Consider the following 272,762-nt stretch of genomic DNA (forward strand, 5'->3'; position numbering starts at 1 on the left):
GCATCTGCTGTGATGCTCACTCCTTTGATAAAGTCTTGCGAGTGTCAGCGTCCTTTTTATAGATACAAAAATATGTAAATGTACTGATCTGAATTATAATATTTCTGACTGTCTGAGGCAAAATTTCCCAGATTTAAATCGAATTGAATTGAATCGATTCTAGAAATCAGTGATGATACCCAGCACTAATACAGAGCGCCTCTATTCTGAGCACCATAGTTAAAACATGCCTGCTCTCCCTTGTCAGACCAGCCACTTGTACTCAGAGAGTATGAAGAGCAATAAGAACTACACATTTATGCACTGTTTCAGTTTCAGTGCACCCTAAATTGCTTTCCAAAGTGGATGTTGGTTTTTCATGCGTCAACCGGTACTAGCTGCACTAGTTTACCCTCAGCTGAACTTGATGCGCTAAATATTTCTGCATAAGACATCTGAGTCTCCCACATGTTGCAGGAGTGACGTGAGTTTAATCAGAGTTCTTCGAGCACAAGTAAATGTGGCCTTAGAAGATTTGCTCAACAATAAACTGATTCAGCAGGTTTTATTTGCGATGCTATTCACTTACACTTCTTCAGTTTGTTTGTTTTTTTAATTTATGTGCGCTTTAGTCATTGTGGTGAAACACTGGTCTTCCTCAGTTCTATCTGATAAAACCGGCAGCACATCCAGCATCAAAAAACAGCAATCAGCGTGTGATACACGTGGTGTGAAGCTACATCATTTTAGCCTGAAAATGGACATTTTATTCTGCATGTAACTTCCATCCTACTGAATCATTTAAGGTGGTAACTGGGTGATTGAGGTTGGTGTGTGGCAAGTTCTGTCAGAATACTCTTAGGTTTTGTTTTTAAGAATAAGTGAGGGCTTGTCAAACTTTTGGGGGTTTCACAGACTTCCTCTTGTTCCTAAAGGAGGCTTAGCTAATTCATGTGAACTGACGCAAACATTCCTCTGTGCTTACCACCAGCTTACTAGTTGCTAATACACCAAGAGGTTTGTCGCGGTCTGAGACAAGTGACAGAGGACAGTGTTTCTGCTGACTCAATGATGACATGCAAGGCTGTAATGGATACACACTGATGACAAAAGAATTAAGGGAACAGTGGCTCATCAGAGTTTCCTAACAGATGTTTTTCTATTTTTTTCTTTTTGCTAGCATTCTTCTCACTACATGAAATATATACATGGTACCTGTTGCCCACTCAAGTTGCACTGATAGACCAGCTCTTCCACATCCATCAAAAGAAAGTGTGCTGTTCCTCCCATCACAGCCTCAAAGTGTGGAGGAGATACCACACAAACAGAACTGGACAGGGTCAGGGCAGGAGGACTGGTATCTGCTCTTTTGTGGGTACATAAAGACCACTGCTGGAACCCTGCAATGACCTCCAGCAGGCTACTCATCTGGATGTTTCTATCAAAACTGTCATAAACAGACTGCATGAGGTCCTTTAGTGGGACTTGTGCTCACAGTCGAGCATCATGCACTGATCATACTCGGATTTTCTTTCCACTTGTCTTAACAAAACCTCCTCAGAGCCTCTGTAGGTTCTTCAGAACATCACTGCTCAATAAGTCCTCGAAATGATCATACGAGGCTGAAAACTGAAGGTAAAGGTGACAGACGTTTTGCAACAATGCCCCTCAGACTCTGAAGCTCTCGTCCACTGAGCCTGAGCTCTGTGGATCCACCTGATCTGTAACATTTTATGTTTATTTTGCAGTAATTTGGCCTCTAAGGACTTTGTGATATTTATCTTAAAAGATATGAGATTAATTAATTTTACTGTATTTACTTACCTGGACATATTCATATCCCAGAAGTTTGACTTTGTGCTATGCTGAGTTATACTACTATACTAAATATTTTAAAACCTGAAAATTTTGCAGACTCCGGTCACCGTGCCCTGTAGTCATAACACTCTGAGATCCAATCAATTAAATCATCATATCAGTTGTCCATCTACTAGACACACATCTATCCATCCTCCACAAACATCACTGTGTTTGCTTTGGCCTAATTCCAGCACTGTGGCTTCAGAAAATGAGTAAAATGCAAGCACTTTAATTGAATAGATAAAAAAAAAACCTCAGGCAGAAAACACCATTTGTACTTTGTGTTGGCCAGCATGCTTGTGTGTGTCTTTCACTTCTGGTTGTATCATGTTTGTTTAAGCGTTGTGTGCACACATTATAAAGTGGCTGACTGACCTGAAGCTGTTATGGTATCACTGTCCCAGTGGCATTAGCATTTTGCGTCATGGTGTCCCTTCCAACACTATTTTATGAATATAATCAGGATGTGTGTCAGAAGGGCAATGAGTTTTGTGGAGCGCTGCCCTCATGATGGAAGAGGAGAGGTGATCCTATAAGAAAGGATCAGAGTGTTAGTTGCAACACAACATATGACTCTGCATACAGGACAGATTGGTTATCGTACACTAAGTCATGTTGTTTTCACTTTAGTGTCTCAACATTTTAGGTTCATCTGCAGTGCAGCTGCTAAAGCGCACTCCCCTGACAGATATAAAGTACATGTAAATTCGACCTTGTTTGTGCTGTTGCTGAGTGGTTGATCTTTGCAGCTTTACACACACTGACGGTAAGTGCACGCAGGAGTTGAGCGAGTAAACTGTGAGACCGTAAAGTCAATGAGTATCAAAGAAATCTGTCTTCAGAGTGCTTTTGTATGGTTTATTGATTTTATTTAAGCCCTCCTTTGTTCTTTTACCATCTTCAAAGCAACCATATGATATATGCATCTCAGACTAGTCCCTGATGCTAGGAGAGACGTGCTTGTTTTAATGCAAGTTAAATTTAAGTTTGCTATCTTACCATGAGGCTAAAACCCACGTTTCCCTGCTAACAGTTAGTGACATTGCCTGACCACTGGCACTAAATTTCATTAAAAGGAAAACATGGATTATAATTTATGGCTTACTAATGATCTAGTGGAGCAAGTAATGAGAAGCAAAAGAGTATTTACATATTGCAGATTGAACTTGATGCAAATATTCAGTCATTTTCAGCTAGAATGAGCAGATGTGGTTACTCAGACTGAAAAAGCCATGTAGGCTCTCCTATACAACCAGGTGATGGTTGTCTTCGCTCTTTACCTCTTGAAAGCCTACTGGGGTAACCCTAGAAGCTCGTTTGTCAACAGAGCAGTTTGTGTCGTGTTTCAGGCCTGCTTATACAACAAAATAACATGGTGTGCATCGGACGTTAGTGAGGGTGGTCTCTGTCTATGCAGCTACCACTTGGAAAACCTGAAAACTATTCTAATGGCCATGAAAACACTTCTTTGTTGATGTATACTGATGTGTAATTCTTCATCATCTTCAGTTTATGAACTGAAGATGATTTTTGATGAAACTTCTTTAACAACGTGGTCTGACGTGCTGCTTGTTTGCTTGAATAAAGTCCTCGTCAAAAACTAGCAGACAGTTTACTTAGAAACTAATCTGCTGAACAAGAGTGTTATAAGAGTACTGAAGTACATCTCACAGGTGTGAGTGCACTCACACAGACACACGGGTACGCGCACACACACAGACACAGAGTTTGCAGCACACCATGGGGGTTTTATGATAAGGTCGCTTCTATAAAGCTGACTGTAACAAACAAAGGAGTGAAGATTTGCAGAGGGACACCGGCCTGGCACATCTCCCCTTCTAGAAGATGCATGCTTAAATGAAGATGAATAAAGGTTTTTGTGAAAATGACTACTGCGTCCGGTGCCGTCTCTGGATGCCCGAGGAATAAAAAGAACCGGGGTGAAACTGATTTCGTAACACAGGAAATGTGTTTTTTTAATCAAATAACTAAATAAACCTGCAGATTTACAGAAAATTACTGTAAATTCTGTACTGTTTAAAAATATATGCCCTTCTTCATTATATAACTAGCTTTCTGTAATCAGAGTAGCTCCATTACGATCATTTTTATTCAAAAAGAAACTCGTGGAGAAATGAAGTAGAGCTTCAACACTCAGTAATACTGTCTATGGCAGAGCAATTATAAAGATGGACATACTCCCCATCAATATTGAGAATATTCACGAGCAACAAATAAATAAAACAGGACAAGTTTACCGTGAAATATTTGAATTCCCTTACGTACAAAAATTATAAATTTCCCTCCTGCTGTCTCTCTTCCTGCGCTCCACACCCACCCTCATAATATTGACCTTTAAGGTCTCACCACTCCTTTTCTCACTATCAAAGTCCTTTTATCTCTCTCCTTCCCTCTGGTTGTTTCTGCTGAGCTGTGAGGACTGAGAAGAACGTGTCTGAGGGATGTGGGAAAAAAACTCAGGATCATGGGAAGGTGTGATGGCAGGAAGCTGTCGGGACCTCGGGGACAAAAGAACATGACCTGACCAAGGCAAAGAAGAAAGAAAGAAAACAGATTTCTGTTGCAGCAGCAAGAGAAACATAAAAATAAATGAGATATTAAATAATAAGCTATCTATCCATTCTCTGCCACTTATCCTTATCAGGGTTAATATCCAGTGACTCCAGTGGGTCTTCTGGGTGAAAAGTAAGGAACTATGTGCTACAACTGCATACGCGCTTGGCTCAGGATATTTCAGCCATTTTCAGCTAATTAATCTTACTTTCATCTGAGGTGATACCTGTGAGAAGCAGAATCCTGCTTACTCGCACCTCATCTCTTTTCCATACTCTTCTCTCTTCTCTCCTTCTCTAAACCTCCACCCATCGCCTCCATCCTCACCTTAAACAGGCCCTGGCACAGCACAGTGCCTCTATGCAGCGATGCTGAGGGAGGTCGCTGTGCGGTCACTGCATAAAGCCTGGTCGCATTGTGACTCGAAGCTGCAGAATGTGCCATGGTGCATTAGCACACTGCCGCCTGGCTGAGCACGAGGCTCAGAAAGAGAGGAGGAGTGGAGGGGGGAGAAGGGGGGAAGGCGAGAAAAGGAGGAGCTAAGCAGAGGATTAAGAGGCAGAAAGACAGGGAAGCCAAAAGAGGGAGGAGAGCCAGCAAAAAGAGGAGGGGATAAGAGAGGAAGAGAAGGAGTAAAGTGAGGGCATCAGCGCACTTACACAAGCAGAGTTTGGAAGCCCCAGGGGCACAGGGTCCTTGTAAGAGGGCTCATCAAATATGAAGGCACATTGAGGGTGTGCTGGCTCAACTCCTACTTCTCTCTCTATGTTCTCTCTTTCTTTTCCACATTGTCACTTTATAACTTCTTAACTCCTCAGGACTCTCTCCTCTCTGTTGCTCAGTTCCTCTCTTGTTCACTTCTCCACTTCATTGCTTTTTTTGAACTGTTACTAAGTGTTTTCTACATCTGTCTCCTAATTTTTTTCTATTTATAATCAGTCAGTATTATTGTACATAGTATGGTCAGCTGGTTTTTTGAGATTATTTATTAAAAAGAAGGAAAATATATTAATATCCATTAATTAGTGTATAATTACATCTTTCAACAAATTGATGTGTTTTCAGAAAGAATCCATTAAAAAAATTGGGGTACCTTTATATGTATTAAAAATACATAGTCGGACATTTACGTTCTACATAATTGTGTTTTATGTTTGTCGCTAAAGACCAATCACATACATAGTAGTTCAAAGGTGAAAGAGAAGAGATCGTAGGTGTTCAAGTGCAGTTTAATTTCTGCCTGACCGTTCAGATTCAAGATATTAAGGTTTTATTATTTGAGAAGGGGTCGCCTTCACCAAAGGAAGCAAAAATGGAAAGGAAAGAGATAATAAGACTGGCTTCATTCTCTTCTTCCTCAAGCCTCACCTCCTGAACTGCACGTGCATTAACATGCATATTAATTAGTGCCATTGGAATATCTTACATGTGTACTGCACTCTAAAACAGATCAATTCTTTAAGGTGTGGGAACCATACTTGAATTATGTGGAACCTGACGTTTCTAATATTATGTTACAAGGATTCTCTTGAGTGTTCAAACTGCAACGTACTACTGGGACCACAGGTATTGTACTGTATTGTATTCTCTCTTTATTCATTTATTTTTTTATTTTTTTATTTTTTTAGATGGAACTGAGCTGGTGTTCAGTGCTTAGTTATCAGACTGTTTGTTTTTGTTTTTTGTTTATTTATTTATTTTTGGTTCTGAATTGTACACTTTATTATGTTATGTAATTATGTATTATTTGTGAAAACAGAAAAACTAATAAAAATACATTATAAAAAAAACATGCATATTAATTCCTGATATTATCCCAATTACTTATTGTCAACAGATTAAACGTGCCACCCATCTTAACCATCTCCAGACAACTGGCTAAACAACAACAGCTAATTATAACCTGATATTGTGCCAGCTATTGTTTAGCTTGAGTGTCCTAAAAATCACACTTTCCCTCTGATAAACAGTTATATTACATCCTCACTTTATTCACTAAGCTTGTGAATACACTCTGATATGACTTGGATCCAAGTTGGATTCAGATCCAAGTTTGTTTCATCTAAGTCCAACAAACTTAGATCCACTTTAAAGAAAGTTTCACTAATGCCTAGTAACAGCAGCTAACTCAGGCTAACAGCAGTGCTTACCAACGGGAAAGTTCCATCATCCTGAACACTGTCCATCACTGTCATTGGACATAAGTAAGTGTCACTCACTCCATGACTTGAATTCGACTCCTTTCACAATGTTTTACAGCCTCCTCCGGACATACCACCCCGCATATTGACAGCTGAGGTAAACACAGCTATATTCATTACATCATAGCTAGAATGCACTTAAATTGGGAGGGGAAAGAAAACAGAACTTAGTGGACTGCAATGTGCAATATACTGACATCTAGTGGTGACATTTTAAACACAGTACCTTTAAAAACTACATTTATAAATAACACTGTAGCGCTCATCATTTTAGAACTAAATCAACATTTTTCACACCCACTTAGCTGTAATCACATTAACAGTCTGCCAATCATTTCAGCCAGCTTGCACTATCTACCATTTAAAAAATGTATCTTTTTATATATATATATATATATAAAAAGAAAAAAGTTAAGTGAGCGTTTTTCTTCCATTTCCAATAGCCAGTGCCACTAGCCAAAAAGGAGCTTGTATTGTGAAACCAAGAAAAACAGATGGGTTGTGAATGGATGATGTAACAAACCAATGGGAGAGCCAGCTGCGAGGCTGTTGGGATGTGATCTAATTTTCATCCTCACCCTAAGCAGGTTTACATGGCTATAATCAGCCCAGTGCTAATCTCCACTGCACCGGCTGTACGCATGCATTCACAGGTTTCGTTGCACTATTTTAAATTCGGTGAGCATTTACGAAGATCGGAGAGTATATTTAACTGACCTTTGAACTTAGAGTAAGAAACTAATCTGTAACTTAATGTCCAGACCATCATATGTCAGAAAGCTCTTATGATTTTTTTGTGGGGGAGAGCATTTCATTCAGTTCAGCTTAAATTTGTTTAGTCATTTGAGGGCAAACACAACACAGTAAGGTCAAGACCTTACAACGTTAAAGAGAGAAACATAGCTATTTTACTGGGCACACAGAGAGAATTTGACAGCACATAACAAACACACACTCAGCTGTCAAAAGGAAATGGTCATGCTGGGGGTCACTGTCCAGGGACTTGTGCTGAAAGTCAAACATGAAAGAGCTCTACACTAAAGTTTCCACTCAACCTCCACGGCACGTGACCGAGGTCAGAGGAAGCTGCTGAAGCCACAGGGGGGCTGTGCTGCTCTCTTACTGTTAATCGGCACATGCTGGCGTGCACACACACAAAGACTGTTCATACATTAACACGCACGCACGCAAGGTTCACATATACTCACTGTTTCTGTACACCCAAACCTACGTCACCAAAGTAGCTGAAAGCTTCAAGGACATGTTGTGACAAAGGCAAAAAGCACCTCGGGGGGGGGGGAAGACAAGCAGGTGGTGGCTCGTCCTTGACCCTTCACCGGACCTTGATCGCTTTAACAGAGAACGAAAGAGTGAAAGGAGGAGTCACAAATGTGAAAAAGGGTCAATAAAAATGGGTTTAAGCTAGTTAAGTTACGTACTTGTGATTTTTCATGATGTTTTTATCATTATGTGAGGGGAAAAGCTCTGAAAGAAGTGTATTTGTGTGACTTAAATAATTATATTTACATACCAATTATATAATAATAAAAACTGTTATTATATAACGACAGTATAATTAGGTAATATTCATCCACACTCTTTGCACAACCGTAGAGTTTAAGATTTCACACCAAGCTAATTTTTGCTGTGCATGTTTAGTTTGTTGTGTTAGTTATTTTAGGTTAATTTGTTTCAGCATAATGAACACTGCACTGTACCCTAAATAACAACATAAAAACAACATGATTTATATTGTTTTTTCATATATTTATACACTGTAAGGACAAATCTTCTGGACCACCCACAGATTACACCTACAGGAACTGCTCAGCTGTTGAAGCTCATGCCATGAAGCTCCCGGTGCACAGTTTTCATGCTGATGATAATTCTTATGATCTGTGACTGCAGCTCAGCACTCAGTGGCCCCACTCTGTAACTTTACCCTTTTTGGATGAGTTGCTGTGGTTCATAAACACTTCCACTTTACAATAATACCACTTAGAGTTGATTATTGAATATCTATGAGGCAAGAAATTTCACAAACTGACTTGTTGCAACCGTGGCATCCTGTTACCCAGTAATCCCAGAGGTCTTTCTTGATGTTCTGTGAGCTGCTTTATAAGTTTTCTGTTTCCAGGTTATGTTAATCCACTATTTTTTTCTATCTTACTGTTAAGAAGTCTAATGAAAAGAACCAAACTAAACAATAAAAGTCCTCAAATGTATTGATCATCAGTCAAAACCTGATGTACCTTTTTCCTTTCTTGTTGACCTCCCTGCTGTCTAAAAACGACTTCTTTTGGACATGTGTAGAGGAGGGACAGTGGTTATAGTGTTAATTGTCTCCGTTTCTTAATTGCTGCATCTTTCCCTAGATTATTATATATTCTCCTTATCTCTACTCACTAATTAGTTTTTGTTATCCTTCAGTTTACTGTGTTTTTAATTTTTCATTGCTCAATGTAATCATTTATTGTCTATTGCTTTGTGAAGCACTTTGTGTACCCCTGGTTTTAAACGTGCTATATAAATAAATTTGTCTTGTATTGTATTATATTGTATATAGTGGACAAAGGATGTTGAAAATTGAGCCGCTATGCAGGAGGAAGAGAGAAAGACCACAGAGAAGATTCATGGATGCAGTGAAAGGGAACGTGCAAAGGGTTGGTGTGTCAGAGGAGGATGTCAGGGACAGGGTATAATGGAGATCCTGAAAGAAGAAGAAATCTACTCTATAATGTTAAAATTAATGCACCACTGGTTTTAGTCTTTTTCTTGTATTTACATGCTTGTGTTTCTAATTTGCTCCAGAAATTGTTAACTCACTTCAGTATTTCTGACACGGCACAGAGTTCTTAGTGACATCTGTATCTTATTTTTATTCCAGCTGCTCACTTTAGGGATCTCCGCAGTTTATTATCTCCCTCCATCTCACCCTATCTGTGTCACACCAACCCTTCAGCATATCTGCCCTCACTTCTTTTCTTCTTGCCTGGCAGCTCCATCTTCAGCATCCTTTGTCCAGTGTGTCCACTCTCCCTCCTCTGCACATACTGTATCTGTCTACTGAGTTGCACTCCGTCACATTCACTTTGGTCAGTAGCTGTGATCAGAGAGGCCTGCTGCCACAGAGATATGGAGACCATAAAGTAACTGTTTAATTTATATCGGCCTCACATGTGGCCTGCGCAGCACGAGCAAGATTGATCTACTTTGCTAAGGCCAAGAGCCAGCAGGGACCCGTAATGAACTATCAATATGAGCACACCAGGGATATATGAGGAGAGAGCTGTGGACTCTGCGTGAGAGGGTAGAAGTGCGCCTCTGCCATGCATACAACCACTGATCTACCTTTATCTGTCACAAGCTATTACACTCAGACATAACTCGTGCTATCAAATGTGATAGAAATGACTTTTAATTTCAGTTTTATTGAAAAGATAAAAGAGCAAGTATATCGTGTAGATATGAGAAGGAGAACGACCAGGCCTGCACAATGTGTGGACCATAGGCAGGGAATGAAAACATTGGCCAGTATTGCTATCACAAAATGATTTACTATCACTCTCTGATGTGCATGTTAACTAGCTGTTGCCCAGTTAATAGAATAAACTTCAAATAAGTTTGAAAATGGTTTTATGTGTTTAATTCACATGCTTTTATTGTGATAAAAATGAGAATGGAATTTATTTATAATGTTAAGATAGTAGTGCTTAATGTTTGCCACCTCTATTGCATTATATGGAGGAAAATATTATTTGCTTGAATGTATCTAATGTCTAAAGCAAAGGTATCAAACTCGTTTTACATTGTGGGCCACACCAGTGAATCTCCTCCTTCTGTCAGTGCAAAGAAGTTAAATTGCAAACATGATATCCTGAGATATCTCAAGAGATGAAAAAGAATAGCAAGTTAAACAGTATGTGCCAGCTCTTCTACATCATACAAAAAAACTGCTCCGGCAAATGAAGAAATAAGTCAGTGTGACTGTTTGGGCTTAAACTGTAGGACATAAAAGTCTAAACTTAAAGAAAAAGTTCAGGTATCTCATTGCCCAGACTGTCCTGTAATTATAAAACAAAAATACTTGAATTCATAGAAAATGTACTACTTTTCTTCTCTTAAATTCTTTGTTGTTGTTTTTGTACTGTAGCCTACTGTCTCATTGTATAAAAGAAATTTCTATTGTTGATAATGAAAAAAAAACAACAGACATTTTCTGTATTTTCTATTGTTTAAGTGTTACTTAATGGGAATGGGAGAGGTCTTTTTCAGTGGGAAAATATAGTTAAAAGTCCAGAATTTATGCGCTCACTTGTTCCAAAGCCGATCCTGGGGACATATGTTTGTTGCCCCTGTTTTTGGGGTTAAAATGTTTGAATGACCAATGACTGTAGAAAACTTTTATACACTCGTTGGTCTGAATACAAATCACGTGTCGAACAGCGCGTGACATCAGATCTTTAAATCGGTTGAAAAACACTGTCTACAGTTTTAATAATAATAATTTAACACATATTGTAACCGGAAATAACAATTCATCGCTTTCTCTCCTTCTTGTGCCGGATGTCGTAAAGCGGGGTTAGTTTCCCGGTTACAGTTCCATGGCAACCATGGAACCTGTCAACAAGCCCGGAAAACGGAGACGTGGAAGATGTAAAAAAGGGTAAAAACTTTGTTAATACTGAAAGCCTGGGTGCTGTTTTTCAGTGCATATGCACTTAAAGTGTAAATTTACACCGTGGGTTGGTCAAAACAGCCGCTTTAAACGTTGTAATGAGCGTTTTAATAGAAAACTATATCTTGTAAGAGCAGGCTAATAGCAACTTTAAAAGGGGGGATATGTAAGGAAATATGTAGCTTAAATCTCTCGGATGTTTTGAGGTTTCACGGCTTACTTCTCACAGCATTTTTTCTGCGTGGATTAATCTTGCAGGAAACAGTCCCATTATGATGCGCTGAGCAGGCAGATGTTCCCAGCTGTGGCTCCTGGGAACCCGGAGAAGTGTGATTTAAATGAGAACCAGCTCTCCCTGCACCAACAGGTAAAGTTATTAACAGCTGATCAACATTAGGATTTTCAAAAATCTTTAGACCACTTTTGTGCATAAGAAAAATAAGAAAAGCAGTAGTAGCCTCTACATTACAACATCCTGTGGAAAAATAAATAAAACATAGGCATTATTATTAATAGTAATGATAACAGATTTTGTTATTTAGGCATATTTCAAACAGCCCGTTCTCACTCACGGGGCGTAGCATACCGACGTTTTGTCACGTCATTCCTAACATTAACCAGCAGTTAAAGGACGTAAAACAGTGTTTTCCAAGGCGATTTTAAGAAAATGAACGAACATGTGTAGTTTGAGTCCAAACGGTTCTCATGTGTTCTCTTTTTTCTGATGTTGTCATTTAGGAACGTGTTGGGTACCCTAAAGCGAAAAATGTTGACGATTTGTCACCTAGCCTAAAATGTTACGTTTTGGGAGTGATAACGTGTTGATTTCAAAACACTCGTGATCACCTTACACAGAATAGTTAAAAGGAATTTAAAAAAAAATACCTATCAAGCCAATAAACACACTGAAAGGTAATTCAGAACAGCTGAGAGAAATCAGTGTGTGGGGGGATATTACAAATTTCTAAAAGACATTCATATATTTGAAAAGAAAACTAAAATATAAATAGAATTAACACTTAAGGTGAATCACTAGCAATTGTAAGTGATTTAGAGCAGTGGTTCTCAGACTTTTGGGAACCCCCTTACAGGGGAGAAAATCTTCCAAGAACCTCCTCATAATCCTAACAACCATTTATCTGGTTTGGATCAGATGATGTGGACTCATTCAAACTTTTGTCCATGCTCAGCAGCTGGCTAATCAGCTACCCAAATCAGCCAGCTGGAACAGCTCAGAAGTTCTTGCTAGCTGGTGTCTGCTAGCTAGTTGTTGATTCCTAGGACCAAAGTATTAGAACTGCTGATTTTTGAAAAGTCAGAAGTTTGTCTTTTTAAGGGACTGAAAGAAGATTTTCAATTTGTCACAACAATTGGAGGAACTGAAAAACATGGCTTTGTGTATATAAAAATGAGCTGTGACCAAGATATCATTAGCAAAACTGTAACATTTTGTCTTTTCTTAAACATTTGCACAAAAAGGTATCAGATTATCATTTTTACCCACTTATACACTTATTCCTAAACTATCTTAACAACGATAATGATACTCTTGGGATTTAAAACATTTTTGAGAAAATGTACAAACATTATTTTCCAAATACATCACTGCCTATGATGAAACAGGCAAAGAAAATCACGTCATTTTTAATTTTGTTCAGGCCAAGGACCCTGAACTTGAAATATCTAAACTGAAATATCTGTTATTAATATTCTTAATGACACCTTTTCGTTTTTCTGCAGTGACATCAAATCGTCCTCTGTAAAAAAAATAAATTAAAATAAAAAAGACCTAAGAGTAGAAACGTTATCTTCCAGAGTCTGCCGCCGCTCCACATGGCCTGCCTTTATGGCGAGTTGGGTGATGTTCAGCTCCTGGTGAAGTTCAGGCAACAGTGGATCAACAGCAGTGATTCCCAAGGTCGCCGGCCCCTCCACATGGTCCTGTCCTACAAGAGCTTCCCCAGAACCTGCGCCTGTCTCAGATACCTGCTGGAGCACGACGCCGACGTTAATGCGTAAGAAGGCTGCGCAGGCAGCTGTATTTTCTATTTTGGGTTATTTTAGAAATATGAAATTGTTCACGCTCAGCGGCTGCATACACAACATTCAAATTACCAAAGAAATGCTTTTTAAAAGAGATAATGATTGCAATGATGATAATTATGATGGTGATGATAATAAATAAAGCTGAGGTTTTTTGGGGGGTGTTTCAAACCAGCACCACAGACTTGGGGCAGACCCCGTTGCACCTGGCCGCCTCTGAGGGCTTTCTCGACTGTGCAGAGATCCTCGTGAAGGCCGGAGCAGATGTTTTGGCCAAGGACAGCTTGGGGCAGACACCTCTGGACTTAGCCTGCATCTGGTGCCACAGGAAGGTAGCGAGGTAGAGCAAGCTCACACCAAAATAAAAGTTTAAACTGTTGTAGTTGAAACAGCTACTTCCTTTAAACAAATCTCTTGTTTGTGTGTGTGTGTGGGCAGGTATCTGAAGAGCTGTATGTGGCATGTGAATAAAGAGAAAGAAAGAAAGGAGAGAGTGCTGGTTCAGGCCTTATACACTGATCTTGTGGGCATGGCCAAACAGAATAATCTCACCAGAAAGGTTAGTTTATAGGAGTTTGTTTATATGACATGGAAAGTTAAATAGAATATTATGTGTATGTGTATACTCTTTAAATATAAAGAATATACACATACATTATCAACGCCTTGTCTTAAACTGGCTCATAAAGTATAAAACCGCGGCTCCCGTGAGGCAGGAAGGCCTCTGCAGTGTAAATGGGGGCTTTATTATAGTAGAGTCAAGGTTTTTATGAACAGCTTTCTTATGCTGTTTGCACTTTCTCCCTCCATCATTAGACACTCACTGATGAAAAGGTGGCTGAGTGGGCAAAGAAGAAAGGCGTGGCCCTCCTGAAGGATTTCTCCCTCAGGGAGCAGGTGAGCAAGTATCACACCAAGTGCTTCTTAGCAGATCAGAGCAACTGTGAGTCAAAGCATGCAAAGGCCCACTGTGAGGAGCAGCAGCCTGAAGGCATTAGAGAGGACAGGAACACCCTTCCTAAGCCACCCTTCAAACCATGGAGCATCTTCACAGGCCTCCAGCCAAAGAAACCCCTCGCAGAACCCGACCTCCGTGACAGCGTCACCATTTGGAGGGACAGCTCCAGCAGGCAACTTCAGTACACCACCAGGTGGGACAGCACGCCTCGCCCCGCTCCTAACCTGCCTCTGGATGTCCTTGAGAGGGTGTTGTTTCCCAGAGCCTTCCCTTCCAGGATCACCTGGCCACAGGACTTTGAGTCACAGAACATGGTGGAGGTCAAGCATCAAGGATGCCCTCAGGAGCACAACACCTCCCCCTGGACAGAGGTGGCCATGTGTCTGGTTGAGGTGCTGGAGTTTAGACAGTACTGACTTTCCCAGTCTTGGCTGAAGAGATTTAACCTGAAACTGGGAACAGGCTCCGAAGAAATGCATTAAAAGCTTGAGTGTCACTATGTTTAGAGTTTGTCAAATAGCTTTTTCAAATGGAAACATTTGACATCAACATACGTGAAAAAACATTTAGTGGAACTATTAAGCTCATTTTCAGCTTCATATTTTTTCATTCTTGAACTCTACTAGGGTAGCTTTGCATGACTCATAGATCATAATAATCCTTATACTAAACATTAGTGCAGCACCTCAGATCATCATGTCTGAAACAAGCCGTTCTCAGCTCCTCTCCATTTAAGGACACCATTCTTCTGATTGGCAGCCCCTCGTCAGCAGATTTAGACAGAACCAGATGGATGTAACTGAGATGACTAGATTAGGAATATCTGATCCCATTAACATCACACTGAGGCATGAGCAGAAAGAAATTCTCTGAAACATGAGCGTTTGCTCCAGGGGATTACCTGTATATGTACTCATAACTTGAAAGATATAAGGTCCCTTTTAATAGTTTTTAAATCAAGTTAAAAATATCAATAAAAGGTCGTACATAAAGCTGTTGTTGCTATTTTTTTTATTTTGAAACTATTTAAAGTGTCTAGTAATCTTTGGGCCCTGGTCGGAAACAACCCCCCGAAATTGAAAAGCATTTGGGAAAACGGATACGTTGCTGATCTTCAAGAGCTTCAGCAGGCACAAAACTGAACCTTGTCTTTGAGAATATCCAGGCATCCCGGAGTGTTAAATGTTCTTTATCCTGTCTACTTTTTAAACCTGAGAGTTTCCAATAAATGCCAGCAACCATCATCATTCACACCCACAGCATATATCAGGAGATACTCTGTGTGGGAAGGGCCGGGGGGATTGAACCTGCGATTGGTGGCCAACCCACTCTTCCACCTGCACCACAACCTCAGCTGCAAGTGACAAAAATTAAAAATGCCATCCGCTCCTGAAGCTGAACTTATAAATGCGGGGTGAACAGAGGGGTGAACGAAAGGTGAGAAAACCTCCGTGAACTGGGTCGCCTGTCACAGGTGTATCCCTGCACTCTCACTCATCTCCCCCAGGGAAGTGAATCGGGATCCAGGTGAGGGCTTGTCAACAGCATTAGAGTGTGAACTCTGAGCTGTGGCCTGTCAGCTGAAGGCTTGTGTGTGTGTGTGTGTGTGTGTGTGTGTGTGTGTGTGTGTGTGTGTGTGTGTGTGTGTGTGTGTGTCTGCATGCATTATTTTTTCTCCTCCTTCCTTTGAATTCATGGAGCACTTCACACCTTGATGGGGGTCAAAGTGCACACTAGCATCAACCGGGTGTACTCTGTGATCTAGGCCACATGGGATCTAAATAAGAAAGCCATCTGCCCCGACACACACTTGACAGGTCGGGGTGTGACAGCAGTTAGAAAATCCATCACGGTGCAAATACAACGTAACAGACTGGAAGCTATAACCTGATTTAACTGTAAATAATAAACATCAGTAAGTGTTTCTGTTCCCTTTATTTCAGCCTGTAAAAAATAACCATTTAATCCAAAGTTATTTCACTAAACTCTTTTAATTACACAGCTGCACGCATATCAGCCTGCAGTGAATCACACTGGGGAATTGATAAAAGGAATTTTGTCCTTTTTAATGTTTGTCTCTTTATACCACACTGAGCAGCTTTTCTCCCCAACAGCGGTGAGCTTAAAAAAAGTCACTGCAAAAGTTTGATCTCTACAAGTGTTTACATTTGTCTTTGATGTCAGGTATGTCAGTTTAAATTCTTACAAACAGTCCAAAACAAAAACAAAACAAACAAAGGATGCTGTAGTGCTGGTGGTTTATGAGTAGAAGCACATGAAATCTTATCGTTTCTGTGGCCAAATGCTGATGAGCGCTGAGATCCAGTGCAGGAAACATGCCTCGTAGCTCACTTCAATAGTTAAAAGTAAACCTTCACAAGTGCCTTTGCTGAATTCATTTTCTGAGATATTATATGCCAGGCGGAATATTGTTTATACCATGTCATACTTTGTAAAACAGAGCAGGACTTCTCCACAGTTTGTCCTTCTTCATTTCCAGTAATCTAATTAAAATGTTTGTTTGGCGACCTGTAGCAACTAATATGCCATTTTTTTAAAACCAAAATCCAAGTTTGGAGTGCAGGAATGAATCATAAAGTACCTCTGATCTGTCTCATATCTAAGAAATCCTCTTCATCAGAATTTCTTCTTATTTTTAACACTACTCCGTGTATGGAATCAGATGAAGTGTGAGGCCTTTGACACACGTACGACAGAAAGGAAAAACAAGTATTTATCTCTGGTTGTTATTTTTTAAACCCCACATGTAGATATTTTATTACTAAAGCTTTAAAAAAATGAGTCCAACTTGACATGAAAGCATCACGCTACACATAGGATCCCCACAACGAGGTCTCTGGTGGGTGTTACTGGCAGTCAGTACAGACAGAAAGACAAAGACAGACAGACGTGGCCGGGGTAAACTCGCCGGGCTCGTCCAGCAGGAAGCTCTGATCTGTTCATTGGTCCGTCCTTTTTTTTTAAGTTATTTATTTCTTAACATGCCTTTCTTCCCCATTTGGCCACAGCGTCGTTTTAGTCCCATCCAGAAACAATTTCCACTGTCCTTCCTGCTTCCCCTTTGATCTTCAACACGTACTCGCACATCCCCACTGACCCCCGAGGCAGCGCCCCAGACTCTCAAGCCCTCAGTACATTTTCTGTCGGCTGGGCAGCACTGCCTCCTTCAGGAAAGAGAACACCAGGAGGATCCCAGACCTCTTCCCCCGTTTGCCCTTGGTGAAGTAATTAGATACTACATCATCTAAAAAAAAAAAAAAGGGGGAGGGGGAAACAGGAAATGTCATTTAAAACATGAGTTTTCTGACTGCACTGACACATAGAAGGCAGGAAACAGGTTTTAAAAACTTACAATGTACTTCAGAAACTAAGAGCAAGTGCAAAAAAGAACGCGCCCAACGTGGGGCTCGAACCCACGACCCTGAGATTAAGAGTCTCATGCTCTACCGACTGAGCTAGCCGGGCTGATGAGCAAAGTCTGTTAAAAGCAATGGCAGCATTGAGACTTACCTCCTTGCTGCATGGTGGACGGGAGAACATTTTCTCCTGCTGACAGCGACACAAAGAAGGCAAAGGGGATCACCCACAGGCAGATGGTGAAGTAGGCAAGCACCTATGTCCAGTTGAGCATAAATGGCACATGATTATACAAGAAAGAGAAATATAAAAAGATCTATATCCAAAACTGTACACAGTATTGTGAATCTGAGATTACATTACCTCTGAGAATGGGTAATACTCTTGTGCAAAGTACTGGAAGGCCATGTAATGGTTCACCACCACCAACACTGCAGCGAGAAAATTTACACTCATTACACTGACAAACGCTGTCATTTGACTCACAGTTTAATGTGTAAGAAGTCCATATTAGGACTAAAGGAAAATGAATCTATCCTTCTAGATGTGCACACAACAACCAGGCCAAAATATTAAAACCTCCTGCAAAATACTGTTTCACCAAAACAGCTCTGACCTGTCCTGGCACGGGGCTGTTGGTAGTGGAAAGTTAAAGTGGATTGGGCTTGTTTCAGGATATGCTGCATACGTTTCATTTGATTTGGATCTGGGGAGTCTGGATGCCAGAGGGGTGTACTATACAAGAAGTTTAACAAAACCAGGCTTTCTTTCCTTTAGCTGGCTCAACAACAGTTATCACAAATGGCAGCTATAAAAACTCCTGTTAAGCTTGCTTCAGGCCCTCAGCACTCACTTATAAAGGAGCATTTCACAGGTCATGTGACTCTTCATCAGCACAAAATGATCCCTGTGAGTGACACCTACTCCAGTCAGAGACATTAGTAGATGATAATGATGATGATAAAAAGTACAGCTTAACAATTTAATTATTTAAATCATACAGAGAATCTTTAATGCACTTAAAACGAGCTCTAAATTAAAGAAACAGTAAAAATGCGGCGCTTCCAGGTGATTTTTAAATCTGAAATTGAACATGATTTTGCTCCAACCAAGAATCAGTATTTCGCATGAGTTACCATGGTGATTTAACCAAGAAAAAGAGAGCCGCTTTTCTGACACAAAAACCTTTTCTTTAAGCTTGACACAGCTCACCAAGCCATTAATCTGGCTGGTAGTGGCCTCCACTGGCAGGATAATGTGCTTCACTGCACAGCAAACAAAACAAACAGCCCACTACCAGAACTCAAGGCTTTCCAGTGTAATATTGGTTGGTAATGATATGATCAATAAAACACAGTTAAAGCAGTTCAGGCTGATCAGTGTTAATAGCAGATAGCATCCTTATTGATTTGTTAACTTTCCCCCCCTTTTCAGATTGTATTTGCTTAGTTTTACCAAATAATTCAAGGCAAATGTGTGTTACACTTACCACAGGAGAGGATGAAGTTTGGGGAGCTCAGAAGTATGTAAGGGAAGGTCTGCAGGAGTCCGAAATAAACCAGGTTTGTGAAGAGACCGACTCCCACCATCAACATTGGAAAGCCTTCGAACATATAGAGGCATACCAGCACCCCTGTAGAGAACTGGACACATCCACAGAAATCGTAAAAACCACTGTTGACCTGCATGTACAGCACATCATCAAAACAAGTACCTAAAGACAATCTCATCATTAAGTCACACCCAAATACTCACCAGTATCATGTACTTTATTATTCGGCTGGTGGCTACTGTGTACTCTTCTATTAGTTCAGCCAAGTAGTAGAGGCCAGCAGCTGAGAGAAAATGAAAGGTAATGAGCAACCAAAGAAGAAGACTTGGGGAGGGGCGTCAGTGTGAATAAAAGAGTAAGACACAGTTACTTTTAGGGTTGTTTTTGTTTTTTGTTTTTTATAGACTGCTAAATTTGTTCTGTCGCTTTTGCTGCAAATCATTCTGCTTAAAAAAAGAAATAAATAAAACATTTACATACAAATTTAGGGAAAGCAGGTGGTACAGTTTAGGTTTTGGAGCCACGAGGAGAAAGGATTCAACACCTGAGCAGCTAAAATTTACTGAAGGCAAACTGAGTATGTGACATTTTTCAAGATTTGTTGCAAAGGCTTTATCGACATTCAATACCTAGCTCCTGTGAACAGCCGTGGCAGAGCAACAAAGACGGACCAAATAATGTAGGTTCATTTGAGCAACACTGACACGACCCACAGTTACTGAGCTCATGTGGAAGGAAGGCCAAACAGACAGTAAATTGATCAGACTCGTCAATATGTGTGAACTGGATACTACCTGTGAGGGAGAAGCCAAGACATAAAACTTCTTTCTATAACTACTATTGGCTAAAGTATGATTTTTTTTAAAAGAAGTTATGCGTTATTAATCAGAATAAGCATCTGAGTTATGAGTAATGGCTTTGTGTGTTGAAGGCCATGTGTTTGCAGCTTGCACACACAATTAAACTTACTCAAACTATAGTCCTTAAACAGTAATAACAAACACTGTTACTTGTCCAAAAATATTAAAACAAATAATTCTAAAACGAATGAACACTTAATAAGCAGTTAAGCTTGGCGTACGCTGGCCTTGATCTATACAACTCCAACATCATTGTGAAGTTTGCGGACGACACTACAGTGGTGGGTCTTATCACCAACGGTGATGAGACAGCTTACAGGGAGGAGGTCAGCGCCCTGACCCACTGGTGTCAAGACAACCATCTCACCCTCAACGTCGCAAAGACAAAGGAGTTGATAGTGGACTTCCGGAGGTGCAGAGAAGTACACACCCCCATCACCATCAACGGCGCTGCTGTGGAGAGAGTGAGCAGCTTCCACTTCCTTGGGGTACATCTGGCTGAGGATCTTACGTGGTCAGTACACACAAACAAAACAGTGAAGAAGGCGCAACAGCGCCTCTTCTTTCTTAGGAGACTGAAAAGATTCGGCATGAGCCCCCGCATCCTCAGGACCTTCTATCGCTGTGCCATTGAGAGCATCCTCACTGGATGCATCACCACCTGGTATGGCAACAGCACCGCCTACAACTGCAAAGCTCTCCAGCGAGTAGTGCGGTGCTCTGAACGGATAATTGGAGGTGAGCTTCCCTCCCTCCAAGACATCTACAGGAAGCGGTGCCTGAGGAAAGCGGGGAGGATCATCAAGGACTCCAGTCACCCCAGCCATAAACTGTTCAGACTGCTTCCATCAGGAAGGAGGTTCTGCAGCATCCGGTCCCGTACCAGCAGACTGAGAGACAGCTTCTTCCACCAGGCCATCAGACTGCTGAACACGTCATAGACACCTCAGCTTCACTACTGGAACTTCAACATTATGCACTCCATACTGTACAGTAATGCCACTGTTTTGCACATGTCTTACTCTGTATATTTTTATATATTTTATTTATTGTTTACTCTATTTAATTTGTAAAATATGTGTACACACACACACACACACACGTAGAAAAATATTTAGTATACACATCCAGAAATGCATATACTATTATATATTGTACATATATTTATTAGTTTCAGATGTAGCCATTCTTGTATTTTGCTTGTTTACATTATTGTATTTTGCACAACTCTGTTGCTTGTGAAGCTCGCACACAAGAATTTCACTCACATGTGCTGTACCAATGTACCTGCACATGTGATGTGACAATAAAAGTGATTTGATTTGATCTATAAAAAAATGAGGACACAATGAGACAACTCATGTCATGAGTTGTCTCATTGAAAATGAAAACGATATACGTCATGAATATTTGCAGTTTTATTTTCTCATCTGCTGACAGGTCAGGTCACATAACTGAGCGTGTCATGCAGTAGGTGTTACGTGGCCAGGTAAAAGTCTACATGGACGGACCTCTGGCTTTGGGCCAAGCCTTCATTAAAAGTTTCGTACATGTAGGCTGCTCCTCTCCTGCGCTAACATCCTCCTCTCTGATGTAAACAGAAATACATGAGCGTAATTTAAAGCCTTCACGTTAGATTAGCATGAATCCTGCAGTTGGAGTCGGTCTTCACACCAGATTACAAAAAGAGGCCGAACTCTGTGCTGCTGAATCGGCTGATTAGGAGTTAAAGACAAAGAGAAAGTGATTCTACTGCCCCCCCCCAAAAAAAGAAAATTTGAACATTTACCTAATAAAGATTGTCTGTTAACATTTAAAAGGTAGTCATTACAAAATATCTAATATCTTTTTTTTCAATCAATTCTCTTCCTCTTAACTTCCTGTCCTTTAAAGCTAACTAGCCCAGACGCCAGTAGGTAGCTTTCAGGACTCTGCTTCGTTCACTAACACGGCTTACATGCATATTTTATTACTGCGTTTTAAGTCGATAGCTGTTGGCAAAGCGGAGCTCAGTTATCACTCGCTAGCGCACCTTAATCTGCTGACTTGATCCGCTAGCATTGGCAGGCAAATATGAGCTACCTAGGCTAACAGCTGCAGGGGGATTTCAGCAAGCACTTACCTATTGCTAACGTGACGAAGGATATCTGGATGAGCAGCGACAGCCAGCTCAGTAAATAAATAAACCACATTGCTCTGCATATGCAACAGCACACAAAATAAGAAAATAATAGAGAGAGCAGCTAGCTGGTAGCTAACTAGCGCTGGTCAAAGTTCCTCCCCCTGGTGTTTCAGTACGAGCTGAGGAGAGTCGTAAAGCCAGGCCTCAGAGCCCGGAAGGACTGACTTTTTTAGTTACAGCCCCACCTGTGGTGGGAGGAGTAATGCAACGCCAGAGGAATAAGGTTTTTTGAGTTAATAATAAAAAAAATACAAAGGGTGGTGCCTCTATGTGTGTGTTTGTGGGACGGGGGTCTCCGGGTACACCCTCTCCAAATGTCCAAAGATATTTTAATGATAATATGTTAAATTTCACCATGTAAATCTATTTGTGCCAACCACAAAAATACACAAAAATTTAGAAATGTGAAAGAAAATACAGTAAGTCAAAATTTTTGTAAAAATGTTCAAGTCAATCTTTAAGAAATCAAGTCAAAAAGTATTTCTTTCTAAATAACAATTACTACATCTACTATTTAATAAAGGTCAAAATCGTGATAAATTGTACTGGCATGGTCAAAAACAAACAAATATGCCATTAAATGCGCCAAAAATGTGATATGAATGTTTATATTAAAGCAGTTACAGTAGTGCAGTGGTTAGCACTACAGCCTCACAGCACGAGCGTACAGTGGTTCAAACCTGCCAGCCAGCTGTGTCGGGTTTGGACGCTCTGTATGGGCTGCATGGGCTTCCTCCCACAGTCCACAGACATGCATCTCATGCCAACTAGTGATTCTAAATTAAGAGTAGGTGTGAGTGTGCATGATTGTTGGTCATTCTGCAGACCAGCAACCACGTGACAGCTGAGATAGAATCTCAGTTAGCATTAATTCACCTGTTAGTGACATTAACATTTCATTTTCACTTGTATTAATTTATTTAAAACGTAGATTTAGTCATTTTTATATTTTTGAGGCTTTTAATAGAAGCAGATTTATTTAATGGGTATTCTTTACTTCTTTATTTAGTTTTTTATTTATTCGTGTTTAATTATGGCAGTTTCAGGCTTCCACAGCTGTAAGACCAAATGTATCCTTATGAAGTCAAAATATTTCCTACTATAGCTCATGATGGCAGGAAATCTGTAAGAAAAAGTGAGGAAAATGTGTGCTCTAAGTATTTCCACCGTTAATTAAATATACAAACCACAGACATCAGCAGCAGTAGGACGTCAAACCTCGTTTCTCTTGGTCCCCAAGTAGCCACATTGTATATACTTTAGATTAACGATATCTGTGTAATTATTTTATTCTGCAGCTTAAAGCAGTTTTTCAGCCTCCCCTGTAGGAAGCTGATGAATACAAAAATTAGTTTTAACCAAGAAGACCAGATCTCTGTGTTCGTTTCTGAAGAATGGGCCACTGGCTCAGTTAAATTTGATTCAGGATACGTAGACTTAGAAGTGGGTTTAATAGCAGCCACGATTAGAGCTCATTGCAAGGAAATCAGCGCGCATTTATAGTTAAAGAAAAACACATTAAGAGGAAAATTAATTTACATTATTTGAATCTCACCTCTGTGAGTCAATGACACATCTTTAATATCATCTGTATCTATAGGATCCTTTTCAGAGGGCTTCGTTTCTTTCTCTCGCACTTAGACACGAGCTTTTGTGTGCATGGATTCAACAGCTAGAAAGATGCGAGTACACACTATGTCTCAAAGCCTGACACTTCTGAGACTGAGATATAAACCAATAAAAAATGCATGATTAAGAGTGAAAAGGCAGACCTTCTGGTACAGAGCTAAATAAAGTAAATATATAATGTGAAGACAGTGTGAAGACAGTAAAATGGTGTCAAAGTCAAAGGTGGGAGTAATTTCATCCTCTTTTCAAACGCTTTTAACAAACGCAGATAGACAGGGAGGCAGGTAGCACAGTGTGAAGGTGCATGGATTCATTCATGTATGCATGCATGCGCACATATATATGCAGGACCTGTGTGGAGGTGAGAAAACAAAAGGCAGCCTGCTACATTTTAAAGAAACTTTCAGGGGGGACACACACAGATCACCCGAGGCTCTTATCTCAGCAGCACCTCTGGGCTCTCGGTGCGACAGCTTTAATGTGTCCAAATGAATGGCAGCCACTATTCTTTTGCTGGATCGAGCTTTAAGAGACAGACACCTTGGGAGAGGAGCGGGCAATCACATTCACGCAAGTGTTTTCTTTAATGGCTCGGGCTATTTTCCATCTATTTTCTGCACTTAGATCAGCTGAAATCCCAGTTTCTGAAAGGGATGATGCTGACTATTAAATACGGCTGAAAGAGTGCCATTTCCTTTGACACGCAACAAGGTTTTTATAGACCTGGGTTAAACGGCATTTGAAAAATGCTTTTCTTTGTTTTTCTTTAGCTGGAAATGCAAGATTTAATGTTCGTTTACGATATAATCCTGACCCTCGGATTCCCTCAAGAAAATAAAACAAACACAAGCAACTGCTGTCGGATAGAGAGCTGACAGCTAAAGTTTTTATTTAAAATTTTCAAGGCAAGTCAGGCAGTGCTGGTTTGTTGTAAGACATCAAGGAGGCAGTGCATTTAAATACCGAAAGATGTAAAGATAAAATGGATTCTTTTAAAGTCAAACATGCGTAGTTTGCTCAATCATCTTTGGTCTATTGTCATATAAACCTGCAGTATCATAATAACAACAATAATAATAATAATAATAATAGCAACCAGCATGTCCTCCTCTCACAGCTGTCAGGCTTGGTGACTGATGAACAGTGCTGATGCTCTGATGCGAGAGTCTCTCTTCTCTCGGTTCTGCTTCAGCCTCCGGAGCACAGGGGCGCTGCCGCTCTCACCTGCCCAGGGAGCGTCGCCTGCCACTGGAACACACGGCAAACCTGGTTGGACATCTGCACAGAGATCACCGCATATTCATTTTAGGCACGAGTCTGAAAATGGGAGCTAAAGGGTGGGCTAAAACAACTGAAAGCAGGTAGAGAATAAAGAGGTTTTCTCTGATTAGGAAATATAGGTAAGTCAGAGGGAGCGAAATGGCTCTCGGCCTGAAAGGGAGCCAGTTATTTCTCCCTTTTGTGTCTGTATCTTTCCCTTTTAACAGTGAATTTGCATAACTTCTTTCCTTTTTTAAAAATAAGTGGATGAAGATCATTAGAAGTATTAATGCAAACAAATACTAAAAGCTGGCATCTAGAATTTCTCTCTTTTTTTTAAACTAATGAAAAACATCTAAAAGCATATGTCCTGGTTACATCCTGGTAGGCACTTTGCATTTGTAACTAACCTCCTGGTTGTAAGCCACCGACCACTCACATCTGCCCTAGACTCATGTGGTATTTGCGCTAACACTTTGAGTTTAATGAAACGTGTCACGTGCATTTATTTTTGGACGACTAAGTTATAATCATGAGAGCCATCAATACTACAGAAGGGCTGGCTCGCATACGTCTTCAACCCAGCAGCACAGAAGATCTTTAACCAATCAGCGTCACCTATTCAGTACCCTACCACATCTGAAATGTAGCCACAGTGAAGTTGACTTTTGACCTTTTTAGTTTTGTCACAAGCCGCTAGCGACATGGAGACAAGCGCAAAGGTGTCCTTAGATCTTGGTGCCAAGACGCCACCCACAGCAATCAGGAGACAAATGTCACTCCCAGCTTGTCATTTATGCACAGAAACCCTTCTTTATTAAACATTTAAATGCAGTGGGTGTGTTATTTTTGATGTGCATTGAACACACACATGCATTATTTTTCACTGTGCAGGGTTTATGATTTAATGGGTATATTTCCAACGCTAAGATAAACAGCAAGTGAACGCAAACCTAAACAGATGGTAAGAAATGGCTCACTGATGATCTGCAACACTGTCACTCCCACTTCCTCGCAGGTCTTGACCTATCAAACAGAACCCACTGCATTTCTCTGACATCATCAGCTTCAGACAAAACGGCAGGATCCGATGTCTTGAGATGAGAGCAGGTTGATATAAATGGTAACATCTTCATTGTTCTACACTATCAGACATTTCTGTGAAATTGTGTCTAGTTGGTAAATGAAGTCTCCATGTAAAGTCCAAAGCTGTTTTGTGAGGTCAGAGTAACGCTGACCTTCTGCCACCAAGTTCCACTCATCTTTGAGTCAAAGTGAATGTTTGTGCCCAATCTGACAGCATTTATGAGATATCAGAGTGGGACATATGGAAGGCAAATTAAACTGGCCTCTTTGAGCAGGGAAACAAATGCATCATATTTATATACAATAGACACAATTAACAAACAACAACAGTAAGACCGATCCACTTAACCCTTATAGTTCAGGTTAATGCGCCCCATTTTAATATATGACAAATATTTGAACAAAATCCAGATTGGAGACTCTGGTCTCCCCAACCTTATGTTTGAAATACCTGGCATAGAAATTATATGTGGTGCACATAAGCAACAGAGGACACACAGAAGTCACAGAATCAGAACTGGTGGCATGGTGGTGGAGTGGTTAGCACTGTCGCCTCACAGCAAGAAGACTGGTGTGTTTATCCTTGGTCGGGCTTTTCTGTGTGGAGCTTGCATGTTAAACCCATTGAAGCAGGTTTTCTCTGGAGACTAAGGCTTCCTCACACACTCCAAAGACTTGTTGGGTTAAATGGCGATCTAAATTGGTCTAAATGTGAGGTAAATAAAGAGCCTCAAGTGCACACAGTTAAAGTGTGACTTGTAGTTAAAAGACCTTTGAGTGTTCGGTAAGGCTAAAAAAGTGTATTCATCTGTTTGTGCTCGTGCCTTGCACCTGAAAGCACAAATAATGTAAGAAAACAATCTAATAAACAAATTAGAATCAATTTATTGTGATCTCATTGTAATTTAAGCTGATTAAAGAGTTCTAGAAGGTCATAAGATTATAAAGGCACCTGAGATGTCATTTCGCTGAGTGTGGGAACACATGCACAAAACCCAGCATTCGTTTTGGCAGCTATGTTTTCATGTTTTAGATAGAACAAAATCGGATATTGTGTGATAATAGATGCTTTTTTTCCAAAAACAAGTGTTGTAAAATCACTCTCTGTTCTTTGAAGCCTTAATTAAGCATGAATCATTCATGTATCAATGGCAGACAGGCCATTTATAATTAGCCAGCGTCACACTGTGAAGGTACAGGTATAGTATATGGTTAAGAAAACACCATGCTTGTCAGCGTACCCTGTGGTTGATTTGAGGGTGGTGGTTCCTGATTGTCTCCCATTGCTCTCCTCCTCCTCTGGAGCACCATCAGGAGCTCTGCTTCGCCCACATTTCGGCCAGTTCCCCTCCTGGATGGCACTCTGCGGAGGTGCTGACGCTTCATGTTGTCCTGATGTATTAAATAGTTAAAGATGGATCAAACACAGCAGATCAAGCCATGCATCGCTCACGGCTGTAAGGTTTTTTTTTTTTTCTTTTGCAACACAGATGTGACTTTCAGCCCACAGTGAAATTTGATTTTATAGTTATTACCAGCATTCCTTTCAACTCCAGGATGGCTGACTTTCTGTTGTCACTTTTCTGGTCCTGTAAGAAAAGTGTGGATTGCAAAAAAACAAATATCTGTCACTGACACAGATCACAGCTATGTTATAACAGAAAATGAAGAACGGCGGGATAACTGACCTTCCAGGAACTGTCGTCCTCCTGTGGGAAGAAGTTAGATGGTTATGAGACAGAGTTTATATTTATTTCTGCAGGCTATGCTTTTTTATCAGTTTCTTTGGAAAACACTCATATATCAAATGTCAATTCACAGTGCGGTTTTTCTACCTGTATTCTCTTCATAGGTCTCAGGACGATGCCTTTCTTTATTCTCTCCATCATTTCATCCACTGCTCTTGCCTTCATGTCCAACAAGGGAGCTGCTTCTTAAGTAATGAAAATGAATATTGGTGCTGAGATTGCTTTCTTAGTCTTCTATGACAGTTTTTTTAAATCAGTGTGGTGTATTGTCCCTATTTTGACAACTTCCACTATTTAGGTATAACATTATGACCGCCTGCCTAATATTCTCCTTTTGATGCCAAAACAGTCCTGACCCATCAAGGCAGGGCCTCCACTAGACCCTGTAGCTGTGTTAGCAACAGATCTCACAAGTCCTGTAAAAAGTGATTTGAGGCCCCCATGGACTTGTTTGTCCAGCACATCCCACAGATGCCCGATTGGATTGACATCTAAGGAATTTGGAGGCCAAGTCAACACCTCAAACTCGTTGTTGTGCTCCTCAAACCGTTCCTGGATCATTTTTGCTTTGTGGCAGGACAGATTATCCTGTTGAAAGTGGTCACAGCCATCAGGGAGTTCTGTTAACATGAAAGGGTGAACATGGTCTGCAACAATGCTTAGGTAGGTGGTACATTTCAAAGTAACATTCACATAGATGACAGGACCTGAGGTCTTCCAGCAGAACATTGCCCAGTGCATCACACTGCTTCCGCCAACTTGCTTTCTTCCCATAGTGCATCCTGGTGCCTGGTGTTCCCCAGGTAACTGATGCACACAACTGGCCATCCATGTGATGTGAAAGAAAATGTGATTTCTCAAATCAGGCCACTTTCTTTCATTGCTCCATGCTCCAGTTCTGATGCTCACATGCCCATTGTTGGTACTTTCAGAGGTGGACATGGGTCAGCATGGACACCCTGACTGGTCTGTGGCTTTGCGGACCATACTCAACAAATTGTGATGCTCTCTTTCTATCAGAACATTTTCAGCAATTTGAGCTACAGTAGCTCGTCTGTTTAGACCACACAGGTCAGCCTTCGCTCAATGTGAATCAATGAGCCTTGGCCATCCATGAGCCCGTCACCGCATCACCGCTGTTCCTTGGACAGCTTTTGATAGACACTGACCACGGGAGTCTCTGAACACCCCACGAGAGCTGCAATTTTAGAGATGTTGTGACCCAGTCATCTAGCCATCACAGTGAGTCAAAATCACTCAAATCCATACGCTTGCCCATTTTTTCTGCTTCTAGCATCAACTTTCATGGTAAAATGTTCACTTGCACCCAAATATTTCCCACCTACTAACAGGTGTCATGATGAAGACATAATCTGTGCTATTTACTGCACTGTCAGGGGTCTGTGTATATTTGCGTGTTTTGTATGTTTGTTCCATCAAATGTTTTATGCAAAGAAGAGATGCTGTAGAATTACTGCCTGAAAAAAATTAAGATGCTTTCCAGGAACACAGGACATATATCAAGATGAGGGATCTCGTCGATAATCTAAGATTAAAGCAGAGTCCCTGTTAAATCTCAGTGCTTCATGCTGAAGGTTATGTTGCGTGTGGTTAGACGTACTGTTTAAATCATCAGCAGCCTTGGCACCATGTTTCTTCCTGCTCTTCAGGAAATCCTTAAAGCTAGCGGGAGGCAGAGAAAGGGATTATGTCTCTGAAATCAGTCGACCATTGAGTTTTACATATGGACATTTAATATTAAAACATCATCCTCACCAGAATAATCACAACCAACTTAACTCAGCTGATGTGCATTCAATATCTGAAACCATCCTGTGAAACTTAGACTTGTATTCTTAGTAGTAGACGAAGCTATGGCTTATGTTTTTCATACTTGGTAACAGTAGTGGGAGGCGGAGGAGGTGGAGGAGGCGGAGGAGGGAGAGGAGACAGTGGAACGAAGTCAGGAATGGCTTTCTCTCCTGGTTCATCACTTTTATCATCGCTGTTGAGTGTCTGTTGTAACTCTTTCACTAAAAAGAAAGAGAATAGAGAATGGGAAATAACAAAAGCTGATATGGATGAGCTGATTAAAAGTCTCTTTAATGCACCGGTGCTCAAACTGATGAGGCACAGGGGCACGCTGGAAGCGAATCACTGGTTGCACATCCGTTTGAAGGTGATGACCTCCAATCACTGCTTCAAGAGAACCTGAATATTTCTAAGACATCAGAAGACTTTTCTAAAATGTATTCCATGTCATGTACAGTTATTTTGTTGTGATAAGGTCGTATCTTCAGGTACAAGGGAGTACCTTCTTCCTGGAGCTGGGTGACCAAGCTGTTAGCGTCAGATAGCTGAGTTTCTAAAGTCTTCCTCTCCTCCTCGCTCTTCTCCAGCTGCTCTCTCAGGTTCTGCAGCTCAGAGAGGGCACTGCTCTCTTCCACAGCACTCTGGCTCTGTTTTAACTGATCACAGGAGAGCAGAGGCATGATGAAGATATCAGTTATTTCCACTATGTTCTGTTATCGTGACACTCTCAGTGATCACGTTTACCCACCCGGTCCTGGTAGTAGAGTTGTATGTCACACAGGGCTGTGCTAAGTTGGGATATCTGTTGCAGTACCTGCTCCAGCTGCACCTGCATTTTCAGGTCTGTCTCTGAGGCCTGGGCCGCCTTCTGCTCCAGGATCATCTGATGGGGGGGGAGAGAAACAAATGGAGCTTTGACAATTTCAACACATATTTGGATTCTTTGTTTCTAAGAAAATGGAAAAGAAATACATCACTGACAATGAACCATAATTAGAGGAAAGATGAAGTGAGATCTAAAGGACTGGTTGCTGATTGTCTCCCAGCAGGTGGTTGTCAAACCAGCATTTGACTGAACAATGACTTGGAAGCTTTGTTACGTATTACTCATCAGCTTCACTGAAGAGTAACGGCAATGCGAACAGGATTATTTTTCTGTGAGACAAAGCATCATTGTTCTCGCATTGTGACAAAAAAAAAAATGTCAGACTTTGCCTTGAATCGTTTGGAAAATGTGCTTCTTTCTTCTCTGCTGTGGAAAATGAATACACCAGCTGTGCTTAATCATTGCTGTGTAGATCTCCTCAATCAGCAGAGTGCTCTTTTGCACAGGCGTTTGTGACATGTGTTAATGTTGTGCTAGTTGTGCACACAGTTATATAGGCAAAATGCTGGGTTTGAGCAGATTTGATTAGTTTTCGAACCAATAAGGGAGGCGCAGTTAGCACTGTTGTCTCACAGCAAGAGGCTTCTTGGTTTGAACCTTCTGAATGGCTGGAGCTTTCGTGTATTCAAACATTTTCCATGTGCCAGTTGTTTTTCTGGTTTCCTCTCGTCTCCAGCAATATGAGCATTAGGTTAACTGGTGATTGCAAATTGGCTGCAGGTGTGTCTCTCTGTGTTGACCATGTGACAAACCAGCAGCCTGGTCAGGGTGAGCTGGGCCCCTGTGATCCTCAAGCTCCTCTATCACTAACTTGGATAAGTGGTTAAGAGAAGTAATGCACATGTGTAGCCAAAAGAAGTGCAGAATGATCGTGCATCGCAATACTGCAAATGTTACTATTGATCTGATACAAAGTAAATACAAAGCCAGGATTGCTGATACCAATACCGATAACAGTACCGTAAAGACAGCTTATGTAGGACAGAGCAGTTTGTCATGATTTTTGAGCTGGATGCTAATTCTGAACGCATATTTATGACCACTAAATTTTCCACAACAATTAGCACAATTGTGTCGTGCTGGTATCGATCGAATACCAATACCAACATTGGTATCGGTGCTATCGATATTTGGATCGAGGAGCTCGCCTCTAATGCACACAGACTGTTGAATTAGACACAGGAAGGATCAGTCATTCAGAGAGAAGACAGAGACAGGAAATCAAGGCACGGGAGACGCGCAAGGAAAAGCAGTTGCCAAAGTAAAACAGGAAGTGGAAGCATGTAGGACAAAGAAAGGCAGGAAACAAAACATGATCAACGGGAAAAGAACAACAATGACATCAAAACCGAGATGTCATTACATTACATTACATGACCCCCATGTCATTTCCTGACATGGGGGTCCACAGCTGAGCAGCTGCTGTTGATATCATCTGTAGGTGGCACAGTACTTTGTCCACATAGTCTTGTAATGTGTTCCCCAACCAAAACACTGTGACACAAAAAAAAAAAAAAAGAAGTATCCTGACAGAGATAATTATAACCTTAGAGATGGTCTGGTGTGGTGGTGATGGTTAATTTAAATGACACAAATAGCCAGATCTAAAATAAAACCAGCTAAGAAAACCTGCTACGTGTTATTTTGTGTGTAACTGCCCCTAATACCCTTTAATTCCCCTCAAAACAATACAAGGGACGTGACCTCGGTGCACTCTGCTTATAATGGGCGTCTCTCTGATAGATTTTCTAGATTTTTTTTTTGAGAGCAGGTCCGTGATCAGAGAACAGGAAGTGTAAGAAAATGAGGTTTTCATTTCTGTGTTTTTACTATCGGGACAAACTGAAGCAGCAGCTTGGTGTCAGAGCATGCAGCACGAGGCTCCGCGCTGCAAATTACACCGCTTCAATCTGTGGGCTCCCTTTAGCAGAGACCAATTTTCGCACAGCAATTAGCACAATTATTTCATACATACAAACACACACACACACCCCGAGTACACACACTGCAACACAAAGGAACAAAGAAGCACACACAGAAAAAAAAAAGCTCCAAATCGTTTCCTGTTTGAGGCCCCCGCATCATTATACCACCGTGCATCACACAGGAGAGGTGTGAATGGTTGTTGTTTTCAAAACACATGAAAACAGACAAATAGTGGTGCACACAAGAGGCATTCAGCGCAGGGGGGTCTTTTACCATGAATTGAGAGTAAAGGGGCTGAATTGTGTGGAGAGTCGGGGGTCCTTTTCACAGGTAAGGACCCCTGTGAGGAAGCCTATTGTGCGCCTGTCCAGTAAATGGAGGAGGCTGCGCACAAAAGCGACAATTGCTATATGCTCGGCAAAACATAAAGGTGTCAGGCGAAGACAGGTTGTGCTTAAAGACCACTATTCTCCTTCGGCGGCAGTGATGACCACTAATTATGGTGCAGGGAGGGGCTAAATGGGAAGAGAGACAGCTTTTTTTTTTTGGAAAGAAAAGCCCTTCATTATGGGAGCAGCTGGGACTGCAACAACTGTGCTGTGTGTGTGTGTTTGTGTGTATTCTGCTTGGGTATGTGTGTGTGTTTTTTAAGTGAATTGATGTTTTTCGTCAATGTGTACAAGTGCGTGTGCGCTTTTGTCTTGTCTCTTCATAGAGGCGACACACATTTGACCAAAGTGTCGTCGGTGTGAGAAACGATGAATGGAGACCTCTTGTGCTGTCCCGCCACATCAGCTGCGGTGCGACAGCAGAAACGTGTGTGTGTGTGTGTGTGCATCCCCCTCCCTCCCCTTTCACTGGAGTGTCCGTCCGTTCCCCACACCCGCCCGAAGGTCAGCGCTAACACTCCTTGTCCCGTTCCTGTGGCACGACCTGTCACCCTCAGTATATATAGGTGTGAATATATGACAAAATGTTTTGTCCAGTGCTGAAAACACACACACACACACACACACACACACACAAATACATGCACGCGCTCGCACCTGGGTGGCTAAGACTTCAGCGTGTTGCCGGAGGCCCTGCTCCAGCTCCAGCTTCTGAGACATTTCTGTGAACTCATCGGTGACAAGCTGGGACACTGGGTGTGCACACGAGGGGGAGGGGGAGACACACAAAATAAATATTAATGACGAATTTATGATGCTTTTGATTTAGAAGCAAGCAGACTCCTGATTGCATAATGGTTTAGGGTGAATGTCATTTATGAATTAAAAATACACAATGTACCAAATATGGCTCAGATATGTCTATAAGATGGAAAAAAATTGCATAACTAGAGAAAAGTGGTGTGTGTGTGTGTGTGTGTGTGTGTGTAATTTCAGTGACATGCTCCTTTAATTGCACTCAAAAGCTGGACTGTTGTTACACTGAAAAATTAATGAACCACAAAAATGAATAATCTCAAGTCTGTTGATTCATGAAAGGATTTTTTAAGTGAATCAATAATGAAAGTAATCTTCAGTCTTCAGTCTCATCTAATCAGGACTTACCTCGTTTGAGTTTATTTACAGTCTTGCTTTGTTTGTTCAGTTTCCTCAGAATGGCCTCCTTCTCTGCAACCTCCAGAGCAAGCTACACACACACACACACACACACACACACACACACACACACACACATACACAGAGAAAACACGAACTTCAACATTATGACATGTTATAGTCTTATGGTTTGATGATTTACATTTGTTTTATTGTAACAAAGAAGCAGCTGTAAGGTTCGCTTTCACAAAGCAGCCAGTCCCTTTGACTGTACATGAAAGATGGATGTCACTCGCTGGTTTGCAAAGTCTTGTTTTAAAGCATTGAGCTTTTTGAAACTGGACTCGATGAGCGAGGGCGGATCTGACCAACAGTTCTGAGTGCTGGGAGAGACGGCAGGTGTCACCACTCATTACAGCGTCATGCAAACCTTATTTTAAAGTTTCTCCAAAGAATCTGATTCATACTGTTTCAACATCTCCTTCTGAATCATCTTTGAACTCCTGTGTGTGGTAAAAACTGTCAGAATCATGTCTTCAACCCGGCCACAGCAAAAGCACCAGGAGATAAAAATCAAAAAAGTGCACGACAAGCTCACACCAGCAGATTGCAACGGCCACAACGGGTGATATAAAAGGCTGTTTATTGACCTCCTGAACACTAATTGGAACCATAATTTGCTAAATGGACAACATGTATTATTCAATAAGACTTTAAACAAATGATTGAGACCATAGAGTGAAAAAGAGTTTACTCAGGGTCGGGGTAAAGGGAGCCACAGGCCATTTCCCCATTAATTCCATTACATTTCATTTTATAGCTAGATGAGTCGGCCCCTGCTGGCTATTAGAAAGAATGTAGCTTTAAGGCATCTTTACATACTGTGTTTGGTAGGATTCTTTAAGACAGGGGTGGGGGGTCTTGCAGGTTTTAGATGTGTCCTTGATCCAACACAGCTGATTTAAATGGCTAAATGACCTCCTCAACATATCTTGAAGTTCTCCAGAGGCCTGGGAATGAACTAATCATTTGAGTCAGGTGTGTTTGCCCAGGGTGATATCTAAAACCTGCAGGACACTGGCCCTCGAGGCCTGGAGTTCCCCATCCCTGCTTTAAGTGCTCAGACTCCACAAATATAAAAACACTGTCTACATTACCTGCTCTCTGAGCTGCGTCTGCTCACTGGTCAGATCCTCCACTTGTTGCTCCAGTTTAAGCTTCTCAGCCAGCAGACCGTCAACAGACGCCTGCAGCTCTGACACACATGACAGGAACAAAAAACAAAACAAAGCAAATAACAAGATTTCATTTTCTATTTTTTCCCATTCTAATTTCAAAATAGCTGTTTTCATATCATGGGTAGTGCCAGCTAACCTGTGATCTTGGCTTGACTCTCAAGCAGCAGCATCTCCTCGCTGCTGCTCCCTCCGGCACCATCCACCTTGTCACCATCCACCTCGTCACCATCCACCTCGTCACCATTAACCGCAGGGTCAAAGGTCACATCAGGCAGGTTTTCAGGTAGTTCAGCGATGAGTGGCATCAACATCTGGCTCTTTCTCTTCAGGACTTTGTTCTCTTTGGTCACCTGGGGAAAAACCAGATCAAATAGAGATCTGATGATTCAGGTGCTGAAGAAAAGGAAAGGAAAGGAAAAAGAGTCCAGTAGTTAACAGACATACTTTGAGAGCCAGTGCCTCAGCGCTCTCCCTGCAGGAGCGCTCTATCTGGAACTGGATCTCCAGCACGTTGATCTCTTTCAGGAGCTGATTGGAAGCTGATAAAGAGCACAGTGGTCAGTCACGAGCTCTTCATATAAGCATACTGAAGAGGATACAATCATTCAGAAAACACACAAAACAAACACATTCATAACAATTTCCTGTGCGAAAGCTCCTCATTTGTTTGTCCCACAGTCCTGTCATTTAAAAAACATGTAAACAACGTTGATATTTGAAGTGAAGAGTCTCACCTTCCTCTAACTCCGACAGCCTGTGATTGGCTTCGTCCCTCTGCTTCTCCAGGATGTGCCACTGGCAATCAAATGTCAACCAGCAAAATGGAAGAAAGAGATCAATCAAGCAACGGCAAATTGACGCAGCTGATTTTCATTCACATTTTATTCCATTATCAGACAGCTGAGGCGCCAAATTACGTTTCAACGTAATCACGTTTATGCGCTTTTTAGACCATTTTGATTTGGCAATTTTGTTTAATTTTTGTGTCATTTCATTTTTATCCTTTCTCTATAATAGCAGGCTCTTGGCACACGGGGAAGATTTCTAAACCAGAGTCAGTCAAATTTTTCCCTTCCATCAAGCTAGCAGTACACCAGCCTGAGCAGGGCTCAGCGATCCCTCCTGTGAAAGGTGTCAGTCACATCAGTACCTGAAGGTCTTCCTCATCTTCGGAGGAGAAAGCACACTCTTCATCCGAGTCTGCGGGCAAAAACATGACACTTTATATTGTGAAATGGCACCTGAAAAAAAAGACACTGGCAGACAACCAAAGATCAGAATGAATAGAAGAGAAACTCCATGAGGTTGTTGTGCTCTGCGAGGAATACGGGAAGTGGAAATCACATGAGGAACCTTTAGAGGTTTTCGCTTTCCGTGGCCTGTGACTCACTGAAGTTTCCCATTGTTACTTCACTTTGTCCTACAGACTAAGGAGTCAGCAGTGTTGAAATCAAAGAAAGAATCCTCTTTCTTGCTGAGCGTCAGATCAGAATAGTCATTCCTGTTGCAGCACATTACCTATGAAACCAAAACTACTACACTGCTTGTGCAGGTTAAACAACACGTGTAGCAGCACCTCCAAAAGTCACAGATTAATCCCTCATATGTCTTTTGTTTAAGCTGTTTAAAAACTGAGGCGTAAGAAACTCACTGCCAGAGAGGCCGGCTCCAAAAGCAAGTCATTACCAACAGACCCTCACATTAAAATGCTGAGTTTTAAAGCAGAAAAAATGTTCCTCATTTCTGTATGACTTCATGACAGCTGTGCGGGGGTCAAAAAAGATTTAGTTGCAATGAGATCAAAAGTGAAATTTTAGCATTATTTTATTTTACACAGTCGAATTTAGCTGGTAACAAAAGCTGTTGTAAACAATCAAACACAAAAAATGTGCATCAACTAGAAAACCTACACAATGAACATCCTCGCAATGTAAATTTTTTTTATTTTTCTGACGTTTTAAACGCTGAAACTTTTATTTAGCTCCTTCAGCACCTCTTTAGGGCCAGATTATTGAGTCTTACCTGCAGCCGCAGTGTCCTCATCCTCATCTTGTACCCACATCCTGCAATGCTTTCAACTTTTCGCTCTTTAGTAAACAAAAAAAAGAGCTACACGTTCCAGCACACACACAAAAACACAACTTTCTCCTGAACAGCTTTATTATGAAAGAAGCAGAAGGGAATTTCAGCTTAAACCCTCCCCCACTTCCAGGATTCGAAAAAGAGGAACCTTCCCCTGGCGTACGGCCGAAAGCTTCTTACTAATCACAAGACCACGTCTCCAGAGTTTATGAAAAGGATGAGATTATATCTTAATGCAAATAATGATGCTGGATATTACAGATAACACCCCCACCCCTCCCTTTTTGTTTCATATAATATAAAGGGGGAAAATCCATGCATGTGGTCTTTAAGGGAGGACACTGTCTCTCTGCTGCACGATCAACGTCACTCAAGGAGCTGAGGCAAAGGCAAAGCTGCTTTCACTCCTCTATCAGCATCTGCACTCAGAGTTCATGACCTCTGAGGCATCAGACATCTGCCACAGGAGCCACGTTTCTGCGTAATAATTCAGGAGATGACAACGATGGGTGGGAGCATGATGGTGATGCTGATGACACGTATTTCTCTACTGTGAATCATACAGAAACTTCTCATTTCTGAACCCTCACTCCTCTTTTATTCAGTCTTTATTAATTCCATAATTACAGCTATTATTGTTGGAAGAGAGTCAAATAATGCTCCAAGAAGCCAGCTTGTGAAATAAATTAGCAAAGTGTCCACTGGCTTCTTTATTTTATGTCAATTAAAATCAGAAAGTAGTTTCTCTTTAAATCCCTCGACACGCTGGCATTCATCATTTCCAGCACAAACACTGGGACAATGATTATTTTCAATAATTCCTGATGAAAGCAGGACGCTAATCAAAGGATCTCATTGAAATGCTTTTCAATCACTTTCGGTGCGCATATGCAGCTCAAGTACAGAGATCTGCTGTGGTTCACTGCAGAGGGACATCCTTGTCGTCTCTCTCTCAGTGTGTTGCTCTCTTTACAGGCACCACCTGAGCACCAAGCCCTCCTCCAGCCTGTCACCCTGACCTTTACTAATGATTTTTCACCATGCTAATAAAGGTGAAATTGTCACTTAAGATTAGCCGTTGTCTGGTGTTTCTCACAGTGTGCATCAGTGTCAGAAAACCTCATTAAAAACCAGAATATTTAATCTTCTGATTAAATAGAGACAGATTAGAAAACCAGCAGGTTTTATTTTTCATCCAAAGAGACTAAACAAGGATGGCTTTGGGTCTCACTCAACCTTTGGTCCTGATATTACTCATGTTTCTTTGTTTTACTTTTTCTGTCATTTGTCAAACATACGAGGAAAAGTTGTTACAAAAAATGTGCAGGACAGTTTTAGACATAAAAAGCTGAATCCTGTGATTTGGTGAAATGCTCCTTTACTAGTTTACTAATCAACATGTAATGATTATTTATTATAGCAGGTTATTTTAGTTCATATTATCTAATAGAATAAAGCTGGGTTGAAAGCATGACCAACAACGACTTCAAGCATTTAAAACTATCTTCTGGGAGTCGACGTTCGTATAATTTAAAACGACCCAACTGGCAACTCTGGTCTGATCTCCTAAACACTCAAATTTTAACCAAGAAATTCAACACAGTGTCATCATGAGCAGATAAAAGTGTTTTCACAGGAACTGTAACGCCTGCTGTGAGCATCCCCATGTAAAGACAATAAACGACAACATAACAAAATACACATGTAAGAATATCCCTCAATAACTTAATATACAGTTATTAAGATTTTATATTATAAAATACAAAAAAAAAAGAAAGTAATGGCATTATACAATAAATATTTTTAGGAGTACTTTGTAAATAAATAAGAATGTTTTAACCAGATTTTCAGGCCCAACGCATCTGAATACTTTATATTTGCAAGTCCGAATTTTTAGACTGAAGCATAATAATAATAATAATAATAATAATAATAATAATAGGGGTCCACAATTTTCCCATCAAACAGTTTTATGAATGCAGCATTTTTTATTATTTATGTCAGTTATTATGCTCTTTGTTCACTGAATGTCTTTATTTATTTAGTTATTTATTCATTTATCCTCGTTGACAGTCGTATTTTTTATATTTCTGCTATATTAAACCTTTTCATTCTTTCACTGGGGTAAAGTCACAGTGCTTCATGCTGTCAGCTGTGTTTCCCAGCCTGCATGTGTGCAAGAGCTGGAAAGTTTTCTATTTTAGGTTCGAGCTACTGGTTACTGGCCAGAGCTGTGAAAGGCCGCTCAGGTTTCCTCTTAACAAATCCAATAAACAGGTTATCACTTAAAATCAATCGGACTTGATTCTCACAGAGCGAAGTTATAGCAGCACCTGCGTTTTGAGAGTGTTGACGGATGACACTTGATGCCACCCCGTGAACAGCTGACTAAAACGCGACATTTTTAACCCTGAACACGGAGGCGTGTTAACTAACAGATTCTAACCAACCCCGAGGAGAGCAAGCTGTTCGTGCTGCTTGTGAAAAGTTACTGTCAGAAGTGGGATTCGAACCCACGCCTCCAGGGGAGACTGCGACCTGAACGCAGCGCCTTAGACCGCTCGGCCATCCTGACTTAGGTGATAGCGCAAGTTTTAGAAACGGAACAGTGCATATATGATGATGGGACTTTCCCACGATTCTGCCTGTAGCGCATTTAGATAAAAGACAATGAAAGCGTCAACAGAGCCGCTCCTGTGAAGATAAGGAAGCGAAAGTTCAAGTTGCTGCTCGTTTACCACGTGATAGACACGCTCGCTCTCAAACCTGCAGCCGTTTGACATTTACCTCGACGGTGTAATGTGACAGTGTAACTGCCGCTGCTTACACAGCAGAGGTGGGCAGATCGATAGCATCATACCTGCACCTTATTAGTTCTGGATCGATACTAAACTTATACTATCAATATTTATTTCAGTCCTTTAACATCAACATGTAGCCCACTGAACTGTGTTACAAAGATATACATTAATTTATTTGGAAATCAATAAAATGTACCTCAAATATCAATGTGTTTTATTGTTTTAAATAATTATTGTTGAAAGTAAAAATCACAGTGATTTAGAGCTCGTTAAAATGCGTTCAGAATATTTGCAAATAAATGATGATTCATCACATAATGATATCAGTGATACTGGCCTGTACTGCTTCCAGCTCTGAAATATTCCAGCGCAATACACGTGGAGGTTGGATGCTGTAGTCTGCATCCAGCTGTGAGTTTGTGCTGTGTGTTCCAGCCAATCACAAAACAAAACTACAAAACTTTGAACAGAATACAGGAAATGAAGCCAACGGCTAGTTTAGAGGCTGATGTGAGTGGTGATTTAGACCTGACCACTTTCCTGTCATCCAAAAAATAGATAAATGATTCATTATTTCCCCACAGGAGTTCAACTCGTTTTGCAGAGAAGGTTTCGCATCACTGAGACCTTGGATGGTAATTCACATAGAATACCACTTGCAGTGGCCTGGTCAGGTCTTTTAGAAGCAAGGCAATAAAGTATTATATCTTGCATGAGACACTAAAAGGATTGAAAAAAAGACTGCATAAAGAGTATCTAAAGAACAAAGCAAGGAGTTGAACAGAGTGTCTACGCAGTAAAAATAGTATGCCCAATTTTAATGTAATTAAAGTGCTCGGTTTAATTAAAGAATGTGTCATATGCAGGTTGCACTCGGGTTAAAGAGGGCTATGCTCATTATTGCTTTATTCATAATTAATCAGGTAGGTTCCACTGAGCTCGAAAGGGAGACACTGCCACGGTGAAAGGCATGAAACAATAATAGAGATCCAATTAAAAAAGCAGCGTCTTACTAAAAATTTTAATTGCTCTTTAAAGCCGTTACGAGTCACCGGCTCTCTCTCACTCAGGGGATTAAAGTTTTTCTTCACGGAGGCAGAGATCATGGTGATTTTGCGAGTCTTTGTGAGCATCCTCTCCGTGATTGGCTGGGGCACCACACATGCCTGCCATCCTGAAAATCTCAGTCCTGGCAACACCGCCCTCATCTGCATCCGCTCCCATCGACTGTGCTGTTTGAAAAAGCAGAGGGTCCACGACGTTCACGTGGGTTAGGATACAACCACACTGAGGTGATCACTGGGGGTTTAAACACCACTGATCTGATATAGGTGGGGGTGTGGAGGCTGTGATTATCTGCTGGTTTACATACATCATGTTTGTGCTTGAAAATGAGCTGAATCTGAGCAAAAGGGAAAGATTTTAAAAAAAAGGAAAGGGACACACACATTTACACAAATGCTCCCACTCACCTGCTCTAGCTCCGGGGCCCGCTCAGTACTAATGACAGCGTGATTGGATTATCCAGGCTTTTAGCAGTACCACGGCTGGAGATAAGAGGGAGAGATGCTAACCCACAAAAGGTCAGGCTGGGGTCAACAAGAGGTCAGCCGGGTTGTGACCTGTTGCGTTAGGACAAGGCTTTCGGCAGGAAGGCAGCAGAGGGAGGGAATGAAACATTTTAAGAGACAAATAGTAAGAAGGAAATGTTTTTTTGGGTTGCTTTTTTTTTTAGCAGAACAATGACAGATTAGATTTCTGGGAATTCAGAGAGGAGGATGCTCCGACCGCCGAAAGGGGAGAGGGAGCAAAGATGGAGTGTGTTTGCAGATGGGAGACGGGATGCGTTGTGACAGAATAGCCTCACAGACACTGCTGGCCTCCTGGTGACTCCACTGTACTCGGCAAACACAAACAAACAAACAAACAAACAAACAGGGAAGCCGCCACCAGCTCCACCGACTCTCTCTGATGTGAGACTTCCCTTTTTTTCTTCTTCTTCTTCATCCTCGCTCACATTTTCTCCCATCCCTTTCATAAAAATCTGCGTGCAAACCATTACATTTGTGTCCAAACACACACACACACACACCATCACCTTCAGCAGAAGAACATAATTTTCTATGACCCTAAACTACCCTTTGACCATCTGGTAGGAGCCAGAAGGGATTAATGGGATATTAGGATTTGGGCCACGTGTACCACTTGATGTTATCATGGATTTGTGTGCATTCATGGAACTGTGCTATATAATCCGCCACTACTGTCGTTGGACACAAATGTTTGCAGCTGCAGGTGTGAGTGAATGAGTCCAGTTGGCTCTGACTAAGAATAGCTGCCTGTGAGTCAGCTCCCAGCGGGGCGATTCGTTTCTGCATTAGTTCAGACCAGAGGATGTCGACCGAGTCTATTAGAGTGAGTAAATGACAATATTCTCCTGTGATTAGGCCCCAGCATGCATTACACACAAACACAGACACATACTGAGAGAAAATACTCAAAATGTAAGTGCAATATATATGCGTGAACTATATTGCTCATGCTGATCACTTTAAAGACGACCCGGGTTCAAAAGTTCAAAAACGGGCAAATCCAGCTCTCAAAAGGGAGCCGACTATTACACTAATGTCGGTTTCCTGGCTCTCGTTTTCTATTCCATTTTATCATCTGTTGTATTAGTTATCCCTCGCTCTATTGTTTATGAGATGGGGCGATTAAACAGGACTAAAATGTTGGTCCAATTTTGTGTTTTTCATCTTTTCATGTTCGCAGACACACAGATTGCTTCTTAAGATGTCTGTAATGTATTTTAGATTCAGTTCAATTAGACAGTTTTAAAATATATTTTATTTTGGAAAACATGATTACGAGTTGCATATTTTTTGTTTTGTCAGAAATATATAATAGTAGCATTTATGAAAATAGGAAAATCCTTTTCACAATACAAAAAATAATTATTTTTTACAAAAAAAACCAATTTTTTTTGAAAAATTTCATCACTACTGAAACTTACATATGATTTCATACATGATACCAAAGTTGTTCCGCCTTACTAGATAACATATGATGTTAAAAAACGGACAATGAAATTTAAAAAGTGATTAAAATTTTGTTTCCCTCACTGTAAATCACTTTTAGTTGAATTAAACTACGTTATATGTTTGTCCAGCCTTGGGACAAAGAAATATAGTCTTAGCACATATTTAAGAAATGCATTTACATGATACCTTCCTTCAAAATATAATAACATCAATAAATATTTAGATTTTTTTAAAGTAGATAATTTGTGTGTTTTTCTCCAAAATGAATTTGTAACAATTATATATATATATATATATATATATATATATATATATATATATATATATATATATATATATATATATATATATATATATATATATATATATATATATATTGTAACAATTATATATATATATGTGTGTGTGCATGTGTGTATGTGTGTCTTTTAGCTGCGTCTTTAGATTTTTCCCCCTGTGCTCTGTAGGTGTCGCTCTAACTCTGATCTGCCACCTGTTGCTCTGCTTTTTCTTCCTCAACAGGTTCCCCTCTGCTGATTCTCTGCTGAGCCCCAAATCTCAAAAATAAATAAATAAATAAAACATGAAAGTCACATATTTAATCTTCAAAATGTTTGGAATCTAACATTTTGACTCTGCTTCCACAGTCGCTTTTGCTTCGCTGTGAGGCCACAGTGTGTAAATTCTGCCTTGATATTAAGTTGAAGACTGAGGAAGAAACAACGCGTCAGTCACTGTACGCCCAACGACCTTCCAGACACGGTGTCAGAGTCCTCCATTGTTGGCTTTTACCCTGTCTCCTGTAACAGCAGCTACATCACCGTCTTACAGTGATGATGTCAGAGGGGAAGCGGCCTGCTGAACCCGGCACAAAGTGGCACAGACGGCCGATCAGCGTCCCCGGGTCATGTCAGCAGAGGAAGCAGGCTGTCTGGTCATGATGGGCACACAGTGGCACTGTCTGCAGCTGAACACACACTTATACTGTGTGGGGGAGAATTATTTTTGAATGTGGTGCACAGCATAAATTAGCATAGATTTAATAGATTTTAAAAAATTTATAAAAAGCTTTTAAAACATCTTCATCATGATCTCATCTTCTGCTTATTTTCTTGAGTTCTCAAAAGCCCTGAGCTGATTTGTTTGCACCTTTGCAGATGATCATTTCATGACAATTAACAGAAATAACACTCATTTTTCTGTAGAAAATTGCTTCCTGCTGACTCATCAGGGTCAAGGGTCAAGGTTGGACATAATTAGCTTTATTTAGTGTTATTTACATGCACATGGGGATCCTGGCTTTTAGACTGAAGGGCTCCAGGATTTCTGCATTTCAGCTGGATGCAGTGATGAAGCAAGATATTTTTAAATCAACGTATCTTTCTTTTGTTCAGTGTGTAGCTGTTAAATCTCTAATTCAAATTAATTAGAGACCCAAAGCACTCCCCCCCCCCCACCTAATTATAGTTGATTAGGATTTTTTTTGTTTTACATCACCTATGCTGTATAAAAATCATACTTGAAGCTGATAAGACTTTGAATTTTAGTGTTAAGGGGAGGACTCAAGGCAGGAAAAAAATCTGTATTCACCGGAGAGGCCACACCCTTTGTCTCCTAGAGCGTCCATCATACCATCACTCATCCAGTTTGTTCCTTATTAGGCAGACATTTCTTTACACACCTGATTTTTCTCCCTCCTCTTATTTCTTTTGTCAGCTGAGAAAATTTTAACCTTACCTTGCATTCCCCATTTCTCATTTCTTTTCTTTTCTTCTTCATGTCCACGTGTCAGGTATTCCTTTTTTTCTTCTCTCTCTATCCAACTTTTCTCTTCCATAAGATAAAAGTATTTAAAGTTCTTCCTCAAACTTCCCCAGTGTTTCCATCCTCCGCCTCCCACCCGTTCCAGCCCCCTCCTCAGATTTCTTCTCCTCTCCATTCTCTTCCCACCGTCTCTCTCCAACTCCCAAATCTTCCCGTCCTCTCCCCCATTTCCCTCCTCCAAAACAGTGTTGTTTATTCACTTTTCATCTTTTTTCTCAACTCTCCCCGTTTTCCTCTCGCTTCTCTCCCTTCATCCCCCTCCTCCTCCTCCTCCTCTTCCTCCACTTCTCTGTGCAGCTGGTGAGGCCCTTCCATTAGTCCTGACATGCAGAGGCACTGATTCTGTAAAGGTTGTGACCCCTCGCAGCGGGCTTCACCAGGGCTTAGTCCTACACGCTCACACATCTGCGAGCCCCGGGACGTCCACAGCGTGCACAGCTCTCCCTTTACACTACACACTCGTGCACACGGAGCCGCACAGGTAGACACCCGCATCCAGAGAGGATGTGGTATGTGCATAGTGATGCAAGGGGGAAAAATGCACAAATATGGAAGTGCACACTCTCACGCACACACAAAACTCTGCTTTCATTGTACTGCCCCTCCCTCAGCAGCACCAACTGACTGCACAGCTGCTGTGTGTGTGTGTGTGTGTGTGTGTGTGTGTGTGTGTGTGTGTGTGTGTGTGTGTGTGTGTGTGTGTGTGAGAGAGAGAGAGAGAGAGAGAGAGAGAGAGAGAGAGAGAGAGAGAGTCAGATGTGCAATGAGAGAAATCCTGCTTAATTGGACTCTCGGCCACTCTCTGCTTCTCTCTCTCTTTCTCACGCCTGTCTCTCCCTCCTTCCCTCTCTCTCTCTCAGCAGCTGTAGTCCAATCGTCCTTCTATTATCTTCCTTTTCTATGATCAACATCAGGTGTTTATGTTCAGCCTTCAGGTTTGCTTTGGAGTTTTGTGTCCTTTCACAAACACAGAATCCGATGAAAATAATCAGAGAAGCTCTGGTGTGCTGCTTCAGTGCTGTTACACTGCTGCATGGAGTGAAACCAACTTTGGAAAATGGAATAAATACAAGAAACCTTTATGTACAAGCTTGATAGCGGTGGTGGCGATCCACCATGCTGCATTGTTTCCCAAGTGAAGAAAAGAGACAGTGTTTGTAGACGTGAATGGACTGAGACGTTTACTTACATTAGGCCTACAGAGAAGCACATCATTGTAATTATAGCTCTTTAGTCACACTTTTGATTTCACCGCTGCTTTAATTCTTCATGGCACAGACTCAACAAGGTGCTGGAAACACTTCACAGATATTTTGGTCCATATTGACATGAGAGCATCACACAGTTGCTGCTCATCCATGATGTGAACCTGCTCTTCCACCACATCCCAAAGCTGCTGTGTTATATTGAGATCTGGTGACTGTGGAGGCCATTTGAGAACAGTGTTCAATGTCATGTTTAAGAAACCAGTTTGTGACATGGTGTGTTGTCCTGCTAAAACACAGTGCACTGTGGTCATTAAGGGATGGACATGGTCAGCAACAATACTCAGGTAGGCCAGTGTGTGCCAAGAAAATATCCCTCACATCATCACACCACCACCAGTCTGAACCAGCTGATATGAGGCAGGATGGATCCATATTTTCACCCTGCCATCTAAATCTTCCAAAAGGAATTGAGACTAATCAGACCAGGCGACGTCTTTCCAGTCTTTCAAAACAACCCTAGAGATCCTGGTCTGGGAAAATTCCAGTAGAAGTTTGAACTTCTGCAGGTGGTCTTCACTGTGTTTAAATGCATTTTTGGCCACTGAGATGTTTACAGTAATCCTCTGAACAGGTGCACCTAACATGCTTGAGATAGATAGATTGTTGACAAAACTCATATATTAATAATCTCATAACATAAAAGGAGTATTCCTGCAATTAAAGTGTGTGGAAACATATGAAAATGGTTCTGCAAAAAAGATTACTCTAGAAATACAGAGGTGATATGATATGGCTCTAGGTCAGTTTACTCCAATTCAATTTTATTTATGCACCAATTTACAACAAACAGTCACCCCAGGACAAAGAAAACTGTACATAAACAATCAATTGGCAAATGTGGGAAAGAAAAACTCCTATTAAACAGGAAGAAACCAGTTCCAAGGGTGAGGGCAAAGAGACAGAAAAATGAGCGCACTGAGAGACAAGGACGAGGACTTGCTACATCACTGTTTGTGTGATATGGACAGACATTAGTTCTCCTGGAAACAAGTCTCACTGCTCCTCAGTTATCTTGATAACTCCTTTGGTAGTTAATTCATCCTATGGATGCATTAAGAAAGATACAACTAAAACTCACTCTCATATATTTACTGTCACATCAAAAAGATATGCTGAAAACACAGCTCAGACTGCATTGCTCTTACTGAATAGATTAGATCAATATAATAGATTTATAGATTGGAGTTCCAGGTTCATGGAGTGTATGTCTCCCTCTTACAAACCCTCAGTCTGTGCACCCTGTGACACCCCATCACCTTTGCTCACCATCATTGTTAATGTGCATGTTGTTACAAATGACAGTATTTAAAGAAATGTGCTTTTTTTTAAAGCAATTTCATATAACTAGTAAGGGATATTAAGGAAAACTTAAAATAAAATATTAAGGAACCTCATTAAGGAAAACTGCTTAAAAAATCTGAAAATATATCAGTGGTTAGCTTGAAAGCAGTCACTGTTCATGTCTATATGAAGAGTAAATTAAAGTGATGCAACTGTAGCTCAGGAGGTAAAGCGTGCTCTCTGCTAATTGGACGGTTGGTGGTTTGATTCTTGGCTGCTCCAGTCTGCCTGCAGAAAGTAAGATGCGCAACACCAAGTTGCTGTCAATGCATTCATCAGAGTATCAGTGTTAGATAGAAATGAATAGGAATGCAACATAAGAATCAGCCTTTCAATCATAAATAAAGTGTTTTAACAGCAGTTTAATTAATTTAAAAGTTGCTCTTTCATCAAGTTAAAGTTTCTGTTTGTTTGTTCTTAATCTTAAAAACACAGTAAGAAAAAAAGATACCAGAGTCAGAAGAGCAGATAAAAATCAAATGCATGTTCCAAAGTTGACATTTAATATAAAAATAAATGGATAGAAATAGTCACTTGACTATTTCCTGTAGCCGAAACCTTTGCTGAAGTTTTGTGTTTTTTACTGATGTTGTAAATTGCTTGTAAGTTCCATCAGTATAAAGACAGCAGAAATTACTTTTGAATTTTGTTGCCGTCAACCATCACAAATTGAATTTTGTTTTTATCCTTAATAATTACACACAACAATAATGTTTTATTGCATGAAGTCTTTATGTTATTTGTTGCCTTTTCTGAATGAAACCTGCTGATTTTGCCAGGAAACATCTCATTTCCCTTCAGTCTTGCCTCCGACCTCCCTCCTACCTTGTTTTTCTCTACCAGGTTCTTTCTCCACCTCTTGCCACCATTTTCTCTCCTCCTCCTCCCTCCTCTGTTCCTCCCTCCTGTTCCGAGCCTGTTGCTGCTCACTGTAACTGGCAACTTTGCTTCTCTCCCCTTTTGTGGCAATGACAAAGGGGGCCAGTGCCCTCTCGCAGGCTATGTTACAGACTGTCACATGAGGCGGACACTCTGGGACGGCCCGGCGTTATCTACTGTGACAACTCCGATTACTTCCACAGCCTCCCATCTGATCAGCACATCCAATTCAATTAGTGGCAATTAGTCCTGGTCCTCCCTCCTCTTCCTTCTCCTCCCTCCACTGCCACCTACCTCCTCACTCACCCGCTGTGACTCTTCAAAAAAGCTGCCAGGCTTTGAACAACTCGCTGAACCGGACTGGCTGGTGAACAGCTTTGGATTTTGGATTTCAACTTGTAGCCCCCCGATCCTCTCAAGCACCTCCCGCCACCCTCGTCCTCATCCTCCAATTATCCAACACACACACACAATGACTCATTCACACATTCATACTCGTACGCACCACCAGAGCACATATTCAAAGTGACACATCACCTAGAAACCGCAGTTTTCCGAACATGAACTCCCACAGATCCGATTCAGCAGCACTGAGGAATGTGCATGAATGAAGGGGATAATTTACACGTACATAACCAAGCAAACGTGAAAGCTCCAGCAAAACTCAAATCACAACTCTTCAAATGATGCAGATATTTTTACACTTTTTGAATAGTTCACGTCTTTTTTTGCTATTTTGAAATTTATATAAAACCACATTTCCAAAAAAGTCTATTTAAAAGTTAAATATAAACAGAATGCATGATTTACAAATCTCATAAACCCATACTGTATTCACACTACAACACAGAAAACAATCAAATGTTTTAAACTTTGAATTTCATCGATCTTAAACCTGTATATACCTTTCAGCATTGACGGTGCCATTCTAGATGTGCAAGATGCTGATTCTATGGGCACTGATGCACCCCCATACCATCAGAGATACAGGCAGAACTGAGCACTGAGAGGATACGGTGTCCATTTTTCCAAAAATAATTTCATGTCTTGATTCATCTGACTACAGAACACTGGACAGTGTTTCTGGATCACGTTCACGTAAGGCTTCTTCTTTGCTTTAACCTACATTTGTGGATTGCACAGTGATCTGTGTTCGCGGACAGCGATTTCTGGAAGTGGCAGTGATTTCCATGACAAAGTGTGTGCTTTTCACACAGCACAGCCTCAGAGCCTGGAGATCACAAACATCTGATACAGATTTTCAGCCTGGTCCATCATGCAGAGAGATTTCTTCATTCTCTGACTCTGTTAGTGATATTAGGTACAGAACTGTAGATGATGAAATATTCAGTGTTTGTTTGTTTTTTAGTATCATTTACTTTTCCAGCCGTTTGTTGCCCCACCGTCTTTGGGATGTTTTGTCATGAAATAGACAAGAAATTGACAAGTTTTATGTTTTATTTTGAATGAAACTGACAGCATCCCAACACTTTTACGATTGGGGTTATACTTGCAACACTGCAAACAGATGAGCACCTTTAGCAGCTTTATTTCCACATGGAGATGGAGGTGACCAAAAAAAACATAAAACTGCTTGGTTCACAGAAAATAACTGAGTTAAATGTTAAACATAAAAAGTTATCAGATTTTAGTCATTTACAGTTTAGTGCAGTGTTGTGATTATTTTCAGTTGTCAAAGAACATATTTCTATTTGTGCAATATAACATTTCTGTATTATCTTTATTATTAACCTCAGGTTTGTCTTGTGATCTCTTGTGGAGGCCCTGGCCCCTGGTTTACACCTGCTAAACTAAGTTATGAATTAACACATTAACAGTGTAATTATGTACAAACAGTGCTTCAGAGAATGTACCGGAAAATAGTCTGCACCAGTGCTCCCTCATTCCCACCCTCCCACCCCCTCTTTACTGTGGGGTTGCACACACCTGGCCTTCACAAATTAGGGCCCTGGAAAACCAGCAAGTGGAGAGAAAAGCGGGATGCGTGGGGGAGCGAGGGGTGGGGAGAGGGGGCGTTCGGTCGTCGGGGTCTTTCAGCATTCCGATGGAGCAAAAAGTTAATGACGGGCCTATTGTGTTGTGAGAAAGTGTTACTGGGAATCACCGCTTGTGCCAGTGAGCAGCGACAAAAGGGGGCTGGCCATAGGCTGCACTGAGTTTTTGCCTTATTTGTATCACTTAGATGTGTGCACTGTGTCAAAAACAAAAAATGCACTCAGTCATCCTCGCTTCTGCATGCAAACATACATCTTTGGAGTAGAAAACCTTCAAATAATGAGCTGACTTATTTGCAAGAAATAAAAAACCTGGATAATTAAGAAGGGCCTGAATGGGTTTGGTTTTGGCACAAAGATAAATGTAAATGTTTGAATTTTTAAATCATATCCTATCCCCTTCTCATTCCTTAATCCCTCCCTTTCCTCCCTCTTCATAAAAGCCGCCCTAACACGCCCGCCTTCCCTGCAGGCCTTAATACATGCTGACAGTTTCCCTCCGTAATTGGTGATCACACCCAGATGGATGGTTCCTTAATTTGCTGTTCCCAATAAAGCCAGGCAGCTCAAGGGGAAAGGGGCAGCAGGGGGAGTTGAGCTGTGAGGTTGTAGCGATGGTGGTGGTGGGGCGATGCTTGATTTTGTTGGTTATAGATACGAGAGCAGTAAACACCCTAGGCTGTGGGCCCGACAGTTTGACCAGGCCTTTGTTCACACATCCGCTGAATAGCAGAAAAGAACCCACCTCCTCTTCCTCAGCCCACTCCTCCTCCTCTTCCTTTATTTTTTCCTCTTTCCCATTAATCCCAGTCTGCTCCCTCTCTCTTTGGGTTCTTCTGTTTTCAGTCCGACCCGGAAGAGAGCACTGCGTGAGCGCTGGAGGATGTGTGCATGTGTGTCCTGAGTTTGAGCCAAGGGTGTTATACGCAAATGATCTGCGTCTCCATTCCCTTTTCAGCGACTAAACGGATTGCTGAAGTCAGAGTGAATGAAGTATGAATGGAGGCAAAGAACTAAATGAAGTTTCAAGGGTTATAGGTTATTGTCTGGGCAGGAACCTCCGATCATGTGTGGTCGTTTTTGGCTCTACTAGGGAGGACACAAATAGAGTGACGGACGGAGGCGAAGCAGAAACCCCCACTACTAATGAGGGCAACCTGCAGTGACCCCAGCGACGCAGAGTGTCACATCCAAACTGTCGGGATGATCTATGCGAACTACAATAATACAAACGTGAGACATTTGGCCAGTCAGAGATGATATAAGGGAGACACAAACCACTGGAAGAAAGCTGAAAAGAAATCATAGGTTAGTTCTGTAAAACTAAAGACTCCTGTTACATGACACAGAATGACAAACTGCTGTAATTCATATTTATGCAAAACATTTTTTATATTCATTAGCAGCAACTTTAAGCTTCACTGTTGAATTTTTTGAAGACTCCAGTTTGTTCGTGTGAACAGGAAGTGTACTTCATACCCTAAGATTAACAATTGTACTTTGACTAATTACATTTTCAAATCAAACTCATTACTTTTAGTTACATAGTCAGTGCAAGCTTACAAATATCAAAGTTTGAGCCTGAACTGTAGTTTTGTTTTTTAGCACAACATGGACACGAGTGCATATGTCCCTGAGTTGTGCTCTCTGTACTTCAGCATCTACCTCGCGCTACAGAAGAGGAGCGAGGATAACGGGAGTGACGTTTTTTTAAGCAGCAGGTAATTTGAAATGCGACGTTTCTATAAGCTCAACAAACATCAGCAAACACACAAACTGTTCGTGTGCAAAAACCAGGACAGGAGGAGAGGCTATATTTAACGGTGAGGACTGCTCAGTGACACTGACAAACTTAAATCAGATTTTTTATTTATTTATTTTATTTTGTGAAGTCCTGAAATAATAACTGAGGTATAGACCTCAGTTATTATTTTGTGTTATTTCAATGATGAATGGAAATACTCTGCGTTTAGTGGAGGATAAAACTTGTCACACTGTGATGGATTTAAGCACTGTGGTGGACTGATGCACAGAGGCTGTGGTTTCATGGTCAGAGTTAGATTAGATCAAGTGCTGCACTGAACTCCACCTTCATACCAACTTTATACAGTCTAGTATGAAGACAGTGTAAACTGTGTACTGTCAGTGTAGATGATGGAAATCAACCAAGATAGCTGCGAAACATCAGTTGACATCCTGAATTCAGTTGTGTAAATCCACAGAGCAGTAAGCCTCAGACCAGCAGCAGCAGGTAAACTGATCACAGCCTGCACACAAAGAAAACCTACTGGAGCTCCTCGATATAAAATTATTGTGAGTTGTGATTATTTTCCCCATGCTGAGCCACTATAACCAATTTTAGGTTTACACACCAGCTGAATCCCATTTTTATTCCCTGACTGCACTCATTTTCCTGTTTAGGTGTGGAAGCAGAGTCACCTTCTACAATGCAAGCAACACAGAATAGAGCTATTTTTAAAAATTCTCCTTTTTCTCTGCTCATGTTCTGCATAAAAGATTCAAGCCGAGTACGTTTATTAGAATAAGATTTCGGCTGAAATAAAGTTTACATTCCTATCTACTAATATAATGTTATTACATTAATATATCACAAGGTTCAGTTAGTTTTGTACAAAAACAGCTGGTAAAAACGTCCTATAAAGAGCTTCTCTTCAGTTTCTTACTTTGAGTACATTTCACAGACTGTACTTTTTTACTTTTACTTGAGTAAATAAATGTAATCAGTACTTCAGCTTTTACCAGAGTATTTTTTAACACAAGTATCTGTGCTTTAACTTAAGCGCAGAATGTCTCAATGTTTGCCATTCTAGGTAGGACCAATATGTTTACATTACACATGCTCTGCATCGGCAGAGCTGTGAAGCCAGATGATACAAACCAATCAGTTAAACTGCAAGAATGGCTTAAAGACATGGATGCAGATAAAACTGAGGTTTTTGTACCCAGCCCTAAAAATCTTAGAAACATGGTGTCTAACCAGACGCTAAGTCTGGATGCCATTACCTCGCCTTCCCGTCACACTGTGAGGAATCTTGAGTATATTATGCAAATGCTTTCTTGACTTTGCGCAAGAAACACAATATGACTAAAATTAAAAACATAATGTTGCTGATGCTGAAAAACTATTTCATGCAGCTATTACTTCTAGGCTGAACTATTGTAATTTGGGGTCTTTACCTTACAAGATAAAGTGCCTTGAGGTGACAGCTGTTGGGATTTTATATAAATTGAATTGAAAGATAATTTATGGCATTAGAATTATTATCAGCACATCGTCGGGAGGAATGAAAGCTTGACTGGTGGAGCAAACAGCATTTAGTAACAGTTAATTACATAGAAACATCTGCTTTGAAGCAGCACTTAATAAAGACATGATACATTAACATGCCTTGGATACAGAAAAACACATAATTAAAAGAACCTCATTAGACACAGAAGAATGAAACAAACATGACATTTCTGATAATCATGAAATAAGCCAGAAATACAATCAATATCTGATCAAGAGACAGTATAGACAGTGAAAGCTGTTATCTTCACAGAACTTCATTTATATGAGGCGAATGTGCTTAAGTGCTGAATGAGATACTCAAGATTCCAGCGTAGAGACACAAGCGAGGACACACAGACACTCTATTAAGATTGTCTTATACAAATTCTTAAGTACTTTTTCACCACTAACTGCATTCTGCTCATCCTCACCTCACCTGTTATTTCCAAAAGCACTCTTCAACCACGTTGAATTGCAAATAACATATTCCTCCTCAGTGTTGCTGAATCTGTAACAAGTTATTGTCGATTCCCCTTGAATGCCAGCCTGATGACCCTGAATGTATGTAAAGTAAAAGAAGCTTTCGGCACAAAACCTTGTATTTATTGGATGAGGAAAGGTCTCTGCCATGCATTAGCACCATGCATTACTCTCGTTGGGCACAAAGTGAAGTCGGAGAAGGAAAGTGAACAATACAGTGGATTTAAAAGCAGCGTTGATCGAGTTTCCTCCAAGGTTTTAAGACTGCTGGCCACAGCTAATGGGAAAAAGATTGCTTCAGAGGACAGATGCGATGTGCTGTGGGAGACAAACGAAGGTGCTACTTTGTGTCCTTGAGGTGTGATCACTTTCTGAAAAATCCACTGACCTAATCAAGCAAGATAAGCACAGGAATGGCTTCTCCACAAAAGCACCTTTATACACACAGCCAAAGCAATCAAGTCAATCTAGAGCTCTGTCCATTGATTCTCAGCATGATCGTCACAACACTGGAATATTCTCAATGCACTCGCTGCTTGTTTCCCATGAAATCACAGCTAGGTTATCTGTCTGCAAGTTAAATGGTCAGAAATGTAAAAGAGGAGATGATACAAATATGTGGCCTGCTCTGGCAAAACAAGATCCACAGGCAAAACAAAACTGGGAGGGAGGTCGTCCTTGAATCCTGTGAAAGTGTAAACCAGTGGCCTCTGCTCCTCTTACACCAACTGTCCAATTTGTTGTGCTGAAGGGTAACTTCTGCACAATAAATTGTGTTCTCAACTTTTTAAGTCTTCAGCTGTGCTTCTTTGTATGCAGCAGGCAGATTCATTCAGCTCTGTGAAAGGCTGAGAAATTGAAATGTTACAGAGCAATCATAGAGGGTGCGTGCAACCACAATGCCACAAAATTACAACTATTACAGGTCACCAACAAATCTTTGGCTTAAATGCCTGTGTGTCCACATTGTGACCTGCATTAGGCCTTGATGCTAGTGTTTGCAGATGGGACCGAAAATGAAATACTTTTATCCTGTGAAAATGCAGGCATGTTTGCTGTTTGCACCACAATGCATCGGCAAACCTTCAAAAGGTAACCATGAGAAAATGTGGTAAAATTAAAATGTTTTTAGCGACACGGTTTTGTATCCTGCTCGAGGATGTACTCATTTGATTTGATTTTCTAATATCTAAATTTGACACATTTTTTTGGGCACTGTAGTTGTTTGGATTCATCATGCAATACCATCAGGGAGGCATCTGATAGATCCCAAATTCATTCTGTGTACCATAGAGGCAAAAAATAAAATAAAATAAAATAAAATAAAATAAAATAAAATAAAAATCCAGTATTCAAATTTGTAATTCAAGGCTAGGTTCATACACGAGAAGGAAGTTAGCGTGGTGAACAAAAGTGGCAAGGTGCAGACACAAAACCAAGGTCCAAAAACAGTTTGAGTCTTTACATGAGAAACAAAAAACAGGCCGGAACAGGACAGAAAAACTTTGGTTAAAAAGATCTTACAGAAAGAACTCTCAAGGAGAATATTACAAAAAGCCTGTAAATACTTTTCTGGGAGCTGAAAAACTTTCTGGGAACAAACAAAGGAAGACATGGGGTTATGGTAGGAAAGAAAAGTACATTTTCTACAAAGTTCTAAGGTTTTACATATCAGAATATAAAAATATTAATCTGGTCTTTAACTACAATCTATGATGAACACCAACGCATGACGTGTTACACTGTGTCTTTTAACAAAAACTAAACCAAAATGCAGAAGCAGTGTGTGAAAACTGAAAACACGCCGTGACTCAGTAGCTTGTAGAAACAGCTTTAAGGGCAATAAATTGAAGAAATAGGGAGTGCAGAATTATTAGGCAAGTTGTATTTTTGAGGAATAATTTTATTATTGAACAACAACCATGTTCTCAATGAACCCAAAAAACTCATTAATATCAAAGCTGAACGTTTTTGGAAGTAGTTTTTAGTTTGTTTTTAGTTTTAGCTATTTTAGGGGGATATCTGTGTGTGCAGGTGACTATTACTGTGCATAATTATTAGGCAACTTAACAAAAAACAAATATATACCCATTTCAATTATTTATTTTTACCAGTGAAACCAATATAACATCTCCACATTCACAAATATACATTTCTGACATTCAAAAACAAAACAAAAACAAATCAGCGACCAATATAGCCACCTTTCTTTGCAAGGACACTCAAAAGCCTGCCATCCATGGATTCTGTCAGTGTTTTGATCTGTTCACCATCAACATCGCGTGCAGCAGCAACCACAGCCTCCCAGACACTGTTCAGAGAGGTGTACTGTTTTCCCTCCTTGTAAATCTCACATTTGATGATGGACCACAGGTTCTCAATGGGGTTCAGATCAGGTGAACAAGGTGGCCATGTCATTAGTTTTTCTTCTTTTATACCCTTTCTTGCCAGCCACGCTGTGGAGTACTTGGACGCGTGTGATGGAGCATTGTCCTGCATGAAAATCATGTTTTTCTTGAAGGATGCAGACTTCTTCCTGTACCACTGCTTGAAGAAGGTGTCTTCCAGAAACTGGCAGTAGGACTGGGAGTTGAGCTTGACTCCATCCTCAACCCGAAAAGGCCCCACAAGCTCATCTTTGATGATACCAGCCCAAACCAGTACTCCACCTCCACCTTGCTGGCGTCTGAGTCGGACTGGAGCTCTCTGCCCTTTACCAATCCAGCCACGGGCCCATCCATCTGGCCCATCAAGACTCACTCTCATTTCATCAGTCCATAAAACCTTAGAAAAACCAGTCTTGAGATATTTCTTGGCCCAGTCTTGACGTCTCAGCTTGTGTGTCTTGTTCAGTGGTGGTCATCTTTCAGCCTTTCTTACCTTGGCCATGTCTCTGAGTATTGCACACCTTGTGCTCTTGGGCACTCCAGTGATGTTGCAGCTCTGAAATATGGCCAAACTGGTGGCAAGTGGCATCTTGGCAGCTGCACGCTTGACTTTTCTCAGTTCATGGGCAGTTATTTTGCGCCTTGGTTTTTCCACACGCTTCTTGCGACCCTGTTGACTATTTTGAATGAAACGCTTGATTGTTCGATGATCACGCTTCAGAAGCTTTGCAATTTTGAGACTGCTGCATCCCTCTGCAAGATATCTCACTATTTTTGACTTTTCTGAGCCTGTCAAGTCCTTCTTTTGACCCATTTTGCCAAAGGAAAGGACGTTGCCTAATAATTATGCACACCTGATATAGGGTGTTGATGTCATTAGACCACACCCCTTCTCATTACAGAGATGCACATCACCTAATATGCTTAATTGGTAGTTGGCTTTCGAGCCTATACAGCTTGGAGTAAGACAACATGCATGAAGAGGATGATGTGGACAAAATACTCATTTGCCTAATAATTCTGCACTCCCTGTAATTTCCTGTCTCACATCATCCTTCGCATTAATGTGGAGGAGTTTTGGTCCACTCTTCTTTACAATGTTGCATCAGTATACCTCTGTATCCCTCTGGTGTACAGAGGTGTTCATGGTCAACTCTGCGGCTGCAGAACACGTTAATATCACCAAACTTCACCAAATGCGGTGCTGTGCATTATGACCAGACAGCTCCACTTTGGTATCATCTCTTCAAAGGACATTGTTCCATAAGTCTTGTGATTTTCAGATCCAACTTTGCAAATCTAATCTGTACTGCCATGTCCTTTTTTAGAGAGAGGAGACTTGCTCCTGAAAACTCTTCCAAACAAGCCATACTAGTTCCATCTTTTTTTCTAATTGTAGGTCTGACTGTGGCGTGATTTTGTTGGGATGTCCAGTCCTGGGAAGATTGTGACATCATATTAGCACATACCTGAATGCTCCAGACAAGCAGACTGCTAAAACTTAATCACTCACGTGCAAGTGATTAGTAGCACCTGGCTGCTACTTAGAGTCCTGGAGAAAAGAGAATCTTCTTGGTGTAGAGGTTTGCATGGGAGCAAATGGTCACTGGTTAGAGTCCAGCTGAAGGCAAAAAACAGGAGAGGCAGGAGCTCACAACCACAGCATTATGGGCCATTTCTTTTAGCAAAAAGAAGAATTCCTGCAACAGCAGGTTAGGTTCTACTACCTTTGTGAATGGGGATGACCACAGAATGCATCCTCAACACCCAGTCACTGTTTAATGGGACCCAGCAGGTCTTGTTGAACATCTTCAGTTTCATCTCACCATAATGATTTGGCCCCTGTCAGAGTAGCTCAGGTCTTTTCAGCTGCCCTTTTTATCCCTTCTGACATGATGGAAAGGAGAACTATGTACTTGTAGTAAACAAAAATAAAAATACAAAACATGCAAAAGGAATCTTTATACAGTGAATACATTAAATTCATTCAATTGCACAGAAAAAAAAATTGCAACTCAGTGTTAGTAATAATACAAGTTGTATGTGTTCTAGTGCTAACAAAGAGGTGAATGGGTAATCCCTTGGCCTGGGCAGTGCTGTGGAACTGCAATTGTTGTTGGCCCATTGAAGTGGCATGCAAAAATTTGTTTTAATTGTTTTAATTGTAACACTTCTTAATGTGTTCATGTTATAAATGTGACTTACTTACAGTCAAAATGTTACCAATCAAGAATAAAACCTCTGAAATGCATCCAGAAGTGGACATTTTATAGTAAAACTCCTGCCTCCTGAAATGATTCCCAGGTTGTACTTTTTTTTAAATTCTAAAATTTAAAAAAGCAGCTAACAGGGGTTTTTTTTTTTTTTTTTTTAAATCAATTTTGGTGCTTGAATCCACTTTTGAAAGATTGTTTGAGAAGTAGGAGCTTTGCAGTTAAGATATTTCAATTTGTTGGAGACACAAATCTGTTGTAGGGTTGCACTATGAAAGGCAGCTGGTGGCCCCTTATAATGAGAGAGGAGGTGAAAGTGGCCTACTTTAATTTAAAATTGAAACCAGTGCTGTGTTCTTTTAAGTGACCAGCAGGAGGCGACGCTTCTGGTTACAAAAATGCCTCCACCTATGGAAAATGCCTACACTTCCTCCTTCTGTGAACTCAGTGAACTTTTGTCCTGATGATTTTGTGGCCTCGACGACTAGTTTCAGCTCATTCTGAATAAAACATGAAGTTCATTTTGTAAAGCTACTTTATAGCTACAGCGGGTAGCTCTGCATATTTGATTAGGCAGATTTTTACACTGGATGCCTTCACTGACACAAACCCCCAGGGATTTGTGCCTCTTACTGGGATCGAACCAGCGATTTTTTTTTAATACGTAACCAACATTTTTTAAATTATGGTAATTATTACAGTGAGAAAGGAGGATTATCCGGAGCACACTTATTGGCTCACAGCTTGTCAGTCACAGTTCGTTAACCAATAAGTATTCAATCACACAGACAGATCAAACACCTCACCGTCACTTCTGGTTTAAAATACTAAGATGATAACAGTGAAAATGCTCGACTGGATGCTTAAAAACAATATATATTTTTATATTGCACTTTCTCTGGTCATAAGATTCTCAGGAACTAAATCCCTTTAGATTTAGATTAGTTTAAAAACAGTTCAAAGCACTAATTTCTAATAAACAGTCATTTCTTCTTAATCTTAGCAATCCCATCAGACATTATGACTTCACCTAACAGGAATCGCACAGGTGCTACTAATTACATCAATATGGCAGCTCAGTTCTGGTCACTTGCATCTACACCAGCATGAAAGTGAGACATTGAATCTAAAGCAGCTAAATGAAATTCAGCTGGGAAATAAATCTATAACATCTATGACCCAACAGTGTTGCATCTCATCCCCTTTTCTTTGCGTGATTTAAAAAAAATCCCTCGTGTCCTGTTGTTTCCCCTCTCTCCCTCTGGTCAGTGGGCTTCTTAGGAATGCAGCTCTGAATATTTTTACGAGCTTAAGCACGACACTTGTGTGAATCTTGTCAAAACAAGGAGACATCACTTAGTCCATGAGAGCTTTGAGAGCCAGGTGGGCTTGGGGCCTCCACTGAGGTCTCTGCCGTGAAGATTACCTACCAATTAACCTCTGACCAGACAAGGATGTCCCAACACTTATTTCTTAACCTGTTTTTCCCTGCATTAATTTAATGCACGGATCAGTTTAATTTTGGTCATTTTGCTGTTACAGATTTGGCGACTGTTCTGAGAGGCTCTCATAACCAAGTGAGACACATCTGTTTGGAAGGCGATATTTTTGTTTTGAGGGTGGATTGATTACCACGGGTCTTCAGCAGTTGGAGCTAGCTGAGGAGATTGACACATAAAGTCCTTCTGCAAGGCTGTTTTCTATCTATGTGTTGCTATCACCCCGCTCTTCATCTGCTCAGTCAAATTAATCCAACCACAACCTCAACTGCACGACCCCTGACCCTGCGCACCTCTTTGAAAGTCACATGACCATGCAGGTGTGGAGGGGTCCCTGGCCTGGCCTGGCCGACCCCCAATTAGTGACCCTAATTAGTGGAGAGGCCCCCTGATGGGCTGCTGAGCTGCTTTATCAGAGGAGGAAGGAAGAGGGAGAAAGGATGGAGGGATGGAGAAAGGCGAGCGGGGGCAAAAAGGCGGGGGTGGCAGGACAGTGAAGCATTCCTGAAGATCTGTGGACCAAACGCACACCCTCATTCTCACACACACACAAACACAAACACACACTGTGCATATTAAAAGAAAAACAGAGCCAATGTGGAGCTGAAGGTTCATTTGTTGATGCACAACAAACAGCTTCTGAGTGGTGATGTGGAATTGATCTGATGCTCACTTACATGAGCGTGAGTGCAGACTTTGTAGCCGTTTTTCCTTCTTATTCATTTAATCTCTCGCTCAGACGTCTTTGTAAGACAGGCTGCTATCAGAGTAAAAGAATCAAATCAAGTTTAAAAAATCATCAAGATCACACAGTTTAGATTTAGAGGGTTTTTGTTGTTGAAGGTTTTCATTTGTCTGCTGAACTGTTGTTCCTACGTCACTGGTGGAGACGATGGTATCGTCTGTATGTAAACACACATTCTGGTGTTTGGAAAAAAAGGTCATCACTTCACCAAACTCTAGTTTTCATTAGAAACTTGCCTCAGTGTTTGTTTGTCTACATCACCAGGAGCTGAGAAACTAAAACTATGACACAGCTACAACTCACACTCCTGGAAGTACTTATGTTTGTCACATATAATGAAGTGGGGCTAAAATAAACTATTTATAACCTTTATGCCTCTTTAGTTTATTATTATAAAAGCTATGTATGACAAATTTAATGACAGCAACATCAACAGAACTTTCATTATGTCTTTTATATTCAGATGTCATCAATGGGCCATAGTCAGACAGAGTGTCCAGATTATAGAATCAATAGATTCCATAATCTAGAATGGGCATGCACAAGCAGTCTAAATATACAACTATATTTCCTACACATATAAGCCAGTGTAGTTGATAACAGATATTGCTTTAAGCCTATAAGAGTACTTAGGCTGTATAATGCAGCACATTAAATATTGATTTGAATTGATATGTTATGTTTTGTTTGTGTTTGTGATGCTAAGGTTATTCATTTAACTGAAAAATGTGAAATTACTCTGTGAAGCACTTTGTTAAACATCAATCTGTGCTGAAAGATAGAAAAGCAGAGCTTCAGTATCACAGTCAAGGTTTGACTGCAGCTAAATTAAAAAGTAAAACAAGATGTGGGGAAAAAAACATTTTAGTTGACAGAAAAAAAATAAAGAATAAACTTAAAAAGTAAGAAAGAAAAGAAAACCAACTGAACTTTGTGAACTTACAAAACAAAACAAACAAAAAAAAAAAGCAAAGTTACAAATGAAATCTTCTTAGTTTTAATTATCTTTATTGGTTTGGTAAAAATTTGTCGGTGTAACCAGCCTTTACCGAGGCCGGCATGTTTACATAACTGTGAGCCAGCTGCCTTTGTAAAGAGCTGTGTTTGTATTGAAGCATCCATTCTGCTTTGCCTAAATATTTCCACTGATAAAGTCTCTCCATATAATCATAATTAGAAAGAATAAACTGTAAGCTAACAAAAATAAAAATAAAACAAGCAAACTCACTCTGAAAACTAAGTGAAACTCAACTGCACTGAAAACAAAAACTCACAAAACAAATAAAATCAAAACTTATTAAAAAATGAAAATAAAACTACAAAACACAGAACTAAAACCAAAATAAATAAACCAAAATAAACACACTCATCATGTTAAGTGACTTTATGAAGTGTTTGAAGTGAAAATTCAGTGAAACAATAAGCGCACTCCTCAAACACCACGGTGAAAATAACATTTAAAAGTAACCAAATAAAGCATTATCTGGTTTTTAAAAATATAAAAATTCCCTACTGTTTAAAAACGTGTAATTTACACACCTCATCTACCTTACAAAGCTTTTGTACTACTTTGCCTTTGATGTTTAAATATTTTTCTAATGTTATTTTCTTAAAATCTTCACATTTTTTAAATGTATTATTTAAAAATAATTAAAGTAAGAAAAGTATGAAAAAAATTACAAAGTTTGTTCACTGATTCTTTTTACTATAATTCTTTCACTGTTCAGTGATTATTCGTTTGAACTAGTGCATTTTAATTACTAATTATTGATTACTATTACAGGCATTATTGGCTCAGTTAAGCTGCCACTGCACAAACTAAAATAAGCCGCTTATTAATTGTTATGAGTCAAACTGACAGTTTGATAATAGTTTTTGTTCTATTTATTTTTAGTAAAATACTGATTTTTATTTTTCCAACCATGTGTTTTTTTTTCCAGGCAAATAAAGTTAAATGCAGCAATAATTATCCTTTAAATAGCTGTTGATAAAATTGCACCAATTAAAAACCATTAAAAACCAACAAGTTCAGCCTTGTTGCTCCTCCCTGGAAGCTGTTTATCACCAAAGTTTCTTCCCCCGCCCCCGCAGTTACTCTCCATCCCCGCCCAGCTCTGCCCTCCCCTCCTCCCAGCCCCTCTCTAAAACAGCCCACCCATCTGGTCTTCTTTCTGCTGGCCCTCTCGCTTCTTCCTCGCTCAAATAAAGGTGCCAATCACTATAATTGGCACCCTGCAGATCGATTGTCCCTGTTTGGAAAGGTGCCCCTCACCAAAGTCTGGGCTTACAGGGGATATATGTGGTATTTTACCTTCACGGCTTTGAAAGAGTTATAACTTGTTCTTTCTTTGCACATAATTCTTCACACTGACATGTAATTTGGGGGACTTTTGGTAAGAAATAATAAAAATGTGATTCATGTGACATGTCTGCGTCCGCGTGACCCAGCGGTAGGTGCTACATCACAAAGGGTTCATAACAATCTTGGTGAATCTCAGACTGCCCTCTGTGAGGACCAAACATGTTCAGTATCTTTAAACTGGAAAAGCTAATCACAGCTATTTGTCATGACTGAAAGATCTTCTTTTTTCATTAGGGAATAAAAACGGGTTACAGGTGGGTGAAAAGTAGCTGTAAGTCCAGTTTTTGTGGGTAGAAAAGGGGATAAAATAAAATAACGCTTACACATTTATTGAATTATTCTATGATTAGATATTTTTCCTACTTATTTCTTGCCTTTTCCTTTATAAATATACGCTGGTTGTTAGGGCTTACCATTAGAACATGGTTACACTGGCTTTAATAACAAGAGCAATAATAATAATGCCAAAATATACCCTCACTGTACAGAATCTTTTAAAGCACTGCTCTTTGCATTTAAATCCGAGGTTTGTTTAGGGAAAACAGACCAATGAGTTTATAAGGTGTCAGCAGCGCTCTTCCAATTCTTCCTCTAATTTGACCTTCTCCACTATAATAAATATTTTTGCAATTAAAAACATCAGATTATTATTTCATACAGGCAGAATCACATGAGTCATTTCACATTTCGTGAAGTATATTCTCATCCAATTAATGTCCCAAGGACGTGCCAATTCAGGCTTTGTGCGCCACCATGCAAACCAAAACATAATTAAAGTGTGAGGAATTTAAAAGGCAGCACCTCCACAGAAAGGCCTGGAAAAAAAGAAGAAATGAGCCGTCCACTGCTTTGATTTGCCAAGCGAATAGGGAGAGGCCAAGGTTTTTAATAAAGCTGTAAGCAAGCTAAGGCACTTTCAAAATGCTCGGAGTGGATGGAGGAAGCTCAAGCACGCAGATGTTGGTCATGTTTGTTCACTGACAAAGACAAACGAAATAAGCCTCTGCAAGGACTGTGGATTACAAATACTATCACTCACAACAAACTGTGAAATAACTTGTTTTTTTTGAGGGGGGGCATTTATTAATTATTATTTTCTTTATATTCACTCTTTAAAGTTGCATTTTTGGCCCTGAGGCAGGCCAGAGAATGAGAAATAAAACAGAACACAGGAGGCAAATTACATAGACATATATTTATATGCATATGAATAAAAATACATATACATATTGTACAATATCTTGGCAGAGCGTGAAAACTGCTCTGTCAGCCCAGAAACAGAAAGTAAGCCTCTTTAAATAAGTGCAAAATGTTAATGAGACAAAGAATTGTAAAGCATATATAAAGTCTTTTTTTTCCGAACTTTCTTTCACATTTTGTTTTTCCTGTTAAAATCACACGGAGCAGACATGGAGATAACTTGTGCAAAGACCCATTTATATATATTTATATATAAATTTATATCTATGTACATACAGTTTGTTCATCATAAGAAGTAGCTGGTGCCATTAGCTTGACATTAAAGTACTGCTCAAAGAAAAGAAGTTAGGGCCTCTGCAGGACCTAGGCTGTGCATAAACCAAAGAGTAAACCAAGCAGAATCAGTTTGTTGTCTTCAAAATAAACGGAACATTTTTCTCACAATCTCAAAGGACGAGAGCCGCGAGGAGGCCCGCAATGTTCCTGAAATGGTGGTCTCGCTTAAACAAGTGCAAGATGTCACACACGCAACAAAAGCAACACTTCCACGCTTCAGCTGGAACGAGAAAAAGAAACTAAGACGAAGGCTTTGTTGAACTGATGCAAAGCTTTACCCCATTTCCTTCTGTCAGGGAGAAGAAGGGCCGTCTCACTTATCCGGCTGTCCCCCCTCAACCTGAAGCCTGCATCTAATGAGCTGAGGACGCATTACAGTAAGTCCAGAAAGCATTCAGTGGCTGAAAGTTGAGGGAAAATATGGAGTTTGAGATTTCTTTTGCAACCACTGAACATTTTCTGTCATCTCACATTGGATGGGAAATGAGCTAAGAAGTTCAGTGTCTTCTGTCTTGTGCAGCTTAATGCAAAACAGTAGAAACACTTTTTTTTAATATCCACCAAAAAAAACAAAAAAACAAGAGAGAGAGACAGCAGAGGAATGAAACAACCTGGCTGTGAGAAAAAGACAAATAAACGAAAAGACTACATTGGCCCTACACGAGAAGCAAGCCTCCTGACCTCTCAGCTCCATCTCTCTGCTCAATATTTGATGCCAGAGCATGTGAATTATGGATGGTGCTTATAGAAAATAATACAGTGTTCAACAACATCACAGGTGCACTGCTACAGAAACCTACGAGTAGATAACAGGGGGATTTTTTTCTTTCTTTTTTTTTATTGCATCGCTGCTGGGCTCTAAACACAGGAGCAACAACAAATTACCAGCTACTGGCTGCTGGTACACGGGTGCAAAAAGGCCCGGTGAGCTGAAGGTCAGAATCTTTCCTGCACTCAGAAAGAAATGTATGTGCAGCCAGAAACATGCCCGGCTGTTTTAAACGTAGCCCCGGCCTTTACTTACAGGCACTCTTTTTCTTTTTTTTTTAAAATTGATGTCATGGCAGTGTCCTTTTTCTTTTTTTTAGCACATGTCAGGCCATCTTCAGTGAGTGTAAGAGAAAGAGAGCAGGAAATAAAACTCACAGTGAGGTGAAATTTATAAATGAATAGATACATGGGAAAACAGACGAGAGACGGGAGTGAAAAGGGGGCAATAACTCATCTGACACGCACAAATTGAGGGCAAACTGTTTCGAATAGCAGGCTCTCGCGGTTGATTCTGATTTGCTTTGGACAACAAGGAAACCTGGACAAATGGCATCTCATGGGGAAGAGAAAAATGAAAAATACAGGTCATTCAGCCACTTCCTTCCTTCTCATTCAGCCCTGAATGAATCAGACAAATGCTCTGTTAGTTCTAACACGAAGAGGGGAATTTAGCTTCAAATCAATCAATTAAAGAATGCAGCTGAAAGAAAGCATCAGATTATTTCAGGAGGGGAAATAACTTAGGATGTATTTTTCCTGGCTTTAATTCTGAAAATCACCTTCCTAAGAAAATAAACTTCTCAGGAAGGGTGAGGGGGTGAAAGTGGAGGAAATACAGGATGATGTAGAAACGCCATAAAAACATAAAGTGCTTTCAATGAGTGGTGAACGCAGACAGGCTGAGTTAAAGTGTAACAGTAGGGCAAAACAGGGCGGCTGAAGGAAAATCAACAGCCTGAGATTTTCTCATGTAACGCTGCGGCTTACTGTATCCTGAAAATGTTCAAAGAGATTAAGATTAGGGATGTGATGACCCGGTAAAACAGTACTTAGGTAGCTTTCATGTTGTTGTAACATTTCAAAAATAATAATTAAATAAACAAACCTGAAAAAATAGAAAAATTACACTATGGGTTATGAAACAGCAAATCCTACAGCTGTCAGGAAATCCAGCTGTAGGAACCTCTCAGAGCAACGGCCAGGTGTTTGGGGTGTTCAAGCGGATATCCTCTTTCATCCATTCATCATAGCCGATAAATTAAAAGAAGCTAATAAAAACTAAGGGATCATCACTACATAGCCAATGATTCTGCAAACAAAGACCTTCTTTTATCCTCTAAATGGACCGTTTACCTCGGTGCGACCAAAGCAGACCTCGAGCAAAAACCAGAAAGTTTCCGGTACCAAAAATCTGCATATTCATCAGTTTTTTAATCCAAACTGCAGCTGCAGCTAACGTTTTTCATCATCAGTTAATCTGACAAATGTTTTCTCAGTTCTTCTTTTAGTATGTGAAAGGTTAGCGGTGCGGTCGCTGTACCATCACAAATCATCTCGTTTGAAAAGCTGAAACCAGAAAAAGTTACAGGTTTGTTTTGTTGTTTGTTTGTTTTCTTTTGCTTGAAAAGCGATGATAAACAAGTTATTATCAAAACTGTTGATTCATTTTAATGTGTGATGACTTAACGATGGAGATGCAGCTTAAGCGCAGAGATCTCTGCGCTGAGAGTCGGTGCTTATTCTTTACGCCTCTGAAAACTTTCTCGGTCTCAGCGTCTTGAAGACAAGATTACAAGGTCAAACTGATACCGCTGGCCCGGGTTCAAAGGTCATCTCTCTCAGCCCGACCTCCACTTACTTCACCGGCCAGAGAACGCACGTGAGGCGCTTCTCGAGGCTTTATCTGTAAACGCTCTGGCAGACACTAACCAGCCTTCTTTTCAGCTTTCTTTTCATGTTAAACTGTTAGATCTAGATATGTGATTTTTGCACCATTTGTCCAGATCCTACCACATTATGTTTCATACACAAACACAACCAAAGAAACTTTTACAAAAACTACAGCTGGACACCAAACAGACTGATATTAAAATGCTACAGTTCTTTTTTTTCTTCTTATTCTTATTATTATCGTGAAAACACATCAACTAAAATCAAACATGGCCACGTGTACAGGAATAGAAATGTGTACATAAAGCTCTCTTTGAAATACCGCTCTTCTCATTTTTTGTTTTGTTTTTCTTTTTTTAATCCTGAACAGTAAATGAAGGCCTGTATAGAGAGAAAAATCACACACACACACACACACACACACACTGGACAAAAAGTGAAGAGTCGCTTAAAACCACTGCAAAGAGAGTGGTGATAAAAACATCTGCCTGTCGGAGTTCACGCAACATACACACATGGCATTTTTTTTTTTTCAAAAATCCACATGTTTGTTTTTTTTATGTGGGAGGGTGAAATCATCACTTCCTACCACATCAAGTCCTTTTCACCATTTTGTGTCAGTGTGCCAAACAGTGCAGTGGCACAAAATGGTGCTGTAAGAAAGCGACTTCCTCTCTTTTCTTTTCTTTTTTTCGCACTTCTATGAACCGGGCTGCTTTCTTGCCTCACTGCAGCCACTCAAGAGTCAAACAGGTGGCGGGGAGAGAGACTGAGGAGAAAAACTCTTCCAAAGACGAGCCCTGCTCCCCCAGTCGTCCCCTGAAAGAGGGGCATTACACTTAAGAAACTGTCTTCTTCCCACCCAGGTCTGCCTCCTTCCTGTCCAGCCGCATGTACGGCTCAAATGCTGAAGAGCCGCAGCCGTAGGAGGACGACAGTTCATGGTGAGCGCTCCCCAGGAGCGGCATGGAGAAGCAGAGGGGGTGAGGTGGCGGGACACCCAGCCGCGGGGAGGGCGGGGTGCCCCCCAGCGAGGGCAGAGAAAGCCCGAACGTCCCTCCTGGTAGGGAGCTGGGAGGAGTGCTGCTGCTGATCCCTGGAGAGGTGGAAGAGCCTCCACCCGGGCTGCTCAGCAGGGAGCCATTTGCTGGATGAGACGGAGGCCCCAGGAGAGATTTGGGTGGTGGGGGGGCAGGGCCTGACAGGAGGCGCCCCTGCTCTAGGAGGCGCAGGATGTTGCAGGTGGCCAAAGACTCAGACGTGGAGGAGGAGCGCTTGTCTGAATCCTTGGTGGTGTCCTTCTTCTGTTTGGTTCTGCGGTTTTGGAACCACACCTTCACCTGCGAAGGCAAACACAGTCTGTCAGCGGTGGAGTCGGCAAAAATGTTACGAGAAGAACTGAGAGATGATTTTGCCAAGACTCAAAGAATAGGACCAAATAAATTTTCAATCACAGTCGTGAAAACCCTGATTTTATTGCACCTTTTCTTCATTTCAGCACTGGAACGTCTCCAGAATCATCACACTGATTCACTTCATGCCAAAAGCTACACAGCTCCCAAAGTCTGAGGACACTTTGTGACCTCAAGTGCGCTGCAACAGCAAAACCAGTCATAGCCTCAGAACTCCATGAAGAACAAACAGAGATAGTTTAAAATCAAGGCAACAGCAAATGGATCAAATCTGTTGTTTCTGTCTGCAGCTTTGACCACGATTTTGCCCACTTTGTGGCCCTAAGAGGTTTGAAACGCAGAGTCTCAACTGAAACACTGGAAACTAGAATGCAAAAGGAAAAATAAAGTGAAAATTTGAAGCTGAAAGAACAAAAACGCTCTCGAAATCGTTCAGTTTCATCGTTCACAAGACATCGTGTTAACTGCAGCCAAACAGCAAAAGCTTGGTGAACTCTGTCTGTCCTTGTCTGCCATATTTAATTAATGAAGTGCAGCTTTAATGTACAGTATGCTTAAAACTTAGGAATGGCTACGGGGAGGCTGATTGAAGGGAACATAGGGGTCACGGGGTCACAGCTCATAGAGAGACACCTCTGTAAGGAGTCACCCATGAAAAATGTATAACATCCTGACCGAGATACAGCTAACTCCGTGTTTCGCTGCAGGTTCACTGTATCGCAGAGTGTGGCGCTAAAACGAGCAGCGTAATAATTCAGCATTTCCAACAAGCTCTCGGCTTGGTCTAATCAAAAATGAATCAAAATCATCAGCAAAAGGAGTCTGAAACAAGTTCAGGAGAATTAGGAAAGCTTCTGTGGAACGAGACGTTGTTACTTACAAGTATTCTCGTTTGATCTTTACTTAAGAACTACAATTCAAATTAAGGTTATTTCACTTTAATTAAAAAAATAATTAAAATGTTGTTTTATTTTTTAAAATTTTAGCAATTAAATTTATTCTAGTTCATTAAAAATAAAAGTTAGGAAGCTGTATGAAAATAATTTTAAAAAGAAGAACTGGAGCAAAAAACAACTGAAATAAAATAAAAGAGACTTGGAGTATGTGGTTAAAAAAAACTGTTTGACTGATTTTCACCCCTGAGACATGTAAAAAGAAAACTTTTAAAAAGTTAACTAAAACTAAATAGAAACTAGGAAATCCCTCCTGGAAACTGAATCAAAAACAAAATAAGTAAATACATTAAAAGCAAAAATAACTCTGTGGTGTCAGATGTGATTTAGCTTAACAGCCTAAATACTAAAGCTGCTACGCAATGCTCCGTTTGTGCTATAAAAAGCAGTAACTAGAAGCAGCTGTTTTTAATTCTCGCTTCAGACTTTAAAGCTGTTTTGAAAGATTTCAAAGTACATCGACATATAATGTTCATTTACATATTTTCAGTTTCAATTCATCAGCAATTTATAGAATAATTAATCTACAGATTTATTTCTGAACTAAATGATAATCAGGAAGAAAAAGATGCAAATGCAAATCTGAGCAGTTTTTCTTTCAGCTAACTTCTTACAAGCAGCTTATTTTCTACAGGTGGTGTTTCCTTACATGTCATCCTACCTTCTGATTACTTCATTTTGTTGCTGAGGTTGGAAACCAAGCTAAACTAAACCAAAGAGATCTCCCCAGGGATTTACGGTATTAAATAATATTTGTTAATCATGCCTCGTTTATCGCCCCACTTCTTCTCCGCTCACATCTATACGGTGTAAATTTATCCAACATTACACAACAGACGTTCCTAGAAATCCAGTAATCTAATCCCTGGTAAGAGGGAATTCCTGTTACAGGAGAAACATATAAACCTGTGAAGGATCTGCAGCTCATGGTAAAAAATAAAAGAAAAAAATACTTTCATATGACTGTGTTGATTGCACAACAGCCAAATGACACATACGAAGGAACGTAAAGCTACGTGAGCGTAGATCCACAGAGAAGTTATGCGTAAACTGGACCCACACAGAAAGTGGTCACATGACCCATCGCTCTGACAGAGGGTCTCATAGGAACCTACAGGCTTAAAACACCATTTCAACTTCATTTCATCAGGCTCACTGAACATGTTTGGCCTGATCTTAAACCTCATTGCTGCTGAAAATCACTGCAGTCCACTGGTAGATTTCCAGCTGCAAGTAAGAAAAAAGGGGAGTCGTCATGACCTGGGGTTTGTGTTGTGTTTGAGCAGAAACAAATTAAGAAAAGAAAGCACAGCAGCTGTGTGCTGAGATGGACTCGATCTGGATGTCTTCTGATGCCTCAGGGGCAACTGACAATGTGTCTGTGGTTCCTAGAAAAGCTATTAATGACTAAGCCTGTGACTGTAAATGCAGAGAAGTTTTTAAAAAGATCACATAAAAAATTAAACCGACTCCACGCGATGGCCGCTGGTGCAGACATGACTGGTATTGGCCTGTTGCTTTAGTACTAAGAAGGTAAATGATCATTGTGGAGAGCAAAAGAGGAAATGTGTTTGCTATAAAGCATTGGATAACCATCCTTTGTGACTTAGCCATTAATTTGGCCTTTTAAATCAATCTGCATTTTTTACTTCTTAATTAACCTCCGAGGACCTGGCGTCCACATATGTGGACATCACATTTTGGGTTATTTAGACTAAAATACTCAATTTTGCTCTACTGATATCCACTTATGAGGACATTATACTGCCATTGTTCTATAAAACTTTTAAACGAATATCCTCATATGTGGCTCTTATGTTTCTTAAAAACAAAAAGAAGGTTAAAAAAAAGTTGGTAATTCTTTGTTTTTACATTCATTGGGCCCCAATGACCCCAAATATCAAAGACAAATTAAAAATGCGTGCCGTGGAAGAGTTCTTAGGAGGTTAAGAATAACCAGACTTTTTTGGCAAGTGTTGCACTTCCATGACAAGCAGATATCCCGGGTAAAATTTCAGTTTCCATCTGCTGATCATAAAAAGTGCAGATCTGACCAAATCAAATCCCTAGAAATGTGTCCCATGCCACTGGAGGCTTCCATACATGCTCATCTAATCCCAACTTCTGTGAGATTATGGGACATTTAGTAAGAACTCAAGGGCACTTTGATGGTTCCTACGTACACATTTCGATCCTTCCCAAGGACCCTGCGGTCCTTCTAGACTCTTGCTGAGAGACGCTTTTGTTCAACTGGTATCAGCTAACTCTTATCTTCCAAAACATCAGAGCAATCCAGTAAGGCAATAATCTAAAGCTGTTCATTTTTATTCAGATAGTCAGTCTGGCTGGTGTTAACTACAGTGTCACTGTAACAGCTACTAGTTCAAGTGAGATCATAGTTCCAGCTACTGACGTGACACAAATAATGAGATCAGAGAGGATCCAAAGAATCCCACAGCTCAGAGAGAAATACTGATGCAAGCACATCTTACTGCAAAGACCCAAACGAGGCGCGGGGGGGGGGGGGGGGGGGGGGGGGGGATAGGACGTCAGAGACGGAGATAAGAGGGGAGAAGAGGGGAGGGACAACAGGAGGGTGGGAAAAGCATCAGAAATGATGTGTGCAGCATCATGTCCTTCCTTATAGTCCAGATTTCGTCCTCGTTAGCTCACACACGACCCTCTAAGACCTCTCTCTGTATCTTCACGTGCCTGCCAAATATCCAGTTAAAGGCTTTCACTATGGAGCAAAATCCCTTTCCTCTACCCTCATTGACGTGGGCGTGGCTTCCTCTCCTGCTCACATCAGTATCCTCCTATCCACTGCTCCAAACAAAAGGAGGGAGGGGTGGAAAAAAAGCTTTCCGATGTTTTACAGAGGGAAAATGATGAGAGGAGAAGAAAGCAAAGCTGCCTTTGGTACATCTACACTATTGGATGTAAATCCTTTTTTAATGGGATCCAGGGTTCAGCGTGGAAGCAGAGATTACCGAGGGAGATCTGGATCGGGTGTGACCTGCATTTGCCCTAGACAGGCAGACAGGCTCACCCTCTGCACCACGCCCTAATGCAGTACAGGGGGCATGGTCGGGGCGAGGGCGAAGAGTTTAGGACTGAGTCCTCCATGAGGTTATATTTAAAACAATCCAGCTTACGAACCAATATCCATCTCATTGTGTTTTCAGCCCAGACGTCCTTATCACTACATCATGGAATAACAAGAGCTTCATAAATAACTCCTCCTCAAATGCCATTAATGATGAAGAAGAGCTGCTAATAAAGGATCAAATGTTTCTTACATTGGTTGAGCACTCGCACTGAAGCCTTTGCATTAAAACCTCACAAACACATGCTTTCATGCTTTGAAGAGACAGTAATTTACTATATATTATTGCTTTTATAATTATTATTAATAATTACAACTCTGTGGAGCTGTGGTACGCTCTAAAACAGTCTTTTATTAAACATTAAGAAGTTGGTTTATCTATTAAATGATATTTACAGGTGCAGGCAGGCTTTTTGTGAATGTTCTTGTGTGGAAATATGTCATTATGTATATGGCTATTTTGAAAAAAAAAATCACATATGCATGTCTGTCTTGACCAGTGGATCTCTAGTTTAGTTTCCAGCGCGCACGTCACTTCTTCTCCCTGAAACCAGCCAATGCTGAGCAACAAAACACAATGTAAACAGTGATGGGGTAAATTCAGCCAGGTTGGGGTACGTTCAACAAAATGGAGAGATGATGAGGCCGCCGGGCACAGGTCAGAGGCCTTCACCGTGGTTACAGCCAGCTGCAAACAGCAAGGTGGGCAAACCGGGTTAGAGGTAGAAAGGTTAAGCCAGATCAAGACCCAATGTACAGATCAAGTGGGCATATGTGTGTGCACCTAAGCTTTGCTGTATCCAGCTAGAGATGGAGAACTGGAGATCATGAAAAGATTTATTTGTGTTTAGATGCATTTATGATTCTCAATTTCTTAATGTTTTTTTTTTTGTTTTTTTTTTTGCACTTTGACCCTTTTGTTGTATGCACTTGACCCCCCCGCACGATTGAAATCATTAACTACAACATCCCAGCAGCACTCTCTGACTGTATAATGGCTGTGTAATGCAAAGTGAAATGCGGCGCACTTTCTACGACTCCTCCACCCGCTTGTTGCTCCCACTGTGACCCTGTTGAGATCCCCTGATCTCAGGCATGTGACGAACACACAATGAAAACACTTTTCCATGGAGATTGTACCAGGCGCACCAGGGGCCACTGAACCATATATAATGCAATGATGGATGCTCGACTGTATGTAGCGCAATGGGCCACTGGCGACTCAGCTGTACTGTATGCGATGGGTTGGTAGCGGCTAGCTAATGGGCCGGACCAACTATCTATTATAAACTTACTGTCCTTTTAGTTTGGGGAAACTTACACTAATATCTATAAAACTGTTTCACAAAGATGATCAGTCGTATTTATGTCTCTGCACCTAAACTTAAAACTCACCTGTCCGTTTCAAAATAACCATCGTTATATTTGCTCACTTCTTAACCACTACCCTGACATTTGAATCATTTACATGCTTTTATTGTGAAGCCCCGTGGAGCGTTTGTTCTCAAATGCCTGCATAACCATGTTGTTTTAGCAGATGGCATCACGTCACACCGACCCTGGCCTCTCTCCATTGGCTCCCTGCATGTTTTACTTTAACGCACAGCAGAAATGCTCCTCCATCAGGGCCCCTCAGCTCTGCACAACCTGCCTGAGGAGAGACGCTTTAAACCGTCGAGGACTTCCTTAAATCACTTCTGAAAGCATATTTTGATAAACTCATTAACGCAGTGCTGTTGTTTATTTTCCACTGTCTTGTTTGTTGTCTCCACTGTTGCTGTAGCTTTTATAGCTTTTATTCCTTGAATGGTATTTATTAATATTATTGACATTTTGCTTTTCGCCCCTTTCCCCCCCATTAATGTTTGGCTTTCTGTTTTCATTTACCTCCTGTGTCCTGATTTTGTTCGTTTTTCAAAGCACTTAATAATAAGTCTTTTTAAAATGTGCTCTATAAATGAAGTCATTATAATAAAATGAAGTTTTTATGTACACACAGCAGAGGATGTGATCTCCTCATTGTTTCTGGGTATTTCAATATCACTTCTGTCGAGTATCAAAATGTGTGGTTGCAAAGAATCCCAGAATCTGCCCGTTTGAGGTTAAATGTACCAGATTCGATCATTTAAACACGTTCATGCATGAAAAAAATAGTAGTAGTATTGTATTAAAAGTAAAATCACCTCAGTTTAGGACTAGAAATCATTTTCACCTGCCTGATATTCACATCTCCCCTCCAAACTGTTGTCAGCAACACATTTCACCTGACCTCTAAACCTCAGAGCAGCTCCAGGTTCACTCCAGGTTCTATAAAACCTCGTTTTATAGAATCGCTGTTAGACATGGCTGCCTAATCCTCCTTAGCACAAAAGCACTCGGGACTGTTATGAGGCCCACCTCTCTCACTCTCTCTCTCTGCCCCTCCTTCCTGTCCTCTGTCCAATGACTGCTCTCCGTTTAAGCCATTACCTCCTCCCCGCGCACACTGCAACGTTAGCGATACACCGCACGCATTCAGCAAAAAAAAAACTCAGCAGGTGTTTGGATGTGGTCCATGACTTTTTGTGCATGTCACCCCGCAGTCACTTGAATTTCCCATCGCCTTCGGCACATGGTCTCGTCTTGGCTGCGCAGCCTCGTGATGCCCAAATCTGTGACAGTTGTTATTTTTTTTCCATCTTTCTGGGGAATCACAGCTGGTAAAAGCAAGCTACAATAAAGCGCGACTCTACCTTATTCTTAGATTTCATGTCTGTGCATGCATCACCTATAGCACAGGGGGTCCCGCATCTCCTCTGCTCAGCAGCTTTCCTGTTAAAGACTTTAGAGTGTTTTAAATGAGCCAAAATGAAAGCATGTAAAGCCATCTATGCTACTAAAACACTGTCGTTAAGGCCACATTTTAGATACTTGTACTCATCAGTATTTGACTGGATTCATTACCTTCTAATTTATTTAATTTGCTCCGCCTCCACATTTGCTCCGTTTATCTGACTGCTTCCCAGCATTCCCATTTTCAACCACAGGAGTCATTGCAATTGTCAAACTGGAAATCTTACCCAAAAAATAAGGGCCACATGGGAGACCTTTGACCCCTCTAATTGTCTGGCAACTTGGGGTCAGCTTTGTGTGTGTCTGTGTTTGTGTGAGTGTTTGTGCACATGAAGTGAAAACCTCTTGTATCCAGTTCTGCTGATTTCCTATTTCCCCATAAGCTGAAGGATTACAAGTTGCTCCATATGTTTGTAAAATTACCCTCTGCTTGGCTTCACACACTCTTCACTCTGCCAGAAACTGATGAAGCAAGTCAAATCAATCTATGAGAGTGATTAGGGACAAAGGCGGCGAAGAATTAATTGCTGTTATGTTCTGATTACCTAATCAGTTGATTAGATAATCAGAGCTTCACAGGTTTCTTCCTGACCATCGCTAAGTTGGACAAAGTTCCCATTTTGAAGACGACGCTCGAGTTTTAGGTCACTGCGGAGCGAAGAGGAAAGAGTTTGTTTCTTTTCAGCACCAAGTCCAAACATTTAATCTGAAAGCACAAAGGCAGCAAGTGTCCGTCTTTCTGTCTGTCTGTCTGTCTGTCTGACAGCCTCCCTTCCTATCTCTTTCTCCATTCTGAGTGTTTGGACAATCGCCGTACTGTGCGGCCGCCTCTCTGCTACATCTGCAAAACTATACGTAATGGCCAGGCCCTCTACGCTCCAGACGATCGGCCAGACAACGTCTGTCTGGGCCGTCATGGAGAACAATACGCACAACGAGCACATTCACTGTAAGCAGACACCCGCAGGAGCACGGCTCGTCGTCTTGTCTCAGAGGAACATAGCTGTCTTTCAGGGATCTATCGGCATGTACGTAAAATCACTTTCTGCTCGTGTTATCAAAAAAGGAATTTTGTATATCTAAAGGAGGAAAATCGGATTTCCCATAGGGCTTAATCAGGTCCATAATACACCTCTCTTGCTATTTCCCACTAAAACATTGACCGTTAAATAATATCATGCAAAGAATTTTGCACAGTTGCACAAGCAAACGGTAACTTCAGTTTCATAAGAGGTCAGAAAGGTTCATCGAGAGCCACGTTTCTCTCCTTTTACCCTCACATAGTGCTCAACATAACAATTATTAATTCATTAATACATTTTATTTATGAACCACTTTGCAAGCTGCTAAGAGAAGCCTTACACAACCGGTTACAAAGCCAAAGTTACAGGTTTTGGGATCCACATTAGATCATCTGTGACCTCTGACCCCTCTGCAGTACAGTAGGCCACAAAACAAAAAGCAACAAACAGCATCATTTGAAGTTTTTACAGCCATTAAACTGCTCTCCAGGCTGTTTGGCATCAAGAGACAGTCCATCTGAGAGAAAAGACATCAGACAGGGCAACAAACAAAGCATGACACTCATTTTGGGTGACTTATACACCTGCAGCTACATCTGAGAAGTTCACTCTAACACTGGCTGTACACTTCCTTCCATCTATCCAACCATCCACCCATCTTCTACCACTTATCCAGGGCTTCAGGTCACTGGGACAACATGAGCCAGTCCCTGGCTACCGCCTCCAGCTCTTCCAGGGGAATAAAGAGGCATTCCCAAACCAGGTGGATTGCAGGTTGGACATACCCAAAACACATACACACTAAAATGTGCTTCTTTTACAGAGTGTTTGGAGGCCAGCAGGGACAGAATCTGACTGGGCCAGAAAACACATGCAAATCATTCGTGTGCACACTCACCTGAGAGCTCAGTGAAGAAAACAAACTAAAGCAGACTGAATGATTTGTTTGGGATAAAAACAAGAGAAAGTTAAGAGCCGATCTGTGAACGAGCTCCACCTGCTCTGATCCAACACTTTTTACATGAAGCCAACTTTGTGTCCCACATACTAAACAATTTAACGGACAGCACACTGCACTGCACAAAACATAAGTTTTTTAAAAATATATTATCACAATATTCTTTTTTAATTCTCTTGACACTGAAATACCTTAATTTACACAAAAAATCTTCTCATACTCCCTTCTTCAATTTTTAAAATAAATAGGCAGTGGAGGCTGATAAAGAGAAGATATAGGAGACACTTTAGACTTAGATTTTACTTTCTGTACACGGAGAAAAAAAAATCTAAGGGTTTGTAGTCACAGTCCTAGATCCTGGAAGAGATTTATTTTGGAGATTTTTTACGTTTCTAACAGCCGAATGTTAAAAGATGTCTAACAGAAATCTAAAATCAGTGTTTATTTGCGGTGCATTCAAACAAATATGTTAAAAAAAGGTGTGCATTTGTGCTAGCATATGCCCAAATGTGCTCTGTTCAGTCAGCTATAAATTATCTATAAAACACGATCTCTTCCATTTGAGGCAGGATTACACCACAGCACAGAAACCATTAAATCCACAGCTTTCTGTGGAAGGGCTGCAGACAACAAAAGGCTGAGACAAAGGCAACCTGTACTTCATCTGGAGGGCAAACACACCACTCGAGCTAGTGGAGAGATTTAAAGAACACACAAGTTTGTTTTTCTTTGTTTTTTTGTTTTTTCCTGGCTGAAAATGTTGTACATGCTTTTATATATTTTTTTTTTTACATTTTTCTAATGCTGACAGGCCATGTGTTTCGTCTGGAAGTGTGAGGTAGAATACACACGATAACACACACACATAATGTGTCCTAAAATACAGACGGTTACATAGACTTTCACTGAATCAACTGATTTCTCTGACTGCCATCCTAAAGCAACTCCACATGCAGGAACACACCTCCATAAACATCCATCAGTCCTCCGTTATCCAACCAAAACTGACCATGAAGGTAACAGAAATGGAGGCTTCATGTACAGTTCAGGCTTTGTGTGTGTGTGTGTGTGTGTGTGTGTGTGTGTGTGTGTGTGTGTGTGTGTGTGTGTGTGTGTGTGTGTGTGTGTGTGTGTGTGTGTGTGCTCCAGCCCTTCCTGCTGTGTTGTCCAGTAGCGGGGAGCCACCTGCCGGGATGAAGGGGGAGCTCTGAGCTGGTAACAGATTACAGAGTAACGCGTTACAACAGAGTGAGGGCCACGAGTGACCCTCTTTACACCTGCTTTGTTCATACGTGGACTCAAATGTTTCAATGAGGCTGAAGTCTTCGGTTTCTCTGAATTGTTTCAGTCAGAATAATTTAAGAAAAATAACTGTAACTGTAACCCTCATAAATAACACCTGTTCTCTTCTCTCTCACCCTGCTCTTTGTACTCTTTCAGCTCAATGCAGAAAAATCATATATATATATATATATATATATATATATATATATATATATATACGAATAAACTAATTTAAAATTAACTTCTACCACACTAACAGAGCTCCACCCATTTTTATGGATAAATGATTGCATATGAGAAGAAGATTTACGCTTTCAAACTCGGGCCAAAATCACCAGAATCAGATTTGAAAGAAAGTGCAAAGTTTACATTTACGTTTTGGAGCTTGGAACACGTGAGAATAATAGTTTTGATATTCAGATGCTGATCAACTGCTGGAAGTGACTTTTACTTCTTATTTATGTGTTTTCTATATTTTTATATTATATGAATCAATTATGGAAATTTGTGTGTTTGTGAGCTGATTCAGGGTCAGCTTGAATACAAGCAATACCGGGAGTTAGGGATTTTTTTAATTTTATTTTTTAATTTAATTTAATGTATTTATAAATGTATTATATATTTTTTTTATTTAGTCTTTTTCATTTCAGTGATCACTTGATACAAAAGAGTTTGGCATAAAAAATAACGATGAAAGATGTACAGAGAAATACGCACATTTTCACCATATTTTAATTGGAAGTTAATCATCATCTAAAAGTCAATCATATTCCCACCGAGTAAACAAAATCGAAACTACCCCAAAACATGGACTTTATTCTAAAGTGCTTTAAGCCCTGAGGCCTTCTGCTGTTTTTGCTTTCCAACAGAAATTGTTCACGATAGATAGATAGATAGATAGATAGATAGATAGATAGATAGATAGATAGATAGATAGATAGATAGATAGATAGATAGATAGATAGATAGATAGATAGATAGATAGATGTAATTGAGTTCCTTTTAAACGTAACGCTCTTTAATTGTAGCATGAAAATCAGATTACTGCTCGAAAATCTTTAGAAGCGAACTCAAAACATCAACAAACACCATAAGTCACCAGAAAGCCAGAAAAACATCTCCAAACATCTTCCTTAAAGGGGGTCTGAAACTTATAAGAGCTCCTATCTTTCCTTTGTGATTGGTCGCGATTAGCCTTGAATGGCGCATTTGCCTAAAAACATGGAACCGCCACCGATAGAAAGAGGATAATAATGAGGAAGAAAACGCCTCTAATGCCAACTAAAAGCCTTTCGATCACGCTTAAAAGCTGTTCCCATAGCATTAAGAAATTTCGACTCCGTGGGTTTAATATTTCACATCAAAGAGATTTTTTTTCACTTTTTTTTTTCACGTCACTTGAAGGCCAGACAGTTTTTCATTCAGCCAATCCTCAGCAGCAGGAAGCTGAGGCCCTCCCATTAACACCCCTATATGCAGCGCTAATGAGGGACACAGTGGCTGCTCTGTGTTTCACACACGTCCATCCGACCACCTTTATTTGTGAGGGCATGTTTTGAGGTACTTCACAATTGGTTTGCTTCGCGCACGACGAAGATGCGCAAAAGTGCTGCGTGTTTTTGCTTGCAACTAGTGCTTTCACGCAGGCGACGCGTCTCGGTACACAGCAGTGTTAAATCGACACTAGAGAGTGGGTCCACTCCTCTGAGTGTTAAATATAACACTGTTGAGTGTTAAATGAACACTTTTGACAGTGTTATATTTTTAAAAGTAACCTAGTCAGTGTTGAAGATTAACAAAGACTAACACTGAGCAGTGCTGATTTTCTAACACTGAAAAATAACTCAAAATGTTAGAAATATTCCAGTGTTTATATATATATGAAAAAAACATGAATATTAAAAAGCACACATTTGGACAGCAGAAGTCCAACTCACCTGTTTTAATCTTTAACATAAAGTGCATAAAGTGAAGTTACAGAGGATATAAGTTAATGCTGATTTACATCTGCGCCAAGCTTTTTATTGTTCTACATATGTCAACTTGTCCTTCAGCCAACAGTTTAGCCAGTTGTAATTTGTAATTTAGGGACAATTCTCTGAAACCAGCTCATTTTTAGAAGAAAAGAAAGAAACATAAAGCCTGCTGTGCTGCCGCTGCTGCTAATGCATAACTCCATACAGCTATGACCTCTGTGGTTGGGCAGGAATGAATGACGGGAGGTGGGTTCAGGAAAGAGTGCCATGAAATGTCACGATCTATTTTTTTGTGTTACAAAAACACCAACCCCCACCACCACCACCAATCATTTTCTGTAGTTTTTTGTTCACTGTGTGCTCAGCCTTGATTCTGTGTGGTTTCTTACCAACGTACAACCAAATAAACTGAATTAATAACTATGTATTTACATTTTAATTATATTTCTCTGCGTTTGCTGACAATTAAAACTTTTGAAAAGACAAAAGACATGCACTTTGATCGTAACACACAAGCAGCTAATGTGCATCCACATGTGTCACGGAGATGTTGACTCACCAAGAGGCTGTGGTTTGAAATTCATCAAAAAATGCATATATACCTAAATGCAGGCAGAGGTATTTTAAAAGCTCCAAAAATGGACTTGTGGTAGATACTTATTGATCCCATCACTGTGAAAACATGTGTTCATACTTGGCCTGGTTAGGCCTGCGGGCTTTAGGCTCATTCCAGGCCTGTATCAGGTTCAGTCAAACCCATGGGGTCTATTTGTGGATCATTCTGCTTCATTTTATGCACGGGGCGTTTAAAAAAATGAATGAATGAACATCCCTGTGCTATAAACCTAATTAATATCTTGAAAACGGACATAAATAAACAATTTTCTGTGGAAAATTATTCTGTGCTTTGCGACTCCTCGTTTCCGATTGGTCGAGGAGCCAATTAAAGATTCTGCTCACACCTGTACTCACAATTAAGAAAACATCTGTCTGTCGCTAATCGAACCACCGCTTTAGCTAGCCAAGTGTAGCAGAGGGCTGTGATGTTATTAAAGTAGCCTTTGTTATGAGATAAATTTATTGGCTAGGAACCGGCTACTTAACTTAGTAGCTAAGTGCATAGTTGGAGAAAATTTTGTCACGGCTAATTATTTTTAAATATTTATAAACCGTTTTGTTTTGTTTTGTATCATTTTTTAAAAGTATTTTTGGTCCAGAGCAGCTAGCTCCGTTTTGGCCTTACCTGCGTTTCCGACAGATTCAGCTGTCTCGCGAGCTCCGTGCGCTCGCGCCCCACTACGTACTGGCACCGCTGGAACTCGAGCTCGAGCCGGTACAGCTGTTCGGCCGTGAAGGAGGTCCGCGTGCGTTTGGGCCGATCCAAGTCCAGGCCCTTGGGCAGGACGATCTCTCGGATGGTGCCTTTGGCGTCTGTCCAGAAAAAGAAACGTCGATTCGGTTAAAGTAAGTGTTAACGTGAGGCTGTGGTGGTTATAACATAGCAACAGATAGCTGCTGAAAACGAAACAGAGAAAAACAGCTAAAAACTAGATTAATCGACTTTCCAGCAGCTGCAGACTTCAGAAACAGAACTATAAAGATACTAAACCGGCCAATATACGACTTCAGAGAGAAAACACGGAGGCAAACAGACTCTGTTATCAGTAATGAGCCTGGGTGTTAGGTGTTGTAAATGATGGCACATACTTTTAATGGTATGTTAGTTGAACCAACGTGCCATGTTATCATTAAAACTGAATTAGTTGGGTTTAAACTTGCCCTGCGCCCAAAACGCAGGGACATACATGAGGCTTGTAGAGCTGAGGGCCATGTTGGGTTAACGTGCGTAAAAGATAAATAAATAAATAAATTTTAAAAAACCAAATTTGTGTGACGCATTGTCAAATTTATGGTACTGCGAGTATTTGGCTGTTGGTCAGTTCCTTTAAAAAAATTAAGTGTTGTATCACTTAATTTCTGCCCTGGGTCTTAAACAGAGCTACTAATGTGTTTTGTAACACTGCGACTCAGCTGCACAGAAGCTCTCTGAGCATCGTTTCCACTCCAAGCACCAGGACTGCGCGCCGTTATCTGCCCCGAACATTAGTTAGCGCGCACGGTTTCTATGGGTGGCAGCTTTCCTGCTTTTTCCTTGTGTTGACTTTTAAGTATTATTGTTTCATGTTTGCCATGACTTTTTTCCCTCCCAGAATAATGAAAACACCGGGAAAAAAATAATAATAAATAATTTCATACATTGAATCAGACCTAGTGGAGAGCCGAAAATTAAAAAGTCCTTGATAAAAAAAAAAACCCCACCCGTATTTCTTAAAAAAGAAAAAATTAAAAAGTTTGTTTGTTTTGTTTTGTGTTTTTAAACCACGTGTCCAGCCCGTGTATTTGTGGTCTCACTGTAGCTACGAATATTTGTTCGTATTTATCACAACGAATGGACGCACCGGCCAGACATGATCCCGTCGTTGTCCACGGTTTTTTCAGGTCATAAAATATGTACTCCAATAAAATATGAAGAGCTTTGAATAAAATATGAAACAAAACCGATTGAACTGGAGGCACATAGTGTTTTCTACGGGCAGGACATTGCTAACGGTAAGAGAAACGCATAGTGTGCGTAAAAACAAAACTCGTTTTTTTCTTTTGTTTGTTTTTTGTTGTTGTTAAGCTGTGCAGTTACATGGACTTGTTCGGCTCCTATAAATGTCAAACACCCTCTTCTTTGTAACGTGGAGTTGAAAATGTAAATAAAACACAGCAGGTAAGTTAAAATGAGGATTGTTGCGTAAAAGACAAAAGGCGGGTTGTTTTTGCGTTTTGGTGACAATTAGAAGCGTCTGTGAAACGCCGTGAATTCATCAGTTATGGTCCCTGCACGCCATGAGCTGTACTGAAAACGCATTTCAATCCCAGCCCTACCAACAGCTCAAACACAAGTGTTTGGTTACCCCCAGGTCCCTGATGCATAATGAGCTCTCCGTCTTTACGCACACATAGTTTATTTGCATAAAGTGTAGCCAGGCAAGAGAAAGGAAGGGGGAAAATCTTCTCTTCAGAGAGGCTAAATCTACTTAAACACAATCATACAGTACATACAGTTTAGATATGTCCTTGCTCGAGCAGCTCGAACTGAGCAAATATTTGCAAGCAGAGGAGGAAGCCAGCGGCTGTTTGCAGACCTGCTGACCTCTCGATGACCTCGGTGGCTCCGCGGAAAAGCCGGCCTCAGCTCGAAAAACAAATCCTACCGACGTTTAACCACACACTATCCCCACCTAAATGGCCTCACAGATCTGTCCTCCAGGCCTCTTTTTCTTCTCAGATGATCAAACTGAGGCAGCACAATAAGGACCGTATGTTCCAGCACTAGGGAGTGACGAGTGCTGAGGATTCACAATGAACACCTGACTGCCAGATCTCTTAATACAGAACTACGTTTGATTCAGTATGTCCATAAATAATCACAAACACTATTTTACATACAGATAAAACGCTCGAATAGAATCACCCAACAATGTTTAATTATGTGCAACAAAGAGTCAGAAATAAAGAATGACTCTGTTATTAATAAGCCGTGTAGGTGCATTTCTACAGGAGCACAGACGGTTTTTAGACCTCTTACATGGACATTTCTCTCCCTCTTCCTGCCATAGCCCTCCTAGTGAACTGTAGTAATTTTAATATTCTCTAAAGCTAAATATGCTTTTTTCCCCGCTTAGTGTGAGCCATGACAGCGCACGACAAAACGCTCGATGAAAGCTAAAACTAAACCAGCCAGCAGCCACAACATCCTCAGCTTTCTATAACCTGAAAACTGATAGGCCGACATACCGAGTCTGCCCACAGCGGTTACACACTCCTGCGAAATAGATCCCCATCGAAATAACGCTCAGATTTTATTTTATTTTTATTGTCCTCTCTCAATGCAGAGAAGCTGACGTTTATGTTTTTTCATAAATGAAATGCATTCTGGGAAAAAAAAATCCATGCAGGAAACTCTTACAATGGCTCACAGTTTTCAAATATTCTAAATATAAATCAATATTTTAAACGAGGTTAAGACAGTTATTTCATAACTCAAATTATATAATTTTAATTTAATTTGCAGCTGGCCTAAAATATGTCTAACTGCTGTTTTATGTATGTTTGTGTATTTTACATACATTTAAAAAAGTACATCATGTACTTTTTTCATATTTTTTTAGCTGTCATCGGAACACATGATTTAAGTTCTCTTTTTATGTTTTCCATGACTCCGAAAGAACTACCAGCAATCATTTACGAACTTTAAGGATTAGAAACGGATGTATTTTATTTTATTATTATTTTTATTTTCTTCTTGACTTCATATTTTATCGGAACTTATTTTCTCACGATCTTACCCAGATTTCTGACCTCCTGCAGGAGAGTGTGGACTTTAACACTTAATGAAATATTATGTATTAATATTTGTAATAATATAATGTTACTGACAGAAAAGGCAATACACACACACTTATGTGTGTTTATTTTGTGTGTGTGTGTGTGTGTGTGTGTGTGTGTGTGTGTGTGTGTGTGTGTGTGTGTGTGTGTGTGTGTGTTTTAAAATATATATCAGTTCTTTTGCACAAACAGCGCGACTTCTCCCTGATTTTAAGTTTTAAGCCTTTCTTTTACTTCCTGCACCTCTCAGCTGTGATTTGAAGCAGCTGCACTCACTATCGCTTAAAGGCAAAATATCCCTGCTGTTAGGAAAATATAAGGCATCATCTCACTGAAGCAAAATGTCCCTGTTTTCATTATTGATTGGACTAATTAATTTTTTATGCTCTCACACGAACAAAGGTGCGGCCACAATTGATGCAACCAGTATTAGTCGATGATTTGTCTCAGAGGTTTAAGTTTGCATAAGTATGCATAAGTAAAAATGACTTAGAAAGCGAAGGTGTGTTTACTCCCCTACTGTTGCTGTTTAAAACTGTTATAGTTAAAGTGCACGCCGCCTGTTGTTACTACAATAGATACTTTTTTTTCTTTTTTTTCTGGGTCTCTCTTCACCAGATGTGTCATGCTCACATCATACGCTTTGTTTAGAAGTTCAAGTGTGTGTTTGATAAACTTTCACAGTTTTGACTCCATATAAACACAAGTGTTTCTTCTTTTTATTTAATAGTTTGATATGATATTTAAAACATTTCCAGGAAAATTCTTACCACTGTCTAAAGTGTGTATATTTTATTTTAAATGCATTGCCTGGCTGCACTGTGTATCTGAAGTTAGTCTATAATCTAAACTGTTTTTGTTGTACATCCACTTAATTTATTTATGATACTCGTGTACTGCGTAAAATTTGACAGATCTTTGTCTGATCAGCAGTTTTAAGCACAGGACTAATCTCTTCGTTTTGTCCACTCACCTCTTACTAAAATTCTCCGGCAGTAGTCAGGGTCCACTCCCAAAAGTTTGTCATGCCCGTCTTCGCTGGAGGAAGTCGGCGTGGATGCTGATGTTCCCGGGGTGTCGGTGGAGCTCTGAACCGGAGACCGGTTCCCTATCTCGGAGCGACACTTTGTTTCCATCCTGTCCGGACACAGTGGGTTGGGACCACAGCGGTGGTTCCCATCGCCCATAGTCGTGGCCTGGTCAAACATCTACAAGTAAGTTACAATCTATAAGATTAGCTTTATCTCTCCCTCCTTACGTCACTTCCACTCAGTCCTCTCTTTCTACTTTCTTCACCTCTTTGAAAATGTTCTCCAGAGACGAGGAGAGCATGCCCCCCTCTCCCTCCAAAATAAAGTAGATCCAGTTACAAAGGAACCATGTGGTCCTGCAAAGGGACCGTGGTGAGCTTCAGGTGTTGCTGCATGACGCACGGTCCGGAGTCCAAAACCGAAGCAAGAGTTAGCCGGGCCTAGGGGGGGGGGTGAGAGCGAAAAAGAGACCTCGATATATTTTCTCTAACTATACGAGGTGCAGGAGGAATGCATGGTGCGGGCTGCAAGGGGGGCAACAAGATCTACGGAGGAGCGGGGAGGTGCCACTCACACACTGCTCACCCACATAGAAATAAAGTGTGAGGAGGCGCTGAAAAAAACCCCCACAGCGGCCACAGTTCACCGTGCAGAAGTCAGGAAGGAAAGTTTCTCCTGGTTTGTCCAGCGCAGCAGCCTGTTACTTCACTCCTGGTCAGATCGGCTGCCTCTGCAGATCCGTGACTGCATGTTGATGATGATGATGATGGTGAGATGGTCACATAAGGGGGTCGTCCTTCTCCTGCTTTTGAAAGGCGCACAAACAAAAAAAATGTCTGTGTTGAGACCCTTCTAGAGGGTGTCGGGTAATGGGGTCACATTTGCTCGCAGAGTCTCGAGCACTCTTGTTGGTTTGTTGACAATTTGCTTTACAGCTGAAACATCACGTCTGAGCGGGGCGGCTCGAGCACCCTGCCTACATCAGAGCAGGAGAGACGGTGCTGTGTGGATAGCATTTGTGGTGACACGGTGCACTTTACAGAGGCAGGAACCAGACGTCATTTCCTGCCCGCACAGAGTCGCTCTCCCATTGGTCCACCGGCAGGGCATGTTTTCACTAGAGGATAAGCGGCGCTGTGGACTGCGATCAGGCACAGAGATATGAGACGATTATTTTTTTTCCTGCAGTATTTCTCTGGAAACAGCCCGAAGAAGCAATGCACGGGTTTCCCTACAGCATCAGCACCAGCTCTGACTTTTTATGTGTGTTTTTGTGTTGTTGTACGGCTGAACTCTGAGCTCCTCACTGCGGTCCAGAAAAACAATGAGTGCAGATGCACAATGAACAGTTCTGACCCAGTAAGGTAAAGCCTGAATTATTCTCAATATGTCTCAGTTTAGCTCGATTTTTTTCCCTCACTCGATCAGAGGCACTAGCAATTCTCAATGGAAGCCTCTTAACACCAGGAAAAAAAAATATATATATATATATATTTGAGCTGTGCAGTAAAATATATGCTTAATTTCCTGCTTATTAAATCCTGGATGTTCTTATCGGTCTTTGCCACATATTGGGAATAAACAGAAAGCCCCCTGCCCTGCTCGCATGCTGTGAGCGTTTCTAAATCTATTCTTCATTCACATGAACCTTCGAGTTCCCTTTTTCTTATTGAAATCAAAATATTACGATACTAGTCGTTTTTTAAAACCGAAATCATGATTTGGGGCCATTAAATAAATTTCTATATTACTAGACTGTGCTGTGCGTTGAGGACAGAGTCGCTTCAATACGCAGAACCTCAAAAACTGAGTTGGATTTTTTTCTGAGAAAGTTGTTGTGCCCCTGAATGTTGTTGTGATGAGGCCATAATTTTGTAAAAAAATAAATAAAAAACAAAGCTCATAGCTAAATAAATAAATAAAATACATGTATTTTTTTAAATGTGTGGTATCTACAAAATATTTTATCTGCATAGCTTTAGTTCAGAGATTGGATTTTTAGCTTCCAGCCAAAAGCAGCTGTATCCTGAGGATGGATGCAACAGCAGCAAAACACGTGTTTTGAAAATTTAATCCGGTGCCATAGTGTCACAATCTCCACTCTGAAAATGACCAAAGAGTTAAACCAACTGTCTGAATAGGCGTTCCGGTTATTTTGTCCACCCCCTTAGCCTGCACAGAATTGTCTGGTCTCTTGTTTATGATATGGATGGTAAGCACACTGCACGCTGTTAACACACAAATCTGTCACAAGCACTGAGATGAAGCAGCACAAAGTGAGGTTACAATTTGTTTTCCATTGGAGATAAAGCGGCTCATTGCCAGCGCCCACTGTATATGCGCGGAGTCATCTTTTCACCGGTCTATTTTCTTCTGCCAGCTTGATGTTGATGGTGCAGCCGGTAGTTTGTTGTGATTGTGAGATAATTTCAGTCGCGGGCGCAACTGAAACATTGGATGGAATTTCCTCTTTACAGGTGAAACGTGTCTGAAAACAGCGCGGAAAAAGGGGGGCATTTTGAATGGGATTATATAATTATAGTTTTGCCGTGTGTGTTTTTTCTTATTTTTCTTATCCGAAGCCGTAATTACTGCGCACAGCCATGGGTAGTTACTCCTTTCAGCTGGCCTAATCTCACAGAGTATGAATAGAAACTGTCAATCAGACGCTGCACTCTGCGGAGAGACAAGAGGGGACTGATTGCTGCTGCTGCACAGCGACACACACACACACACACACACACACACACACCTTCTTCCTCGTTGTCTCCAATGTTTTTGCCCTCCAAAAAACAGATTTTTCCCTCCATATTCAATTTTCTGAAGACTCCTCATAGCTTGATTTCTTTGGGTGTTTTTAAGAAACATTTTCATGTTTCTAATATGTTAACAAGTACAGATTATTTATTTATTTATTGGCTGCTACATTTGATGCCTAATTGTACCCCAGTACTTCCATTCAGGCCTGGCTGCCGACTGACACACCTGCTTGTTTAGGCTTTTTAGAGAGCGTTAGATGGATGGACACATGCATGATAGAGAGATCAAGACGGGGACAACCCTGTGTTGTTAATAAACAGTGAACGTGCACAAACAGTGGTTGCATGAAATTAAAAGACACGGCTGAATTTGTGCAATAGTAAACAGATCGGTCCTCTTCAAAAGATGCCCCAAAACAAACAGGCGATAAAGTGTTTTGTTTCACCTTAAATGCTTCATATCAAAAACATTTACTGTGGCGATATAGGGAAGCACTTAAATGCTGGTGTACATTTAAGAAACATTTGGATGCTTTTTATATGTTAATACAGCATCAATTTACACGCATTTAATACCGAAGTGGTTCTGTGTAATGTTTTTATTCTAAGTGCCCTCATTCGTAATTTCAGTTAAGATGTTTGTTTTTTTTCCAACATACTGACTTTCTTAAACTTTCCTTTTGCGCTTCATTTTATAGTCTGCACTCGTCACTATTCATTAAATGTCGCTATCGCATTGGAAGTATAAAATAATGCATAATAATAACAATAATCTTTTTTTAGAAAGTTTTTTTCCTTATGCTGTGCTGATCTGAGTTCAGGTTTATCCTGAAAAAACAACAACAACAACAACAACAACAACAACAAATTTCCCCCACTTTTGTTTTTTAGTATCATCATGGTGAGATCCAAATTTAATCTCCTGAAATCTCACTTACATTAAATCAAAGCGCATATTCTGCGTCACATGATACCGGTGTTTACAGCCACCCAGACCTGCGCACTGTTTGGAAAAGCTCGTGCCCAAAGGCCAAAAGAAAAAAACGCTTTATTTGCGTCATTCACCGACTGCCTCATCTGCGCCCCCACCACCACCACCACCGCCACCCCGTGTGCGGATTGCGGCCTCGTGGAGATGAATCTGATCAATCAGATCAATCAACAGAGATTACTGTAATCCCGGAGGTCAGTGGGAGGGCACACATCTCACACAAGCTCTGCGCAAACATGTCCACGTGTAAGAATCCATGTAACGATTTTTATTAGAATTGTTAGAGTTTTCACTTTAACTTCATTTAATGAGCAAACCTGAGTGTTGCCTCTGTGGAGCCATGCCAAACACAGCTATGTGAATATAAAAAACAAGTGAAGTTTTTATCACAATTTAAAGGGGAAAAGTCTCCCACTGGAAGATTTCAAACGAGGACATAAAAGGCTGCACGAGCCTCTTAGAAACTCTTTTAAAACAAAAAACAAAACAAAACAAAAAAACCACAAACAAAGTGCGTTAGATGTCACACACGAGCCTCCACGGAGTTCCTGTTTGTTCGGTAAATGTGCGCGTGCAGTGTGTGTGAATGCTGCTGCTCGTTAAAACGGACGCAGAGGAGCTCTGGCCCGTTGAAGGTTTCTCTACAAAGTTTTTACGTACAAAGTGGAGGAAACTAACTTTAACAAGTGGTCCACAGTGTGGTGGTTTACACAAAAAATCCCAGGTTCAGTCCCGGGAGGAAAAGACCCGCCAAATAAAACCTGTGGAGTGACGCTCTGTAGACAAAGTAGCCTTCTGTGTGGCTCTAAGGTCAAACTGTTTGAACGAAATGTACCTTTTTATAAATATGATTTCGTGTTGGTATTGAAATGCGCGATTACTGCTCTAAAATCTTCTTATTTTATTTATTTTTTTGCCCGTGGACTACTGAATATAATAATAAGCATGAGAAATACACAAATTTCAATTTTAGATTCAGTTCTCCCCGTTTAAAATCTGCAACAACAAAAAGAAAAGAAAGAAGAAAAATCAATATTTTTTTAAACGGAAGGAAAACTTTTGAATATAACGCCACACTTCAAAGTTACACAAACTACACTATCGTTGTGGTAATGTTTTAAATTAGAATTTCACTTGAAATTAAATGAGTTTAACTAATAATGAATTTAAATTATTATTATTAGAGTTTTACAGCATTTATTAGAAACACACAGAAAATTATCAATGTGATAATTCAGAGCGCTTGTCTGGTGTCCTCATACATGTTGCCTTTTGGTTTCTTCCACGGGATCCAAACACCGCTGCTGCTTACACTGGTCCAAACGTGACCACATATGAAAACTACTAAAGTTATGTTAGTTGTGCTTCTGTCTCCTCACCGAGTATTTAAAGAGCTACTGACTCCTGCTTTTGTGCACGTCATTATTCAAAGACATGAGTTCACTTTAACAACAGGAGGAGTCTCAAATGACAAAGAAAACAAGAAAGTAGAAAATCACAAGGTTATTAGTTTAAATGCAGATCCGTGCAGCTCTGCATTTTCCCCCAGACTACTTTTTTTTTTCAGAGAAAGAAAAAGTTAAAAGCGAGCTGTGATCTCAGTCTTAGGTCAAACGGCTGTTTGTCCTTTTTTTTTCTTTTTTAAATGATTTTTAGTTTGATGCGGCAGCATCGGGGCTGGCGAATCCGGGTTTAGTTCAGGACTACAGAGGGTCCCAGGAGCGCAGAGACCTGTGATCTGAACACTGCGGACTTTCTTCAAACTTTTCTTTTCTTTGTTTTTGTCCCCAAAGCCGCCCATCAACTGATGAGAAGAAAACAAATCTGAAGGTCAAACGTAAGCAAATTAGAAATGCGTCAGTTTGGTGTTGTGTGGACGTTTGTGGGAGGGTTGCGACCTTTGAAACTGCGACATTACGCAGTTGCAAGAGCGGCGGTTATTTAAGATTGGTTATATAATGTTTGGAAACGAGCTGGAGAGGAATAAAGGAGAGAATCCACAACATCCTCTCCTGCTTTCTCACGGTGCTGCGTCCGCTTTTATTTATTGATTTATTTATAGGAGAAATTCCAGTGTGGAAGTTTTAAAGCGGAGCGTAAACTCAAGAATCGGGAGTAATGGCACATCGTCCCGGTTATAATTTTGATGCAGGCCTGCAGGTTGTTAAACAACTAAACCTGAACACGATGAGAACTTTTGTTGTTGTGTGTGCACAGCCTGCCTGTAGATGTTGAGATAGTCTCTCTCTAAAAATATATATATTTATATTATTTATATTTCTACTTCTACACTTCATTTAATAGGATTGCTGTGTTGTCTGTTGTGTGGGTGCATGCTGCTCTAGGATTAATAAAGTTTCTCTGATTCTGAGTCCTGACAGACATATATGGAAATATGAGGTGGATGAGACTTTTTCTTCAACCTTTGTAATCCCATGTATTCAATTAAAATTATAATTGAACACAGACAAAAATATTATTATAATTCTAGATCATGATCCAAGAAAAAGAAAAGGAGTGTAGTCTGTACTGTTTGGGACATTTACAGTAAATCACTAAATCTGACTAAGAGGAGGATGTCATGAGGTTTGTGTGTTGGACAGAAACATGAACTGAATTCTTGTAAAGCTTCCATGAACCGGTTACAAGTACATTTTGTGTTCAGTCTCATGCGAAACTTTTCTCCACAAAGATCCTGTAATGTCGAGAACATAAAGTAACCCTAAATCAAGTGAAGACTTCACAATTCATCTAAATTTTTTAGAGGGTAAAAAACTTTTTTTTTCCTATCCACTGAAGTCAAATAAAGAAATACTTTGTGTAAAAGACTGAATAGACTTTCTGCAGGATATCTGTTGTGCAGTGACAGTGGAGACTGCCACCAAGCATCCTTGAAATGCACTGACAGCGGACACAAAGAGCAGCCAGACTCAAACATATACATTTTTTTTAATTCATTTTCAACATTAAAAATACAAATCAAACATACCGGGAGCAACAAATAAACTGCTACATTCCTGAAACCTATCGAGCACTTCAGCTTTACACTAAGATGGATCTCTGACCTATCGTGCACAAACAAACATCAAAATAATCTATCCAATCTTTACTATACCCAGTGCGCGTGGTCTAATAATAAGAAAAAAAATTACACGCTAAATTGAATTCTTTAAGGCTGAATGCAACCAACAACAGAACGAGTAACAACAAAAACATGAACATTAACCAGCAGGAAGGAGATGTTAGGACTTCTATCAGAGGAGATTATAAAGAGACGGCAGTGCAGCCAGATCATGGAACTTGATCTTTTAAGCACAAATTTAAGTTAGCAGAGCTCCCTCTGATCTGCAGTTGCACTGTGAAGACGGCGCTGGGACAGAGAGGTGGTGGAAGTAGTAGTTTGAAACCTGCAAACTTCCAAAGTTTAGGTGCTTCCGGTTTATGACCCCAGATGTTTGAGTCCTGGGTGGCTCGGACTAACACTGGCTAAACCTGAAAACTGCTCGGGTGACAGGATGCAGACGGATGAACAACGGGGAGTTAAGAGACAAACGGGATGTGGCGATGAAAGGCACTTTTCTGAAGGCTTCATGGATTAAAGCAAGAGATTGGAGCTTGAATAGCTGAAAGGAAAAAGCCCCTCAGAGACTTAAATACCAAAGGATGGTGGTCAGTGTGTGTTAAAGCACTGCTTTAAGGGTCTACACATGGGCAGGAGATGTTGGTCCAGGGAAAAGTTTGGGATAAAATAATGAAAATGTTTTTAAAATGATTATTCGATAATAATATAACAACAATATTTAAACAAATTCATCAGCCAATTCTTTCACCCCAGTTTAACACCCTTAAAACAACTACAGGCTATGCACACGTACACCGAATATTTGATTCGATCTTGTTTTGGTTACACATTTGTTTTTAATTTGGGGAAAACTGGTGAGTCAACAGCATCTGTAGCTCAGCAACAACAACAACAAAAAGAAGAAGAAGAAAAAGAAAAGACGAGACTTAAAACACGAGAGGTAAACGTCAGATTTTGATGTCAGCTCCTCTTAAATGGTAAATGGTCTGTATTTGTATAGCGCTTTACTTGGTCCTAAGGACCCCAAAAAAGAACGAGAAGGAGCTTTTAAAGTACACACACCTATCACACAGAGTGAAAACCAGCTTAGAAAATCCTGACATATGTCAGCAGATCAGTGCCAGATAGCAGGAGAGCAGGTACTGAAGCATCACTTTCCCCTCCCTCCAGTGTGGCAGCTGTACATTCATTCCTCACCTACTGAAACAAGCCTATGTTTTATTTTGAAAGGCAGACTGGGGAAAGTGAAATGTTTGGGGCAGGTTGGTTCAAATACAACAGAAATATTAGGTATACCTGCTGAGATGGGTTTAACATGAACACTGAAGATGCAGACACATTTTATATTTAGGTCTTCCTTTAAATAGAGAACACTGCAGCACAACTGGTAAAAGATGGCCTTGAGATTGGAGCAGTAACGGATGCAGAGTTCTTTAGCACCCCTGATAGTCACACAGAGGTATTGCATGTTAAACAATGTTCCTAATTCGCTCTCGTCCTCCCTGAATTGCGCAGATTAGAGCCTTAATTTAGGGTCAAGCTTTTGAAGTCGTAAATGAGCCCTTGTTTACTCCTAACTCTATGAATCCAGGCGGGCTTTGCACATCAGAAAAAGACTAAAACTGAACCACAAGTAGTTGTGAGGCTGTGCTGATTTACAGGCAGACGCTGCCCTCTAACGGATGAACAAGGAAAGCACAACAGTTGAAGACAGAAAAGCAAGAGGACTTAATTACATGTTCCTTCAGAGTGAAGGTCAGAGCTGAGGAATGTTTTTCACGTCTCAGGATGAAAACCATTTCTGAGGTCCAGTGAACAGTGAATCACACCAGAGGTGGAAAAGCTGCACAGCCCGTGGCACTAATAGTGTGTGTGTGTGTGTGTGTGTATTAACGGGCAGCTCAGGAGGTTTCTGTTTCTTTTTCTATCTGTGAAGATGGCAGGTGTGTGAACTTCTGTAGGCGTTTGTGGATGTGTGAAACAACTGGGAACAGAAGGCTGACATTTAGTCAAATCCCTGCCAGTCACTCTGCTCAGAGTCGTACTCGAGCTCCGGACCGATGCAGCGAACGCCTTCCAGCAGCATGGGGGTACCATGGTGACGATCTGGACAAGAGGCAGAGAGACAAAAAGAAATCGTTACTCTAATCAGCGCGATTCTTACATTACAATATGAACTGTAATGAGAGATTAATCAAGGCTGTCGACTGCTAAGGGCATGCTGGGAAATAACCTGCTTCACTAGCCTGAATTTACTGTAAGAGGCATTTAATGAAACTAAATAATCTAAATGTTAATTTAAAACAAAATAAATACAGATTCTGATCCTGCACATATTCAAGACTCTTGTAGCTTTCTTTACAAACCTAAATGTGATAAGTCAATAGTTATGTGGGAAATTTACATTTGAAAAAAGTAAAAAGACCTTTGATCATGTAGTACTATATGGCCCAGTGTTCAGGCATGAAACTGGTCTGCACATAAAAACTACAAATTTTAAATATGAACTTTAAGGCTTTTAGACGTGGAGGCGGCTCTTTGTGATTGAGCATAAGAGTCGATATCCGGCCACTAGATGGCTGCAGAGTCTAAAATCTGCAGAGAAACAAGTCCGAATTTCTGGACGTTCTAGTACCAGGAAGCCTTGTGCTGTTAGTTTAGAGTGGATGGCGTTATGAGAGTGGCTGTCCCAGCACGAAGCCTGAATGACCTAAAAGTAACAAATTTTATTTCTCGCTCAAATTAAAGAAACATTGGATATCTATAACTTTTTCTTTCTGATATCTCTTCCTGTTTAATCTCCCTTCCCACTATTGCCAAGTGCTCCCTCATACAGGACTGTGTGATTGCTGGGGTTTCCTCTCTAATACTGTAGTGTCTGTACCTTAAAATATAAAGTGCCTTGAAGTGATTGTCACTGTGAATTGGTGCTGTTTAAATAAAGCAGAACTGAATCGAATGTGGTCCATGAACTAAATCAATTTGAAACCCTTCAGCTAGACACAACCACTGAAAGTCAGGCACTGGAAATGTCTGACAGGAGTCAGTTATTTGGAGCTACATTACAATCTGACAATAACCTTTGATGGCATGTTCTGGTGCAATAACAATAAAACATCGTCAGCCTATTCCAGCCACACCTTTGCACATTATGAACAGTGTTTCACAACATCAAAGTATTTGAGCAAACAGAGGCAAAAAAGAGAGTGACATATTTTCCTTCCTTTAAGTCTTGTTGTAGAGCATTTAGAAGTGGAAACATGACCTGTGAGCACTTGGCTTTAAAAAGCTCAGGCATCGGTCTCAAACTCATGTATATAATCCACGATGTGCACACGGTGTGAGAGACACAGACCGAGCGGCTCCTTTAAGAGAGGCAGCCCCCTTTTTCACCCCCCTCCTCCTTCTCCCCTGAGGCATCTACTCTACTTCTCCACAGTCCCTCCCCCCACCCTGCAGCAGCAGGCGCATGCTTTTTTTCGTGACTGCAGGATACACATGCAGCAACGCATTGGTGGTTCAGTGGTAGAATTCTCGCCTGCCACGCGGGAGGCCCGGGTTCGATTCCCGGCCAATGCAATTTCTTTAATTTTTTTTCCCCCCAGCCCTAATACTGCCAAAATTACTGCCAGAAGTCTGTCGTAGACTTTAAAATACACAGCTGAATGTACAGTTACAAAGCTTAAAATTTTCACAAGTAACACATCCCCTTCCCCTCTGGACACACGATATATGTCCATGAAATAACTAAACTACTCATCCAGGCCATCATAGTCTAAGGACCTTGGAAAGAAAAGCGTCTGGACTTCTTTAAGTTGCTTGAAGACGTTTCACCTCTCATCCGAGAAGCTTCTTCAGTTCAAAGGGTCAAATGGTGGAGAGTCCCAGATCAAACTACTCCCACACGTTTGCGAGCTTGTCTGCAGCCACTCCTATTGTTATCTTGCCTACTTGCAACATGTGAAACTCACTAATCTGCTTTCTAACAGTACATGTTTTGATCGTCACCGGTGAGTGGCTAAAGACTTAAAGCACTTTGACATCAGGTGATTCTTTTTACCATACTGTTTTGGATACACCGTTTTTTTAAGGTATTAAGAAATAACGTATATGGGCTCCAACAAACGACCACCTTAAGAATAGATGAACATAAAAATAACTAGCAGTTCAAGCTTTCATCAAATTAGATTAAAATATTGGGAATGTCTATTACAGTTTCCCTACAAGATAAAATCACTTTTTACATTTTAATAACTAACTAAAAACTACCATTAGGACGCTTCCTATCAGCCTCACTGGATATATAATAATTAACTATACATCGGATAACAACCATGTGTATTTATACAAGACTAAAGGCTCAGCCTGCAGCTGAGTTGTATTATACTCCGTCACTGATCTGATGTGAGCGGTACAGCTGACGTAGAGTTTAATCCATTGATCTGGTTTTCATCCAGGACTCAGTTACACACAAACATCTGAACAGATGTTCAGGCCACATTATGAGGATAAAAATAAACACTAAACAACACAGCCATCATTCATCCTCAACTACGCAAGTACCACACACACACGCACGCACGCACACACACACACACACACACACACACACACACACACACACACACACACACACACACACACACACACACACCACGTTCTGCTATATTTACACAGACACAGATGGAAAAACACACTGCGCACCCCCTTTAACTAATTCTTTAACTAATTCTCCATCTGCTGAGAGAAACGCCACAGACTAATTCAGTCTCACTGACATGGATTGAAGAGGAGGATGCAAATTTATTATTACAGCCTCCGCGCAGCAGGACAGAGCAGAACAAAAGATTTATGGATTACAAGAGCCATATTGTTTCTGTCGTATCCCTCACCACAGAAAAGGGGACTTTTTAAAATGATTTTTCGGTTAGTATTTCTGAACATTTTTGTTTTTATTATTTTAAAAATTTGACCACAAAAAAATTTAGCCTTTCTTTTTTAGTGGTTCATTGTGACTTACTTTGGTTGTTGTTTTAAAAGTTATTCAGACCCAAAAATTCAAAGTAACCAGCAGGTGGCAGCAGCACACCAGAAACAAGCGACCTTTGGGATTATCTGTTAGTTCTCCCTTTAAAACCAAAGAAGAAATGACTGATCATTTATAAATTAAAAAGTAAAATATAATGAAAATACACTCACAGGACACTTTATTAGGTACACCTTACTAGAACCGCGTTGGCCCTCTTTTTACCTTCAACATTGCTTTAATTCTTCATGATTCAACAAAGTGCCGGAAACATTCCTCCGAGATTTTGGTCCATGTTGACATGACAGCATCACACAGCTGCCGCACATCCATGATGTGAATCTCCTGTTCCACCACATCCCAAAGGTCATGTCTACATGGATAAAAGCATCGAGCTGCTGCAATGTGACTCGCTGAGTAGGCGCTTTCATTGATGCGTCCTTGAACAGGTGTACTCAATGAAGCGGTCAGTGAGGGCAAATTCTGATGTTATGTAGTTTGATCATTTAACTTTATAGGTCATTTAACAGTCTGGGAGAACTACCAATTATATATTAATTATCAAATAAATCATTTATCAATAAGTTAATCAGGTATTTATGTATTTTACCTCATGTAAGAAGACATGGAGGAACAAACAAACAAAAAAAAACACTTTTAAGAACCACTTCAGATTTTAGAAAACCTGTGGAAAATGTATGATTTGTTTCCACAAGTTTATGAAATTTTATTAATCAAATTAAGTGATAAAAACTAAACCAAATGGCTCCTGGTCAGTTTGTCCTCTACACTTAATGAGGTAAATCGTCTTTGGCCTTCCTTCGAGGTTTCATGAGCCTTAGCAACTAATCTATGGAAGCCTTCCAGTCATTTCAGTTTAATAAGTTCCCAAATGATTAATGGTTTTATAATAGAAAGTCTCACGGGCATAGGTAGTCGTATGGTAATGACTGAAAAATCAATCAACTACACAATGCCTCAGCTATAAAAAAAAGAAAAAGGTCTTTTATAGGATACAATGTGGTGTATTTGTAACTATTTATACAGAAGAAGCAGACAAGATTATATTATCACATATATGTTGTTAAACACAACCTTACCCATGACTCTGGCGTGAACTTTAACTCTGACGCAGACGTCGTCGTTGGTCTCGCTCAGCAGCCTCACCTCCTCACACAGAACTCCCTCGTGCTGGGTTATGTACTCGCACGTTATCTTCAGACCTCCTGGAGAGACATGCAGGACAAAAAAAAATAGCAACAAAGACAGAAAAGAGAGTAAGTTTCCTCTTTATTGGCACGTTTTACTAACGCACGCACATCTCTACTTTATCGTCTCTGCGTGAGATGTTTTTCATAAGGATAATTCGAGTGTCAGACAATCCAGAACAAAATGTCAACAGGATGGAAAAAAAACAAACACAACTGACTGATAAGCACATGAATATATACACACACACACGCGCACACACACAAGACAAACATAGTAGCACACCTGTTAACATAATCAGGCTGAGAGTAATATAAAGGGTGTGACGATAAACTGAAAGTAAAGGTCAGTAACCTGCTTCAATTACAGGCATGCAGTCGGCATGACTCCCAGAAACCTCTGACCCATTTCAGCTGTTTTATTGGCCAGGAGAAGCTCACGTTCATGCTAGCAGTTAAAAAATGTCTTTTTTTAGCCCACACAGGTGGCAGATGTTTAGGGTTTACCGACTATTGCGGCATGACGGGCGGCAGGAACACAGAGAAACACAGGAAAGCGTCTGAAAGTCAGATCTGTTCCTATGATTTATTTATTTTTTTTTCAAAGAAGGATCTCTGTGCTGACATGAGCTGAACTGTCTGCTGCTGTAATCCTCAGCCATCTGGAACTCTGCAGCCTGTGACTGTGCTGCCGAGTTACTTACTTTTTAGCTTAGCTATGCTTTCGAAAAATATGACTGCCACTATCCTTCAACACAGTCCGAACTCTCTGAGGCAGCTTTCTTGTAATGTCTTCAAGTTGGAATAGTTCTTGAGGGTTCTTGAAGGACAGTCAAAGCCCTTTTTTGGATGTTTCTGCCTTTTATTATGTTCTCTGTCAACACACTGCGTCAATAATGTTGAGTTACGATGAATTATAATCTGTTTTTTAATGCTGTTGCCAATCAGTCGATTTCCAGTTGGAACTGCACAGTGGATCATTTTGCAGATCAACATTAGCCGAGGTGGAGGTGGCAGAAAGCAGATGTAAGATTTTCACTGGGAGTGACAAGAATGGACAAGATTAGAAATGAGTGCATCAGAGGGATGGCTCAGGCAGTTTGGTGGCAAAGTTAGAGAGACAAGACTGAGATGTTTGCATATGTGCAGAGCAGAGACAGAGGATATATCGGACAAAGGGTGTTGAAGATGGAGCAGGCAGGCAGGAAGAAAGGAAGACAACAGTTGAGGTTCCTGGATGTAGTGAAGGACATGCAGAGGGTTGGTGTTGACAAGGTGAGGTGGAGGAAGATGATCCACTGTGGCAATTCCCTAAAAGGAATCGGCCGAAGAAGAAGAAGAAGCATGGTGTTACTAGCAATTTAATGTCTATGACAACAAAGAGTATAAAACCTCAGCATTGGTGCCCTGGATGGTTTACCTGTCTTGTGATCATTCACTGGAGATAGGTGAGATAGTTGGTCAGTGAAAACGTGTTACAGAATATGAAATGTCTCATTTTCCCTACATTTTGATATCAGGTCATCTTCGAGCCATGATTCCTCAAAGCAGTTTTCTAATATGATCATAGTCTGAGGTGTTCAGTTGGGAACTTTTTTTTTTTATGAGATTTTGATATAAAATGACCCAAATGTATTGTAAACACAGTACCAATGACCTTTATACCACAAAAGGTCTGCCTGACTCACAGTTTAAACAAGAAACTAATGACTGTAAACTGCAAATGCAGCTTGTTTTACATATACTGACTGGGAAAGAACAGGGCTTCGTGTCACTGAAAGTGAGGGCTGAAGGATGGCAGCTGATTAGTTTAACAAAATAACTATCAACATGTACCAGCTTATCTCACAGCTTTAGATAAGCATTTAATTGAGTTTTTAGCCTGTATTTCACCTCTCAGGCAACATACATGTGAGCTGTTAGTGGAAGACATTTCCTCCATTTAATTGAGATTATTGCAACTGTAGTAACTGCTCTGCTCCCAAATTACAGAACGTATGATAACTCATCTAATCTACAAACATTTCTTCTGTAGCCAAGCCTATGTTTTTATTGCAACACATTTTGTAGTTAGAATAATGATAAAGGTACAACTAACGTCAATAGCAGCCTGCATGCAGATCATTCTAGTAACGCTACTCTGTGTTGTTATTATGGTTTTTTCTTCTTAGCATCTGCTTATTAAACGCCGGTAAGTCTGACAATGTTACAGAGTCTGGTCACTGACTAAAGCCGGATTTATGCTCCTGCTTTTGTCTCTGTTAGCTCTCAGAGAGAGGGATCATGGGAGTTCAACCAATGCAGAGGCTACAGAGGTACACTCGCCTGCAGTCCTCCAAAAACAGACAACACAATGTAAACCTTGTGCGATGTACTCTGGAGAGGCTACAAAGCTTTGTATAGCAGCGCACAGGCTAACAGGGCATCATACGACTCCTAAAGGGATCAGTCAAACAAAGAAAAAGAAGATGATATTATGGTTTTAAAAGCAATAGGAGTATAAAACCACAGCATTGGTACTAACATATTAGACTTTAGGCCAGCCTGTTGTGCAGTCCTTATGCTATATTCACTAATCTGTTACTACTGATTTGGTTTTATTACCTAAAGCGAATCTAAAATAATCACATCTGACATAAAGACTGCACTACATGAAAAATGATTTTCCCATTTTTGACTTTTTCAGTAATCATTAAGCTAACATGTTACATAAGACTGATCATGATGGACAAATCCCAAACCAGTGACCTAGTTTAGCTCAAAGTCATCAGTCAAAAGATGCGACACAGACAGGCATTGATCATTTGAACGTAATTACAAATTTACATTATTATTACTTTTCACAATTTTAATGGAAAACTGTTTTTTGTTTTTCCATCGCTCGTGACCTCACCCTCTTGTGCCGGTGTGATATCAGTGATCCGGAGGTGTGGACCGGGTAGCGGCGCTGGACACACATTTTTACCCAGAGCTGGGATCTCAGGCAGGGTGAACACTATTTCATACCGGTGCTGTGTCTTCAAGAAGCCGACCTGTAGAGAGGGAGAAGAGGTTTTAAACAAGAGTCCAGCACAGATTTAGAGATGAAGGCAAATCATTTTGTTTTCTTTCTCCTTCCTTTATTCAGCCACATCAAAGGGAAAGAAAGGTTAGCTGAGCAGAGACGGTCTATATAGAGAAGAAAGTGGTTGAGCCGTGCTCTCACATTTCATAGTGTAAGCCTATTACGGGTACATAAAAATGATTTATTTTATGGATACATATAAGCGCTCCACTACCGGGCTGAGTTTTCCTTGAGAGAGTCCTCTAATTGAAATGATTATCTGTGGCTTCAGTGATTGTAATCCCATCACCTCTGCCAGATTTTCATTGTAGCCTGATGGGGAAAGAAAACCAAATTACCCTCTGAATTTCACTCAACTCCAAAATCATTTTAGTGATGCTAATCGCGCGTGTGTGAAGCCTTCAGCACTTATTCTTCTACTCAAGTATGAAAGCCATCAGCTCCAGCACCCAAACAACTTTAGCACCCAATGATGGTAGACATTTAGCATAGCCAGGATCAAGTGCAAGAATTGCAACAAAAGAAAATTAACACATTTGTTTGATTTCAGTACTTTTGAAACAAAAAAAGGCAAACAGAGAATAATTTTATGTTTTCAAACGTGAGAAATTTAGGCTTTTCCAAGTTCTAATACAAACAAGTTCCACATATAAACAACGCACATAGCATTCAGCAACGTGTAATTGCCTGAAACTTGCATTCCTTCCAGTGGCCAGGGGAGACTTTTCTAACTAAAGTCTATGGGAAAATTATTCTCTTCTAAAGTGATTTATGATCTTAGTAAAAACACTCCAATGACGACCTTATGCTCTTTCAAAGTTGAGCTAATTTCAAATCTTAGGTAAAACAGTATAATACTCATTTTTGCAAATGAAGGTCCAATTTGGTGTAAAATAGACAATAATCCTATACATATAGCATTAGTTCACAACAATAGTCATCTCAAGGTGCTTTATACTGCAGCATAAAGAGGTTAAAATATTACACAACATTCTTTTTTATGCAAGTCACTACAGCATGAGCATACAGTATCACTCGGTTTCTAAGTCAGATCCAATAGTGACTCATTACATATAATTTAACTCTATAAACCAGAGAGTGTAGATCCATCTTCTTCATATATTTATTCTTAGGTTTTATTATATTAAAATACGAATGTATTTATGATTTAGACAGCTGCTCAGGTACCCAACAGTTGATTCTGTTCATCTGGACGCAGCATTTTCAGTGAGCAAAACGTTTCGGCACTCATCCAAGTGGCCTCTTCAGACTGTAGTGACTTGCTTAAAAAAAGGATGTTGTGTAATATTTTAACCTCTTTCAGACTGAAGAAGTTGCTGAAGAAATTATTAGCCCTGGCTTTGGTGATTGTAATCCCATCACCTCTGCCAGATTTTCATTGTAGCCTGATGGGGAAAGAAAACCAAACTACAGGGAGTGCAGAATTATTAGGCAAATGAGTATTTTGTCCACATCATCCTCTTCATGCATGTTGTCTTACTCCAAGCTGTATAGGCTCGAAAGCCTACTACCAATTAAGCATATTAGGTGATGTGCATCTCTGTAATGAGAAGGGGCGTGGTCTAATGACATCAACACCCTATATCAGGTGTGCATAATTATTAGGCAACGTCCTTTCCTTTGGCAAAATGGGTCAAAAGAAGGACTTGACAGGCTCAGAAAAGTCAAAAATAGTGAGATATCTTGCAGAGGGATGCAGCAGTCTCAAAATTGCAAAGCTTCTGAAGCGTGATCATCGACCAATCAAGCGTTTCATTCAAAATAGTCAACAGGGTCGCAAGAAGCGTGTGGAAAAACCAAGGCGCAAAATAACTGCCCATGAACTGAGAAAAGTCAAGCGTGCAGCTGCCAAGATGCCACTTGCCACCAGTTTGGCCATATTTCAGAGCTGCAACATCACTGGAGTGCCCAAAAGCACAAGGTGAGCAGGTCAGCCACTAATCAGAAGGTCGGTGGTTCGATCCCAGGCTGCATCCAGGCTGCATGCTAAATATCCTTGGGCAAGATACTAACCCCGTGTTTGCCTACTGGTGGTGGTCAGAGGGCCCGGTGGCGCCTGTGTCCGGCAGCCTCGCCTCTGTCAGTGCGCCCCAGGGCAGCTGTGGCTACAATGTAGCTTGCTATCGCCAGTGTGTGAATGTGTGTGTGAATGGGTGGATGACTGAATGTAGTGTAAAGCGCTTTGGGGTCCTATGGACTAGAAAAGCGCTATACAAATGCAGGCCATTTACCATTTACCATTTACTTAGAGACATGGCCAAGGTAAGAAAGGCTGAAAGACGACCACCACTGAACAAGACACACAAGCTGAAACGTCAAGACTGGGCCAAAAAATATCTCAAGACTGGTTTTTCTAAGGTTTTATGGACTGATGAAATGAGAGTGAGTCTTGATGGGCCAGATGGATGGGCCCGTGGCTGGATTGGTAAAGGGCAGAGAGCTCCAGTCCGACTCAGACGCCAGCAAGGTGGAGGTGGAGTACTGGTTTGGGCTGGTATCATCAAAGATGAGCTTGTGGGGCCTTTTCGGGTTGAGGATGGAGTCAAGCTCAACTCCCAGTCCTACTGCCAGTTTCTGGAAGACACCTTCTTCAAGCAGTAGTACAGGAAGAAGTCTGCATCCTTCAAGAAAAACATGATTTTCATGCAGGACAATGCTCCATCACACGCGTCCAAGTACTCCACAGCGTGGCTGGCAAGAAAGGGTATAAAAGAAGAAAAACTAATGACATGGCCTCCTTGTTCACCTGATCTGAACCCCATTGAGAACCTGTGGTCCATCATCAAATGTGAGATTTACAAGGAGGGAAAACAGTACACCTCTCTGAACAGTGTCTGGGAGGCTGTGGTTGCTGCTGCACGCAATGTTGATGGTGAACAGATCACAACACTGACAGAATCCATGGACGGCAGGCTTTTGAGTGTCCTTGCAAAGAAAGGTGGCTATATTGGTCGCTGATTTGTTTTTGTTTTGTTTTTGAATGTCAGAAATGTATATTTGTGAATGTGGAGATGTTATATTGGTTTCACTGGTAAAAATAAATAATTGAAATGGGTATATATTTGTTTTTTGTTAAGTTGCCTAATAATTATGCACAGTAATAGTCACCTGCACACACAGATATCCCCCTAAAATAGCTAAAACTAAAAACAAACTAAAAACTACTTCCAGAAACATTCAGCTTTGATATTAATGAGTTTTTTGGGTTCATTGAGAACATGGTTGTTGTTCAATAATAAAATTATTCCTCAAAAATACAACTTGCCTAATAATTCTGCACTCCCTGTACCTTCTGAATTACCTCATCCAAGTGACTTCTTCAGATGGAAGAAGTCACTTGGATGAGAAAATGTGTCTCCCACTAAAAACACTACGTCCAGATCAACAGACTCCCCTTTTGGGGATTTATTTAACTGGATGATTGAGCATGCATCAAGAAGCTGCTCAGATAGTTTAGGAAGTTTAAGAAATTTGAAATTTTGTCAAACGTTTTCATTCTCTGACAGTTTGTGCACTTAGCATGAGGCCACAATCACCATCATCAAATGCACTGATGGGAGTGGAAAGTTCTGCAAAAAATCTACTAACCACTGTGACCAGATTTCTACAAAGAGCAGCACAACTCAGCAGGTCAAAATCAAGCGGAACCAATGTGGGAGTGAGTACTGTACTCGCCAAATTGTTACAGGGTAAGCACAGGTTTTACACCTTAGGCCTAGATTATACTTTGCAGGATATGAATACAGTGAGCTGGAGACCCGACGGTGGAGTAGTCTTTTCTGTTATACACGTTTGATTTCTGCTATATTGGGCCTCTCTTCCTCCCACCACATTCCACATTAGGTTCAGTTCAGTCTGCCATTCTGATAACCCTCTGCAATAAATTAACACCCAGTGACAACTATCACAACCACAAAAGCTGTAAAATGAGACATGCATTTTTTCAGTGATAAATTCAGTGTTATTTGCAATAACTAGCCTACCACTCTCCTCATGTTTGTGTGAATCATTTGAATACCCTTCTCCCAAAATTGTTGTGCACTGAAAGGGAAACCACCCAGTTTAGTTTGAAAAATATTCATTGTGCCTCTTTATAAAATCTGAGCAGCAGATCTTCAACACCAAAAGAACATTTTGCACTGATGCTGCCCACAAATCTGGTCCATAGCAACCAACTGAAAACATATAACTTGGTAAAAGATCTGTAGAGTCAGTCAATTATCCTGCATTTTATGCTCAAACCTGAGATAAAGAGTATTATAGTTGGCATAGTAAGTGCAAGACAAAGCTGCAAAAAGTTAGTGTGGGATGATATAGTAGTAGAGATATAGAAGTAGCAGCCTCATATTAAGCAAAGAGAAAAATTCATGAGGGGGAGTTATCACAGCAAGTGGTGAAGAAAGCTGTGCAGAGGAGACGAGATATACAGATACATCGAGAGTGAGAGAGAGAGAATGAGACAGCAGGGCCATGCAGGCAAGGAGAGATAAGCGTAAAGACCCTCCAGCTAAAGCTGCAAACGGCATTTTCAGCCCCACGCGACCCCTGGTTAAAGCAACGGGCAGAGCAGAGGCTCCAAACAGCGCTACAGAGACAAGAGGGAATGCTGAAGGAGTGCTGCAGAGAAGAACAATCGTTCTGTGAGTGTAGTCCCACGCACGTCCACACACTGTGAAATTCAAATTTCAGGCTCCACATTAAAACAACAAAATAAAGAGTTTAGGCAGGAAAAAGCCCAACCAAACAGTTGGAAGTGAAAAACTCAGCGTGAACCATTTCAGTTCATAAGAAAAAGAAAGCATTCCTGTTTTTGGTATTACAATATATCATGTGTAACACTGGAAGCGTTCACCCAAAAACAATGGTCCGATTCAGCTGGCTGACAAATACCACACATTTCAAGAACTCGTCACCCCACTTCACCAAGACAGTTCAGTCAGTACTTATGAACACACAACACTGACTGCTGACTACATGTAGAAGCAGGGAACGCTTACTTGGAAGACATCACTTGTGAGAACAAAAAAAAATTCTCCGTAGACCGAGTGAGCCACTGACTTGCAAAGATTGAGCTGTAAGCTATTTGTCTGGTTACATTTGCTTTATAGCTGCTGGCAATACTTACATAACACATAAGAAATTAATTTTTGCTGGACTTCAAAGGGCAACTCCATAGAGTCAGCTTCATTTATTCAGAGTGCCGACATGCAGCTTAAGCAGATTATACTAGGAGCACTCAATAACTCAATCAGTTACCAGAGTAACCAAGGTTACTGAACAACATATAAGTTTACACTGCTATGTAACCATTTCAGTCAGTGCTCTCACTATACAGGGAGTGCAGAATTATTAGGCAAATGAGTATTTTGTCCACATCATCCTCTTCATGCATGTTGTCTTACTCCAAGCTGTATAGGCTCGAAAGTCTACTACCAATTAAGCATATTAGGTGCAACTCTGTAATGAGAAGGGGTGTGGTCTAATGACATCAACACCCTATATCAGGTGTGCATAATTATTAGGCAACTTCCTTTCCTTTGACAAAATGGGTCAAAAGAAGGACTTGACAGGCTCAGAAAAGTCAAAAATAGTGAGATATCTTGCAGAGGGATGCAGCAGTCTCAAAATTGCAAAGCTTCTGAAGCGTGATCATCGAACAATCAAGCGTTTCATTCACAATAGTCAACAGGGTCGCAAGAAGCGTGTGGAAAAACCAAGGCGCAAAATAACTGCCCATGAACTGAGAAAAGTCAAGCGTGCAGCTGCCAAGATGCCACTTGCCACCAGTTTGGCCATATTTCAGAGCTGCAACATCACTGGAGTGCCCAAAAGCACAAGGTGTGCAATACTCAGAGACATGGCCAAGGTAAGAAAGGCTGAAAGACGACCACCACTGAACAAGACACACAAGCTGAAACGTCAAGAACAGGCCAAGAAATATCTGAAGACTGGTTTTTCTAAGGTTTTATGGACTGATGAAATGAGAGTGAGTCTTGATGGGCCAGATGGATGGGCCCGTGGCTGGATTGGTAAAGGGCAGAGAGCTCCAGTCCGACTCAGACGCCAGCAAGGTGGAGGTGGAGTACTGGTTTGGGCTGGTATCATCAAAGATGAGCTTGTGGGGCCTTTTCGGGTTGAGGATGGAGTCAAGCTCAACTCCCAGTCCTACTGCCAGTTTCTGGAAGACACCTTCTTCAAGCAGTGGTACAGGAAGAAGTCTGCATCCTTCAAGAAAAACATGATTTTCATGCAGGACAATGCTCCATCACACACGTCCAAGTACTCCACAGCGTGGCTGGCAAGAAAGGGTATAAAAGAAGAAAAACTAATGACATGGCCTCCTTGTTCACCTGATCTGAACCCCATTGAGAACCTGTGGTCCATCATCAAATGTGAAATTTACAAGGAGGGAAAACAGTACACCTCTCTGAACAGTGTCTGGGAGGCTGTGGTTGCTGCTGCACACAATGTTGATGGTGAACAGATCAAAACACTGACAGAATCCATGGATGGCAGGCTTTTGAGTGTCCTTGCAAAGAAAGGTGGCTATATTGGTCGCTGATTTGTTTTTGTTTTGTTTTTGAATGTCAGAAATGTATATTTGTGAATGTGGAGATGTTATATTGGTGTCACTGGTAAAAATAAATAATTGAAATGGGTATATATTTGTTTTTTGTTAAGTTGCCTAATAATTATGCACAGTAATAGTCACCTGCACACACAGATATCCCCCTAAAATAGCTAAAACTAAAAACAAACTAAAAACTACTTCCACAAACATTCAGCTTTGATATTAATGAGTTTTTTGGGTTCATTGAGAACATGGTTGTTGTTCAATAATAAAATTATTCCTCAAAAATACAACTTGCCTAATAATTCTGCACTCCCTGTATAGAGCTTAATATAACTAGAAGTAAAAGTGTTATATACACAAATCTCCTACGTTTCTGTGGATTTGTTTGCACTTGGATGCACAGGGGTTCTGGTTGTAAGCAAGAATTGCTCATTTACATGTCCAAAACTACTAGAGCAACCTTTGCAATCACTTCAGTTGTATCTTGGTTCAGAAAAGGCCTTTTAAAGAGTAAAATGGGTGAGTATGATCAGCCCATGCAGTAAAGTTAAATAGGTTCCTTTAAGCTATGAAAACAGCTGGCAAAAAGTTGAAAATACATTAATGTAACTTACTGTAGGAAAGGGGTATTTTTTAGCTCCCGTTTTAAACCACCTCTTGTGATTTAGTCCAATATCAAAGATCAGCTCATTTTATGTTGCAGAAAAATGCTGTTAGGTACTATAATCGTTTTGAACCTTTGCAATCTACATTACAAACGTTGTCGCTTAGAAGTTGAGGGTGTAGCACACTTCTGATTACAAGGTGTTTGCACAGGTCGCCTAGTGCAACTCAGATTGGTGCAATCATTCAGTTTGGCAAAGGGCTGCAATCAATCTGAATCAGTCTGCGCCAATGAGCCAATCTCCTTTGTGACACTTATTTACATTAGGAAACTCGAGTTGGTTGTTGAGCACCGATTTCAATTTGCAGTTAAATCACCATCCTGCAGCAACTACGTCATGCTTGGTTGATTCTGGTTGGACTGTAAATGTAGTTAATGTAAATTTCTCTTTATGTAGTTGAAAAGGGATTTGTAATTCACCCGATTATCACAAACGGATTGCACATATTTGCCAACTTGACTCCATTCAATCTCAAAGTGATAGCGGACTGACCATTAACTCACCAAAGTCAATGTGAAGCTGGCAACTTTTTGCGTGTGGTCACAAACCAGATCCCTGGCTTCAAAGCAAAGATTTAAAAGACAAGGAGACTGCAATTTGCACAAAGTCATGAAAATCAAAATACTATTTTCCATGCTGGGAATGTACCATTACAGTGTACAAAGAATAAATATGTCAACTGCACCAAAACTGGTTAAAAAATGTCCATTTACATTCCAGTACTACACGTCATTAACTTTTTTCTTGTCTCTCCCATATTTTGTGTTCTGCCCTCTTTATTCCCTACCTCATCCTCTTCTTTTCATCCTCCAACACATCAGAGTCAATGGTGTTCCCTCTCTAATGGTTAAAAAGTTGAAAAGGAGTTTGTCCTTCCCATCTTGTTCATGCTCATCTTGTCCTAATATTGTAGGGCCTTTATGTGGTCAGCAGTGTGGTTTGGTGGTGGTGATTAAAACTGTGCAAAAGATCCCAGATGGAGACAAGGAGAGACAAACTCAAGGGTCGCAAGTTAGTCTAAATAAATGGGAGGAAGGTCATCCGGTGCAGAAAGGGCAGATAAAGCTGCTGTGGAAAATGAAGCCTTCATTATACTTTGCTGTGGACACAGACAACTGCAGACCCAACCGCTGAGTAGTCTTTCCTGTTAGATTTCTTTGAAGTTTGCCACCTGGGGCGCTTGCACAGTTGGTGCATTGTAATGTAAATTCTAACGAGTCCGTGCGGTCACACAAAACAGGAAGGCGCACGTTCTCTCCCACTCACCGTCTGATGGGGAAAATGACGTTTCGTTAAAGCTGAAAGTATAAACAAGGCTTAAGAGAGGAGCCAACACTACCGCTTTCATTGTTCCTTCATTGTTCAATTCATTGTTTCATTTTCCTTACACAAAAAGTCTGTATGTAGGCAAAATCCTTGTGTTCACCGAATTACTGGAAGGCCCATCTCTTTTAACTCTATTTTGGTCTCCATCAGCTCCTGAGTGGAATAAATGGCTCTTTTGTAGGTAAATTCCCCCTGTGTACTAAACAACTACCACTTCTGCAGTGTTTATCTTGAAGAAGAAATCTTTAAGCGTCAAGAATCAGCTTTTGTTTGCAGATGTGTTACTACAAGAACAACCTCTAACAACAAATCACTTTTTAATATACTAGATGTATTAGTTCCACTTGAAGCTAAAAGCAGCTTTTCCTATTTTCATCTTCTTATTTTGTGTTAATCTTTCCAGCAGACAACCACACACTCTTCACTAATTAGCCTTTAATCTGGTTACTTAGTAATGAGATTACTGGTAATCTGCATGTAGAACCACTAATGTTATGCAGAGCAACACCTCACCTTATGCACTACAGAAACTAAACTTCATAAACACTTTAAATTTAAAAACGTGTGGCTTCTTCAGCCGGTCTTTGCAGCACTGACAGCTGCTCATTTGCATCACCGCGGCTGAAATTTCTGTGCAGAAACACTGAATAGAAAATCTGCCCGACCCGCACCTGACACATGGACATACACAATTTGTGAAATGTAAATTACCTTCATCAGGGCTGCATTCATACAGCTGTTGGATGCATAGCGCTTCCATCCCACGCACACCCACTTCCTTAGTGGTATGTCTGCAGGGATTGGCACCTTCCTTCTCACCCCCTAACCAGTTCATTAGCGATGCCCCCTCCACAAAACCGAGCTCACAATATTCTGGGCCTGCACTTACAGAGCTTTTAGAAACACGAGTGCACAAACGGGCCGATCTGTGACTGAGAACTAAGTGTCTGCAGTCCATCCACGCGCTCACACACAACTTTTAATCACAATGATCTGGCTGTGAGTGAGAGTTAACACTTCAAGAGGCTTAGTAACATGAACTGAACTTTAAGACATTTCAACTTGGTTTCTGGTAGGGCAGTTATCATCTGAGGAAAGCTTAGAATAGTCACACGCACATTAACAAACACACTTTTGTTACTGCAAAATTAAACGTATGCGCAAGTTAAAAAAAGAGATCTGTAATCACTCATCTGCCTGCTTTCCTGGGTGTTCGGCTGTTAGTCTGTTCTTTACATTGCTTCCTCTTTCCCACGTTGTCAAACTCAATGCTGACATCATTACCCTAGTCCAATCATCTTCTTACCAGCCTTCTTTTAGCCAATCAGCCTCCACTCTCTGCTCTGTCATTCTCCCCTTCAGACTTCAGACAACCCAAGCCTCCATCCTTACCACAATCAGTGTCTAGACTACGGGGGTCCTGACTAATAGCCAAATACATAAATTTTTCCATCTCAATAAATCAATAACTTTTTTTTTTTTTTTTTTAAACACACCTAGAGTGTTTTAAAAAAAGCAAACCCATGCCATAAAACTCCCATCACACAGTTTTTGTGCTGATGTTAATACAAGAGGAGAGTTGGAGTCCTGCAGGTACCGACTCATCAAAGCGTCAGTGACTTTTACACACCAGGAATCAGCAACCTCGCTCTGTAAATGGTCTTCCACTTTGTGCCCCAGTTGTTGTGGTTTTTAAACACTTCAACTTTGCAATAATACCAGGAAGGAAATCTCATAAACTGACTTGTTGCAACGGTCACATCCTATTACAGTACCATGGGCTTTAGAATGGCCCCTTCTTTCACAAATGTTTGTAAAGGCAGACTCCATAGCTAGCTGATGGGTTTTATACACCAGTTACACTTGTACGGTGGCCCTGAGAGGTCAAATGCACTGCAGCTAAAGTAAACAACAGTCAAAAGAAGAACACTGAATAAGGCAGACAAAACAGTCCTACTCGCAGCCTACCAACAGCTGCATCTATGAGGTGGCTGTACCTCAGGTGGTAGAGGTCACCTATTAATCGGAACGTTGGTGCTTTGATTCCCATCTACTCCAGTCTGCACACTACTTCAAGATACTAACCCCAAGTTGCTTGCTGATACATCAGAGCAAGAATGCATGTGAATGTTAGATAGAAAGCACATACAGAGAAGCTTTGAGTGCTAAGATGGAGTAGAAAAGAGCTACATAAGAACCATTCCATTTACCATCTATGGTATCAATTCAGAAATCCTAGGTGACTTTGCTTTCTTAAAGTCACAAGTTTTTCAGAAAACTTGACCTCTGGCCCCTGAGGTCAGATTCTCGTAGATGCACATGTGGTATCAATTGAAATTCCTACGTTGCTTTGATCTCGAGTTACCGATTTCACAACTTGGTTGTTGGTGTTGCCCACCTGCTCGCCCATCCATCAGGGTTACAACCCCATCTGACTTTTACGGCTGAGGGGTAACATGTAAAACCACAAAAAGTGCAAAGTTCCAGATAGTAATTAAGAGAATTACCAAAATTATTACAATTCATCTGTAAGGGAGACACAATGGCTTTAAATTTCATCTACATGAGCTGCTCATGGTTAACTAGTGAAGGCTGAAACCTGAGATGCAGGCTCTTTTTCCCAGAAAAGTTTTTCCCTTTAATAAACCTTGTTGGTAACCTCTGTGTTTTATAGCTCTAATGTTGTGGGAAGTAAGTAATTATTTCTCTGTTGTCACCATCATGTTGCTGCAGCCGCTGTATGTTGACAGGGGTGGTTAGGTTGCTATAAGAAGCCAGAAAGTGTCTAAATAAGCCCAAGTTTAAGTGTAAAAGGCAAGAACAAACTTGCCTATTCAATATAACCCAATGTACTCCTTACTACATATTCAATATTTTATATATACATTAAGATAATAGCTGCTGGCTAGCTGGCTAGTAAGTTGTTACCCAGGTGGCTTACAGTTAAGCTAACACAACGAGAGCAGGAAATAAGACTTTAATTATTTGAGTCATGAGTGGTAGGCACACAACAGTAGCATACATGCCGTTTTTACTCCTCCCGTTTTCATCCTGTATGTGCTTGCTGTTGGTTGAGCTTGAAGTTCCTGCTGTGCCTTTGAGAAGATACAGCGGACGGTCAGCTTCACACATGGATAAGGGTGTGGGGGAAAAAAAGTCCATCTTTGCTTGCCAATTACACTGAATTGAGAAAGTCGACCACTTTATCATGTTTTATAACACACAACAGTTTTCATTCAACATTATAATATGACTTTGTGACTTTGGGGTTTGATTATTTTGGGACACATGTCTGGTATGCAAATTTTATGAACCTGCCCTAACACCAAGAAAATAAGAATCAAATTTATGCAGCGCTTTCTCACTGCATCCACCTCTTTGTTTCAGAGTTGACCACAGACACTTAGCCCGAAACAAGAATCTTCATACTGAAGTTTGCAGTTATGAATCTGGAAAGTTACACTCAGAAGACTTTAAAGGCACCGTTAAAAAAAACACCAACAACATGAGAAAAAGAGATAAACAACAACAAATCTGTGACACTACTTCAAAGTGAGATGTTATTTCAAGTTGCTGTTTATGTTATTTTAAACTTATTTACCAAAGAAAAAAGAATGTTGTAATAACAAAGATACATTGATTAGTGAACAAACATTCTCATAGACTTAAAAATTAATCCATTAAAATGACATTGGGGAGGGCACTTGTTTGTGGAAGCCGCCAAATTGCCCTACAATCTTGATTACAGTGTCCCAGATGGACATCACTCTTCTGCCTAATCGCGTTTCATTTATGTGACTAAAGACCAACTACATACATAGTACGCCTTATAAGTCACTTTGAATTTAAAGATCACCCCTGACCTTAGGTCAAAGGTGATCTTTAAATACTCGTCCACAAGTTTGAGGTGCTTGTTACACTGAAACTTGGGCTTTCTGGCTTATTATAGTAACTTAACCCCACACTCCCCCATCAACAGAGTGACTGCAGCAACATGCTGGTGACAACAGAGAATGAATTACTCACTTTCCACCATAATAGAACTACAACATACAGAGGTTACCAGCAAGGTTTATTGAAGAGAAAATCTTTTCTAGTAAAAAGAGTATCACTGCAACTCATATTTCAGCCTTCACCAGTTAACCATGAGCACATTTATGTAAATGAAACAACGCTTGACTCAAACACGAGTTTCTGGAGCCAACTTCAGTGATCAATTTTGCTTTAGTGGCATGATGAACCTGATGTTTACGATGAATGAACATCGGATGGATTGCCATTGAAAGCTCTCCAATATTTTTAGTAGATCAATTTGAATATCCTATCTCCCATCGTTCTCAAGTTATACTGTTCACGACGATAACACCCCACTCGACTTTTTACAGCTGAGCAGTAAAAAGCTGTGGGATTTGTAATCTTCAAAGATTCATGGCAATCCATCAGACAGTTATAAACACATTCCTCAAATTCATGACGTTGGCAGAGGAAAAGCAAAAAAATTTCTGGGAAGTATTTTTAAAAGATGTTACTGCTATTCAAAAATAAGTTGTTGAGACACTTCAGTTTGGGTCTAAAACGGTGCAATATGTCAAAACAACTGAACATAGTAACAACATTATGAATTCGAATCTAGCAATGCATCTCTACTGACAGATATCCCACACGTTACATTCACAGATAATAATGTTGAAAAGAAAAATAAAGAAAAAAAACAATGAAATGAATAAAAGTTGATGAACAACCACCTCTATAACAAAGCAGCTGTAAAGAACTGTAAAAAGAAAGTAAAAAATAAATAAATTGTGCAGTTAGCAACATGGTTCATTATCATTACTATCATCTAAAGATCAAGCCTGTATGATAAATCACCCTGTGACAAGTGTCACAGGGTGATTTATCATTAATATTACAACAATGTTGGGCCTTAGGCACCTTCCTTTGTTGTTGGTTCCTCCAGGGTTTAAGAGCCGAGAGCAGAAAGATGCGCTGTCCGATATCATTGTTCTCTAAACTTTAAAGCTGACAGAGAAGATTAGCAGGAATGAAAAGACTTTAATCTTGGACTCGATGTTTCACAGATACAACCTATCAATTCTGACAGAAAGCGAGGGGACGGGTACACCAGATCAAAGACCTACCTCTCTCTGTTATATCTGCCACTTGAAAACATGCCATCCAAAGAAATTAAGCCCTTATGTACTATTTCTGAATTTTTAAGCTAATACGCCACAAGAGATATAATCTGTGAAAAGTAGATTTGTTTTTTGAAAAACAAAACAAAACTTAAAAATATTTTTAATCACTCCTTTTATAAATGTAGCCGGTTGGAGGCTTCTTGTTAGAAAGACATGTGCCAGAGAAGTAAGATCTTGTATTGGCAAACCTTTAATCAACCTTTTTACAGCCTTTGTTGACATCCACTCTGAAACTACACCTGCACCCCATGACAATAAAAGTGGAATTGAATTTGGTTCTCTGGTGTACGTGACACGCATGACGCAAACTGAATAACAGGCTGGAAGCAAACTGGTGCAGAGTGTTTCTTATCCAGAGCGTGTGATGCTGCCAGACAGCTGAGCTTAGGGTGATCATTTTAAGTAAGTGCCTCCGAACATTTCCAACGCACATAATCACCAGACTAAAAATAGTCTTCAGTCTTCCTATCCTTCACAGACGGAGGTTTAACATCTTTATTGCTCTTGATAATTTCCCCTTGTCAAATAATTGCACAGCATAAAAGAAAGAAGTAACACGTGTGCTTTTAGTGTCCCTCAAACCACCAGTACTCTTAAAAGGGAAAATGAAAACCTAGGAGCAAAATGGAAAAATATGATCAAAAAGAAACTGCCTGTGAGCTGCAATCGCTGATGAAACTTGGTTCAGTATTTTGTTTGTATATCATCAAATTATCACGATCACAAATTTCTGTTGAAATATGGCGATATCTTTTTGAGACTCTAGCCTACCCCTATTACTTAAACATTTACAAATACTAAAATTTGAGAATTACATCAGGAAAAAAACTACAAAATAAAATAAGTACTGACTTTTCATAGCATGTTGATGTAATTTTTGACTCTACTTGTTACAAAAGCTTTATTTTATTTATTTTTTAATGCCACCTAATCTAACACGTCCTCTTATTAGCTCTCCATATCCACTTCTAGTAACATCCTCTAACTAAAATATTCACACAACTTAGACATTGTTTTGTGTCTACACTAATCACACTGCTTTTTATTTTGTAGACTGATAAGATAGATTGATCGATCTAATGTGTCATGTGAAAACTGAAAACAGTCTCAATCATCCCGAAGACTGAAGAAGTCACTTAGATGAGAGATGAAATGTTTCTCCCTCTCGACGTCCAGATGAACAGAAGGGGTTTTATTCATTATTTTAGCGCTCAGTACTGTCATCTATAGCACCAAACAACAACAGCATGGCACTTACATTGAAGGTGAGACAACGTAAGACATTTTTTCTTCCATTTATATAATACATGTAGCAGCCAGAGGTCAGTCAATAATTGTCCTGCATGAAGATTTTGATAATTACTGACTTTTATTATGAATCCCTAGAGAATTTTATTCATATTAATCCTCCTTCAACACTAACAACAATCTGAAGCAATTAAGTGGAAGTGGTGGTCAACCACAGATATGGAAGAGCCATACAGAGGCGGTATGCAGTAAAGGACAAAGGTGACTTTATTTTCTACAGAGGCTAAGGTCACTGAACATCTGCCATCCCTTGGTGTGCAGTGTGTCTACCATATGGTGGTGGCCAGTGCTTTTTGTTGGGGCCTGCTGAGGAGAAGCTGTCCGCACAGCAGAGAGGAACAGTAGACAAACCTATAGAGGAACGGCCCAGCAGTCGGGTCTGAACTTGAAAAAGCTCAGCAGGCAGTAGAGAGAAGAATGCACTTGAAGCTGAAATCAGCTATGATCAACCCTGCACACCCACTCTGTGGCCTGAAGGTTATCAACAGCAGCACCTTCAGTCAAAGACTGACTGCACCAAAGTGCACATCTGATCACCTCAGGAGGTCCTTTATATCAGCTGCCATAAGACTGTTCAGTGCACAGTGATAATAATATGATTTTATCCACATGTTTGCACATTTGCATGTTAATCACCTACTGTTTTATATATACTGAAGTACTATTAACTTTTTTGAAAGCATTATTATAAATGAGTAAAGGCTATCTTTCTTACTACCATTCGTGGGTTCAATGATATAGAACTGATGAGAAACAGAGTAAAGTGAATTACCTCAACTGCCGTCTGACAGTCAGAAATAGCATCTTATATTAGACTTCCTGTAAGGCGAGACTGTGGTCTGACTGCAACTAATACAGACAATACATAAGAGGAGAGTGGTCTTCAGACTCTTTAGCAGGACACAGGAAGTGAGATAAAACTGTTCTACAACCGCACCGATAAAAACGCTAAAGAAAAACTTTACTTGATTTAAATTCAGCCGTCATTGCCTTCAAAGCTCCTTGTGCAACTCTGACCTTCTTATCTACATCTGGATATACTCTAAAGTCCATTCCCATGTTCACGTATCTTCTCCTCTGTGTCTAATCAGCAACTTGAAATTCATCTTAGGAAAAAGAAGGTTGCAGAGAGCCAAATTTGGCAATAGGGCACAGTGATGAGCTAAAATCATGGCCATATTTCAAGTCATTTGGATCAAATGTGACAGGAAGAAATTTCAGGGCACAACCCAGGAATGTTTAAAAATAAACAACAATCATACTTCTCTGACTCCTGACCTGATGTAGGCTCTTCCACTAAAACCTGCACCACGGTCGGACAGAGACTCGGCTCTCATCATTAGCGATCGTCCTTAGTATAAAAGTCAAATTGGTTTGAAGAATGAGTTCACGTTTGTGCTCAGCTGGTGGTCTGAACAAGATGTCAAGGAAACAATCTGTCAAGTCCTTAAAGCCTCACAGTGCTTCACAAGCAGAAGACAGGAATTTAGCTGTGGTGGGTTTCGTTTGGGGTTTTTTTGGTTTTCAAGGAACAAGTTGTGAAACTTTTTGACTGCACTTGTTATAAAAACAGTTAAGGTAAAAAAAAATTAAAATCAAACTGAGCTACATTAAAAGACATCTCTTTAATCTTCAGTAACTATTAAGTGTCAAACTATTACAAGGTTAAACTAACCTTGACCAAAAAGTTGCCATCATCTTCTGGAGTCACCATGACAACGGAGTCATGTAGCTTTTCATCGAAATGAACGTGTGAAGATGCAGCGTGGGGTTCCTCTGAGAAGCGCACGCCTCCTGCCTTAGCACAACCTGAGGAAGAGGAAAGACGGAAGAGCAGCTGAAGGTCTGCTATGTACAAATATTCACACTGCATCCCTTTAAAGGGAGAAAACACACATTAAGCAGCCGGTTGTTTCCTTTAAGTGATGTAATGGAGAGTTGCTGGAGAGCACTTCACAATCACTCATGCGCATGCTTTGCTAGTATGCACCCTCTGGGTGCTTTAAAGCCTTGAAAATGCACACACAAACACACATCAGGCACAAAGATTTTATCCCCTTCAGATATTTACTTTTTTTTTCTTTTTCTTTTTTTTTTTTTTTTTAAGTGACCATCTGACTGGGCCAATGCTCATTTCGCAGCATGAGACAAAGACACCAAACACATACCCAGAGTCTTAAAGCTATCTTTACCCACAGGATAAACAGGGTGATATCACATTACAGACACCTATATGTGAATCTCACTGTTACCTCAGTGTCAAAATAAAAGAGTTAAAGGTTTGCAATCTAAACTTCTGATTTGGCCTTAGATTTTCGTGTTATCATAGGACACACTGACACATTTTTATTTATTTTTCCTCTGCCCAGGCATTCATCCCCAGTGTGAGAGAATGGAAAATCCTTCTCCAAATAAACAGCCCTCCACAAAAAATAATAATTCCCTGAAAAAAACAAACAATTTGTTCAAAGGTCTCCTCCATAAATTTGAGCCCCTTTCAAAGCATCTCCTTCCCAGAGCCTTTCAACACCAGCTAAACAGCAAGACAGGGAGAAATAGTACAAAGAATATACCTAAGCAACTTTTTAAATATTTATGAAATACTCTATTAATAGGACGATATCCTTTAAGCCACCGTGAATGCTACTGCCCATAAAAACACTTTAAGTGAGTGATGCTGCAGTGTGTGAGTGCATGTCTGAACCCTCAGTTGTTATCACACATGAGCTTCCAGAGAGTGAGTCACAATATCAGAGATATCAAGTCAAGAAATTGTCCTAAGATGCCCTATTTTAACATGTAGACAAAAATCAGGAGATAGTCCCCTCAAGAAGCTGGAAATACTCAGTTTGGTTTCGGGTGCTGCCTTAATAGAGTATAAGGGAGTCAGCATACATCACGCCCACTCCATCAATTCACTAGATAATCACCAGTATTTATCTCACGTGGGCACAGTTCAGCATCACTGGGGAGCTTGCAGGTTAAAGACGGTTAACTGTTGTGTGTCCTTGTAGCTATGTTGTGATCCTCTAACACTGTGCAAGGCCATGCGAGTTTGGTTAATAGAGAACTCTGAGGTGGTCATAAACAGACGAAACAATGCAGCAAAGAAAGAGGGTGGAGTTTGCTTTTTTTGTTTCTTTTCAATATAGTACGATTATAAGAATGTCTGTATGTTTTGTAACGTTCACACGAGGTCTGCAGCATTAAGACGAATCATAGCGGTGGAGCAGCAGTGCTATGATTGGTGCTAGCAGACTGGAGGCGCCCTCTGACATCTCCTGTGGAGTTAAACGATAGTTAATTACGGTTTACATATTTAAATATTCCTAATGTATGTTGGGCTCTAATGAGCGTAAGATCCCCAGCTCGGTCCCAGGAGGAGACACAATTCCCTTCAAGGTCGAATCAGGAAGGAGACCTGGCATGAAAAAATAAAAATCTGCAACTCAAACATGTGGAGCTACCTGCTGTGAATAAGGAAGCAGCCCAAACTAGCTTTATATACAGTGAAAACTATCTGCTGCTTCCTGTCAGTGCTTTGCAAGGATAACGGTCCTTTGTGTTAATATTCAAGATGTTAGTTTCTAAAGATAACAAGGAGGCGCACTCACAGCCGGTCACTTATAGCCACTAAATCTGAAGAGTTTGAGGAGTTGAACTTGAACTACTTGATCGATAGCTTTTCTCCAAAGAATCCCAGAAGGAGGTCAGTGCTTTAGCTGAAGTAGGACATTTTTTAACCACTTCTATTTCGATTAAGCAGTTTCTGACACCTTAAGATGGATATACTGTGCTTCAGATGGCATGTAAGGAGCTTTACTTTCTCTATTTATCATTTAACATGTCATAATATTAAATACAACTTCAAACTAATACAATCTGCAATAATGTCATTGTTTAACCAACCTCTGTCTGCACAGTTGTATGGTAATGGTAAATGAACTGGTTCTTGTTAAGCACTTTTTTAGCTGTACTTGAGCACTCAAAGCCCTCTATACAATCTCACTCACAAATTCATACAAGCTCTTCTACTTCTGCTGTAGCATTCACACATATTCTCAAGGAAGTTGTTGTTGTTGTTGTTTTTAAAACTGTGTTTTATCTCTGTTTAATCTCTAAAAAAGACTGTTTGACAACAAGGCCCACATGTCTAACTTGGATTTCATAAAGCATTACTTCACCATGGAACAAACTTTGCTGGGTTACTTCTTTGGCTTAGGTGTGTTTATGTTCGGAGTCACAGTGTAACAGGCCCATGCACCACCACACTGAAAAGCTATCTGGGATCAGCATTATTAATTCAGTGAGCTAAATGTCACCAAAGTCACACTCACTCCAATAAAGGCTCATTTACAGCAGTCAGAATATTAATGTCTTTTTTAATACATTTTCTCATTCGTGGTGTGCAAGAGAGTAATTTAAACCACATTTTGTTTCTTGCCAAACTGACAGTTGGGGAGATTTATTTCTTTTTCTGAAGTCAAGTCTGAAGTTAAACTATCCTCACATTTACTGGCAGAGGGTTTCCCTGCCCTTCAGATCTGGACCAGAAATGTTACTTTAATTTAAGCACAGGGTTTTTGTCAAACATCCTCTGCCAAATTATAATAAGCCAACAGTTGGTGAAGCTGATACCATCTGAATTAATTACCAATCTAAGACAGTGAAGCTAGGCAATATCCTAGCATTTGTCTTGAAGAGCAGATTAAATCAAAAATAATGAATTTCTTATCTCACAGAAACAGGAAACCAATAGTAATCTGAAAATAAAGACATATCAGATTAATATAAGCTAAATTTATATAAAGGCCAGTTTCCTGACAAGTGAGCATATTAATATGCACAGGTTCAATTTGTGTAAGGTATAACTGATCCAGCTCATTTAATTATGTAGCACAACCTAAACCTACTTTTTTTTTTTTGTTAAAGTAATCAAATAGAATTTTTGTTTAAGGCTAGCTCCTGTAAAAATAACCAAAGCCCAGCATGTGCAGCAGAGCTAGTAAAAAGAAATGAAATAAAGTAAAAACTTGGATATTCTACATTCATTAGGTAATATCAAAGAAAACATCACGTGCAATGAACTTGCAATTGTGTTGCCTTTGAAAGGTACAGGAACTAGAACTGCAACAATTTGGATGGTTGGATGGCACAATGAAATGGCAATAACAAGGAGACAGTCTACAGTTTGTGACTGTATGGGGTCAAATTGGTAATTTCATGTTTGCAATAATCTGTCAATTAACTCTAACAACAGGGCGAAAATATCAAATTTGTTGCTGTGTACAATGAAATCATTCATATTCAACTCATATTAAATCCTTTAGATATATTCAGATACTCGGTAAAACCTGGATCTGAAACTAAAATTCCTCTATAAATAGTGATGTAGTCACTGCAGGATGGCAAATTAACTACAGGAGTTTAAGCACTTAAAGAAACACAAAGAAATATAACCATAATACAACCACTCAAGAACCAATTTAGTCAAGTGCCCTATTGTAAGACATCGCAGACCAGTCGCACTCATCAGCACAGACTCACTCCAGTTAATCGCACTGTGTTGTGATCTGTTTGTGAGTGACTGCACTAAGTCAGGTCTCCATTGTTTGGAAGCAGCCTGGCTCCCAACAGGCAACCGGGGCAATCACCTTGTTATTGAACACTTGTTAACTAATTTGCCTCAGACAGCAAAAGAGTTCAATGCAATCACCGAGCAAACATCAATTTTTCCTTGGGGCAAGGAGGTTAATGTCAATAAAGGTTGCCGGCAGCTGCTACTTCCTTTTCAGTGGCAACGGTGAATTCATTTTAAAACATCTTGCCTTAACAAGTAAAGAAGTCAAAAGATATGAAAATGTTCTTTCATCTTTTTCCAGTAGTTCTTCAACTGATTGGCCTCTACTAATGCTAACCGAAACTGGTATTGATAACTTATCTTTACACCAACGTGTTGCACTTTCTCAGAAAGTCACTAACATTCATTTTCTAAACAGAAGCCCTCTAGTGTTTCAAGAAACTTATTTATGTGGAACTAGTCTCTACTAGAGCAGTTTTGCATGATTTACAGTTTAAAATAATCCACATTTATCCATTAGTGGGACTTGGTGGAGCCCCTCAATTCAACTTGTGTCTGACACAAGTTCTTTTAGCTCCTCTCCGTTTGAGCAAACCTTCCTCTAATTGGCTGTCTTTAACAAACAGCAGGTTTTAAGAAGATGGGTGGAACTTCTGTGGTCATATTAAGCGCTATATGACTGACATAGCCATGTAAGGATACCCCTCTCTATGACATCATTCAAAGCCAACAACAGAAAAAAACTGTCTGCAGACAAGCATTTTCAGACATTTTAGGCCTAAACTTTGGTCTCACAGGGAATACATATACATACACAGACATCATTATGCAAAATGCTGGCTATGTTGGCCCTAACAGCAGAGATCACTGTAACATCCATCCATCCATTCTCTTCCACTTATCCATGTCAGGGTCATGGGGGGCCTGAAGTCTATCCCAGCTGTAGCAGTATAACTGAAAATATTAATAAAGCAATAAGTTGTTTTTATAGATACAAACGTCTGCTGTAAGAACGATGAGTACATATTTTTAGAAACAAGCCCCGACGTGACCGTGCATACCATAAGTGGCTCTCCAGTGCAATCCAGTATTCAAACTCATAGCACAAGACTGATGCATTTACCTTTAGTACATATACTAACACAGCCAGCTACATTTACACAAAGCACAGGCATTACTGTCACTCTAGTTCCATTTAACTTTTATTCAGACTCATATTAGAGATTAGAAGTGCTTGCTATCAGCAATCTGGGTCACAGTAATGAGTTTGTGGAGTTACATCATGTTCCATATGTGCAGGATCACTGTGTAGAAATAGAACTGGAAACTGAGGAAGGATGTTTCATATCCAAAGCTCTTTATATCAAAGAAAACAACAAGAAGCCTTTTAATATTAACAATATCCCATACTCGAAGTTCTAAAACAAGATAAGCAAAATGTAAACTAACTTTAAACTGAATTTATTAGCCTTGTTATCCTAGACAACGCTACCTTATAAGTCTCCAGATAAAGGATGAGAAGAGTCAGAGTATGTCAATATTATCCGTAAAATGAGTTTTCTTATCTGATCTGTGCCTTTTTATGAATTCAACACATACCACAGTATTAATAATGAGTCTTTCCCAAGTCACGATATTCACCCTGATACTTCCATATTTGATTTTAGGAGCACAGTGTTTGGCATCAGGTATTTGACTTTCAAACATTTTTCAGTACCGTAAATGTGCTCATTCAGTTCTCAATGTTACTATAAAAATACTCTAATGATAAAAGGAATACTACTTGTTTCATGTTTAGGGTAATTAGTTTAGGCAAAGAAAAAAAATAGAATAAATCTGTGACAAAAAATTCCCAATTTTAAATCCTGTTCAAATAAAAGAAATTATTGATGTATGCTACATTTTAAATACGTCAACACTTCAAAGTCACATTATAACGTCACAATTAAAAGGTTTATCTTTACATTTGGAGCAGTTCATATAGGACTGGGGAGTGTGCAGCTACTGGGATTGTCTCAATTGACAATGAAGATCAAATTGAGATAAACCATCATTTATAACCAATAACAATACACACATGAAACCTATATCTACAAAAAAGAAATAAATAAACAAAAAAATGCTGTAGCAGGTCCAAATGCAAGAAACTGAATAACCTCTGAATGATGGACCTGAAGTTTTTGGATTCAGGTGAGTCACCATTATTAAACCTGTTTTTTTGAACTTACGTGATTTTTTTTGTTTGTTTTTTACAAAAACCTTTTAATAATTTAATTAGTTCATAATTTATGTGCACATTTTCTTTTTACCTTTATTGAAGACACCCAGAGGTCAGAGAGGTTTTATCTGATATCATCATTTGTTTTATAGAACCATTACAAATGCATTTCTGAATCAGCTATAAGCTTAAATTCATCAGCTCCTGTAGGAGTAATGCTTTATACTGATCAAGAGCAAATCTTTTAACATCTACTAGACATTTCTTGTATCTTATTTTGGAGTATAGAGTACCAATATACGTGGGAAACTTAATAACATTTGAAAAATAGAGCCTAGAGCTCTCTTTTTCCTTTTTTATTCAAATAGAAGGTGAGTGGATACAATGATATAATGATCACCACACATAATTTAAACTTCAGCAATAATATGTATGCATTTTTTCTTTCTTTCTGAGAAGACGTAGCTCTCTATCAAATATTAAGCTTTACTATAGTCATCTAAATCACATGAGAGCACTTTTCACCCTGCTATAAGGCTTTTTGAAGGCTTGAAGTTCATACAATGGGGCTTCATGGGAGAGTAATTACTCATGTAAAGGCAGACTTTTTGCAGTAAAGCAGCCTTTCACAGTCAAAACGATATGCTATAGCTTGAAAAGTCCGATTAAGAAATGTGCTTTTATCTACAGCGAGTCTACCTGAACTTTGACTCCATGTGAAAAAATTAGCAGTTTAAGAAAAAAAAATAATGGCATGAGTTGTAAATCTAAGAGCTGTAATGTTTTGCTCAGAAACTAACAAATGACTATGACGCTACATGTGTATTTACAGATCCACTCGCTGGCCACTTTATAAGGTACATTTGTTCAACTGCTCAGTATTGTAAATATGTGATCAGCCAATTATCTTGCAGCAACTCGATGCATTTAGGCATACATACTAATAATGACTTGAAGTTCAAATTGAGCTTCACAATAAGGAATAAAAGTGACTTTAAACATGCTGCTAGTGTTTGCTGTTTTTATAGCCTGGTTTCACTCAGTGGTGTGGTAAAATAAGTGTGCTGCTTCCATATTTGGTGGGGTTGGTTTTCTCATCTATTTTGAAGGACTCTGCTTTGTTGGAGGTTTCTAGAGTACCTTCATTTTTAGATACTAAATGTTTGGAGCCTGGCACAGTGTTTTCAGACACGCCCGGGCTTGTATAGCATCGCTATAGCAATGATATGACATTTTTTATATTATATTTATAATATTATTATCACTGACCATATGATATGGCCCAGCCCTGGTTGTTACTACAGTTAAGATTTACCACTGATATTTTTATGTCCCTACTAATATTTTGGGGGTGTGAAACATGGTCTCACAAATGCAAAATGTAAAGAACAATAATTAGAAATACAATTCAATGAAAGAGCAGATCGGCTGAGTTCAAAGGACACAAGGGGATGATTGAAGAAGACTTTTAAAGGGCAATGACTGCTCAGCAAATTAAGCATGATCATCTTAAAGAAACTGAAAGCTGCAATAAATACAACTAGTAATAAATAAGTCATAGGTTTTTTGTTTTTTTTTTATTTGTTAAAGGAGGATGGATAAAGATGAGTGTTTGCCACAAGCTGGCGAGCCAGTTAGGAGTTCAAAGAAAGAACGAGACGTTTTTACACAAACAAATCACAGATGATACTGTTCTCACAGATGGAAAAAAAATGAGTCATTGAAATTTGACTAGCTGTTAGTACACTTGGACGGCGCACCTAAGTACAGGCTATGTGGGGTAAACATTATACATGAAGCCTGTTAAAGTTTTTTATTTTTTTTATTTGCAGTAGTAACCATGCTCACTGTTTGGTTAGGTCAGGGTTTTCACTCATTCGTTTGAATTTAGGCTGATGTTCTTCACTATCTGTTGCCAAATTCCAATTTCATACTACAGCTAGGCAGATATCACTCAAGCTAGTGTCCCAGCCTGAGTAATATCTGCTGATATATTATACAATGCAGCTGCCTAAATCCACAAAGATCCATAAACCTCAGAGCCACAGCAGCAAATAAAAGGTCAGCAGATCACACAGCCTCTACACAAACAAAACAAATCTAACAAAGCCACTAAGACAAACAAATATATATCTATGGTTGTTATCTGAGCTGCTGTTAGAGCTGTCCAAATCCCGCTTTAACCCCTGGATCGTACCAAAAATGCATCTGTAGCTCACAGCTAATGTGTTTACTTGTGTTTTTATGTAAACAGGCTTCTAGATTTTTATCAAAAAAGATTTTATAACCCTCTAAAATGCTAATCTTCTTCAACAGGGTGATCCACTCATGCCAAAAGTAATGCTGCAGCCATCCATCACCTCCATTGCTGATTTAAAACTGTAACTTCCAGAGGCCTGTACATCTAAAATAGCTCATTCATAAACACTTTTCAGTTTTATCATTCATCTGGTGTCATGTTCCTATGAATGCTAAAGATCTACTCATCCAGACAGACTTGGCGGTAATTTCTTTCACTAATGAATCCACTCACAAAGATCAACAAAGGCAATTCTTTCTTAAAGACACTCAAAAAAATATATCTGCCCAGATTGCCGACTTTAAGTTATTCCCCATATAATTTTTGTTACATAAGTACAATGTACTTACATTTAATTTAATCTGGTCAAATGAAATTCACTAGACCAAGCACATTTTTCTTAATGATGAATTATTTAAATAAATTAACCTTTGATTTTATATATTTAAGTTGCATTTGACTGAAAACCTATTTACAGATAACCTCTTTAACACAAGCATTTCGTGTGTATTTGAGGTACTTTCACATACAAGAACTGCATCAAAGGCGCAGATCTGAGCCAAACCCTAACCCTATCATTATCACAATACTGAGAGCTGGCACTGCTTAGACTGGTCTCATATCCCCGAGTTAGCACAAAAAAGAATGTGTACACACAAATTAACACGCAGCCCTGCTCAACTGGCTTATTTCAGATTAATATACATCTACTTATGTCCTTCCACTAATCTGCCTGTCAGCATGTCCCTTTCTGCTTTGCTGAATATTACTGTAGGCTGTTAGCCTATCAGTCTAATCCTGGTGGGTTTAGGAATCAAGTGCAGTGTTTGCAGACTGGACGTAAAATATCATTACCTCCAAAAATTGCAAACCCCCCCCCCCCCAAAAAACCCAATCAGCTGTTATTAATGAAAAAAACTGCAGTTAATAAAAAGATAAAAAATATTACCAGTGTCTACTGTTAACATCACACCAACTAACTGCAAGCTTCAATATTTGGTAAAAACTCTGAAATGACCCACCTGAGACTCTCACATTTGGTTATATTACCACATTTAGTAGCACTCTTTGTGGGAAGAAGAGAAAAAAACCTTCAATTTTGCTTTCAGCACACTGCTGGGCATGGTTAAAGTGCGATCACACACGCTCATCTATGTCTTCCTGTCTTCTTTTAGCTTCTTTTCTGTCGCCTTTACATCCACTGACCTCGGCCCTAAGTAACACAGACGTGTCCAAGCCCATGAAGTGGTCCAAGCTACAACAAATATAAAATTTCATATGAAGACAACTGAGGGAGACTGATCCCGCTGATATGCAGCAGATGAAAGCGCACAGTAATTTACAAAATCCTCCTGGGAAAAGATTTTTAAAAAACAAACAACAACAATAACATTTTGTGTGTTACAGATTACCACAGATACTCGCACACGGCAATGTTCAAAAGGACAAAAGAAGATGATTGAAATCTCCACAGTAAAATTTTTACTGCTTATTATAAAATACTTTTACTGTACTAAAGGTAACAACTTCTAAGACACACTCTTCCTGTGATATCTGAGCCAATCCAAACCCTGTAAAACCAGCCATCAGTGAACCTAACAAAGGTCTGCAAAGTGGTCTGTGAAGGCAACAAGTATCCATAACTACTGCAAAGGAGATTAAGTTTTCATAGAGATAAACACATAGTCATTGTTCCCTGGCATGCCTCACTGTACCATTTCTGCTTTTCAATCAAAAAAATAATTTAAGTCAGGCTGTGTCATGGCTGAAATGGTTAATCTGTGGTTATGCGTCATCATGAATTCTAACAGGGAACTAGTTACTCTATTTTTTTCCTTTCGTTTACCTTCTAATAAACAATGAATACAGAAGAAGTGCTACGTCAGTTAGCCAAATATGAAGCATCTAAAACTGTAGCTCATGTCCAAGATGAGTAAAACTGTTTTTTTGTTTGGGTTTTTTTTTTTTTACGCATCTATATATAGTAATGTGAAAATGAAAGTTTCACACGACTACTCATCATTTCCTTTCCTATCCTTTCCTGTGAAAAACAAACCCTTACTTACCCTTTACTTACTTAAGAGGGCAAGTAGCAGTTTAGATATTCCTAATCAAATCTGTTTGATTAACTGATCATCAGCAAATGTGAGCACCTCTATAAAAGCAGAAGTTTTGGCAGTCTGCTGGTCTGGAGCACTCAGGTGTATGTTAACACAAAGCCACAATGTAAGCAAATTAGCCTCATGGTCAGACCATGTAACGCTCAGAGAACCTGCTCAGAAAAAACAACAAGTGCGACATTCAAACATTACAGGCCTCAGTGGCATGTTAAATGTTAAAGTGCATGAAAAAGTTAAAGTTCATCATATTAGACAAAGACTTAACAAGTATGGCTTGTTTGGAGGGGTTAGCAAGAAAAAGCATCGTCTCTCTAAAAAGAATAAACCAACTCGGCTGTAGCATCTGAACAGGAATTACAGGAAAATGTGTTTTGGACAGATATGACAAAGTGGAAGTGTTTGGCCATAATACACAGCACCACGTTAGGAGAAAACCAAACATACAAAGCACAGCACAACGCATACCAAATGTCAGCATGGTGGTGGAGGCATGATGATTTGGGCTTGATTTTCAGTCACAGGACCTGGACATCCTGCAATCACCGAGTCGACCATGCACTTCTCTATATACCAACGTATTCTAGAACAAAATGTGAGGCCGTCTGTGTGACAGCTAACGCTTAGCCCAAAGTGAGTCACACAACACGTACAGCGGCAAATCTACAACTTACAACTTGTGTGTACTCAGTTTTTCATATGACTGTGCGTGATTTCCTGTACCAAATGTATCAGCAAACTGGTTTCCTCTTTCAGTACCTCCCCCCCTTCCCAAATAACTTTATGCAAATTATTTTTGCAGTCTGTTGCCACACGACTGAGTTATTCAGTAGAACTTAAAAAAACAAAAACATTCGAATCTCGGGTTAGTGTGGGCTGCCTATATGTTGAATATTACAGCCGTTGCTGTTTGTCTGTCTGTCTCACCAGTTTAAAGTGGGCATTTCCTGTTTCTAAAAATTGCAGGCAATCACACCATCATCTGGCACATTACTACAGAATGACTTAGAAGTACTTTTAAAGAATGCATACAACAGTATACACTCACTTTTCTTTGCAGTAGCCATCTCACAGGAATGAGTCCAATACAGACACACTTAGTCACACACTGTCACAGCCTTGTCATCTCAGCAGTCCGACCTCAAAACAACTCTGCAAAAAAAAGGAAAAAAAAAGAAAAGTTAAGAAGTTAGGAGGCAATCACACAAGGGGGTGACAACAGAAAACAAGAGGAAGATTTACAAAGATTTACATGAGCGAAAAGTAAAAACAGTGAAATAATGGCTGGACTCCCTGTGCTTGTTCCTAAATGCTCAACCCCCCGTTAGCGTGTATTTCAGCTGAGAGCACAGCTGTCCTGTACTAGTCAAGCCAGGAGAACCAGAGACTCCCGACAGAGACTTCAATTAAAGGAAAACAACAAAACAGTCTAAGAGGATTAGCTAGGGGCTGAGGCTGCTGCTGCCAGTGGGCTTCGCACAGATGGAAAATCTTCATTATAAACACGGAGAAACTTTAACTATATTTATGCAAAGTACAGTGCAGCACAAGGTAGTCATAGCCAGTACATGAAAGACATAGCATGCAGATCTATTTAATATACTACTACGATAACACTCAAAGATAGCAGTCTTATTTTCAGGCAGTACTGCTGTTATACAACAATAACCAGCAGGCCTGACAGAGTTCAACAAGCAGCAGCTTTAAATAATTTTAACCAACAGGTGCAAGAACTTGTGACATTGCTATAGAATCTTTTTAGAAGTGGCATTTGTAGTGCATCCAATTATTTGATCTGGTGACACAATTTTTAAGTTAAGTCAGGTGTTAAGATTTGGAGCAGCTAATGCTATTATTAGTACAAAAGGATGTTTTATGAAAAGTATGGAAGCACGTGAGTGCCACTTTAAAAAAAAATAATAATAATGCTAAAAAAAGTTCCCTCATTGCTTTAACACTTTATCATTTTAGGCCTACATTACAGAAAAAAATTGAATTGAAATTGAATTGAAAGCCTTTATTCTCATTACACAATAATATTCCCTCTCACACCCACGCACATCTTCATACATCATTTTGAAACTTTATATTTCAAGAGAGGACGTGGAAGAAGTTTTTTCCCCCTGTGAGCACAAAACTTGATGAGTTTTCTCACTGAGGAAACACTAAATGGTGACAATGAACATGTTTTATTTTTACTGTAGTAAGTTCAGAGCAGGGTAGGGCAACACTGACTTTGGTACAGTAAACAGTAAAACAACCAAAAAGAAAGAAATGTTGAAATCCATAAATTGGAGTAGATAGGACCGATTACTTTAAAATAAGCCTGAGCCGTTGATCTAAAAAACAAAAACTCTGGTAGAAAATGTTGGTTTTTCTGTGTCAGTCTGACAATAATAAACCTAAATCCTTGATACAGTACATTCATATATTATAGCACATGAATGGATTGAAAACAAGCAGTCACAGATACAAACCATCAATATGAAACCATTTTCTCCAATGGTCTGTGTAATTTACTCAAGTGTCAATGTCATCACAGTAGAAACCCACATCACGAAGGGGAAAAAAAGCTTGGCTAATATTTGTTATTTACGTGCACATTTTTGTACATACATACCACCAAGAATATTAAGTGATTTATTTATTTGCTTTCATCTGTCTGAGGTGACACAATCAAACTATCGGACAAGCCCTGTGCTCTTATTTTGAAGGTTCAACTACCTCTTACCAGATAGCACTGGCTCTTCCTGTCTCTCGACAAGAAGCCTCATCGGGAAAGTGTTCCAAGGCTCACCCCACAGCTCGAAAATATATCCAATTTTGTGCTGCAGCTGGTGATAGTAGGTGTACTGACTTGTGTTAGTGTTGTTCCTGGATCATCATAATTAATGTTGGTCCAGGCTAACACGGCCAGAAATCAATCACATTGTTGTGATGTCACAGTATTGTGACGTGGAAAGAAACTTGCCAATGTCTACTCAGGAAAAAACAAACACCAACAGGGTCAAGGTTAGTGTTTGCTGTGATGGTGTTTCCACATTCAACAACTATGACATCACAGCAATGCGACTGGTCACTTGCAATGTTGAACCTGGAGCAGATTAATTATGATAATCGAAACACCAAGATATCAGATTGTGCAGTGAATTGTACTTGCCAATCTGCTCTGAAAACCTTCTGTGAGCTGGAGGGTCACTCGAGCCCAAAGCTGGTTGAAAACTGGATCTTGTGCTGCTACACTGTTAACTTCTTAAAGCTCCAGAACAGAATTAGTGCAGTAACAGGTGACATTTAGCAGGATTTGTTTACAGATTTAAGAAAAAACGTGTGTGTCTCCTTTCGCATCACAAGCGCCCTGCTGAAGCTACAGCTTTTATTCATTTTTTAAAAGTTTTACTTCTAAGACATCAGGGGTCAGTTGAGATGGTCCACAGGTTTGTACCACCAGGCTGCAAGAAAATTTAAGCTCATTAATTTGAGACTCTTTATGTCATGATAATAACTAATCTCAGCTCAGACAGAAAAATGACTCACATGCATGTTAAATGGGGTTTTTTTGCCCATTTTTAACAGAAAAAAAAATTGTATTCCAGTTTGGAATTGTCAAAAAACAAATGCTGCTGACGTTTAATCAGCCCTAGTAAAGGTTCCTGTCCAAAATAAAAGATTTGCCAAGTCTGACCTTGTTCTTAGAAGTCGCTAAGTCCCTTTAAATAATTTCTAAAGGAACCGATGAGGTCTGTGAGACAAATGACCCCAAGAATCCCACTTACTGCTTTTTTAGCCAAAGGGAGAAATAAAAGTGGACCAAGTGAGGACCAATGCCAGACTCGACACTTTTCTTGCTGCAAATGGTAAGGTAAGGGTGTAACAGCCTGGAACAGAAATTTTACAGTGTCACATCCACTGAGAGTGCTGCAGAAATCAGACAATGATCCACTTTTAGTGGGGCAAAATACCAGTTCTGTTTCAAGCACCTAAATGGGTCGCTAAGATTAGAAAGCCACTGATGGGATTCAAATGTGCACACTTTGAGCTGTAGAATCAGGGTGGTGACACATTAGGTATATATGATTGGATAGATACACAAAATTTTACAAGGTTAAAAAGTGTTTACATGGATGTGTTGGGTGATCTGTGTCACGTAAAATACCACAACATATAGCTTATTCTAGGTTTATACTTGTGTTTTTATTGTGGAGGAACACAACTGGGCAGGTTTTAAACAAAGCACAGGGGAAAAAATGTGAATGGTCAGATTATTCTTTTTGAGGACATCCTGCTGTGACAAGTTTCAGATATGTGGCTAAACTGTTGGCTTGGTCACAACCTGTCAGACCATATGACTAATACTGCATTCCTTGCACTGTTTCACTTCACTGTTATGCAGTCACAAAGTTCACAAGTTTTAATTTGACTAGTATATAATTTTGTTATGCTCACAGTCATTTTGTTAAAACCTGCAAAAACAGATCCCAGGTTGCAATAAATTACATGATCTTTTTCTTCTGCAATACGCTGGGATTTCAAAGAGAGCTACTAAAGAGTTACTGCTATTTGCTTAAAACTTGGGGGTACTGGATTCTTTATGAATGTGTTTCTAAGCAAGGCAAGTAGGACAATGCAATGCTATACAATGTCACGCATTCATGGCAGGTGGGGCTAAGAAAACAAATGTCACTGTTAATTACACAAAGTTACTAAATACTGACAATATTCGCAGCAGTAAACATGTGGGTGGTCTACAGCAATGTTTAGGTAGGTGTTAGGGCTGTTCGATATAACTATGTCTATCGTTTCATTTTACGCTATTGTTTGTTTCGTGGTGTCGCAAAATAAACTGTTTACGGCAATATTTTTTCATTATTTTGATGGTCACTGTAGTGGCTATATTAATTTCTTAACATTCCCTCTTTCTCTTACATTTAATATAACCACACTACAAACAGACAAGCGTTTGTTTTTATGCGTTGTCGTTAGCAACAACGACGGTAAAACCACCGCGTGTCCGCTTGTTCCACATAAGCCTTTCACAATAAAGCTCAAGATCCTGTTGAGACTTTTCAAAATAAACTGAATCATGTGAAAGATGCAGTGTTTACGGATGAGAAGCAAAAAAGAGCCGTCAGGTGCTAAAAAATAAACCTTATGTAACGGAGTTAAAAATACATATGAAAAACATGCACTTACCTGTTCTTAATTATCATTTTAAGTGTGAATTTTATCATTTTTTTATTGTATTTTATTTTGAAAACCCAGAAACCGGATCTCACTCTAACGTTTAGAAGCTGCTAAGGCTTCCGCTTCTCACAGCGCGCGTTTGCACTGTGAGGGTAAGTCCTGTAATGAAAGGCTCTGGCATTTTTATGGTTTCTGGTGTGAATGTTGTTACATAAGTTGTACATGTCGATGTATATAGGTTCATATTGATGTTAGAAAGTTTCTGTGTAACTGAAACAAAGGCGGGTTGCTGTTAAATAGTGTTTCTGCCGTATTTATGCTCTTTGGCAGTTAGTCTTTGTCAGCCCCCTAGTGGTTGCTGCGCATAGCAGGAAATGTGTTTGGATGTACCGTTTTTCTGTGCTTTTTGTGATGTTGTTTTACATTGTAGGAGCTACAATTGCTGTACCATCAGAAGACACCTGTTGAGTGTGTTTTATGTCTTCTGCAGGTACGTGAGCTTGTTAACAGCCATTTTGTCTGTAAAGCACAAGCAAGTGAAGATGTAATGCGCTATTGTTAATTTGACCACTAGAGGGAAATGTTTAGTTGGTGATACTTATGTTATCCTGTTATTCTGTTTTATACGATTGTGAAATGTATTTTATTAGTCATAAATTTCTTTTGTATACAAGCTCAGTATGACAGAGTGTAAAATGAGAGAAATTATTACTTTCCACCTTTTCTTTATTAAAAGGTTAATTGTAAGTCTGTTAAGACAGCGCGCGTTTGCACTGTGAGGGAGCTACAATTGCTGTACCATCAGAAGACACCTGTTGAGTGTGTTTTATGTCTTCTGCAGGAATAAATCGTGAAAAGCCAATCTTTCTGAGCGTCTGTGATTTTTGAAGAGCTGGAAATGTTACACTTAGACTCAAACGTTAGAACAGGCCTTTCCCCGCAGCACGCCATGTAATAAATACTCACAAAGAAAACGGCAGCCATTACAACTTATGTCTAAAAATGTATAGTTTCATGCATCAGTTAAAACAATCGACTCCAGGTACATGACGCGCAGCTGGAAACACTTCACGCAAGTCGAGCTGCCCGAGATTCACAGAATTTACAGAAAATGTTAGATTTTTGTGATTTATATCGTACCATAGATGTCTTAATATCGGGATATGAGATTTTGGTCATATCGCACAGCCCTAGTAGGTATTAAGTAACATCCATATGAACCCCAGACTTTCCCTGCAAAAGACTGTCTTGCAATAACATAAATCAATGCCATTTGCTTCAGCAGTTTTAATTTTGTGGCTCATCACCTGCTGCTGTATTTCCACACTGACTCAACCTGTGAAATTGCAAGGCCTTGTTTCTTCAAAGGGCAAACCTCATTTATATGCATGACCCCTCATTTAAACCACTAAGCCCAGCCAGGCTTTGTCACCGTCAATGCTGTCACAGCTCTGCACCACGGCCCATAAATTAAAACTGCAGATGCCACAGAGAGCAGCAACAGGTACTTGTTATTTTAAGGAGGTGATTTGCTCCCTGTAAAACAGGAACAAACTGGCAGCAACGGGAACCATAACATATTTATAGTTAGCATGTCCTGACTACACTATTACGTGACCGAAGTTGTGGACCTCTCTCACACTTTTTGCTGCACGTGGAAGCCACCACAGCACAAAATTACACTGATGTATGAATTATGAAGTGAATGTACGCTTGATTTAGGGAACATCTAGGTACTGGTTTTGTTTTTGTTTTTGCCAAATCCACATTGGTATTTGAAATATGAGACAGCTTAGCTGGCAGTGAGTGATATTTTCTTAAGCTTTTATGTGTTTGTACGAGTTATTCAAAGGACTACTCTTTTTTTTTTAACTCAGAAGCTTTCAAAGACTCTGTCAAGTCTCATTTAATCGCTTTTAAAGGCACCACTTGCATCTAAATTTGTGCTGATGAATTTTATGTTGCTTTATGAATACAGCTTTAAATGCAGACCATTAAAACTCTTACACCCAAATTCAGCCACAGCCATGCTGGTTTTTCCCCGAGCTTTTTCTGCAGAGCAACAAAGAAAGTACAAGTGGGAGAAAAAGCAAGAATGACTTTTACACAAAACATGAAGCATTAGGAGCTAAATGTGCAAAGGTGAGGTCACAAATAAAGGGCTCTGTTAGTTTCTCTGGTCCACTTCTTTGTAGTAACACTAGAATTATCACACAGTCGTCACAGTGAGTAAAGCGTGCAGCATCGACAATTACTACAATTGCACATCTGTCTACACAAAGACTCCCTTCTCATCCAGCCAACCAGCCAGGTGGTTTGTTGCGTTCCTCTTAAAAAGTTACCGCGTTTCACAAACGGTCGGGGCTTTCTTTTGTTTTGCTTCCTTGTTGCTTACCTTTACTCACACCATACGGAAGTCGTACATTTAACCGTGGGGTTAAGTGGAAACCTTCTCCGAAACACGTAGCAGCAGCAGCAAAAGCCTCTCTGAAAATCAGGCGGGCACCAAACCCTCACCTCTCGCCTCCGGTTCTACTTTCCTCAGTCGGATGATTTCCGCATTTGGTCACGTGGTGCGGCTGCGGGTGTTGCGCTTCCAAGTCTATATTTTACAAAAGCGAAAAAGGCGGTGGTGCAAAAGCAGAAACGTTCCTCTCTACTCTATGTGCTGCAAAAGAGTGACAGTCAAAGCTGGCTGTAAAACACTCCCAGTCTCCTCTTTCATCCTCGGGGTTTACTGTAGCGGATAGCGCCATCTGGCAGTGCTTTCTGCGCATGGGCAAACTCTAAATGAAGTTCTGTCCCTGACTCTGACGGGTTGGTTTTTATTGCAGATACACATTACATCGCTTGCTTTAACTTAGTTTTATTAAAAGATATGTCTTCAAACATCACAGCTGCCGGCCAAACTTAAACCAAACAAACAAATGTTAGTTAGTAGTACTGACCCACTGTCCTAAAACCCCAGTTTATTAGCACTACTACTTCATTTCACTGCATTGTATTGGTCCTGTATGCTTCACGTGGAGCATCAGAGACGGTCATCTTCCCAAGACCATTTAGTCACTGGACTGACGTTAAAAGGCTCAGACAGGATTACAGATACTTAAAATGCACACCATAAAGAAAACATGCTTAGCTGATGCACAGAGGAATCATGACATGTTGCACGCTTTCTGTGGTAAACAAGTTAAACCTTGGTGCGCACGTGCAGTCATTTGCTTTGTCATTCAATAACATTATGCTGCTTTTATTTATGACATGGCCGGGCGGATCCAAAGTGGCCCTCTGGCCGGTGGTGGTCCCCGGACATTTCGCAAAAGACGTGGTTTAGAACTCTTTACCATGCTGCACCCTTGCATTAATCCTCCTCCGCGAACAATGTCAGGTTAATAACTGGTGACTGAAGGCTGCCACGTAGATACGACACCGTAAACTTGCAGTTTTAGCTAGCTTTTACAGTCACGTTAAATTGGCATGATACACTAAAATTTGACCTTTCACACGAGTAAATTTTAAATTTGAGAACAGATTAGTGGAAAACGTCAAAAACTAATAAAAAAGGCATTTGAAAGCATTTACCATATTCTTTAATAAACAATCATGGCTTAAGGCACTTTGCATCTTACATAACATTACACGTTATATCAAAACAGACAAGGAAGAAGAAAAACACTGATAACAACAATGATAAATATGATTTGAAAACATGTCAATTCTATTAAATTTTATTTATATAGCGTTGAATCACAACAACAGTCACTTCAAGGCCCTTTATATTGTACAGTAGATCCTACAATAATAGATACAGAGAAAAACCCAGCAATAATTTCACCCCCTATGAGCAGGCACTTTGGCGACAGTGGGAAGGAAAAACTCCCTTTTAACGGGAAGAAACCTCCGGCAGAAGCAGGCTCAGGGAGGGGCAGCCGGTCGCTGCAGATGGCAGAAGGCAAACAGGATAAAGACACACTGTGGAAGAGAGACAGAGATTAATAGCAGGTACGATTCAATGCAGAGAGGTCTATTAACACATAGTGAGTGAGAAAACTCAATGCATCATGGGAATCCCCGGCAGCCTACGTCTATTGCAGCATAACTAAGGGAGGATTCAGGATCACCTGATCCAGCCCTAACTATATGCTTTAGCAAAAAAGGAAAGTTTTAAGCCTAATCTTAAAAGCAGAGATGTCACTGCAAAAGATGTTAACGGATCACAGTGGTCCCTTTTTTTTTTAACAGCGCATTTCAAAAGTGGACAAGAGGGTCACTTACCTCCGCCTTCAGGTTGGGAAATGGGTCCTGACTGTTGTTAGTACTTGTGCCCCAAACAACAATTCGGAGTACCAAGCCTTCTTGTAACTGGGTGGGGTGCTGGAGAGCACCTCATCTGGTGACTGTTGTTCTACTGGAAGACTTCAATGTTCACATGGGCAACTACAGTGAAACTTGGATGGGCGTGATTGGAAGGAATGGCAGCGTTTTAATTTAACAGAGCTCACTATTTTAAAATGTAAAGATATCGAGGAGGCTCTAGTTTTAAACACGCTTTCCATGTGTTAATTCATAATACTTAGTCTACTTATTACTCTGTCGATATTCATCAGCCCGGCTAGCTCAGTCGGTAGAGCATGAGACTCTTAATCTCAGGGTCGTGGGTTCGAGCCCCACGTTGGGCGCAACATTTTTAATCCCATGTGTCATCACCTGAAATTTTTTTCTTCAGTGACCACATGATCTGCCTTCCATGTTTGAAAAAAAATTTTTTTTAAAAAAGCTATATACTACCCCTAGTAACTTTCAAAATTAGTAACTCCCTGATGTTTTCCATGTGGTCTCTGTGGCGCAATCGGTTAGCGCGTTCGGCTGTTAACCGAAAGGTTGGTGGTTCGAGCCCACCCAGGGACGACAAATTTTTTTTGTTGTTTTTTCTTTCTTTTTCTTCATGTCTTTGGGTTAATGCAACTTTACAAACCTTTGCAGTAATTTCTGGACCCCCACCCTTTCCCCCTTGTAAAACGTTATTCACAATATAGAAAATTACTCTAAAATTACAGAAATACTATATTTCTGCTTTTACTGTCCAGTGTGAGTTGCCAGTTTTAAATTTGAAAGGTAATTACAGAGAAACTGCAGTCTCCTGCCTTCCCTTTCTGCTGCTGCCCACCCCCCTCACTTGAGCGCTTGTGGAGTTCCTCCATTTTTATTTTCCCGTTTTTGCTTGTCTTGTCAAAAAAGCATCAAATAAAGGGAGCAGCCATCGTCCCTGAGTGGGTTCGAACCACCAACCTTTCGTTTAGCAGCCGAACGCGAAAACCGATTGCGCCAGCGACAATATGCGGCGATTCACTAGCTTTGCCACAGTATTGCTGCGTGTGCTCTCAACAAGGGGGGAAGGGAAACAATCAACCCTGCACCATGTCGTCTCTGTGGCGCAATCGGTTAGCGCGTTCGGCTGTTAACCGAAAGGTTGGTGGTTCGAGCCCACCCAGGGACGTTTCCTATTATTCCAGCCTCACTGTAAAAGATTATAGATATTTGTAATGCAATGGGGGAGAGCTGGAATCAGAAACACTGAGACAAGGAAAGGTATTCTGCATGTAACGGCTTAAGATGTATTTTGAATTCAAACGTCTTGATGCATACTCAATCATTCAGGTAAATAAATCACAAAAGGTTGATGTTGTTCATCTGCATATAGCGTTTTCAGTGGGAGAAACAGATGAACAGAATCAACCTTTGGGATCCATATCTAAACCACGTGTGAAGCACAGCTTAAAGACATAGTAAGAATTTACTTTTACTGTACCACTACACGATTTGGTATTTCACAAACACATATTGAAATGTTTCTGTTTTAATAAATTCAAACTAATGGATTTATTTCTTTTAAATTAAGTAACACTTATGAACTACTTCTCCAAATATGGTAGGAGAAGAAAAAAGAAAATTATAAGCGCCCAACGTGGGGCTCGAACCCACGACCCTGAGATTAAGAGTCTCATGCTCTACCGACTGAGCTAGCCGGGCTACTGCCTGAGTTTGGGGGATTGGATCAAATGAAGTGTCTGGTTCCTAAGTATCAGCCTCTGAATCTTTCCCATACCTTCACATCCAGCGAAGACTGCTGTGATCTTTTGTGATGACAGCCCAGGTCCAGTTTACCAAAGGATAGGTGGACACCGGCTCATATTAAGTAAAGGGCAAACCTTCATAAAACGGACAGAGCAGTGGAGTAGCCAAGGAAATAGAAAAATGCAAAACTCAATTACTAAAATATAATTTATATCGCAAAAAAGATTTAAAAGTGGTTGGGTGTAGGTGTTCTGGTACCTCCTCTACATGAGGTATACCCAATTGCACGTTTGTGCAACATGATTGTTATAACATGGTTGGTTAAAACATGGTTATAACATGCTTGGTTATAACATGGTATAACCAACATAACTGTCATAAGAGTTGCACTGCACGTTTGTGCAGCATTCTGCATTACCTGGCAATAACAGTGATATAGTCCCTGGGTGGGCTTGAACCATCAACCTTTCGGTTAACAGCTAAACACGCTAACCGATTGCGCCACAGAGACTGACAACGTGCAACCCACAGGTGTCGAGACTGGACGGGGGACTGGGGGAGGTGATTCCGGTCTTTTTTGGTTGTTAACAGCCGAACGCTCTAACCGATTGCGCCACAGAGACTGACAACGTGCAACCCACAGGTGTCGAGACTGGACAGGGGAGTGGGGGAGGGTGTTCCGGTCTTTTTGGTTGTGGGGTAAACGATTGTGCAACAGAGACTGAATAAAGCCAAGCAGGGGCGTCGAGAGAGGACCGGGTGGCTAGATGGAGGTGCTCTGGTACTTCCTCTCCATACCGCCTTGATTGTTTAAAATATGTGACTTGTAGGTCACACATACTTGGCAGCAAGTATGCAGTTGCGGACGAACAACAGCACCCCAAAGATGCATATCACCCTTGATAAAACAGTTGACTGCGTTCATCAAACGACCGTCCTGGTTATAACATGGTTGATTATAACATGGTATAACCAACATAATTGTCATTAGAGTTGCACTGCACTTTTGTGTAGCATTCTGCATTACCTGGCAATAACAGTGATATAGTCCCCTGTTGTGGCCATTTTTGTTGAATGTTTATAAAATGCAATTTGTATTCATTTTTGTTTTTTCTTTAAAGGTGTAAGAATATACTGACCTGGTTTTGTTATGTAAATTTGTAATTAATTTTATTGGAGAAGCTTTTGGAAAGTGATTGGTTTATTAGGTTATGGACCCTCCCATTAATCAAGAGATTAAGAGCACCCTGGATGGGTGTGGTAAAGAGCTTTTGTTTTTTGTTTGCCAAATGTCAGATGGGAAGACGGGAGGGGTAGAAAATGATTTTTTGACCACTTTTGAAATTGTTAAAGCAAATTAAGTTAACTTTCGTTTAATTTTAAGTTTTAAGAAGTTATTTGGCTGATTTCTGTTTGTATTTTTTCACGAAATAAACGGCATATGATTTTTAAACAATGGAGTCAGAAGTGCGTTCTAAAACAAACCTCCCGTTGCCACCCACGGCCTTTTCTTGGACTTTTTTGGTGTTTGGAAAGTAAAAGGCCGCGACATTTAAGTCAAAAAATCATTTTGACTGGCTTGGATGTCAACTTGGAAGATGGGAAAACTTGCAAGAATTGGACTTGGAAGATTGGATCTTCGCAGAATGGACTGAAAAAATGACGCAAAGTTCGTGAGTAAATGCGAAACTTTGTTTGGATCAACCGAGATGCTGAGCTGCAACTTGAAACATTTGTATTAAACAATTATCTTTTGGACCTTGTAAAACGAATTTTCTGGTTAAAATGGAGGAACAAGAAAGAGAGCTTTTTAATTTAATTAAAAAACGCAGAGCGAAGCTTGGCGTTCTGACAAGAAAACGAAATGACATTAATGCTCTCATTGATGCTGGAGAATCAAAAGCCTCCATAGATGAACACATGAGAACATTTAATGATTATTTGGGAGAGTTTATAAACTCTTACAGACTTCAGTTCAAAAATTGCTGAACGATGATGAAAAAGAAACAGATCACAGCGATTGGTATGAACCTAAGCTGATCAGTTTTAAAGACTTTCTGCATGAAATCGACACTTGGATAAATGCAGACCCTAATCCACAAAAGGATGAAGTTGTAGCCTCTAATGTTGAATCAAAGGTAGCATCTCATGACAGTGACATTGCGCCGCATGATAGTATCTCACAAGTAGCGCAAGAAGCGAGCGACATGATTTCTGAACGAGTTGCTAAACCTGGCAGCAAGGGCTCTAGTAAAGCGCCCAGTAATGTTACTGCAGCCTTAAGTTTAAGGAGTAAAAGCTCGCGTGCGGCTTCAATTGCGCTGATGGAAGCTGAAGTGGAAAGAGCCGCTTTAAAAGCGGAGGTGGACGCACTGCAAGAAAAACATGCGCTCGAACTGGAAGAAGTTCAATTAAAAGCAAGAAAAGAAGCATTGGCTCTAAGAACTAAGTTGGTTAAGGCTGATGCAAAAAGGCAAATTCTCACCTCTGCTCAGGATCGGCAGAGCCTTGCATCCAGGGCTGAGGTTGAATCAGAAGGCGGGATTACAGCGCCTTCTGGAACATCTACTGAGTTCATACCTGCTGCTACAGCTCGAAAGGCTCCAAGAACAAAGAAAGCCCCTTTAGTTCATTCTCCTTTGCCAATGCCCCTAGAGACACATGCACCTGCTGGGGTCAAACCAGAAGGGGAAAGCCCAAGGCCAATCTCTTCTCAGGTTGATGTTCACAGCAGTGCCCTATTAGAGATTATGACAAAGCAAAATGAAATTACTCAGATGCTTGTAAACCAACAGAGGTTGTCACTGCTTCCAGCTATAGACATTCCTGTTTTTGGTGGTGATCCTTTGCGTTTTAGATCCTTTCTTAAGGCTTTTGAACAAGGAATAGAGACTAAAACTGATAATATGCAGGATAGGCTTTATTATTTAGAACAGTTTACTACAGGACAGCCCAGAATTTTAGTGAGAAGTTGTATGCACATGAGTCCACAGACAGCTTATGTTGAGGCAAAAAGGCAGCTTGAGTGGAACTTTGGTAACAGAGCAAAGATAACGTCTGCATTTATAGACAAGGCTCTTAACTGGTCAGTTTTAAAGTCTGATGATGCTTCAGCATTACGTGCTTACACATTCTTTCTAAGAAGCTGCTTCAACACAATGGATGAAGCTGGGTTTCTTGATGAGCTGGAAAATTCAACCAATATGAGGATTCTTGTTTCAAAGTTGCCTTTTAGACTTCGTGATAAATGGCGACTAATAATCGTTGATATAACAGAAAAGTGCGATCGCAGAGCAGGATTTAAAGATCTTCTTGATTTTCTTGAAAAGCAAACAAGAGCTGCATTAGATCCTGTTTTTGGAGAGAGTCAAAACACAAAAGAAAAGATGGCTTCAAAACCATCAAAGACACCGCTTAAAACTAAAAGCAGTAGCTTTGCTACTTCTGTTGCTGTAGTTTCAGAACAGAACAATGACAAACCGGAATGGATTCAGATAAGCCATGAAGATAAAGGGTTAGATCAAACTCGGTGCTTGTTTTGTGACCAAACTCATTTTTTGGACGTATGTGACTCATTCAAACTAAAAGCCAACAAAGAAAAGGTGACATTCCTTAAGAGTAAAGGTTTATGCTTTGGTTGCTTAAAGAGAGGCCACATGAGTAAAGCTTGTCCACATCGTTTGACGTGCCACACCTGTAACAAAAATCACCCTACTGTTCTTCACATAGACTCAAAAGAACGGCAGTGGCAAGCAGCTAAAGCTGAATGTAAAGAATCATCAGTCTCAAATGCTCTTGTTTCTTTGAACTTTGGTAGCCATACTGGGGCCGGGTCTAATGAATGTGCCTTGTCAGTTGTTCCAGTAAAAGTGAAGTTGGAAAATGGGACGAAGGTTGTGGAGACGTACGCCTTTCTTGATCCCGGCAGCTCTGCAACTTTTTGCACTGAGGCGTTGATGATGCAGTTAAATGCATCTGGAAAGAAAGTGGAAATCATGTTAAAGACTATGGGTCAGGAAAGGCCAGTAAGTAGCTATAAACTTTTTGGTATGGAAGTAGCTGCTTCGAAACAGAATGAGTATTTGAGGTTGCCTGTTGTGTACACTCAAAAGTTTATTCCTGTCACTAAAGAAAATATCCCTAAAGAAGAAAACTTAAGAAAATGGCCTTACTTAAAGGAGGTTGAGTTGACACCGATAAATGCTGGCATTGGGCTGCTTATTGGTGTAAATTCTCCCAAGGCGCTGAAACCTTGGAGAATCATTAACAGTGAGGGTAATGGACCCTATGCTGTGCTGACTCGTCTTGGTTGGGTTGTCAATGGGCCACTCAATCAGGGTAGTGAAAAGGATGAGCATGATGCTAGTTTTGTCCAGGTAAACCGCATTTCTATAAGTAGTTTAGAGGAAATGCTGGTTAAGCAGTATAATCAAGATTTTGTGGAGAACCAGTGTAATGAGCGTGCAGAAATGTCTGTAGAAGATAAACAGCTCATGAACATAATGTCAGAGTCAGCTGTACTTAAGGATGGCCATTATTACTTGAAATTACCCTTTCGTAAACCTGAAGTAAGAATGCCAAACAACAAGCAGGTGGCTCAGCAGAGGGCGCAATATCTGCTAAAACGGTTTCAGAAGGATCAGTTATTCTTTGAAGAATACAAAGAATTCATGCACAATGTTAGTATGGAGGGACATTCAGAAATCATACCACAAGAACAGTTGAAGAATGAGGAAGGAAAGGTGTGGTATATACCTCATCATGGGGTCTACCACCCCCGCAAGAAAACACTGCGTGTTGTGTCTGATTGTGCTTCAACATTTTCTGGAACATCACTGAACAAAGAGCTATTACAAGGCCCAGATCTGACTAGCACTTTATTAGGTGTGCTGATTCGCTTTCGGCAGGGTCCAATAGCGCTTATGACAGACATTAAAGGGATGTTTCATCAGGTCAGAGTAGCTGAGGAACACGTAAACTTTTTACGTTTTCTCTGGTGGCCCGATGGTGACATCACAAAACAGCTGGTGGAACATAGAATGCTAGTCCACATTTTTGGTGCAGTATCCTCCCCCAGCTGTGCCACCTATGCACTACTAAAGACTGCTGATGACAACCAACATCTGTACCCAGAGGAGGTTATACATACAATCAGGCATAGTTTTTATGTAGATGACTGTCTTAAATCTACTCAGTCTGTTGAGCAGGCCATCTCACTTTATCAGCAGCTTACTGAAGTGTGTGCCAAGGGGGGATTTAAGCTCAATAAGTGGGTATGTAGTGATTGCTCTGTCCTCTGTCAGATCCCGGAGGAAAATAGAGCCACAGGTGTAAAGATGCTGGACCTTAGTCGGGATCAGCTACCCACAGAAAGAGCTCTCGGTGTGCAATGGGATATTGAACGTGATGTTTTCACATTCAGTATTGTGAACAAGAACAAACCACTTACAAGACGTGGTATTCTGTCCAATATCAGCTCCATTTACGACCCTTTGGGTTTCTTAGCTCCAGTCATTCTGCCTGCAAAACAAATTCTGCAACATCTATGTAAACTGAGGTTTGGCTGGGATGAGACAATACCAGCAGAAATGGCACAAACTTGGCAAAAATGGGTTGAGGATTTAGTTCTTCTTAACAAGTTTAGTATTAGTAGATGTGTCACACCCAAAGGATTTGGGGAGATAAAAAGTGCACAGCTGCATCACTTTTGTGATGCCAGTGAAAGTGGGTATGGTGCTGTATCATATCTTAGGCTATCTAATAGCAAGCAGGAAGTGTGTGTTTCCTTTATTATTGGTAAAGCAAGGGTGGCGCCGTTAAAACAAGTCACCATCCCACGTCTTGAGCTGGCTGCTGCAGTTTTAGCTGTGCGCTTGGACAAAATGCTATCAGTTGAACTCAATCTTAATCTGAGTGAGTCAGTCTTTTGGTCTGACAGCACAACTGTGCTACAGTACATTGCAAACACAACCACACGGTTCAAAACGTATGTAGCTAATAGAGTTTCCACCATTCATGCTTTGACAAAAGTTGAGCAGTGGAGGTACATCAGTTCAAAGCTGAATCCAGCTGATGCAGCCTCTCGAGGAATGACAGTTGGCTGTTTCCTGAAATCTTCCACCTGGATCAATGGTCCAGAATTTCTCAGTAAACCTGTTGTTCACTGGCCTGTAGGCATGAATTGTGTATCTGTCCATTTGGAAGCTTACCCAGAAGTAAAAGTGTTGTGTGCAGCTGTGCTGAAAGAAGATGTGTGTCCCACTACTAAGCTGCTGTTGTACTTCTCCAGCTGGATAAAATTAAAAAGGTGTGTGGCATGGATCCTAAAAGTAAAAGAAAGACTTAAACTGCAAACAAGGAAAAGACAGAAGTTGCTGGGCACGCACTGTGGAAGTCAAATATGTGTTAAGCAAGATGATAAATGGAACACTCTACTCAAAACTGAGGATTTGTCCAAGGCTGAGGAAGCTATAGTGAGCTTTGTGCAAAGAAAACATTTTGCTGATGAAATGACTGCCCTAAACTCTGGCACTGTAAGAAAGTCAAGTCATCTGTGTAAGCTTGGTCCTGTAGTTGCTAATGGTGTCTTGAGAGTGGGTGGAAGACTGAGCAAAGCGGATTTACCTGAGGAAACAAAACATCCTGCAATTTTGCCAAAAGAAAGCCATGTTTCAAAGCTTATTCTTCAGCATATTCACGAAAAGATTGGTCACAGAGGAAGAAATCACATGCTTTCAACACTTCGCCGTCAGTACTGGATTCCTCATGCTAATTCAGCAGCTAGAAAAATAATCAGAGATTGCATAGTGTGTCAAAGACAACGGCAAAAGCCAGGTGAGCAGAAAATGTCTGATCTTCCTATTGACAGAATCTCAGCTGATCTTCCACCATTTACTTATGTTGGTGTTGATTATTTTGGACCAATAGAAGTAAAGAGAGGCAGGAGTCTTGTTAAGAGATATGGAGTTCTCTTCACATGCCTAACCTGTCGTGCAGTCCACCTTGAGGTGGCACATTCTCTTGATACAGGCTCCTGTATTAATGCCATCAGGAGATTCATCTGCCGCAGAGGACAGGTCAAAGAAATCCGGTCAGACAATGGAACCAACTTTGTCAGCTCGAATCGTGAGTTAAAACAAGCTATGTTAGAGCTAAACCAAAGTAAAATCCAAAAAGGCTTAGCACAGGATGGCATAAAGTGGACCTTTAACCCGCCCTATGGGGCCCATCATGGTGGAGTATGGGAGCACTTGGTGCAAGAAATAAAGAGAATATTATACTCTATCACAAACCAGCAAGTACTAGATGATGAAACCTTGCATACAGTTTTTTGTGAAGTGGAGGCTATACTGAATGACCGCCCAATCACACCTTCTTCTGAAGATTCCAATGATGTCGAAGCTCTTACTCCAAATCACTTGCTCCAGTGAAAAGGCAAACCTGTGCTGCCACCAGGTTTATTTAAAAAAGAGGATCTGTATCTGCGAAGACGATGGAAACAAGCCCAGTATATTGTGGATCTATTCTGGAAAAGGTGGGTGAAAGAATACCTTCCTATGTTGCAGGAACGACAGAAATGGAACAAGATTCGTAGGAACTTTTGCATTGGTGATGTTGTGCTTGTTGTTGATGGAGCTGCACCAAGAAATTCTTGGCCCATTGGCCGCATCACTGAAACCATGGCCGATGCACACGGAGTAGTTCGCCGTGTTAGAGTTAAGACACGAACAAATGAGCTGGAGAGACCAATCAACAAAATATGTCTCCTGGTGGAGGCCATCTAGAGGAAACAATGAATGTTTACCTCCAACTGAGCCAAGTTCTGGAACCTCTGGCTCTACATTTACACTGACACTCACTTTGCTCTACACTCCATTATGCAACATACACCTTTTTTGAATACACACAAAGCAAACACATGAACAACAGAGACTTGAAATCATAGAACATTGACCTTTCCTTTTGTTTGGTTTTTAAGAAGACTTATAAGGATGGACTACTGAAGAAAATTATTGGTATTGCATTTTGTGATGGCCACTTAGACAGATATAATTCATGTTACACAGGAATTAGGGGCCGAAATGTTGTGGCCATTTTTGTTGAATGTTTATAAAATGCAATTTGTATTCATTTTTGTTTTTTCTTTAAAGGTGTAAGAATATACTGACCTGGTTTTGTTATGTAAATTTGTAATTAATTTTATTGGAGAAGCTTTTGGAAAGTGATTGGTTTATTAGGTTATGGACCCTCCCATTAATCAAGAGATTAAGAGCACACTGGATGGGTGTGGTAAAGAGCTTTTGTTTGCCAAATATCAGATGGGAAGACGGGAGGGTTAGAAAAAGATTTTTTGACCACTTTTGAAATTGTTAAAGCAAATTAAGTTAACTTTCGTTTAATTTTAAGTTTTAAGAAGTTATTTGGCTGATTTCTGTTTGTATTTTTTCACGAAATGAACGGCATATGATTTTTTAAAAAATGGAGTCAGAAGTGCGTTCTAAAACAAACCTCCCGTTGCCACCCACGGCCTTTTCTTGGACTTTTTTGGTGTTTGGAAAGTAAAAGGCCGCGACATCCCCGAACCACCAACCTTTCGGTTAACAGCTAAACACGCTAACCGATTGCGCCACAGAGACTGACAACGCGCAACCCACAGGTGTCGAGACTGGACGGGGGACTGGGGGAGGGTGTTCCGGTCTTTTTGGTTGTGGGGTAAACGATTGTGCAACAGAGACTGAATAAAGCCAAGCAGGGGTGTCGAGAGAGGACCGGGTGGCTGGATGGAGGTGCTCTGGTACTTCCTCTCCATACCGCCTTGGTTGTTTAAAATATGTGACTTGTAGGTCACACATACTTGGCAGCAAGTATGCAGTTGCGAACGAACAACAGCACCCCAAAGATGCATATCAGCCTTGATAAAACAGTTGACTGCGTTCATCAAACGACCGTCCTGGATATACCATGGTTTGTTATAACATGGTTGATTATAACATGGTATAACCAACATAACTGTCATAACAGTTGCACTGCACTTTTGTGCAGCATTGTGCATTACCTGGCAAACACAGTGATATCGTCCCTGGGTGGGCTTGAACCACCAACCTTTCGGTTAACAGCCGAACGCGCTAACCGATTGCGCCACAGAGACTGACAACGCGCAACCCACAGGTGTCAAGACTGGACGGGGGACTGGGGGAGGGTGTTCCGGTCTTTTTTGGTTGTTAACAGCCAAAAGCTCTAACCGATTGCGCCACAGAGACTGAAAACCCGCAACCCACAGGTGTCGAGACTGGACGGGGGACTGGGGGAGGGTGTTCCGGTCTCTTTGGTTGTGGGGTATACGATTGTGCAACAGAGACTGAGTGAAGCCAAGCAGGGGCGTCGAGAGAGGACCGGGTGGCTAGATGGAGGTGCTCTGGTACTTCCTCTCCATACCGCCTTGATTGTTTAAAATATGTGACTTGTAGGTCACACATACTTGGCAGCAAGTATGCAGTTGCGGACGAACAACAGCACCCCAAAGAATATCAGCCTTGATAAAACAGTTGACTGCGTTCATCAAACGACCGTCCTGGATATACCATGGTTGGTTAAAACATGGTTGATTATAACATGGTATAACCAACATAACTGTCATAACAGTTGCACTGCACTTTTGTGCAGCATTCTGAATTACCTGGCAATAACAGTGATATCGTCCCTGGGTGGGCTTGAACCACCAACCTTTCGGTTAACAGCCGAACGCGCTAACCGATTGCGCCACAGAGACTGACAACGCGCAACCCACAGGTGTCGAGACTGGACGGGGGACTGGGGGAGGGTGTTCCGGTCTTTTTTGGTTGTTAACAGCCAAAAGCTCTAACCGATTGCGCCACAGAGACTGACAACGCGCAACCCACAGGTGTCGAGACTGGACGTGGGAGTGGAGGAGGGTGTTCCGGTCTTTTTGGTTGTGGGGTAAATGATTTTGCAACAGAGACTGAGTGAAGCCAAGCAGGGGCGTCGAGAGAGGACCGGGTGGCTGGATGGAGGTGCTCTGGTACTTCCTCTCCATACCGCCTTGATTGTTTAAAATATGTGACTTGTAGGTCACACATACTTGGCAGCAAGTATGCAGTTGCGGACGAACAACAGCACCCCAAAGAATATCAGCCTTGATAAAACAGTTGACTGCGTTCATCAAACGACCGTCCTGGATATACCATGGTTGGTTAAAACATGGTTGATTATAACATGGTATAACCAACATAAGAGTTGCACTGCACGTTTGTGCAGCATTCTGAATTACCTGGCAATAACAGTGATATCGTCCCTGGGTGGGCTTGAACCACCAACCTTTCGGTTAACAGCCAAAAGCTCTAACCGATTGCGCCACAGAGACTGACGACCCGCAACCCACAGGTGTCGAGGCTGGACGGGGGACTGGGGGAGGGTGTTCCGGTCTTTTTGGTTGTGGGGTATACGATTGTGCAACAGAGACTGAGTGAAGCCAAGCAGGGGCGTCGAGAGAGGACCGGGTGGCTAGATGGAGGTGCTCTGGTACTTCCTCTCCATACCGCCTTGATTGTTTAAAATATGTGACTTGTAGGTCACACATACTTGGCAGCAAGTATGCAGTTGCGAACGAAAAACAGCAACCCCAAAGCTGCATATCACCCTTGATAAAACAGTTGACTGCGTTCATCAAACGACCGTCCTGGATATACCATGGTTTGTTATAACATGGTTGATTATAACATGGTATAACCAACATAAGAGTTGCACTGCACGTTTGTGCAGCATTCTGAATTACCTGGCAATAACAGTGATATCGTCCCTGGGTGGGCTTGAACCACCAACCTTTCGGTTAACAGCCGAACGCGCTAACCAATTGCGCCACAGAGACTGACAACGCACAGCCCACAGGTGTCGAGACTGGACGTGGGAGTGGAGGAGGGTGTTCCGGTCTTTTTGGTTGTGGGGTAAATGATTTTGCAACAGAGACTGAGTGAAGCCAAGCAGGGGCGTCGAGAGAGGACCGGGTGGCTGGATGGAGGTGCTCTGGTACTTCCTCTCCATACCGCCTTGATTGTTTAAAATATGTGACTTGTAGGTCACACATACTTGGCAGCAAGTATGCAGTTGCGGACGAACAACAGCACCCCAAAGATGGATATCACCCTTGATAAAACAGTTGACTGCGTTCATCAAACGACCGTCCTGGTTATAACATGGTCATACCATGGTTGGTTAAAACATGGTTGATTATAACATGGTATAACCAACATAACTGTCATAACAGTTGCACTGCACTTTTGTGCAGCATTCTGAATTACCTGGCAATAACAGTGATATCGTCCCTGGGTGGGCTTGAACCACCAACCTTTCGGTTAACAGCCGAACGCGCTAACCAATTGCGCCGCAGAGACTGACAACGCGCAACCCACAGGTGTCGAGACTGGACGGGGGACTGGGGGAGGGTGTTCCGGTCTTTTTTGGTTGTTAACAGCCAAAAGCTCTAACCGATTGCGCCACAGAGACCGACAACCCGCAACCCACAGGTGTCGAGACTGGACGGGGGACTGGGGGAGGGTGTTCCGGTCTTTTTGGTTGTGGGGTATACGATTGTGCAACAGAGACTGAGTGAAGCCAAGCAGGGGCGTCGAGAGAGGACCGGGTGGCTAGATGGAGGTGCTCTGGTACTTCCTCTCCATACCACCTTGATTGTTTAAAATATGTGACTTGTAGGTCACACATACTTGGCAGCAAGTATGCAGTTGCGGACGAACAACAGCACCCCAAAGAATATCAGCCTTGATAAAACAGTTGACTGCGTTCATCAAACGACCGTCCTGGATATACCATGGTTGGTTAAAACATGGTTGATTATAACATGGTATAACCAACATAAGAGTTGCACTGCACGTTTGTGCAGCATTCTGAATTACCTGGCAATAACAGTGATATCGTCCCTGGGTGGGCTTGAACCACCAACCTTTCGGTTAACAGCCAAAAGCTCTAACCGATTGCGCCACAGAGACTGACAACCCGCAACCCACAGGTGTCGAGGCTGGACGGGGGACTGGGGGAGGGTGTTCCGGTCTTTTTGGTTGTGGGGTATACGATTGTGCAACAGAGACTGAGTGAAGCCAAGCAGGGGCGTCGAGAGAGGACCGGGTGGCTAGATGGAGGTGCTCTGGTACTTCCTCTCCATACCGCCTTGATTGTTTAAAATATGTGACTTGTAGGTCACACATACTTGGCAGCAAGTATGCAGTTGCGGACGAACAACAGCACCCCAAAGAATATCAGCCTTGATAAAACAGTTGACTGCGTTCATCAAACGACCGTCCTGGATATACCATGGTTGGTTAAAACATGGTTGATTATAACATGGTATAACCAACATAAGAGTTGCACTGCACGTTTGTGCAGCATTCTGAATTACCTGGCAATAACAGTGATATCGTCCCTGGGTGGGCTTGAACCACCAACCTTTCGGTTAACAGCCAAAAGCTCTAACCGATTGCGCCACAGAGACTGACAACCCGCAACCTACAGGTGTCGAGGCTGGACGGGGGACTGGGGGAGGGTGTTCCGGTCTTTTTGGTTGTGGGGTATACGATTGTGCAACAGAGACTGAGTGAAGCCAAGCAGGGGCGTCGAGAGAGGACCGGGTGGCTAGATGGAGGTGCTCTGGTACTTCCTCTCCATACCGCCTTGATTGTTTAAAATATGTGACTTGTAGGTCACACATACTTGGCAGCAAGTATGCAGTTGCGAACGAAAAACAGCAACCCCAAAGCTGCATATCACCCTTGATAAAACAGTTGACTGCGTTCATCAAACGACCGTCCTGGATATACCATGGTTTGTTATAACATGGTTGATTATAACATGGTATAACCAACATAACTGTCATAACAGTTGCACTGCACGTTTGTGCAGCATTCTGAATTACCTGGCAATAACAGTGATATCGTCCCTGGGTGGGCTTGAACCACCAACCTTTCGGTTAACAGCCGAAAGCTCTAACCGATTGCGCCACAGAGACTGACAACCCGCAACCCACAGGTGTCGAGGCTGGACGGGGGACTGGGGGAGGGTGTTCCGGTCTTTTTGGTTGTGGGGTATACGATTGTGCAACAGAGACTGAGTGAAGCCAAGCAGGGGCGTCGAGAGAGGACCGGGTGGATAGATGGAGGTGCTCTGGTACTTCCTCTCCATACCGCCTTGATTGTTTAAAATATGTGACTTGTAGGTCACACATACTTGGCAGCAAGTATGCAGTTGCGGACGAACAACAGCACCCCAAAGAATATCAGCCTTGATAAAACAGTTGACTGCGTTCATCAAACGACCGTCCTGGATATACCATGGTTGGTTAAAACATGGTTGATTATAACATGGTATAACCAACATAACTGTCATAACAGTTGCACTGCACTTTTGTGCAGCATTCTGAATTACCTGGCAATAACAGTGATATCGTCCCTGGGTGGGCTTGAACCACCAACCTTTCGGTTAACAGCCGAACGCGCTAACCGATTGCGCCACAGAGACTGACAACGCGCAACCCACAGGTGTCGAGACTGGACGGGGGACTGGGGGAGGGTGTTCCGGTCTTTTTTGGTTGTTAACAGCCAAAAGCTCTAACCGATTGCGCCACAGAGACTGACAACCCGCAACCCACAGGTGTCGAGACTGGACGGGGGACTGGGGGAGGGTGTTCCGGTCTTTTTGGTTGTGGGGTATACGCTTGTGCAACAGAGACTGAGTGAAGCCAAGCAGGGGCGTCGAGAGAGGACCGGGTGGCTAGATGGAGGTGCTCTGGTACTTCCTCTCCATACCGCCTTGATTGTTTAAAATATGTGACTTGTAGGTCACACATACTTGGCAGCAAGTATGCAGTTGCGGACGAACAACAGCACCCCAAAGAATATCAGCCTTGATAAAACAGTTGACTGCGTTCATCAAACGACCGTCCTGGATATACCATGGTTGGTTAAAACATGGTTGATTATAACATGGTATAACCAACATAAGAGTTGCACTGCACGTTTGTGCAGCATTCTGAATTACCTGGCAATAACAGTGATATCGTCCCTGGGTGGGCTTGAACCACCAACCTTTCGGTTAACAGCCAAAAGCTCTAACCGATTGCGCCACAGAGACTGACGACCCGCAACCCACAGGTGTCGAGGCTGGACGGGGGACTGGGGGAGGGTGTTCCGGTCTTTTTGGTTGTGGGGTATACGATTGTGCAACAGAGACTGAGTGAAGCCAAGCAGGGGCGTCGAGAGAGGACCGGGTGGCTAGATGGAGGTGCTCTGGTACTTCCTCTCCATACCGCCTTGATTGTTTAAAATATGTGACTTGTAGGTCACACATACTTGGCAGCAAGTATGCAGTTGCGGACGAACAACAGCACCCCAAAGAATATCAGCCTTGATAAAACAGTTGACTGCGTTCATCAAACGACCGTCCTGGATATACCATGGTTGGTTAAAACATGGTTGATTATAACATGGTATAACCAACATAAGAGTTGCACTGGACGTTTGTGCAGCATTCTGAATTACCTGGCAATAACAGTGATATCGTCCCTGGGTGGGCTTGAACCACCAACCTTTCGGTTAACAGCCGAATGCGCTAACCCATTGCGCCACAGAGACTGACAAAGCACAACCCACAGGTGTCAAGACTGGACGGGGGACTGGGGGAGGGTGTTCCGGTCTTTTATGGTTGTTAACAGCCGAAAGCTCTAACCGATTGCGCCACAGAGACTGACAACCCGCAACCCACAGGTGTCGAGGCTGGACGGGGGACTGGGGGAGGGTGTTCCGGTCTTTTTGGTTGTGGGGTATACGATTGTGCAACAGAGACTGAGTGAAGCCAAGCAGGGGCGTCGAGAGAGGACCGGGTGGCTAGATGGAGGTGCTCTGGTACTTCCTCTCCATACCGCCTTGATTGTTTAAAATATGTGACTTGTAGGTCACACATACTTGGCAGCAAGTATGCAGTTGCGGACGAACAACAGAACCCCAAAGAATATCAGCCTTGATAAAACAGTTGACTGCGTTCATCAAACGACCGTCCTGGATATACCATGGTTGGTTAAAACATGGTTGATTATAACATGGTATAACCAACATAACTGTTGCACTGCACTTTTGTGCAGCATTCTGAATTACCTGGCAATAACAGTGATATCGTCCCTGGGTGGGCTTGAACCACCAACCTTTCGGTTAACAGCCGAACGCGCTAACCGATTGCGCCACAGAGACTGACAACGCGCAACCCACAGGTGTCGAGACTGGACGGGGGACTGGGGGAGGGTGTTCCGGTCTTTTTTGGTTGTTAACAGCCAAAAGCTCTAACCGATTGCGCCACAGAGACTGACAACCCGCAACCCACAGGTGTCGAGGCTGGACGGGGGACTGGGGGAGGGTGTTCCGGTCTTTTTGGTTGTGGGGTATACGATTGTGCAACAGAGACTGAGTGAAGCCAAGCAGGGGCGTCGAGAGAGGACCGGGTGGCTAGATGGAGGTGCTCTGGTACTTCCTCTCCATACCGCCTTGATTGTTTAAAATATGTGACTTGTAGGTCACACATACTTGGCAGCAAGTATGCAGTTGCGAACGAAAAACAGCAACCCCAAAGCTGCATATCACCCTTGATAAAACAGTTGACTGCGTTCATCAAACGACCGTCCTGGATATACCATGGTTTGTTATAACATGGTTGATTATAACATGGTATAACCAACATAACTGTCATAACAGTTGCACTGCACGTTTGTGCAGCATTCTGAATTACCTGGCAATAACAGTGATATCGTCCCTGGGTGGGCTTGAACCACCAACCTTTCGGTTAACAGCCGAACGCGCTAACCGATTGCGCCACAGAGACTGACAACGCGCAACCCACAGGTGTCGAGACTGGACGGGGGACTGGGGGAGGGTGTTCCGGTCTTTTTTGGTTGTTAACAGCCAAAAGCTCTAACCGATTGCGCCACAGAGACTGACAACCCGCAACCCACAGGTGTCGAGACTGGACGGGGGACTGGGGGAGGGTGTTCCGGTCTTTTTGGTTGTGGGGTATACGATTGTGCAACAGAGACTGAGTGAAGCCAAGCAGGGGCGTCGAGAGAGGACCGGGTGGCTAGATGGAGGTGCTCTGGTACTTCCTCTCCATACCGCCTTGATTGTTTAAAATATGTGACTTGTAGGTCACACATACTTGGCAGCAAGTATGCAGTTGCGGACGAACAACAGCACCCCAAAGAATATCAGCCTTGATAAAACAGTTGACTGCGTTCATCAAACGACCGTCCTGGATATACCATGGTTGGTTAAAACATGGTTGATTATAACATGGTATAACCAACATAACAGTTGCACTGCACTTTTGTGCAGCATTGTGAATTACCTGGCAATAACAGTGATATCGTCCCTGGGTGGGCTTGAACCACCAACCTTTCGGTTAACAGCCGAACGCGCTAACCGATTGCGCCACAGAGACTGACAACGCGCAACCCACAGGTGTCGAGACTGGACGGGGGACTGGGGGAGGGTGTTCCGGTCTTTTTTGGTTGTTAACAGCCAAAAGCTCTAACCGATTGCGCCACAGAGACTGACAACCCGCAACCCACAGGTGTCGAGACTGGACGGGGGACTGGGGGAGGGTGTTCCGGTCTTTTTGGTTGTGGGGTATACGATTGTGCAACAGAGACTGAGTGAAGCCAAGCAGGGGCGTCGAGAGAGGACCGGGTGGCTAGATGGAGGTGCTCTGGTACTTCCTCTCCATACCGCCTTGATTGTTTAAAATATGTGACTTGTAGGTCACACATACTTGGCAGCAAGTATGCAGTTGCGAACGAAAAACAGCAACCCCAAAGCTGCATATCACCCTTGATAAAACAGTTGACTGCGTTCATCAAACGACCGTCCTGGATATACCATGGTTTGTTATAACATGGTTGATTATAACATGGTATATCCAACATAACTGTCATAACAGTTGCACTGCACGTTTGTGCAGCATTCTGAATTACCTGGCAATAACAGTGATATCGTCCCTGGGTGGGCTTGAACCACCTACCTTTCGGTTAACAGCCGAACGCGCTAACCGATTGCGCCACAGAGACTGACAACGCGCAACCCACAGGTGTCGAGACTGGACGGGGGACTGGGGGAGGGTGTTCCGGTCTTTTTTGGTTGTTAACAGCCAAAAGCTCTAACCGATTGCGCCACAGAGACTGACAACCCGCAACCCACAGGTGTCGAGACTGGACGGGGGACTGGGGGAGGGTGTTCCGGTCTTTTTGGTTGTGGGGTATACGCTTGTGCAACAGAGACTGAGTGAAGCCAAGCAGGGGCGTCGAGAGAGGACCGGGTGGCTAGATGGAGGTGCTCTGGTACTTCCTCTCCATACCGCCTTGATTGTTTAAAATATGTGACTTGTAGGTCACACATACTTGGCAGCAAGTATGCAGTTGCGGACGAACAACAGCACCCCAAAGAATATCAGCCTTGATAAAACAGTTGACTGCGTTCATCAAACGACCGTCCTGGATATACCATGGTTGGTTAAAACATGGTTGATTATAACATGGTATAACCAACATAACAGTTGCACTGCACTTTTGTGCAGCATTCTGAATTACCTGGCAATAACAGTGATATCGTCCCTGGGTGGGCTTGAACCACCAACCTTTCGGTTAACAGCCGAACGCGCTAACCGATTGCGCCACAGAGACTGACAACGCGCAACCCACAGGTGTCGAGACTGGACGGGGGACTGGGGGAGGGTGTTCCGGTCTTTTTTGGTTGTTAACAGCCAAAAGCTCTAACCGATTGCGCCACAGAGACTGACAACCCGCAACCCACAGGTGTCGAGGCTGGACGGGGGACTGGGGGAGGGTGTTCCGGTCTTTTTGGTTGTGGGGTATACGCTTGTGCAACAGAGACTGAGTGAAGCCAAGCAGGGGCGTCGAGAGAGGACCGGGTGGCTAGATGGAGGTGCTCTGGTACTTCCTCTCCATACCGCCTTGATTGTTTAAAATATGTGACTTGTAGGTCACACATACTTGGCAGCAAGTATGCAGTTGCGGACGAACAACAGCACCCCAAAGAATATCAGCCTTGATAAAACAGTTGACTGCGTTCATCAAACGACCGTCCTGGATATACCATGGTTGGTTAAAACATGGTTGATTATAACATGGTATAACCAACATAACAGTTGCACTGCACTTTTGTGCAGCATTCTGAATTACCTGGCAATAACAGTGATATCGTCCCTGGGTGGGCTTGAACCACCAACCTTTCGGTTAACAGCCGAACGCGCTAACCGATTGCGCCACAGAGACTGACAACGCGCAACCCACAGGTGTCGAGACTGGACGGGGGACTGGGGGAGGGTGTTCCGGTCTTTTTTGGTTGTTAACAGCCAAAAGCTCTAACCGATTGCGCCACAGAGACTGACAACCCGCAACCCACAGGTGTCGAGACTGGACGGGGGACTGGGGGAGGGTGTTCCGGTCTTTTTGGTTGTGGGGTATACGATTGTGCAACAGAGACTGAGTGAAGCCAAGCAGGGGCGTCGAGAGAGGACCGGGTGGCTAGATGGAGGTGCTCTGGTACTTCCTCTCCATACCGCCTTGATTGTTTAAAATATGTGACTTGTAGGTCACACATACTTGGCAGCAAGTATGCAGTTGCGGACGAACAACAGCACCCCAAAGAATATCAGCCTTGATAAAACAGTTGACTGCGTTCATCAAACGACCGTCCTGGATATACCATGGTTGGTTAAAACATGGTTGATTATAACATGGTATAACCAACATAACAGTTGCACTGCACTTTTGTGCAGCATTGTGAATTACCTGGCAATAACAGTGATATCGTCCCTGGGTGGGCTTGAACCACCAACCTTTCGGTTAACAGCCGAACGCGCTAACTGATTGCGCCACAGAGACTGACAACGCGCAACCCACAGGTGTCGAGACTGGACGGGGGACTGGGGGAGGGTGTTCCGGTCTTTTTTGGTTGTTAACAGCCAAAAGCTCTAACCGATTGCGCCACAGAGACTGACAACCCGCAACCCACAGGTGTCGAGACTGGACGGGGGACTGGGGGAGGGTGTTCCGGTCTTTTTGGTTGTGGGGTATACGATTGTGCAACAGAGACTGAGTGAAGCCAAGCAGGGGCGTCGAGAGAGGACCGGGTGGCTAGATGGAGGTGCTCTGGTACTTCCTCTCCATACCGCCTTGATTGTTTAAAATATGTGACTTGTAGGTCACACATACTTGGCAGCAAGTATGCAGTTGTGAACGAAAAACAGCAACCCCAAAGCTGCATATCACCCTTGATAAAACAGTTGACTGCGTTCATCAAACGACCGTCCTGGATATACCATGGTTTGTTATAACATGGTTGATTATAACATGGTATATCCAACATAACTGTCATAACAGTTGCACTGCACGTTTGTGCAGCATTGTGAATTACCTGGCAATAACAGTGATATCGTCCCTGGGTGGGCTTGAACCACCAACCTTTCGGTTAACAGCCGAACGCGCTAACCGATTGCGCCACAGAGACTGACAACGCGCAACCCACAGGTGTCGAGACTGGACGGGGGACTGGGGGAGGGTGTTCCGGTCTTTTTTGGTTGTTAACAGCCAAAAGCTCTAACCGATTGCGCCACAGAGACTGACAACCCGCAACCCACAGGTGTCGAGACTGGACGGGGGACTGGGGGAGGGTGTTCCGGTCTTTTTGGTTGTGGGGTATACGCTTGTGCAACAGAGACTGAGTGAAGCCAAGCAGGGGCGTCGAGAGAGGACCGGGTGGCTAGATGGAGGTGCTCTGGTACTTCCTCTCCATACCGCCTTGATTGTTTAAAATATGTGACTTGTAGGTCACACATACTTGGCAGCAAGTATGCAGTTGCGGACGAACAACAGCACCCCAAAGAATATCAGCCTTGATAAAACAGTTGACTGCGTTCATCAAACGACCGTCCTGGATATACCATGGTTGGTTAAAACATGGTTGATTATAACATGGTATAACCAACATAACAGTTGCACTGCACTTTTGTGCAGCATTCTGAATTACCTGGCAATAACAGTGATATCGTCCCTGGGTGGGCTTGAACCACCAACCTTTCGGTTAACAGCCGAACGCGCTAACCGATTGCGCCACAGAGACTGACAACGCGCAACCCACAGGTGTCGAGACTGGACGGGGGACTGGGGGAGGGTGTTCCGGTCTTTTTTGGTTGTTAACAGCCAAAAGCTCTAACCGATTGCGCCACAGAGACTGACAACCCGCAACCCACAGGTGTCGAGACTGGACGGGGGACTGGGGGAGGGTGTTCCGGTCTTTTTGGTTGTGGGGTATACGATTGTGCAACAGAGACTGAGTGAAGCCAAGCAGGGGCGTCGAGAGAGGACCGGGTGGCTAGATGGAGGTGCTCTGGTACTTCCTCTCCATACCGCCTTGATTGTTTAAAATATGTGACTTGTAGGTCACACATACTTGGCAGCAAGTATGCAGTTGCGGACGAACAACAGCACCCCAAAGAATATCAGCCTTGATAAAACAGTTGACTGCGTTCATCAAACGACCGTCCTGGATATACCATGGTTGGTTAAAACATGGTTGATTATAACATGGTATAACCAACATAACAGTTGCACTGCACTTTTGTGCAGCATTGTGAATTACCTGGCAATAACAGTGATATCGTCCCTGGGTGGGCTTGAACCACCAACCTTTCGGTTAACAGCCGAACGCGCTAACCGATTGCGCCACAGAGACTGACAACGCGCAACCCACAGGTGTCGAGACTGGACGGGGGACTGGGGGAGGGTGTTCCGGTCTTTTTTGGTTGTTAACAGCCAAAAGCTCTAACCGATTGCGCCACAGAGACTGACAACCCGCAACCCACAGGTGTCGAGACTGGACGGGGGACTGGGGGAGGGTGTTCCGGTCTTTTTGGTTGTGGGGTATACGATTGTGCAACAGAGACTGAGTGAAGCCAAGCAGGGGCGTCGAGAGAGGACCGGGTGGCTAGATGGAGGTGCTCTGGTACTTCCTCTCCATACCGCCTTGATTGTTTAAAATATGTGACTTGTAGGTCACACATACTTGGCAGCAAGTATGCAGTTGCGAACGAAAAACAGCAACCCCAAAGCTGCATATCACCCTTGATAAAACAGTTGACTGCGTTCATCAAACGACCGTCCTGGATATACCATGGTTTGTTATAACATGGTTGATTATAACATGGTATATCCAACATAACTGTCATAACAGTTGCACTGCACGTTTGTGCAGCATTCTGAATTACCTGGCAATAACAGTGATATCGTCCCTGGGTGGGCTTGAACCACCTACCTTTCGGTTAACAGCCGAACGCGCTAACCGATTGCGCCACAGAGACTGACAACGCGCAACCCACAGGTGTCGAGACTGGACGGGGGACTGGGGGAGGGTGTTCCGGTCTTTTTTGGTTGTTAACAGCCAAAAGCTCTAACCGATTGCGCCACAGAGACTGACATCCCGCAACCCACAGGTGTCGAGACTGGACGGGGGACTGGGGGAGGGTGTTCCGGTCTTTTTGGTTGTGGGGTATACGCTTGTGCAACAGAGACTGAGTGAAGCCAAGCAGGGGCGTCGAGAGAGGACCGGGTGGCTAGATGGAGGTGCTCTGGTACTTCCTCTCCATACCGCCTTGATTGTTTAAAATATGTGACTTGTAGGTCACACATACTTGGCAGCAAGTATGCAGTTGCGGACGAACAACAGCACCCCAAAGAATATCAGCCTTGATAAAACAGTTGACTGCGTTCATCAAACGACCGTCCTGGATATACCATGGTTGGTTAAAACATGGTTGATTATAACATGGTATAACCAACATAACAGTTGCACTGCACTTTTGTGCAGCATTCTGAATTACCTGGCAATAACAGTGATATCGTCCCTGGGTGGGCTTGAACCACCAACCTTTCGGTTAACAGCCGAACGCGCTAACCGATTGCGCCACAGAGACTGACAACGCGCAACCCACAGGTGTCGAGACTGGACGGGGGACTGGGGGAGGGTGTTCCGGTCTTTTTTGGTTGTTAACAGCCAAAAGCTCTAACCGATTGCGCCACAGAGACTGACAACCCGCAACCCACAGGTGTCGAGACTGGACGGGGGACTGGGGGAGGGTGTTCCGGTCTTTTTGGTTGTGGGGTATACGATTGTGCAACAGAGACTGAGTGAAGCCAAGCAGGGGCGTCGAGAGAGGACCGGGTGGCTAGATGGAGGTGCTCTGGTACTTCCTCTCCATACCGCCTTGATTGTTTAAAATATGTGACTTGTAGGTCACACATACTTGGCAGCAAGTATGCAGTTGCGGACGAACAACAGCACCCCAAAGAATATCAGCCTTGATAAAACAGTTGACTGCGTTCATCAAACGACCGTCCTGGATATACCATGGTTGGTTAAAACATGGTTGATTATAACATGGTATAACCAACATAAGAGTTGCACTGCACGTTTGTGCAGCATTCTGAATTACCTGGCAATAACAGTGATATCGTCCCTGGGTGGGCTTGAACCACCAACCTTTCGGTTAACAGCCGAACGCGCTAACCGATTGCGCCACAGAGACTGACAACGCGCAACCCACAGGTGTCGAGACTGGACGGGGGACTGGGGGAGGGTGTTCCGGTCTTTTTTGGTTGTTAACAGCCAAAAGCTCTAACCGATTGCGCCACAGAGACTGACAACCCGCAACCCACAGGTGTCGAGACTGGACGGGGGACTGGGGGAGGGTGTTCCGGTCTTTTTGGTTGTGGGGTATACGATTGTGCAACAGAGACTGAGTGAAGCCAAGCAGGGGCGTCGAGAGAGGACCGGGTGGCTAGATGGAGGTGCTCTGGTACTTCCTCTCCATACCGCCTTGATTGTTTAAAATATGTGACTTGTAGGTCACACATACTTGGCAGCAAGTATGCAGTTGCGGACGAACAACAGCACCCCAAAGAATATCAGCCTTGATAAAACAGTTGACTGCGTTCATCAAACGACCGTCCTGGATATACCATGGTTGGTTAAAACATGGTTGATTATAACATGGTATAACCAACATAACAGTTGCACTGCACTTTTATGCAGCATTCTGAATTACCTGGCAATAACAGTGATATCGTCCCTGGGTGGGCTTGAACCACCAACCTTTCGGTTAACAGCCGAACGCGCTAACCGATTGCGCCACAGAGACTGACAACGCGCAACCCACAGGTGTCGAGACTGGACGGGGGACTGGGGGAGGGTGTTCCGGTCTTTTTTGGTTGTTAACAGCCAAAAGCTCTAACCGATTGCGCCACAGAGACTGACAACCCGCAACCCACAGGTGTCGAGACTGGACGGGGGACTGGGGGAGGGTGTTCCGGTCTTTTTGGTTGTGGGGTATACGATTGTGCAACAGAGACTGAGTGAAGCCAAGCAGGGGCGTCGAGAGAGGACCGGGTGGCTAGATGGAGGTGCTCTGGTACTTCCTCTCCATACCGCCTTGATTGTTTAAAATATGTGACTTGTAGGTCACACATACTTGGCAGCAAGTATGCAGTTGCGGACGAACAACAGCACCCCAAAGAATATCAGCCTTGATAAAACAGTTGACTGCGTTCATCAAACGACCGTCCTGGATATACCATGGTTGGTTAAAACATGGTTGATTATAACATTGTATAACCAACATAACAGTTGCACTGCACTTTTATGCAGCATTCTGAATTACCTGGCAATAACAGTGATATCGTCCCTGGGTGGGCTTGAACCACCAACCTTTCGGTTAACAGCCGAACGCGCTAACCGATTGCGCCACAGAGACTGACAACGCGCAACCCACAGGTGTCGAGACTGGACGGGGGACTGGGGGAGGGTGTTCCGGTCTTTTTTGGTTGTTAACAGCCAAAAGCTCTAACCGATTGCGCCACAGAGACTGACAACCCGCAACCCACAGGTGTCGAGACTGGACGGGGGACTGGGGGAGGGTGTTCCGGTCTTTTTGGTTGTGGGGTATACGCTTGTGCAACAGAGACTGAGTGAAGCCAAGCAGGGGCGTCGAGAGAGGACCGGGTGGCTAGATGGAGGTGCTCTGGTACTTCCTCTCCATACCGCCTTGATTGTTTAAAATATGTGACTTGTAGGTCACACATACTTGGCAGCAAGTATGCAGTTGCGGACGAACAACAGCACCCCAAAGAATATCAGCCTTGATAAAACAGTTGACTGCGTTCATCAAACGACCGTCCTGGATATACCATGGTTGGTTAAAACATGGTTGATTATAACATGGTATAACCAACATAACAGTTGCACTGCACTTTTGTGCAGCATTCTGAATTACCTGGCAATAACAGTGATATCGTCCCTGGGTGGGCTTGAACCACCAACCTTTCGGTTAACAGCCGAACGCGCTAACCGATTGCGCCACAGAGACTGACAACGCGCAACCCACAGGTGTCGAGACTGGACGGGGGACTGGGGGAGGGTGTTCCGGTCTTTTTTGGTTGTTAACAGCCAAAAGCTCTAACCGATTGCGCCACAGAGACTGACAACCCGCAACCCACAGGTGTCGAGACTGGACGGGGGACTGGGGGAGGGTGTTCCGGTCTTTTTGGTTGTGGGGTATACGATTGTGCAACAGAGACTGAGTGAAGCCAAGCAGGGGCGTCGAGAGAGGACCGGGTGGCTAGATGGAGGTGCTCTGGTACTTCCTCTCCATACCGCCTTGATTGTTTAAAATATGTGACTTGTAGGTCACACATACTTGGCAGCAAGTATGCAGTTGCGGACGAACAACAGCACCCCAAAGAATATCAGCCTTGATAAAACAGTTGACTGCGTTCATCAAACGACCGTCCTGGATATACCATGGTTGGTTAAAACATGGTTGATTATAACATGGTATAACCAACATAACAGTTGCACTGCACTTTTGTGCAGCATTCTGAATTACCTGGCAATAACAGTGATATCGTCCCTGGGTGGGCTTGAACCACCAACCTTTCGGTTAACAGCCGAACGCGCTAACCGATTGCGCCACAGAGACTGACAACGCGCAACCCACAGGTGTCGAGACTGGACGGGGGACTGGGGGAGGGTGTTCCGGTCTTTTTTGGTTGTTAACAGCCAAAAGCTCTAACCGATTGCGCCACAGAGACTGACAACCCGCAACCCACAGGTGTCGAGGCTGGACGGGGGACTGGGGGAGGGTGTTCCGGTCTTTTTGGTTGTGGGGTATACGATTGTGCAACAGAGACTGAGTGAAGCCAAGCAGGGGCGTCGAGAGAGGACCGGGTGGCTAGATGGAGGTGCTCTGGTACTTCCTCTCCATACCGCCTTGATTGTTTAAAATATGTGACTTGTAGGTCACACATACTTGGCAGCAAGTATGCAGTTGCGGACGAACAACAGCACCCCAAAGAATATCAGCCTTGATAAAACAGTTGACTGCGTTCATCAAACGACCGTCCTGGATATACCATGGTTGGTTAAAACATGGTATAACCAACATAACAGTTGCACTGGACGTTTGTGCAGCATTCTGAATTACCTGGCAATAACAGTGATATCGTCCCTGGGTGGGCTTGAACCACCAACCTTTCGGTTAACAGCCGAATGCGCTAACCCATTGCGCAACAGAGACTGACAAAGAATAACCCACAGGTGTCAAGACTGGACGGGGGACTGGGGGAGGGTGTTCCGGTCTTTTATGGTTGTTAACAGCCAAAAGCTGTAACCGATTGCGCCACAGAGACTGACAACCCGCAACCCACAGGTGTCGAGACTGGACGGGGGACTGGGGGAGGGTGTTCCGGTCTTTTTGGTTGTGGGGTATACGATTGTGCAACAGAGACTGAGTGAAGCCAAGCAGGGGCGTCGAGAGAGGACCGGGTGGCTAGATGGAGGTGCTCTGGTACTTCCTCTCCATACCGCCTTGATTGTTTAAAATATGTGACTTGTAGGTCACACATACTTGGCAGCAAGTATGCAGTTGCGGACGAACAACAGCACCCCAAAGAATATCAGCCTTGATAAAACAGTTGACTGCGTTCATCAAACGACCGTCCTGGATATACCATGGTTGGTTAAAACATGGTTGATTATAACATGGTATAACCAACATAACAGTTGCACTGCACTTTTATGCAGCATTCTGAATTACCTGGCAATAACAGTGATATCGTCCCTGGGTGGGCTTGAACCACCAACCTTTCGGTTAACAGCCGAACGCGCTAACCGATTGCGCCACAGAGACTGACAACGCGCAACCCACAGGTGTCGAGACTGGACGGGGGACTGGGGGAGGGTGTTCCGGTCTTTTTTGGTTGTTAACAGCCAAAAGCTCTAACCGATTGCGCCACAGAGACTGACAACCCGCAACCCACAGGTGTCGAGACTGGACGGGGGACTGGGGGAGGGTGTTCCGGTCTTTTTGGTTGTGGGGTATACGCTTGTGCAACAGAGACTGAGTGAAGCCAAGCAGGGGCGTCGAGAGAGGACCGGGTGGCTAGATGGAGGTGCTCTGGTACTTCCTCTCCATACCGCCTTGATTGTTTAAAATATGTGACTTGTAGGTCACACATACTTGGCAGCAAGTATGCAGTTGCGGACGAACAACAGCACCCCAAAGAATATCAGCCTTGATAAAACAGTTGACTGCGTTCATCAAACGACCGTCCTGGATATACCATGGTTGGTTAAAACATGGTTGATTATAACATGGTATAACCAACATAACAGTTGCACTGCACTTTTGTGCAGCATTCTGAATTACCTGGCAATAACAGTGATATCGTCCCTGGGTGGGCTTGAACCACCAACCTTTCGGTTAACAGCCGAACGCGCTAACCGATTGCGCCACAGAGACTGACAACGCGCAACCCACAGGTGTCGAGACTGGACGGGGGACTGGGGGAGGGTGTTCCGGTCTTTTTTGGTTGTTAACAGCCAAAAGCTCTAACCGATTGCGCCACAGAGACTGACAACCCGCAACCCACAGGTGTCGAGACTGGACGGGGGACTGGGGGAGGGTGTTCCGGTCTTTTTGGTTGTGGGGTATACGATTGTGCAACAGAGACTGAGTGAAGCCAAGCAGGGGCGTCGAGAGAGGACCGGGTGGCTAGATGGAGGTGCTCTGGTACTTCCTCTCCATACCGCCTTGATTGTTTAAAATATGTGACTTGTAGGTCACACATACTTGGCAGCAAGTATGCAGTTGCGGACGAACAACAGCACCCCAAAGAATATCAGCCTTGATAAAACAGTTGACTGCGTTCATCAAACGACCGTCCTGGATATACCATGGTTGGTTAAAACATGGTTGATTATAACATGGTATAACCAACATAACAGTTGCACTGCACTTTTGTGCAGCATTCTGAATTACCTGGCAATAACAGTGATATCGTCCCTGGGTGGGCTTGAACCACCAACCTTTCGGTTAACAGCCGAACGCGCTAACCGATTGCGCCACAGAGACTGACAACGCGCAACCCACAGGTGTCGAGACTGGACGGGGGACTGGGGGAGGGTGTTCCGGTCTTTTTTGGTTGTTAACAGCCAAAAGCTCTAACCGATTGCGCCACAGAGACTGACAACCCGCAACCCACAGGTGTCGAGGCTGGACGGGGGACTGGGGGAGGGTGTTCCGGTCTTTTTGGTTGTGGGGTATACGATTGTGCAACAGAGACTGAGTGAAGCCAAGCAGGGGCGTCGAGAGAGGACCGGGTGGCTAGATGGAGGTGCTCTGGTACTTCCTCTCCATACCGCCTTGATTGTTTAAAATATGTGACTTGTAGGTCACACATACTTGGCAGCAAGTATGCAGTTGCGGACGAACAACAGCACCCCAAAGAATATCAGCCTTGATAAAACAGTTGACTGCGTTCATCAAACGACCGTCCTGGATATACCATGGTTGGTTAAAACATGGTATAACCAACATAACAGTTGCACTGGACGTTTGTGCAGCATTCTGAATTACCTGGCAATAACAGTGATATCGTCCCTGGGTGGGCTTGAACCACCAACCTTTCGGTTAACAGCCGAATGCGCTAACCCATTGCGCCACAGAGACTGACAAAGAATAACCCACAGGTGTCAAGACTGGACGGGGGACTGGGGGAGGGTGTTCCGGTCTTTTATGGTTGTTAACAGCCAAAAGCTCTAACCGATTGCGCCACAGAGACTGACAACCCGCAACCCACAGGTGTCGAGACTGGACGGGGGACTGGGGGAGGGTGTTCCGGTCTTTTTGGTTGTGGGGTATACGATTGTGCAACAGAGACTGAGTGAAGCCAAGCAGGGGCGTCGAGAGAGGACCGGGTGGCTAGATGGAGGTGCTCTGGTACTTCCTCTCCATACCGCCTTGATTGTTTAAAATATGTGACTTGTAGGTCACACATACTTGGCAGCAAGTATGCAGTTGCGAACGAAAAACAGCAACCCCAAAGCTGCATATCACCCTTGATAAAACAGTTGACTGCGTTCATCAAACGACCGTCCTGGATATACCATGGTTTGTTATAACATAGTTGATTATAACATGGTATAACCAACATAACTGTCATAACAGTTGCACTGCACGTTTGTGCAGCATTCTGAATTACCTGGCAATAACAGTGATATCGTCACTGGGTGGGCTTGAACCACCAACCTTTCGGTTAACAGTCGAAAGCTCTAACCGATTGCGCCACAGAGACTGACAAGCCGCAACCCACAGGTGTCGAGGCTGGACGGGGGACTGGGGGAGGGTGTTCCGGTCTTTTTGGTTGTGGGGTATACGATTGTGCAACAGAGACTGAGTGAAGCCAAGCAGGGGCGTCGAGAGAGGACCGGGTGGATAGATGGAGGTGCTCTGGTACTTCCTCTCCATACCGCCTTGATTGTTTAAAATATGTGACTTGTAGGTCACACATACTTGGCAGCAAGTATGCAGTTGCGGACGAACAACAGCACCCCAAAGAATATCAGCCTTGATAAAACAGTTGACTGCGTTCATCAAACGACCGTCCTGGATATACCATGGTTGGTTAAAACATGGTTGATTATAACATGGTATAACCAACATAACTGTCATAACAGTTGCACTGCACTTTTGTGCAGCATTCTGAATTACCTGGCAATAACAGTGATATCGTCCCTGGGTGGGCTTGAACCACCAACCTTTCGGTTAACAGCCGAACGCGCTAACCGATTGCGCCACAGAGACTGACAACGCGCAACCCACAGGTGTCGAGACTGGACGGGGGACTGGGGGAGGGTGTTCCGGTCTTTTTTGGTTGTTAACAGCCAAAAGCTCTAACCGATTGCGCCACAGAGACTGACAAGCCGCAACCCACAGGTGTCGAGGCTGGACGGGGGACTGGGGGAGGGTGTTCCGGTCTTTTTGGTTGTGGGGTATACGATTGTGCAACAGAGACTGAGTGAAGCCAAGCAGGGGCGTCGAGAGAGGACCGGGTGGATAGATGGAGGTGCTCTGGTACTTCCTCTCCATACCGCCTTGATTGTTTAAAATATGTGACTTGTAGGTCACACATACTTGGCAGCAAGTATGCAGTTGCGGACGAACAACAGCACCCCAAAGAATATCAGCCTTGATAAAACAGTTGACTGCGTTCATCAAACGACCGTCCTGGATATACCATGGTTGGTTAAAACATGGTTGATTATAACATGGTATAACCAACATAACTGTCATAACAGTTGCACTGCACTTTTGTGCAGCATTCTGAATTACCTGGCAATAACAGTGATATCGTCCCTGGGTGGGCTTGAACCACCAACCTTTCGGTTAACAGCCGAACGCGCTAACCGATTGCGTCACAGAGACTGACAACGCGCAACCCACAGGTGTCGAGACTGGACGGGGGACTGGGGGAGGGTGTTCCGGTCTTTTTTGGTTGTTAACAGCCAAAAGCTCTAACCGATTGCGCCACAGAGACTGACAACCCGCAACCCACAGGTGTCGAGACTGGACGGGGGACTGGGGGAGGGTGTTCCGGTCTTTTTGGTTGTGGGGTATACGATTGTGCAACAGAGACTGAGTGAAGCCAAGCAGGGGCGTCGAGAGAGGACCGGGTGGCTAGATGGAGGTGCTCTGGTACTTCCTCTCCATACCGCCTTGATTGTTTAAAATATGTGACTTGTAGGTCACACATACTTGGCAGCAAGTATGCAGTTGCGGACGAACAACAGCACCCCAAAGAATATCAGCCTTGATAAAACAGTTGACTGCGTTCATCAAACGACCGTCCTGGATATACCATGGTTGGTTAAAACATGGTTGATTATAACATGGTATAACCAACATAACAGTTGCACTGCACTTTTGTGCAGCATTCTGAATTACCTGGCAATAACAGTGATATCGTCCCTGGGTGGGCTTGAACCACCAACCTTTCGGTTAACAGCCGAACGCGCTAACCGATTGCGCCACAGAGACTGACAACGCGCAACCCACAGGTGTCGAGACTGGACGGGGGACTGGGGGAGGGTGTTCCGGTCTTTTTTGGTTGTTAACAGCCAAAAGCTCTAACCGATTGCGCCACAGAGACTGACAACCCGCAACCCACAGGTGTCGAGACTGGACGGGGGACTGGGGGAGGGTGTTCCGGTCTTTTTGGTTGTGGGGTATACGCTTGTGCAACAGAGACTGAGTGAAGCCAAGCAGGGGCGTCGAGAGAGGACCGGGTGGCTAGATGGAGGTGCTCTGGTACTTCCTCTCCATACCGCCTTGATTGTTTAAAATATGTGACTTGTAGGTCACACATACTTGGCAGCAAGTATGCAGTTGCGGACGAACAACAGCACCCCAAAGAATATCAGCCTTGATAAAACAGTTGACTGCGTTCATCAAACGACCGTCCTGTATATACCATGGTTGGTTAAAACATGGTTGATTATAACATGGTATAACCAACATAACTGTTGCACTGCACTTTTGTGCAGCATTCTGAATTACCTGGCAATAACAGTGATATCGTCCCTGGGTGGGCTTGAACCACCAACCTTTCGGTTAACAGCCGAACGCGCTAACCAATTGCGCCACAGAGACTGACAACGCGCAACCCACAGGTGTCGAGACTGGACGGGGGACTGGGGGAGGGTGTTCCGGTCTTTTTTGGTTGTTAACAGCCAAAAGCTCTAACCGATTGCGCCACAGAGACTGACAACCCGCAACCCACAGGTGTCGAGGCTGGACGGGGGACTGGGGGAGGGTGTTCCGGTCTTTTTGGTTGTGGGGTATACGATTGTGCAACAGAGACTGAGTGAAGCCAAGCAGGGGCGTCGAGAGAGGACCGGGTGGCTAGATGGAGGTGCTCTGGTACTTCCTCTCCATACCGCCTTGATTGTTTAAAATATGTGACTTGTAGGTCACACATACTTGGCAGCAAGTATGCAGTTGTGGACGAACAACAGCACCCCAAAGAATATCAGCCTTGATAAAACAGTTGACTGCGTTCATCAAACGACCGTCCTGGATATACCATGGTTGGTTAAAACATGGTATAACCAACATAACAGTTGCACTGGACGTTTGTGCAGCATTCTGAATTACCTGGCAATAACAGTGATATCGTCCCTGGGTGGGCTTGAACCACCAACCTTTCGGTTAACAGCCGAATGCGCTAACCCATTGCGCCACAGAGACTGACAAAGAATAACCCACAGGTGTCAAGACTGGACGGGGGACTGGGGGAGGGTGTTCCGGTCTTTTATGGTTGTTAACAGCCAAAAGCTCTAACCGATTGCGCCACAGAGACTGACAACCCGCAACCCACAGGTGTCGAGGCTGGACGGGGGACTGGGGGAGGGTGTTCCGGTCTTTTTGGTTGTGGGGTATACGATTGTGCAACAGAGACTGAGTGAAGCCAAGCAGGGGCGTCAAGAGAGGACCGGGTGGCTAGATGGAGGTGCTCTGGTACTTCCTCTCCATACCGCCTTGATTGTTTAAAATATGTGACTTGTAGGTCACACATACTTGGCAGCAAGTATGCAGTTGCGAACGAAAAACAGCAACCCCAAAGCTGCATATCACCCTTGATAAAACAGTTGACTGCGTTCATCAAACGACCGTCCTGGATATACCATGGTTTGTTATAACATGGTTGATTATAACATGGTATAACCAACATAACTGTCATAACAGTTGCACTGCACGTTTGTGCAGCATTCTGAATTACCTGGCAATAACAGTGATATCGTCCCTGGGTGGGCTTGAACCACCAACCTTTCGGTTAACAGTCGAAAGCTCTAACCGATTGCGCCACAGAGACTGACAACGCGCAACCCACAGGTGTCGAGACTGGACGGGGGACTGGGGGAGGGTGTTCCGGTCTTTTTTGGTTGTTAACAGCCAAAAGCTCTAACCGATTGCGCCACAGAGACTGACAACCCGCAACCCACAGGTGTCGAGACTGGACGGGGGACTGGGGGAGGGTGTTCCGGTCTTTTTGGTTGTGGGGTATACGATTGTGCAACAGAGACTGAGTGAAGCCAAGCAGGGGCGTCGAGAGAGGACCGGGTGGCTAGATGGAGGTGCTCTGGTACTTCCTCTCCATACCGCCTTGATTGTTTAAAATATGTGACTTGTCGGTCACACATACTTGGCAGCAAGTATGCAGTTGCGGACGAACAACAGCACCCCAAAGAATATCAGCCTTGATAAAACAGTTGACTGCGTTCATCAAACGACCGTCCTGGATATACCATGGTTGGTTAAAACATGGTTGATTATAACATGGTATAACCAACATAACAGTTGCACTGCACTTTTATGCAGCATTCTGAATTACCTGGCAATAACAGTGATATCGTCCCTGGGTGGGCTTGAACCACCAACCTTTCGGTTAACAGCCGAACGCGCTAACCGATTGCGCCACAGAGACTGACAACGCGCAACCCACAGGTGTCGAGACTGGACGGGGGACTGGGGGAGGGTGTTCCGGTCTTTTTTGGTTGTTAACAGCCAAAAGCTCTAACCGATTGCGCCACAGAGACTGACAACCCGCAACCCACAGGTGTCGAGACTGGACGGGGGACTGGGGGAGGGTGTTCCGGTCTTTTTGGTTGTGGGGTATACGCTTGTGCAACAGAGACTGAGTGAAGCCAAGCAGGGGCGTCGAGAGAGGACCGGGTGGCTAGATGGAGGTGCTCTGGTACTTCCTCTCCATACCGCCTTGATTGTTTAAAATATGTGACTTGTAGGTCACACATACTTGGCAGCAAGTATGCAGTTGCGGACGAACAACAGCACCCCAAAGAATATCAGCCTTGATAAAACAGTTGACTGCGTTCATCAAACGACCGTCCTGGATATACCATGGTTGGTTAAAACATGGTTGATTATAACATGGTATAACCAACATAACAGTTGCACTGCACTTTTGTGCAGCATTCTGAATTACCTGGCAATAACAGTGATATCGTCCCTGGGTGGGCTTGAACCACCAACCTTTCGGTTAACAGCCGAACGCGCTAACCGATTGCGCCACAGAGACTGACAACGCGCAACCCACAGGTGTCGAGACTGGACGGGGGACTGGGGGAGGGTGTTCCGGTCTTTTTTGGTTGTTAACAGCCAAAAGCTCTAACCGATTGCGCCACAGAGACTGACAACCCGCAACCCACAGGTGTCGAGACTGGACGGGGGACTGGGGGAGGGTGTTCCGGTCTTTTTGGTTGTGGGGTATACGATTGTGCAACAGAGACTGAGTGAAGCCAAGCAGGGGCGTCGAGAGAGGACCGGGTGGCTAGATGGAGGTGCTCTGGTACTTCCTCTCCATACCGCCTTGATTGTTTAAAATATGTGACTTGTAGGTCACACATACTTGGCAGCAAGTATGCAGTTGCGGACGAACAACAGCACCCCAAAGAATATCAGCCTTGATAAAACAGTTGACTGCGTTCATCAAACGACCGTCCTGGATATACCATGGTTGGTTAAAACATGGTTGATTATAACATGGTATAACCAACATAACAGTTGCACTGCACTTTTGTGCAGCATTCTGAATTACCTGGCAATAACAGTGATATCGTCCCTGGGTGGGCTTGAACCACCAACCTTTCGGTTAACAGCCGAACGCGCTAACCGATTGCGCCACAGAGACTGACAACGCGCAACCCACAGGTGTCGAGACTGGACGGGGGACTGGGGGAGGGTGTTCCGGTCTTTTTTGGTTGTTAACAGCCAAAAGCTCTAACCGATTGCGCCACAGAGACTGACAACCCGCAACCCACAGGTGTCGAGACTGGACGGGGGACTGGGGGAGGGTGTTCCGGTCTTTTTGGTTGTGGGGTATACGCTTGTGCAACAGAGACTGAGTGAAGCCAAGCAGGGGCGTCGAGAGAGGACCGGGTGGCTAGATGGAGGTGCTCTGGTACTTCCTCTCCATACCGCCTTGATTGTTTAAAATATGTGACTTGTAGGTCACACATACTTGGCAGCAAGTATGCAGTTGCGGACGAACAACAGCACCCCAAAGAATATCAGCCTTGATAAAACAGTTGACTGCGTTCATCAAACGACAGTCCTGGATATACCATGGTTGGTTAAAACATGGTTGATTATAACATGGTATAACCAACATAACAGTTGCACTGCACTTTTATGCAGCATTCTGAATTACCTGGCAATAACAGTGATATCGTCCCTGGGTGGGCTTGAACCACCAACCTTTCGGTTAACAGCCGAACGCGCTAACCGATTGCGCCACAGAGACTGACAACGCGCAACCCACAGGTGTCGAGACTGGACGGGGGACTGGGGGAGGGTGTTCCGGTCTTTTTTGGTTGTTAACAGCCAAAAGCTCTAACCGATTGCGCCACAGAGACTGACAACCCGCAACCCACAGGTGTCGAGACTGGACGGGGGACTGGGGGAGGGTGTTCCGGTCTTTTTGGTTGTGGGGTATACGATTGTGCAACAGAGACTGAGTGAAGCCAAGCAGGGGCGTCGAGAGAGGACCGGGTGGCTAGATGGAGGTGCTCTGGTACTTCCTCTCCATACCGCCTTGATTGTTTAAAATATGTGACTTGTAGGTCACACATACTTGGCAGCAAGTATGCAGTTGCGGACGAACAACAGCACCCCAAAGAATATCAGCCTTGATAAAACAGTTGACTGCGTTCATCAAACGACCGTCCTGGATATACCATGGTTGGTTAAAACATGGTTGATTATAACATGGTATAACCAACATAACAGTTGCACTGCACTTTTATGCAGCATTCTGAATTACCTGGCAATAACAGTGATATCGTCCCTGGGTGGGCTTGAACCACCAACCTTTCGGTTAACAGCCGAACGCGCTAACCGATTGCGCCACAGAGACTGACAACGCGCAACCCACAGGTGTCGAGACTGGACGGGGGACTGGGGGAGGGTGTTCCGGTCTTTTTTGGTTGTTAACAGCCAAAAGCTCTAACCGATTGCGCCACAGAGACTGACAACCCGCAACCCACAGGTGTCGAGACTGGACGGGGGACTGGGGGAGGGTGTTCCGGTCTTTTTGGTTGTGGGGTATACGCTTGTGCAACAGAGACTGAGTGAAGCCAAGCAGGGGCGTCGAGAGAGGACCGGGTGGCTAGATGGAGGTGCTCTGGTACTTCCTCTCCATACCGCCTTGATTGTTTAAAATATGTGACTTGTAGGTCACACATACTTGGCAGCAAGTATGCAGTTGCGGACGAACAACAGCACCCCAAAGAATATCAGCCTTGATAAAACAGTTGACTGCGTTCATCAAACGACCGTCCTGGATATACCATGGTTGGTTAAAACATGGTTGATTATAACATGGTATAACCAACATAACAGTTGCACTGCACTTTTGTGCAGCATTCTGAATTACCTGGCAATAACAGTGATATCGTCCCTGGGTGGGCTTGAACCACCAACCTTTCGGTTAACAGCCGAACGCGCTAACCGATTGCGCCACAGAGACTGACAACGCGCAACCCACAGGTGTTGAGACTGGACGGGGGACTGGGGGAGGGTGTTCCGGTCTTTTTTGGTTGTTAACAGCCAAAAGCTCTAACCGATTGCGCCACAGAGACTGACAACCCGCAACCCACAGGTGTCGAGACTGGACGGGGGACTGGGGGAGGGTGTTCCGGTCTTTTTGGTTGTGGGGTATACGATTGTGCAACAGAGACTGAGTGAAGCCAAGCAGGGGCGTCGAGAGAGGACCGGGTGGCTAGATGGAGGTGCTCTGGTACTTCCTCTCCATACCGCCTTGATTGTTTAAAATATGTGACTTGTAGGTCACACATACTTGGCAGCAAGTATGCAGTTGCGGACGAACAACAGCACCCCAAAGAATATCAGCCTTGATAAAACAGTTGACTGCGTTCATCAAACGACCGTCCTGGATATACCATGGTTGGTTAAAACATGGTTGATTATAACATGGTATAACCAACATAACTGTTGCACTGCACTTTTGTGCAGCATTCTGAATTACCTGGCAATAACAGTGATATCGTCCCTGGGTGGGCTTGAACCACCAACCTTTCGGTTAACAGCCGAACGCGCTAACCGATTGCGCCACAGAGACTGACAACGCGCAACCCACAGGTGTCGAGACTGGACGGGGGACTGGGGGAGGGTGTTCCGGTCTTTTTTGGTTGTTAACAGCCAAAAGCTCTAACCGATTGCGCCACAGAGACTGACAACCCGCAACCCACAGGTGTCGAGGCTGGACGGGGGACTGGGGGAGGGTGTTCCGGTCTTTTTGGTTGTGGGGTATACGATTGTGCAACAGAGACTGAGTGAAGCCAAGCAGGGGCGTCGAGAGAGGACCGGGTGGCTAGATGGAGGTGCTCTGGTACTTCCTCTCCATACCGCCTTGATTGTTTAAAATATGTGACTTGTAGGTCACACATACTTGGCAGCAAGTATGCAGTTGCGGACGAACAACAGCACCCCAAAGAATATCAGCCTTGATAAAACAGTTGACTGCGTTCATCAAACGACCGTCCTGGATATACCATGGTTGGTTAAAACATGGTTGATTATAACATGGTATAACCAACATAAGAGTTGCACTGGACGTTTGTGCAGCATTCTGAATTACCTGGCAATAACAGTGATATCGTCCCTGGGTGGGCTTGAACCACCAACCTTTCGGTTAACAGCCGAATGCGCTAACCCATTGCGCCACAGAGACTGACAAAGAATAACCCACAGGTGTCAAGACTGGACGGGGGGCTGGGGGAGGGTGTTCCGGTCTTTTATGGTTGTTAACAGCCGAAAGCTCTAACCGATTGCGCCACAGAGACTGACAACCCGCAACCCACAGGTGTCGAGGCTGGACGGGGGACTGGGGGAGGGTGTTCCGGTCTTTTTGGTTGTGGGGTATACGATTGTGCAACAGAGACTGAGTGAAGCCAAGCAGGGGCGTCGAGAGAGGACCGGGTGGCTAGATGGAGGTGCTCTGGTACTTCCTCTCCATACCGCCTTGATTGTTTAAAATATGTGACTTGTAGGTCACACATACTTGGCAGCAAGTATGCAGTTGCGAACGAAAAACAGCAACCCCAAAGCTGCATATCACCCTTGATAAAACAGTTGACTGCGTTCATCAAACGACCGTCCTGGATATACCATGGTTTGTTATAACATGGTTGATTATAACATGGTATAACCAACATAACTGTCATAACAGTTGCACTGCACGTTTGTGCAGCATTCTGAATTACCTGGCAATAACAGTGATATCGTCCCTGGGTGGGCTTGAACCACCAACCTTTCGGTTAACAGCCGAAAGCTCTAACCGATTGCGCCACAGAGACTGACAACCCGCAACCCACAGGTGTCGAGGCTGGACGGGGGACTGGGGGAGGGTGTTCCGGTCTTTTTGGTTGTGGGGTATACGATTGTGCAACAGAGACTGAGTGAAGCCAAGCAGGGGCGTCGAGAGAGGACCGGGTGGATAGATGGAGGTGCTCTGGTACTTCCTCTCCATACCGCCTTGATTGTTTAAAATATGTGACTTGTAGGTCACACATACTTGGCAGCAAGTATGCAGTTGCGGACGAACAACAGCACCCCAAAGAATATCAGCCTTGATAAAACAGTTGACTGCGTTCATCAAACGACCGTCCTGGATATACCATGGTTGGTTAAAACATGGTTGATTATAACATGGTATAACCAACATAACTGTCATAACAGTTGCACTGCACTTTTGTGCAGCATTCTGAATTACCTGGCAATAACAGTGATATCGTCCCTGGGTGGGCTTGAACCACCAACCTTTCGGTTAACAGCCGAACGCGCTAACCGATTGCGCCACAGAGACTGACAACGCGCAGCCCACAGGTGTCGAGACTGGACGGGGGACTGGGGGAGGGTGTTCCGGTCTTTTTTGGTTGTTAACAGCCAAAAGCTCTAACCGATTGCGCCACAGAGACTGACAACCCGCAACCCACAGGTGTCGAGACTGGACGGGGGACTGGGGGAGGGTGTTCCGGTCTTTTTGGTTGTGGGGTATACGCTTGTGCAACAGAGACTGAGTGAAGCCAAGCAGGGGCGTCGAGAGAGGACCGGGTGGCTAGATGGAGGTGCTCTGGTACTTCCTCTCCATACCGCCTTGATTGTTTAAAATATGTGACTTGTAGGTCACACATACTTGGCAGCAAGTATGCAGTTGCGGACGAACAACAGCACCCCAAAGAATATCAGCCTTGATAAAACAGTTGACTGCGTTCATCAAACGACCGTCCTGGATATACCATGGTTGGTTAAAACATGGTTGATTATAACATGGTATAACCAACATAACAGTTGCACTGCACTTTTGTGCAGCATTCTGAATTACCTGGCAATAACAGTGATATCGTCCCTGGGTGGGCTTGAACCACCAACCTTTCGGTTAACAGCCGAACGCGCTAACCGATTGCGCCACAGAGACTGACAACGCGCAACCCACAGGTGTCGAGACTGGACGGGGGACTGGGGGAGGGTGTTCCGGTCTTTTTTGGTTGTTAACAGCCGAAAGCTCTAACCGATTGCGCCACAGAGACTGACAACCCGCAACCCACAGGTGTCGAGACTGGACGGGGGACTGGGGGAGGGTGTTCCGGTCTTTTTGGTTGTGGGGTATACGATTGTGCAACAGAGACTGAGTGAAGCCAAGCAGGGGCGTCGAGAGAGGACCGGGTGGCTAGATGGAGGTGCTCTGGTACTTCCTCTCCATACCGCCTTGATTGTTTAAAATATGTGACTTGTAGGTCACACATACTTGGCAGCAAGTATGCAGTTGCGGACGAACAACAGCACCCCAAAGAATATCAGCCTTGATAAAACAGTTGACTGCGTTCATCAAACGACCGTCCTGGATATACCATGGTTGGTTAAAACATGGTTGATTATAACATGGTATAACCAACATAACAGTTGCACTGCACTTTTGTGCAGCATTCTGAATTACCTGGCAATAACAGTGATATCGTCCCTGGGTGGGCTTGAACCACCAACCTTTCGGTTAACAGCCGAACGCGCTAACCGATTGCGCCACAGAGACTGACAACGCGCAACCCACAGGTGTCGAGACTGGACGGGGGACTGGGGGAGGGTGTTCCGGTCTTTTTTGGTTGTTAACAGCCAAAAGCTCTAACCGATTGCGCCACAGAGACTGACAACCCGCAACCCACAGGTGTCGAGACTGGACGGGGGACTGGGGGAGGGTGTTCCGGTCTTTTTGGTTGTGGGGTATACGATTGTGCAACAGAGACTGAGTGAAGCCAAGCAGGGGCGTCGAGAGAGGACCGGGTGGCTAGATGGAGGTGCTCTGGTACTTCCTCTCCATACCGCCTTGATTGTTTAAAATATGTGACTTGTAGGTCACACATACTTGGCAGCAAGTATGCAGTTGCGAACGAAAAACAGCAACCCCAAAGCTGCATATCACCCTTGATAAAACAGTTGACTGCGTTCATCAAACGACCGTCCTGGATATACCATGGTTTGTTATAACATGGTTGATTATAACATGGTATATCCAACATAACTGTCATAACAGTTGCACTGCACGTTTGTGCAGCATTCTGAATTACCTGGCAATAACAGTGATATCGTCCCTGGGTGGGCTTGAACCACCTACCTTTCGGTTAACAGTCGAACGCGCTAACCGATTGCGCCACAGAGACTGACAACGCGCAACCCACAGGTGTCGAGACTGGACGTGGGAGTGGAGGAGGGTGTTCCGGTCTTTTTGGTTGTGGGGTAAATGATTTTGCAACAGAGACTGAGTGAAGCCAAGCAGGGGCGTCGAGAGAGGACCGGGTGGCTGGATGGAGGTGCTCTGGTACTTCCTCTCCATACCGCCTTGATTGTTTAAAATATGTGACTTGTAGGTCACACATACTTGGCAGCAAGTATGCAGTTGCGGACGAACAACAGCACCCCAAAGATGGATATCACCCTTGATAAAACAGTTGACTGCGTTCATCAAACGACCGTCCTGGTTTTAACATGGTTATACCATGGTTGGTTAAAACATGGTTGATTATAACATGGTATAACCAACATAACTGTCATAAGAGTTGCACTGCACGGTTGTGCAGCATTGTGCATTACCTGGCAAACACAGTGATATCGTCCCTGGGTGGGCTTGAACCACCAACCTTTCGGTTAACAGCCGAACGCGCTAACCGATTGCGCCACAGAGACTGACAACTCGCAACCCACAGGTGTCGAGACTGGACGGGGGACTGGGGGAGGGTGTTCCGGTCTTTTTGGTTGTGGGGTATACGCTTGTGCAACAGAGACTGAGTGAAGCCAAGCAGGGGCGTCGAGAGAGGACCGGGTGGCTAGATGGAGGTGCTCTGGTACTTCCTCTCCATACCGCCTTGATTGTTTAAAATATGTGACTTGTAGGTCACACATACTTGGCAGCAAGTATGCAGTTGCGGACGAACAACAGCACCCCAAAGAATATCAGCCTTGATAAAACAGTTGACTGCGTTCATCAAACGACCGTCCTGGATATACCATGGTTGGTTAAAACATGGTTGATTATAACATGGTATAACCAACATAACAGTTGCACTGCACTTTTGTGCAGCATTCTGAATTACCTGGCAATAACAGTGATATCGTCCCTGGGTGGGCTTGAACCACCAACCTTTCGGTTAACAGCCGAACGCGCTAACCGATTGCGCCACAGAGACTGACAACGCGCAACCCACAGGTGTTGAGACTGGACGGGGGACTGGGGGAGGGTGTTCCGGTCTTTTTTGGTTGTTAACAGCCAAAAGCTCTAACCGATTGCGCCACAGAGACTGACAACCCGCAACCCACAGGTGTCGAGACTGGACGGGGGACTGGGGGAGGGTGTTCCGGTCTTTTTGGTTGTGGGGTATACGATTGTGCAACAGAGACTGAGTGAAGCCAAGCAGGGGCGTCGAGAGAGGACCGGGTGGCTAGATGGAGGTGCTCTGGTACTTCCTCTCCATACCGCCTTGATTGTTTAAAATATGTGACTTGTAGGTCACACATACTTGGCAGCAAGTATGCAGTTGCGGACGAACAACAGCACCCCAAAGAATATCAGCCTTGATAAAACAGTTGACTGCGTTCATCAAACGACCGTCCTGGATATACCATGGTTGGTTAAAACATGGTTGATTATAACATGGTATAACCAACATAACTGTTGCACTGCACTTTTGTGCAGCATTCTGAATTACCTGGCAATAACAGTGATATCGTCCCTGGGTGGGCTTGAACCACCAACCTTTCGGTTAACAGCCGAACGCGCTAACCGATTGCGCCACAGAGACTGACAACGCGCAACCCACAGGTGTCGAGACTGGACGGGGGACTGGGGGAGGGTGTTCCGGTCTTTTTTGGTTGTTAACAGCCAAAAGCTCTAACCGATTGCGCCACAGAGACTGACAACCCGCAACCCACAGGTGTCGAGGCTGGACGGGGGACTGGGGGAGGGTGTTCCGGTCTTTTTGGTTGTGGGGTATACGATTGTGCAACAGAGACTGAGTGAAGCCAAGCAGGGGCGTCGAGAGAGGACCGGGTGGCTAGATGGAGGTGCTCTGGTACTTCCTCTCCATACCGCCTTGATTGTTTAAAATATGTGACTTGTAGGTCACACATACTTGGCAGCAAGTATGCAGTTGCGGACGAACAACAGCACCCCAAAGAATATCAGCCTTGATAAAACAGTTGACTGCGTTCATCAAACGACCGTCCTGGATATACCATGGTTGGTTAAAACATGGTTGATTATAACATGGTATAACCAACATAACAGTTGCACTGCACTTTTGTGCAGCATTCTGAATTACCTGGCAATAACAGTGATATCGTCCCTGGGTGGGCTTGAACCACCAACCTTTCGGTTAACAGCCGAACGCGCTAACCGATTGCGCCACAGAGACTGACAACGCGCAACCCACAGGTGTCGAGACTGGACGGGGGACTGGGGGAGGGTGTTCCGGTCTTTTTTGGTTGTTAACAGCCAAAAGCTCTAACCGATTGCGCCACAGAGACTGACAACCCGCAACCCACAGGTGTCGAGACTGGACGGGGGACTGGGGGAGGGTGTTCCGGTCTTTTTGGTTGTGGGGTATACGATTGTGCAACAGAGACTGAGTGAAGCCAAGCAGGGGCGTCGAGAGAGGACCGGGTGGCTAGATGGAGGTGCTCTGGTACTTCCTCTCCATACCGCCTTGATTGTTTAAAATATGTGACTTGTAGGTCACACATACTTGGCAGCAAGTATGCAGTTGCGAACGAAAAACAGCAACCCCAAAGCTGCATATCACCCTTGATAAAACAGTTGACTGCGTTCATCAAACGACCGTCCTGGATATACCATGGTTTGTTATAACATGGTTGATTATAACATGGTATATCCAACATAACTGTCATAACAGTTGCACTGCACGTTTGTGCAGCATTCTGAATTACCTGGCAATAACAGTGATATCGTCCCTGGGTGGGCTTGAACCACCTACCTTTCGGTTAACAGTCGAACGCGCTAACCGATTGCGCCACAGAGACTGACAACGCGCAACCCACAGGTGTCGAGACTGGACGTGGGAGTGGAGGAGGGTGTTCCGGTCTTTTTGGTTGTGGGGTAAATGATTTTGCAACAGAGACTGAGTGAAGCCAAGCAGGGGCGTCGAGAGAGGACCGGGTGGCTGGATGGAGGTGCTCTGGTACTTCCTCTCCATACCGCCTTGATTGTTTAAAATATGTGACTTGTAGGTCACACATACTTGGCAGCAAGTATGCAGTTGCGGACGAACAACAGCACCCCAAAGATGGATATCACCCTTGATAAAACAGTTGACTGCGTTCATCAAACGACCGTCCTGGTTTTAACATGGTTATACCATGGTTGGTTAAAACATGGTTGATTATAACATGGTATAACCAACATAACTGTCATAAGAGTTGCACTGCACGGTTGTGCAGCATTGTGCATTACCTGGCAAACACAGTGATATCGTCCCTGGGTGGGCTTGAACCACCAACCTTTCGGTTAACAGCCGAACGCGCTAACCGATTGCGCCACAGAGACTGACAACTCGCAACCCACAGGTGTCGAGACTGGACGGGGGACTGGGGGAGGGTGTTCCGGTCTTTTTGGTTGTGGGGTATACGCTTGTGCAACAGAGACTGAGTGAAGCCAAGCAGGGGCGTCGAGAGAGGACCGGGTGGCTAGATGGAGGTGCTCTGGTACTTCCTCTCCATACCGCCTTGATTGTTTAAAATATGTGACTTGTAGGTCACACATACTTGGCAGCAAGTATGCAGTTGCGGACGAACAACAGCACCCCAAAGAATATCAGCCTTGATAAAACAGTTGACTGCGTTCATCAAACGACCGTCCTGGATATACCATGGTTGGTTAAAACATGGTTGATTATAACATGGTATAACCAACATAACAGTTGCACTGCACTTTTGTGCAGCATTCTGAATTACCTGGCAATAACAGTGATATCGTCCCTGGGTGGGCTTGAACCACCAACCTTTCGGTTAACAGCCGAACGCGCTAACCGATTGCGCCACAGAGACTGACAACGCGCAACCCACAGGTGTCGAGACTGGACGGGGGACTGGGGGAGGGTGTTCCGGTCTTTTTTGGTTGTTAACAGCCAAAAGCTCTAACCGATTGCGCCACAGAGACTGACAACCCGCAACCCACAGGTGTCGAGACTGGACGGGGGACTGGGGGAGGGTGTTCCGGTCTTTTTGGTTGTGGGGTATACGATTGTGCAACAGAGACTGAGTGAAGCCAAGCAGGGGCGTCGAGAGAGGACCGGGTGGCTAGATGGAGGTGCTCTGGTACTTCCTCTCCATACCGCCTTGATTGTTTAAAATATGTGACTTGTAGGTCACACATACTTGGCAGCAAGTATGCAGTTGCGGACGAACAACAGCACCCCAAAGAATATCAGCCTTGATAAAACAGTTGACTGCGTTCATCAAACGACCGTCCTGGATATACCATGGTTGGTTAAAACATGGTTGATTATAACATGGTATAACCAACATAAGAGTTGCACTGGACGTTTGTGCAGCATTCTGAATTACCTGGCAATAACAGCGATATCGTCCCTGGGTGGGCTTGAACCACCAACCTTTCGGTTAACAGCCGAAGGCGCTAACCCATTGCGCCACAGAGACTGACAAAGCACAACCCACAGGTGTCAAGACTGGACGGGGGACTGGGGGAGGGTGTTCCGGTCTTTTATGGTTGTTAACAGCCGAAAGCTCTAACCGATTGCGCCACAGAGACTGACAACCCGCAACCCACAGGTGTCGAGGCTGGACGGGGGACTGGGGGAGGGTGTTCCGGTCTTTTTGGTTGTGGGGTATACGATTGTGCAACAGAGACTGAGTGAAGCCAAGCAGGGGCGTCGAGAGAGGACCGGGTGGCTAGATGGAGGTGCTCTGGTACTTCCTCTCCATACCGCCTTGATTGTTTAAAATATGTGACTTGTAGGTCACACATACTTGGCAGCAAGTATGCAGTTGCGGACGAACAACAGCACCCCAAAGAATATCAGCCTTGATAAAACAGTTGACTGCGTTCATCAAACGACCGTCCTGGATATACCATGGTTGGTTAAAACATGGTTGATTATAACATGGTATAACCAACATAACTGTTGCACTGCACTTTTGTGCAGCATTCTGAATTACCTGGCAATAACAGTGATATCGTCCCTGGGTGGGCTTGAACCACCAACCTTTCGGTTAACAGCCGAACGCGCTAACCGATTGCGCCACAGAGACTGACAACGCGCAACCCACAGGTGTCGAGACTGGACGGGGGACTGGGGGAGGGTGTTCCGGTCTTTTTTGGTTGTTAACAGCCAAAAGCTCTAACCGATTGCGCCACAGAGACTGACAACCCGCAACCCACAGGTGTCGAGGCTGGACGGGGGACTGGGGGAGGGTGTTCCGGTCTTTTTGGTTGTGGGGTATACGATTGTGCAACAGAGACTGAGTGAAGCCAAGCAGGGGCGTCGAGAGAGGACCGGGTGGCTAGATGGAGGTGCTCTGGTACTTCCTCTCCATACCGCCTTGATTGTTTAAAATATGTGACTTGTAGGTCACACATACTTGGCAGCAAGTATGCAGTTGCGGACGAACAACAGCACCCCAAAGAATATCAGCCTTGATAAAACAGTTGACTGCGTTCATCAAACGACCGTCCTGGATATACCATGGTTGGTTAAAACATGGTTGATTATAACATGGTATAACCAACATAAGAGTTGCACTGGACGTTTGTGCAGCATTCTGAATTACCTGGCAATAACAGTGATATCGTCCCTGGGTGGGCTTGAACCACCAACCTTTCGGTTAACAGCCGAATGCGCTAACCCATTGCGCAACAGAGACTGACAAAGCACAACCCACAGGTGTCAAGACTGGACGGGGGACTGGGGGAGGGTGTTCCGGTCTTTTATGGTTGTTAACAGCCGAAAGCTCTAACCGATTGCGCCACAGAGACTGACAACCCGCAACCCACAGGTGTCGAGGCTGGACGGGGGACTGGGGGAGGGTGTTCCGGTCTTTTTGGTTGTGGGGTATACGATTGTGCAACAGAGACTGAGTGAAGCCAAGCAGGGGCGTCGAGAGAGGACCGGGTGGCTAGATGGAGGTGCTCTGGTACTTCCTCTCCATACCGCCTTGATTGTTTAAAATATGTGACTTGTAGGTCACACATACTTGGCAGCAAGTATGCAGTTGCGAACGAAAAACAGCAACCCCAAAGCTGCATATCACCCTTGATAAAACAGTTGACTGCGTTCATCAAACGACCGTCCTGGATATACCATGGTTTGTTATAACATGGTTGATTATAACATGGTATATCCAACATAACTGTCATAACAGTTGCACTGCACGTTTGTGCAGCATTCTGAATTACCTGGCAATAACAGTGATATCGTCCCTGGGTGGGCTTGAACCACCTACCTTTCGGTTAACAGCCGAACGCGCTAACCGATTGCGCCACAGAGACTGACAACGCGCAACCCACAGGTGTCGAGACTGGACGTGGGAGTGGAGGAGGGTGTTCCGGTCTTTTTGGTTGTGGGGTAAATGATTTTGCAACAGAGACTGAGTGAAGCCAAGCAGGGGCGTCGAGAGAGGACCGGGTGGCTGGATGGAGGTGCTCTGGTACTTCCTCTCCATACCGCCTTGATTGTTTAAAATATGTGACTTGTAGGTCACACATACTTGGCAGCAAGTATGCAGTTGCGGACGAACAACAGCACCCCAAAGAATATCAGCCTTGATAAAACAGTTGACTGCGTTCATCAAACGACCGTCCTGGATATACCATGGTTGGTTAAAACATGGTTGATTATAACATGGTATAACCAACATAACTGTTGCACTGCACTTTTGTGCAGCATTCTGAATTACCTGGCAATAACAGTGATATCGTCCCTGGGTGGGCTTGAACCACCAACCTTTCGGTTAACAGCCGAACGCGCTAACCGATTGCGCCACAGAGACTGACAACGCGCAACCCACAGGTGTCGAGACTGGACGGGGGACTGGGGGAGGGTGTTCCGGTCTTTTTTGGTTGTTAACAGCCAAAAGCTCTAACCGATTGCGCCACAGAGACTGACAACCCGCAACCCACAGGTGTCGAGGCTGGACGGGGGACTGGGGGAGGGTGTTCCGGTCTTTTTGGTTGTGGGGTATACGATTGTGCAACAGAGACTGAGTGAAGCCAAGCAGGGGCGTCGAGAGAGGACCGGGTGGCTAGATGGAGGTGCTCTGGTACTTCCTCTCCATACCGCCTTGATTGTTTAAAATATGTGACTTGTAGGTCACACATACTTGGCAGCAAGTATGCAGTTGCGGACGAACAACAGCACCCCAAAGAATATCAGCCTTGATAAAACAGTTGACTGCGTTCATCAAACGACCGTCCTGGATATACCATGGTTGGTTAAAACATGGTTGATTATAACATGGTATAACCAACATAAGAGTTGCACTGGACGTTTGTGCAGCATTCTGAATTACCTGGCAATAACAGTGATATCGTCCCTGGGTGGGCTTGAACCACCAACCTTTCGGTTAACAGCCGAATGCGCTAACCCATTGCGCAACAGAGACTGACAAAGCACAACCCACAGGTGTCAACACTGGACGGGGGACTGGGGGAGGGTGTTCCGGTCTTTTATGGTTGTTAACAGCCGAAAGCTCTAACCGATTGCGCCACAGAGACTGACAACCCGCAACCCACAGGTGTCGAGGCTGGACGGGGGACTGGGGGAGGGTGTTCCGGTCTTTTTGGTTGTGGGGTATACGATTGTGCAACAGAGACTGAGTGAAGCCAAGCAGGGGCGTCGAGAGAGGACCGGGTGGCTAGATGGAGGTGCTCTGGTACTTCCTCTCCATACCGCCTTGATTGTTTAAAATATGTGACTTGTAGGTCACACATACTTGGCAGCAAGTATGCAGTTGCGAACGAAAAACAGCAACCCCAAAGCTGCATATCACCCTTGATAAAACAGTTGACTGCGTTCATCAAACGACCGTCCTGGATATACCATGGTTTGTTATAACATGGTTGATTATAACATGGTATATCCAACATAACTGTCATAACAGTTGCACTGCACGTTTGTGCAGCATTCTGAATTACCTGGCAATAACAGTGATATCGTCCCTGGGTGGGCTTGAACCACCTACCTTTCGGTTAACAGCCGAACGCGCTAACCGATTGCGCCACAGAGACTGACAACGCGCAACCCACAGGTGTCGAGACTGGACGTGGGAGTGGAGGAGGGTGTTCCGGTCTTTTTGGTTGTGGGGTAAATGATTTTGCAACAGAGACTGAGTGAAGCCAAGCAGGGGCGTCGAGAGAGGACCGGGTGGCTGGATGGAGGTGCTCTGGTACTTCCTCTCCATACCGCCTTGATTGTTTAAAATATGTGACTTGTAGGTCACACATACTTGGCAGCAAGTATGCAGTTGCGGACGAACAACAGCACCCCAAAGAATATCAGCCTTGATAAAACAGTTGACTGCGTTCATCAAACGACCGTCCTGGATATACCATGGTTGGTTAAAACATGGTTGATTATAACATGGTATAACCAACATAACAGTTGCACTGCACTTTTGTGCAGCATTCTGAATTACCTGGCAATAACAGTGATATCGTCCCTGGGTGGGCTTGAACCACCAACCTTTCGGTTAACAGCCGAACGCGCTAACCGATTGCGCCACAGAGACTGACAACGCGCAACCCACAGGTGTCGAGACTGGACGGGGGACTGGGGGAGGGTGTTCCGGTCTTTTTTGGTTGTTAACAGCCAAAAGCTCTAACCGATTGCGCCACAGAGACTGACAACCCGCAACCCACAGGTGTCGAGACTGGACGGGGGACTGGGGGAGGGTGTTCCGGTCTTTTTGGTTGTGGGGTATACGATTGTGCAACAGAGACTGAGTGAAGCCAAGCAGGGGCGTCGAGAGAGGACCGGGTGGCTAGATGGAGGTGCTCTGGTACTTCCTCTCCATACCGCCTTGATTGTTTAAAATATGTGACTTGTAGGTCACACATACTTGGCAGCAAGTATGCAGTTGCGGACGAACAACAGCACCCCAAAGAATATCAGCCTTGATAAAACAGTTGACTGCGTTCATCAAACGACCGTCCTGGATATACCATGGTTGGTTAAAACATGGTTGATTATAACATGGTATAACCAACATAAGAGTTGCACTGGACGTTTGTGCAGCATTCTGAATTACCTGGCAATAACAGCGATATCGTCCCTGGGTGGGCTTGAACCACCAACCTTTCGGTTAACAGCCGAAGGCGCTAACCCATTGCGCCACAGAGACTGACAAAGCACAACCCACAGGTGTCAAGACTGGACGGGGGACTGGGGGAGGGTGTTCCGGTCTTTTATGGTTGTTAACAGCCGAAAGCTCTAACCGATTGCGCCACAGAGACTGACAACCCGCAACCCACAGGTGTCGAGGCTGGACGGGGGACTGGGGGAGGGTGTTCCGGTCTTTTTGGTTGTGGGGTATACGATTGTGCAACAGAGACTGAGTGAAGCCAAGCAGGGGCGTCGAGAGAGGACCGGGTGGCTAGATGGAGGTGCTCTGGTACTTCCTCTCCATACCGCCTTGATTGTTTAAAATATGTGACTTGTAGGTCACACATACTTGGCAGCAAGTATGCAGTTGCGGACGAACAACAGCACCCCAAAGAATATCAGCCTTGATAAAACAGTTGACTGCGTTCATCAAACGACCGTCCTGGATATACCATGGTTGGTTAAAACATGGTTGATTATAACATGGTATAACCAACATAACTGTTGCACTGCACTTTTGTGCAGCATTCTGAATTACCTGGCAATAACAGTGATATCGTCCCTGGGTGGGCTTGAACCACCAACCTTTCGGTTAACAGCCGAACGCGCTAACCGATTGCGCCACAGAGACTGACAACGCGCAACCCACAGGTGTCGAGACTGGACGGGGGACTGGGGGAGGGTGTTCCGGTCTTTTTTGGTTGTTAACAGCCAAAAGCTCTAACCGATTGCGCCACAGAGACTGACAACCCGCAACCCACAGGTGTCGAGGCTGGACGGGGGACTGGGGGAGGGTGTTCCGGTCTTTTTGGTTGTGGGGTATACGATTGTGCAACAGAGACTGAGTGAAGCCAAGCAGGGGCGTCGAGAGAGGACCGGGTGGCTAGATGGAGGTGCTCTGGTACTTCCTCTCCATACCGCCTTGATTGTTTAAAATATGTGACTTGTAGGTCACACATACTTGGCAGCAAGTATGCAGTTGCGGACGAACAACAGCACCCCAAAGAATATCAGCCTTGATAAAACAGTTGACTGCGTTCATCAAACGACCGTCCTGGATATACCATGGTTGGTTAAAACATGGTTGATTATAACATGGTATAACCAACATAAGAGTTGCACTGGACGTTTGTGCAGCATTCTGAATTACCTGGCAATAACAGTGATATCGTCCCTGGGTGGGCTTGAACCACCAACCTTTCGGTTAACAGCCGAATGCGCTAACCCATTGCGCAACAGAGACTGACAAAGCACGACTGACAAAGCACAACCCACAGGTGTCAAGACTGGACGGGGGACTGGGGGAGGGTGTTCCGGTCTTTTATGGTTGTTAACAGCCGAAAGCTCTAACCGATTGCGCCACAGAGACTGACAACCCGCAACCCACAGGTGTCGAGGCTGGACGGGGGACTGGGGGAGGGTGTTCCGGTCTTTTTGGTTGTGGGGTATACGATTGTGCAACAGAGACTGAGTGAAGCCAAGCAGGGGCGTCGAGAGAGGACCGGGTGGCTAGATGGAGGTGCTCTGGTACTTCCTCTCCATACCGCCTTGATTGTTTAAAATATGTGACTTGTAGGTCACACATACTTGGCAGCAAGTATGCAGTTGCGAACGAAAAACAGCAACCCCAAAGCTGCATATCACCCTTGATAAAACAGTTGACTGCGTTCATCAAACGACCGTCCTGGATATACCATGGTTTGTTATAACATGGTTGATTATAACATGGTATATCCAACATAACTGTCATAACAGTTGCACTGCACGTTTGTGCAGCATTCTGAATTACCTGGCAATAACAGTGATATCGTCCCTGGGTGGGCTTGAACCACCTACCTTTCGGTTAACAGCCGAACGCGCTAACCGATTGCGCCACAGAGACTGACAACGCGCAACCCACAGGTGTCGAGACTGGACGTGGGAGTGGAGGAGGGTGTTCCGGTCTTTTTGGTTGTGGGGTAAATGATTTTGCAACAGAGACTGAGTGAAGCCAAGCAGGGGCGTCGAGAGAGGACCGGGTGGCTGGATGGAGGTGCTCTGGTACTTCCTCTCCATACCGCCTTGATTGTTTAAAATATGTGACTTGTAGGTCACACATACTTGGCAGCAAGTATGCAGTTGCGGACGAACAACAGCACCCCAAAGAATATCAGCCTTGATAAAACAGTTGACTGCGTTCATCAAACGACCGTCCTGGATATACCATGGTTGGTTAAAACATGGTTGATTATAACATGGTATAACCAACATAACAGTTGCACTGCACTTTTGTGCAGCATTCTGAATTACCTGGCAATAACAGTGATATCGTCCCTGGGTGGGCTTGAACCACCAACCTTTCGGTTAACAGCCGAACGCGCTAACCGATTGCGCCACAGAGACTGACAACGCGCAACCCACAGGTGTCGAGACTGGACGGGGGACTGGGGGAGGGTGTTCCGGTCTTTTTTGGTTGTTAACAGCCAAAAGCTCTAACCGATTGCGCCACAGAGACTGACAACCCGCAACCCACAGGTGTCGAGACTGGACGGGGGACTGGGGGAGGGTGTTCCGGTCTTTTTGGTTGTGGGGTATACGATTGTGCAACAGAGACTGAGTGAAGCCAAGCAGGGGCGTCGAGAGAGGACCGGGTGGCTAGATGGAGGTGCTCTGGTACTTCCTCTCCATACCGCCTTGATTGTTTAAAATATGTGACTTGTAGGTCACACATACTTGGCAGCAAGTATGCAGTTGCGGACGAACAACAGCACCCCAAAGAATATCAGCCTTGATAAAACAGTTGACTGCGTTCATCAAACGACCGTCCTGGATATACCATGGTTGGTTAAAACATGGTTGATTATAACATGGTATAACCAACATAAGAGTTGCACTGGACGTTTGTGCAGCATTCTGAATTACCTGGCAATAACAGCGATATCGTCCCTGGGTGGGCTTGAACCACCAACCTTTCGGTTAACAGCCGAAGGCGCTAACCCATTGCGCCACAGAGACTGACAAAGCACAACCCACAGGTGTCAAGACTGGACGGGGGACTGGGGGAGGGTGTTCCGGTCTTTTATGGTTGTTAACAGCCGAAAGCTCTAACCGATTGCGCCACAGAGACTGACAACCCGCAACCCACAGGTGTCGAGGCTGGACGGGGGACTGGGGGAGGGTGTTCCGGTCTTTTTGGTTGTGGGGTATACGATTGTGCAACAGAGACTGAGTGAAGCCAAGCAGGGGCGTCGAGAGAGGACCGGGTGGCTAGATGGAGGTGCTCTGGTACTTCCTCTCCATACCGCCTTGATTGTTTAAAATATGTGACTTGTAGGTCACACATACTTGGCAGCAAGTATGCAGTTGCGGACGAACAACAGCACCCCAAAGAATATCAGCCTTGATAAAACAGTTGACTGCGTTCATCAAACGACCGTCCTGGATATACCATGGTTGGTTAAAACATGGTTGATTATAACATGGTATAACCAACATAACTGTTGCACTGCACTTTTGTGCAGCATTCTGAATTACCTGGCAATAACAGTGATATCGTCCCTGGGTGGGCTTGAACCACCAACCTTTCGGTTAACAGCCGAACGCGCTAACCAATTGCGCCACAGAGACTGACAACGCGCAACCCACAGGTGTCGAGACTGGACGGGGGACTGGGGGAGGGTGTTCCGGTCTTTTTTGGTTGTTAACAGCCAAAAGCTCTAACCGATTGCGCCACAGAGACTGACAACCCGCAACCCACAGGTGTCGAGGCTGGACGGGGGACTGGGGGAGGGTGTTCCGGTCTTTTTGGTTGTGGGGTATACGATTGTGCAACAGAGACTGAGTGAAGCCAAGCAGGGGCGTCGAGAGAGGACCGGGTGGCTAGATGGAGGTGCTCTGGTACTTCCTCTCCATACCGCCTTGATTGTTTAAAATATGTGACTTGTAGGTCACACATACTTGGCAGCAAGTATGCAGTTGTGGACGAACAACAGCACCCCAAAGAATATCAGCCTTGATAAAACAGTTGACTGCGTTCATCAAACGACCGTCCTGGATATACCATGGTTGGTTAAAACATGGTATAACCAACATAACAGTTGCACTGGACGTTTGTGCAGCATTCTGAATTACCTGGCAATAACAGTGATATCGTCCCTGGGTGGGCTTGAACCACCAACCTTTCGGTTAACAGCCGAATGCGCTAACCCATTGCGCCACAGAGACTGACAAAGAATAACCCACAGGTGTCAAGACTGGACGGGGGACTGGGGGAGGGTGTTCCGGTCTTTTATGGTTGTTAACAGCCAAAAGCTCTAACCGATTGCGCCACAGAGACTGACAACCCGCAACCCACAGGTGTCGAGGCTGGACGGGGGACTGGGGGAGGGTGTTCCGGTCTTTTTGGTTGTGGGGTATACGATTGTGCAACAGAGACTGAGTGAAGCCAAGCAGGGGCGTCAAGAGAGGACCGGGTGGCTAGATGGAGGTGCTCTGGTACTTCCTCTCCATACCGCCTTGATTGTTTAAAATATGTGACTTGTAGGTCACACATACTTGGCAGCAAGTATGCAGTTGCGAACGAAAAACAGCAACCCCAAAGCTGCATATCACCCTTGATAAAACAGTTGACTGCGTTCATCAAACGACCGTCCTGGATATACCATGGTTTGTTATAACATGGTTGATTACAACATGGTATAACCAACATAACTGTCATAACAGTTGCACTGCACGTTTGTGCAGCATTCTGAATTACCTGGCAATAACAGTGATATCGTCCCTGGGTGGGCTTGAACCACCAACCTTTCGGTTAACAGTCGAAAGCTCTAACCGATTGCGCCACAGAGACTGACAAGCCGCAACCCACAGGTGTCGAGGCTGGACGGGGGACTGGGGGAGGGTGTTCCGGTCTTTTTGGTTGTGGGGTATACGATTGTGCAACAGAGACTGAGTGAAGCCAAGCAGGGGCGTCGAGAGAGGACCGGGTGGATAAATGGAGGTGCTCTGGTACTTCCTCTCCATACCGCCTTGATTGTTTAAAATATGTGACTTGTAGGTCACACATACTTGGCAGCAAGTATGCAGTTGCGGACGAACAACAGCACCCCAAAGAATATCAGCCTTGATAAAACAGTTGACTGCGTTCATCAAACGACCGTCCTGGATATACCATGGTTGGTTAAAACATGGTTGATTATAACATGGTATAACCAACATAACTGTCATAACAGTTGCACTGCACTTTTGTGCAGCATTCTGAATTACCTGGCAATAATAGTGATATCGTCCCTGGGTGGGCTTGAACCACCAACCTTTCGGTTAACAGCCGAACGCGCTAACCGATTGCGCCACAGAGACTGACAACGCGCAACCCACAGGTGTCGAGACTGGACGGGGGACTGGGGGAGGGTGTTCCGGTCTTTTTTGGTTGTTAACAGCCAAAAGCTCTAACCGATTGCGCCACAGAGACTGACAACCCGCAACCCACAGGTGTCGAGACTGGACGGGGGACTGGGGGAGGGTGTTCCGGTCTTTTTGGTTGTGGGGTATACGATTGTGCAACAGAGACTGAGTGAAGCCAAGCAGGGGCGTCGAGAGAGGACCGGGTGGCTAGATGGAGGTGCTCTGGTACTTCCTCTCCATACCGCCTTGATTGTTTAAAATATGTGACTTGTAGGTCACACATACTTGGCAGCAAGTATGCAGTTGCGGACGAACAACAGCACCCCAAAGAATATCAGCCTTGATAAAACAGTTGACTGCGTTCATCAAACGACCGTCCTGGATATACCATGGTTGGTTAAAACATGGTTGATTATAACATGGTATAACCAACATAACAGTTGCACTGCACTTTTGTGCAGCATTCTGAATTACCTGGCAATAACAGTGATATCGTCCCTGGGTGGGCTTGAACCACCAACCTTTCGGTTAACAGCCGAACGCGCTAACCGATTGCGCCACAGAGACTGACAACGCGCAACCCACAGGTGTCGAGACTGGACGGGGGACTGGGGGAGGGTGTTCCGGTCTTTTTTGGTTGTTAACAGCCAAAAGCTCTAACCGATTGCGCCACAGAGACTGACAACCCGCAACCCACAGGTGTCGAGACTGGACGGGGGACTGGGGGAGGGTGTTCCGGTCTTTTTGGTTGTGGGGTATACGCTTGTGCAACAGAGACTGAGTGAAGCCAAGCAGGGGCGTCGAGAGAGGACCGGGTGGCTAGATGGAGGTGCTCTGGTACTTCCTCTCCATACCGCCTTGATTGTTTAAAATATGTGACTTGTAGGTCACACATACTTGGCAGCAAGTATGCAGTTGCGGACGAACAACAGCACCCCAAAGAATATCAGCCTTGATAAAACAGTTGACTGCGTTCATCAAACGACCGTCCTGGATATACCATGGTTGGTTAAAACATGGTTGATTATAACATGGTATAACCAACATAACAGTTGCACTGCACTTTTGTGCAGCATTCTGAATTACCTGGCAATAACAGTGATATCGTCCCTGGGTGGGCTTGAACCACCAACCTTTCGGTTAACAGCCGAACGCGCTAACCGATTGCGCCACAGAGACTGACAACGCGCAACCCACAGGTGTCGAGACTGGACGGGGGACTGGGGGAGGGTGTTCCGGTCTTTTTTGGTTGTTAACAGCCAAAAGCTCTAACCGATTGCGCCACAGAGACTGACAACCCGCAACCCACAGGTGTCGAGACTGGACGGGGGACTGGGGGAGGGTGTTCCGGTCTTTTTGGTTGTGGGGTATACGATTGTGCAACAGAGACTGAGTGAAGCCAAGCAGGGGCGTCGAGAGAGGACCGGGTGGCTAGATGGAGGTGCTCTGGTACTTCCTCTCCATACCGCCTTGATTGTTTAAAATATGTGACTTGTAGGTCACACATACTTGGCAGCAAGTATGCAGTTGCGGACGAACAACAGCACCCCAAAGAATATCAGCCTTGATAAAACAGTTGACTGCGTTCATCAAACGACAGTCCTGGATATACCATGGTTGGTTAAAACATGGTTGATTATAACATGGTATAACCAACATAACAGTTGCACTGCACTTTTATGCAGCATTCTGAATTACCTGGCAATAACAGTGATATCGTCCCTGGGTGGGCTTGAACCACCAACCTTTCGGTTAACAGCCGAACGCGCTAACCGATTGCGCCACAGAGACTGACAACGCGCAACCCACAGGTGTCGAGACTGGACGGGGGACTGGGGGAGGGTGTTCCGGTCTTTTTTGGTTGTTAACAGCCAAAAGCTCTAACCGATTGCGCCACAGAGACTGACAACCCGCAACCCACAGGTGTCGAGACTGGACGGGGGACTGGGGGAGGGTGTTCCGGTCTTTTTGGTTGTGGGGTATACGATTGTGCAACAGAGACTGAGTGAAGCCAAGCAGGGGCGTCGAGAGAGGACCGGGTGGCTAGATGGAGGTGCTCTGGTACTTCCTCTCCATACCGCCTTGATTGTTTAAAATATGTGACTTGTAGGTCACACATACTTGGCAGCAAGTATGCAGTTGCGGACGAACAACAGCACCCCAAAGAATATCAGCCTTGATAAAACAGTTGACTGCGTTCATCAAACGACCGTCCTGGATATACCATGGTTGGTTAAAACATGGTTGATTATAACATGGTATAACCAACATAACAGTTGCACTGCACTTTTATGCAGCATTCTGAATTACCTGGCAATAACAGTGATATCGTCCCTGGGTGGGCTTGAACCACCAACCTTTCGGTTAACAGCCGAACGCGCTAACCGATTGCGCCACAGAGACTGACAACGCGCAACCCACAGGTGTCGAGACTGGACGGGGGACTGGGGGAGGGTGTTCCGGTCTTTTTTGGTTGTTAACAGCCAAAAGCTCTAACCGATTGCGCCACAGAGACTGACAACCCGCAACCCACAGGTGTCGAGACTGGACGGGGGACTGGGGGAGGGTGTTCCGGTCTTTTTGGTTGTGGGGTATACGCTTGTGCAACAGAGACTGAGTGAAGCCAAGCAGGGGCGTCGAGAGAGGACCGGGTGGCTAGATGGAGGTGCTCTGGTACTTCCTCTCCATACCGCCTTGATTGTTTAAAATATGTGACTTGTAGGTCACACATACTTGGCAGCAAGTATGCAGTTGCGGACGAACAACAGCACCCCAAAGAATATCAGCCTTGATAAAACAGTTGACTGCGTTCATCAAACGACCGTCCTGGATATACCATGGTTGGTTAAAACATGGTTGATTATAACATGGTATAACCAACATAACAGTTGCACTGCACTTTTGTGCAGCATTCTGAATTACCTGGCAATAACAGTGATATCGTCCCTGGGTGGGCTTGAACCACCAACCTTTCGGTTAACAGCCGAACGCGCTAACCGATTGCGCCACAGAGACTGACAACGCGCAACCCACAGGTGTCGAGACTGGACGGGGGACTGGGGGAGGGTGTTCCGGTCTTTTTTGGTTGTTAACAGCCAAAAGCTCTAACCGATTGCGCCACAGAGACTGACAACCCGCAACCCACAGGTGTCGAGACTGGACGGGGGACTGGGGGAGGGTGTTCCGGTCTTTTTGGTTGTGGGGTATACGATTGTGCAACAGAGACTGAGTGAAGCCAAGCAGGGGCGTCGAGAGAGGACCGGGTGGCTAGATGGAGGTGCTCTGGTACTTCCTCTCCATACCGCCTTGATTGTTTAAAATATGTGACTTGTAGGTCACACATACTTGGCAGCAAGTATGCAGTTGCGGACGAACAACAGCACCCCAAAGAATATCAGCCTTGATAAAACAGTTGACTGCGTTCATCAAACGACCGTCCTGGATATACCATGGTTGGTTAAAACATGGTTGATTATAACATGGTATAACCAACATAACTGTTGCACTGCACTTTTGTGCAGCATTCTGAATTACCTGGCAATAACAGTGATATCGTCCCTGGGTGGGCTTGAACCACCAACCTTTCGGTTAACAGCCGAACGCGCTAACCGATTGCGCCACAGAGACTGACAACGCGCAACCCACAGGTGTCGAGACTGGACGGGGGACTGGGGGAGGGTGTTCCGGTCTTTTTTGGTTGTTAACAGCCGAAAGCTCTAACCGATTGCGCCACAGAGACTGACAACCCGCAACCCACAGGTGTCGAGGCTGGACGGGGGACTGGGGGAGGGTGTTCCGGTCTTTTTGGTTGTGGGGTATACGATTGTGCAACAGAGACTGAGTGAAGCCAAGCAGGGGCGTCGAGAGAGGACCGGGTGGCTAGATGGAGGTGCTCTGGTACTTCCTCTCCATACCGCCTTGATTGTTTAAAATATGTGACTTGTAGGTCACACATACTTGGCAGCAAGTATGCAGTTGCGAACGAAAAACAGCAACCCCAAAGCTGCATATCACCCTTGATAAAACAGTTGACTGCGTTCATCAAACGACCGTCCTGGATATACCATGGTTTGTTATAACATGGTTGATTATAACATGGTATAACCAACATAACTGTCATAACAGTTGCACTGCACGTTTGTGCAGCATTCTGAATTACCTGGCAATAACAGTGATATCGTCCCTGGGTGGGCTTGAACCACCAACCTTTCGGTTAACAGCCGAAAGCTCTAACCGATTGCGCCACAGAGACTGACAACCCGCAACCCACAGGTGTCGAGGCTGGACGGGGGACTGGGGGAGGGTGTTCCGGTCTTTTTGGTTGTGGGGTATACGATTGTGCAACAGAGACTGAGTGAAGCCAAGCAGGGGCGTCGAGAGAGGACCGGGTGGATAGATGGAGGTGCTCTGGTACTTCCTCTCCATACCGCCTTGATTGTTTAAAATATGTGACTTGTAGGTCACACATACTTGGCAGCAAGTATGCAGTTGCGGACGAACAACAGCACCCCAAAGAATATCAGCCTTGATAAAACAGTTGACTGCGTTCATCAAACGACCGTCCTGGATATACCATGGTTGGTTAAAACATGGTTGATTATAACATGGTATAACCAACATAACTGTCATAACAGTTGCACTGCACTTTTGTGCAGCATTCTGAATTACCTGGCAATAACAGTGATATCGTCCCTGGGTGGGCTTGAACCACCAACCTTTCGGTTAACAGCCGAACGCGCTAACCGATTGCGCCACAGAGACTGACAACGCGCAGCCCACAGGTGTCGAGACTGGACGGGGGACTGGGGGAGGGTGTTCCGGTCTTTTTTGGTTGTTAACAGCCAAAAGCTCTAACCGATTGCGCCACAGAGACTGACAACCCGCAACCCACAGGTGTCGAGACTGGACGGGGGACTGGGGGAGGGTGTTCCGGTCTTTTTGGTTGTGGGGTATACGCTTGTGCAACAGAGACTGAGTGAAGCCAAGCAGGGGCGTCGAGAGAGGACCGGGTGGCTAGATGGAGGTGCTCTGGTACTTCCTCTCCATACCGCCTTGATTGTTTAAAATATGTGACTTGTAGGTCACACATACTTGGCAGCAAGTATGCAGTTGCGGACGAACAACAGCACCCCAAAGAATATCAGCCTTGATAAAACAGTTGACTGCGTTCATCAAACGACCGTCCTGGATATACCATGGTTGGTTAAAACATGGTTGATTATAACATGGTATAACCAACATAACAGTTGCACTGCACTTTTGTGCAGCATTCTGAATTACCTGGCAATAACAGTGATATCGTCCCTGGGTGGGCTTGAACCACCAACCTTTCGGTTAACAGCCGAACGCGCTAACCGATTGCGCCACAGAGACTGACAACGCGCAACCCACAGGTGTCGAGACTGGACGGGGGACTGGGGGAGGGTGTTCCGGTCTTTTTTGGTTGTTAACAGCCGAAAGCTCTAACCGATTGCGCCACAGAGACTGACAACCCGCAACCCACAGGTGTCGAGACTGGACGGGGGACTGGGGGAGGGTGTTCCGGTCTTTTTGGTTGTGGGGTATACGATTGTGCAACAGAGACTGAGTGAAGCCAAGCAGGGGCGTCGAGAGAGGACCGGGTGGCTAGATGGAGGTGCTCTGGTACTTCCTCTCCATACCGCCTTGATTGTTTAAAATATGTGACTTGTAGGTCACACATACTTGGCAGCAAGTATGCAGTTGCGGACGAACAACAGCACCCCAAAGAATATCAGCCTTGATAAAACAGTTGACTGCGTTCATCAAACGACCGTCCTGGATATACCATGGTTGGTTAAAACATGGTTGATTATAACATGGTATAACCAACATAACAGTTGCACTGCACTTTTGTGCAGCATTCTGAATTACCTGGCAATAACAGTGATATCGTCCCTGGGTGGGCTTGAACCACCAACCTTTCGGTTAACAGCCGAACGCGCTAACCGATTGCGCCACAGAGACTGACAACGCGCAACCCACAGGTGTCGAGACTGGACGGGGGACTGGGGGAGGGTGTTCCGGTCTTTTTTGGTTGTTAACAGCCAAAAGCTCTAACCGATTGCGCCACAGAGACTGACAACCCGCAACCCACAGGTGTCGAGACTGGACGGGGGACTGGGGGAGGGTGTTCCGGTCTTTTTGGTTGTGGGGTATACGATTGTGCAACAGAGACTGAGTGAAGCCAAGCAGGGGCGTCGAGAGAGGACCGGGTGGCTAGATGGAGGTGCTCTGGTACTTCCTCTCCATACCGCCTTGATTGTTTAAAATATGTGACTTGTAGGTCACACATACTTGGCAGCAAGTATGCAGTTGCGGACGAACAACAGCACCCCAAAGAATATCAGCCTTGATAAAACAGTTGACTGCGTTCATCAAACGACCGTCCTGGATATACCATGGTTGGTTAAAACATGGTTGATTATAACATGGTATAACCAACATAACTGTTGCACTGCACTTTTGTGCAGCATTCTGAATTACCTGGCAATAATAGTGATATCGTCCCTGGGTGGGCTTGAACCACCAACCTTTCGGTTAACAGCCGAACGCGCTAACCGATTGCGCCACAGAGACTGACAACGCGCAACCCACAGGTGTCGAGACTGGACGGGGGACTGGGGGAGGGTGTTCCGGTCTTTTTTGGTTGTTAACAGCCGAAAGCTCTAACCGATTGCGCCACAGAGACTGACAACCCGCAACCCACAGGTGTCGAGGCTGGACGGGGGACTGCGGGAGGGTGTTCCGGTCTTTTTGGTTGTGGGGTATACGATTGTGCAACAGAGACTGAGTGAAGCCAAGCAGGGGCGTCGAGAGAGGACCGGGTGGCTAGATGGAGGTGCTCTGGTACTTCCTCTCCATACCGCCTTGATTGTTTAAAATATGTGACTTGTAGGTCACACATACTTGGCAGCAAGTATGCAGTTGCGAACGAAAAACAGCAACCCCAAAGCTGCATATCACCCTTGATAAAACAGTTGACTGCGTTCATCAAACGACCGTCCTGGATATACCATGGTTTGTTATAACATGGTTGATTATAACATGGTATAACCAACATAACTGTCATAACAGTTGCACTGCACGTTTGTGCAGCATTCTGAATTACCTGGCAATAACAGTGATATCGTCCCTGGGTGGGCTTGAACCACCAACCTTTCGGTTAACAGCCGAAAGCTCTAACCGATTGCGCCACAGAGACTGACAACCCGCAACCCACAGGTGTCGAGGCTGGACGGGGGACTGGGGGAGGGTGTTCCGGTCTTTTTGGTTGTGGGGTATACGATTGTGCAACAGAGACTGAGTGAAGCCAAGCAGGGGCGTCGAGAGAGGACCGGGTGGATAGATGGAGGTGCTCTGGTACTTCCTCTCCATACCGCCTTGATTGTTTAAAATATGTGACTTGTAGGTCACACATACTTGGCAGCAAGTATGCAGTTGCGGACGAACAACAGCACCCCAAAGAATATCAGCCTTGATAAAACAGTTGACTGCGTTCATCAAACGACCGTCCTGGATATACCATGGTTGGTTAAAACATGGTTGATTATAACATGGTATAACCAACATAACTGTCATAACAGTTGCACTGCACTTTTGTGCAGCATTCTGAATTACCTGGCAATAACAGTGATATCGTCCCTGGGTGGGCTTGAACCACCAACCTTTCGGTTAACAGCCGAACGCGCTAACCGATTGCGCCACAGAGACTGACAACGCGCAGCCCACAGGTGTCGAGACTGGACGGGGGACTGGGGGAGGGTGTTCCGGTCTTTTTTGGTTGTTAACAGCCAAAAGCTCTAACCGATTGCGCCACAGAGACTGACAACCCGCAACCCACAGGTGTCGAGACTGGACGGGGGACTGGGGGAGGGTGTTCCGGTCTTTTTGGTTGTGGGGTATACGCTTGTGCAACAGAGACTGAGTGAAGCCAAGCAGGGGCGTCGAGAGAGGACCGGGTGGCTAGATGGAGGTGCTCTGGTACTTCCTCTCCATACCGCCTTGATTGTTTAAAATATGTGACTTGTAGGTCACACATACTTGGCAGCAAGTATGCAGTTGCGGACGAACAACAGCACCCCAAAGAATATCAGCCTTGATAAAACAGTTGACTGCGTTCATCAAACGACCGTCCTGGATATACCATGGTTGGTTAAAACATGGTTGATTATAACATGGTATAACCAACATAACTGTTGCACTGCACTTTTGTGCAGCATTCTGAATTACCTGGCAATAACAGTGATATCGTCCCTGGGTGGGCTTGAACCACCAACCTTTCGGTTAACAGCCGAACGCGCTAACCGATTGCGCCACAGAGACTGACAACGCGCAACCCACAGGTGTCGAGACTGGACGGGGGACTGGGGGAGGGTGTTCCGGTCTTTTTTGGTTGTTAACAGCCGAAAGCTCTAACCGATTGCGCCACAGAGACTGACAACCCGCAACCCACAGGTGTCGAGGCTGGACGGGGGACTGGGGGAGGGTGTTCCGGTCTTTTTGGTTGTGGGGTATACGATTGTGCAACAGAGACTGAGTGAAGCCAAGCAGGGGCGTCGAGAGAGGACCGGGTGGCTAGATGGAGGTGCTCTGGTACTTCCTCTCCATACCGCCTTGATTGTTTAAAATATGTGACTTGTAGGTCACACATACTTGGCAGCAAGTATGCAGTTGCGAACGAAAAACAGCAACCCCAAAGCTGCATATCACCCTTGATAAAACAGTTGACTGCGTTCATCAAACGACCGTCCTGGATATACCATGGTTTGTTATAACATGGTTGATTATAACATGGTATAACCAACATAACTGTCATAACAGTTGCACTGCACGTTTGTGCAGCATTCTGAATTACCTGGCAATAACAGTGATATCGTCCCTGGGTGGGCTTGAACCACCAACCTTTCGGTTAACAGCCGAAAGCTCTAACCGATTGCGCCACAGAGACTGACAACCCGCAACCCACAGGTGTCGAGGCTGGACGGGGGACTGGGGGAGGGTGTTCCGGTCTTTTTGGTTGTGGGGTATACGATTGTGCAACAGAGACTGAGTGAAGCCAAGCAGGGGCGTCGAGAGAGGACCGGGTGGATAGATGGAGGTGCTCTGGTACTTCCTCTCCATACCGCCTTGATTGTTTAAAATATGTGACTTGTAGGTCACACATACTTGGCAGCAAGTATGCAGTTGCGGACGAACAACAGCACCCCAAAGAATATCAGCCTTGATAAAACAGTTGACTGCGTTCATCAAACGACCGTCCTGGATATACCATGGTTGGTTAAAACATGGTTGATTATAACATGGTATAACCAACATAACTGTCATAACAGTTGCACTGCACTTTTGTGCAGCATTCTGAATTACCTGGCAATAACAGTGATATCGTCCCTGGGTGGGCTTGAACCACCAACCTTTCGGTTAACAGCCGAACGCGCTAACCGATTGCGCCACAGAGACTGACAACGCGCAGCCCACAGGTGTCGAGACTGGACGGGGGACTGGGGGAGGGTGTTCCGGTCTTTTTTGGTTGTTAACAGCCAAAAGCTCTAACCGATTGCGCCACAGAGACTGACAACCCGCAACCCACAGGTGTCGAGACTGGACGGGGGACTGGGGGAGGGTGTTCCGGTCTTTTTGGTTGTGGGGTATACGCTTGTGCAACAGAGACTGAGTGAAGCCAAGCAGGGGCGTCGAGAGAGGACCGGGTGGCTAGATGGAGGTGCTCTGGTACTTCCTCTCCATACCGCCTTGATTGTTTAAAATATGTGACTTGTAGGTCACACATACTTGGCAGCAAGTATGCAGTTGCGGACGAACAACAGCACCCCAAAGAATATCAGCCTTGATAAAACAGTTGACTGCGTTCATCAAACGACCGTCCTGGATATACCATGGTTGGTTAAAACATGGTTGATTATAACATGGTATAACCAACATAACAGTTGCACTGCACTTTTGTGCAGCATTCTGAATTACCTGGCAATAACAGTGATATCGTCCCTGGGTGGGCTTGAACCACCAACCTTTCGGTTAACAGCCGAACGCGCTAACCGATTGCGCCACAGAGACTGACAACGCGCAACCCACAGGTGTCGAGACTGGACGGGGGACTGGGGGAGGGTGTTCCGGTCTTTTTTGGTTGTTAACAGCCGAAAGCTCTAACCGATTGCGCCACAGAGACTGACAACCCGCAACCCACAGGTGTCGAGACTGGACGGGGGACTGGGGGAGGGTGTTCCGGTCTTTTTGGTTGTGGGGTATACGATTGTGCAACAGAGACTGAGTGAAGCCAAGCAGGGGCGTCGAGAGAGGACCGGGTGGCTAGATGGAGGTGCTCTGGTACTTCCTCTCCATACCGCCTTGATTGTTTAAAATATGTGACTTGTAGGTCACACATACTTGGCAGCAAGTATGCAGTTGCGGACGAACAACAGCACCCCAAAGAATATCAGCCTTGATAAAACAGTTGACTGCGTTCATCAAACGACCGTCCTGGATATACCATGGTTGGTTAAAACATGGTTGATTATAACATGGTATAACCAACATAAGAGTTGCACTGGACGTTTGTGCAGCATTCTGAATTACCTGGCAATAACAGCGATATCGTCCCTGGGTGGGCTTGAACCACCAACCCTTCGGTTAACAGCCGAATTTGCTAACCCATTGCGCCACAGAGACTGACAAAGCACAACCCACAGGTGTCAAGACTGGACGGGGGACTGGGGGAGGGTGTTCCGGTCTTTTATGGTTGTTAACAGCCGAAAGCTCTAACCGATTGCGCCACAGAGACTGACAACCCGCAACCCACAGGTGTCGAGGTTGGACGGGGGACTGGGGGAGGGTGTTCCGGTCTTTTTGGTTGTGGGGTATACGATTGTGCAACAGAGACTGAGTGAAGCCAAGCAGGGGCGTCGAGAGAGGACCGGGTGGCTAGATGGAGGTGCTCTGGTACTTCCTCTCCATACCGCCTTGATTGTTTAAAATATGTGACTTGTAGGTCACACATACTTGGCAGCAAGTATGCAGTTGCGAACGAAAAACAGCAACCCCAAAGCTGCATATCACCCTTGATAAAACAGTTGACTGCGTTCATCAAACGACCGTCCTGGATATACCATGGTTTGTTATAACATGGTTGATTATAACATGGTATAACCAACATAACTGTCATAACAGTTGCACTGCACGTTTGTGCAGCATTCTGAATTACCTGGCAATAACAGTGATATCGTCCCTGGGTGGGCTTGAACCACCAACCTTTCGGTTAACAGCCGAACGCGCTAACCAATTGCGCCACAGAGACTGACAACGCGCAGCCCACAGGTGTCGAGACTGGACGTGGGAGTGGAGGAGGGTGTTCCGGTCTTTTTGGTTGTGGGGTAAATGATTTTGCAACAGAGACTGAGTGAAGCCAAGCAGGGGCGTCGAGAGAGGACCGGGTGGCTGGATGGAGGTGCTCTGGTACTTCCTCTCCATACCGCCTTGATTGTTTAAAATATGTGACTTGTAGGTCACACATACTTGGCAGCAAGTATGCAGTTGCGGACGAACAACAGCACCCCAAAGATGGATATCACCCTTGATAAAACAGTTGACTGCGTTCATCAAACGACCGTCCTGGTTATAACATGGTCATACCATGGTTGGTTAAAACATGGTTGATTATAACATGGTATAACCAACATAACTGTCATAACAGTTGCACTGCACTTTTGTGCAGCATTCTGAATTACCTGGCAATAACAGTGATATCGTCCCTGGGTGGGCTTGAACCACCAACCTTTCGGTTAACAGCCGAATGCGCTAACCCATTGAGCAACAGAGACTGACAAAGCACAACCCACAGGTGTCAAGACTGGACGGGGGACTGGGGGAGGGTGTTCCGGTCTTTTATGGTTGTTAACAGCCGAAAGCTCTAACCGATTGCGCCACAGAGACTGACAACCCGCAACCCACAGGTGTCGAGGCTGGACGGGGGACTGGGGGAGGGTGTTCCGGTCTTTTTGGTTGTGGGGTATACGATTGTGCAACAGAGACTGAGTGAAGCCAAGCAGGGGCGTCGAGAGAGGACCGGGTGGCTAGATGGAGGTGCTCTGGTACTTCCTCTCCATACCGCCTTGATTGTTTAAAATATGTGACTTGTAGGTCACACATACTTGGCAGCAAGTATGCAGTTGCGGACGAACAACAGCACCCCAAAGAATATCAGCCTTGATAAAACAGTTGACTGCGTTCATCAAACGACCGTCCTGGATATACCATGGTTGGTTAAAACATGGTTGATTATAACATGGTATAACCAACATAACTGTCGCACTGGACGTTTGTGCAGCATTCTGAATTACCTGGCAATAACAGTGATATCGTCCCTGGGTGGGCTTGAACCACCAACCTTTCGGTTAACAGCCGAAAGCTCTAACCAATTGCGCCACAGAGACTGACAACGCGCAACCCACAGGTGTCGAGGCTGGACGGGGGACTGGGGGAGGGTGTTCCGGTCTTTTTGGTTGTGGGGTATACGATTGTGCAACAGAGACTGAGTGAAGCCAAGCAGGGGCATCGAGAGAGGACCGGGTGGCTAGATGGAGGTGCTCTGGTACTTCCTCTCCATACCGCCTTGATTGTTTAAAATATGTGACTTGTAGGTCACACATACTTGGCAGCAAGTATGCAGTTGCGGACGAACAACAGCACCCCAAAGAATATCAGCCTTGATAAAACAGTTGACTGCGTTCATCAAACGACCGTCCTGGATATACCATGGTTGGTTAAAACATGGTTGATTATAACATGGTATAACCAACATAACTGTCATAACAGTTGCACTGCACTTTTGTGCAACATTCTGAATTACCTGGCAATAACAGTGATATCGTCCCTGGGTGGGCTTGAACCACCAACCTTTCGGTTAACAGCCGAACGCGCTAACCGATTGCGCCACAGAGACTGACAACGCGCAACCCACAGGTGTCGAGACTGGACGGGGGACTGGGGGAGGGTGTTCCGGTCTTTTTTGGTTGTTAACAGCCGAAAGCTCTAACCGATTGCGCCACAGAGACTGACAACCCGCAACCCACAGGTGTCGAGGCTGGACGGGGGACTGGGGGAGGGTGTTCCGGTCTTTTTGGTTGTGGGGTATACGATTGTGCAACAGAGACTGAGTGAAGCCAAGCAGGGGCGTCGAGAGAGGACCGGGTGGCTAGATGGAGGTGCTCTGGTACTTCCTCTCCATACCGCCTTGATTGTTTAAAATATGTGACTTGTAGGTCACACATACTTGGCAGCAAGTATGCAGTTGCGGACGAACAACAGCACCCCAAAGAATATCAGCCTTGATAAAACAGTTGACTGCGTTCATCAAACGACCGTCCTGGATATAACATGGTTATACCATGGTTGGTTATAACATGCTTATAACATGGTTGGTTATAACATGGTTATAACATGGTTGGTTATAACATGGTTGGTTATAACATGGCTGGTTATAACATGGTTATAACATGGTTGATTATAACATGGTTATAAGATAGTTGGTTATAACATGCTTATAACATGGTTGGTTATAACATGGCTGGGTATAACATGGTTGGTTATAACATGGTTATAACATGGTTGGTTATAACATGGTTATAACATGGTTGATTATAACATGGTTATAAGATAGTTGGTTATAACATGCTTATGACATGGTTTGGTTATAACATGGTTATAACATGGTTGGTTATAACATGGCTGGTTATAACATGGTTGGTTATAACATGGTTATAACATGGCTGGTTATAACATGGTTATAACATGGTTGGTTATAACATGCTTATAACATGGTTGGTCATAACAAGGCTGGTTATAACATGGTTGGTTGTAACATGGTTATAACATGATTGTTATAACATGGTTGGTTATAACATGGTTATAACATGGTTGGTTATAACATGGTTATAACATGGTTGATTATAACATGGTTATAAGATAGTTGGCTATAACATGCTTATGACATGGTTGGTTATAACATGGTTATAACATGGTTGGTTATAACATGGCTGGTTATAACATGGTTGTTATAACATGGTTATAACATGGTTGTTATAACATGGTTGGTTATAACATGGTTATAACATGGTTGTTATAACATGGTTGGTTATAACATGGTTATAACATGGTTGGTTATAAAATGCTTATAACATGGTTGGTCATAACAAGGCTGGTTATAACATGGTTGGTTATAACATGGTTATAACATGGTTGTTATAACATGGTTGGTTATAACATGGTTATAACATGGTTGGTTATAACATGGTTATAACATGGTTGATTATAACATGGTTATAAGATAGTTGGTTATAACATGCTTATAACATGGTTGGTTATAACATGGTTATAACATGGTTGGCTATAACATGCTTATGACATGGTTGGTTATAACATGGTTATAACATGGTTGGTTATAACATGGCTGGTTGTAACATGGTTGGTTATAACATGGTTGGTTATAACATGGTTATAACATTGTTGGTTATAACATGGTAATAACATTGTTGTTTATAACATGGTAATAACATGGTTGGTGATATCATTGTTGGTTATAAAATGGTTGGTTATAACATGGTTATAACGTGGTTGGTTATAACATGGTTATAACATGGTTGGTTATAACATGGTTGGTTATAACATGCTTATAACATGGTTGGTTATAACATGGTTATAACATGGTTGATAATAACATGGTTATAAGATAGTCTGTAATAACATGCTTATAACATGGTTGGTTATAACATGGTTATAACATGGTTGGTTATAACATGATAATAACATGGTTGGTTATAACATGGTAATAACATGGTAATAACATGGTTGGTTATAACATGCTTATAACATGTTTGGTCATAACAAGGCTGGTTATAACATGGATGGTTATAACATGGTTGGTTATAACATGGTTGTTATAACATGGTTGGTTATAACATGGTTATAACATGGTTGTTGTAACATGGTTATAACATGGTTGTTATAACATGGTTGGTTATAACATGGTTGGTTATAACATGGTTGTTATAACATGCTTATAACATGGTTGGTTATAACATGCTTATAACATGGTTGGTCATAACAAGGCTGGTTATAACATGGTTGGTTATAACATGGTTATAACATGATTGGTTATAACATGGTAATAACATGGTTGGTTATAACATGGTTATAACATGGTTGATTATAACATGGTTTTAACATGGTTGATTATAACATGGTTATAAGATAGATGGTTATAACATGCTTATGACATGGTTTGGTTATAACATGGTTATAACATGGTTGGTTATAACATGGCTGGTTATAACATGGTTGTTATAACATGGTTATAATATGGTTGTTATAACATGGTTGGTTATAACATGGTTATAACATGGTTGTTATAACATGGTTGGTTATAACATGGTTGTTATAACATGGTTGGTTATAACATGCTCATAACATGGTTGGTTATAACATGCTTATAACATGGTTGGTCATAACAAGGCTGGTTATAACATTGTTGATTATAACATGGTTATAACATGATTGTTATAACATGGTTGGTTATAACATGGTTATAACATGATCGGTTATAACATGGTTATAACATGGTTGATTATAACATGGTTATAAGATAGTTGGCTATAACATGCTTATGACATGTTTGGTTATAACATGGTTATAACATGGTTGGTTATAACATGGCTGGTTATAACATGGTTGGTTATAACATGGTTATAACATGGTTGGTTATGACAAGATAATAACATGGTTGGTTATAACATGGTAATAACATGGTTGGTTATAACATGCTTATAACATGGTTGGTCATAACAAGGCTGGTTATAACATGTCTGATTATAACATGGTTATAACATGGTTGATTATAACATGGTTATAAGATAGTTGGTTATAACATGCTTATGACATGGTTGGTCATAACATGGTTATAACATGATTGGTTATAACATGGTTGGTTATAACATGGCTGGTTATAACATGGTTATAACATGGTTGATTATAACATGGTTATAAGATAGTTGGTTATAACATGCTTATAACATGGCTGGTTATAACATGGCTGGGTATAACATGGTTGGTTATAACATGGTTATAACATGGTTGTTATAACATGGTTATAACATGGTTGGTTATAACATGGTTATAAGATAGTTGGCTATAACATGCTTATGACATGTTTGGTTATAACATGGTTATAACATGGTTGGTTATAACATGGCTGGTTATAACATGGTTGGTTATAACATGGTTATAACATGGTTGGTTATGACAAGATAATAACATGGTTGGTTATAACATGGTAATAACATGGTTGGTTATAACATGCTTATAACATGGTTGGTCATAACAAGGCTGGTTATAACATGGCTGATTATAACATGGTTATAACATGGTTGATTATAACATGGTTATAAGATAGTTGGTTATAACATGCTTATGACATGGTTGGTCATAACATGGTTATAACATGATTGGTTATAACATGGTTGGTTATAACATGGTTATAACATGGTTGATTATAACATGGTTATAAGATAGTTGGTTATAACATGCTTATAACATGGCTGGTTATAACATGGCTGGGTATAACATGGTTGGTTATAACATGGTTATAAAATGGTTGTTATAACATGGTTATAACATGGTTGGTTATAACATGGTTATAACATGGTTGATTATAACATGGTTATAACATGATTGTTATAACATGGTTAGTTATAACATGGTTATAACATGGTTGGTTATAACATGGTTATAACATGGTTGATTATAACATGGTTATAAGATAGTTGGTTATAACATGGCTGGTTATAACATGGTTGGTTATAACATGGTTATAACATGGTTGGTTATGACAAGATAATAACATGGTTGGTTATAACATGGTAATAACATGGTTGGTTATAACATGCTTATAACATGGTTGGTCATAACAACGCTGGTTATAACATGGCTGATTATAACATGGTTATAACATGGTTGATTATAACATGGTTATAAGATAGTTGGTTATAACATGCTTATGACATGGTTGGTCATAACATGGTTATAACATGGTTGGTTATAACATGGCTGGTTATAACATGGTTATAACATGGTTGATTATAACATGGTTATAAGATAGTTGGTTATAACATGCTTATAGCATGGCTGGTTATAACATGGCTGGGTATAACATGGTTGGTTATAACATGGTTATAACATGGTTATAACATGGTTGGTTATAACATGGTTATAACATGGTTGATTATAACATGGTTATAACATGATTGTTATAACATGGTTAGTTATAACATGGTTATAACATGGTTGGTTATAACATGGTTATAACATGGTTGATTATAACATGGTTATAAGATAGTTGGCTATAACATGCTTATGACATGTTTGGTTATAACATGGTTATAACATGGTTGGTTATAACATGGCTGGTTATAACATGGCTGGTTATAACATGGTTATAACATGGTTGGTTATAACACGCTTATGACATAGTTGGTCATAACAAGGCTGGTTATAACATGGTTGGTTATAACATGGTTGGTTATAACATGGTTATAACATTGTTGGTTATAACATGGTTGGTTATAACATGGCTGGTTATAACATGGTTATAACATGGTTGGTTATAACATGGTTGGTTATAACATGGCTGGTTATAACATGGTTATAACATGGTTGGTTATAACATGATAATAACATGGTTTGTTATAACATGGTAATAACATGGTTGGTTATAACATGGTTGGTTATAACATGGTTATAACATGATTGGTTATAACATGGTTGGTTATAACATGGCTGGTTATAACATGGTTATAACATGGTTGGTTATAACATGATAATAACATGGTTTGTTATAACATGGTAATAACATGGTTGGATATAACATGGTTGGTTATAACATGGCTAGTTATAAAATGGTTGGTTATAACATGGTTATAACATGGTTGGTTATAACATGCTTATAACATGGTTGGTCATAACATGCTTATATCATGGTTGGTTATAACATGGTTATAACATGGTTGGTTATAACATGATAATAACATGGTTGGTTATAACATGGCTGGTTATAACATGGTTATAACATGGTTAGTTATGACAAGATAATAACATGGTTGGTTATAACATGGTAATAACATGGTTGGTTATAACATGCTTATAACATGGTTGGTCATAACAAGGCTGGTTATAACATGGTTGGTTATAACATGGTTATAACATGGTTGGTTATAACATGATAATAACATGGTTGGTTATAACATGGTAATAACATGGTTGGTTATAACATGCTTATAACATGGTTGGTCATAACATGGTTATAACATGATTGGTTATAACATGGTTGGTTATAACATGGCTGGTTATAACATGGTTATAACATGGGTGGTTATAACATGATAATAACATGGTTGGTTATAACATGGTTATAACATGGTTGTTATAACATGGTTATAACATGGTTGATTATAACATGGTTATAAGATAGTTGGTTATAACATGCTTATGACATGGTTTGGCTATAACATGGTTATAACATGGTTGGTTATAACATGGCTGGTTATAACATGGTTGGTTATAACATGGTAATAACATGGTTGGTTATAACATGCTTATAACATGGTTGGTCATAACATGGTTATAACATGATTGGTTATAACATGGTTGGTTATAACATGGCTGGTTATAACATGGTTATAACATGGTTGATTATAACATGGTTATAAGATAGTTGGTTATAACATGCTTATAACATGGTTGGTTATAACATGGCTGGGTATAACATGGTTGGTTATAACATGGTTATAACATGGGTGGTTATAACATGATAATAACATGGTTGGTTATAACATGGTTATAACATGGTTGTTATAACATGGTTATAACATGATTGATTATAACATGGTTATAAGATAGTTGGTTATAACATGCTTATGACATGGTTTGGCTATAACATGGTTATAACATGGTTGGTTATAACATGGCTGGTTATAACATGGTTGGTTATAACATGGTTATAACATGGTTGTTATAACATGGTTGGTTATAACATGTTTATAACATGGTTGGTTATAACACGCTTATGACATAGTTGGTCATAACAAGGCTGGTTATAACATGGTTGGTTATAACATGGTTGGTTATAACATGGTTATAACATTGTTGGTTATAACATGGTTGGTTATAACATGGCTGGTTATAACATGGTTATAACATGGTTGGTTATAACATGATAATAACATGGTTGGTTATAACATGGTAATAACATGGTTGGTTATAACATGCTTATAACATGGTTGGTCATAACATGGTTATAACATGATTGGTTATAACATGGTTGGTTATAACATGGCTGGTTATAACATGGTTATAACATGGTTGGTTATAACATGATAATAACATGGTTGGTTATAACATGGTAATAACATGGTTGGTCATAACAAGGCTGGTTATAACATGGCTGATTATAACATGGTTATAACATGGTTGATTATAACATGGTTATAAGATAGTTGGTTATAACATGCTTATGACATGGTTGGTCATAACATGGTTATAACATGGTTGGTTATAACATGGTTGGTTATAACATGGCTGGTTATAACATGGTTATAACATGGTTGATTATAACATGGTTGGTTATAACATGGTTATAACATGGTTGGTTATAACACGCTTATGACATAGTTGGTCATAACAAGGCTGGTTATAACATGGTTGGTTATAACATGGTTGGTAATAACATGGTTATAACATTGTTGGTTATAACATGGTTGGTTATAACATGGCTGGTTATAACATGGTTATAACATGGTTGGTTATAACATGGTTGGTTATAACATGGCTGGTTATAATATGGTTATAACATGGTTGGTTATAACATGATAATAACATGGTTTGTTATAACATGGTAATAACATGGTTGGTTATAACATGGTTGGTTATAACATGGTTATAACATGATTGGTTATAACATGGTTGGTTATAACATGGCTGGTTATAACATGGTTATAACATGGTTGATTATAACATGGTTATAAGATAGTTGGTTATAACATGCTTATAACATGGCTGGTTATAACATGGCTGGGTATAACATGGTTGGTTATAACATGGTTATAACATGGTTGTTATAACATGGTTATAACATGGTTGGTTATAACATGGTTATAAGATAGTTGGCTATAACATGCTTATGACATGTTTGGTTATAACATGGTTATAACATGGTTGGTTATAACATGGCTGGTTATAACATGGTTGGTTATAACATGGTTATAACATGGTTGGTTATGACAAGATAATAACATGGTTGGTTATAACATGGTAATAACATGGTTGGTTATAACATGCTTATAACATGGTTGGTCATAACAAGGCTGCTTATAACATGGCTGATTATAACATGGTTATAACATGGTTGATTATAACATGGTTATAAGATAGTTGGTTATAACATGCTTATGACATGGTTGGTCATAACATGGTTATAACATGATTGGTTATAACATGGTTGGTTATAACATGGTTATAACATGGTTGATTATAACATGGTTATAAGATAGTTGGTTATAACATGCTTATGACATGGTTTGGCTATAACATGGTTATAACATGGTTGGTTATAACATGGCTGGTTATAACATGGTTGGTTATAACATGGTTATAACATGGTTGTTATAACATGGTTGGTTATAACATGGTTATAACATGGTTAGTTATAACACGCTTATGACATAGTTGGTCATAACAAGGCTGGTTATAACATGGTTGGTTATAACATGGTTATAACATTGTTGGTTATAACATGGTTGGTTATAACATGGCTGGTTATAACATGGTTATAACATGGTTGGTTATAACATGGTTGGTTATAACATGGTTATAACATGGTTGGTTATAACATGATAATAACATGGTTGGTTATAACATGGCTGGTTATAACATGGTTATAACATGGTTAGTTATGACAAGATAATAACATGGTTGGTTATAACATGGTAATAACATGGTTGGTTATAACATGCTTATAACATGGTTGGTCATAACATGGTTATAACATGATTGGTTATAACATGGTTGGTTATAACATGGCTGGTTATAACATGGTTATAACATGGGTGGTTATAACATGATAATAACATGGTTGGTTATAACATGGTTATAACATGGTTGTTATAACATGGTTATAACATGGTTGATTATAACATGGTTATGAGATAGTTGGTTATAACATGCTTATGACATGGTTTGGCTATAACATGGTTATAACATGGTTGGTTATAACATGGCTGGTTATAACATGGTTGGTTATAACATGGTAATAACATGGTTGGTTATAACATGCTTATAACATGGTTGGTCATAACATGGTTATAACATGATTGGTTATAACATGGTTGGTTATAACATGGCTGGTTATAACATGGTTATAACATGGTTGATTATAACATGGTTATAAGATAGTTGGTTATAACATGCTTATAACATGGTTGGTTATAACATGGCTGGGTATAACATGGTTGGTTATAACATGGTTATAACATGGGTGGTTATAACATGATAATAACATGGTTGGTTATAACATGGTTATAACATGGTTGTTATAACATGGTTATAACATGGTTGATTATAACATGGTTATAAGATAGTTGGTTATAACATGCTTATGACATGGTTTGGCTATAACATGGTTATAACATGGTTGGTTATAACATGGCTGGTTATAACATGGTTGGTTATAACATGGTTATAACATGGTTGTTATAACATGGTTGGTTATAACATGGTTATAACATGGTTAGTTATAACACGCTTATGACATAGTTGGTCATAACAAGGCTGGTTATAACATGGTTGGTTATAACATGGTTGGTTATAACATGGTTATAACATTGTTGGTTATAACATGGTTGGTTATAACATGGCTGGTTATAACATGGTTATAACATGGTTGGTTATAACATTGTTGGTTATAACATGGCTGGTTATAACATGGTTATAACATGGTTGGTTATAACATGATAATAACATGGTTGGTTATAACATGGTAATAACATGGTTGGTTATAACATGCTTATAACATGGTTGGTCATAACAAGGCTGGTTATAACATGGCTGATTATAACATTGTTATAACATGGTTGATTATAACATGGTTATAAGATAGTTGGTTATAAAATGCTTATGACATGGTTGGTCATAACATGGTTATAACATGGTTGGTTATAACATGGTTGGTTATAACATGGCTGGTTATAACATGGTTATAACATGGTTTATTATAACATGGTTGGTTATAACATGGTTATAACATAGTTGGTTATAACACGCTTTTGACATAGTTGGTCATAACAAGGCTGGTTATAACATGGTTGGTTATAACATGGTTGGTTATAACATGGTTATAACATTGTTGGTTATAACATGGTTGGTTATAACATGGCTGGTTATAACATGGTTATAACATGGTTGGTTATAACATGATAATAACATGGTTTGTTATAACATGGTAATAACATGGTTGGTTATAACATGGTTGGTTATAACATGGTTATAACATGATTGGTTATAACATGGTTGGTTATAACATGGCTGGTTATAACATGGTTATAACATGGTTGGTTATAACATGATAATAACATGGTTTGTTATAACATGGTAATAACATGGTTGGATATAACATGGTTGGTTATAACATGGCTAGTTATAAAATGGTTGGTTATAACATGGTTATAACATGGTTGGTTATAACATGCTTATAACATGGTTGGTCATAACATGCTTATATCATGGTTGGTTATAACATGGTTATAACATGGTTGGTTATAACATGATAATAACATGGTTGGTTATAACATGGCTGGTTATAACATGGTTATAACATGGTTAGTTATGACAAGATAATAACATGGTTGGTTATAACATGGTAATAACATGGTTGGTTATAACATGCTTATAACATGGTTGGTCATAACAAGGCTGGTTATAACATGGTTGGTTATAACATGGTTATAACATGGTTGGTTATAACATGATAATAACATGGTTGGTTATAACATGGTAATAACATGGTTGGTTATAACATGCTTATAACATGGTTGGTCATAACATGGTTATAACATGATTGGTTATAACATGGTTGGTTATAACATGGCTGGTTATAACATGGTTATAACATGGTTGATTATAACATGGTTATAAGATAGTTGGTTATAACATGCTTATAACATGGTTGGTTATAACATGGCTGGGTATAACATGGTTGGTTATAACATGGTTATAACATGGGTGGTTATAACATGATAATAACATGGTTGGTTATAACATGGTTATAACATGGTTGTTATAACATGGTTATAACATGGTTGATTATAACATGGTTATAAGATAGTTGGTTATAACATGCTTATGACATGGTTTGGCTATAACATGGTTATAACATGGTTGGTTATAACATGGCTGGTTATAACATGGTTGGTTATAACATGGTTGATTATAACATGGTTATAAGATAGTTGGTTATAACATGCTTATAACATGGTTGGTTATAACATGGCTGGGTATAACATGGTTGGTTATAACATGGTTATAACATGGGTGGTTATAACATGATAATAACATGGTTGGTTATAACATGGTTATAACATGGTTGTTATAACATGGTTATAACATGGTTGATTATAACATGGTTATAAGATAGTTGGTTATAACATGCTTATGACATGGTTTGGCTATAACATGGTTATAACATGGTTGGTTATAACATGGCTGGTTATAACATGGTTGGTTATAACATGGTTATAACATGGTTGTTATAACATGGTTGGTTATAACATGGTTATAACATGGTTGGTTATAACACGCTTATGACATAGTTGGTCATAACAAGGCTGGTTATAACATGGTTGGTTATAACATGGTTGGTTATAACATGGTTATAACATTGTTGGTTATAACATGGTTGGTTATAACATGGCTGGTTATAACATGGTTATAACATGGTTGGTTATAACATGGTTGGTTATAACATGGCTGGTTATAACATGGTTATAACATGGTTGGTTATAACATGATAATAACATGGTTTGTTATAACATGGTAATAACATGGTTGGTTATAACATGGTTGGTTATAACATGGTTATAACATGATTGGTTATAACATGGTTGGTTATAACATGGCTAGTTATAACATGGTTATAACATGGTTGGTTATAACATGATAATAACATGGTTTGTTATAACATGGTAATAACATGGTTGGATATAACATGGTTGGTTATAACATGGCTAGTTATAAAATGGTTGGTTATAACATGGTTATAAAATGGTTGGTTATAACATGGTTATAACATGGTTGGTTATAACATGATAATAACATGGTTGGTTATAACATGGTTGGTTATAACATGGCTGGTTATAACATGGTTATAACATGGTTGGTTATAACATGATAATAACATGGTTGGTTATAACATGGTAATAACATGGTTGGTTATAACATGCTTATAACATGGTTGGTCATAACATGGTTATAACATGATTGGTTATAACATGGTTGGTTATAACATGGCTGGTTATAACATGGTTATAACATGGGTGGTTATAACATGATAATAACATGGTTGGTTATAACATGGTTATAACATGGTTGTTATAACATGGTTATAACATGGTTGATTATAACATGGTTATAAGATAGTTGGTTATAACATGCTTATAACATGGTTGGTCATAACATGGTTATAACATGGTTGGTTATAACATGGCTGGTTATAACATGGTTGGTTATAACATGGTAATAACATGGTTGGTTATAACATGCTTATAACATGGTTGGTCATAACATGGTTATAACATGATTGGTTATAACATGGTTGGTTATAACATGGCTGGTTATAACATGGTTATAACATGGTTGATTATAACATGGTTATAAGATAGTTGGTTATAACATGCTTATAACATGGTTGGTTATAACATGGCTGGGTATAACATGGTTGGTTATAACATGGTTATAACATGGGTGGTTATAACATGATAATAACATGTTTGGTTATAACATGGTTATAACATGGTTGTTATAACATGGTTATAACATGGTTGATTATAACATGGTTATAAGATAGTTGGTTATAACATGCTTATGACATGGTTTGGCTATAACATGGTTATAACATGGTTGGTTATAAAATGGCTGGTTATAACATGGTTGGTTATAACATGGTTATAACATGGTTGTTATAACATGGTTGGTTATAACATGGTTATAACATGGTTGGTTATAACACGCTTATGACATAGTTGGTCATAACAAGGCTGGTTATAACATGGTTGGTTATAACATGGTTGGTTATAACATGGTTATAACATTTTTGGTTATAACATGGTTGGTTATAACATGGCTGGTTATAACATGGTTATAACATGGTTGGTTATAACATGGTTGGTTATAACATGGCTGGTTATAACATGGTTATAACATGGTTGGTTATAACATGATAATAACATGGTTGGTTATAACATGGTAATAACATGGTTGGTTATAACATGGTAATAACATGGTTGGATATAATATGGTTGGTTATAACATGGCTAGTTATAAAATGGTTGGTTATAACATGGTTATAAAATGGTTGGTTATAACATGATAATAACATGATTGGTTATAACATGGCTGGTTATAACATGGTTATAACATGGTTAGTTATGACAAGATAATAACATGGTTGGTTATAACATGGTAATAACATGGTTGGTTATAACATGGTTGGTTATAACATGGTTATAACATGATTGGTTATAACATGGTTGGTTATAACACGGCTGGTTATAACATGGTTATAACATGGTTGGTTATAACATGATAATAACATGGTTTGTTATAACATGGTAATAACATGGTTGGATATAACATGGTTGGTTATAACATGGCTAGTTATAAAATGGTTGGTTATAACATGGTTATAACATGGTTGGTTATAACATGCTTATAACATGGTTGGTCATAACATGCTTATATCATGGTTGGTTATAACATGGTTATAACATGGTTGGTTATAACATGATAATAACATGGTTGGTTATAACATGGCTGGTTATAACATGGTTATAACATGGTTAGTTATGACAAGATAATAACATGGTTGGTTATAACATGGTAATAACATGGTTGGTTATAACATGCTTATAACATGGTTGGTCATAACAAGGCTAGTTATAACATGGTTGGTTATAACATGGTTATAACATGGTTGGTTATAACATGATAATAACATGGTTGGTTATAACATGGTAATAACATGGTTGGTTATAACATGCTTATAACATGGTTGGTCATAACATGGTTATAACATGATTGGTTATAACATGGTTGGTTATAACATGGTTGGTTATAACATGGTTATAACATGGGTGGTTATAACATGATAATAACATGGTTGGTTATAACATGGTTATAACATGGTTGATTATAACATGGTTATAAGATAGTTGGTTATAACATGCTTATGACATGGTTTGGCTATAACATGGTTATAACATGGTTGGTTATAACATGGCTGGTTATAACATGGTTGTTATAACATGGTTATAACATGGTTGTTATAACATGGTTATAACATGGTTGTTATAACATGGTTGGTTATAACATGGTTATGACATGGTTGGTTATAACATGCTTATAACATGGTTGGTCATAACAAGACTGGTTATAACATGGTTGGTTATAACATGGTTATAACATGGTTGTTATAACATGGTTGGTTATAACATGGTTATAACATGGTTGATTATAACATGGTTATAAGATAGTTGGTTATAACATGCTTATAACATGGTTGGTTATAACATGGTTATACCATGGTTGGTTATAACATGGCTGGTTATAACATGGTTGGTTATAACATGGTTATAACATGGTTGTTATAAAATGGTTGGTTATAACATGGTTATAACATGGTTGGTCATAACAAGGCTGGTTATAACATGGTTATACCATGGTTGGTTATAACATGGCTGGTTATAACATGGTTGGTTATAACATGGTTATAACATGGTTGTTATAACATGGTTGGTTATAACATGGTTATAACATTGTTGGTTATAACATGGTAATAACATTGTTGGTTATGACATGTTTATAACATGGTTGGTCATAACAAGGCTGGTTATAACATGGTTGTTATAAAATGGTTGGTTATAACATGGTTATAACATGGTTGGTTATAACATGCTTATGACATGGTTGGTCATAACAAGACTGGTTATAACATGGTTGGTTATAACATGGTTATAACATGGTTGTTATAATATGGTTGGTTATAACATGGTTATAACATGGTTGGTTATAACATGGTAATAACATGGTTGGTTATATCATGGTTACAACATGGTTGGTTATAACATGGTTATAACATGGTTGGTTATAACATGCTTATAACATGGTTGGTCATAACAAGGCTGGTTATAACATGGTTGATTATAACATGGTTATAAGATGGTTGATTATAACATGGTTATAAGATAGTTGGTTATAACATGCTTATGACATGGTTGGTCATAACAAGGCTGGTTATAACATGGTTGTTATAACATGGCTGGTAATAACATGGTTATAACATGGTTGATTATAACATGGTTATAAGATAGTTGGTTATAACATGCTTATAACATGGTTTGGTTATAACATGGTTATAACATGGTTGGTTATAACATGGCTGGTTATAACATGGTTGGTTATAACATGGTTATAACATGGCTGGTTATAACATGGTTATAACATGGTTGGTTATAACATGCTTATAACATGGTTGGTCATAACAAGGCTGGTTATAACATGGTTGGTTGTAACATGGTTATAACATGATTGTTATAACATGGTTGGTTATAACATGGTTATAACATGGTTGGTTATAACATGGTTATAACATGGTTGATTATAACATGGTTATAAGATAGTTGGCTATAACATGCTTATGACATGGTTGGTTATAACATGGTTATAACATGGTTGGTTATAACATGGCTGGTTATAACATGGTTGTTATAACATGGTAATAACATGGTTGGATATAACATGGTTGGTTATAACATGGCTAGTTATAAAATGGTTGGTTATAACATGGTTATAACATGGTTGGTTATAACATGCTTATAACATGGTTGGTCATAACATGCTTATATCATGGTTGGTTATAACATGGTTATAACATGGTTGGTTATAACATGATAATAACATGGTTGGTTATAACATGGCTGGTTATAACATGGTTATAACATGGTTAGTTATGACAAGATAATAACATGGTTGGTTATAACATGGTTATAACATGGTTGGTTATAACATGATAATAACATGGTTGGTTATAACATGGTAATAACATGGTTGGTTATAACATGCTTATAACATGGTTGGTCATAACATGGTTATAACATGATTGGTTATAACATGGTTGGTTATAACATGGCTGGTTATAACATGGTTATAACATGGTTGATTATAACATGGTTATAAGATAGTTGGTTATAACATGCTTATAACATGGTTGGTTATAACATGGCTGGGTATAACATGGTTGGTTATAACATGGTTATAACATGGGTGGTTATAACATGATAATAACATGGTTGGTTATAACATGGTTATAACATGGTTGTTATAACATGGTTATAACATGGTTGATTATAACATGGTTATAAGATAGTTGGTTATAACATGCTTATGACATGGTTTGGCTATAACATGGTTATAACATGGTTGGTTATAACATGGCTGGTTATAACATGGTTGGTTATAACATGGTTATAACATGGTTGATTATAACATGGTTATAAGATAGTTGGTTATAACATGCTTATAACATGGTTGGTTATAACATGGCTGGGTATAACATGGTTGGTTATAACATGGTTATAACATGGGTGGTTATAACATGATAATAACATGGTTGGTTATAACATGGTTATAACATGGTTGTTATAACATGGTTATAACATGGTTGATTATAACATGGTTATAAGATAGTTGGTTATAACATGCTTATGACATGGTTTGGCTATAACATGGTTATAACATGGTTGGTTATAACATGGCTGGTTATAACATGGTTGGTTATAACATGGTTATAACATGGTTGTTATAACATGGTTGGTTATAACATGTTATAACATGGTTGGTTATAACACGCTTATGACATAGTTGGTCATAACAAGGCTGGTTATAACATGGTTGGTTATAACATGGTTGGTTATAACATGGTTATAACATTGTTGGTTATAACATGGTTGGTTATAACATGGCTGGTTATAACATGGTTATAACATGGTTGGTTATAACATGGTTGGTTATAACATGGCTGGTTATAACATGGTTATAACATGGTTGGTTATAACATGATAATAACATGGTTTGTTATAACATGGTAATAACATGGTTGGTTATAACATGGTTGGTTATAACATGGTTATAACATGATTGGTTATAACATGGTTGGTTATAACATGGCTAGTTATAACATGGTTATAACATGGTTGGTTATAACATGATAATAACATGGTTTGTTATAACATGGTAATAACATGGTTGGATATAACATGGTTGGTTATAACATGGCTAGTTATAAAATGGTTGGTTATAACATGGTTATAAAATGGTTGGTTATAACATGGTTATAACATGGTTGGTTATAACATGATAATAACATGGTTGGTTATAACATGGTTGGTTATAACATGGCTGGTTATAACATGGTTATAACATGGTTGGTTATAACATGATAATAACATGGTTGGTTATAACATGGTAATAACATGGTTGGTTATAACATGCTTATAACATGGTTGGTCATAACATGGTTATAACATGATTGGTTATAACATGGTTGGTTATAACATGGCTGGTTATAACATGGTTATAACATGGGTGGTTATAACATGATAATAACATGGTTGGTTATAACATGGTTATAACATGGTTGTTATAACATGGTTATAACATGGTTGATTATAACATGGTTATAAGATAGTTGGTTATAACATGCTTATAACATGGTTGGTCATAACATGGTTATAACATGGTTGGTTATAACATGGCTGGTTATAACATGGTTGGTTATAACATGGTAATAACATGGTTGGTTATAACATGCTTATAACATGGTTGGTCATAACATGGTTATAACATGATTGGTTATAACATGGTTGGTTATAACATGGCTGGTTATAACATGGTTATAACATGGTTGATTATAACATGGTTATAAGATAGTTGGTTATAACATGCTTATAACATGGTTGGTTATAACATGGCTGGGTATAACATGGTTGGTTATAACATGGTTATAACATGGGTGGTTATAACATGATAATAACATGGTTGGTTATAACATGGTTATAACATGGTTGTTATAACATGGTTATAACATGGTTGATTATAACATGGTTATAAGATAGTTGGTTATAACATGCTTATGACATGGTTTGGCTATAACATGGTTATAACATGGTTGGTTATAACATGGCTGGTTATAACATGGTTGGTTATAACATGGTTATAACATGGTTGTTATAACATGGTTGGTTATAACATGGTTATAACATGGTTGGTTATAACACGCTTATGACATAGTTGGTCATAACAAGGCTGGTTATAACATGGTTGGTTATAACATGGTTGGTTATAACATGGTTATAACATTTTTGGTTATAACATGGTTGGTTATAACATGGCTGGTTATAACATGGTTATAACATGGTTGGTTATAACATGGTTGGTTATAACATGGCTGGTTATAACATGGTTATAACATGGTTGGTTATAACATGATAATAACATGGTTGGTTATAACATGGTAATAACATGGTTGGTTATAACATGGCTAGTTATAACATGGTTATAACATGGTTGGTTATAACATGATAATAACATGGTTTGTTATAACATGGTAATAACATGGTTGGATATAATATGGTTGGTTATAACATGGCTAGTTATAAAATGGTTGGTTATAACATGGTTATAAAATGGTTGGTTATAACATGGTTATAACATGGTTGGTTATAACATGATAATAACATGATTGGTTATAACATGGCTGGTTATAACATGGTTATAACATGGTTAGTTATGACAAGATAATAACATGGTTGGTTATAACATGGTAATAACATGGTTGGTTATAACATGGTTGGTTATAACATGGTTATAACATGATTGGTTATAACATGGTTGGTTATAACACGGCTGGTTATAACATGGTTATAACATGGTTGGTTATAACATGATAATAACATGGTTTGTTATAACATGGTAATAACATGGTTGGATATAACATGGTTGGTTATAACATGGCTAGTTATAAAATGGTTGGTTATAACATGGTTATAACATGGTTGGTTATAACATGCTTATAACATGGTTGGTCATAACATGCTTATATCATGGTTGGTTATAACATGGTTATAACATGGCTGGTTATAACATGGTTATAACATGGTTAGTTATGACAAGATAATAACATGGTTGGTTATAACATGGTAATAACATGGTTGGTTATAACATGCTTATAACATGGTTGGTCATAACAAGGCTAGTTATAACATGGTTGGTTATAACATGGTTATAACATGGGTGGTTATAACATGATAATAACATGGTTGGTTATAACATGGTTATAACATGGTTGTTATAACATGGTTATAACATGGTTGATTATAACATGGTTATAAGATAGTTGGTTATAACATGCTTATGACATGGTTTGGCTATAACATGGTTATGACATGGTTGGTTATAACATGCTTATAACATGGTTGGTCATAACAAGACTGGTTATAACATGGTTGGTTATAACATGGTTATAACATGGTTGTTATAACATGGTTGGTTATAACATGGTTATAACATGGTTGATTATAACATGGTTATAAGATAGTTGGTTATAACATGCTTATAACATGGTTGGTTATAACATGGTTATACCATGGTTGGTTATAACATGGCTGGTTATAACATGGTTGGTTATAACATGGTTATAACATGGTTGTTATAAAATGGTTGGTTATAACATGGTTATAACATGGTTGGTCATAACAAGGCTGGTTATAACATGGTTATACCATGGTTGGTTATAACATGGCTGGTTATAACATGGTTGGTTATAACATGGTTATAACATGGTTGTTATAACATGGTTGGTTATAACATGGTTATAACATTGTTGGTTATAACATGGTAATAACATTGTTGGTTATGACATGTTTATAACATGGTTGGTCATAACAAGGCTGGTTATAACATGGTTGTTATAAAATGGTTGGTTATAACATGGTTATAACATGGTTGGTTATAACATGCTTATGACATGGTTGGTCATAACAAGACTGGTTATAACATGGTTGGTTATAACATGGTTATAACATGGTTGTTATAATATGGTTGGTTATAACATGGTTATAACATGGTTGGTTATAACATGGTAATAACATGGTTGGTTATATCATGGTTACAACATGGTTGGTTATAACATGGTTATAACATGGTTGGTTATAACATGCTTATAACATGGTTGGTCATAACAAGGCTGGTTATAACATGGTTGATTATAACATGGTTATAAGATGGTTGATTATAACATGGTTATAAGATAGTTGGTTATAACATGCTTATGACATGGTTGGTCATAACAAGGCTGGTTATAACATGGTTGTTATAACATGGCTGGTAATAACATGGTTATAACATGGTTGATTATAACATGGTTATAAGATAGTTGGTTATAACATGCTTATAACATGGTTTGGTTATAACATGGTTATAACATGGTTGGTTATAACATGGCTGGTTATAACATGGTTGGTTATAACATGGTTATAACATGGCTGGTTATAACATGGTTATAACATGGTTGGTTATAACATGCTTATAACATGGTTGGTCATAACAAGGCTGGTTATAACATGGTTGGTTGTAACATGGTTATAACATGATTGTTATAACATGGTTGGTTATAACATGGTTATAACATGGTTGATTATAACATGGTTATAAGATAGTTGGCTATAACATGCTTATGACATGGTTGGTTATAACATGGTTATAACATGGTTGGTTATAACATGGCTGGTTATAACATGGTTGTTATAACATGGTAATAACATGGTTGGATATAACATGGTTGGTTATAACATGGCTAGTTATAAAATGGTTGGTTATAACATGGTTATAACATGGTTGGTTATAACATGCTTATAACATGGTTGGTCATAACATGCTTATATCATGGTTGGTTATAACATGGTTATAACATGGTTGGTTATAACATGATAATAACATGGTTGGTTATAACATGGCTGGTTATAACATGGTTATAACATGGTTAGTTATGACAAGATAATAACATGGTTGGTTATAACATGGTAATAACATGGTTGGTTATAACATGCTTATAACATGGTTGGTCATAACAAGGCTAGTTATAACATGGTTGGTTATAACATGGTTATAACATGGTTGGTTATAACATGATAATAACATGGTTGGTTATAACATGGTAATAACATGGTTGGTTATAACATGCTTATAACATGGTTGGTCATAACATGGTTATAACATGATTGGTTATAACATGGTTGGTTATAACATGGTTGGTTATAACATGGTTATAACATGGGTGGTTATAACATGATAATAACATGGTTGGTTATAACATGGTTATAACATGGTTGTTATAACATGGTTATAACATGGTTGATTATAACATGGTTATAAGATAGTTGGTTATAACATGCTTATGACATGGTTTGGCTATAACATGGTTATAACATGGTTGGTTATAACATGGCTGGTTATAACATGGTTGTTATAACATGGTTATAACATGGTTGTTATAACATGGTTATAACATGGTTGTTATAACATGGTTGGTTATAACATGGTTATGACATGGTTGGTTATAACGTGCTTATAACATGGTTGGTCATAACAAGACTGGTTATAACATGGTTGGTTATAACATGGTTATAACATGGTTGTTATAACATGGTTGGTTATAACATGGTTATAACATGGTTGATTATAACATGGTTATAAGATAGTTGGTTATAACATGCTTATAACATGGTTGGTTATAACATGGTTATACCATGGTTGGTTATAACATGGCTGGTTATAACATGGTTGGTTATAACATGGTTATAACATGGTTGTTATTAAATGGTTGGTTATAACATGGTTATAACATGGTTGGTCATAACAAGGCTGGTTATAACATGGTTATACCATGGTTGGTTATAACATGGCTGGTTATAACATGGTTGGTTATAACATGGTTATAACATGGTTGTTATAACATGGTTGGTTATAACATGGTTATAACATTGTTGGTTATAACATGGTAATAACATTGTTGGTTATGACATGTTTATAACATGGTTGGTCATAACAAGGCTGGTTATAACATGGTTGTTATAAAATGGTTGGTTATAACATGGTTATAACATGGTTGGTTATAACATGCTTATGACATGGTTGGTCATAACAAGACTGGTTATAACATGGTTGGTTATAACATGGTTATAACATGGTTGTTATAATATGGTTGGTTATAACATGGTTATAACATGGTTGGTCATAACAAGGCTGGTTATAACATGGTTGATTATAACATGGTTATAAGATGGTTGATTATAACATGGTTATAAGATAGTTGGTTATAACATGCTTATGACATGGTTGGTCATAACAAGGCTGGTTATAACATGGTTGTTATAACATGGCTGGTAATAACATGGTTATAACATGGTTGATTATAACATGGTTATAAGATAGTTGGTTATAACATGCTTATAACATGGTTTGGTTATAACATGGTTATAACATGGTTGGTTATAACATGGCTGGTTATAACATGGTTGGTTATAACATGGTTATAACATGGCTGGTTATAACATGGTTATAACATGGTTGGTTATAACATGCTTATAACATGGTTGGTCATAACAAGGCTGGTTATAACATGGTTGGTTGTAACATGGTTATAACATGATTGTTATAACATGGTTGGTTATAACATGGTTATAACATGGTTGGTTATAACATGGTTATAACATGGTTGATTATAACATGGTTATAAGATAGTTGGCTATAACATGCTTATGACATGGTTGGTTATAACATGGTTATAACATGGTTGGTTATAACATGGCTGGTTATAACATGGTTGTTATAACATGGTAATAACATGGTTGGATATAACATGGTTGGTTATAACATGGCTAGTTATAAAATGGTTGGTTATAACATGGTTATAACATGGTTGGTTATAACATGCTTATAACATGGTTGGTCATAACATGCTTATATCATGGTTGGTTATAACATGGTTATAACATGGTTGGTTATAACATGATAATAACATGGTTGGTTATAACATGGCTGGTTATAACATGGTTATAACATGGTTAGTTATGACAAGATAATAACATGGTTGGTTATAACATGGTAATAACATGGTTGGTTATAACATGCTTATAACATGGTTGGTCATAACAAGGCTAGTTATAACATGGTTGGTTATAACATGGTTATAACATGGTTGGTTATAACATGATAATAACATGGTTGGTTATAACATGGTAATAACATGGTTGGTTATAACATGCTTATAACATGGTTGGTCATAACATGGTTATAACATGATTGGTTATAACATGGTTGGTTATAACATGGTTGGTTATAACATGGTTATAACATGGGTGGTTATAACATGATAATAACATGGTTGGTTATAACATGGTTATAACATGGTTGTTATAACATGGTTATAACATGGTTGATTATAACATGGTTATAAGATAGTTGGTTATAACATGCTTATGACATGGTTTGGCTATAACATGGTTATAACATGGTTGGTTATAACATGGCTGGTTATAACATGGTTGTTATAACATGGTTATAACATGGTTGTTATAACATGGTTATAACATGGTTGTTATAACATGGTTGGTTATAACATGGTTATGACATGGTTGGTTATAACATGCTTATAACATGGTTGGTCATAACAAGACTGGTTATAACATGGTTGGTTATAACATGGTTATAACATGGTTGTTATAACATGGTTGGTTATAACATGGTTATAACATGGTTGATTATAACATGGTTATAAGATAGTTGGTTATAACATGCTTATAACATGGTTGGTTATAACATGGTTATACCATGGTTGGTTATAACATGGCTGGTTATAACATGGTTGGTTATAACATGGTTATAACATGGTTGTTATTAAATGGTTGGTTATAACATGGTTATAACATGGTTGGTCATAACAAGGCTGGTTATAACATGGTTATACCATGGTTGGTTATAACATGGCTGGTTATAACATGGTTGGTTATAACATGGTTATAACATGGTTGTTATAACATGGTTGGTTATAACATGGTTATAACATTGTTGGTTATAACATGGTAATAACATTGTTGGTTATGACATGTTTATAACATGGTTGGTCATAACAAGGCTGGTTATAACATGGTTGTTATAAAATGGTTGGTTATAACATGGTTATAACATGGTTGGTTATAACATGCTTATGACATGGTTGGTCATAACAAGACTGGTTATAACATGGTTGGTTATAACATGGTTATAACATGGTTGTTATAATATGGTTGGTTATAACATGGTTATAACATGGTTGGTTATAACATGGTAATAACATGGTTGGTTATATCATGGTTACAACATGGTTGGTTATAACATGGTTATAACATGGTTGGTTATAACATGCTTATAACATGGTTGGTCATAACAAGGCTGGTTATAACATGGTTGATTATAACATGGTTATAAGATGGTTGATTATAACATGGTTATAAGATAGTTGGTTATAACATGCTTATGACATGGTTGGTCATAACAAGGCTGGTTATAACATGGTTGTTATAACATGGCTGGTAATAACATGGTTATAACATGGTTGATTATAACATGGTTATAAGATAGTTGGTTATAACATGCTTATAACATGGTTTGGTTATAACATGGTTATAACATGGTTGGTTATAACATGGCTGGTTATAACATGGTTGGTTATAACATGGTTATAACATGGCTGGTTATAACATGGTTATAACATGGTTGGTTATAACATGCTTATAACATGGTTGGTCATAACAAGGCTGGTTATAACATGGTTGGTTGTAACATGGTTATAACATGATTGTTATAACATGGTTGGTTATAACATGGTTATAACATGGTTGGTTATAACATGGTTATAACATGGTTGATTATAACATGGTTATAAGATAGTTGGCTATAACATGCTTATGACATGGTTGGTTATAACATGGTTATAACATGGTTGTTATAACATGGTTTGTTATAACATGGTTATAACATGGTTGGTTATAAAATGCTTATAACATGGTTGGTCATAACAAGGCTGGTTATAACATGGTTGGTTATAACATGGTTGGTTATAACATGGTTATAACATTGTTGGTTATAACATGGTTGGTTATAACATGGCTGGTTATAACATGGTTATAACATGGTTGGTTATAACATGGCTGGTTATAACATGGTTATAACATGGTTGTTATAACATGGTTGGTTATAACATGGTTATAACATGGTTGGTTATAACACGCTTATGACATAGTTGGTCATAACAAGGCTGGTTATAACATGGTTGGTTATAACATGGTTGGTTATAACATGGTTATAACATTGTTGGTTATAACATGGTTGGTTATAACATGGCTGGTTATAACATGGTTATAACATGGTTGGTTATAACATGGTTGGTTATAACATGGCTGGTTATAACATGGTTATAACATGGTTGGTTATAACATGATAATAACATGGTTTGTTATAACATGGTAATAACATGGTTGGATATAACATGGTTGGTTATAACATGGCTAGTTATAAAATGGTTGGTTATAACATGGTTATAACATGGTTGGTTATAACATGCTTATAACATGGTTGGTCATAACATGCTTATATCATGGTTGGTTATAACATGGTTATAACATGGTTGGTTATAACATGATAATAACATGGTTGGTTATAACATGGCTGGTTATAACATGGTTATAACATGGTTAGTTATGACAAGATAATAACATGGTTGGTTATAACATGGTAATAACATGGTTGGTTATAACATGCTTATAACATGGTTGGTCATAACAAGGCTGGTTATAACATGGTTGGTTATAACATGGTTATAACATGGTTGGTTATAACATGATAATAACATGGTTGGTTATAACATGGTAATAACATGGTTGGTTATAACATGCTTATAACATGGTTGGTCATAACATGGTTATAACATGATTGGTTATAACATGGTTGGTTATAACATGGCTGGTTATAACATGGTTATAACATGGGTGGTTATAACATGATAATAACATGGTTGGTTATAACATGGTTATAACATGGTTGTTATAACATGGTTATAACATGGTTGATTATAACATGGTTATAAGATAGTTGGTTATAACATGCTTATGACATGGTTTGGCTATAACATGGTTATAACATGGTTGGTTATAACATGGCTGGTTATAACATGGTTGGTTATAACATGGTAATAACATGGTTGGTTATAACATGCTTATAACATGGTTGGTCATAACATGGTTATAACATGATTGGTTATAACATGGTTGGTTATAACATGGCTGGTTATAACATGGTTATAACATGGTTGATTATAACATGGTTATAAGATAGTTGGTTATAACATGCTTATAACATGGTTGGTTATAACATGGCTGGGTATAACATGGTTGGTTATAACATGGTTATAACATGGGTGGTTATAACATGATAATAACATGTGTTACACACCGGCCCGAAGCCGGGGGGCAACACAACAAAAAATAAACCCGATACATAACAACGACAAACAAAAAAAACACACCACGGCAGAATGACGAGTTTGGTTAATTTATTCACTGAACAGGTAGCGAGCTTCAGGGTGGGCGATGCCAAAACAACAAACAAAACACACTAGAAAGAAAAACAGAACTAACTTACCTCCCACGATTCCAAAACAAAATACAATTCTCTAACCTGTCTCCCTACCCGAAACAGGAAAAAAGAGGGGAATAAAAGAAACGGCTTCCCACCCCTACAGCTACCAAGCCCAGGTACAACCCTTTTTCAGCATTAATATTGCAGCCCCGTGCAGTCACACGCCACGACGGTCCCCAGCCACACAGCTCACGGGGAACCAGGAAAAGTCTCCTCACCGGCCCAGTCCAACCCCTTTTGTAGCTGGCCTCTTTCCTTCCTCCACCAATGGGCGGCCTCCACCTGGAAACAAGCATCGCTGAATACAAATACAAACAATAACAACCCCGTACCACAAATAATGACCCTGGGTCATAACACCCCCCCACCTAAAATCAAGCATCTCATTAGAGAGATGCTAGACCTAGGTCTCCACCCGGGATAGGGCATCGGCCACAATATTATCAGCCCCTCTAAGATGATGGATGTCAATATTAAAGTCCTGCAGCAGCAAAGACCAACGCATGAGACGCTGATTGTTATTCCTCATGCGAGAGAGGAAAACCAAGGGGTTGTGGTCCGTATACACAGCAGTTGGAGCGGGGCTGGAACTGACATACACCTCAAAATGTTGGAGGGCTAAGAGTAACGCTAAAGCTTCCTTCTCGATGGTACTATAATTCACCTGATGTTTATTGAATTTTCTTGAGAAGTAACACACGGGGTGATCAATACCCTGGTCATCCTCCTGCAGGAGTACAGCACCCGCACCATGCGCACTGGCATCCACCTCTAACTTAAACACCCAAGTGAAGTCAGGGGCACCTAACACTGGGGCACTGCACAACAGGGCTTTGGCTGAGTCAAAGGCATCCTGACAATCAGAGTTCCACAAAAACAGGCACGACGGACTTGTCAGGGCTGTCAGAGGAATAACCACGGTGGCGAAATTTTTGCAGAACCCTCGATAGTAGCCACACATTCCCAAAAAACGGCGAAGCTGACGCCGCGTAGTTGGTATAGGGAAATCCAAGACGGCCTGGACTTTGGCCATGAGAGGGCGTACCTGCCCCTGTCCCACCTGCTTCCCTAGGTAGGTAACCACAGCTTTGCCAAACTCGCATTTGGCCAAATTGACTGTCAAACAGGCACCCTTCAATCGGACAAGAACCTCCCGTAGCGTCTCCATGTGCTCTAGCCAGGTCAGCGAGTAAACCACAATATCATCTAAGTAGACCTCGCATCCCTGAACACCCAGTAGCACCATGTTCATCAGCCTTTGAAACGTGGCGGGAGCATTTCTCAACCCAAACGGCATCACCGTGTATTGCAGGAAATGGTCTGGTGTCACGAAAGCTGAAATCTCCGCCGCCCGTTGCGACAGGGGCACCTGCCAATAACCTTTCAAAAGATCTAGCTTGGTGACAAATCTGGCTGAGCCCACCCTATCAACACAGTCATCCATACGGGGGAGCGGAAAGGAGTCTGGCTTGGTGATGGCATTTACTTTACGGTAATCATTACAAAAACGTGGGGTTTGATCAGATTTAGGCACCAAGAGGGTAGGAGAGCTCCATGGACTGAAGCTGGGCACCGCAAAACCATTCTCCAACAGGTATTCCACCTCCTTTCTCATGATTGCCCGCTTCTACCTCCAACCGGTGACTACTCAACTCCACCTCCTTAATGCGGAGCAACAACTGGAGCTCCTCCGCCGACGACCCCACCACCGGAGCCGGAGGAGCCACAGAGGGGGTGGCCACAGGAGGAACAGACACCGGAGCCAACGGCTCCACAACCGCCCCGCCCGTTCCACCAACAAGCGGCACGCCCGACAATAAACCCCGCTCGCTCAAAGCCACCGCGACAAGCTGCCGCAAATCGTCCTTCTTTACCCCCGCCGGCGCTCGCACATCAAAACGGCCCGCAATAAGCAACAAATCCTCCCTCCGACACCGACCCAACTGCTGCAAGGAAGGCGCCTCGGCAAACTTGTCCACATCGAACTCCATCCGCGGCCACCCACACCAACAACCCCCAAACACACAAAAAACAACCCCACACACCCACACGAGCCCCACGACACACAAACGAACCCGAAATCCCTCAAACGGACGAGCCCCCATTTATGTTACACACCGGCCCGAAGCCGGGGTGCAACACAACAAAAAATAAACCCGATACATAACAACGACAAACAAAAAAAACACACCACGGCAGAATGACGAGTTTGGTTAATTTATTCACTGAACAGGTAGCGAGCTTCAGGGTGGGCGATGACAAAACAACAAACAAAACACACTAGAAAGAAAAACAGAACTAACTTACCTCCCACGATTCCAAAACAAAATACAATTCTCTAACCTGTCTCCCTACCCAAAACAGGAAAAAAGAGGGGAATAAAAGAAACGGCTTCCCACCCCTACAGCTACCAAGCCCAGGTACAACCCTTTTTCAGCATTAATATTGCAGCCCCGTGCAGTCACACGCCACGACGGTCCCCAGCCACACAGCTCACGGGGAACCAGGAAAAGTCTCCTCACCGGCCCAGTCCAACCCCTTTTGTAGCTGGCCTCTTTCCTTCCTCCACCAATGGGCGGCCTCCACCTGGAAACAAGCATCGCTGAATACAAATACAAACAATAACAACCCCGTACCACAAATAATGACCCTGGGTCATAACACATGGTTGGTTATAACATGGTTATAACATGGTTGTTATAACATGGTTATAACATGGTTGATTATAACATGGTTATAAGATAGTTGGTTATAACATGCTTATGACATGGTTTGGCTATAACATGGTTATAACATGGTTGGTTATAACATGGCTGGTTATAACATGGTTGGTTATAACATGGTTATAACATGGTTGTTATAACATGGTTGGTTATAACATGGTTATAACATGGTTGGTTATAACACGCTTATGATATAGTTGGTCATAACAAGGCTGGTTATAACATGGTTGGTTATAACATGGTTGGTTATAACATGGTTATAACATGGTTGTTATAAAATGGTTGGTTATAACATGGTTATAACATGGTTGGTCATAACAAGGCTGGTTATAACATGGTTATACCATGGTTGGTTATAACATGGCTGGTTATAACATGGTTGGTTATAACATGGTTATAACATGGTTGTTATAAAATGGTTGGTTATAACATGGTTATAACATGGTTGGTCATAACAAGGCTGGTTATAACATGGTTGGTTATAACATGGTTGGTTATAACATGGTTATAACATTGTTGGTTATAACATGGTAATAACATTGTTGGTTATGACATGTTTATAACATGGTTGGTCATAACAAGGCTGGTTATAACATGGTTGTTATAAAATGGTTGGTTATAACATGGTTGGTTATAACATGGTTATAACATTGTTGGTTATAACATGGTAATAACATGGTTGGTTATAACATGCTTATGACATGGTTGGTCATAACAAGACTGGTTATAACATGGTTGGTTATAACATGGTTATAACATGGTTGTTATAATATGGTTGGTTATAACATGGTTATAACATGGTTGGTTATAACATGGTAATAACATGGTTGGTTATATCATGGTTATAACATGGTTGGTTATAACATGGCTGGTTATAACATGGTTGGTTATAACATGGTTATAACATGGTTGTTATAACATGGTTGGTTATAACATGGTTATAACATGGTTGGTTATAACACGCTTATGACATAGTTGGTCATAACAAGGCTGGTTATAACATGGTTGGTTATAACATGGTTGGTTATAACATGGTTATAACATTGTTGGTTATAACATGGTTGGTTATAACATGGCTGGTTATAACATGGTTATAACATGGTTGGTTATAACATGGTTGGTTATAACATGGCTGGTTATAACATGGTTATAACATGGTTGGTTATAACATGATAATAACATGGTTGGTTATAACATGGTAATAACATGGTTGGTTATAACATGCTTATAACATGGTTGGTCATAACAAGGCTGGTTATAACATGGCTGATTATAACATGGTTATAACATGGTTGATTATAACATGGTTATAAGATAGTTGGTTATAACATGCTTATGACATGGTTGGTCATAACATGGTTATAACATGGTTGGTTATAACATGGTTGGTTATAACATGGCTGGTTATAACATGGTTATAACATGGTTGATTATAACATGGTTGGTTATAACATGGTTATAACATGGTTGGTTATAACACGCTTATGACATAGTTGGTCATAACAAGGCTGGTTATAACATGGTTGGTTATAACATGGTTGGTTATAACATGGTTATAACATTGTTGGTTATAACATGGTTGGTTATAACATGGCTGGTTATAACATGGTTATAACATGGTTGGTTATAACATGATAATAACATGGTTTGTTATAACATGGTAATAACATGGTTGGTTATAACATGGTTGGTTATAACATGGTTATAACATGATTGGTTATAACATGGTTGGTTATAACATGGCTGGTTATAACATGGTTATAACATGGTTGGTTATAACATGATAATAACATGGTTTGTTATAACATGGTAATAACATGGTTGGATATAACATGGTTGGTAATAACATGGCTAGTTATAAAATGGTTGGTTATAACATGGTTATAACATGGTTGGTTATAACATGCTTATAACATGGTTGGTCATAACATGCTTATATCATGGTTGGTTATAACATGGTTATAACATGGTTGGTTATAACATGATAATAACATGGTTGGTTATAACATGGCTGGTTATAACATGGTTATAACATGGTTAGTTATGACAAGATAATAACATGGTTGGTTATAACATGGTAATAACATGGTTGGTTATAACATGCTTATAACATGGTTGGTCATAACAAGGCTGGTTATAACATGGTTGGTTATAACATGGTTATAACATGGTTGGTTATAACATGATAATAACATGGTTGGTTATAACATGGTAATAACATGGTTGGTTATAACATGCTTATAACATGGTTGGTCATAACATGGTTATAACATGATTGGTTATAACATGGTTGGTTATAACATGGCTGGTTATAACATGGTTATAACATGGTTGATTATAACATGGTTATAAGATAGTTGGTTATAACATGCTTATAACATGGTTGGTTATAACATGGCTGGGTATAACATGGTTCGTTATAACATGGTTATAACATGGGTGGTTATAACATGATAATAACATGGTTGGTTATAACATGGTTATAACATGGTTGTTATAACATGGTTATAACATGGTTGATTATAACATGGTTATAAGATAGTTGGTTATAACATGCTTATGACATGGTTTGGCTATAACATGGTTATAACATGGTTGGTTATAACATGGCTGGTTATAACATGGTTGGTTATAACATGGTTATAACATGGTTGATTATAACATGGTTATAAGATAGTTGGTTATAACATGCTTATAACATGGTTGGTTATAACATGGCTGGGTATAACATGGTTGGTTATAACATGGTTATAACATGGGTGGTTATAACATGATAATAACATGGTTGGTTATAACATGGTTATAACATGGTTGTTATAACATGGTTATAACATGGTTGATTATAACATGGTTACAAGATAGTTGGTTATAACATGCTTATGACATGGTTTGGCTATAACATGGTTATAACATGGTTGGTTATAACATGGCTGGTTATAACATGGTTGGTTATAACATGGTTATAACATGGTTGTTATAACATGGTTGGTTATAACATGGTTATAACATGGTTGGTTATAACACGCTTATGACATAGTTGGTCATAACAAGGCTGGTTATAACATAGTTGGTTATAACATGGTTGGTTATAACATGGTTATAACATTGTTGGTTATAACATGGTTGGTTATAACATGGCTGGTTATAACATGGTTATAACATGGTTGGTTATAACATGGTTGGTTATAACATGGCTGGTTATAACATGGTTATAACATGGTTGGTTATAACATGATAATAACATGGTTTGTTATAACATGGTAATAACATGGTTGGTTATAACATGGTTGGTTATAACATGGTTATAACATGATTGGTTATAACATGGTTGGTTATAACATGGCTAGTTATAACATGGTTATAACATGGTTGGTTATAACATGATAATAACATGGTTTGTTATAACATGGTAATAACATGGTTGGATATAACATGGTTGGTTATAACATGGCTAGTTATAAAATGGTTGGTTATAACATGGTTATAAAATGGTTGGTTATAACATGGTTATAACATGGTTGGTTATAACATGATAATAACATGGTTGGTTATAACATGGCTGGTTATAACATGGTTATAACATGGTTAGTTATGACAAGATAATAACATGGTTGGTTATAACATGGTAATAACATGGTTGGTTATAACATGCTTATAACATGGTTGGTCATAACAAGGCTGGTTATAACATGGTTGGTTATAACATGGTTATAACATGGTTGGTTATAACATGATAATAACATGGTTGGTTATAACATGGTAATAACATGGTTGGTTATAACATGCTTATAACATGGTTGGTCATAACATGGTTATAACATGATTGGTTATAACATGGTTGGTTATAACATGGCTGGTTATAACATGGTTATAACATGGTTGATTATAACATGGTTATAAGATAGTTGGTTATAACCTGCTTATAACATGGTTGGTTATAACATGGTTGGTTATAACATGGTTATAACATGGGTGGTTATAACATGATAATAACATGGTTGGTTATAACATGGTTATAACATGGTTGTTATAACATGGTTATAACATGGTTGATTATAACATGGTTATAAGATAGTTGGTTATAACATGCTTATGACATGGTTTGGCTATAACATGGTTATAACATGGTTGGTTATAACATGGCTGGTTATAACATGGTTGTTATAACATGGTTATAACATGGTTGTTATAACATGGTTGGTTATAACATGGTTGTTATAACATGGTTGGTTATAACATGGTTATGACATGGTTGGTCATAACAAGACTGGTTATAACATGGTTGGTTATAACATGGTTATAACATGGTTGTTATAACATGGTTGGTTATAACATGGTTATAACATGGTTGATTATAACATGGTTATAAGATAGTTGGTTATAACATGCTTATAACATGGTTGGTTATAACATGGTTATACCATGGTTGGTTATAACATGGCTGGTTATAACATGGTTGGTTATAACATGGTTATAACATGGTTGTTATAAAATGGTTGGTTATAACATGGTTATAACATGGTTGGTCATAACAAGGCTGGTTATAACATGGTTATACCATGGTTGGTTATAACATGGCTGGTTATAACATGGTTGGTTATAACATGGTTATAACATGGTTGTTATAAAATGGTTGGTTATAACATGGTTATAACATGGTTGGTCATAACAAGGCTGGTTATAACATGGTTGGTTATAACATGGTTGGTTATAACATGGTTATAACATTGTTGGTTATAACATGGTAATAACATTGTTGGTTATGACATGTTTATAACATGGTTGGTCATAACAAGGCTGGTTATAACATGGTTGTTATAAAATGGTTGGTTATAACATGGTTATAACATGGTTGGTTATAACATGCTTATGACATGGTTGGTCATAACAAGACTGGTTATAACATGGTTGGTTATAACATGGTTATAACATGGTTGTTATAATATGGTTGGTTATAACATGGTTATAACATGGTTGGTTATAACATGGTAATAACATGGTTGGTTATATCATGGTTACAACATGGTTGGTTATAACATGGTTATAACATGGTTGGGTATAACATGCTTATAACATGGTTGGTCATAACAAGGCTGGTTATAACATGGTTGATTATAACATGGTTATAAGATGGTTGATTATAACATGGTTATAAGATAGTTGGTTATAACATGGTTATAACATGGTTTGGTTATAACATGGTTATAACATGGTTGGTTATAACAAGGCTGGTTATAACATGGTTGTTATAACATGGCTGGTAATAACATGGTTTTAACATGGTTGATTATAACATGGTTATAAGATAGTTGGTTATAACATTCTTATAACATGGTTTGGTTATAACATGGTTATAACATGGTTGGTTATAACATGGCTGGTTATAACATGGTTGGTTATAACATGGTTATAACATGGCTGGTTATAACATGGTTATAACATGGTTGGTTATAACATGCTTATAACATGGTTGGTCATAACAAGGCTGGTTATAACATGGTTGGTTGTAACATGGTTATAACATGATTGTTATAACATGGTTGGTTATAACATGGTTATAACATGGTTGATTATAACATGGTTATAAGATAGTTGGCTATAACATGCTTATGACATGGTTGGTTATAACATGGTTATAACATGGTTGGTTATAACATGGCTGGTTATAACATGGTTGTTATAACATGGTTATAACATGGTTGTTATAACATGGTTGGTTATAACATGGTTATAACATGGTTGTTATAACATGGTTGGTTATAACATGGTTATAACATGGTTGGTTATAAAATGCTTATAACATGGTTGGTCATAACAAGGCTGGTTATAACATGGTTGGTTATAACATGGTTATAACATGGTTGATTATAACATGGTTATAAGATAGTTGGTTATAACATGCTTATAACATGGTTGGTTATAACATGGTTATACCATGGTTGGTTATAACATGGCTGGTTATAACATGGTTGGTTATAACATGGTTATAACATGGTTGTTATAAAATGGTTGGTTATAACATGGTTATAACATGGTTGGTTATAACATGGTTATAACATGGTTGGTCATAACAAGGCTGGTTATAACATGGTTGGTTATAACATGGTTGGTTATAACATGGTTATAACATTGTTGGTTATAACATGGTAATAACATTGTTGGTTATGACATGTTTATAACATGGTTGGTCATAACAAGGCTGGTTATAACATGGTTGTTATAAAATGGTTGGTTATAACATGGTTATAACATGGTTGGTTATAACATGCTTATGACATGGTTGGTCATAACAAGACTGGTTATAACATGGTTGGTTATAACATGGTTATAACATGGTTGTTATAATATGGTTGGTTATAACATGGTTATAACATGGTTGGTTATAACATGGTAATAACATGGTTGGTTATATCATGGTTACAACATGGTTGGTTATAACATGGTTATAACATGGTTGGTTATAACATGGTTATAAGATGGTTGATTATAACATGGTTATAAGATAGTTGGTTATAACATGCTTATGACATGGTTGGTCATAACAAGGCTGGTTATAACATGGTTGTTATAACATGGCTGGTAATAACATGGTTATAACATGGTTGATTATAACATGGTTATAAGATAGTTGGTTATAACATGCTTATGACATGGTTTGGTTATAACATGGTTATAACATGGTTGGTTATAACATGGCTGGTTATAACATGGTTGGTTATAACATGGTTATAACATGGCTGGTTATAACATGGTTATAACATGGTTGGTTATAACATGCTTATAACATGGTTGGTCATAACAAGGCTGGTTATAACATGGTTGGTTGTAACATGGTTATAACATGATTGTTATAACATGGTTGGTTATAACATGGTTATAACATGGTTGATTATAACATGGTTATAAGATAGTTGGCTATAACATGCTTATGACATGGTTGGTTATAACATGGTTATAACATGGTTGGTTATAACATGGCTGGTTATAACATGGTTGTTATAACATGGTTATAACATGGTTGTTATAACATGGTTGGTTATAACATGGTTATAACATGGTTGTTATAACATGGTTGGTTATAACATGGTTATAACATGGTTGGTTATAAAATGCTTATAACATGGTTGGTCATAACAAGGCTGGTTATAACATGGTTGGTTATAACATGGTTATAACATGGTTGTTATAACATGGTTGGTTATAACATGGTTATAACATGGTTGGTTATAACATGGTTATATCATGGTTACAACATGGTTGGTTATAACATGGTTGGTTATAACATGCTTATAACATGGTTGGTCATAACAAGGCTGGTTATAACATGGTTGGTTATAACATGGTTATAACATGGTTGGTTATAACATGGTTATAACATGGTTGGCTATAACCTGCTTATGACATGGTTGGTTATAACATGGTTATAACATGGTTGGTTATAACATGGCTGGTTGTAACATGGTTGGTTATAACATGGTTGGTTATAACATGGTTATAACATTGTTGGTTATAACATGGTAATAACATGGTTGGTTATATCATTGTTGGTTATAAAATGGTTGGTTATAACATGGTTATAACGTGGTTGGTTATAACATGGTTATAACATGGTTGGTTATAACATGGTTGGTTATAACATGCTTATAACATGGTTGGTTATAACATGGCTGGTTATAAAATGGTTGGTTATAACATGGTTATAACATGGTTGATTATAACATGGTTATAACATGGTTGGTTATAACATGATAATAACATGGTTGGTTATAACATGGTAATAACATGGTAAAAACATGGTTGGTTATATCATTGTTGGTTATAAAATGGTTGGTTATAACATGGTTATAACGTGGTTGGTTATAACATGGTTATAACATGGTTGGTTATAACATGGTTGGTTATAACATGCTTATAACATGGTTGGTTATAACATGGCTGGTTATAAAATGGTTGGTTATAACATGGTTATAACATGGTTGATTATAACATGGTTATAACATGGTTGGTTATAACATGATAATAACATGGTTGGTTATAACATGGTAATAACATGGTAATAACATGGTTGGTTATAACATGCTTATAACATGTTTGGTCATAACAAGCCTGGTTATAACATGGTTGGTTATAACATGGTTGGTTATAACATGGTTGTTATAACATGGTTGGTTATAACATGGTTATAACATGGTTGTTATAACATGGTTATAACATGGTTGTTATAACATGCTTATAACATGGTTGGTTATAACATGGTTGGTTATAACATGGTTGGTTATAACATGGTTATAACATGGTTGGTTATAACATGATAATAACATGGTTGGTTATAACATGGTAATAACATGGTAATAACATGGTTGGTTATAACATGCTTATAACATGTTTGGTCATAACAAGGCTGGTTATAACATGGTTGGTTATAACATGGTTATAACATGGTTGATTATAACATGGTTATAAGATAGTTGGTTATAACATGATAATAACATGGTTGGTTATAACATGGTAATAACATGGTTGGTTATATCATGGTTACAACATGGTTGGTTATAACATGGTTGGTTATAACATGCTTATAACATGGTTGGTCATAACAAGGCTGGTTATAACATGGTTGGTTATAACATGGTTATAACATGGTTGTTATAACATGGTTGGTTATAACATGGTTGGTTATGACATGATTGGTTTTAACATAGTCATAACATGGTTGGTTATAACATGCTCATAACATGGTTGGTTATAACATGGCTGCTTATAACACAGTTGGTTATAACATGTTAATAACATGATTTGTTATAACATGGTAATAACATGGTTGGTTAAAACATGGTAATAACATGGTTGGTTAAAACATGGTAATAACATGGTTGGTTATAACATGGTAATAACATTGTTGGTTAAAACATGGTATAACCAACATAACTGTCATAAGAGTTGCACTGCACGTTTGTGCAGCATTCTGCATTACCTGGCAATAACAGTGATATCTTCGCTGGGTGGGCTTGAACCACCAACCTTTCGGTTAACAGCCGAACGCGCTAACTGATTGCGTCACATAGACTGTGGGGTAAACGATTGTGCAACAGAGACTGAATAAAGCCAAGCAGGGGCGTCGAGAGAGGACCGGGTGGCTGGATGGAGGTGCTCTGGTACTTCCTCTCCATACCGCCTTGATTGTATAAAATATGGGACTTGTAGGTCACACATACTTGGCAGCAAGTATGCAGTTGCGGACGAACAACAGCACCCCAAAGATCCATATCACCCTTGATAAAACAGTTGACTGCGTTCATCAAACGACCGTCCTGGTTATAACATGGTTATACCATGGTTGGTTAAAACATGGTTGATTATCACATGGTATAACCAACATAACTGTCATAACAGTTGCACTGCACATTTGTGCAGCGTTCTGCATTAACTGGCAGTAAAGCTGACATCATCCCTTGGTGGGTTTGAACCACCAACCTTTCAGTTAACAGCCGAACGCGCTAACCGATTGCGCCACAGAGACTGACAACGCGCAACCCACAGGTGTCGAGACTGGACGGGGGAGTGGGGGAGGGTGTTCCGGTCTTTTTTGTTGTGGGGTAAACGATTGTGCAACAGAGACTGAATAAAGCCAAGCAGGGGCGTCGAGAGAGGACCGGGTGGCTGGATGGAGGTGCTCTGGTACTTCCTCTCCATACCGCCTTGATTGTTTAAAATATGTGACTTGTAGGTCACACATACTTGGCAGCAAGTATGCAGTTGCGGACGAACAACACCACCCCAAAGATGCATATCACCCTTGATATAATGGTTGACTGCATTAATCAATTGACCGAGTCTAGCATGGACGCCATTGTGAAACATAAACGGAGCATTTTGAGTAAGCAGTTGCACTGCACGTTGCTGCAGCATTCTACATTACCTGGCAATAGCTTAGAACATGGTTGGTTATGACATGGCTGGTTATAACATGGTTGGTTATAACATGATTATAACATGGTTGGTTATAACATGGTTGGTTATAACATGGTTTGTTATAACATGGTAATAACATGGTTGGTTATAACATGGTTATAACATGGTTGGTTATAACATGGTTGGTTATAACATGGCTGGTTATAAAATGGTTGGTTATAACATGGTTATAACATGGTTGATTATAACATGATTATAAGATAGTCTGTTATAACATGCTTATAACATGGTTGGTTATAACATGGTTATAGCATGGTTGATTATAACCTGATAATAACATGGTTGGTTATAACATGGCTGGTTATAACATGGTTGGTTATAACATGGTTATAGCATGGTTGATTATAACATGATAATAACATGGTTGGTTATAACATGGTAATAACATGGTTGGTTATAACATGCTTATAACATGGTTGGTCATAACATGGTTATAACATGATTGGTTATAACATGGTTGGTTATAACATGGCTGGTAATAACATGGTTATAACATGGTTGATTATAACATGGTTATAAGATAGTTGGTTATAACATGCTTATAACATGGTTGGTTATAACATGGCTGGGTATAACATGGTTGGTTATAACATGGTTATAACATGGTTGGTTATAACATGATAATAACATGGTTGGTTATAACATGGTAATAACATGGTTGGTTATAACATGGTTATAACATGGTTGTTATAACATGGTTATAACATGGTTGATTATAACATGGTTATAACATGGTTGATTATAACATGGTTATAACATAGTTGGTTATAACATGCTTATTACATGGTTGGTCATAACATGGTTATAACATGATTGGTTATAGCATGGTTGGTTATAACATGGCTGGTTATAACATGGTTATAACATGGTTGATTATAACATGGTTATAAGATAGTTGGTTATAACATGCTTATAACATGGTTGGTTATAACATGGCTGGGTATAACATGGTTGGTTATAACATGGTTATAACATGGTTGTTATAACATGGTAATAACATGGTTGGTTATAACATGCTTATAACATGGTTGGTCATAACATGGTTATAACATGATTGGTTATAACATGGTTGGTTATAACATGGCTGGTAATAACATGGTTATAACATGGTTGATTATAACATGGTTATAAGATAGTTGGTTATAACATGCTTATAACATGGTTGGTTATAACATGGCTGGGTATAACATGGTTGGTTATAACATGGTTATAACATGGTTGGTTATAACATGGTCATAACATGGTTGTTATAACATGGTTATAACATGGTTGATTATAACATGGTTATAACATGGTTGATTATAACATGGTTATAACATAGTTGGTTATAACATGCTTATTACATGGTTGGTCCTAACATGGTTATAACATGATTGGTTATAGCATGGTTGGTTATAACATGGCTGGTTATAACATGGTTATAACATGGTTGATTATAACATGGTTATAAGATAGTTGGTTATAACATGCTTATAACATGGTTGGTTATAACATGGCTGGGTATAACATGGTTGGTTATAACATGGTTATAACATGGTTGTTATAACATGGTTATAACATGGTTGGTTATAACATGGTTATAACATGGTTGATTATAACATGGTTATGAGATAGTTGGTTATAACATGCTTATGACATGGTTTGGTTATAACATGGTTATAACATGGTTGGTTATAACATGGCTGGTTATAACATGGTTGGTTATAACATGCTTATAACATGGTTGGTTATAACATGCTTATAACATGGTTGGTCATAACAAGGCTGTTTATAACATGGTTGGTTATAACATGGTTGGTTATAACATGGTTATAACATTGTTGATTATAACATGGTAATAACATTGTTGGTTATAACATGTTTATAACATGGCTGGTCATAACAAGGCTGGTTATAACATGGTTGTTATAAAATGGATGGTTATAACATGGTTATAACATGGTTGGTTATAACATGCTTATAACATGGTTGGTCATAACAAGGCTGGTTATAACATGGTTGTTATAAAATGGTTGGTTATAACATGCTTATAACATGGTTTGTCATAACAAGGCTGGTTATAATATGGTTGTTATAATATGGTTGGTTATAACATGGTTATAACATGGTTGATTATAACATGGTTATAAGATAGTTGGTTATAACATGCTTATAACATGTTTGGTTATAACATGGTTATACAATGGTTGGTTATAACATGGCTGGTTATAACATGGTTGGTTATAACATGGTTATAACATGGTTGTTATAAAATGGTTGGTTATAACATGGTTATAACATGGTTGGTTATAACATGCTTATAACATGGTTGGTCATAACAAGGCTGGTTATAACATGGTTGGTTATAACATGGTTGGTTATAACATTGTTATAACATTGTTGGTTATAACATGGTAATAACATTGTTGGTTATAACATGTTTATAACATGATTGGTTATAACATGGTTGGTTATAACATGGCTGGTTATAACATGGTTATAACATGGTTGGTCATAACATGGTTATAACATGATTGGTTATAACATGGTTGGTTATAACATGGCTGGTTATAACATGGTTATACCATGGTTGATTATAACATGGTTATAAGATAGTTGGTTATAATATGGCTGGGTATAACATGGTTGGTTATAACATGGTTATAACATGGTTGGTTATAACATGGTTATAAGATAGTTGGTTATAACATAGCTGGGTATAACATGGTTGGTTATAACATGGTTATAACATGGTTGGCTATAACGTGGTTATAAGATAGTTGGTTATAACATGCTTATGACATGGTTTGTTTATAACATGGTTATAACATGGTTGGTTATAACATGGCTGGTTATAACATGGTTGGTTATAACATGGTTATAACATGGTTGGTTATAACATGGTTATAACATGGTTGGTTATAACATGCTTATAACATGTTTGGTCATAACAAGGCTGGTTATAACATGGTTGGTTATAACATGGTTTTAACATGGTTGTTATAACATGGTTATAACATGGTTGGTTATAACATGGTTGGTTATAACATGCTTATAACATGGTTGGTCATAACAAGGCTGGTTATAACATGGTTGGTTATAACATGGTTGGTTATAACATTGTTATAACATTGTTGGTTATAACATGGTAATAACATTGTTGGTTATAACATGTTTATAACATGATTGGTTATAACATGGTTGGTTATAACATGGCTGGTTATAACATGGTTATAACATGGTTGGTTATAACATGATAATAACATGGTTGATTATAACATGGTTACAAGATAGTTGGTTATAACATGGCTGGGTATAACATGGTTGGTTATAACATGGTTATAACATGGTTGGTCATAACATGGTTATAACATGATTGGTTATAACATGGTTGGTTATAACATGGCTGGTTATAACATGGTTATAACATGGTTGATTATAACATGGTTATAAGATAGTTGGTTATAACATGGCTGGGTATAACATGGTTGGTTATAACATGGTTATAACATGGTTGGTTATAACATAGTTATAAGATAGTTGGTTATAACATGCTTATGACATGGTTTGTTTATAACATGGTTATAACATGGTTGGTTATAACATGGCTGGTTATAACATGGTTGGTTATAACATGGTTATAACATGGTTATAACATGGTTGATTATAACATGGTTATAAGATAGTTGGTTATAACATGCTTATAACATGGTTGGTTATCACCTGGTTATACAATGGTTGGTTATAACATGGCTGGTTATAACATGGTTGGTTATAACATGGTTATAACATGGTTGTTATAAAATGGTTGGTTATAACATGGTTATAACATTGTTGGTTATAACATGGTAATAACATTGTTGGTTATAACATGTTTATAACATGATTGGTTATAACATGGTTGGTTATAACATGGTTATAACATGGTTGGTTATAACATGGTTATAACATGGTGGTTATAACATGATAATAACATGATTTGTTATAACATGATAATAACATGGTTGGTTATATCTTTTTTGGTTATAAAATGGTTGGTTATAACATGGTTATAACATGGTTGGTTATAACATGGTTATAACATGGTTGGTTATAACATGGTTATAACATGGTTGGTTATAACATGATTGGTTTTAACATGGTTATAACATGGTTGGTTATAACATGGTTATAACATGGTTGGTTATAACATGATAATAACATGGTTGGTTATAACATGGCTGGTTATAACATGGTTATAACATGGTTAGTTATGACAAGATAATAACATGGTTGGTTATAACATGGTAATAACATGGTTGGTTATAACATGGTTATAACATGGTTTGTTATAACATGGCTGGTTATAACATGGTTGGTTATAACATGGTTATAACATGGTTGGTTATGACATGATAATAACATGGTTGGTTATAACATGGTTGGTTATAACATGGTTGGTTATAACATGGTAATAACATGGTTGTTATAACATGGTTGGTTATAACATGGTTATAACATGGTTGGTTATAACATGCTTATAACATGGTTGGTCATAACAAGGCTGGTTATAACATGGTTAGTTATAACATGCTTATAACATGGTTGGTCATAACAAGGCTGGTTATAACATGGTTGGTTATAACATGGTTATAACATGATTGTTATAACATGGTTGGTTATAACATGGTTATAACATGGTTGGTTATAACATGGTTATAACATGGTTGATTATAACATGGTTATAAGATAGTTGGCTATAACATGCTTATGACATGTTTGGTTATAACATGGTTATAACATGGTTGGTTATAACATGGCTGGTTATAACATGGTTGGTTATAACATGGTTATAACATGGTTGGTTATGACAAGATAATAACATGGTTGGTTATAACATGGTAATAACATGGTTGGTTATAACATGCTTATAACATGGTTGGTCATAACAAGGCTGGTTATAACATGGCTGATTATAACATGGTTATAAGATAGTTGTTTATAACATGCTTATGACATGGTTGGTCATAACATGGTTATAACATGATTGGTTATAACATGGTTGGTTATAACATGGCTGGTTATAACATGGTTATAACATGGTTGATTATAACATGGTTATAAGATAGTTGGTTATAACATGCTTATAACATGGCTGGTTATAACATGGCTGGGTATAACATGGTTGGTTATAACATGGTTATAACATGGTTGTTATAACATGGTTATAACATGGTTGGTTATAACATGCTTATAACATGGTTGATTATAACATGGTTATAAGATAGTTGGTTATAACATGCTTATGACATGGTTTAGTTATAACATGGTTATAACATGGTTGGTTATAACATGGCTGGTTATAACATGGTTGGTTATAACATGGTTATAACATGGTTGGTTATAACATTTATAACATGGTTGGTTATAACATGCTTATAACATGGTTGGTCATAACAAAACTGGTTATAACATGGTTGGTTATAACATGGTTATACCATGATTGTTATAACATGGTTAGTTATAACATGGTTATAACATGGTTGGTTATAACATGGTTATAACATGGTTGATTATAACATGGTTATAAGATAGTTGGCTATAACATGCTTATGACATGTTTGGTTATAACATGGTTATAACATGGTTGGTTATAACATGGCTGGTTATAACATGGTTGGTTATAACATAGTTATAACATGGTTGTTATAACATGGTTGGTTATAACATGGTTGGTTATAACACGCTTATGACATAGTTGGTCATAACAAGGCTGGTTATAACATGGTTGGTTATAACATGGTTGGTTATAACATGGTTATAACATGATTGGTTATAACATGGTTGGTTATAACATGGCTGGTTATAACATGGTTATAACATGGTTGGTTATAACATGGTTGGTTATAAAATGGCTGGTTATAACATGGTTATAACATGGTTGGTTATAACATGATAATAACATGGTTTGTTATAACATGGTAATAACATGGTTGGATATAACATGGTTGGTTATAACATGGCTAGTTATAAAATGGTTGGTTATAACATGGTTATAACATGGTTGGTTATAACATGCTTATAACATGGTTGGTCATAACATGCTTATATCATGGTTGGTTATAACATGGTTATGACATGGTTGGTTATAACATGATAATAACATGGTTGGTTATAACATGGCTGGTTATAACATGGTTATAACATGGTTAGTTATGACAAGATAATAACATGGTTGGTTATAACATGGTAATAACATGGTTGGTTATAACATGCTTATAACATGGTTGGTCATAAGAAGGCTGGTTATAACATGGTTGGTTATAACATGGTTATAACATGGTTGGTTATAACATGATAATAACATGGTTGGTTATAACATGGTAATAACATGGTTGGTTATAACATGCTTATAACATGGTTGGTCATAACATGGTTATAACATGATTGGTTATAACATGGTTGGTTATAACATGGCTGGTTATAACATGGTTATAACATGGTTGATTATAACATGGTTATAAGATAGTTGGTTATAACATGCTTATAACATGGCTGGTTATAACATGGCTGGGTATAACATGGTTGGTTATAACATGGTTATAACATGGTTGTTATAACATGGTTATAACATGGTTTTAACATGGTTGATTATAACATGGTTATAAGATAGTTGGTTATAACATGCTTATGACATGGTTTAGTTATAACATGGTTATAACATGGTTGGTTATAACATGGCTGGTTATAACATGGTTGGTTATAACATGGTTATAACATGGTTGGTTATAACATATTTATAACATGGTTGGTTATAACATGCTTATAACATGGTTGGTCATAACAAGGCTGGTTATAACATGGTTGGTTATAACATGGTTATAACATGATTGTTATAACATGGTTAGTTATAACATGGTTATAACATGGTTGGTTATAACATGGTTATAACATGGTTGATTATAACATGGTTATAAGATAGTTGGCTATAACATGCTTATGACATGTTTGGTTATAACATGGTTATAACATGGTTGGTTATAACATGGCTGGTTATAACATGGTTGGTTATAACATAGTTATAACATGGTTGTTATAACATGGTTGGTTATAACATGGTTATAACATGGTTGGTTATAACACGCTTATGACATAGTTGGTCATAACAAGGCTGGTTATAACATGGTTGGTTATAACATGGCTGGTTATAACATGGTTATAACATGGTTGGTTATAACATGGTTGGTTATAAAATGGCTGGTTATAACATGGTTATAACATGGTTGGTTATAACATGATAATAACATGGTTTGTTATAACATGGTAATAACATGGTTGGTTATAACATGGTTGGTTATAACATGGCTATAACATGATTGGTTATAACATGGTTGGTTATAACATGGCTGGTTATAACATGGTTATAACATGGTTAGTTATGACAAGATAATAACATGGTTGGTTATAACATGCTTACAACATGGTTGGTCATAAGAAGGCTGGTTATAACATGGTTGGTTATAACATGGTTATAACATGGTTGGTTATAACATGATAATAACATGGTTGGTTATAACATGGTAATAACATGGTTGGTTATAACATGCTTATAACATGGTTGGTTATAACATGCTTATAACATGGTTGGTCATAACATGGTTATAACATGATTGGTTATAACATGGTTGGTTATAACATGGCTGGTTATAATATGGTTATAACATGGTTGATTATAACATGGTTATGAGATAGTTGGTTATAACATGCTTATAACATGGTTGGTTATAACATGGCTGGGTATAACATGGTTGGTTATAACATGGTTATAACATGGGTGGTTATAACATGATAATAACATGGTTGGTTATAACATGGTTATAACATGGTTGTTATAACATGGTTATAACATGGTTGATTATAACATGGTTATAAGATAGTTGGTTATAACATGCTTATGACATGGTTTGGCTATAACATGGTTATAACATGGTTGGTTATAACATGGCTGGTTATAACATGGTTGGTTATAACATGGTTATAACATGGTTGATTATAACATGGTTATAAGATAGTTGGTTATAACATGCTTATAACATGGTTGGTTATAACATGGCTGGGTATAACATGGTTGGTTATAACATGGTTATAACATGGGTGGTTATAACATGATAATAACATGGTTGGTTATAACATGGTAATAACATGGTTAGTTTTAACATGGTAATAACATGGTTGGTTATAAACTGGTTGGTTATAACATGGTTATAACATGGTTGGTTATAACATGGTGATAACATGGTTGGTTATAACATGATTATGACATGGTTGGTTATGACATGGTTGGTTATAACATGGTTGGTTATAACATGGTATAACCAACATAACTGTCATAAGAGTTGCACTGCACGTTTGTGCAGCATTCTGAATTACCTGGCAATAACAGTGATATCGTCCCTGGGTGGGCTTGAACCACCAACCTTTCGGTTAACAGCCGAACGCGCTAACCGATTGCGTCACAGAGACTGACAACTCGTAACACACAGGTGTAGGGAGTTGACGGGGGAGTGGGGGAGGGTGTTCCAGTCTTTTTGGTTGTGGGGTAAACAATTGTGCAACAGAGACTGAATAAAGCCAAGCAGGGGCGTCGAGAGAGGACCGGGTGAAAGGCAGAGAGACGCAGACTGACGGAGGATACAAAAACGCAGCGAGACACAGATGAATGCAGAAAAGCGCGGAGGCTGGAACAGGCGAAGCTGATGAGGACGCTGAAGCGGAGGCTGGACCAGGCGATGCTGAAGCAGAAGCTGGACCAGGCGATGCTGATGAGGACGCTGAAGCAGAAGCTGGACCAGGCGAAGCTGATGAGGACGCTGAAGCAGAAGCTGGACCAGGCGAAGCTGATGAGGACGCTGAAGCAGAAGCTGGACCAGGCGATGCTGATGAGGACGCTGAAGCAGAAGCTGGACCAGGCGATGCTGAAGCAGAAGCTGGACCAGGCGAAGCTGATGAGGAAGCTGAAGCTGGACCAGGCGACAGCGTGGATGAAACTGCTGCTGCAAGCGTGGATGAAGCTGCTGATGGAACAGCTGGTGGCTGGACGGGCTCCTCGGACCCCCCAGCGAGAACAGTCTCAGGACCAGTGGGCACAGGGGCCTCTGGCAGGCACAGGACAGGACCAGCAGGCACACGGGCCTCTGGCAGGCACAGGACAGGACCAGCAGGCACACGGGCCTCTGGCAGGCACAGGACAGGACCAGCAGGTGCGGAGACCTCTGGCAGAGACAGAACAGAACCAGCAGGCGCGGGGACCTCTGGCAGAAACAGAACAGAACCAGCAGGCACAGTGGCCCCTGGCAAACACATAGCAGACTTCAGCTGCCCAGAGCGTTGACTCTGCTCAGGCAGTGACAGCTGGGTGCAGTCCTCAGCTGGCTTCTTGACCTCCAGGGATCCAGAGTCAGCTGGGGGCTGAACCCCGGCCTCTGGGGAGGCCCTGGAGTGTGTCGCAGTCTCAGAACTGGCCAGCTTTTGAGGACTGTTGACAGTATTGTTAGATTTGTCTCTCTGCTTGGAGTGAATGGGCGAGGAGCAGTGTCTTTCGGGTAGAATTGACTTGTATGGTTTTACAGGTGGAACAACTGACACAGGATGCAGGGCTGGTGGCTGCTGAACAGGAGGCTGAACTGAGGGTGACTGACATAGTGGTTGTGATGACAACGGTGGTGGAATTAGAGACTGAGCTTGAGGCCGTGCGGCTAACTGAGCTTGAGGCCGTGCGGCTAACTGAGCTTGAGGCCGTGCGGCTAACTGAGCTTGAGGCCGTGCGGCTAACTGAGCTTGAGGCCGTGCGGCTAACTGAGCTTGAGGCCGCGGTTCAAATGAATAAACAGTCCTAGTATTATCAGAGCTGGTGTTAATGGTCTCTGGGTTATATGTCACAGTTTTAGCAGACCCTGGGTTGGCTGACACGGGTTTAACAGTTTCAGAAGAACAACAGCCCTTTGCTTTCACTGAAGTCTTAAAAATGCCAACCTGGGAGAGATCGGTTACCACGAAGGTAGGTAGGCTTAGCGAATTAGCTCCCACTGACACACCCCGAACAATCCCGGAAGAAAAAGTCTTAAGGTTCGAATTGGAACCGTTATCCTTCCTACTCACCTCAGTCGGCCGCTCTGATATCCTGGGGTCCGACTGTGGCGAGGGGCGTCGACGGCGTGAGTGCTGTTCCCCATTTGAAGGCTGGACCGACGGGCCGGGCAGGACGCTCTCCGTCGGGTCAGGGAGTGAAGCATGAGTTGCAGGGTGGGTGGTAGCAAGGGGGAGAAGATGAAGCTCGTTCAGAACAAAATTCTGTGTGAGCGGGTGAAGTGAGCTGAGCAACCAGGGGAGACCAGAAAGTAAGCACTGTAGCCGAACAGCTATGCTTTGGCGGAATTCTCTCCCCTCATGCTCCAGCCATAGGTTAATTAATTTGTCCACTGAGTACATAATGTCCTCCCGGAGCTCCTCGGGCGGGTTGACTGCTGCTGGGTCCATAGTGGCCGGTTCGTACTGTCACGGCTGCCGAGGCGAGCCGTGTGGAGTTGGAAAAAGGACCCAAGAGCAAGCAGTGTATGAAAAGATTAGTGGAGTTTATTTACAAGGTGTCAGTGGCAGGAACAGAAAACGAATAATGAGACAAACTAACGGAAACCTAAACTGGGAAAACTAAAGAGCAACTAGAAATCCACAGGACACGGGGTGAAAGGCAGAGAGACGCAGACTGACGGAGGATACAAAAACGCAGCGAGACACAGATGAATGCAGAAAAGCGCGGACTTACATGGAGTAATACAGACGAACCGGCAACAGGTAGGAGAACACACAGGGCTTAAATACACACACCAGTAATCAGGGGATAAGAGACAGGAGGGCAACACAGCTGGGAGAAATCAGAGCTGACGGGACAGGGGAAATATAAACTGAACACACTCACATCAGACATGAACCTTCAGAATAAAACAGGAAATTAACAGACAGAGAACCAGACAGGACACTGAACTTGACAGGCAGACTCATGAGCAGACACAATAACACCGTGGACAGACAGAGGGAACACAGAGAAGTGGGAGCAGGCAGGCAAAGAACAGAAACCTAACAAATGGCAAAAATCACAACAGAATACACACTATGAATGAACAAAAGCATAAAGAAACACAAAACACTGAGTCCTCAGACTCAGGACCATGACACTTGGTGGTTATAACATGGTTGGTTATAACATGCTTATAACATGGTTGGTTATAACATGGCTGGTTATAAAATGGTTGGTTATAACATGGTTATAACATGGTTGGTTATGACATGATAATAACATGGTTGGTTATAACATGGTAATAACATGGTTGGTTATAACATGCTTATAACATGGTTGGTCATAACGTGGTTATAACATGATTGGTTATAACATGGTTGGTTATAACATGACTGGTAATAACATGGTTATAACATGGTTGATTATAACATGGTTATAAGATAGTTGGTTATGACATGATAATAACATGGTTGGTTATAACATGGGAATAACATGGTTGGTTATAACATGGTTATAAAATGGTTGTTATAACATGGTTGGTCATAACAAGGCTGGTTATAACATGGTTAGTTATAACATGGTTATAACATGGTTGGTTATGACAAGATAATGACATGGTTGGTTATAACATGGTAATAACATGGTTGGTTATAACATGCTTATAACATGGTTGGTCATAACATGATAATAACATGGTTGGTTATAACATGGGAATAACATGGTTGGTTATAACATGGTTATAACATGGTTGTTATAACATGGTTGATTATAACATGGTTATAACATGGTTTGTTATAACATGCTTATAACATGGTTGGTCATAACAAGGCTGGTTATAACATGGTTAGTTATAACATGGTTATAATATGGTTGGTTATAACATGATAATAACATGGTTGGTTATAACATGGTAATAACATGGTTGGTTATAACATGGAAATAACATTGTTGGTTATAACATGGTTATAACATGGTTGGTTATAACATTTTTGGTTATAACATGGTTGGTTATAACATGGTTATAACATGGTTGGTTATGACATGATAATAACATGGTTGGTTATAACATGGGAATAACATGGTTGGTTATAACATGGTTATAACATGGTTGTTATAACATGGTTGATTATAACATGGTTATAACATGGTTTGTTATAACATGCTTATAACATGGTTGGTCATAACAAGGCTGGTTATAACATGGTTAGTTATAACATGGTTATAACATGGTTGGTTATAACATGATAATAACATGGTTGGTTATAACATGGTAATAACATGGTTGGTTATAACATGGTAATAACATTGTTGGTTATAACATGGTTATAACATGGTTGGTTATAACATTTTTGGTTATAACATGGTTGGTTATAACATGGTTATAACATGGTTGGTTATGACATGATAATAACATGGTTGGTTATAACATGGGAATAACATGGTTGGTTATAACATGGTTATAACATGGTTGTTATAACATGGTTGGTTATAACATGGTTATAACATGGTTGGTTATAACAAGGCTGGTTATAACATGGTTAGTTATAACATGGTTATAACATGGTTGGTTATAACATGATAATAACATGGTTTGTTATAACATGGTAATAACATGGTTGGTTATATCATTGTCTGTTAAAAAATGGTTGGTTATAACATGGTTATAACATGGTTGGTTATAACATGGTTGGTTATAACATTCTTATAACATGGTTGGTTATAACATGGCTGGTTAGAAAATGGTTGGTTATAACATGGTTATAACATGGTTGATTATAATATGGTTATAAGATAGTCTGTTATAACATGCTTATAACATAGTTATAACATGGTTGGTTATGACAAGATAATGACATGGTTGGTTATAACATGGTAATAACATGGTTGGTTATAACATGCTTATAACATGGTTGGTCATAACATGATAATAACATGGTTGGTTATAACATGGGAATAACATGGTTGGTTATAACATGGTTATAACATGGTTGTTATAACATGGTTGATTATAACATGGTTATAACATGGTTTGTTATAACATGCTTATAACATGGTTGGTCATAACAAGGCTGGTTATAACATGGTTAGTTATAACATGGTTATAACATGGTTGGTTATAACATGATAATAACATGGTTGGTTATAACATGCTTATAACATGGTTGGTTATAACATGGTAATAACATTGTTGGTTATAACATGGTTATAACATGGTTGGTTATAACATTTTTGGTTATAACATGGCTGGTTATAACATGGTTATAACATGGTTGGTTATGACATGATAATAACATGGTTTGTTATAACATGGTAATAACATGGTTGGTTATATCATGGTTATAAGATAGTTGGTTATAACATGCTTATGACATGATTGGTTATAACATGGTTATAACATGGTTGGTTATAACATGGTTATAACATGGTTGTTATAACATGGTTGATTATAACATGGTTATAACATGGTTTGTTATAACATGCTTATAACATGGTTGGTCATAACAAGGCTGGTTATAACATGGTTAGTTATAACATGGTTATAACATGGTTGGTTATAACATGATAATAACATGGTTGGTTATAACATGGTAATAACATTGTTGGTTATAACATGGTTATAACATGGTTGGTTATAACATTTTTGGTTATAACATGGCTGGTTATAACATGGTTATAACATGGTTGGTTATAACATGATAATAACATGGTTTGTTATAACATGGTAATAACATGGTTGGTTATATCATGGTTATAAGATAGTTGGTTATAACATGCTTATGATATGATTGGTTATAACATGGTTATAACATGGTTGGTTATAACATGGTTGGTTATAACATGGTTATAACATGGTTGTTATAACATGGTTGGTTATAACATGGTTATAACATAGTAGGTTATAACATGCTTATAACATGGTTGGTCATAACAAGGCTGGTTATAACATGGTTGGTTATAACATGGTTGGTTGTAACATGGTTATAACATTGTTGGTTATAACATGGTAATAACATTGTTGGTTATAACATGTTTATAACATGATTGGTTATAACATGGTTATAACGTGGTTGGTTATAACATGATAATAACATGGTTTGTTATAACATGGTAATAACATGGTTGGTTATATCATTGTTGGTTATAAAATGGTTGGTTATAACATGGTTATAACATGGTTGGTTATAACATGGTTATAACATGGTTGGTTATAACATGCTTATAACATGGTTGGTTATAACATGGTAATAACATGGTTGGTTATAACATGGTTATAACATGGTTGTTATAACATGTTTGGTTATAACATGGTTATAACATGGTTGGTTATAACATGGTTATAACATGGTTGATTATAACATGGTTATAAGATAGTTGGTTATAACATGCTTTTAAGATAGTTGGTTATAACATGCTTATGACATGGTTGGTTATAACATGATTATAACATGGTTGGTTATAACATGGCTGGTTATAACATGGTTGGTTATAACATGGTTATAACATGGTTGGTTATAACATGGTTATAACATGGTTGGTTATGACATGATAATAACATGGTTGGTTATAACACGGGAATAACATGGTTGGTTATAACATGGTTATAACATGGTTGTTATAACATGGTTGGTTATAACATGGTTATAACATGGTTTGTTATAACATGCTTATAACATGGTTGGTCATAACAAGGCTGGTTATAACATGGTTAGTTATAACATGGTTATAACATGGTTGGTTATAACATGATAATAACATGGTTTGTTATAACATGGTAATAACATGGTTGGTTATATCATTGTCTGTTATAAAATGGTTGGTTATAACATGGTTATAACATGGTTGGTTATAACATGGTTATAACATGGTTGGTTATAACATGATTGATTTTAACATGGTTATAACATGGTTGGTTATAACATGCTTTTAACATGGTTGGTCATAACAAGGCTGGTTATAACATGGTTAGTTATAACATGGTTATAACATGGTTGGTTATAACATGATAATAACATGGTTGGTTATAACATGGTAATAACATGGTTGGTTATAACATGGTAATAACATTGTTGGTTATAACATGGTTATAACATGGTTGGTTATAACATTTTTGGTTATAACATGGCTGGTTATAACATGGTTATAACATGGTTGGTTATGACATGATAATAACATGGTTGGTTATAAAATGGGAATAACATGGTTGGTTATAACATGGTTATAACATGGTTGTTATAACATGGTTGGTTATAACATGGTTATAACATGGTTTGTTATAACATGCTTATAACATGGTTGGTCATAACAAGGCTGGTTATAACATGGTTAGTTATAACATGGTTATAACATGGTTGGTTATAACATGATAATAACATTGTTTGTTATAACATGGTAATAACATGGTTGGTTATATCATTGTCTGTTATAAAATGGTTGGTTATAACATGGTTATAACATGGTTGGTTATAACATGATTGGTTTTAACATGGTTATAACATGGTTGGTTATAACATGCTTTTAACATGGTTGGTCATAACAAGGCTGGTTATAACATGGTTAGTTATAACATGGTTATAACATGGTTGGTTATAACATGATAATAACATGGTTGGTTATAACATGGTAATAACATGGTTGGTTATAACATGGTAATAACATTGTTGGTTATAACATGGTTATAACATGGTTGGTTATAACATTTTTGGTTATAACATGGTTGGTTATAACATGGTTATAACATGATTGATTATAACTGTCGCGCTGACCTAGTAGGTTTGGCTGTAACTCCTCTCTTCCTCCTCCTGCCCACTACCTGCTCTGTGCTGCTGCTTGCGCATGGCCGCTGATTAGACCTTGTGTGCAATCTACAACTAAGCGCGGCCTGGTGTGCGCTGCTCCTCCAGGTGAGCCACATTAGAGCAATCAAGGGTGGCGTGCCTAGTAGACCATAAAATGCATGCTGCAGTCATTTGACCCGTGTGCGACATACTGAGAGGACAGCAAACAAAGTACTATCCACTGTTCCACTGTGAGGAAGACTTTGAACAAGACGGGCTATCGGTAAGCTCTTGAGCTCACATTTGCTGCACATATATTTGGATCTATGGAAGCTCAGTTGTGCAAATGTTTTACGCTTAGGGAAATAGTTGCTGCATTTAAGTTTAAAAAATTATATTGACAAAAAAGAATGTTTAAGTTTGAATAAATTGTTTATGCAGTTAGTGTTCCCACATATTTATGTTACTTAATATTAAAAATAGTTACCCCCAAATCCTTGGGTGGATCGTAAAACTAGTGAATAAATGTTTGGTTTTGATTTAAAGAAAATAATTCTTTGTAAAGAAAATCCTTAGTTAAAGTCTCTATTAAAATGTTTGTGAACTCTAAAATGTATACTTTAAAATACAATTGTTTATAAAAAAAAAGGGTTAAATGCAAAAAGGACACATTTTGTATATTTAAGAACCACAGTTAAATTAACACAGTTAACCACATGGTAAATGGCTTTACTGAAGTGTATTTTCTTATTTCATCTGTCTTCTGTGTAATGCATGTAATTTATCTGAATGGTTACTGGTTAACGAAATGTTCTTTATTTTTGTGTTGAAAGGTTTTTTACCTGCTGCTACCTACCAGCTATCAAACTAGTTGGTCTAAATAAAGTTGAGTGAAATTCAAAGTCTGGTCTTTTTCAAGTGTGGACACCTCACAGTCAGAGGAACACTTGACAGTAAAAAACCGCCCTGGCCAGTAGAGAAACCGGCCTTGACCAGTGAAGACTCCATAAAAGCTCACCACAAAGACGGAGAAGACTCCACCTGGGGGCCTGGAGGAAATCGCAACTTGCCGTTTGCCTGTCCAATCAATAACCAAGAAACCAGCATGGCTGAGTCCAAGTCACTCGAAGAGCTGAAAATAGAGCGAGCCACTGCAAAAAGACTGTTTTCCAGACTCACCAACCATATAATAAGGACCCACATGGATATGTCTGCAGAGGAGCTGCAGGATTCCTTCAAGAGACTCACAGCAGAGGGCTCCAAAGTGATTGACGTGAATGAGGAGCTTGAGGCCGCCTACATCAGAGGGCACACCGGAGCTGATGGGCCAACAGAGAGCAGACGTCGAGAAAACGGAGAAAGAATGTGAGCAGAAGTTGAAGGAGGTGAAGCACCTGATCAGAGAGACACTGTGGACATCATATGGTGAAAGAGAACTGACCCTTGCTCTAAAATCAGCAGAAATGGCGTGTGAGAACGTCACATCCAGTCAGCCTGATACACCCCTGGAGGCATATGATTTTATGCTCCACCATCTGGAAGAACTGGTGAAGAAAGCTAAGCAGGCTCACCAGACATGGAACCGCTGGGCTCCACCTGCTGAGAGGCGAGATTGTGATCGTCGACTAATGGAGCTCGAAACCTGCCTTCCAAAGTTGGTGTCAGGGAAGGCAGTCCTGATCAAAGCAGAGAGGCTGCCAACCAAGCAGTTGTCACAGTCCGCAACGCAGCCTCGGTCGCAGCCATAAAACTGAAAGCCACAGCTTTACCAAAGTTCACCGGCAGCCAGCGTGAGTTCTACAGATGGCGGAAGGAATGGGAGGCTCTGCAAAAGCAAGGTGAACCAACCGGGTCCGTGGAAGTAAAGAAATTCCAACTTCTCGATAGCCTCGATGATAAAGTGGCCAAAGATCTGCGCCTGTCCACATACACCTCGGCCGATGAGATCTTCAGAGTCCTCGAGAACCGCTATGAAAATCAAGCCACCATCGCCATTGAAATCATTGAGGAGCTTCAAGCTATCCCTCCTGTTCGTAGCAACCAGCCTAGAAGAATTATAGAGCTTATCCACGCAGTTGAAAAGGCCCTCTATGATTTGAGTGAGCTGGATGAAGCAAATGCCATAAAGAACCTCTTGGTAATAAAGTCTATTGAAAGCAAGCTGCCTGAGTCCCTAAAGAAAGACTGGCTCACCCACGCTGCTGATCCAAAGAATGCTGTGACTCATCAGAACCGGTTTGACAAGCTGCTCGCTTACCTCCAATCTCAAGAGTCCATCTACGAGCAGTTAGACCAACTGAGAGACATCGACCCTGCCAAGGAGAGAACAAAGTTCCCAGTAAAGTACGCCCGTACCAAGTCAGTTAAATCCAGTACTGATCCAGCAGGCTGCATCATCTGTGGGGACCCAAAGCACAACAGAAAGCTCTACATCTGCAGACGGTTTAGAACCAACACAAAGTTACAGGAGAAAAAGGATGCAGTGCAGCAACTTGGAGCCTGCAAGAGATGCCTCGAGATCCACGATGAACCCTGCAGAAAGACGACTTACCTGTGTGGAAAACCAGAGTGCAAAGACCAGCATCATTACCTTCTTTGTCCCTTGCCACGACCCTTATCACAAAGGCCCAAGTCTGGTCCGGCGAGAGCTGAGGGGAGGAGGTACACAGAGGTTCAAGAAGAGTTAATCTCAAAACTATCGCCAGAGCTAGCGCAGCAGTGTCGGAAAGCTTTCTGCAACGTCTCATCACGAGCCTTCAACTCCATGGCAGCAGAGAGAGGTCTACTGGAGGAGACTGGTCTAAAAGAGTACCCTGTGATCCTGATGCTCCTTGACGTCATCGCCAATGATGGGCAGAGAATTGGGACACTAATTGATCTAGCATCTGACACAAACTACATAACCCATAAAGCTGCAAGTAAGCTCAACCTCCGCAGTGAAGACGTCATGCTTGTCATCCAGGGTATCGGAGGTATGAAGGTGTCTGTGGCAACCAAGCGCTACCTTCTCAAGATCCATGTCAACACCTCAAAAGGAACTTTAAAGCCTCACCAGTTAGTCTGCTATGGTCTTGACAGGATTGCTGAAGTGACAAGACATGTTCCACCTCAAAAGCTACAAAAGATCTTCCCTGACATCCCTCTCCAAGACCTCATCAGACCCAGAGAGATCCAGCTTCTAATCAGCCATAAAGAAGGCCAGCTGGTGCCCCAAAAGATCCGTTCCATCGGTGACCTGGTTCTCTGGGACGGTCCACTTGGCAAGACAATTGGGGGCGCACATCCAGACCTCTTTGAGGAAGTCACCTTGATGGCCCACACCTCCAAGACTCACTTCGCAAGATCAATGAGAGCTGCTGCATTCAAGTACCAAGAATTCACTAAAGACCTAGCTTCCTGTCAGCATCCTGATCACCCTGAGACTCTATCCACCACAGCTACAAGCAGCAGAGACTTTCTGAAGTGGTGGAGGTGGGAAAGCATCGGAGCCGCTTGCCAGCCGAGATGTGGAGGGTGTCGTTGTGGGAGCTGCCAGCCAGGTGGCAAAGAAATGACGCTCGCAGAAGAGAGGGAGATGGAGATCGTGAGGAACGGCCTGACTTATTCAACTGGAGATGACCACAGCAGTGAACCACATTGGCATGCCAAATACCCATGGGTAGAAGATCCAGCAACCTTACCAAATAACAGGAAAGCGGTAGAAGCAACATTCATCAGAACCGAGATGAAGCTATCTAAAGAACCTGAATGGAAGACGGCCTATGCTGCACAAGTTCATGAGATGGTAAACCGCAGAGCTGCAGTGAAGCTGTCCAAAGAAGTCCTGCAGAGTTGGACTGGGCCAGTATGGTATATAAGCCACCTCATCGCGCCAAATCCACACTCTGTCTCTACCCCAGTGAGGTTGGTGTGGAACAGCAGCCAGAAGTACAGAGGCCTCAGCCTGAATGACATCCTCATCAAAGGTCCTGATGTCCTGAACCCGATAAGAGCTGTCCTGCTGAGGTTCCGAGCTGGTGTCTACGCCGCCCTTGGTGACATCCGCAAGATGTACAACTCCGTCTGGCTGGAAGATCGAGAAGTCCACTTGCACAGATTCTTGTGGCGTGACACAGAAGATGCAGACATAGAAGACTATGCCATAACAAGAGTCAACATTGGAGACAAACCTGCTGGTTGCATAGCCCAAGTCGCCATGAGAGAAATCGCAAACCTACCTTCATTCAGTCACTTCACAGAGGAGAAACGTGTGCTGGAAGAAGATGCTTATGTCGATGACATCCTGACATCACACAATGACCTCGACCATCTGAGACGCCTAACAGCCAACATTGAGCACATCCTGAGAGCTGGAGGATTCTACATGAAGCCTTGGGTCTACTCCAGTCAAAGTGGGAGGGAGGAGTCAAAGAAAGAGTTGCCTCGATCAGAGCCAAAGACTATGATCCTGCCGAACCAGCTGACAGAAGATGACAACAAAGCCCTTGGCCTTGGCTACACCATCAATGATGACAAGCTTCATGTCATGGTTGCAATGAACTTTTCAAAGAAAAGGAGGAAAATGCTCCTTGGTCAAGACCTGCTCAGAGAAGAAGTCAGAGAACAAACACCTGATCCACTCACCAGGCGAGAACTGCTAAGCCAAGTCTCCGGCCTATATGTGCAAAAGTAAAGCGCTGCCTCGAAGACACATGGGACGCAGCCTTGTCTAAAGGTCTCCGAGAAGACGCCATAAAGCTTCTGGAAGGAGGAACATGGTTATAACATGGTTGGTTATAACATGGTTGGTTATAACATGCTTATAACATGGTTGGTTATAACATGGCTGGTTATAACATGGTTGGTTATAACATGGTTATAACATGGTTGGTTATAACATGATAATAACATGGTTGGTTATAACATGGTAATAACATGGTTGGTTATAACATGGTTATAACATGGTTGGTTATAACATGGTTGGTTATAACATGGTTGGTTATAACATGGTTGGTTATAACATGGTTGGTTATAACATGGTTATAACACAGTTAGTTATAACATGGTTATAACATGGTTGGTTATAACATGGTTGGTATTAGATTATTCTGTTATTATATGTTATCTTATATATGTAGTTAAAGTAGTTGAATTATGTTAACTGCTGTAGGTCATATATTATCCTTTAGTTTAGATGGTGTGCTGTGTATGTAGTTTAGTTCTCATTATACTTTTGAGTTAAAAGAACATATTCACTTATTAGTTTATTAGATAAGTGTGCATCACTCTGTATCCTTGATCTGCGGTGAATGTATTACACTGTTTTCTTGACATGCTTTATTGTTGAATCATAAAAAGAAGGTTGTAAGCAGGAGACTCTGTGTCTAAGACAGGGGAGATAGACCACATTCCATACCCCCACCTTTACAGAGAGCAGAGAAAGACAGGGAGCCGAGGTCGTAACTTGGGCGCCGTAACAGAGAAAGAATGTTAATGTTTGGGCTTTTACGACTAGGTGGGGGCCACTAGCGGCTATAAGAAGCTGAGTAACACGTTACCATTTCGAGACTCGCTGTGACCCTCTGCAGGCAGGTCTCCCCATCATGATGGTTCTAAATGCTCTTTGTGTTGAATTGTATGGAAATAAATGATTGTTGATTGAGCATTTATACACCGAGTACTGTCCTTCCTTCAGCCCAAAGATTCAAAGAATTGGGAGATGCCAACATTGGTTATAACATGGTTATAACATAGTTGGTTATAACATGACTGGTTATAAAATGGTTATAACATGGTTGGTTATAACATGGTTGTAACATGGTTGGTTATAACATGGTTATAACATGGTTGGTTATAACATGGTTGGTTATAACATGGTTATATGGTTGGTTATAACATGGCAATAACATGGTTGGTTATAACATGGTTGGTTATAACATGGTTGGTTATGACATGATTGGTTATAACATGGTTATAACATGGTTGGTTAAAACATGGTTATAAAATGCTTGGTTATAACCTGGTATAACCAACATAACAGTTGCACTGCACGTTTGTGCAGCGTTCTCCAATACCTGACAATAACAGTGATAACGTCCCTGGGCGGGCTTGAACCACCAACCTTTCGGTTAACAGCTGAACGCGCTAACCGATTGCTTGGTTGGTTATAACATTGTTGGTTATAACATGGTTATAACATGCTTGGTTATAAGATGCTTGGTTATAACATGGTTATAACATGGTTGGTTATGGTTGGTTATAACATGGTTATAACATGGTTGGTTATATAATGGTTATAACATGGTTGGTTATAACATGGTTATAACATGGTTGATTATAACATGTTTATAACACGGTTGTAACATGGTTGATTATAACATGTTTATAACACGGTTGTAACATGGTTGGTTATAACATGCTTGGTTATAACATGGTTATAACATGGTTGTAACATGGTTGGTTATAACATGTTTATAACATGGTTGTAACATGGTTGGTTATAACATGGTTGGTTATAACATGGTTGGTTATAACATGTTTATAACATGGTTGTAACATGGTTGATTATAACATGGTTATAACATGGTTGGTTATAACATGGTTATAACATGGTTGGTTATAAAATGGTTATATGGTTGTTTATAACATGGTTGGTTATAACATGGCAATAACATGGTTGGTTATAACATGGTTATAACATAGTTGGTTATAACATGGTCGGTCATAACATGGTTGGTTAAAACATGGTTTTAACATGCTTGGTTATAACCTGGTATAACCAACATAACAGTTGCACTGCACGTTTGTGCAGCGTTCTCCAATACCTGACAATAACAGTGATAACGCCCCTGGATGGGCTTGAACCACCAACCTTTCGGTTAACAGGCGAAAGCGCTAACTGATTGCACCACAGAGACTGATTGTTTAAAATATGTGACTGGTGGGTAATGAACTTGGCAGTAAGAATGCAGTTGCGGACGAACAACACCACCCGAAAGATGCATATCACCCTTGATAGAACGGTTGACTGCGTTCATCAAATGACCGTCCTGATTATAACTGGTTGATTATAACATGGTTATAACATGCTTGGTTATAACATGCTTGGTTAAAACATGGTATAACAAACATAAGTGTTATACAGTGGGGCAAAAAAGTATTTAGTCAGCCACCGATTGTGCAAGTTCCCCCACCTAAAATGATGACAGAGGTCAGTAATTTGCACCAGAGGTACACTTCAACTGTGAGAGACAGAATGTGAAAAAAAAATCCATGAATCCACATGGTAGGATTTGTAAAGAATTTATTCGTAAATCAGGGTGGAAAATAAGTATTTGGTCAATAACAAAAATACAACTCAATACTTTGTAACATAACCTTTGTTGGCAATAACAGAGGTCAAACGTTTACTATAGGTCTTTACCAGGTTTGCACACACAGTAGCTGGTATTTTGGCCCATTCCTCCATGCAGATCTTCTCGAGAGCAGTGATGTTTTGGGGCTGTCGCCGAGCAACACGGACTTTCAACTCCCGCCACAGATTTTCTATGGGGTTGAGGTCTGCAGACTGGCTAGGCCACTCCAGGACTTTCAAATGCTTCTTACGGAGCCACTCCTTTGTTGCCCGGGCGGTGTGTTTTGGATCATTGTCATGTTGGAAGACCCAGCCTCGTTTCATCTTCAAAGTTTTCACTGATGGAAGGAGGTTTTGGCTCAAAATCTCACGATACATGGCCCCATTCATTCTGTCCTTAACACGGATCAGTCGTCCCGTCCCCTTGGCAGAAAAACAGCCCCATAGCATGATGTTTCAGAGATTCCAGAGATTTTCCTTGTTTGAGGTGACCAAATACTTATTTTCCACCCTAATTTACGAATAAATTATTTACAAATCCTACCATGTGAATTCATGGATTTTTTTTTCACATTCTGTCTCTCACAGTTGAAGTGTACCTCTGGTGCAAATTACTGACCTCTGTCATCATTTTAAGTGGGGCTGACTAAATACTTTTTTGCCCCACTGTAACAGTCGCACTGCACGTTTGTGCAGCATTCTGCATTACCTGGCAATAACAGCGATATCGTCCCTGGGTGGGCTTGAACCACCAACCTTTCGGTTAACAGGCGAACGCGCTAACCGATTGCGCCACAGAGACTGACAACGCGTAACCCACAGGTGTCGAGACTGGACGGGGGACTGGGGGAGGGTGTTCCGGTGTTTTTGGTTGTTAATAGCCGAACGCGCTAACCGATTGCGCCACAGAGATTGACAACGCGTACCCACAGGTGTCGAGACTGGACGGGGGACTGGGGGAGGGTGTTCCGGTCGTTTTGGTTGTGGGGTAAACGATTGTGCAACAGAGACTGAATAAAGCCAAGCAGGGGCGTCGAGAGAGGATCGGGTGGCTGGATGGAGGTGCTCTGGTACTTCCTCTCCATACCGCCTTGATTGTTTAAAATATGTGACTGGTGGGTAATGAACTTGGCAGTAAGTATGCAGTTGCAGACGAACAACACCACCCCAAAGATGCATATCACCCTTGATAAAACGGTTGACTGCGTTCATCAAACGACCAAGTCTAGCATTGAGAGTATTGTGAAACAACACTATCGCATTCTGAGGCAGCAGCTGCACTGCACATTTTTGCAGCGTTCTGCATTACCTGGCAGTAATAGTTATATGGTCCGTGGGTGGCAGTCAGTATGCAGTTGCGGACAAACAACACCAATCCAAATAAGCATATCACCCTTGATAAAACGGTTGACTGCGTTCATCAAACGACAGCGTCTAGCATGGACGCTATTGTGAAACAACACCAGTGCTTTCCGAGGAAGTAGTT

At 41.3% G+C, this 272,762-nt stretch overlaps 5 protein-coding genes and 80 non-coding genes across 92 annotated transcripts; 5 read left to right on the forward strand and 80 right to left on the reverse strand.

Annotated features, from left to right (window-relative positions):
* Positions 1–11,218: 11,218 nt before the first annotated feature.
* On the forward strand, positions 11,219–15,285 carry ankrd53 (ankyrin repeat domain 53). 2 transcript variants are annotated; one of them, XM_085402421.1, is made up of 6 exons: positions 11,219–11,280; positions 11,551–11,659; positions 13,108–13,307; positions 13,511–13,675; positions 13,774–13,894; positions 14,152–15,285. In XM_085402421.1, exons 1-6 carry the CDS (start codon positions 11,219–11,221, stop codon positions 14,707–14,709), a joined length of 1,215 nt encoding a protein of 404 aa, XP_085258547.1. In that variant the 3' UTR covers positions 14,710–15,285. The 2 variants fall into 2 exon arrangements, with proteins under 2 accessions (XP_085258547.1, XP_085258549.1); XM_085402423.1 differs by lacking the exon at positions 11,219–11,280 and having other exon boundaries at positions 13,033–13,307.
* Positions 15,286–16,265: 980 nt separating this feature from the next.
* tex261 (testis expressed 261) lies at positions 16,266–22,394 on the reverse strand. Its single transcript, XM_085398262.1, has 6 exons — positions 22,206–22,394; positions 19,427–19,506; positions 19,161–19,314; positions 18,035–18,102; positions 17,825–17,927; positions 16,266–17,558 (listed from the first exon to the last, which is right to left on the reverse strand). The coding sequence occupies exons 1-6, from the start codon at positions 22,273–22,275 to the stop codon at positions 17,443–17,445; spliced, it is 591 nt and encodes a 196-aa protein (XP_085254388.1). The 5' UTR covers positions 22,276–22,394; the 3' UTR covers positions 16,266–17,442.
* trnak-cuu (transfer RNA lysine (anticodon CUU)) lies at positions 17,707–17,779 on the reverse strand. The gene has a single exon. It is a non-coding gene; the product is annotated as a tRNA-Lys (tRNA).
* A 2,286-nt stretch (positions 22,395–24,680) lies between the features above and the next one.
* On the reverse strand, positions 24,681–45,204 carry shtn2 (shootin 2). Of its 6 annotated transcripts, none has more exons than XM_085398297.1 (18): positions 45,056–45,192; positions 37,417–41,918; positions 36,545–36,594; positions 36,129–36,189; positions 35,839–35,933; positions 35,531–35,744; positions 35,314–35,411; positions 34,166–34,247; positions 33,659–33,753; positions 30,549–30,683; positions 30,303–30,456; positions 29,883–30,021; positions 29,610–29,671; positions 28,076–28,173; positions 27,929–27,949; positions 27,776–27,829; positions 27,482–27,632; positions 24,686–25,172 (listed from the first exon to the last, which is right to left on the reverse strand). In XM_085398297.1, exons 2-18 carry the CDS (start codon positions 37,454–37,456, stop codon positions 25,015–25,017), a joined length of 1,707 nt encoding a protein of 568 aa, XP_085254423.1. In that variant the 5' UTR covers positions 37,457–41,918; positions 45,056–45,192; the 3' UTR covers positions 24,686–25,014. The 6 variants fall into 6 exon arrangements, with proteins under 6 accessions (XP_085254406.1, XP_085254415.1, XP_085254442.1 ...); XM_085398306.1 differs by lacking the exon at positions 45,056–45,192 and having other exon boundaries at positions 37,417–41,509; positions 41,750–42,043; XM_085398280.1 differs by lacking the exon at positions 37,417–41,918 and having other exon boundaries at positions 24,681–25,172; positions 28,076–28,170; positions 45,056–45,204.
* On the reverse strand, positions 39,969–40,051 carry trnal-cag (transfer RNA leucine (anticodon CAG)). Its single transcript has one exon. It is a non-coding gene; the product is annotated as a tRNA-Leu (tRNA).
* A 19,595-nt stretch (positions 45,205–64,799) lies between the features above and the next one.
* vax2 (ventral anterior homeobox 2) lies at positions 64,800–87,827 on the reverse strand. The gene is made up of 3 exons (XM_085398327.1): positions 86,774–87,827; positions 82,607–82,794; positions 64,800–69,160 (listed from the first exon to the last, which is right to left on the reverse strand). The coding sequence occupies exons 1-3, from the start codon at positions 87,006–87,008 to the stop codon at positions 68,660–68,662; spliced, it is 924 nt and encodes a 307-aa protein (XP_085254453.1). The 5' UTR covers positions 87,009–87,827; the 3' UTR covers positions 64,800–68,659.
* A 5,679-nt stretch (positions 87,828–93,506) lies between these two features.
* On the reverse strand, positions 93,507–138,170 carry adisspb (adipose secreted signaling protein b). 2 transcript variants are annotated; one of them, XM_085398347.1, is made up of 6 exons: positions 137,967–138,170; positions 131,314–131,417; positions 119,726–119,859; positions 102,791–102,929; positions 99,790–99,915; positions 93,507–95,769 (listed from the first exon to the last, which is right to left on the reverse strand). In XM_085398347.1, exons 2-6 carry the CDS (start codon positions 131,330–131,332, stop codon positions 95,669–95,671), a joined length of 519 nt encoding a protein of 172 aa, XP_085254473.1. In that variant the 5' UTR covers positions 131,333–131,417; positions 137,967–138,170; the 3' UTR covers positions 93,507–95,668. The 2 variants fall into 2 exon arrangements, with proteins under 2 accessions (XP_085254473.1, XP_085254465.1); XM_085398339.1 differs by having other exon boundaries at positions 137,845–138,169.
* trnag-gcc (transfer RNA glycine (anticodon GCC)) lies at positions 97,172–97,242 on the forward strand. The gene has a single exon. It is a non-coding gene; the product is annotated as a tRNA-Gly (tRNA).
* Positions 138,171–140,055: 1,885 nt separating the features above from the next.
* trnak-cuu (transfer RNA lysine (anticodon CUU)) lies at positions 140,056–140,128 on the forward strand. Its single transcript has one exon. It is a non-coding gene; the product is annotated as a tRNA-Lys (tRNA).
* A 155-nt stretch (positions 140,129–140,283) lies between these two features.
* trnan-guu (transfer RNA asparagine (anticodon GUU)) lies at positions 140,284–140,357 on the forward strand. The gene has a single exon. It is a non-coding gene; the product is annotated as a tRNA-Asn (tRNA).
* Positions 140,358–140,872: 515 nt separating this feature from the next.
* Positions 140,873–140,946, forward strand: trnan-guu (transfer RNA asparagine (anticodon GUU)). The gene has a single exon. It is a non-coding gene; the product is annotated as a tRNA-Asn (tRNA).
* A 460-nt stretch (positions 140,947–141,406) lies between these two features.
* Positions 141,407–141,479, reverse strand: trnak-cuu (transfer RNA lysine (anticodon CUU)). Its single transcript has one exon. It is a non-coding gene; the product is annotated as a tRNA-Lys (tRNA).
* Positions 141,480–150,598: 9,119 nt separating this feature from the next.
* trnan-guu (transfer RNA asparagine (anticodon GUU)) lies at positions 150,599–150,672 on the reverse strand. The gene has a single exon. It is a non-coding gene; the product is annotated as a tRNA-Asn (tRNA).
* A 547-nt stretch (positions 150,673–151,219) lies between these two features.
* On the reverse strand, positions 151,220–151,293 carry trnan-guu (transfer RNA asparagine (anticodon GUU)). Its single transcript has one exon. It is a non-coding gene; the product is annotated as a tRNA-Asn (tRNA).
* A 1,042-nt stretch (positions 151,294–152,335) lies between these two features.
* On the reverse strand, positions 152,336–152,409 carry trnan-guu (transfer RNA asparagine (anticodon GUU)). The gene has a single exon. It is a non-coding gene; the product is annotated as a tRNA-Asn (tRNA).
* A 2,583-nt stretch (positions 152,410–154,992) lies between these two features.
* trnan-guu (transfer RNA asparagine (anticodon GUU)) lies at positions 154,993–155,066 on the reverse strand. The gene has a single exon. It is a non-coding gene; the product is annotated as a tRNA-Asn (tRNA).
* Positions 155,067–156,104: 1,038 nt separating this feature from the next.
* trnan-guu (transfer RNA asparagine (anticodon GUU)) lies at positions 156,105–156,178 on the reverse strand. Its single transcript has one exon. It is a non-coding gene; the product is annotated as a tRNA-Asn (tRNA).
* A 538-nt stretch (positions 156,179–156,716) lies between these two features.
* Positions 156,717–156,790, reverse strand: trnan-guu (transfer RNA asparagine (anticodon GUU)). The gene has a single exon. It is a non-coding gene; the product is annotated as a tRNA-Asn (tRNA).
* Positions 156,791–157,341: 551 nt separating this feature from the next.
* Positions 157,342–157,415, reverse strand: trnan-guu (transfer RNA asparagine (anticodon GUU)). Its single transcript has one exon. It is a non-coding gene; the product is annotated as a tRNA-Asn (tRNA).
* A 538-nt stretch (positions 157,416–157,953) lies between these two features.
* On the reverse strand, positions 157,954–158,027 carry trnan-guu (transfer RNA asparagine (anticodon GUU)). The gene has a single exon. It is a non-coding gene; the product is annotated as a tRNA-Asn (tRNA).
* Positions 158,028–158,578: 551 nt separating this feature from the next.
* On the reverse strand, positions 158,579–158,652 carry trnan-guu (transfer RNA asparagine (anticodon GUU)). The gene has a single exon. It is a non-coding gene; the product is annotated as a tRNA-Asn (tRNA).
* A 538-nt stretch (positions 158,653–159,190) lies between these two features.
* On the reverse strand, positions 159,191–159,264 carry trnan-guu (transfer RNA asparagine (anticodon GUU)). Its single transcript has one exon. It is a non-coding gene; the product is annotated as a tRNA-Asn (tRNA).
* A 538-nt stretch (positions 159,265–159,802) lies between these two features.
* On the reverse strand, positions 159,803–159,876 carry trnan-guu (transfer RNA asparagine (anticodon GUU)). The gene has a single exon. It is a non-coding gene; the product is annotated as a tRNA-Asn (tRNA).
* Positions 159,877–161,039: 1,163 nt separating this feature from the next.
* On the reverse strand, positions 161,040–161,113 carry trnan-guu (transfer RNA asparagine (anticodon GUU)). The gene has a single exon. It is a non-coding gene; the product is annotated as a tRNA-Asn (tRNA).
* Positions 161,114–161,651: 538 nt separating this feature from the next.
* Positions 161,652–161,725, reverse strand: trnan-guu (transfer RNA asparagine (anticodon GUU)). The gene has a single exon. It is a non-coding gene; the product is annotated as a tRNA-Asn (tRNA).
* Positions 161,726–162,263: 538 nt separating this feature from the next.
* Positions 162,264–162,337, reverse strand: trnan-guu (transfer RNA asparagine (anticodon GUU)). Its single transcript has one exon. It is a non-coding gene; the product is annotated as a tRNA-Asn (tRNA).
* Positions 162,338–162,888: 551 nt separating this feature from the next.
* trnan-guu (transfer RNA asparagine (anticodon GUU)) lies at positions 162,889–162,962 on the reverse strand. Its single transcript has one exon. It is a non-coding gene; the product is annotated as a tRNA-Asn (tRNA).
* A 538-nt stretch (positions 162,963–163,500) lies between these two features.
* trnan-guu (transfer RNA asparagine (anticodon GUU)) lies at positions 163,501–163,574 on the reverse strand. Its single transcript has one exon. It is a non-coding gene; the product is annotated as a tRNA-Asn (tRNA).
* A 538-nt stretch (positions 163,575–164,112) lies between these two features.
* trnan-guu (transfer RNA asparagine (anticodon GUU)) lies at positions 164,113–164,186 on the reverse strand. Its single transcript has one exon. It is a non-coding gene; the product is annotated as a tRNA-Asn (tRNA).
* Positions 164,187–164,724: 538 nt separating this feature from the next.
* trnan-guu (transfer RNA asparagine (anticodon GUU)) lies at positions 164,725–164,798 on the reverse strand. Its single transcript has one exon. It is a non-coding gene; the product is annotated as a tRNA-Asn (tRNA).
* A 538-nt stretch (positions 164,799–165,336) lies between these two features.
* trnan-guu (transfer RNA asparagine (anticodon GUU)) lies at positions 165,337–165,410 on the reverse strand. The gene has a single exon. It is a non-coding gene; the product is annotated as a tRNA-Asn (tRNA).
* A 538-nt stretch (positions 165,411–165,948) lies between these two features.
* Positions 165,949–166,022, reverse strand: trnan-guu (transfer RNA asparagine (anticodon GUU)). The gene has a single exon. It is a non-coding gene; the product is annotated as a tRNA-Asn (tRNA).
* A 538-nt stretch (positions 166,023–166,560) lies between these two features.
* trnan-guu (transfer RNA asparagine (anticodon GUU)) lies at positions 166,561–166,634 on the reverse strand. Its single transcript has one exon. It is a non-coding gene; the product is annotated as a tRNA-Asn (tRNA).
* Positions 166,635–167,769: 1,135 nt separating this feature from the next.
* On the reverse strand, positions 167,770–167,843 carry trnan-guu (transfer RNA asparagine (anticodon GUU)). Its single transcript has one exon. It is a non-coding gene; the product is annotated as a tRNA-Asn (tRNA).
* Positions 167,844–168,381: 538 nt separating this feature from the next.
* On the reverse strand, positions 168,382–168,455 carry trnan-guu (transfer RNA asparagine (anticodon GUU)). The gene has a single exon. It is a non-coding gene; the product is annotated as a tRNA-Asn (tRNA).
* A 538-nt stretch (positions 168,456–168,993) lies between these two features.
* trnan-guu (transfer RNA asparagine (anticodon GUU)) lies at positions 168,994–169,067 on the reverse strand. The gene has a single exon. It is a non-coding gene; the product is annotated as a tRNA-Asn (tRNA).
* A 523-nt stretch (positions 169,068–169,590) lies between these two features.
* On the reverse strand, positions 169,591–169,664 carry trnan-guu (transfer RNA asparagine (anticodon GUU)). Its single transcript has one exon. It is a non-coding gene; the product is annotated as a tRNA-Asn (tRNA).
* A 1,060-nt stretch (positions 169,665–170,724) lies between these two features.
* Positions 170,725–170,798, reverse strand: trnan-guu (transfer RNA asparagine (anticodon GUU)). The gene has a single exon. It is a non-coding gene; the product is annotated as a tRNA-Asn (tRNA).
* Positions 170,799–171,957: 1,159 nt separating this feature from the next.
* trnan-guu (transfer RNA asparagine (anticodon GUU)) lies at positions 171,958–172,031 on the reverse strand. Its single transcript has one exon. It is a non-coding gene; the product is annotated as a tRNA-Asn (tRNA).
* A 538-nt stretch (positions 172,032–172,569) lies between these two features.
* On the reverse strand, positions 172,570–172,643 carry trnan-guu (transfer RNA asparagine (anticodon GUU)). The gene has a single exon. It is a non-coding gene; the product is annotated as a tRNA-Asn (tRNA).
* Positions 172,644–173,166: 523 nt separating this feature from the next.
* On the reverse strand, positions 173,167–173,240 carry trnan-guu (transfer RNA asparagine (anticodon GUU)). Its single transcript has one exon. It is a non-coding gene; the product is annotated as a tRNA-Asn (tRNA).
* A 1,163-nt stretch (positions 173,241–174,403) lies between these two features.
* On the reverse strand, positions 174,404–174,477 carry trnan-guu (transfer RNA asparagine (anticodon GUU)). Its single transcript has one exon. It is a non-coding gene; the product is annotated as a tRNA-Asn (tRNA).
* A 538-nt stretch (positions 174,478–175,015) lies between these two features.
* Positions 175,016–175,089, reverse strand: trnan-guu (transfer RNA asparagine (anticodon GUU)). Its single transcript has one exon. It is a non-coding gene; the product is annotated as a tRNA-Asn (tRNA).
* Positions 175,090–175,627: 538 nt separating this feature from the next.
* On the reverse strand, positions 175,628–175,701 carry trnan-guu (transfer RNA asparagine (anticodon GUU)). Its single transcript has one exon. It is a non-coding gene; the product is annotated as a tRNA-Asn (tRNA).
* Positions 175,702–176,239: 538 nt separating this feature from the next.
* Positions 176,240–176,313, reverse strand: trnan-guu (transfer RNA asparagine (anticodon GUU)). The gene has a single exon. It is a non-coding gene; the product is annotated as a tRNA-Asn (tRNA).
* A 538-nt stretch (positions 176,314–176,851) lies between these two features.
* trnan-guu (transfer RNA asparagine (anticodon GUU)) lies at positions 176,852–176,925 on the reverse strand. The gene has a single exon. It is a non-coding gene; the product is annotated as a tRNA-Asn (tRNA).
* Positions 176,926–177,463: 538 nt separating this feature from the next.
* trnan-guu (transfer RNA asparagine (anticodon GUU)) lies at positions 177,464–177,537 on the reverse strand. Its single transcript has one exon. It is a non-coding gene; the product is annotated as a tRNA-Asn (tRNA).
* Positions 177,538–178,075: 538 nt separating this feature from the next.
* On the reverse strand, positions 178,076–178,149 carry trnan-guu (transfer RNA asparagine (anticodon GUU)). The gene has a single exon. It is a non-coding gene; the product is annotated as a tRNA-Asn (tRNA).
* Positions 178,150–178,687: 538 nt separating this feature from the next.
* Positions 178,688–178,761, reverse strand: trnan-guu (transfer RNA asparagine (anticodon GUU)). Its single transcript has one exon. It is a non-coding gene; the product is annotated as a tRNA-Asn (tRNA).
* A 1,060-nt stretch (positions 178,762–179,821) lies between these two features.
* On the reverse strand, positions 179,822–179,895 carry trnan-guu (transfer RNA asparagine (anticodon GUU)). Its single transcript has one exon. It is a non-coding gene; the product is annotated as a tRNA-Asn (tRNA).
* Positions 179,896–180,433: 538 nt separating this feature from the next.
* On the reverse strand, positions 180,434–180,507 carry trnan-guu (transfer RNA asparagine (anticodon GUU)). Its single transcript has one exon. It is a non-coding gene; the product is annotated as a tRNA-Asn (tRNA).
* Positions 180,508–181,045: 538 nt separating this feature from the next.
* Positions 181,046–181,119, reverse strand: trnan-guu (transfer RNA asparagine (anticodon GUU)). The gene has a single exon. It is a non-coding gene; the product is annotated as a tRNA-Asn (tRNA).
* Positions 181,120–182,193: 1,074 nt separating this feature from the next.
* On the reverse strand, positions 182,194–182,267 carry trnan-guu (transfer RNA asparagine (anticodon GUU)). Its single transcript has one exon. It is a non-coding gene; the product is annotated as a tRNA-Asn (tRNA).
* Positions 182,268–182,693: 426 nt separating this feature from the next.
* trnan-guu (transfer RNA asparagine (anticodon GUU)) lies at positions 182,694–182,767 on the reverse strand. Its single transcript has one exon. It is a non-coding gene; the product is annotated as a tRNA-Asn (tRNA).
* Positions 182,768–183,305: 538 nt separating this feature from the next.
* trnan-guu (transfer RNA asparagine (anticodon GUU)) lies at positions 183,306–183,379 on the reverse strand. Its single transcript has one exon. It is a non-coding gene; the product is annotated as a tRNA-Asn (tRNA).
* A 538-nt stretch (positions 183,380–183,917) lies between these two features.
* Positions 183,918–183,991, reverse strand: trnan-guu (transfer RNA asparagine (anticodon GUU)). The gene has a single exon. It is a non-coding gene; the product is annotated as a tRNA-Asn (tRNA).
* A 1,074-nt stretch (positions 183,992–185,065) lies between these two features.
* trnan-guu (transfer RNA asparagine (anticodon GUU)) lies at positions 185,066–185,139 on the reverse strand. The gene has a single exon. It is a non-coding gene; the product is annotated as a tRNA-Asn (tRNA).
* A 426-nt stretch (positions 185,140–185,565) lies between these two features.
* On the reverse strand, positions 185,566–185,639 carry trnan-guu (transfer RNA asparagine (anticodon GUU)). Its single transcript has one exon. It is a non-coding gene; the product is annotated as a tRNA-Asn (tRNA).
* A 1,150-nt stretch (positions 185,640–186,789) lies between these two features.
* trnan-guu (transfer RNA asparagine (anticodon GUU)) lies at positions 186,790–186,863 on the reverse strand. The gene has a single exon. It is a non-coding gene; the product is annotated as a tRNA-Asn (tRNA).
* A 1,163-nt stretch (positions 186,864–188,026) lies between these two features.
* On the reverse strand, positions 188,027–188,100 carry trnan-guu (transfer RNA asparagine (anticodon GUU)). Its single transcript has one exon. It is a non-coding gene; the product is annotated as a tRNA-Asn (tRNA).
* Positions 188,101–188,526: 426 nt separating this feature from the next.
* trnan-guu (transfer RNA asparagine (anticodon GUU)) lies at positions 188,527–188,600 on the reverse strand. The gene has a single exon. It is a non-coding gene; the product is annotated as a tRNA-Asn (tRNA).
* Positions 188,601–189,763: 1,163 nt separating this feature from the next.
* On the reverse strand, positions 189,764–189,837 carry trnan-guu (transfer RNA asparagine (anticodon GUU)). Its single transcript has one exon. It is a non-coding gene; the product is annotated as a tRNA-Asn (tRNA).
* A 426-nt stretch (positions 189,838–190,263) lies between these two features.
* Positions 190,264–190,337, reverse strand: trnan-guu (transfer RNA asparagine (anticodon GUU)). The gene has a single exon. It is a non-coding gene; the product is annotated as a tRNA-Asn (tRNA).
* Positions 190,338–191,487: 1,150 nt separating this feature from the next.
* trnan-guu (transfer RNA asparagine (anticodon GUU)) lies at positions 191,488–191,561 on the reverse strand. The gene has a single exon. It is a non-coding gene; the product is annotated as a tRNA-Asn (tRNA).
* Positions 191,562–192,738: 1,177 nt separating this feature from the next.
* On the reverse strand, positions 192,739–192,812 carry trnan-guu (transfer RNA asparagine (anticodon GUU)). Its single transcript has one exon. It is a non-coding gene; the product is annotated as a tRNA-Asn (tRNA).
* A 426-nt stretch (positions 192,813–193,238) lies between these two features.
* Positions 193,239–193,312, reverse strand: trnan-guu (transfer RNA asparagine (anticodon GUU)). Its single transcript has one exon. It is a non-coding gene; the product is annotated as a tRNA-Asn (tRNA).
* Positions 193,313–194,462: 1,150 nt separating this feature from the next.
* trnan-guu (transfer RNA asparagine (anticodon GUU)) lies at positions 194,463–194,536 on the reverse strand. The gene has a single exon. It is a non-coding gene; the product is annotated as a tRNA-Asn (tRNA).
* A 523-nt stretch (positions 194,537–195,059) lies between these two features.
* trnan-guu (transfer RNA asparagine (anticodon GUU)) lies at positions 195,060–195,133 on the reverse strand. Its single transcript has one exon. It is a non-coding gene; the product is annotated as a tRNA-Asn (tRNA).
* A 1,060-nt stretch (positions 195,134–196,193) lies between these two features.
* trnan-guu (transfer RNA asparagine (anticodon GUU)) lies at positions 196,194–196,267 on the reverse strand. Its single transcript has one exon. It is a non-coding gene; the product is annotated as a tRNA-Asn (tRNA).
* Positions 196,268–196,805: 538 nt separating this feature from the next.
* On the reverse strand, positions 196,806–196,879 carry trnan-guu (transfer RNA asparagine (anticodon GUU)). Its single transcript has one exon. It is a non-coding gene; the product is annotated as a tRNA-Asn (tRNA).
* A 538-nt stretch (positions 196,880–197,417) lies between these two features.
* On the reverse strand, positions 197,418–197,491 carry trnan-guu (transfer RNA asparagine (anticodon GUU)). Its single transcript has one exon. It is a non-coding gene; the product is annotated as a tRNA-Asn (tRNA).
* A 538-nt stretch (positions 197,492–198,029) lies between these two features.
* trnan-guu (transfer RNA asparagine (anticodon GUU)) lies at positions 198,030–198,103 on the reverse strand. Its single transcript has one exon. It is a non-coding gene; the product is annotated as a tRNA-Asn (tRNA).
* Positions 198,104–198,641: 538 nt separating this feature from the next.
* Positions 198,642–198,715, reverse strand: trnan-guu (transfer RNA asparagine (anticodon GUU)). The gene has a single exon. It is a non-coding gene; the product is annotated as a tRNA-Asn (tRNA).
* A 538-nt stretch (positions 198,716–199,253) lies between these two features.
* trnan-guu (transfer RNA asparagine (anticodon GUU)) lies at positions 199,254–199,327 on the reverse strand. Its single transcript has one exon. It is a non-coding gene; the product is annotated as a tRNA-Asn (tRNA).
* A 538-nt stretch (positions 199,328–199,865) lies between these two features.
* Positions 199,866–199,939, reverse strand: trnan-guu (transfer RNA asparagine (anticodon GUU)). Its single transcript has one exon. It is a non-coding gene; the product is annotated as a tRNA-Asn (tRNA).
* A 1,060-nt stretch (positions 199,940–200,999) lies between these two features.
* trnan-guu (transfer RNA asparagine (anticodon GUU)) lies at positions 201,000–201,073 on the reverse strand. The gene has a single exon. It is a non-coding gene; the product is annotated as a tRNA-Asn (tRNA).
* A 538-nt stretch (positions 201,074–201,611) lies between these two features.
* On the reverse strand, positions 201,612–201,685 carry trnan-guu (transfer RNA asparagine (anticodon GUU)). The gene has a single exon. It is a non-coding gene; the product is annotated as a tRNA-Asn (tRNA).
* A 538-nt stretch (positions 201,686–202,223) lies between these two features.
* On the reverse strand, positions 202,224–202,297 carry trnan-guu (transfer RNA asparagine (anticodon GUU)). The gene has a single exon. It is a non-coding gene; the product is annotated as a tRNA-Asn (tRNA).
* Positions 202,298–202,835: 538 nt separating this feature from the next.
* trnan-guu (transfer RNA asparagine (anticodon GUU)) lies at positions 202,836–202,909 on the reverse strand. Its single transcript has one exon. It is a non-coding gene; the product is annotated as a tRNA-Asn (tRNA).
* A 1,060-nt stretch (positions 202,910–203,969) lies between these two features.
* Positions 203,970–204,043, reverse strand: trnan-guu (transfer RNA asparagine (anticodon GUU)). The gene has a single exon. It is a non-coding gene; the product is annotated as a tRNA-Asn (tRNA).
* Positions 204,044–204,581: 538 nt separating this feature from the next.
* On the reverse strand, positions 204,582–204,655 carry trnan-guu (transfer RNA asparagine (anticodon GUU)). The gene has a single exon. It is a non-coding gene; the product is annotated as a tRNA-Asn (tRNA).
* A 1,060-nt stretch (positions 204,656–205,715) lies between these two features.
* trnan-guu (transfer RNA asparagine (anticodon GUU)) lies at positions 205,716–205,789 on the reverse strand. Its single transcript has one exon. It is a non-coding gene; the product is annotated as a tRNA-Asn (tRNA).
* Positions 205,790–206,327: 538 nt separating this feature from the next.
* Positions 206,328–206,401, reverse strand: trnan-guu (transfer RNA asparagine (anticodon GUU)). Its single transcript has one exon. It is a non-coding gene; the product is annotated as a tRNA-Asn (tRNA).
* Positions 206,402–207,564: 1,163 nt separating this feature from the next.
* On the reverse strand, positions 207,565–207,638 carry trnan-guu (transfer RNA asparagine (anticodon GUU)). The gene has a single exon. It is a non-coding gene; the product is annotated as a tRNA-Asn (tRNA).
* A 1,570-nt stretch (positions 207,639–209,208) lies between these two features.
* On the reverse strand, positions 209,209–209,282 carry trnan-guu (transfer RNA asparagine (anticodon GUU)). Its single transcript has one exon. It is a non-coding gene; the product is annotated as a tRNA-Asn (tRNA).
* Positions 209,283–272,762: the final 63,480 nt, after the last annotated feature.

Source organism: Rhamphochromis longiceps, linkage group LG3 (assembly GCF_057381845.1).
Source record: "Rhamphochromis longiceps isolate RC_006_pf linkage group LG3, R_longiceps_female_GT1.1, whole genome shotgun sequence".
Taxonomy (NCBI): domain Eukaryota; kingdom Metazoa; phylum Chordata; class Actinopteri; order Cichliformes; family Cichlidae; genus Rhamphochromis; species Rhamphochromis longiceps.

Bases quoted from the DNA above. Each gene is read 5' to 3' on its own strand.
- ankrd53 (XM_085402421.1), top strand. From the start codon at position 11,219: ATGGCAACCATGGAACCTGTCAACAAGCCCGGAAAACGGAGACGTGGA. The intron at 11,281-11,550 runs GTAAAAACTTTG...TTAATCTTGCAG, and splicing joins CGTGGAAGATGTAAAAAAGG to GAAACAGTCCCATTATGATG. The intron at 11,660-13,107 runs GTAAAGTTATTA...GTTATCTTCCAG, and splicing joins AGCTCTCCCTGCACCAACAG to AGTCTGCCGCCGCTCCACAT.
- shtn2 (XM_085398272.1), bottom strand. From the start codon at position 45,155: ATGGAAGAGAAAAGTTGGATAGAGAGAGAAGAAAAAAAGGAATACCTG. The intron at 35,934-36,128 runs GTGAGACTCTTC...GCTCTTTATCAG, and splicing joins GCTGTCGGAGTTAGAGGAAG to CTTCCAATCAGCTCCTGAAA. The intron at 27,633-27,775 runs GTAATAACTATA...TTAATACATCAG, and splicing joins TGGAGTTGAAAGGAATGCTG to GACAACATGAAGCGTCAGCA.
- tex261 (XM_085398262.1), bottom strand. From the start codon at position 22,275: ATGTGGTTTATTTATTTACTGAGCTGGCTGTCGCTGCTCATCCAGATA. The intron at 19,507-22,205 runs GTAAGTGCTTGC...ATTTTCTCTCAG, and splicing joins CTTCGTCACGTTAGCAATAG to CTGCTGGCCTCTACTACTTG. The intron at 19,315-19,426 runs GTGAGTATTTGG...GGATGTGTCCAG, and splicing joins TAATAAAGTACATGATACTG to TTCTCTACAGGGGTGCTGGT.
- adisspb (XM_085398347.1), bottom strand. The intron at 102,930-119,725 runs GTTAGTTTAACC...CCCTCTCTACAG, and splicing joins ATGGCAACTTTTTGGTCAAG to GTCGGCTTCTTGAAGACACA. The intron at 99,916-102,790 runs GTGAGGTCACGA...ATGTCTCTCCAG, and splicing joins TATCACACCGGCACAAGAGG to GAGGTCTGAAGATAACGTGC.
- vax2 (XM_085398327.1), bottom strand. From the start codon at position 87,008: ATGTTTGACCAGGCCACGACTATGGGCGATGGGAACCACCGCTGTGGT. The intron at 82,795-86,773 runs GTGAGTGGACAA...TTTTCTGGACAG, and splicing joins CCGGAGAATTTTAGTAAGAG to ACGCCAAAGGCACCATCCGA. The intron at 69,161-82,606 runs GTAAGGCCAAAA...TTGCCTTCGCAG, and splicing joins TGAATCTGTCGGAAACGCAG to GTGAAGGTGTGGTTCCAAAA.